This window comes from Callithrix jacchus, chromosome 5, assembly GCF_049354715.1.
Source record: "Callithrix jacchus isolate 240 chromosome 5, calJac240_pri, whole genome shotgun sequence".
Taxonomy (NCBI): domain Eukaryota; kingdom Metazoa; phylum Chordata; class Mammalia; order Primates; family Cebidae; genus Callithrix; species Callithrix jacchus.
In genome coordinates, this window is record NC_133506.1 from 67833602 (window position 1) to 68104853 (window position 271252).

General features: G+C 44.3%; 3 protein-coding genes and 2 pseudogenes across 16 annotated transcripts; 2 read left to right on the top strand and 3 right to left on the bottom strand.

The window, feature by feature from the left end:
- Positions 1 to 2773: 2773 nt before the first annotated feature.
- ANKFY1 (ankyrin repeat and FYVE domain containing 1) lies at positions 2774 to 92969 on the bottom strand. Of its 7 annotated transcripts, XR_008481451.2 has the most exons (27): positions 92941 to 92969; positions 75786 to 75978; positions 72652 to 72770; positions 68621 to 68743; positions 60213 to 60348; positions 50379 to 50502; positions 48684 to 48833; positions 46864 to 47029; positions 38337 to 38541; positions 36263 to 36331; positions 35841 to 36040; positions 31804 to 31901; positions 24508 to 24736; positions 23194 to 23292; positions 22787 to 22940; positions 21632 to 21800; positions 20701 to 20819; positions 19949 to 20105; positions 19076 to 19276; positions 16042 to 16218; positions 12888 to 13035; positions 12315 to 12405; positions 11843 to 11967; positions 10009 to 10155; positions 8063 to 8153; positions 6322 to 6897; positions 2774 to 6180 (listed from the first exon to the last, which is right to left on the bottom strand). XR_008481451.2 is itself a non-coding variant. In XM_054255642.2 (26 exons), exons 1-26 carry the CDS (start codon positions 92948 to 92950, stop codon positions 6765 to 6767), a joined length of 3633 nt encoding a protein of 1210 aa, XP_054111617.1. In that variant the 5' UTR covers positions 92951 to 92969; the 3' UTR covers positions 2774 to 6764. The 7 variants fall into 7 exon arrangements, 4 of the variants coding, with proteins under 4 accessions (XP_054111617.1, XP_054111618.1, XP_008994658.1 ...); XR_619980.6 differs by lacking the exon at positions 68621 to 68743; XR_013535451.1 differs by lacking the exon at positions 68621 to 68743 and having other exon boundaries at positions 92616 to 92965.
- Positions 92970 to 96358: 3389 nt separating this feature from the next.
- UBE2G1 (ubiquitin conjugating enzyme E2 G1) lies at positions 96359 to 204710 on the bottom strand. 7 transcript variants are annotated; one of them, XM_078372533.1, is made up of 9 exons: positions 203922 to 204008; positions 201026 to 201141; positions 199401 to 199527; positions 191458 to 191548; positions 143870 to 143972; positions 131917 to 132014; positions 123694 to 123872; positions 113759 to 113882; positions 96359 to 99592 (listed from the first exon to the last, which is right to left on the bottom strand). In XM_078372533.1, exons 4-8 carry the CDS (start codon positions 191528 to 191530, stop codon positions 113796 to 113798), a joined length of 540 nt encoding a protein of 179 aa, XP_078228659.1. In that variant the 5' UTR covers positions 191531 to 191548; positions 199401 to 199527; positions 201026 to 201141; positions 203922 to 204008; the 3' UTR covers positions 96359 to 99592; positions 113759 to 113795. The 7 variants fall into 7 exon arrangements, with proteins under 7 accessions (XP_078228659.1, XP_054111623.1, XP_078228655.1 ...); XM_054255648.2 differs by lacking the exons at positions 201026 to 201141; positions 203922 to 204008 and adding an exon at positions 204315 to 204525; XM_078372529.1 differs by lacking the exons at positions 201026 to 201141; positions 203922 to 204008 and adding an exon at positions 199036 to 199087 and having other exon boundaries at positions 199401 to 199576.
- Positions 112100 to 112211, bottom strand: LOC118154128 (small nucleolar RNA U3; annotated as a pseudogene).
- LOC103793040 (lysosomal dipeptide transporter MFSD1 pseudogene) lies at positions 137089 to 138098 on the top strand (annotated as a pseudogene).
- Positions 203424 to 211404, top strand: LOC128932080 (uncharacterized). 2 transcript variants are annotated; one of them, XR_008481452.2, is made up of 3 exons: positions 204813 to 204950; positions 205502 to 205594; positions 211269 to 211404. XR_008481452.2 is itself a non-coding variant. In XM_078372528.1 (2 exons), the coding sequence occupies exon 1, from the start codon at positions 204131 to 204133 to the stop codon at positions 204737 to 204739; it is 609 nt and encodes a 202-aa protein (XP_078228654.1). In that variant the 5' UTR covers positions 203424 to 204130; the 3' UTR covers positions 204740 to 204950; positions 209188 to 210383. The 2 variants fall into 2 exon arrangements, 1 of the variants encoding a protein (XP_078228654.1); XM_078372528.1 differs by lacking the exons at positions 205502 to 205594; positions 211269 to 211404 and adding an exon at positions 209188 to 210383 and having other exon boundaries at positions 203424 to 204950.
- The last annotated feature ends 59848 nt before the right edge of the window (positions 211405 to 271252 follow it).

A 271252-nucleotide genomic window follows, 5' to 3' on the forward strand; every position in this document is an offset into this window, starting at 1 on the left:
AGCAGCTACACTCATTGACACCAAGTCAGAATCCTAGCAGCTGCCCACACTCCGCCCTCCCTCCCTTCTAGACCGCCTGCAGGTCCTGGCGGCTGTGCCTCCCGGATTCTCTCCTCTCCCTTTCCTCTTACCTGTCCCCGGTACTCCTCCTCTGGCTTAGGCTGTCACTTCTCACTCGGGTTACTGAGAAGCCTGACTGCTCCCTCCCTTCATTCCCTCCTCCACACTGCTGTGACGTCCTTTTTTTTTTTTTTTTTTTTGAGATGGAGTTTCGCTCTTTTCCCCAGCCTCGAGTGCAGTTGTGTGATCTCGGCTCACAAGGCCCAGGACCGTCTTTCTTAGTGGTGATCAGGGCATCCCCCATTTGCGCCTCCTCAGGGGCTCCCCTTATCTATAAGGACTCAGTGCCACTCCTCTGCTGTGGAGCACAGGAAGCCCTTCTGTGGCCTCTCCTCTTAGGCCTGTACCTTTCCCGTCTCCTCCCCGTGCACCTCTCCAGCCTCCGTCTCACTGCATTATGCCTGCAGTGTCTTCACACAAGCTGTTTCTTTTGCCTGGAACGACACATCTTCCTCCGTTGAATTAATCCACCCTGCATTTATTTCTTTAATATTCAGTTCATTCAGGCCCCTCTTGGAAGCCTTCATTAACTGTTGGCCTGGCACAGAGGCACTTTCCTTGGCTCCTACGGCACTGTGCTCATACCACAGTAGGCTCTTAACAATGAACTTCCAGCCAGCCTCTTGCACAGGACCTCAGACACTCTGAGGACAGAGCCCCAATGTGACTAAGCGCTGTACCCCTGTATCGACTTTACTCAGCACCGTACCCTATATCCCCGTGACTCAGCTCCAAGCCCCTGTATCGTGACTCAGTGCCTTACACCTATATGTGACTCAGCAATGTACCCCTATATCAGTGTGTGTCAGCTCCATACCCCTATATCAACAGTACTGGGCCCTCACACTATCCCTGCATTCCTACCGCAAGAACAGCCTCTGGCAGCTCTAATTGGGTTTCCACCAGACTGTACTCCCCCTGAGGTCAGGAGCCTTGATCCTCCAACCCCCCAACCTTAACATGATGCCTAGCACATAGTAGGTGCTTGGTAAGTTACCTGCTGAATAACTAAGGAGTACTAAATCGGGTAGACTCAGCTCCATACCCCTATATCCACATGACTCTGCAACATATCCCTATATCAGCGTAACTCAGTGCCGTACCCCTATGTCAACATGACTCAGCTCCATACACCTATATCTACGTAACTCTGCAATGTAGCCCTATATCAACATGACTCAGCGCTGTATCCCTATATATCCACTGCACCTAGCATGTGGAAAGTGTGTGCAGTGTTTTTTTTTTTTTGAGACAGGGTCTCATTTTGTTGCCCAGGCTAGAGTGCAGTGGCGTGATCATAGCTCATGCAGCCTCGACCTCCCTGCTCAAAAAGATTTCCCAACTTCAGCCTCCTAAGTAGTTGGGACTATGGGCATGTGCTAGCATGCCTAGCTAGTTTCTTTTTGTAGAGATGGAGTTTCACCAGGCTGGTCTCGAACTCCTGGGCTCAGTCTGCCCACCTCGGCCTCCCAAAGTGCTGGGATTACAGTTGTGAGCCAAGGAGCGTTTTGGCGATAAGACAACAAAGGTATGTAGAACTTAAGGTCACTGATCTGAGCTCAGAACTCTAAGCTCTTGGCACCAGATTCGGTGCCATTTTCACTCCTCTGTATTTCTGTACGTCTCTGCCTCCCTGGAGCAGGACCAGGAGCAGACAGAAAGGAGAAGAGCTGAAATTAGGATTTTCTTCTGAGTTTTAGGAAGTCCCTGAGCTCAGTGCTGAGATTTCTCTGTTAACCAAAATGGCCCCCAACTCTGGACTAACTGGAAACTAATCTGCCCCTGATTTAGTACTCCTTAATTATTCAGCAGGTAACTTACCAAGCACCTACTATGTGCCAGGCATCATGTTAAGATTGGGGGGGTTGGAGAAGCAAGGCTCCTTACCTTAGGGGGAGTAGTCTGGTGGTGGAATCAACCCTATTAGAGCTGCCAGAGGCTGTTGTTGTGGTAGGAATGCAGGGATAGTGTGAGGGCCCAGCCCCCAAAAGTTCTGATCCTTCAAAAAAATAAGCAAGGAGCATTAGTCATTCCAGCCAGGTGCACTCTGGCCGTGCCTAGAGGGCACCTATCTCTGATGCAAGACCCCCAAGTGCAGGCTCCAGGACAAACGTGGCCGGCTTCAGGGGCCTGCTCAGTGAGAACTGCTTTTTCATACTTACCTTATGGTACCTGTCATGAGCCATAATCGGCCAAGAGCACACTAAGTTCAGGCAGCTACTCACTGTGTAAAATAACTACTTTTGGTTAGCTAAGCCATGAGGACATAAGCCTAAGAATTATACAGTGGACTTTGGGGACTTGGGAAAGGGTTAGGGGGTGAGGGATAAAAGATGACAGTGTACAGTGCTCGGGTGATGGATGCACCAAAATCTCAGCCATCACCACGAAAGAACCTATTTCTGTAACCAAACACCACCTGAAACCCCAAAACTGACTGATATTTTAAAAAATTAATTAAAAATAAATACATAAAAGAGCTTTTTGGCTGCTGTCAACAGCATGTTCCTGAAAACTGCTGGAATTGGGACTTTCCTAGAGGGTGGCTCGTAAGAAATTCATTCATGTCAGGAGTTTTTTAAAATTTGTTTTAATTAGTACTTCTGCATTAGAAGTAACTACAAATATCTTATTAAAGTTTCCACTTTAAATGCACAATTTTACTTCATTTTATTATAAGGAATTGTTAGAGAAAATGCAAATATCAGTATTTGAAAAATACATTCCATTACACAGACCCCAAAGAAACAATGTTGATAAGCGCCATGGTCCTATGAGACACCGTCACCCCACACTGAGCACTGCCCCAAATGGGCTGGAAGCCTAGGTGACTGACCGAATGTGTGCCTGCAGTTTCTGCCCAGCTACAGCCCCTCCTCTGGGGTCACAGGGATGTCGTGGTAACAGCCAGCTCCGCACATCTGCCAAAAAGGGCAAGTCATCAAGTCAAGCAGTCACGACTCAAGACTCCCTAGCTGCAGAAAAGCAATGTTAGTTTTAACAGGTTACTATATTATTTATGCCACACAAAAAAGGAATTGCACAGGCAATGATCTTCCAAAGAAAGTTTTTAAGGCATCTGTAACTTCAGGGAATTTCAGGGTTGATATCTTGTCAGTCAGCTCTTTACTAAATTACTTCCACAGAGTGAGGAGGTGACTTCCGAGTCCTGCTGGCGAGCTGTGCCCCTGCTTCCTCTGCTCCCAGGCTGGGAGTGGGGAGCTTTGGTGCTTCAGCTAGTTCTGGGACTTGTCCCAAGGGAAGCATTGTCTGTCATGGAAGCGTGACCCTTACTTGTTCAAGCTGCTGTCACCTCGGAAGTTGACTTGACTTTCGGGGCTAAGCATTACATAGTTCAGAGAGTTCTTTTTCTCCAGATAAAAGAAAACTAGATGGAGGTGAAGGTCCTCCCTTTTCTCAAGATATTCCCTCCATTCCATGCCTATGGACAAGATTAGTGCAGTCGGGTCAATACGGTAGGTGTGGGACATGGACAGGGAGGAGTGGTGAAACCACACACATGCTGGGCTCCACACAGGGACGTGAGGGCACGGAACGGTGGCCAGAGATGACCCGGGGCTCTGAGGTAGAGGACTCAAGGTCACGTAGACCCCACTCCTTGGAGAGAACGTGGCAGGTGAACTAAGCAATCTAATCCAGCCGCAACTAAATTAGTATAGTAATTGGGGTTGACACAGCACATGTTCTAATACATCATTCAGTAAGACGCCACTAAAAAGATGACTGAACGTTCAAAGTCCTAAGTGTAGGCACTTAAGTTTATGGGAAATTTCGGTGTCAGAGGATCACAGCAACTTAGTTTAAGCCATTTGATTTATATATAGCACATGGTTTGTACCTTCATCTTAAAAACGACAACAAAAGACTTAAGAATATATTGGATAATAAATCTGGCGATGAGCAAGGGCAGTTCAAGAGTGAACTCAGCATGACAACATTGACTGTTGCAATAAATGATGTTTGAGTCAAGTTTCTTTTCCTGCTCATTCATTGAAGTGGGAACTTTCTGATTGAATTAAAATTAAGTTTTGGCTACTAGTGCTTAAGCTATGCTGAAAATTTAACAACAACCAGGCAGTTTTGTATTCAAGTGTTGGCAGCAGGAAGAGACGGGAAGGACTGGAAACATGCCTGGTCCCGGACAGGGCAGCTATGGTGGCGTCTGCGCAGTCAGGGGTCTTCCTAAGCTTTTCCTGTATCCACATGGATGCCCCTTGCAGCCAGTGTGTAATAGGACTAAAAGACATTCTGGCCGGGCGCGGTGGCTCAAGCCTATAATCCCAGCACTTTGGGAGGCTGAGGCAGGCAGATCATGAGGTCAAGAAATCGAGACCATCCTGGCCAACAGGGTGAAACCCTGTCTCTACTAAAAATACAAAAATTAGCTGGGTGTGATGGCATGCACCTGTTAGTCCCAACTACTCGGGAGGCTGAGGCAGGAGAATTGCTTGAACTCGGGAGGCGGAGATTGCAGTGAGCTGAGATTATGCCACTGAACTCCAGCCTGGCACCTAGCGACAAAGGGAGACTGTCTCAAAAAAAAAAAAAAAAAAAAAAAAATTCTCCCAGTCCACAGCTGCTCAGTACCATTGCTATCCCTGGATTCATGGAAGAAACAGAAACTCCAATCAACCTATTTGAAACATGATCTTAAGATTTTAAGTGCAATTACAGGCAAGATTGTTAATGAAATTGATAAGGTAGGGCATGGGCAGAACAATCAGCCTCACCCCTGACTGATCTCCAGATTCCTTTTCCATCATGAACATTTAAAGAACAGGTATCGATGTACCAGCCACTTCAATTCCTATCCAAACCATGATTATCTTCCTAACTCAGGTAACTAAGCTACCTAACCCTGCCTGCCGGCTTCCTTATGGCCCTTTTCAGGTAATAGAAAATGGAAACTGACCACATACCTCAGGTGGTCAAATGTTTGCCAAGACTGGCAACTCTCTATGAAACATGTCAAACTGAGGGACAGGGGACTCTTCTAATTAATTTTTTTCTTTTATACATTGTGCACAAGCTTATATTAACATAGAAAGCATATATATCTTATAAATCACAGAAATGTTTTTTAAAATAGCACTGCAGTTTATCAGCTCATTTTACACGTTTAGGCAACAGAATGTATAAATCTACAGCAACACAGAGAACATACCCAGAAAAGAAACAAATGACATTGCAAAACATATTTTTTCCCTTTAACACACATATGCAAACTTCATTAATGCAAAAAGGTAGTGGTTATTAAATGTCTGAGAGGATCAGTATGTATGACTGAGACTCAATCTCCGAGTATAACACACAGCGTTTACCTCAGAGTTGTTTTGTTTTAAAGCGGTGGTAGATGTTTCTCTTTAAATGTGCGTTTTTTAGAAACTGGCCAAACCTTCAAAAGAGAAGTTTAACACCTCATGGTTAATAGATGTACTAGCAGCGACTAAGACCCAGCAAGTTCTGGTGGCCTCATCCAGCACACAAGCCAGAGACTTCCAAAACGTGGTGGCGCACATGTGGCTGTGGCCACTCATGATGTGACTCACAGCATCATGAGGGAGGATTTCGGCAAGAAGCATTTGCGTCAAGGACACAGGACCTGCCAGCCTGAGGCTCCAGACGCCCCTGGGGCTGAAGCCATATTGATCCCCCCTCATCACTCAGCCTGGATGAATCTCTTGCTCTAAAAGACACTACAGAGTTTTTCCTTAAAGATTTGTGTGAGCTGAGGTCCCGTCAAAGCTGATCATTCAAATCACTGATGCAAGCATGTGTGAGGGTATTTCTGAATGTGGACTTTTAAATTGGGATCACTGATAATGCAGCTCTATAAAAGGGCAGCACAAAGTGCGCTTCCTCCACCACTCTCCAGGGGCAGAGGGACTAAGACTCCACACAGGACGCGGCAAGACGAGAGAATGAGACGCTGCCACGAGGTGTCAAGCAGCCAGCTGCACCCCTGACACCTGCATAGCACGAACACTGTAAAGCTTTCAGTTGGTAAGGCCACGATTTTTCAGCTCTCATCTTTGAACCCTGTTAAGAAAGATTTCACCTTTTTAAAAGGCGTAGCTCACCAAAAACACAGGTTAGCTTAAAAAGAAAAAAAGACTTTAGGGCAAGAGGATCCTATTATCTTTATGAAAACACTGTGCAGAAAAGTCCACAGCCACTTACCCTAGAGTAAAGCCCGCTTGTTAGGCAGCCAGCTTCCTACTCTGTAAGGCTCTGCTGCCTCAGCCAGCCCAGGCGGGAAGACTTCATGAATGCTCTGGGATGGACACCAAGCTACTGGAAGGGAAAACGCTTATCCAAGTTTCCTTGTATGTAGCTAGCAGAATGGGGAGGGGTCTAATTCCTAATCACATTAACAACTTAGGCTAAATGGCCTGGTCCAATCAGTGAGACGCCCAGTGAAATTGATCACAGTCTGACACACACACTGACAATCATATGGAATCACTGGAAAAGGGATCTATCACACCATGATCCTTAAATGTTCCAGTCTATTGCCTCAGGAGGATGACTGCCAGCTCCTGCTCTGTGGGCAGTCGGGCTGGTGAGCAGAGCAGCTGCTGGGGAGGTGACCAAGAACGTGGCCTGGACGCTCCGGGGGCTGACTAAGAGACCCCACCCAGAGTCAGCACATCAAAGCAAATGTTGCAAACTCGCACAGGTTTGTTCAGATCAAACTTGATGATAGGAATCTCCTTGGTCGAGCATTTATGGCAAAGAAGACGTCCGCAGTGACGACTGTGGAAGCAAAGAAAGGAAGTATGAGGGGAGCACTGAAGACACACCATCTCCCAGCATGTGAGGGCAACCCCCACAGGGGCACTGAGGCAACACCACCAGCCAAGTCACAGCAATTCATGGAGAATTTTTAGTCCATGAAAACAAAACTAGTCAGTCATCACGTTAAAGCAATACTAAAGGCGGCTTTCTTCTTTCCTTAAAGATCAAGAGCAGCTGAGGCTAAGCACAACGTTCACAACTGTCATCCCAGCACTTCGGAAGATGGGCGGATCACCTGAGGTCAGGAGTTTCAAGACCAGCCTGGCCAACACGGTGAAATCCCATCTCTACTAAAAATACGAAAATTAGTTGGGCATGGTGGTGCACACTTGAATTCCAGCTACTTCAGGAGGCTGAAGAAGGAGAATGGCTTGAACCCAGGAGGTAGAAACTGCAGCAAGCCAAGCTCATGCCACTCTACTCCAGCCTGGGTGACAGCAAGACTGTCAAAAACCAACAAAAAGAGAGCAGCTCAGCACTTTTTTTTTCTTGAGATGAACTCTCACCTGTCACCCAGGCTGGAGTCAGTGGCGTGAACTCAACTTACTGCAACCTCCTGCCTCAACCTCCCAAGTAGCTGGGATTACAAGTGCCTGCCACGACCCCCAGCTAATTTTTCTATTTTTAGTAGAGATGGGGTTTCGCCACATTGGCCAGGCTAGTCTTGAACTCCTGAACTTAACTGATCCACCCGCCTCCACCTCCCAAAGTGTTGGGATTACAGGCGTGAGCCATGGCGCCTGGCCTATCTATCTCATTTTGATGGGAAAAGCGCCTTGCTGTCAGAAGCAGCCCATACTGAAGCATACCATGAGGGCAGTAACTCATCTCAGCTTTGCTGCAGGCCGGAAGCCAGGGAGGATGGCACAGGCCTGATGGGCCACCTGGGAACTGTGCACCTTCAGCTTCCACAGGACAGCACCAGTCTGCAGGTCCCTGCCTTCCCTCCATCTCTTCCTCAGTCAGATCCTTGGGTGTGCTCATCTCATCACTCCATTTGGTCAAGTTTTGCCCATGAGTGTGCAGGCCCCGGGCAGGTTCATGGCTTATCCTGGAGAAGGGCGGGAGCAGTGACGTCGGCGCAAGTCCCCCTACCTGTCTGACAGTGACGCTGGGGTCTTACCAGTGGTGTTTGCGGGTCGTGACTCCAAACTTGGCAGTGCACTCATAGCAGAAGGAGCCGTCACACCATGGAGGCTCCTTGGACAGCATATCTGTAACACATGGAAGAGGACTAGTCCCATCAAACAGCGACTGCCAGGCAAGCCTCAGGGCTCAGAGGGAGCAGGGAAACAGACCAGCAAGTGAAGCCACACACTACCACGTGACATAGGCCAAGAGGCAAAAAGGTTCTAAGTGGTTCAGGGACAGCTTCCCAGAGGAGATGAGAATCAGCACTTGCCAGGGAGAATGGGGGAGAAGGAAACACGCCAATGAAGTGAACCAGCGTGGCGATTGTGGGGGAGGTGGCATGGTATCTGTGGGAACGCAGTGTGGTGTCTGTGTGAGGGAGGCGGCGTGGCATCTATGGTGAGGTGGCGTGTGTGTGTGGGAGACAGTGTGGCGTCTGAGGAGGTGGCGTGGCGTCTGGGGCAGATGGCGTGGCATCTGGTGAGGTGGTATGTGTGGGAGGCAGCGTGGCATCTGTGGGGAGGTGGCATGGTATCTGTGGGGAGGCAGTGTGGTGTCTGTGTGGGGGAGGCGGTGTGGCATCTATGGTGAGGTGGCATGGTGTGTGTGTGGGAGACGGCGTGGTGTCTGGGGAGGTGGTGTGGCATCTGGTGAGGTGGTATGTGTGGGAGGCAGCGTGGCATCTGTGGGGAGGTGGCATGGTGTGTGTGTGGGAGGTGGCATGGCATCTGTGGGGAAGCGGCATGGCGTCTGTGTGGGGGAGGCGGTGTTGCATCTGTGGGGGAGGCAGCATGTCTGTGGGGGGAAGCACACGTAGTCGGGGATGGCTGGAACGAAGACATGGCAGGGGGAGAACGGAGATCACACAGCTAGAAAAACTGGCTAGGGCCACACGATGGGGAACAGAAGATGGGACTAAGAGAAACTGTGGAGGCAGGATCTGTAAGACTTAGTGCCTGCAGAAGTGTGGGATGTGACATGGAGCAGACAGAAGAAAAGGTGATGTCCAGGCTTCCAGGGAGAGGGCCTGAGTCTGCAGTAGGACCACAAGCCGAGTGACCTCTGAGGAAGAACTCAGTTTCCGTCTCAGCTGGGAGTTAGCAGTGTAACAGGAACGACCATCACTAGGATTTACTGGCTGAACTCTCACTCTATGCCAGGCACTGTGTGACTGCACTTCACAGAGAGGGCCCCGAGCGCGTGGGGAGGAAGCAGCGCGTCAATCAGTCGTTACTCCTGAGCACCGTGGTGCGTGTATGTAGCTGGTGCTGTGAGGGGCACCAGTGCGGAGCTCTGGAAAGGCCAAAGCAAAGTGACAGTATACAGATGTCACAAATGCTTCAACACCGGCTCTGCCACGGACCAGCTGTGCAGCTGTGGGCAAGTCACTCCACTGTGATCACATGGCCACCAAGTGTTTCTGAGCTTGTTCTCTCCTGTCTGTCTCTCCCCACGGTGGGTGACAACATAGCACAGGCACTGGAGGCATCTTGCTTCTCTACCACCTCAGCAGGGAGGAGGACAGACTCACAAATATGAGCTAGGAGTGAACACTCCTTTCCACAGAAGGGACGCTGGGAGGGGAGAGCTGGTGGGGCTGAAGCAGAAGCCATTCTGAAGGTTCTAAAGGATCTGAATCAGTCTCAGGAGGACAGGTGTGCAGCTAAGTGGCCAGGAGACACAGGAAGGGTGGCCTGCCTGGAGCTTGCGCACTCCCAGCAGGTTGTGGGGAGTGGGACATGAACAAGGCAGAGCGCTTTGAAGAGAGACTGGCAACAGTGACCTTCCCAATGCGCTCAAAACCCTTCACCCCATTCACAGGAAGAGTCCCATATACTGCCTGGAAACAGGTGGTTCTGACCTTAAGGCATCTTGAGATTTAAAGATCACAAATATATCTCGATAGTAGCACTGAAAGAGCAAACATAGGCCACTCACCTAAAAGTCGAAACAGAAGCTGCTTGGTGGCAACCTGGTAGTTGAAAATGTTGACTCCCTGGTTGTTATTCACCCCAAGACGAGCCCCAGATCGGACGATGGCGCGGCACAGGTTGGCATTCCCTTTCATGTATGCTAAGAGCAGCACTGGAAAACAAACACGTAGGGCTACTCCCCACCTGGCACGGCTGGCACCGACCATGGGAGGGCAGGAGACTGCTGGCAGGACATCTGCTCAGAAAGTCCCCACAGACACACAGGGGCCCCTGAGGCTCCGGGGAGACCTCTACAGACAAGCTGTAGCATCTCCCAAAAAAGGACATGGCCTTGAGCCCGAGATTCCAGAGCAGCTGGGGTTCCGAGACGCAGCCTTTCCCATGTAGAGCCTGGGCTGCAGGATAACCAAGGTAGGGCAGGTGGGTGGGGATTCAACACAAAACAACCATCCACTGTTGCCTCCCTTGCCTTCCTCTGGCAGGAAACACTGGTTTCCCCACAAAGGACAAAGTTCTTTCACCCAGTGTAATTAAATCTAAGCCTATGAGTTATGTACACGTGGAGAAGAAAAATCAGTATTAGGAACATGCTCCCAAAGGTTATTCCACTCCATGGAGCCTCTCCTCTGTGCAGGTACAGAGCCCATGGGAACCCATGCTCTGGTCAGGCCAACCTCCTGCCTTCCCTGTGAAGAGTCACAGCTGACTGCAGCTAACCTTTGCATCCCTTTCCCAGACACTGTGTGTACAGTCTTTCATTTAACTGAAAATTATACCATAAGAGGAGGGTTTTTATTCCCATTATCAAATGAGGAAACAGGCACATGAGGGGAGAACGTGTACCCAGTCACACTGCTAGAATCATGGGGCCTGGCATCTGAACCCAGCTGTGTGTAATTGGGAGGTCTAGATGCGACCCTCCCTGCCAGCCTGCTGACATGCTCCTGGGCAAGATGCTTACTCAGTAGGTGCTGGGTAGAGCAGCTCACTCCCAGGGCTGACTCCTCTGAAGCTCAGGCCCACCACTGCCAGCTTAAAAAACAACATTCACTTAGCAAGGCCAAGAACTCCTCTCAAGACCAAGATAAAATGCTGATAATATATGTGGTCCCACATTAAGGTTCACACAACCCATAGTGACTCCATTTCTGCCACGACCACGGAGGCTCTCTCTCCAGAACAGGGTGAGCTCAGGGAACTGAGTAGCCACACAGCTGCACAGGGGGTTCTGGGATCAGAGAAATCTAGTTTGGTTTTACTGGGTTATTCTTCCTTACCTGAAAAATGGGGATACAACTATGTGGGGCTGTCGAGAGCACTAAGCCAGAAAATGTATGAAAGAGTATGTCAGAAAAGCCAGGAGAGCCACGCGGATGGACATAGTGACCACGGGCGCCCAGAGCAAGCCGGAGAGGCCTGCGGCCCTCTCCCTAAGACGGCTCCCGTGGATCTAGGTGCAATTCGCCACTTTCTCAAGCATGTCAACACATACCATAGCACATTTCTTCCTTCTGAAGATTCTGTGAGGTTCTTCTATTTTCTTTGCTAAAATTTGGGAGCTTGGGTAGGGCCCTATTTGACTGGACAAAAGGCAAACGAGGGAAATGAAAGCAGGTCGACAGGCCTGTCTGGAGAAGGTACACATGGTCTCAGCACTGGATGCACTCGAGACATGATGATGCCTAAAAGCCGACGCTCCAATTCCACAGCAGGGCTTTGGAGCAGAGGCTCAGAGGGCCCGACAGAAATGCCCTGAGGCCATGACATGTGCCTGACTCCAGTTTTTCCAGGCACAAGGCCTGCAAGTGAGACAGGACACGCAAGATCTCGCTACATACCCGTGCTGCCCTCTGCATCTGGCTTATCTAGAGGGTACTCCGGCATGCATTCCAGGAAGAGCTCAAAGATGGCTGCTGCGTTCTCCTTGCCGTACTGTCCCAAGATGTGCAGCGGGGACTGGCCTCTGACGAAACATGTTGGAAAAGTTAGGAATCTGCCAGGCCATCACACACAAAATAAACAGAATTTTCTGAACTCTGGTGGATACATCTAAAGGCATGTAACAGGTCACAAAACTTTTTCTTTTTTATTTTACTGTAACCTAAGTAGATGTATAACAAAAGTTTTTTTTTTTTAGAAGCATTTTTTATTAAAACAAAAATACCAGTGCCAAAAGTTCCAAAATAAAGTACCCGAAGCTGGTGAGGTGCCCAGCGGCCAGTTCTGCAGCCCCTCCCTGGGGCTAATGGGAGGCACCGGCAGCCGGCAGCTCTGGTCACCGAGGGGCCTGCTCGGGTCCCACACGCTCACCTGAGGTTAAAGGCTTCGGCGTCCACTGTGCACTCTGTCAGGAGAACCCGGATGTTGTTGAGCCGGCCGTGCATGACAGCAAGATGAAGAGCTGGGAAGTAAATCCTCTTACTGTGCAAGCCCAGAAGCCCAGAAGCACAGGCAGAAAACTCTCCACCACTCCTCACCCTCACAGACCTCTCTGTCAATGGGACCCAGCCACAGCAGCCACTGGCCACGCACAGAGCCATCCTTTCTGCTCTTTACTGCCCTCAAGGATGGACCAAAAATGCAATCTCGTGACTGCTCTGTGCTGTGCTTTCTGCTTCAGCAGTTACCCAAAGGTGAAACTGAACAGTTTCCCAGGAAGGCAGTGTGGGCTTCTAGTCTCTCAACCAGATGGGGAGGCTCCACAAGGCCTGGACAGTGGAAGGCTGGATGCCCTACCCCAAGCACTCCCTGTCACCACTTTGCTCCTATAAAAGCCAACCCCCACACGGGGTAGCAGACCCAAGGGTGCACCGCACCCCCACCCTAGAATGGAGGGATAGTTCAAGGCACTCAGCACTATACACAGAGGAAGGACAGAGTTACCATTGTTTCCATTCTCATCCACCGCAGCAAAGTCCACTCCATTCTCTAGGAGGACTGAGCAGATGGTAGGCAGGTCCTGCTGGGCAGCAAGATGGAGGGCAGTCTGTCGATGCTTGGTTAATTCATTCACTTTGGCTCCTGCAAGAAGCTGTTGAAGTTCATTACATGAAGAGTCTCTCTACCACAATCAAGATCCCCTTTTTGGAGACCAAGCTGCTTGTCCTCTGACACCCACAGAGGCTGATGGCCTGCCTTGATGACAGAGCTGGGAGCATGAGGGCTTCACACATACTCCTGCTGAAGCACAAACCAGCAAAACCTGTGCCAAGGGCAAACTGGCAATTACCTGTCAGAATGTTAAACTGCCATTCCTTGGGACACAGAAACTACTTCTAAAGCTTTAGTATATAAAAACAATGCAGGACTGCAGTGATACTGACTGGACTATAGAAGGATGTCTACTGCTTATACTAGAAAAGCCTGATGGCAAAAGGGTTTGGTTGTAAAAATTATAAACAATAGAACATGTAGTAATTAAGATGATAAATATTTATCAATTAACATGGAAAGATGTTGATGACAAGTAAGTTTAAAAAACCTTGCAAATTAGAAGATGGTACAGTTCCATCTGGGGAAGACAGAGCTGTACACACAAGCATGCACACACATGCACTCGGAAGGTGTTTCACAGCATAAATGCCACACTCGGGAGAGCTGGGAGTCCAAAGGAGACACTGTCTGATTCATATCCTTATGTGCTTTGAGTTTTTCCACAATGAGTATGTTCTACTTCACTGTTGTTTTCTATGTATTTACTAATTTTTGAGACAGCAATTTGTTCTGTCACCCAGGCTGCAGTGCAGTGGCACCATCATAGCTCACTGCAACCTTCAACTCCTGGGCTTAGAGGACTGCCCCACCTCAGCCTCCTGAGTAGCTAGGACCACAGGCATGTGACCCTATACCTGGCTAGTTTTTTAAAAAAATGCTTGGTAGAGACAGGATCTTGCTACGTTGCCCAGGCTGGTGTCAAACTCCTGGCCTCAAGCAATCCTCCCACCTTGGCCTCCCAAAGTGCTGGGATTATAGGCATAAGCCACTGTATCCAGCCTGTTTTTTAAAAGAAAGAACACAAGCTGGGTGCAGTGGCTCAGGCCTGTAGTCCCAGCACTTTGGGAGACAGGCAGGCAGATTGCTTGAGCCCAGAGGTTCAAGACCAACCTGGGTAACATGGAAAAACTTCATCTCTACAAAAATTTAAAAATTAGCTGGGCATGATGGCATGCACCTGTAATCACAGCTACTCGGGAGGATGAAGTGGGAAGACTGAACCTGCAGTGAGCTGTGATCGGGTCACTGCACTCCAGCCTGGTCAACAGAGGGACACCATGTCTCAAAAAAGAAAGAAAAGGACACAAAGAATTACAGAATCAAAGGCAGAAGGGACCTTTAAATAATACCCCATCTATTCATTTAGTATTTGAAGTTCATCATCCTCTTTCTGACAAAGTTTAAAAAATAGTTGCTGTTAACAGAAAATTCCTGAGTTTGTAGTCAGAACCATTTGCTGCTCCTACGCTGTAAGGCCACCCTGCTTCCCCTGTGTGTACAGACACTGCCTGTGGGGAAATCTAGGCGCCGGTCAGCTGCTCTGGGTAGAACCCTGACTTCCAAGTCCCAGAACTCTGAGCACCCAGTCTATCACTGATGGATGGGACATGTGAGCGGATATGGGACACCTACATGGGACACATTACAGACATCTACTCACGGTCACTAGTGCTAAGTTGGGGATCATAACTAACTGCATAGTTGGTCAGCTGGGAGGAGTAAGAGGTGGGTAAAGTTAGCGGGAACAGGGTCAAGCATTATGCAGCGTCGATTCAAAGAGAAAAGAGCACACGGACACTGGAAGACCTGCTGCTTCCAGGTTTCTGGGGCTCCTCCCATCTGCCCTGTCAGGCCCTAGGAAGTCTGGAACCTAGATCAGGGACCGCAGACCTCCTTTGGCTCCACAGAGGCCTAAAGACGGATCAACACAAGGCCAACTCTCTTCTGCTTTAGGACCTCCATCTGCCTCCTGGGCTGCTCCCCCCACATCTGGTGTGTTCCCGGCACCATCAGACCGCCTCTCCTTATTCCTCAGTTCACACTCACTGCCTTGCTGCCCTCGGTCCCTTCACTGGTGAACCCGCCCACGCCTGTGTCCCTCTCTCCCCCAAGACACCTTCTTTAAATGCTGCCTCAGCTCAGACACACAGCAAGTCACAAATCCTTCTCTAAAAAGCGTTTTTCAGAAACAATGAAAACAAGGCGCCAAAAGCTGCGCAGGTGCCCTGGTAGCCAGTTATGCGGCAGTGGCCACCAGGGCACCTGCGCAGCTTTTGGTGCAGGCCAAGAGAAGCAGGCCAGATGAGAAGGCCCAGTCTCAGCTCGACCCTGTCCTCTCAGCTCAAACACTTACAGTGGTTTCTCCGCGGTCTAAAGGATAAGGGCTGCTCACGGTTCTCGGTTTGAAACCTGACGCCCCACGATCTGTTTGCTGCCTGCCTCTCTAACCACATCTCTTTCAACTCTACTATAATTTCAACCAAACTTCCCTACTTAAAACATGCCACATGCACTTCCCAATCTCCACATCTTTGCTGAGACACTTCCCCTGCCTGGTGGTATTATGTTATACTGTAAAAAGCAGGCTTTGGAGTCCAATAGAAAAGGCTAAAATCCAACACTACCAGCTCAGCCTTGGGGGTAAAATTCTTAGTCTAAGTTTTCTCCTTTATAAAACGGGAAACATGTCTCATACCCCGCTGTGGTTTTGAAAATTAAGAGACAGCTCCCTTCAGAGTCCCAGTTGAATGCCTGACGGAGAAGAGCAGCGGCCCTCCACTTCCTCTGTGCTCCCACCCCACCTCTGCCATCCCAATCCTGCTTTCTGTCAGGGCCAATCCAGTGCCTACAGCCTATGCAGCCCAATGGGGCACACAGGACATGCAGCCTTGACACACCGTCTTCCAAGTGCACTGGCCTCATTCCCCAAATTCACACTGGCCTTTCACCACCCCTGACAAAGCACCTGTGGGGAGGTTCTGCACAAGCTCTGCAACAGGCTTTGACAACATATTACATACGATAATATTTCTGTGTCACTTACCAAATTGCGGACAATAATTTCTGAGCCTGCTTGGACAGAAAGATGCAAGGGAGTCAACTTGGAAGCATCCTGGACTCTTGAATTCACATTAGCGTGGACACTGATCAGGAAAAGCACACTTTCAATATCAGAGTTCTGAACTGCCACATGAAGGAAATTCCGGCCCTTATTATCCACCTACAGCAACAAGTGGAAACCAAAACATTAGTTCCCTTTTAAGAGTACATCCTGAGGTTCATCTGCAAGCTATACTGACCACTGTAGAGGTCATGGCGTAGACCTTCTCTCAGGCCTAGGAAACTCCCTCCCACAACCCACCCAGAGACCTGCTCCACCACTGTGTACAGAACACGCATGCGTGACCACACTCACATGCTCAGGGGAGGGACCTGCTTCACCTCTGTGCACAGAACACACGTGCGTGACCACATCCACACCGTCAGAGGAAGGACCTGCTCCACATCTCTGTGCACAGAACATACGTGCATGACCACACCTACATGGTCAGGGGAGGGACCCGCTCCACCTCTGTGCACAGAACACACGTGTGACCACACCCACATAGGGGAAGGACCTGCTCCACCTCCGTGCACAGAACACACGTGTGACCACACCCACATAGGGGAAGGACCCGCTCCACATGTCTATGCACAGAACACGCATGTGTGACCACACCCACACGGTCAGGGGAAGGACCCGCTCCACATCTCTATGCAGAGAACATGTGTGCATGACCACACCCAAATGGTCAGGGGAAGGACCCGCTCCACATCTCTGCACAGAACACACATGCGTGGCCACACCCACAAGGTCAGGGGAGGGATCAGCTCCACATCTCTGTGCACAGAACACACGTGCATGGCCACACCCACATGGTCAGGGGAAGGACCCGCTCCACATCTCTGTGCACAGAACACGTGTGCATGACCACACCCACATGGTCAGGGGAAGGACCCGCTCCAAACTTGTATGCACAGAACATGTGTGGATGACCACACCCACATGGTCGGGGAAAGGACCCGCTCCACATCTAGGTGCACAGAACACGCGTGCATGACCACACCCACACAGTCAGGGGAAGGGAGCCGATGCAGTGACCCACGGTGCCCTGGCGGCCTCCTGTAGTAGAAACTGGATGTGGAAAGCCAAGGAAAAGACAATCTGAAGGACAGGGAAATGAAGGCACCATGATATCAGGAACTCATGGAGAGGCAAAGATGGGAGACAAACCTTGGGAGGCTCTTTGCTTTGGGTATAACAAGAACCCAGCATCCTAATGCCCCAGCTGCACTGCTAGCCTGAGCCCTAAGCGGTCAAACCAAGGCCTCAGAAATGCTGAATGTCCTCTTTTACTCAGCTACAGACTATACATGATGGGGAGGGAGCCAACAGCAGGTCATGGACTTTGCTCCACTGATGTAAAGCAGCGGAGCTCAAGGAAATCAAGCCACACAGTACACTGTAGTTCCAAGAGCTGTCTTAGCTTGAGTGCTGAGGCAGCAGTGAGGGAGGCCCCAATGCCACACACATGGCACACCACCGCACACGGCCACGCACCCATGGCACACACCGGTCTCATAGGCAATGCTCTCACAGGCAATGCCACACAGGCAGCACACCACCACACACGGCCACACACCCACGGCACACGCCGTTCTCATGAGCAATGCCACACACATGGCACACCACTGCACACGGCCACACACCCACGGCACACGCCAGTCTCAAGAGCAATGCCACACACACAGCACACCACTGCACGTGGCCACACACCCACAGCACACACTGGTCTCGAGCAATGCCACACACACGGCACACCACCGCACATGGCCACACACCCATGGCACACACCAGTATGAGCAATGCCACACGGCACGCCACCGCACATGGCCCCACACCCATGGCACACGCCAGTCTCATAAGGAATGCCACCACACACCCACGGCACACGCCAGTATGAGCAATGCCACACACGGCACACCACCGCACACGGCCACACACCCATGGCACACCCCAGTCTCATAGGGAATGCCACACACATGGCACACCACCGCACACGGCCATGTACCCACGGCACACGCCAGTCTCATGAGCAATGCCACACACATGGCACACCACCACATACGGCCACACACCCACGGCACACACCGGTCTCATAAGCAATGGATCTACAGAGTGCTCTGATCAACAGTACAGTTTCACACTGGAGAGAAGACCCGTGAGACAACTAGCCCTACTCACGGCCATTTCACACCATCTGAGCCAATGCAAGATCAACACCTACACCATCCAGTCACACTTGTGAAATGCTGAAGACACATGGTATGAGAACCCTAAGATACCAAGCCATCATCTCCACCCACCAAGAATTCCATTTCATCCAGGTCCCAAGTGTCCATCTCACCGTCATGAACAGACATTTCTAAATCCTGGCAGTATGCTAAGTGTTGGCTGGAGATGAGGTTTCTGTCGAACTGACTTTGTACCCGCCCCCGCCCCCACCTCATATCAGCTGTTGAGGCCATTTCCCACCCAGATGGTTGCTGCAGATCAAGAGTTCACCTTCCAGGTTTCGCAGCTGGTAAAGAGCCACAAAGAACAAGGCCAGCCCAGCTTGCTAGCAGAATCACTGACCTCCTCCCAAACAGTCCACGTTGCCCCAACAGCACAGCACAAGCTCTCTGAGTTCATTTCAGAGCTTTTAAAGACATTCTTTATAAAGACAGTTAACCAATCTAGCAACAGCAAAGAATGTGCTCTTGGCAGAGAATGAGCCCAGAATTCCTACCGTGGAGCCCACTGGCTCCACCTCCTTCTAAGCCTGGCGTCGTCCGGCGCTGACGAACAGGGCAGAGCAGCCAGACCTCACCCTGCACTAACGGGACACTCGACAGCTACAATTGAGGAAAGGGAGAACAATTTCAAAGCAAAGCCCTTTCCACGAAGAGACCTGTTCAGTCGGTGACATCTGTGTAGTCTCCAGGTTCTGTGGGGCCCAGGACAAGGCGGAGAATGCTGGGTGTTACTCACGCACCTGCTCAGCAGCCCCGGACTCTCGTTTGAGAATGGCCTCGGCTGCCTTGTTGTTCTTGTAAGTCATGGCACAGGCAAACGGGGTCAGCCCTTGTCTGTCTCGGACGTTCAGATGGATATCGGGGTGAGAGATCAACAACTGAATGATGGTGCTGTGCTGGTTGCTGATGGCCACGTGGATGGGTGTTCTTCCTTCCGCATCCTGGGGAGACAAGGCACAGATCTCATGTTCAATTGCAAGATAAAACTCAGGAAAAATATGAGGGGGTAAAACTTCTAAGTGAAATTTCAGTTCACAAGAATCAATCAATACTACCACCCTGTGCTTGACCCAGCTTTTAAAGAGGCCAAATAGAAATACCGAAAGTCACTTCCTGTTACAGCATGTTCCAGTGACCTGGTGGTGGCTGCAGGCCCAGCACAAACAATGTGCTTTAGATCCACAGCAAGTCTCTGCTCTAAGCTGCCACCCTCATCTGGCCACAGGGCCTTATATATCAATCTTCACAGGCTAGAATGTTGAAAGGCATCAAAGGGCACAACTCAGGGTTATTCAAGTGAGTTACTGGGACATTTTCCTAAATACAATACTCAATTTGTGACTAAACTCTCAATGGAAATCTATGACTAAGGCGGAAGAGAAGGCAAAGAGAAATAGCTGAACCCAAGCTTCCTCCTGCTGGAGAAGGGATGAAGGCACAGAAAAGACGTCACCCTGCAATCGTGAACACTGCTAGGGAGGATGTAAGTAATGCAGCCCTGTTCATAAAGAAGTGGGGCCTGGGCTGGGAAGTGCAAGGTCCCTTGCCCTAAGAGGAGGTTTCCCTCATGCTGGGGCTACTATCTCTCTTCCTGGAAAAGAGAAATGACATACCTGCGCATTCACATTGGCACCAAACTCCAGAAGACACTGGACTGTCTCTTCCAGCCCCCAAGAGGCTGCCAGATGCAAAGGGGTCTGTCCATCTCTAGCCTCTTCCTCGCCTTCTCCATTAGCACCTGGTTGCCTGGGACTGTTCAAGTCACAGCCACTGAAAGCAATGGGGAAGGTGTTTAGAAAGGCTGTGCTTCGATCTAGCCTGTAGCATCCTGCTGAATGTGAAGCAGGAGGCTCCTCCAGTCCCACAGGCTCTGCTATGCAGGGTCTGCCGTCCTCAGTCCCTCACCTCAGTTGGGCTCCCACCCCCATAGACTGTTCTGTGACTGGCCTTGGGGGTGGGCAACCTGAGCATCAGAACACTTAAAAACTCCCCAGGGGAAGGTACACGTGTGTGTGTGTGTGTGTGTGTGTGTGTGTGTGTATATATCATATATATTACATACATTACTGGCTCCACAGTCTGAACTGGTCTGTCATGACTGCAGGAGCCCAGGCAGCTCCCAAAGCGGGATGCTGACTTAAACGTTCAGATTCTTTGATCCAAGCCTGTGAGCTCCTACCCTCACAATTGAGCCTGGCTCCTGGCTGACCTGACATGACAGAACAGTGACCCTGTGACACCCTTAATTGTGAAAGTAAAGCCAGCTACTGGCATGCCAAGACTGTAGGCAAATTTAGAAAGGAAAAGAGCCAGTTTGCAATAAGCTCACTCAACAGATTTCAAAAGAGAGTGGGGCCCCTCAGACCTGCGGATAAGAAAGCAGGCAGTGGGCTCGTTGTTTTCGTCAATGGCTCTATGCAGGAGCGTCTGGAGGCAGCCACCAGGTCCGGGGCCCCAGCATGTGGCATCACAACCATGTCTGACCTGCAGAAAAACACAGGTTATCATAAACACTGCTGAGCAAAGGCAAATATTTTTATTACCAAGTCTTACCTCTATGTATAACATTTAATCCATTTTCAGGTAAGTTACGGGTGATAATTAAATGATAATTACTTTATTTGTATCACTCATTAGTTTTACAAACACGAATTAAAATTTGCTGTGTGCAAGTTCTTTCTTGCACTAGGTCCTGTGGGATAGATTTGGGAAGCATAAACAAGAATGTTTAATTCATGTCCTTTTTAGAGCTATGTCCTAGAAGGGACAGAAAACACAGTGTCTGTGTTCACATGCACCAACAGGTCCTCGGCAACACACACCTGTCATTAACAGGTCATCTCAATGTCTGGGTTAACCCTCCAGTGCACGATGCCTTCATATCACACTGCAGACCCTTCAAGGAGCTAAATGGGAACCTGCAGGCTTACCTCCATTTTTGGGGCCTGTCTTGCAAACTAGGGAGATAAAGCTAAGACTGGGGAAATGATCACTATGGTGAGAATGAGGAGAGCCCACACATGAGATCAGTAACCCCAAGAGAAGGCTCCTGAGGAAAGGCCGCCCTTCTCTTGCTTCTCGGTAGTTTTCTTGGTAAAGACAGCCTACAAACAAAAGTGCTGACCAAGATCACATTGAACTGAAAGTTTCTTTAACGTGACTGTCAACTGCCTGTCCTTGTCCCACTTTGTTACTTGGCAGGTCTCTCACTCCTATGACAGCTACAGAGGCACCAGATCCATCTGACACAATCTGTGCCCATCTGTAAGCAGAGGCTAATGCTGTGCTTCTCTCACCAGAGTGGACGCGATGTCCTCCAGGTTGTTTGCCAATGCAAGCCACAGCGGGGGGTTCCCCTTCTCATCTGGCACAGACATGTCAGCTCCTCGGGTGCATATCGCATCGACTACGAGTGGAAGCTGGTTTCTGATGGCCAGCTGGAGGGCTGTCTCTCCGTCCTGAGTCCTGTTGGGACAGGCACGCCCAAACCAATATTTCTAACTGGAGCAAAAGGACAGAAGGTGCCCTTCTGGGCATTCCAGAGCCCAGAATTTTCTGCACCCCTAATCATACTTACTCACATTCATTAAACATTTTCTCAGGGAAACTAAATGTGACAATAGTGTCTGTCCCTTCTGCCTTTTTAGAAAACATAACCATGTCACCTTATTGCCCCTCCAAGATAACTAAATTCCAGCATGTTGAAATCTTACAGAAATACTTTTTGTGGCATCTTAATAAAATGCCACCCCAAGAACCCACTTGACAAAACCCTTCTTTCCCTCACTCATTCACTCACTTGGAGATAAGTTCTTCTGAAAATACAACCGCAACAAAAATGTGACTCGTCTTTTTCCCTCTCAAGCCTTGTTGATAGCTCATTTGTTGGAACATTCTTTGTTGTAACTGAAATTCCTTGTTAAAAACTGACTTTAGGGTGGTGGATCACCTGGGGTCAGGAGTTCGAGACCAGCCTGGCCAACATGGTGAAACCCCATCTCTACTAAAAATACAAAAATTAGCCAGCTGTGGTGGTGTGTGCCTGTAATCCCAGCTACTTGGGAGGCTGAGGCATGAGAATCACTTGAATTCAGAAGGCAGAGGCTGTAGTGAGCCGAGATTGTGCCACTGCACTCCAGCCTGGGCAACAGAGTGAGATCCTGCCTCGGAAAAAAAACCTGATTTTAGATTGTGTTTCACAATGAGACTTGTGCAATATTGTGCACTGGTCCTGAAAGGTTCAGAGAAGAGCAACGTACAGTTCCTTTTCTCCACTACAATCAGGTCTCTTGATGCTGTTCATTAACAACACCACCCGTGTATTTTTAGAGCCACTGTTTTCCTTCATTTAATATGAAACAAAAACACTTTTCTACAAGCAAGGTTATGCTCGTGACCCACCTTGATTAGATGTTACTGGTGTTACACTGGGAAGTGCTGCTTCACCCTACCTGACATTGATATCTGCCTGGTGCTCCAGGAGGAAGAGGGCGCTCTTGCTGTCCTGCCGCTGTATGGCCATGTGCAGCAGGGTCTGCCCATCCGACATGGTGTCATTGATGGAGGCCCCTGACCCCAGCAGCTGGGCTGCGATCGTGTGCATGCCTGGGAAAACAGCAAGCCCCAATTAATGGCGCTCAACATCTCCTGCTTCCTCTGCATCCTGCAGCAACACACACCCTCTCAACTTCTCAAAGCCAGCACTTTTGACTGGACATAACAGGCTTCACTCTAACAGAAAGGTCACTTCACAACCAAACGATTAGCCCTCTCTCCTCTTGCTTGCTCTCTCACCCACCCACCCACGCATCGGATGGCTGTCCACCTACAGACATCCACAGCCCTGGCACAGCCTTACCAGTCCACAATGCCAGGCCCAGGACGGTCTGGTCTCGGGAATCTTTGAGGCTGAAGTCCGGAATAATCTGCAAGTTGTTGGTGGCATGAAGAGCATTGGCTGCATTTTTTAGAAAGGAAAAGAACGTATGATTTCACCACCCATGGATCACATTTAGAGCATTCAGGAGAGTAAGAACTGAGTTTGAAACTGACTGATAGGCTATAATACGATCAACGCTATAAAAAGAGAGTAGATCAATCTTGTCAGGAGTCAAAGCCCAGAAATCTGATATTTTAAGAGTACACCTTATGGGGAAAAGCAATCTTTGTAAAGCTTGAAACACTGACTCTTCACCTAAGGAGAACGGAATCCAGTATGGAAACACACACTAACCACCTGCTGACTGAAGACAAGATGAAAGAATGTCCTGACGGGGTTTCCTAATACACAAGTCCTACAATCATAAAACTTCTGTGAAGACCAAAAAAGGGCACATACCACCTAAAACCCAGCCTTCCTCCAGAAGCACAAGGCTAAGAAACACTGTCCTTAACAAGGATTGAGGCAAGAGCAAAACCAACCTCAGGAAGGGAAAGAAGGTGCGAGGAAGATCTGAGGGAAAGGGGGCTTCTGTACCGCAGGGGCCAAGGGCAGTCTGGCTCCTCTCTCATGGGGTGCCTGCCACAGCAGAGTTCTCAAAGACAGTGCTCACGCCAAGGCAAGGCTTTACTTGACCTACCCAACCTCAAGTGATCCGCTCGCCTTGGAGAAATACTCAGTAAGAGAGACAGCAGAACTGGCTGGGCATGGTGGCTCAAGCCTGTAATCCCAGCACTTTGGGAGGCCAAGGCGCGTGGATCACGAGGTCAAGAGATCGAGACCATCCTGGTCAACATGGTAAAACCCCATCTTACTAAAAATACAAAAAATTAGCCAGGCATGGTGGTGAGTGCCTGTAATCCCAGCTACTCAGGAGGCTGAGGCAGGATAATTGCCTGAACCCAGGAGGCAGAGGTTGTGGTGAGCCAAGATCGCGCCATTGCACTCCAGCCTGGGCAACAAGAGCGAAACTCCGTCCAAAAAAAAGAGAGAGAGAGACGGCAGAATTAAAGGTTCTAACACCTTAACCTAACAGGTGAAATGGGCAGGCCCCATCCTGAAAACATACAGCAGTCAAGAGCAAGACTAAAAGCTTCTCTAATTTGACCTGAAAGGACTTCTGGGGGAAAGAAACTAGCTATACGAAACTCACCAACAGAAGAAACATCAACTCTATCTATCCTAAACTGTTGTCCACAAGTCAAATGAGGGACAGTATTCCCACCAACTTACCTTTCTGCTCCAGGATGACAGACACCACATCTGGATGATTATAGGCGATCGCCATGTGCAGTGGTGTCTGCAGATAGACGCTGTCCGCCATGCTGGTAGGGGATGCAGCCTCCTTTGGCAAAGGCAGAGCCTCCTCCGTTTGCAGGTTTGGGTTGGCGCCTTGCTGCAGGAGCTCTGCAGTGAGGTTGGCCAGGCCGTGCCGGCACGCCGTGTGCAGCGGCGTTTCTCCCTGAATGGAAACAAATGGCCCAGATCTGAGCACTCACAGGCCAGGAATTCCCTTCGCAGAGGCACGACAGCTAAGCATGCAAACTCCGGTCCTTGGCCCATCCTGTCGCCAGCTGACCCTCATGACTTTTGTTCTCTTTCTCCTGAGCCATCACTCTTCGTATCTTCTTTTTCATGTATTTTTGAGGCGGAGTCTCACTGTGTTGCCCAGGCTGCACTCAAACTCCTAGGCTTAAGCAATCCTCTTGCCTCAGGCTCCCAAACAGCTGGAGTTAAAGGCATGAGGCACTGCAACTGGTTCTACCCTTAAGTTTCTTCAGCGTCTTCCCCCAGCACCTTCAGAAAGGACTGGCTTCTTGACTTCACCTCTGAGGGCCTCCTTAACCACCCTTCACTTTGTTTTATAATTCTTTATTTAATTATAAAAATAATAAATGCTTATTATGACAAAACAATAACAAGCTACAAGTGTCACCAAAATAAACACTGCAACTAGTGGGAGAGCGGGGGCAAGAGCCCGGTGACGAGCAGTGTTGGCATTGTAACCCTTGCTCCTTTTCACCTCCCCACTTGCACTCTGTTTTCCTTCACCTGCTCATATCAACCTCATCTTGAACTCTGATCAAGTCCTCCTGCCCCTATTTTAAAAGTTCAAAATACTCCTGATGCAATATTTTAAAAGTTTCCTCTCACATCTGGAACCATTATTAGCAGTTTCATGTTTCTCTCCAATGACAGAATATTCACAGGAATATGTATGTACGCATACACTTATGCACTTAGGTGTGTATATGTGTATGTTTGTATGTACACACACACACACACACATTTTTTTTTTCACCCAAACAGATGGGAATGACCTCAACACCCGGCTCTGCTTCACAAGGTGCCTGCTCTCATCAGAGTTACATGCCCTCATCACTTAAAGGCGTGTTGTAAAACCCAGCAAGATCCCTGGCAGTGATGTTTGCAAATAACTGATCACAACCAGTTCTAGACTGCTTCGTTCCTTCACTCCCACCACTTCACTTGACTAGCCTAAACAAACAAACAAGATCCTATCTCCTCCCTTTCCCTCAAAAGTTATCCTTTCTCACCAGGAATCACTTTTAACTCTTCCAGCTGAGTTTTGTAAATCTCCATATTTTTTTTTTTTTTGAGACAGAGTTTGGCTCTTGTTCCCCAGGCTGGAGTGCAATGGCACGATCTCGGCTCACTGCAACCTCCACCTCCTGGGTTCAAGCAATTCTCCTGCCTCAGCCTCCCAGGTTGCTGGGATTTCAGACATGAGCCACTACACCCAGCTAATTTTTGTATTTTTAGTAGAGACGGGGTTTCACCATGTTGGCCAGGCTGGTCTTAAACTCCTGACCTCATGATCCCCCTGCCACGGCCTCCCAAGTGCTGGGATTACAGGCGTGAGCCACCACACCTGGCCTAAATCTCCATATTTCTAATGTGTTTTTATTGCTGCCTCTTCATTTTCCAGCTTTGAACATTACCTGTGTGACTTGCCACCATGGCAGGTAAGAATTGAGTGCTTTCACGCCTCGAGCCCCAGTGCATGCTTCCCATCCCAAGTCCTCCCCATACAGGGGTGCTGTAACTGGTGTGAGCCCTCCCAGGTATTTCTTCCTCCTCCTCTTCCCCTCCTGCTCAGGGCTGTCTTCTGTTCCAGACCCTTCCTCCTATGCATTCTCACTGGGTGTGGTGATCTACCCCATGGCTTCTGCCTGGGACTCTCAACAGGTTTCCAGCCCCATTTCTGCATCTGATTTTTCCCACTGCCTATTAGACATCCCTACCTAAATGTTTAGAAATTCAAAATTACAATGGAATTTATTCCCCCACACAGGTTCCTCCTCCTGGCCAGTTTCCTCTCTTCTTTCACACGTTCATCACAACTACCGTTTTTGAAAATTCCCATTTCAATGTCTCTGGGGTGCAGGTGGTTTCTGGTTCCATGGATGAGTTCTGCAGTGGTGATTTCTGAGATTTCAGTGCATCTGTCACCTGAGCACTGTACACTGTACCTGGTGTGTAGTCTTTTCTTCCCATCCCCTCCCAACCTTCCCCTCTGAGTTCCCAAATTCCCTTACGTCATTCTTGGACCACAACAGGTTTTTTGTTTTTTTTTTGCTAAATCTTAAGAATTTTTAATTTTATATATCTGTACTATATATACGTTTTTACATATAGACATATTAAAAATTCACATACACAGCACCCCATCCCTCCCCTTACCCCACCACTACATACCCTGGTTGAATTTTTCCCAAGCTTCTGTCTATTTAGGGATGGCTCTTCCTTCAGCCTTACCATTGCCTGAGTCATAGTCTCAGGCAATGGTAAGGCTGAAGGAAGAGCCATCCCTAAATAGACCTTCTCCAAGTCCCCCACACTTAAATTTGATTTAAACCAAGTTGAGGTTTAGATTAGAAAGGAGGAGAGTTTTTGTTATCAAAGCTTTATATTAAAATACATTGACCTCAATTTCTGTTGTATATTAGTTTCTATAAATGGACAGAGAAGTTTCGTTTTTCAAGATGGTTTTGATTTTTCATGTTTTTTTCTGAATACACTCTTGTCTAAAGGTTAGTTTGCTCTTAAAGAGTGTATTGCTTTTATTTATCTTAGAAAGCTGTAAATTTACCATTTCATATATTTTCCTTAAGAAAAATTAGCTTTTACGAACTTTTGGGCTCCTTGAACCTTCATTCTTCCCCTCTTGGGAAACAGCAGAAAAACTAGGAGTTTTCCTTTGTTTATTCAGATACAGCCTGGATCCACTCCCTCAAGGTGATTTAGGACCCAGCCCTCTGTTACTTCTTTTGTCTTCCCTAAGAATCTTTCCTCACTGGTTTCACATTCTGACCATTCTAAGTTGAAGTAGCAGAATGATTAATGGTGAAAATATCTTGTTTTTTTTCCCAAGATGAGTTTAAAGGGCAAATTAAAAAAAAAAAAAGAGGATACTCCTCTTTTAGGAGCATAAAAAGAATAGCGTAATATACCATTAAATATTCCTTTATATTCTTCTTTTGAAAAAACTTGATCATAATCTATAGTGATCCTTTTATTATATGTTTTTAAGTGTACTGCCCTTGACTGAAACTACCAAATAGTTTGTTTCAGAATTATTATAATAGCTTCCATTTATTTAGCTTTATACTGTAGAGAGGCACTGTTCTAGATACTTTACTTAAACAATTCCTAATCATCACCACAAACTTGCAAAATAGGAAATCATTAGTTTTATTTCATATGAGAAAACTGGGATCAGAGAAGTTAAGTAACTTGCTCAAGGTCATCCACAGTCACGATAAAGTATCTGATTTTTTTCCTATGGTATTTGTCCTATTGGTTAGAAACATTTAAAAAAAATTGTTTTGCCCCCATCACTTAGGATGTAATTTTACATGACATATAGTTTTCCAGTTTTAATCACTGGAGTTTATTTTTCAGTTTATATTGTGATAGCAGATTCTATTTTCAGAGAACCTCTAATGGAAATTTATTCTTTAGGAAGATTGCTCAATGTTTTTCAAAATTCTTTGGCTTTTAAAATATTTGTCTTTTATTAAGACAAATCCAGATTAGACACATTTTTGGGTGAGGGTAATTTTGTATATAAATTTGATTAGCAAAAGTTAATACAAATATGTCTAAGTTTATTTCCATGCTTAGAGGATTGTTTGGTTGAGTTTTAATGCATTTAATAGTTCACTTCTCTATATAGAATACATATGTTCACACACTAATATAGGTATGTACAAACTAATAGCAGTAGCAAAGCTTATATAATTTGTGAGCATGTATTTTAGAAGAAATTGTCCTGTTCTTTTCTTTTTATAAGGTGTACATACCCTTATATCAGGATGGAACTGATGCCCAGGCTACTGTCTACTGGAGTTTGAAGCCCTCTGGCTTTAATTCAAAATCAGTGACCGCAGATGATATAGGTCCCTTTAATGGTTCTGTTTTGTTTTTATCTGGACAAAGTGACACAACAATCAACATTACTGTCAAAGGTGATGACATACCGGAAATGAATGAAACGGTGACACTTTCTCTAGACAGGTAATTACCTATTTAGGTAATATTCAGTAGCATGTATGTTTGAGTTCTCTTCAATAACTTTGACTTTCTTATATAAAGTTAAAAAAAAGCAAATAGGATCATATTGGCCTTCAGACTTTTTTGTTATTTACTGATGGCTTCTGATTAGACTATGAGTGTAATTATATCATTCAGTGAATTTTTACCCTTCTATTTCTTGTGAAGAAGCACTACAGAGAGAATTGATGGAAGGTATCACATAAATATGAAATGTAGCTAATATTTTGTTATATTAAAAGAAAAAGCCCCAGCAAATCTAAAATGTTAGGTTAAGCAAACAGTTCCACTGGCTTTAGGCTCAACAGAAAAGAAGATTAGAGCTTGGGAGTAAAAAGAAAACATTAATCTTCATATAATGAAATTCTCTTTTTTACACAGAACTTAAACATTAATTTTATGACCATCTTCTAAAGAATCAAAAATTGCACAAATTTAAGAGGTATCTTTTTAGTAATAAAAAAAATTGACTTAGCACTTCTCAGTGGGTAATTTATATTAAGAAAATTTCACAATCTCTCATAAACAGCTTTTTTTCCCAGTAATTCAGAAAATTCTCTATAAATACATAAAATACGGTGTTTAATGATTTAGAGAAATCAGAATCAGTCTTCTCTCTAACACAAGTCTCTATATGAAAATTTATTCATATTAGAGAAGGTTACTGTGACTTGAGGGTTTTGTGCAATTCATGTTTAGAAACAATAAAATTCACAGATAAATCTAAGGAACATTTTGTGTTGTATTATTCAGGACTAAAGTAGTAAAAGTTATTTTATATAATCCCTGGATCTCTCTATATCACCATCTTTTAGGTTTTTCTTTGTAGGCGTTTTGTCTAAACACATTTATTTTTATTATTTTTTTTAATTGCATTTTAGGTTTTGAGGTACATGTGCAGAACATGCAAGATAGTTGCATAGGTACACACATGGCAGTGTGTTTTGCTGCCTTCCTCCCCTTCACCCACATTTGGCATTTCTCCCCAGGCTATCCCTCCCCAGCCCCACCCCCCCCACACTGTCCCTCCCCTATTCCCCCCAATAGACCCCAGTGTGTAGTACTCCCTTCCCTGGGACCACAACAGTTTTAACAGCTTCTTGCCCTCACTTCTGGGAGCCTCAAACATGCATGTTGCACACACTAATTCTGCATTTCTGGTGAAACCTGTTTCTTTGGATCCAAATGCAGTGTGAGACCAGGATAGGTCATTGCTTATCAAGATGATTCCCACTTGGCTCCAGCCTGCGCTCCATGGCACACCCACCATGCCAGCCATCCCAGGCAGTTTTCTCAACGCTAGAAGGATCCTACTACTTCCCTGCCCAAAACCCTCCAATGGCTCTTCTGTCCCCACAGGATAAAGCCCACACACTAGAAACCAGTATCAGGCCCTTCTCCAGAGCTGCTCTCCACTGCTCTCAAGTTAGGCCTCATGTGTCTCTAAAGCTTGGTTGAGATGGGGTTTCACCACGTTAGCCAGGCTGACCTCAGGTGATCCACCCACCTCGACCTCTCAAAGTGCTGGGATTATAGGCATGAGCCAGTGTGCCTGGCCGAGGATTTTAAGTTAGGAGACAGTAAAGCATGTCTCTCTGCTATTAGAAATTAGGAGTAGGCAGAGTTAACGATGCTGGAGAGAAAGAGACAGACACACAAAGGCAAGAGCAGAGGCCAGGAGAAGGTGAGAGGGCCTGAGATCTGGGATACAGAACCCAAACAAAGCAGCAGCCTCCAGTGGGCACAGGACAACGCCGTCGCTCTGGCTGCAGAGCTGTCGGTATGCACACACACAGTGGAGTTGGTGGTAGAAAGGACGGCACTGCCCTCTCTCCTATACTTCGCTGGCCTGGCTCAGATAGCAAGCTAAGTGTTTACTGCCTTGCCCAGTGCTATCGAGAGTCGACAGCCAGACAGCCTTGTGCCGGGGTCTCAATGCGGACACTTCATCAGTTATAAGCCACTTAACCTCAAGGTCCCTGACCCCGAAATGAATTTGATGAAGGAAAGGCCTCTTTAATCCTAACAATACATGCTGCTTCCAGGTCCACTGTGAGAACTAAAAGAAATAACAGCCTTAAAGGTGCTGGCACAAAGTGACTGTGAAATAAATGCAACATTAAAGACAAGCATATCCTCCTGGTCTGAAAATAATAAAGTAAAAATAACTATCAAATAGGACTAATGTCTCTGATATTATGCTAGTAAGCACTTAATTATATCATTTACTTTCATCTTAACCACGCCCTATGAAATGAGTATTAACCCCATTTTATAGATGAGGAAACTAAAATTAAGACCTCATAGGCAGGGTGCAGTGGCTCATGCCTGAAATCCCAGGACTTTGGGAAGCTGAGGCAGGAGAATCATTTGAACTCAGGAGGCGGAGGTTGTGGTGAGCCAAGTTCATGCCATTGCACAGCCTGGGCAACAAGAGCGAAAGTCTGTCTCAAAAAACAAACAAAACCCCACACAATCACATAGGGAGGAAATGGGAAAGCTGGTCAACTAACTCTGTAATGTCCGGCCTCAAAGGTAACACTTTCATTCCTAACACCATACATTCTACCTTGTTAGCTTGCGATACACACTTATGAATGGCAATCCACACAGAAAAACCCAAGCGAATGTGAAGTGTTGTTATAGAGAATCAAATGCTATTATGGTAGGTTTGTGGGCTAACCTCTATTGAAGTCTGTAGTATCTAGCTCAGGGCCTGATAACCTAAACAAGCAGTTTCCTAAACAAATGCTTAGGAAATGGTTGCTGAATGAATCAATCAACCAATATTTGAGGAAACACAAAATAACATTTCCCGCTGGCTTTGTAACCACATGCATGTATTATTCTGATAAAAATGGAAAAACACATCTATTCCCTTTTCCCTGCATATGCCCCACTGTCATTTCTTCCATAGATGAAAACTATCTTCCTGGCTGCCCCGTCACTTACCCACTTGTTTCTGTGGTTCACGTGGGCACCATTGGTTGCCAGGAAAAGAGCTGCTGCCTCGTTTCCTGCCCCAGCTGCCCGCTGTAGTAAGCAGTTTCCTAGAAGAAAATGGGCATATGATTCTTCTGCTTGCATCAAAATGCAGTCAAGCTGCACGCCGCACAACACCTGCTTTTCCTGCTACCTTACGACTGGCAAGCCCACACCAGACAGCAGGTATCACTAAGGCCACAGAGGTACTACTCTGGATGTGGACACAGAGCCTAGAGAATACCCTGGGCTGGAGCATCCATTCCTCCATGGGGTTCCCACTGGCCACTGCCCAGGACCAAAGGTAAGTTCTGTCTCCTTGCTGGGGTTGGGGTAGAGCAACGTTTCTCAACAGTGATGCTACTCACATTTTGGAGGGGTAAGTTCTTTGCTGTGGGGGTCTGTTCTGCACATTGTGGAGTGTTTAGCAGCATCCTCTGAACTTAGGACAATTCGCAATGTCCACAGATGCTAGACAGGTGTGGTGCTGCACAACTATAATCCCAGCACTTTGAAAGGCCAAGGCAGGCGGATCACTTGACGCCAGGAGTTTGAGATCAGCCCGGTCAACATGGTGAAAACCTGTCTCTACTAAAAATTCAAAACGTAGCCAGGCATGGTGGTGCATACCTATAATCCTAGCTACTTGGAAGGCTGAGGCTGCAGTGAGCCAAGATGGTGCCACTGCACTCCAGCCTGGGTAACAGAGCAAGATTCCGTCTCAAAGGAAAAAAAGAAAAAGAAAGAAAAGTCTAGAGATGTTGACAAGTGTTCTCAGGCAGTATAGACAGGATTGTGCCTGGTTGAAAACCACTGGATGACCATTTTGAAAATATTTTAAGTTCCATTAGAAAATGTCCCTTAAATATGTCAGTTTTATTTCTAATGCTTTAAATATGTTTGTTCTTGGATTATAAATATTTTCCTTAACACTGTCATTCTTTTCTAAGTAAAAACCTAGAAAAGAAAAAAAATTTTTTTCTCTTAAAATGGTTTTAGCCCGAAAACAGCATTTCTCAGTAAAATCCATTTCCAAAAATGAACAAACTATCTCATGTCGATAGCTATACTGTTAGAAATTCCAAATAAACTAAACACCAGGACTAAAAACAAAATAAAGAATTGGGCTAGCCAGGCACAGTGGCTCATGCCTGTAATCCCAGAACTTTGAAAGGCTGAGGTGGGTGAATCACCTGAGGTCAGGAGTTCAAGACCAGCCTGGCCAACATGATGAAACCCATTCTGTACTTAAAAAAGCAAATTAGCCAGGCCTGATGGCACATGCCTGTAATCTCAGCTGTGAAGGAGGCTGAGGCAGGAGAATCACTTTAACCCAGGAGGCGGACGTAAGCCAAGACAATGCCACTGTACTCCAGCCTGGGTGACAGAGCAAAACTCGGTCTCAAAACAAACAAAAAGCAATGAGACAAAGTATTACTTTGCTTCCAGGCCATTTTCTTCCTTATCTTTCAGAGACAGGGATTCGATTCCTACTTGATGGTTACTCTAATCTAGAGACTACTAATGTGGGTCCCATGTTCACGTGTGCAGTCATTCCAGTGTAGACAAGACTTAAATTCTACACCTCACAACAAAATAAAGATAACTTGTGACTGCCAAATATCACTCAACTGTTCAAAGCTAGTGGACTGCCAGGCACAGTGGCTCACGCCTGAAATCCCAGCACTTTGGGAGGCTGAGGCGGGCGGATCACCTAGGGTCAGGAATTCGAGACCAGCCTGACCAACCTGGAGAAACCATCTCTACTAAAAATATAAAATTAGCCAGGCATGGTGGCGCATGCCTGAAATCCCAGCTACTCAGGAGCCTGAGACAGGAAAATCACTTGAACCCAGGAGTCGGAGGTTGTGGTGAGCCAAGATTGCCAAGATTGCACCATTGCATTCCAGCATGGGCAACAAGAGAGAAACTCCATCTCAAAAAAAAAAAACAAAAAACGCGCTAGCTAATTGGCTGGCCTGAGTGCAGTGGTGTTTACAACTCATCACAACCAGTTACAATTTCTCTGTTCCTTCTTCACTCCCACTGCTTTACTTGAATAGCCTTAAAATAAATTTAAAAAAAAAAAGAAAAAATTTAAAAAACGAGTAGACTAAGATTGTTACATGTAAAATGAAAAATGAAACATATCAATAGAAAAAACAATCCTGAACCTGTATATATTTAACAATTAAAACTGAAAGTATATAAAATTGACAGAACCAGCAAGAAAAATGGGCAAAACCATAATCAATTAAAAATATTAATATACCTCTCAGAAATGGGCAGATCAAGCAGTCTAAAAGTTAGTAAGAATATATAGGATCTGAATAGCACCACGAACAAGCTTGATTTAATGCAGCATCCTACAATTACAGAATGCACATTCTTTTCAAGCACATGGCAGACATTTCTAAAAACTAGTCCTGGGAGTCTAATATCCAAGTCTTTTTTTTTTTTTTTTTTCAGAGATGGGATCTTGCTCTGTCACCCAGACTGGAGTACAGTGAAGTGATCACAGCCTCACTGTAGCCTCCAACTCCTGGCCTCAAGCAATCCTCCTACATCAGCCTCCTGAGTAGCTCAGAATACAGGCATAAACCACCTCAATTCTTAAATATCAAAGAACCAATCTCTTACATGGCACATTCTGATATAATATGATTAAATTAGTGGTCAGTAAAATTATGGGTAATAACCAATATGTTTGTAAATGAAAAGCAATTAGTAACAATCTGATTTCCAGAAGTTCAGTCTAAAACACATACAGTTCTTCCAGCATTCCTTGTCCTGTAGTACCTTTACCTGCCTTTAGCTTTTATATCACCTAGAGTGGCGATTTCGTTTGACCTTTAAGTATTATTTTATATTATTTATTTTTATTTGTTTGTCTTAGATGGAGTCTCACTCTGTCACCAGGCTGGAGTGCAGTGACGTGATCTTGGCTCACTGCAACCTCTGTCTCCTGGGTTCAAGTGATTTTCCTTCCTCAGCCTCCTAAGTAGCTGGGATTATAGGCACCTGCCACCATGCCCAGCTGATATTTGTATTTTTAGTAGAGACAGGATTTCTCCATGTTGGCCAGGCTGGTCTCAAACTTCTGACCTCAGGTGATCCACCCATCTCAGCCTCCCAAAGTGCTGGGATTACAGGTGTGGGCCACCGTGCCTGGCCAAACTTCCTTGGAGAAAGGGCTGTTTCAATATCCATCTTTTTTTTTTTTGGTCAACCCTTTTTGTGGGTGGCACCTACCCATGTTTTATACGTTGCTAGTACTCAATACGGAATTACATGGAATCCCTCTCCTTAAAACATCCCTGTATTTTATTCAATCAGGTCAAGGAAATACATTAAAACCGGTTCTCAAAGTGTAGTCTAATATGGCAAATATTGAAGTTATAATCCACCTAAAAAAAAAAAGCTCTCTGGGGTATAATTTTTAAGTCAGTCAAAAGAATTCTGAGTCCAAATCATTTGAGAATCCCCGCATTAAATAAATGGAGGTGTTTCAGCTTCAAGCACTTGATGTCTGCTAAATTGTTTGAAGCACAGGATTGTTTTGTTTGTTTTTTGAGACAGTGTTTCGCTCTTGTTGCCCAGGTTGAAGTGCAATGGCTCAATCTCAGTTCACTGCAACGTCCGCCTCCTAGGTTCAAGTGATTCTCAGCCTCCTGAGTAGCTGGGATTACAGGTATGCGCCACCATGCCCAGCTAATTTTGTATTTTTAGTAGAGAAGGGGTTTCTCCACATTGGTCAGCTGGTCTCGAACTCCCAACCTCAGGTGATCCACCAGCCTTGGCCTCCCAAAGTGCTGGGACTACAGGCATGAGCCACCATGCCTGGCTGAAGCACAAGATTTTTAAAAATTACAACCCAGGGTTTTATTGTATTTAAAAATTAAATAAACAGTAATTATCCTAATAGTATGCTGTCCAGTATCTAGATCTGGGGTGAGAGCATTTACGCGCTATCTACCGGCACTGCCCTCTGGGAGGCAGGTGCTTACCTGTCGCCATGTCAGGTGCGTCTGTGTGGCTGCCGTGCTGGATGAGTCTGGCTGCAAAGCTGTTTTCATCAAATGAAGTCCCATTTACCACAGGGACATCTTCGAAGGGGTTCACAGACTGGTCAGAAGACACGGTGATATACTGCACGGCAAGCCACAGAGCCGTGCTGCCCTCATGGTCTTTCAGTTCTAAATCTAGTCTGAAAAGCAGAAGCCAAGTCAACAGCAAATAAAATCTTTTACAGACACTCTATACTGACAACCTCGTTTTTTCTCTTTATACTTTTTCGATGACAAATTTTTTTAGCTCCCTTTAACTTTTTAACATATGTAACACTAAAAGATGTTTAAAAAGAATTATTTTTCACTCACAATACCCCCCTCACAACTGCCTTTTCACTTCTTCATGTCTCCCTACGTACTGTTTACACTGCAGCAGCTGATTGAACACATATTCGTTCCTGGCCATGATGGACACATGTAAAGGAGTCCTGCAGGATAGAAAGAAGAGGTGTCAGTTCAGGACAGGACCCATCAGGGCGACTCTCGGCAAGGGGAGCCGGAACCCTGGGCAGTCACCACCCACGGGAAATTCCACATTTCTCCAAGTCTCCTAAAACCACGACAGCGCAACAAAACATGAAAATGGATCTGCTCACGTTACTGCGATTCAGTGGCCAAAACAGACAAGAGTTGGCTAAAGGAAGAGATCCCAAATCCTCTCCCACTCAATACTGACCCCTTACTGAAGGCATATACATGATTTGCTTGAAAACAGCACTTTCTGCCATAGGTGTGAAGATTTTCCATTATCTATTCTCCATCAATTCTAAAAGGAAACTTTCCCCTATAATTTTCTGTTCTTCTCAAACACACTCAGAGCAGCCAGTGATGAAAGCTGCACTTAACCCTTTTCACTGCTTTTATGTAGCACCCAGGAGCCCTGCAGGAGACTTGCCACTACAGAGGTCAGGGCCCCAAGGCTGCATCTACACCGTCCCCCGCCCCCCGGGCCCCCCCCAAACACACTGCAGAGTCAGGGCCCAAGGCTGCATCTACCCCCCTAACAACACACACACACACACACACACACACACACACACACACACACACACGGCTCAAGGCTGCATCTACTCCCCGCCACCCCCCACATACACACTGCAGAGTCAGGGCCCAAGGCTGCAGCTACCCACCACCCCCTACACACTGCAGAGTCAGGGCCAAAGGCTCCATCTACCCACAACACACACACACACACACACACACACACTGCAGAGTCAGGGCCCAAGGCTGCATCTACCCGCCTCCCCCACAACACACACACACAAACTGTAAGTTTATTGCTGCTGGAGGAAAAAATGCAAGAATCAACAGCAGGGAAATAAGGTAATTATCACATGATACTGAGAGTTGATGAAGCTGCATCTCGCATGTGCTTTATCTGTCACACAGATCCATTTTCCTATTCTGACAACCAGACTTTATAAAAAATGTTTTCTTTTTGAGAGGTTTTTCAAGGGTATAAAATACTGAGTTGTTCTAATGACAAGTGGTTCCCAACTCTGGTCAGAGAGCAGGTGACTTAACTGTCCTTCACAGCCTCTCACTACTGGCCCAAGACAAGTTGCCTTTTCTTAGACGCTAAACAACAAAGAATCCTCAACTAGGTATTTGTGGAAAGGGCAAAGTGAACACAATAAACACTGTCAAATATGGGAAGGGCCACTATGAATGGGGCTGTGCAGATAAAGTGGGAGTGCTAACAAGGTGAAATTGGGCTTACTGCAGAGAATATCCAACGACTAGATCTCATAAAAATAACAACTGATTGTCTGGAGTTAGCGAGCTCCTCTTCTTCAAACTACCCAAGCAACTCTAAGAAACGCTACAAGATTCGCTTGCAGGCACTGGACTGGATGACCACTCTGGCTCCTTTGAACATGAAGATACAAATTGCTTAGAAGCTGGAAGATTGGCTCACGCCTGGAAACCCAGCACTCTGGGAGACCAAGGTGGGCAGACTGCTTGAGCTCAGGAGTTCGAGGCCAGTCTGGACCACATGGCAAAACCCTATCTCCAACAAAATACAAAAATCAGCCAGGCGGGGTGGCGCATGTCTGTAGTCCCAGCTACTCAGGAGGCTGAGGTGGGAGGATCACCTGAGCCTGGGAGGTGGAGGCTGCAGTGAGTCAAGATCGCACCACTGTACTCCAGCCTAGGCAACAGAGTGAGATGCTGATGCAATTAAAAACAAACAAACAAATAACAACAAAAAACCCTCAAAGACTCCAGTTACCCAGGATGGAAATGTTTTCCCCAGATGCCTCTGGTTTCAGTAGGACCACTATACTACACATCAGTGTCTGTGACCTTAATACAAACCAGACTGAACAACACCAAACTCCAGACCAGGAAGTCCCTGCAAGACTGTCGCATGCTACTGGAAGGTCACCTCCCAAGAACAGTGCTGCAGGCACCTTGCCTCCCCCAGCTCACCTGCCCCTGCTGTCCTGCATGTTGGGGTTGGCGCCGGCCTGCACGAGGGCCTCTGCAATCTGCGCCATCTCAGACATCACATCTGCCGAGTGTTTCTTTGAACTGTACAAGGCCACAAGGTGCAGCGGTGTCTCCTGGGCACCCAGTGTAGCAGCATTAACCAAGGCCCCATTCTTAATGAGGAAAGTGGCAGCAAAGAGGTCTCCTTGAAAAGAAATAACAGAAGAAACAATATTCAGGATAAGGTGCTCTGGCCTGTGCCTCCTCAAGAGGCAGCAGCAAACGACTGCAGACTAAGAATGTGTCTGAGGGAACCTCTGGGGGCATCTGTGAGTGGAAACTCATCCCTGAGATCGTGGAGTTACAGATGAACTCAAAAGGCTTTGCTCAATCTTTGACTACCTATTATCACTTGTCCTGCCGCCTCACCTCAGCATCTCTTCACTCTTTAAGAATAGCAGGCTTCTATTCTTCAAAGTCTCTTCCAGGCAGCTCTCAAAGAGGGTGGGAAGGATCCTCCTCACACAATCTCTCTCTCTCTCCTTTCCTGACCACAGCTTGTCGCTAACTAAGCAACATCGGCCCCCATTCTACTGTACTTGCATACAGGTTCCTACTCAGAGTAAACCCATGCCTGTTTTAGTATTATACAATTTTTCCTTTTAGTTTTATTTTTATCCCCAGACAAAGTCTTGCTCTGTTGCCCAGGCTGGAGTGTAGTGGTGCAATCTTAGCTTGCTGCAACTTCCACCTCCAGGGTTCAAGCAATGCTCATGCCTCAGCCTCTTGAGTAGCTCGGATTACAGGCATATGCCACCATGCCCAGCTAATTTTTTGTATTTTAGTACAGACAAGGTTTCATCATGTTGCACATGCTGGTCTCCATCTCCTGAGCTCAAACCACCTGCCTCAGCCTCTCAAAGTGCTCGGATTACAGACGTGAGCCACTACAACTGACCTTTTTAGGTTTGTAATCTCATTACACATACATAACTGACTTAACGAGAAGTTTACAATGAAATATTTGAACGAAGTATCTGTATACACTCCTATTTACAAATATTTCACATGGTAAATAACCTCACTGTGAAAACAAAACTTCTTCCTAAATCCCTTCCACTGACTTAACGCTTGGAGTATTACAGGTAAAAGAGTCTACCTGGAACTATTTACAAATATCAAATTAAGACTGAATAACATCTGAGTGCTTTGGAAGGCCGAGGCGGAAGGATGGCTTGAGCCCAAGAGTTCAAGACCAGCCTGGCAACATTGGGAAACCCCATCTCTACAAAACAACTTAGCAAGGAATGGTGGCACATACCTGTGGTTCCGGTTACTCAGGAGGCTGAGGTGGGAGGACTGCTTGAGCCCCAGAGTTCGAGAACGTAGTGGGCTCTGAGTGTGCCATTGCACTCTAGCCTGGGTGACAGAGAGAGATCCTGACTCAAAAATCCATTCTTCTTCTTTTCTGAGACAAAGTCTAGCCCCCATCACCCAGGCTGGTGTGCACTGGCATGATCACAGCTCACTGCAGCCTCAACTTCTTAGGCTCAGGGGATTCTTCTACCTCAGCCTCCTGAGTAGCTGAGACTACAGGCACGCACATCATCATGCTTGGCTTATTTTTTATATTTTTAGTAAAGACAGGGTTTCACCATGTTGCCCAGGCTGGTCTCCAAACCCTGGGCTCAAAAGAGCCACCTGTCTCAGGCTCCCAAAGTGCTGGGATTACTGGCATTTTTTTTTTCTTGCAAAAATAAAAGTTTTATTGTCATGTATTAATACTTTATTAAAAAAAAAAAAAAAAAGCTTACTAGCTGACTCCAATGCAGGTGGTCCACAGAAGGGCATTTCAGATTCACACAAAAGAAGTAACAAATAATGGGGATCCCCTTTCCTATGTGAAGATAACAATATACAGGCCAAACAGGACATACATTCTGGTTTTTGAATAGCAGTTATAGATTTATAAGGTCGTTGATACACACTAGGTTCTCTCTGCACCTGGCCAAAATCCATGAATTTTAATAGCTTGATTTACTGTCTTTGACTATTTATGCTCTGTAGGAGGGAATACAACTACTTTGACATGTTAATAAAAGGCCAAGAATTAAGTTTAAGATATTAAAGGTACACATTTGTGACAATACTTTGTCAGACACTAGTAAAGAGAAATAGACTCGAGACCAGTTGTACAAATACATGGTTAAGACTCAGAAGTAACCAATCTAATAAGTGGCCATTTAATGTTAAAAATACTTCTGAAATTCTTCATAGAATAAAGATAAAAAGAAAAGAAAAAAAATACTTGTGAAAAACCAGTTAAAGTATACTTGTCAAGTTAACTTGGAGAATGACAAAGACTAAACAATTAAATTTAAGATTAAAGTTCAATCTTACTTGGATTTATATTTAAAAATTAAAACATACAAACACACTACATATATATAAAATTGACGCTTCTTAAGAAAACAAGGCAAGAATAGCAAAGCATCATAATATACAGAACAGAAACCTGTTAAAAAGGTCTGGGGCATTACACCTCGCAGGGTGAGAGCAATTGCTCTCAGTGGCCTCCAGGTGGCACCAATGAGCTCATACTGGGAAAGTTGGGTTTTGAGGATTATTTTGTTTTTTTGTTTGTTTTTTGTTTTGAGACAGGCTCTCTGTCACCCAGGCTGAAGTACAGTGGCATCATCATGGCTCACTGCGGCCTTGACCTCTGGGGCTCAGGTGATCTTCCCACCTCAACCTCCCGAGTAGCTGGGACTACACAACACACTCGGCTAATTTTTGTGTTTTTGGAAGAGATGGGTTTTGCCACGTTGCCCAAGCTGGTCTTGAACTCCTGGGCTCAAGCAATCTGCCCATCTCAGCCTCCCAAAGTGTTGGGATTACAGGCATGAGCCATGGCCCCTAGTCTGGAAAGTCTTTCGAGGGTGAACGTTAAACATCTTCCAAGTCAAATTCATCTGCAACTTGAAATCTGCACATGTAACTGATGGCTGAAATGTAAGTTGACCCAAGAGCTGGGATTCAGGGCACTTTCTGCAGATGTGGTCTCCATCTCCCCAAGGGCTACGGGTGAATTTCTTGCAAATCACATCCTTCTTCACCTGGATGATCCCCAAAATGCAGAACAACGTCCCAGAGTTTGATTTGCTGGTCCCATGAAAGTTGACTACATTCCTTAAATGTGTGGGTGGTGTTGGGATGAATGCTGGATTGTTGAAGGTGGCTTGGCACATCTTTCTTTTATGGATCACAGGCAATGGTGTTCTTTCCATAGTCCGTCTGCTTTTGTCTTTACATCAAGACACTTTGGTCCCTATTGTTAGAATTGTGGGTACAGACTCCTTTGAATCACAACTTCGAGACAAGGCTTTTCTCTCTTCCAAAGTTTTCTCTTTACATCTTACGATATCATTTCATCTCCTTCAACTACACATCTACAGTTCGAACACCTAAAATGGGGCTTCAGGAGTAGTAAAGCTCTCTCAATTCTGTTGATCCTGTACGCATTTTCATAGGAGTATTCAGGTGTCATCTGGTTCTCAGTGGGTATGAAATTAGAAAATCATTTGCTTTTGTTTTGGTTTCTGGTTTTTTGAGATAGGGTCTGGCTCTGCTGCTCAAGCTGGAGTGTAGTAGTGTAATCATGGCTTACTGCAGCCTCAGCTGCACAGCCTCAAGCAATCCTCCTGCCGCAGCCTCCCAAGCAGCTAGGAATACAAGTGTATGCCACTCTGCCTGGCTCATTTAAAAATGTTTTTGTAGGGATAAGCTTTCACTATGTTGCCTACGCTGGACTCGAATTCCTGGCCTCTAGTGAACCTCCCATCTTGGCCACCCAAAGTACTGGGATTACAGGTGTGAGCCACCGCACCCAGGTTGTCTGTTTTTCAACACTTCCCATCTGCTCTATGCTTTCTTCCAAGGGACCATCTTGCTAGAGAATGTGGACTCTGGCACTGGGGCAGCTGAAAGGCCTCAGGTGCTGACTCGCTCCTCAGATGCTGGATTGGCTCATGTCTGGTTTTTTTTCTTTGTATTCACACTGTCTTATACAAAATAGACCCTGAGGAAATGTTTGGGAAGAAAATGGATTGACTGGTTGGGACTATTAGGTTCTATGTTATCAGAAAGGCTCTAATTTGAATTAATTATGACTTCAGGTAACTTAACAATTTTCCAATCAGTCCCTTCTCTTGAAATATTTTCATTCTTCTGCTCCCGTTCTGGGTGGGGCAGGGGTGCAGAAGGGTGCAATCTTTACCAGTATCAGGTGCAAAGGGCTAAAGCTGAGATTTCTTTATAGTAGAGAGGCAGTAAAACACTACAGGTAACATGCACACCGGGGGCTAGGCTAGGTCAGTCCTTTGCTATCCATTTATACAGGTACACAGAGGGCCCTACTCTGTATCATGAACGAACTCCACATTGATTTGGTATAGGAGAAAATACGTAAAGACAACAATACATTAGCAATAAAACAAAATATCCTAGAGATAGCCACTAACATTCTGGGAGTAGAAAGAAACTTTAGAACTACTGGGACAAAGAATCTTAATGAAAAGTCCAAAATATGAGATACTCGGGGGAGAAGGGATAACGTAGTGTCATTACTTTTAAGCTTAAAATATAATCCAAACCAAGACACAAATACATAGTGGCTGGGCACAGTGGCTCCTGACTGTAATCCCAGTAGTTTGGGAGGCCAAGGCAGGTGGATCACTTGAGGCTAGGTGATTCAGACCAACCTGACCAACATGGCAAACCCAATAGCTACAAAAATACAAAAATTAGCCAAGCGTAGTGGCACACACCTGTAGTCTCAGCTACTAATATGGCTAAGGCATGAGAATCACTTGAACTCGGGAGGTGGAAGTTGCAGTGAGCTGAAATTGGACCACTGCACTGCAGCCTGGGCGACAGAGCAAGGCTCCGTCTCAAAAAAATAAAAAGAGAGAGAGAGAAACACAGTAAAGCTAAGACAAGGTAAGTTAATGAAAAATGTATACTACACCATACATACAGAAGATAAACAGGGCAATACCCCACAGGTATATGAAAACCTATGAATGGGTAGAATCAAATGGAAGGCATGATAAAAAAATTTTGTATCTTGGCCGGGCGCGGTGGCTCAAGCCTGTAATCCCAGCACTTTGGGAGGCCTAAGTGGGTGGATCATGAGGTCAAGAGATCGAGACCATCCTGGTCAACATGGTGAAACCCTGTCTCTACTAAAAATAAAAAAAATTAGCTGGGCATGGTGGCGTGTGCCTGTAATCCCAGCTACACAGGAGGCTGAGGCAGGAGAATTGTCTGAACCCAGGAGGCGGAGGTTGCAGTGAGTCGAGATCACGCCATTGCACTCCAGCCTGGGTAACAAGAGCGAAACTCTGTCTCAAAAAAAAAAAAAAAAATTTGTATCTTAAAGTGTAAGTCCTCTTAGAAGAATTATAGATTTTGGATCAGATTTACTTTATTAATAAGATCCAAATATAAAGTTCTTTTTACTTATAATCATACACACATATACATTAATATATGCACCCCATACAAAGAAGCTATTAGAAATTATTAGAAACAGAAAATTAATGAAGTTTTACATTAAAAGAAAGCCCAGAGAGTACATAAAGGAAGGGAAAAAGAGAACTGATATCAGAAGAGTAGAACAAAGGGAGGAACAGAAAATGCCAAAAGCACCATTTATAAAGTTTCTGTCAATAAGAAAGTGGGTAATACAGTTCAGATGTTTTGATTTCAAATCATCAAAAACAGTTCAAATAAAAACTGGTGCTTCAAAGTTTCAGTTACTTCATCACCTCATTCCCCGACACTCGCAGGTATATGAGGCACAACTATCACAAGCTGTCCACATAAAAATATTCTCTTTTCTTTGAGATGAAGTTTCGCTCTTGTTACCCAGGCTGGAGTGCAATGGCGGATCTTGGCTCACCGAAACCTCTGCCTCCTGGGTTCAGGCAATTCTCCTGCCTCAGCCTCCTGAGTAGCTCGGATTACAGGCACGTGCCACCATGCCCAGCTAATTTTTTGTATTTTTAGTAGAGACAGGGTTTCACCATGTTGACCAGGATGGTCTCGACCTCTTGACCTTGTGATCCACCCGCCTCGGCCTCCCAAAGTGCTGGGATTACAGGCGTGAGCCACCGCGCCCAGCCCATAAAAATATTCTTAACAGTAAAGTCCACACTAAAACAATCCATATACAGTATTTCTCTCGATGTGGCTTCCGGACAGCTCTATTCATAACAGTAGCCTTCATTATTCCACTCATACAAACCACATATCATGCTGCTCCAGTTAGTGGCATCATTTTCAAATTTACTAAAAATAATTAACAGGAGCATACTCAAGAACCCCACTTACTGATGCTGGTTACTAAGGTAAAAAAGTTCAGGAAGAATTGTTTTTATAAAGTGAAGGCTCACCTTCTTGCTGAGATCAAGCTGCTTGAAGGAGATGACCTCCTCAGCCATACCTGGGCCTCCTGGGGGCTCCCCCAGAGACACTGCCTGCCTGTTCCCTTCTTCAGACAAAATGACTGGTTTACTTGGTTATCAGGATGATCACTGACTATTTTGTTTATAGATTCTAATGTGTGCTCAGAACTAAACCTAAATCCCATATACTAGAGACTTTCACTCTTAACAGCGAAAGTGAAAAAAAATCCTACAGGAACTGAATCTGGTGGTGGGGTTCTGATGCGGGGTCAAGGTATGAACTGCAGGGCTGACCCTACCCGTCACCTGGTAATCACTGCTGGGTGTACTACCAACCCTGTCTCGAATTCTCTGAACAAACAAATGAAGCCAAAGTGATTTCCACTTTATGGATAAGACTCAGAATGTGATTCACCCAAGGTCACAGAGTCAAGAGATCAGCTAAGATTCAAACCTTTGTACATACAAGCTTCATAACCAGTGCTCTGTCTACCGTAACATGCTACATTCTCTAAAGTTAGCAAAATCAACTTCATTATACCCACACTGTAACCCACATATTTTCAGGCAATTAATAAACTCAGAGTGGAAGATTAAATCATCTGAAAATAAACATCAAAAATGGATCACTAATTCTTGGCAACTCTTGAAACTAAGCAATCACCAAAATATTTAATAAGTCAAAAATGTTTTATCATCAAACAAGAATTATCTCCCCAAGAGGAAAGAAACAAAATTCTCTCTTTTTTTTTAAGTAATGGGGTATTTGTTTCCAAGATAAACATCTCAGACACTAAACAGTGTGGGAAAGAATCAGTCCCTCCCTGGTGAGATTTCCCCACTGAACGCACACTCAGTGCTAAGCTCCTACTGGCTTTGCACAGCACAGAATGGTGCTTGGGAAAAACCCATCTAGTCTTGACATTGACATACTCCAAGGATTTCCTACCCAGTGATGAGCAAAATTTTCCTCTCTACCAGCCAGCAAGCTCAGCACTCCAATACATGGCTAACAAGGATATTTGTGTCAAAACCTTTGCCCAAAAAGGACAAAGCTGGCACAGGACCACATCTTGATGTAACTACATTCTACCAACTAGGAGCAATCTGTGAATGGCAAAATGTGGTATAGACAAGAATGGAGTGACAATGCATCATCGAAAGGGGAAAATACAGATGATTAAGATGGAGTGAAACGACTATATTCTCTCTTTGATGTCTTCATGTAAGTAACAAAAAAGTGGCCATGGCAATGTACTCCAATCAGGTCCACCATCTTGCCACAAAATTAATGCTTCGACACTTTTGAAAGCTTTCATTCCTTACTGGAACTCTACCTCTATACAGATTTCACTGGGTCAAAAATGACCACTGCAAAGCAACATCAGCCAGGATCCATTTGGGACTTAGGAATTAGTAAGACCATGGAAAAAACTAAACAAAAAACTAGTATTGTTTCTTCCTTTGAGAAGTTAATTCATTAAGATTAAAATGTTTTGTTCTCAAGTTTATCCTTTCTGTATTCTTCCAACTACCAACAATGTATTCAAAATACAGCTACAATTCCAAATAACATTGCTAGAACAAAATAAAACTTTATCAATTTATCTTAATAGAGGTCTAGCCTGTTAAAATGAAAACCCTGAATCTGAGAATATGTTTAAACACTGATGGTTTTGATACTATCCTTGTGTATCTGTGGTAGGATAGAAAAGCAAAACCTTCCTAGCACAATTCCTGGAGAAAATGACCCACTGAGCAAGCAAACACATCAGGTGCTTATAAGTAAAAGGTACTTCCTCACACACAGGACCATCTTTAGAGCCTTTCTTCTGGGGCCTTGTTGGCACCATGAATGGCCAAACAAACAAGTCCTAGGGAACAGCCATGATCATATTCTCAATCATGACCCATGATCAAATTCTAAATCACGCAGCCTGTAAGTACAGACTAGAGAAGCCTTCGTGAATTTTTGAAACAAAGTCAGAAAGTCTTCAAAAATTACTTGGATAAAAATCAAACTGCCTGCAGAGAAAAACATAAAATACACCTCTTCCCACCTCTTTGGATTCCTTTGTGTAACAAGCTCCGGCCATGCTTGTCCACCATGTCCACATCAGCTTTGTGACTAACCAGCGTGATGGCAATGCTCTCCAATCGTCGTGAAAGGGCTAGATCTAATGCCAGGTCTCCATTAGGATCCGCCTCATTCAGCTTCCCGGGGAGCTACACAAACAAGTTTGCAAATTAGTGTCCAGTGAATAGAGAATACAAGCTATTTTAATTTCTTCCACCTTGACCCTTAAATATCATCTCCTCTACAAAAGTCCAATTTAAGTGCTCTGACACTGCTTACTCCCAAAATTCAACTTCGTCACAAACTTCTATCAGGATTCCTCAGGGCACATATTTTCAGGGAGGACAGAAGTAGTGGGGACCAGACAGCAAACATAAACAATGTGGGAGACAATGTAAGAACCACAGGGAAAATGTGGACAGAGTGCCATGGGGCATGACTGCCAGGGCAGAGGTTCGGAGGGCTTCTTGGTAAAGAGCTCATGTTTTCATGAAAGGCGGTAGCTTTCCTACCTCATTCTTCCCAGCAGTTCAATGTCTCCCACTACACTGACACCCAGGATAAAACATACCTCATTCCCATCCATCAAGAGCCACTACATTTCGTTTAAGGTAATGTAGAAGGTAGAAATGGGCCGGGCGCGGTGGCTCATGCCTGTAATCCCAGCACTTTGGGAGGCCGAGGCGGATGGATCACGAGGTCAAGAGATAGAGACTATCCTGGTCAACACGGTGAAACCCTGTCTCTACTAAAAAAAATGCAAAAAATTAGCTGGGCATGGTGGCGCATGCCTGTAATCCCAGCTACTCAGGAGGCTGAGGCAGAAAAATTGCCTAAACCCAGGAGGCGGAGGTTGCGGTGAGCCGAGATCCGCCATTGCACTCCAGCCTGGGTAACAAGAGCGAAACTCGGTCTCAAAAAAAAAAAAAAAGAAGAAGAAAGAAGGCAGAATTATAGCCCCCCAAAGATGTACATGTCCTAACCCCTAGAACCTGCAAACATGTCACATTACACGGCAAAAGGCGCACTGAAGATGTGATGAAGGTGAAGGACCTTGAGATGGGGAGGGCACCCAGGTCATCCAGGAGGGCCCAATCTAACTCACCACACAAGCTCTTACAAGTGAAAATGGGAACCAGAGGAGTTAAGTCCAAGAGATATGACATGAGAGGGACCTGACCCACCACTGCTGGCTTTTAAGATAAAAGCCAGGGCTATGAGCTAAGGAATGTGTGGTGGCCTCTAGAAGGTGGGAATGGCCTTCAGCTGACAGCTGGCAAGAAAACAGGGACCTCGATCCTGTAACTGCAAAAATCTGAATTCTGCCAAAAACCCAAATGAGCAGGAAATGGATTCTCCTCTAGAGTCTCTGGAAAGAAGCACAGCCTGCTGACACCTTGATTTTAGGCCAGTGACTCCTGTCTTAGACTTCCAACCAATGAAACTGTCAGGCAATACATTTGTGTTGTTTTACCCATTAAGTTGATAGTAATTTATTATAGCAGGAAAAGTAAACTAATACAGATTTTGCACCTGGAAGTTAAGAAGTATTGTTACCAAAAAAAAAAAAAAAGCTACATAAAAGCATGTGGGAGGTTTTTAAATTGGGCAATGGGCTAAGGCTGGAAGGATTTTGAGAAACATGACAGAAAAGCTCAACTCGCCTTGAACAAACCATTTAGTAGAAATCCGTACATTAAAGACCGTGCCAGGGATGGCTCCAATGGAAGTGAGGAGTACCATGGAAAAAATAAGTGCATTACAGCTTTGGGAAATGAAAAATGGAAAAGGCAGCGACAGTACCTGGGAATCCATTTCAATCAGATAAAGGAAGACCACATCTTCTCTCTCCACTTTGATAGCTTTATGTAGCGGGTACTCTGTTTTGGATTTGATCATTTTGTATAACAGCTGAGCACTCATGCTACTGAAATCCTCCTTTCTCAAGTCATCCTAAGAATTCATAACATAGTAAAAAGCAGAACAGATACAAAACAATAAAAACAACTCCCATTAGTAAGCCCTTAAAATGCAGCAGTGAGGCTCTAATTTAAAAGCTTAACATTTCCCAACTCATTTATTTCTCCCCAAAACCCAATGAGGTAAGTACTTGATCATCCCCATTTTACAGAAGAAAAAAGTAAAGCATAAGGAGATTAGATAACTTGCTCAAGTTCAGACAGTCCTTAAATGGCTAGGGAACCAGAAAGCCTGTGTTCCGAGCCTCACTTTACCCTACCACTACTGAGTTCCCCAGTGAGATGGAAAAGCACAAGCCATGCTTACCTCTAACAGGAATGCACCCCGAGGGAGCCTCCACATGAGAGCAAGGAGTCCACCTCCCATCCCCACAAAGATGGTAGTTACAAAGTCAATCAGAATTTCACAAACAAGTCACTCCACTGGGTCAGAGCTGGTCCTATTATTGCAGCTCTCTATATTTTGACCTATTTTAACTGAAAGGTTTCCAATCCTGTTTCAATTCCTTAAAATCCAGTGCTTTTCTATTTTGGTTGTGAGAAGGAAAAGGAAAGAAAAATTAAAAAAAAAAATCCAGTGCTTTTAGCCACCTTTTCTGAAACTCTAAGGCTTTTCCCACAATGTTGCTGAATACCAAACAATTCACAGAAAATAATTTGCAAAAGGTAGCACTAGCCCTGATTTCTTAAAACTGCTAACAACAACAAAAAAAGGAAACACTGTTCTTTATGATGAAAACAACCTAAGAAAGACAAATCTAAATTTAAAGATGCTCTCCACCTGATGGGGAGAGCAAGGGCTAGCTCTGAAACTGTGTGCTGAGTACTGCAGAACCTGCTGGCTGCAGAGCCACACCCTATTCCTGCAGCTCAGCTGCAGCTTCCACAGATGGAGGGTGAAGGCAGGTGATGCTTCCAAGCCTGTTTCTGAACCTGAGCTATCTTTTTTGGGGGGTGGAGACAGAGTCTCACTCTGTCACCCAGGCTGGAGGGCAGTGGTATGATCGTGGCTCACTGCAACCTCCACCTCCCAGGATTAAGCAATTCTCACACCTCAGCCTCCCGAGAGTAGCTGGGATTAAAAAGCATGCACCACTGAGCCTGGCTGATTTTTGTATTTTTAGTAGAGACAGGCTTTCACCATGTTGGCCAGGCTGGTCTCGAACTCCTGACTTCAAGTGGTCTGCCTGCCTCGGCCTCCCAAAGTGCTGGGATCGCAGGCATGAGCCACCACGCCCAGCCCAACCTAAGCTATCTTTTGTCCTTCCACTCTGAAATCACAGAACTACCAGAATTTCAGAGCAGAAGAGTCTCACAGATCATCTAATCATACGATTTATTCTTCAATTGTGTAACAAGAGAAAACTAGGTGCCAGAGAGGTACCTTCCCATGGAGCTACGTCCCAGGCCTTGGTCTCCTGACTGCGGTGCCAGAGAGGTACCTTCCCATGGAGCTATGTCCCAGGCCTCGGTCTCGGTTATAGTGCTTTGTCAGTACCCCTCTCAAGCTCTCACTCACCCAGTGACTTGCAATAATTTCTGCACAGTAGTTCATCAGGGTGCTGGCATTCAGTTCCTCTGCCGTCTGGTAGAAGCGAATACAGTTCCTAACATTCACTAGAGACATAACACCCTTCTCACATCTGTAAGAGAGTATTCATGATGAGCGGGATTACTAAACAAATACATTCATAAATGAACAAACCAAAGCAATAATCAGTGTACTGGCTGGCAATGTCCTGTTAATAACACTATGGGGTAAGGTTAAACAAAGTATTATGGATAAATTACAGTTGGTCTCCAAATTTTAAAAGTATTAAAATTTCATTATGATATTTCATTGTTCAGTTCTGGTCAGAATCAAACATGCAAATAAACTTACTAAGCATAATACCCCAATTGCCTTAACAGTAAGCATGTGACACTCGCTGATCATATAGACAGGTAATTTGTCAAATCAAGCACAAAATGGACTAACCTCTGTCCTTCAAAGGACATGTAATTGTATGGAACATGGCTTTAGTTCCCCCTAGCACAACTATGTCATGCAAACAGTGTGGGTTAGAAATAGTTTCAAACATGAGCTCTAGGCCTCAATAACACTTCCTTAAAAGCTCTAGAAGATGAACCTGCATGGCATGTGAATTATAACTCAATAAAGTTGTATTTTAAAAGTCCATCCACAGTATCTATGTTTAGAAAAAACAGACAAATCAGCCGGGCATGGTGGCTCATGCCTGTAATCCTAGGACTTTGGGAGGTCAAGGCAGGTAGACTGCCTGAGCTCAGGAATTCAAGACCAGCCTGGCCAACATGGTGAAATCCTTTCTCTCCTAAAAACACAAAAACAAACTAGCTGAGTGTGGTGGTGGGCGCCTGTAGTCACAGATACTTGGGAAGCTGAGGCACAAGAATTGCTTGAACCTGGGAGGCAGAGGTTGCAGCGAGCTGAGATCATGCCACTGCACTCCAGCCTAGGCAACAGAGCAAGACTCTGTTTAAAAAAAAAATTAGGAAAAATAGCCAAATCATAGTACCCCACCACCACCAAAAAAATCAGATTTCTAGTACAACAACAAAACCACAGTACACCAAAATAGAGAAAAATGGGCTACAATGGATGTCCTCATAAAGCCAAGTAACAACAAAAACAAGAAGATTCTTTCAGAATCATTAAAAAAAACATGGCCAGGTGCAGAGACTCACACCTGTAATCCCAGCACTCTGGGAAGCCAAGGCAGGAGGATTACTTGTGGCCACGAGTTCAAGATCAGCCTGGGCAACACAGCAAGACCCTGTCTCTACCAAAACAATTTAGAAATTAGCCAGGCATGGTAGTGTGTGCCCATAGTCCCAGCTACTCAGGAGGCTGAAGTGACAGGATCACTTGAGCCCAGGAGTTCAAGGCTGCAGTGAGCCATGATCATATCACTATACTCCTGCCTAGATGACAGATGGAGACCTTGTCTTAAAAAAAAAAACAAAAAAAAACCATCAACTACCCATCAGAGAAGAGAGAGCTGAAGGCAGGCAAACAGGTCTCTGGTAGCAAGAGCAGGACCACATCGTAGTCTGGAAGATACAGCATTGGAAAGACCATACTTCCTCTATCCCAGAATTCCTGGAAGCCTTAGGGGATCTCCTATGACACCAGGTCTATGCGGAAAAAAAGGCCAGGGCATAGTCCTTCAGCTCCCTTGCCTCCACAACTCCCTCCAAATCAAGTTCACCTACAAGGGCAGCCACAGAGGACTAGCATGGTTTCACGAGATTTCCTGACATCCACCATTGTTTTCCCTGCCAGCAGCAGCCACCAAAACTCTTTTCTAATCACAAAGGCAGATTGTGGACAGAGCAAAATAAATAAACAATGAGGTAAGAAAGACCTGAGTGGAGACCCATTAAATTTTAGGGGCCAAATTACTTGGGCTCTCTGTGCCCCAGCTCCTCCTCTGTAAAATGAAGATGTTACTCTCCCTTCAGATGTTTGAGGAATACTTGTGTGTTTGTCAAGACAGAGGAAGCTAGTTACACTCAGCACAGCTGAGTGAGGTATGTAGTCGATATGCTCGTAAAAGTTTGAGGGCCCTCTCCTAGTCCGTCTTGTCTCTCAAGTCTCAAATTCCTTTACTAAGAAAGAAGCATATGATTTTAATAACCCACATTTGTGGATGTCAGTCCTGTTAACAATAACCAGCTAGCAGCTAATTCCCAGTTTTAACAGATGAGTTTCAGGTAACAGAGTAGAAAAGGACCACGGGAGGGGGTGATGGAGGAAGAAAGAAGGCGGTCACAAGACAGACCTGGGAAGAATGAAGAACACACTTTCAAAACCTCACAAAGGAGAAGCTAGGAGCAAGAATGCAATCTTGGAGTCATTTCTCTATTTAGCAATAAATAAAGGCACCTGCTTTACTAAGACCTGTCAAAGTTTTGGTATTTTTTGTTGTTGGTTTTTTTTTTTTTTTTTTTGAACAGAGTCTTGCTCTGTCACCCAGGCAGCGTACAGTGGCATGATCTCGGCTCACTGCAACTTCCACCTCCTGGGTTCAAGCAATTCTCCTGCTTCGGGCTCCCGAGTAGCTGGGATTACAGGCGTGCACCACCAAGCTCAGCTAATTTTTGTATTTTTAGTAGAAATGGGGTTTCACTATGTTGTCCAGGCTGGGCGCTTTGTTTCTAATTAACATAACTGACTTGGTGTAAGGAAGCATCTCTCCCAGAGCACTTTAAAAACCATGTTGTTGGCCGGGTGTGGTGGCTCACGCCTGTAATCCAAACACTTTGGAGGCCAAGGCAGACAGATCACCTGAGGTTGGGAGTTCAAGACCAGCCTGACCAACATGGTGAAACCCCGTCTTTAAAAAATGAAAAAAAAAAAAAAAAGATCCAAGATGGCCAATCGCTAACATCCCGGGATTGCAACTCTCAGGGAAGGCGCGGAGAACTAGAGGACGCCATACTTTCAGACAAATTCTGGTCGCTCACGGAGCAGAAGATCCCCCAGTGGAGGAAACACACGGGTGGACAGCGCAACTTTCGTGGCTCGCGCAGCGGTTCCGCCGGCACCTCGGCGCGGCAGCTCTCGGAGCAGAGTAAACGGGACCGGTTCCCCTTCTGACGGAGGTTTGGAGCCCCGGGAAGGCAGAGTCACCTACTACGGACACAAGAAGGAAGCCCGACAGGAGAATCCTGGGCAGAAAAGCACCATCAGTTTTAACGCTGCTGCTCTGGCCCTGGGAACTAACAGCCTGGACGTCCACTCAAGAGACCTAATCTGAAAGTTGGTAATTTCAAAGACGACAGGAGGATAAATTTACAACGATGGGAAGAAACCAGTGTAAAAAGGCTGAGAATACTCAAAATCAGAATGCCTCTCCCTCTAAAGATGATCACAGTTCCACATCAACAAGGGAACAAGACTTGATGGAGAACAAGCGCATCCCAATGACAGAATCAGGCTTCACGGAATGGATAATAAGAAACTTCTGTGAGTTAAAAGAACATGTTGTAGCCCAACGTAAAGAAACTAGGAACTTTGAAAAAAGGTTTGACGAAATCCTATTGAGAATAGACAACTTAGAGAGGAATATAAGTGAATTAATGGAACTGAAGAATACAATACAGGAACTCCGAGAAGTATGCACAGGTTTAAACACTCGAATTGTTCAAGCAGAAGAAGGGATATCAGAGGTCAAAGTTCAACTTAATGAAATAAAACGTGAAGAAAAGATTAGAGAAAAAAGGATAAAAAGGAATGAGCAAAGTCTCCAAGAAATGTGGGACTATGTGAAAAGACCAAATCTTCGTTTGATAGGTGTACCTGAATGCGGCAGAGAGAATGAATCCAAGCTGGAAAATACCCTTCAGGATATTGTTCAGGAAAATTTTCCTAAACTAGCAAAGCAGGTCAACATTCAACCCCAGGTAATACAGAGAACACCACAAAGATATTCCTCAAGAAGAGCAACCCCAAGGCACATAATCGTTAGATTCACCAGGGTTGAAACGAAGGAGAAAATACTAAGGGCAGCCAGAGAGAAAGGTCAGATTACCCACAAAGGCAAGCCAATCAGACTTACAGAAGATCTCTCAGCAGAAACTCTGCAAGCCAGAAGAGAGTGGGGGCCAATATTCAACATCCTCAAAGAACAGAACCTTCAGCCCAGAATTTCATATCCAGCCAAACTAAGCTTCACAACTGAAGGAAAAATAAAATCTTTTATGAACAAGCAAGAACTCAGAGATTTTATTACCACCAGGCCTGCTTTACAAGAGCTTCTGAAAGAAGCATTACACACAGAAAGAAACAACCAGTATTAGCCTTTCTAAAAATACACCAAAAAGTAAAGAGCACCAACATAAAGAAGAATTTACACCAACGAATGGATAAAACAGCCAGTCAACATCAAATGGCAGTAACCCTAAATTTAAACTGACTAAATTCCCTAATCAAAAGACACAGCCAAAACCCAATGGCATGTTACATCCAGACCTGTTTCACATGCAAGGATACACAAAGACTCAAAACAAAGGGATGGAGAAAGATTTACCAACCAAATGGAGAGCAAAAATAAATAATAAATAAATAAAAAGCAGGAGTTGCAAATCTCGTATCGGATAAAATAGATTTTAAAGCAACAAAGATATAGTGGTAAACAGATCAATGCAACAACAAGAGCTAACGATCCTAACACCCAGATACGAGACTTAGATTCAATGAGACAGAAAATTAATAAGGATATCAAGGACTCGAACTCAGATCCAGAACAACTAAACTTAATAAATATTTATAGAGCTCTCCACTTCAAATACACAAAATATACATTTTAGTCAATACCACACCACACCTACCCATAAGTTTAAATGAAACATTGATGGGCCATTATTAATACCCAATTTTTTTCAAAATAAAGCAATATTTCCATTTACTCTCCCTCTTTCTTTTCCTCTTTCTTCCTCTCCTTTACTTATTTTTTTTTTCTTTCTCTCAAAAAAAAGAAATCAACTTGTAAACCTCTAGATCCAGGTCGGCAATGTCTCTCTCATTGCTTGATTCCCTTCCTTCCCTTCCCTCCCTCCCTCCCTCCCTCCCCGCTTCCTCCCTTCCTCCCTCCCTTCCTCCCTTCCTTCCTCCCTACCGTCCTTCTTCTCTCCCTTCCTGCCTTCCTCCGCCCCACCCAAAAAAAAAAAAAAAAAAATCATGTTGTTATAATATCTAAGTTATATTAATAAGTTATAATAAACAAGAACATAAGTTCTGTACAACAGCATGATATTTCTAAGCCTCAGTTTTCTGTACCATTGGCTTCTCCAAACCTGTAGCACACCACATCAACATCTGACAAAGTCACTCTAACCTCAGCTATGAAAACAGAGCATTCAGGAGAAAAATCCTCTTTTTAGATATACAAAGCTTTTACCACTTTTACAACTAATATTCAGTCTGCCTTCCTAATATCCTGACAACAGGCAGTCTAATACACAGTGTGATCTCAAGAAGTAATGACTCACATTTGTAGAGCACTTTACAAAGCACTTTTACAGACAAATGCTGAGAATCTGAAAATTCCATTCTCCTTTTTACTGTCAAATGATATTGTGCCAAGGGACTCAAATATGTTTCAGGAAGAGAGATCTTTTATTAAAGCTGGCAGACATTTCACTGTCACCAATTCTAGGATCTCCAGAGTGCCATTTGCCATTTGGATAGATTATAAATAGTAACTGACATGATTTATGCCAACGAACACGTAATCTTATTTAGAAAGTCAGATTCTCAGTTCCTATATTCTTTTTGAAAATAGCAAGACAGATTAACTTTCACCCAAAGGGAATTTTTTAATTATTATTTTTAACTTTAGAGTACAGAAAGGATATAGATGTACAAAAACAATAAACCTAACTTTAAAAGTATAAAATCAAGCATATATTTAAATGTCCCAAAAACTCCTGTCTAGTTTTCATATCACTCTTAAGTGGATGTGGGAAAAATTACTGAAAAGAAAAATGACAGGTGAACAGTGATTTAGTTACAAATGACTTTTTCCTTTACATCATTCTGTATTTTCCAAATATCACACACTGAACATGTATTAAAATTTTGTAAGGAGAAAAATACTACCTATCATTTTTTAGTATACATTAATTCTCTCTTTTTTAAAAAAAATTAGCCAGGAGTGGTGACTCATGCCTCTTAGCACTTTGGGAGGCCGAGGTGGGCAGATCACCTGAGGTCAGGAGTTCAAGACTAGTCTGGCCAACATGGCAAAACCCCATCTCTACTAAAAATACAAAAATTGGCCGGGCATAATGGTGGGCGCCTATAATCCCAGTTACTCAGGAGGCTGAGGTGGGAGAATCACTTGAACTGGGGGAGGAGGTTGCAGTGAGCCACAAGATTGCGCCATTGCCCTCCAGCCTGGGCAACAAGAGCGAAACTCGGTCTCAAAAGATAGATAGATAGATAGATAAATAAAATAGCCAGGTGAGGTGGCTCACGTCTGTAATCCCAGCACTTTGGGAGGCTGAGGCAGAAGGATCACTCAAGGTCAGGAGTTCAAGACCAGCATGGGTAACATGGTGAAACTCTGCCTTTGATAAAAATACAAAATTAGCCAGGCATGGTGGCATGCGCCTGTAATCCCACCTACTTAGGAGGCTGAGGCAAGAGAATCACTTGAACCTGAAGGCGGAAGGTGCAGTGAGCTGAGATGGTACCACTGCACTCCAGCCTGGGTGACACAGTAAGGCTCTGTCTCAAAAAAAAGAAAAAAAAAAAAAAATTAAAGGAAAAGAGTATTTTCTTCAGTGTGCCCTCCATGGTAGAAAAAAAAAGAAAAAAAGTATTTTCCTGATAATTCTTACTATAAAAACTTCCTTTTCATTAAAATGGTGCTGAGATCCCTACATTACAAAAAAAAAAAAAAAAAAGCAACACCTGCCTCACATTGAAGTGCCTGCATCTGTCGGCATCCTTTCAATCACCATCTCAAACATGTAATTCCTTTCGAGGACAGCAGTGGGCACTCTGTGACCCTTTAAAGGCCGACACTTGAATCCTGGTGTCTTCCACTTCAGCTCTTACGAAAGCCATGACAGATAATAACCCAATAATCACATCCAACGATACAAAATGAAGCATCTGGTAATGTTGACAGTTATGAAGCCTACTCAGTCAATACACAAGAGTTTAATTAAAGAATCCGTTACAATGCTCTAAACTGCTCCAACCCGAACCTTTGTATCAAAGCAACTTAATTTATATAAGCAAGTTTGACAGGGTCAGTAGGAGAAAGCTCAGGAAGTCTGGAAAAAATATAAAGACATAAATCATACTCACTCTAATTAAAGTCAGTCTCATTTCACTCTCACCAAAACTCACTGAAACATTTTAACAAACAAATGAAAGCGTTAACTGAATGGCCTCAACAGTAAAGTTAGCTTTGCTAATAACCTAATACTGTGTGCACCTACAGACTGTGGACCTGCTTTTGATTTTGTTATTCAATTTAGATATTAAAATGCATGCAAACCCACATCAATAACCAGGAGTCAGCCGTCTACTGGTTTCATGTGGGGGAACAATGAGTCCTCCCAGGAAAACAGCAGCCCCGTGATGAAACAGCGAGCAACTCTAGGCAGCAAAGTCTCTCTGGGCTCTCTGAGGAAAAACACAGCAACAGTTGAAGTGCCTCTTGATGGCTGAAACCAACCCTTCACTCACCCAGTAGAACAGCCATTCCTTTAGGCACCCAGTGAAATACAAAAGATCACTAAATGCTGTAAAAAGACACTCCGTAGAGACCAATGGAACAAAACAGAGGTACCGGAGGCAACACAACATATATACAACTATACGATCTTTGATAAACCTGACAAAAACAAGCAATGGGGTAAGGATTCCCTGTTTAACAAATGGTGTTGGGAAAACTGGCTAGCCATGTGCAGAAAGCAGAAACTGGACCCCTTCCTGACACCTTACACTAAAATTAACTCCAGATGGATTAAAGACTTAAACATAAGACCTGGCACCATAAAAACCATAGAATAAAATCTAGGCAAAACCATCCAGGACATAGGAGTAGGCAAGGACTTCATGAACAAAACACCAAAAGCATTGGCAACAAAAGCCAAAATAGACAAATGGAACCTAATGAAACTCCACAGCTTCTGCACGGCAAAAGAAACTGTCACTAGAGTGGATTGGCAACCAACAGAATGGGAAAAAATTTTTGCAGTTTACCCATCTGACAAAGGGCTGATATCCAGAATTTACAAAGAACTCAAACGGATTTACAGGAAAAAAACAAACAAGCCCATTCAAAAGTGGGCAAAGGATATGAACAGACACTTTACGAAAGAAGACATATATGAGGCCAACAATCATATGAAAAAATGCTCATCGTCACTGGTCATCAGAGAGATGAAAATCAAAACCACATTGAGATACCATCTCACGCCAGTTAGAATGGCGATCATTAAAAAATCTGGAGACAACAGATGCTGGAGAGGATGTGGAGAAAAAGGAACACTTTTACACTGTTGGTGGGAGTGTAAATTAGTTCAACCATTGTGGAAGACAGTGTGGCGATTCCTCAAGGCCTTAGAAATAGAAATTCCATTTGACCCAGCAATCCCATTACTGGGTATATATCCAAAAGACTATAAATCGTTCTACTATAACGACACATGTACACGAATGTTCACTGCAGCACTGTTTACAATAGCAAAGACCTGGAATCAACCCAAATGCCCATTGATAATAGACTGGATTGGAAAAATGTGGCACATATACACCATGGAATATTATGCAGCAATCAGAAATGATGAGTTTGTGTCGTTTGTAGGGACATGGATGAATCTGGAGAACATCATCCTCAGCAAACTGACACAAGAACAGAAAATGAAACACCGCATATTCTCACTCATAGGCGGGTGATGAAAAATGAGAACACAGGGACACAGAAAGGGGAGTACTAAACACTGGGGTCTATCGGGGGGAAAAGGGGAGGGCCAGTGGGAGGGGGAGGTGGGGAGGGATAGCCTGGGGAGAAATGCCAAATGTGGGTGAAGGGGAGAAGAAAAGCAAAGCACACTGCCATGTGTGTACCTACGCAACTGTCTTGCATGCTCTGCTCATGTACCCCAAAACCTAAAATCCAATAAAAAATTAAAAAAAAAAAAAAAAAAAAAAGACACTCCGGCATCCAAGCTGATTACCAAGAGCCACATCTCCAGAAGACAGACGCTGCAGGACATACTGTCTGAAGTTATTTAGTGAATGTTTTGTTTTCTGTTGTTCCAAAATGTCAAGTTGGGAGAGCAACAGAGAAAATGCCACATAAAAACACAGCATGCTACCTCCTTGACAATCTAAAATGCAGTAACTTCACTGAAGTGAGTTCTCTGGAATGTTGGCTATGAAACTTACTTGAACAATATTTTCACTTATTAATTTAGGCATTCATTGTTTCCAACAAGACTATGGCTAAGGACTTCAACTAGATATATCAGAAAATAGAGTAAAATGTCAAGGGAAACAGAAAGGGAAGGAAAGCTGCACATCTGGACACTGGATTACATTATTTCATATTTAATTTTTCAGTTTATACAATTGTGTAATTTCAGGTAACAGAGCAGTGAAAGAAAACAGCAAAAGCTTTAGCAGAATTTAGCTACAAGATACCACCAAGCAAGGGAGATAACAAATTCTCTCCCCACCATCACCCTTAAGAAAACACCCTGCAGAAGTTATATACATCAGCAGAAGCAGCTGTTTTCCCAGAGCTTGGCATAATTAAAGCTCAGCCACCACCATCTGAGGTGCTTGAATATATCTGCTATGACTTGCCTCTCCCTGAGGAGCTGTAGCTGAAACCGATTTGCTAGTTTCATCAATTCCGTCAGGAACACATCATCCTCTCTGAAGTCCAACTCGTCCGTATAGATCCAGTGAAGCATTGTCATCGTCACCTCAGGGTTAGCATCTGGTTAAACAAAGCAAAAGAATAACTGAAAAAGCACTGAATGACATGCTCAGACTTTCTCGAGGGACCCCTAAAATTGGAGGCTAATAAATTATGGTATACCCAACTTAAAGAAATATTACACAGCCATTAAAAATGGTGACTAAGCAGTCTGGGCAGCATCTGACAGTGAGCAGTGAGTGGTGAAGTGAACCTACTAAACATCTGTTGAATAAATTGGGGAAAACATTTGAAACCTCTGACAAAGACTTCACATTCTTTTTTTCTATTGAGACAGGGTCTCACTAAGTCCCCCAGGCTGGAATGCAGTGGCAGTCACACCTCACTGAGGCCTCGAACTCCCTGGGCTCAACTGATCCTTCCACCTCAGCCTCCTGAGTAACTGGGACGACAGGTGCACACTAGCATGCCAGGTTAATTTTTGTATTTTGTAGAGACAGGGTTTCACCGTATTGCCCAGACTGGTCTCAAAATCCTCCTGCCTTGGCCTCCCGAAGTGTTAGGATTACAGGAGTAAGCTGCTTCCCCAGCCGGAGCTCACATTCTTTATAATAAAAATACCTTACAAATAAAAAGACGGACACCCAGTGGAAAAATGGGCAATGGATATAAATAGGTAGTTCACAAAGATAAATAATGGTCAATAAACCTTATTGACAACCAAACACAAATTTAAACCGGAGTACATTTTATCTCTCCGACCAGCAAAGATGTTTTTAAAGAACATAACCTTTTACATAGCAACTACATATGTAGATTATTATCCTAAGACAATAATTGGACAAACACAGAAAAACATGTGTACTAAGATGCTCAACACAGTATCATTAATAATGAAAAACTAGACCAAAGAGTCCAACAATGGAGAGCTAATTAAATTACAATATACATACACACTGGAAAAATGCAATTAAAACTATGCAGATATATGTTCAACATAAGAGATTTAATACATAGGCTTTTTGAAAAGTCGGCTAAAAATACTTGTATAAGATCTCATTGGCTCGGTGCAGTGGCTCATGCCTGTCTCAAAGCTTTGGGAGGCCAAGGTGGCGGATGGCTTGAGCCCAGGAATTCAAGACCAGTGCAGGTGATACAGTGAAACCCTGTCTTTACAAAACATACAAAAATTACACCAAATTCTCAGAAATCACCACCAAAGAACTTACCCATGTAACCAAACACCACCTGTCCCCCAAAAACTACAGAAATAAGAAGAAATTAAACTAAAAACACAAAAATTAGCTGGGCACATATCATTAGTGGTGGCATGTGCCTGTAGTCACAGCTACTCAGGGGGCCAATGTGGGAAGGTAAACTGAACCCAGGAGGTTGAGGCGGCACCAAGCCGTGACTGCACCACTGCACTCCAGCATGGATGACAGAACAAAACCCTGTCTCCAAAAAACAAAGAAAAAGGAAAAAAAATAGGTCTTGCTTTTTGTACATATACTCGTGTGCATGCACGCATACATATATATATGTAATATGCTACATACTACACACTACACACTATACACATTGAGAGACACACACACCCACATTTTTCTGTGTCCGTCTCTCAAGAGATTAGTAGGATACATACTAAAATATCAACCCAGGGATAATTTATAACGAATTTTTCTTTTAGCTTAATTTTACTGTTAGGTTTATTTTTACTTAAGGAACATGAATTACTTGTGCAATCTTTTTAAGTTAAAATAAAGACTGTACAGCCACTTGGGGAAATGCTTGGGATGAGAATCATAGTACAAAATATCTAAACTGTTATTTCATCTAGAGTTAACTCTTGACTAGTCAGAATAAGAAGAATGATGGTTAGAAGAATACTTAAAATCATGGTCAACACAAGTAATTCTCAAGGTGTGGTCCTGGGCTAGGAGATTCAGCCTCAATCTGAGAACTTACTAGAAATCTGATTCTTGGCCAGACGTGGTGGCTCATGCCTATAATCCCAGCACTTTGGGAGGCCGAGGCGGGAGGATCACGAGGTCAAGAGATCAAGACCATCCTGGTCAACATGGTGAAAGCCTGTCTCTACTAAAAATACAAAAATTCGCTAGGTGTGATGCCGTGCACCTGTAATCCCAGCTACTCGGGAGGCTGAGGCAGGAGAATTGCTTGAACCAAGGAGGCAGAGGTTGCAGTGAGCCAAGATCACGCCACTACACTCCAGCCTGGTGACAGAGCAAGACTCCATCTCAAAAAAAAGGACAAGAAATTCACTCTGTGACTCAGATTAAGCAGCCTAAGGGTAGGCAAAGAACAATGAATAGGAAGGAGGGTGTGTGCTACAACTGTGTACTTTTGGGTAAATTGTCCAGCCTATCTGCTTCCAATCTACTTAAGCAAGTGGTGGTAAAAGATAGATGACTGCATAAAACAGGAGTTTGCTCTAAAAGGAGTAGCCTTGGAAGAGAAAGGAGTTGGCCTCTGAGTCCTGCGTGATGGAGGTAATCATCCCCTCAGAAGGCCCGGCATGCAAGCCAGAACACTCAGTGACGTCAAGGATAAAAAGCAAAGTAACACTCAAACTGCTGACTCTGTTTCACTGCAGTTCAGGATGGACATAAACATACTTTGGAGACCTTAGGATTTTCCATGTGGCCTAGTTTTTGTTTTGATTTGAATTTTAAGTAAGAGTTTTGCAAGACATCTGAAAAGGATGGGAATAAACTGATCTGTATGCAATTAACCATTAAATGAAACATACTGAGTAAATGACTTTGTTTTTTACTTTATTTTCTTTCTTTAGGGACAGAGTCACTGTTGCCCAGGCTGGAGTACAGTGGTGCAATCACAGCTCACTACAGCCTCAATCTTGAAGGCTCAATCGATTCTCCCACCTGACCCTGCCAAGTAAGTGGGACTATAGACACATACCCCCGCGCCTGGCTAATTTTCATATTTTTAGTAGAGACAGTTTTGCCATGTTGCCCAGGCTGGCCTTGAACTCTTGGCCTTACGCAATACTCCTGCTTCGGCCTCCCAAAGTGCTGGGATTACAGGCATGAGCCATAGTACCTGGCTGACATTGTTTTTAAATCCTCTGTTTTTAATCTGTGAAAAGCTGAGAAAGGTGTTCTGAATCTCCTATTATGACTCTGGTTTAATTAAATTCTCTGAGTTTCCAACCATTTTTTTCTTTCTTTGGGCGGGGTGGGGTGGTCAGAGTCTCACTCTGTTGCCCAGGTTGGAGTGCAGTAGCAGAATCTCTGCTCACTGCAACCTCCACCTCCCAACTTCAAGCGATTCTCCTGCCTCAGACTTTCAAGTAGCTGAGACTGCAGAAGCACATCACCACACCTGGCTAATTTCTGTATTTTTGTAGCAATGAGGGCTGGTCTTGAACTCCTGACCTAAGATGATCTGCCCACGACAGCATCCCGAAGTGCTGGGATTATAAACGTGAGCCACCATGCCCAGCCCTGTTTATTTCTTAATCTACTTCACATAAAAATTTGTTTCATAAAATTAAAAACTCTTGGCAGACTGTATCATCTTTATCAATAAAAAACATCCTCTTTAGTCAGTTTAAGGATGTATCCTTAAATATAACCTCCTGGAAATAAAATTAAACCTCAAACCATATTTCTAAATAATCTCTGGCTCAAAAAGAAATAAAAGGACAGAGGCCCTAGTTCTGTTATGGCAGTAGAACAACTCATCCCAATTTAACTGATTATAGCCAAAAACTCTGGACATGGTACAAAATAACAACCTAAAGACTTGGAAAAGTCAACAAAAGCAGGTGAAGTGAGGGGGAGGCAAAACTTGAAGCAGCAACTTCAGGGGATGAATTTCTGCAGGGGATGAATTTCCCCAAGGCTTTGCCTGAGGGTGGACCTTCAGTAAAGGAGTAGAACTGCCTCAGTGACCCTGGGGATGGCTAAAAATGCCATCTTTCTGGACAAAAAAGTAAGAGGAGAATTCCAGAGTGAAGAGAGCCAGAGAAGGAGATCTGATAATTCTGTGAATGAACCCACACAAGCCTCAGGCTCCCTCTGACTTACTCATAGTGAAATAGCCCCAACCCAGCTTTAAGAACTGAAGTGATGTGTAAATACCAACTCACAGAAGGTGAAACAGAACTTGTGGTCTGGACCTGAAGAGATTCAACATTTTCCAGAGGTTATACAGGACCCAGAGTCAACACAGCATAACAGAACATGCCACAATGTACATAATATAATCGAAAATTATTTTTTGGCATAGAAAGAACTAGGAAAATGTGAGAAGTATCTCCTGAGAAGTATCTCAGGAGAACAGACAATCAACAGATACCAACCCCTAAATGACCGAGATGTTGGATTTATCCAAGAGTTGAAAACATTAGGTATAACTATGCTCCAGGAGTTAAAGGAAAATACACTTGACATGCAAAGACGAACACTTCAGTAGATAAACTATAAAAAAGAACAAAGGAAATTATAGAACAGAAAAAATTAAAATATGCAGTAAAACTCATTCAACAGACTCAAGAGCAGAATAAAAATTGCAGGAGACAAAGTCAGTGAACAGTTAGGTCAACGGAAATTACCCAATCTGAAGAGAGAAAAAAAAGACAGAGACTCAAGGAGACCCACGGGATAGTAATGAAAAGTCTACTATATGAGCCATTTGAGTGTCACAGGGAGAGACGAAAGAGATTAGAGAAGAAAAATATCTAAAACCTTCCTAATTTGGCAAAGGATCGTATGTTTACAGATTCAAGAAGATTAGTGAACTCCAAACAAGAAGAAAATCATATCCAGACACATTATAATCAAGCTGCTGAAAACTAACCATAAAGAAAAAGCCCTGGCCAGGCGCCATGGCTCACGCCTGTAATCCCAGCACTTTGGGAGGCCGAGGTGGGTGGATCACCTGAAATCAGGAGTTCAAGACCAGCCTGACCAAAATGGCAAAACCCTGTCTCCACTAAAAATACAAAATTAGCCAGGCATGGTGGTGGCTGCCTGTAATCACAGCTACTCAGGAGGCTGAGGTAGGAGAATGGCTTGAACCCAGGAGGGGGGGTTGCAGCAAGCCGAGATTGCACCACTGCACTCCAGCCTGGGCAACAGTGAGACTCCGTCTCAGAAAAAAAAAAAAAAAAAAAGAGAGAGATAAAATAGAGTAATTCAACTCAAAAAGAAAAAATAAATGAATTCCAAAGAAAGATTTAATATAGAGAAAATTACTGAATTGGCTAAATATAAATAAAAATTAAAAGAACAATTAACCTAAACCAAATCTGCTTATTTGTTTTAAGCCAACAAAAGACAACAAACTTAACATAATCAAAGACTGGTGAGAAAAACCCAAAAGCAGTATCAGGATTAAGTAAAGAATATAACCACAGATAAAACAAGATTCTTTTGAGCGCTAAGAGAATCTCTGGACATGGGACTCAGCTGTCGGCAGGAGGCCACAAGGCTGTTTGAATGTCCTCATGACATGGCCGCTAATGTCCCCCAAAGTGAGCAATCTGAAAGAGAGCAAGGAGGAGGCCACAATCCCTTTGATGAAGCCATCTCTCAAGTCACACATGTTCTCACTTCTACCACATTCCACTTACTAAAGGTGAATCAGCCCTTACTGAAAAGGAGAATCTGAATCCACCCTGAAAGGGAGAACTATCAAAGAATTTGTGAGAATATTATTTTTCAGCGAGCACATTCTAAACTTAGCATGGATGTCACTGAAAGAACACAGTATAATTTAATACTGAAACTGAACAGCCTTGAGCTAGTAGTTCATACAGTAGCCAACAGATGTTGAATACTGCTATGCTTCTCTTAAAAATTTAAATATCACACAGCTCCCCTGAGTTTGCTGAAGCATTTGGGGGTGCCTCAGCACAGAGTTTGGGAAACTATGCCCTCCCACTGCACAGTGCAAGCTTTCCAGGCCATTCTTCAAGGTACAACTTTCCCAACCAGAATGAAAGGAATCAAGGAGGATGCTTTCTGCCATCTGGAATGGCTTGACACTACCCAGCACACATTCCAGGAGAGCTGAATGACTCACACCATGAGCTCTTAAGCCAAGGAACTGTAAGATCTTTGCTTGAGAAAGCATGCAACAAACTTTAGCTTCAAAACAGCCATTCTAATCCACTGGAACCTCTCACCATGTCAGCTGCTATTGGTAAAGCGCTACAGAGAGGCTATAAACAGATCATTTTGCTAGAAGTAAATTACTTTATTTCACAGAGAAGTAATACTCTCCTTGTGGACTCAGATTTGTTATGCTTTGTTGAACTAACAGTCATATTCTTTCTCTTCCCACTTGGTCAGTTATCTTTATAACCTTTTATCTTTTATTCTTTCTTATTAGGGTAGACAAAAATTATATAGAGTTAATAATGTTTTGATACATGTATACATGAAAAATGTATACATGTTTTGATATATGTATACATTATGAAATGGTTATAATAAGCTAATTAACATATCTATCACTTAACATATTTAAAAATATCTTAATAAGAAATAAAAAAGCAAATTTCTACTTGACTTACATTTTCAGACACTTTCATACTTATTGCAAAGCTGCAGGGCATTCCCATATGCCCTTTACTCATCTTCCCCTAATACCAAGACAGCTTATTTAACCACAGTACAATTATCAAAATTCTACATATTACCTATTACTATTACAATACCAATACTATTAACTAATTATAGGCTCTATTTTGCCAGTTTTACCAGTAATACCCTTTTTATGGACAGAATTCCAACTGAGGATTCTACTAGGCTGGAGTGCAGTGATGCAATCCTGGCTCACTACAACTTGCGCCTCCCAGGTTCAAGTGATCCTCCTGCCTCAGCCTCCCAAGTAGCTGGGACTACAGGTGCATGCCACTACACCCAGCTAATTTTATATATATATATATATATATATTTTTTTTTTTTTTTGAGACGGAGTTTCACTCTTGTTACCCAGGCTGGAGTGCAATGGCGCGATCTCGGCTCACCGCAACCTCCGCCTCCTGGGTTCAGGCAATTCTCCTGTCTCAGCCTCCTGAGTAGCTGGGATTACAGGCACGCGCCACCGTGCCCAGCTAATTTTTTTGTACTTTTAGTAGAGACGGGGTTTCACCATGTTGACCAAGATAGTCTCGATCTCTTGACCTTGTGATCCACCCGCCTCGGCCTTCTAAAGTGCTGGGATTGATTACAGGCGTGAGCCACCGCACCTCGTCCCATTCTTGTTTTTCATAACCTTGACATGCTTGAGGAACACTGGCTGATTATTTTGAGAAAGGTTCCTCAATTTGGGTCTGATGTTTTCTCATGATTAGATTGAGGTTATGCATTAATGGCAAAAATCCTATAGAAAAGCCAGGCACAGTGGCTCATGCCTGAAATCCAGCACTTTGGGTAGCCAAGGCAAGAGGATCATTTGAGCCCAGGAGTTTGAGACCAGCCTTGGCTAGCAAGACCCCATCTCTACTAAAAAATTAACCAGGCATGGTGTTGCACACCTGTACTCCCAGCTACCTGAGAGGCTGAGGTGGGAGGATCTCTTGAGCCCAGGAGTTCAAGGCTGCAATGAGCCACAACAGTGTCACTGCATTCTAGCCTGGGCAACAGAGTGAGACCCTATCCCAAAAACAAACAAACAAAAAAGAATCCTACAGAAGTGATTGTGCCTTTATCAGTGGATCACATCAGGTGCAAACATTTCACTTTTTTGAACAAGGTATGATTCATATACCCAAACACCTTTATAGTACATAATGCCTGTTGTATTTCATCAACATGTGCTAAAATTCTCGTAATTAAGGCTGTGTGCAGTGGCTCACACTTGTAACCCCAACTCTTTGGGAGGCCAAAGCAGGAGCATTTCTTGAGTCCAGGAGTTCAAGACCAGCCTGGGCAACATGGCAAAACCCTATCTATACAAAAAAATGAGCAAGGTATGGTAGCACATGCCTGTAGTCCCAGATACTTGGGAGGCTGAGGTGGGAGGACTACCTGAGGCCAGGAGATCAAGGCTGCAGTCAGCCATACATAATTGCACCACTACACTCTAGCCTGGGTAAATCTTAAAAAAAAAAAAAAATCTCAAAAAAGAAATCATAACTAACAGCAGGATTAAACTTGTTTTTAATCTTAAGAAATATCAGGACTGAGGGCAGTGGCTCACACCTGTAACCCCAGCACGCTGGGACGCCGAGGTGAGCAGATCACCTGAGTTTGGGAGTTTGAGACCAGCCTGACCAACATGGAGAAACCCCATCGCTATTAAAAATACAAAATTTGTAAGGCGTAGTGGCACATGCCTGTAATCCCAGCTACTTGAGAGGCTGAGGCAGGAGATTTGCTTGAGCCCAGGAGGCAGAGGTTGCAGTGAGCCAAGATCATGCCATTGCACTCCAGCCTGGGTAACAACAGTGAAACTCCATCTCAAAAAAAAAAGAAAAAAAAGAAGAAAAATTAGGCAAGATCTTGAAAAGAAACATGTGGAGGTTTTCTTACATTCTAAGATGTAAGTTTTGTGCAAGCAAGAATTTAACTTTGTACACTTTGTATCCCTAGCACCTTAAACAGTGCTTACCACTCAGTATTTGTTATATGAATGGATTAATGTTGAAAAAACAAAACACCAATAAATTCACTAAATGATTTTATCAAAACTGTTGGTGTGGAAAACACTTGGGTATTTAAAACATAGCTTTTGTACTATTTATACACCTGTTACAAGAACCTATTTCCAATCTTCCTCAAATTGCTGGCCAGCCACGAAGTGCTAGTGCTCACAGGTTTCACATAACACACAGGCTTCCCAGCCAGTCCCAGAAACCGCAACCCCAGGTTTAGGCAATCACACATCCACCTAGGCAGTGAGCAGGACTGCTGGACAAAGCACACAATTAAACACGAAAAGGTCCACACGTGCCACTACCACCCTGGACCTCTCCCCCATAACACATTTCAAAGATACCGCTCATAAAAATGTCATAAACAGTAAAAATGCCACATGTTCTCCCATCAGCTATCTTCACAGATACCTGATCTACCAAAGACACAAAAACCATTTGCTTTGAAGCAGATCACTCCTGAAATAAACCTTATAGTAGGATCAAAACACACTTACTATTTACAACTGGAGCGAGTCTACAGACATTTGAAGACATCAACAATTTATTGTCCTCAACTCAAAAAAACTTCCTGACTCACAGTGATGCAATCTTGTGGCAAGACAGCACTGAATTAAGCTCTAAATGTTTAGATGTACTAAAAAAGTTCAGTGAAAAGCAAAATTTTTTAATTCGATGTTTAAATTGGCTTTTTATTCCTTAATGTAATTTTCAGTGTTGTGCAATTTTGTTTGTTCCAGAGAGCAGCCATGTTTTATTTTTCCCACTCTCATTCATTTTTGTTGCAATCAATATTTCACCATTACAAATAAAACTGAGGAACATTAAAACTGTCTGAGTTACCTATGATAGATTCCCAGAAGACACATAATGAAGAAAAAAAAAGTAAGACTATTTCACCGCTCAGCTGCCTAATTGCTTTCTAAAACTATCATATCTACTTATAATGTCACTGGCAATGTACAAGAATACCAATTTCATGAGCCTCACAACTACTGGGATCATCAATTTTTGATTATATAGCTATCAAAAGATGGTAGCTTATTCTTAACTTTTTTCTAACAAAGTTGAATATTTTCCATATATTATCTTCTAGACTTCAAAAACATTTTGTTCATATAATCAAGATCCTATCATACATTTTGCGAAAAACACCAAATGATCTTATGAATTTTAAAAGGTGTCCATAATTTTGTTATATATGAGGTCAAAGATATACGGCTTCAAAACATTACGCTTTAAAAAAAAAAAAAAGCTATGCCTTGAGATTTCGATCACATGAACTGATGCCCTTCCAGGAAAACACTATTTCCCAGGCAGATGTTTTTAGTCACTGGTATGCAGGTATACACACGGGTTGGTGTATATGTGTATCTGTATCTGTAACTTTTAGTTACGGATCTCAAGTTAAATCCTAGAAATTATCATAAAGAGACAGAGTTCACTCACAGTTGGGGAACACTGAGATATGCTCCCCTTAGTCCGTGAGATAAGTGCCTACTTCGCCTTTACAACACTACTCAGGTATTAGCCACCTATGCAACCGTCCTTCATCACCCCAACTGAGTCTCTTCTCAACCTTACATGTAAGCGAATCACATTTCTGTATGTAGAGCCCTGGTCTGAAATGACTTGTTCGTGGCCTGCTTCCTCCAGCAGAGTATGGGCTCCATATGGCAGGGACTGCGTCATCACCCCAGTGATGCTGGCACTGCACATGGAAAATAGTGCCTTCTGCACTGACAAACCTTCTAAACAAAGATGTAACTCACTCAGACAAGCACTTCAGCAAGTATGGTCATGAGCAGCGTAACTATGTTTGGTCAACAACAGACTGCAGATACAATGCTGGTCCCATAAAATTATAAAACGGTATTTTTGCTGACGTTTTCTATGTTTAGATATGCAAATACTTACCACCGTGTTACTGCTGCCTATGGCATCCAGCACTGTACAGGGTTGTAGCCCAGTAGCCACAGACTATGCCATAGCACCTAGGCATGTAGCAGGCTCTACCATGTAGACTTGTGTAAATATACTCTATGATATTCCCACACCAAAACCACGTAATGACACATTTCTCAGAACACATCCCTGTCGTTCTCCTCACCATATAATTCTCACGAATATTAACAGTAGAATTAAATTAAAACTTTGCTCTTTGCCCCTTTTTCCCAATAGCAGTCAGGCAAGTACTAAATGAAAAATGAAACTTTCAGGTCAACTTTTGAAAACGATTGTTTTTTAGTCCACTTGCCACCCTATTTGCTTCAATCACACACACGCCCAAATATACACATACACACACATGATGTAAAACAAATAATAACATTAAATAAGCCAATGTAGCTATTTTTTTTTTGAGACAGGGTCTTGCTCTGTTGCCCAGGCTAGAATGCAGTGGTGACATCATAGCTCACTGTGGCCTCAAACTCTTGGCTCAAGAAATCCATCCACGTTAGATTTCCAACAAGCTGGGGCTACAGGCACATGCCATCATGTCAAGCTGATTTTTTTTTTTTTAATTTGCTATAGAGGCAGGGTCTTGCTACATTGCCCAGACTGGTCTTGAATTCCTGGGCTCAAGTGATCCTCCTTGGCCTCTCAAAGTGCTAGGATTACAGGCATGAGCCACCATACCCGGCCTTAAAATTCTTTTCAAAAAAGAAAATTGTATATATTTAAGCTATACAACACAATCCTATGAGATACATATATAGTAAAATGGGTACTAAAATGAAGCAGATGAACATATCCACCATCTGATACAGTAACCCACACCTATTAAAATTCTGAAGGCGGGAGCCACGGTGGCTCAGGCCAGTTGTCCTGGAGCTTGAGGAGGCGAGGCTATGAGTTCAAGTCCAACCTGGGCAACATAAGAACCTCTCATTCATTAAAAACAAACAAACAAAAAAAGGCCAGGCGCGGTGGCTCACGCCTGCAATCCCAGCACGTTGGGAGGCCGAGGTGGGTGGATCACAAGGTCAAGAGATCGAGACCATCCTGGTCAACATGGTGAAACTCCGTCTCTACTAAAAATACAAAAAATAAACTGGGCATGGTGGCGCATGCCTGTAATCCCAGCTACTCAGGAGGCTGAGGCAGAATTGCCTGAACCTAGGAGGCGGAGGTTGCAGTGGGCTGAGATCACGCTGTTGCACTCCAGCCTAGGTAACAAAAGCAAAACTCCGTCTCAAAAAAAAAAACCAAAACCAAAACAAAACAAAAAAAATTCTGAAGGCTAATGGTCAACCTTTGATGTTAAAGATAGATTACTATTATTCTTCAGAGTAACTGTTCTGAGTTAAGGCATGTAGTATTAAGTTTCAGGCAATCTGACAGCAGGACTTTTTATTAGATTTGAGGGAAAAATTTTTTCTGCCCAGGAATCCTTATTTGTAGCATACTTTTTCATGAAATGAATATATGGAAAATATTTACATTTGATAAATCATAAGGACATTGCAGATACTCAAATATTTATGATTTGTTAGCCAGGTATTACCTCCTAAAGAGGTAGGTAAACAAAGCACCTAAAAGTATAACCTCCTGATTCATTAATTATTTAACTAGTTCATGGTCACCATCAATTGCTAAGAAAACTATTTTACTTTCATTAAATCACAAATATTTCAAAATAAAACACTGTAACTTTCTGCCGAGAATTCTTCCGCTAGCAGTTTTGTATCCCTCATCACTCAAAGGCTCACCTGATAGGTCCAGCTCCTTAGTGGAAGACAAGTTAGCCAGACTCCAGCTGTCACTGCGGGCTGCCAGGACAAACTTATGAGCATTGATGTGCCTGTCCCCAACCTTTATCTTCAGATCACTGGTGAAGAAAAAGATCCATATATATTAGAAAAATGTCATCCTAATTAAGATTCATAGCTGATAAACACATTGAGTATTGATCAACATCTATCTGCTAAAGAAAAAAATTACAGCAAAAAATTATTTTTATATGCTAGCACTGAATAATGGCATTCTTATGGTGGGGAACCTACAAGTTAAGTGGAATGATTAATAATCACATAAAAAGTACAGGATATTTTATATAGAATAAAACAAAATAGGCCTGGCACGGTGGCTCATGCCTATAATCCTAGCACTTTGGGAGGCCGAGGCAGGTGGATCACGAGGTCAAGAGATCAAGACCACCCTGATCAACAAGGTGAAACCCCGTCTCTACTAAAAATACAAAAATTAGCTGGGCATGGTGGTGCGTGCCTGTAATCCCAGCTACTCGGGAGGCTGAGGAAGGAGAATTGCCTGAACCCAGAAGGCGGAGGTTGTGGTGAGCCGAGATCGTGCCATTGCACTCCAGTCAGGGTAACAATGGCAAAACTCCATCTCAAAAAAAAAAAAAAAAGCATAAAACAAAATAGACCGTCAGGGACAGAAAGAAAGAAAGACGGTAAGGACAGCTCTGAGACGACAGTGCTGCTGTGCTCCACAGTAAGCTCAAGCAAGGTTCAGCAGAAAAACCAAGAAGAAACTGACACGCAGTCCAGAACATGAAACCCAACGCCTGGACTCCTGTTCTCACCAGGAACATTCACACCTAACATTATTATAAAAATGTTATATACTTATAAAAAAGGGAGTGAGGAAAAAGCTCTCTTTTCAAAACATGCTTCCATATTTATGACATGCCATTATGTGAAAAGATCTTCCTGAATAGATAATTTATGTTTAACTCAGAAATGTCAAATGCTATTGTAGGAGAGCATCTGGGCAGTTAACAAAAAATGTCAAGATGACCCACAGGGCTGACACGAGCACATGCCATATGGTTATGCTGGCAGGAATCCAAAGTCACTGTCATCATCCTTCTTCTAGTTATATGTTTTATTTTCATATTCAACTTTAAAGTTATTTACTAGGTTGGAAAGTCTTTGGAAACTACACAAAAATCACTATATGGGAAAAAAAAGAAAAAAATATACCATTAAATGAATTAACCCATCCACTTAAAATGAAACCCAAACAGAATACTGTTTGTATGTAACACTGGACAGAGACACATTCTACCCTACAGTATTGTCTAGAGCACGCTTCATCATCATTTGAAAGGATCAACAATTCTAGTTCCATCAAAGACCAAGCTGTAAATTTTGATTTTTTTTTTTTTTGAGACAGAGTCTCATTCAGTCACCCAATGAGCTGCAACCTCAGCTCATTGCAACCTCCACCTCCCAGGTTCAAGCAATTCTACTGCCTCAGCCTCCTGAGTGGCTGGGACTACAGGTGTGTGCCATCACCCTTGGCTAATTTTTGTATTTTAGTAGAGATGGGATTTTGTCATGTTGGCTCTCAAACTCCTGACCTCAGGTGATCCACCTGCCGTGGCCTCCCAAAGTGCTGGGATTACAGGCATGACCTGTTTAAAATGTCCTAATTTATTTGAAAATTTTACTAAGTCTTACCTAGTCTGAGCTTCTCTCTCCCAAGTGGCTCAAGTCCTTCCTTCTTACGTATATTCACAACTGGGTTTCTTTGCCATGTCCAGCATCCCAATTCAGTCTTTCATCTTTGCTGGTCTGGACTATATGCAATATCACAGGTGCTTGCCCTGATCTTTTCTCTTTACAATTTCACCCACATGACATTAGCATGGTAATCTCTTTTTATTTTAAAAACAGGGTCTCTCTCTGTTGCCCAGGCTGGAGGACAGTGGTATAATCTTGGCTCACTGCAACCTCCACCTCCCGGGTTCAAGCAATTCTCCTGCCTCAGCTTTCCAAGTAGCTGGGATTACAGGCACCCGCCACCATGCCCCGCTAATTTTTGTATTTTTAGTAGAGACGGCGTTTCACCATATCAGTCAGGCTGGTCTCAAACTCCTGACCTCAGGTAATCTGCCCGCCTCAGTTTCCCGAGGTGCTGGGATTACAGGCGTGAGCCACTGTGCCTGGCCGCACGTTAATCTTCTTAAAACATGACCCTGATTATGAGAGCCCCCCAAACTGGAAACACATGGCTCTACTTCCCAGAGGACCAAGTCCAGACTCCTCACCTGAGCATCCTAACACAATCCAACCCATGTTCCCCACCTCTCTCTGCTGCACTAGCAGGCATGCACCCTGGCCTGGCCCTCTCTGTCATCTAAACCCTCTGTATTTCCTCACCTTTGAGACTTTTCTCAGTTACTCTCCTTACTTGTAATATTACTGTCTTTATCCAGTAAATCCTATCCAGTCTCTAACATCTACCTCAAAACTCAAATAACAACAGCTAACATCCTATTGCTGCTATAACTGGTGAAAAACTAAGTTTTAAAAAGAATAACGACTGTTAACAACTGAGCACTTACTATGTGCTATGCAGTGTCCTAATTGCTTAACCTGTGTTTATTAATTTGATCCTCACAGCAACCTGAAGGTAAGTAGTAGTAGTAACCTCATTTTACAGATTAGGAATCTGAGGCATGTCATACAGATTGAGGTCACACTAATTGAGCTAATAAGTGGCCAGCTGAGCTGCTAACATGAGCTGTATGGCTGCAGACTTTACCCTCAACCAACAGCATGAACTCTCCAACTAGTTCCAAGCCTGTTTTCCTCTGACCATCTCAAGAGAAACGGACCTTTGCCCTCTGAATTCCTAGACATGTAAGCCAATTCCTGTTTGCGTTAGCAATGCTATCACCATGACTCCTGGACACTTTGCTGAAGCAGTAAACAGGAGACACAAAAATCTTGCCTCAAGGAGCTTCTATTCTAGGGAATAAAGATTTGCTAATATCCTTCTAAGAGAGAAATAAATTTGTGAAGAAAGTTAATGATAAAAGTTGTCGCCTGGTCCAGGAGCAAAGCCAAGGGGCCTCTGATGTTCAGGAGCTCACCTGTACTGCTCCTGCTCGTAGAGGTCCGCCACGATCGCCAGCAGGCGGCTGATGAAGGACTCACTGCTGCTGTCCTTGTTTGCCTGCGCAGCCAAGAGAGTGCATCTCTTCTCTGTCTCTGCCAGTTTCTTCTGCAGCTTGACATACTCTTGCCGTAGAAGCATCAAGTGCTTCTCCAACTTGGCCACCTCCTCTGCAAGGCAAACAAAGGATCAAAGTTTACTGTGGCTGGTGTAAAGCAGGCAGCACTCACCGTGTCCTCATCACACAGATGGAAAGACACCCAAGTGACCGGCCCTTGACAGATCTACTCTTTCTTAGTGCTAGTCCTACAGGATCAAGAATGGCTTTGAGGGCTGGGTACAGTGGCTCACACCTGTAATCCCAAACTTTCGGAGGCCAAAGCAGGGGGAATCACTTGAGCCCAGGAATTCGAGGTCAGCCTGGGCAATATACCGTCTCCATTTTTTAAAATATTCAGTAAAAAAAAAAGAAGAATGGCGGCTTTGTTTCAGGGTGCCGGAGCAAGAAGACCATCATGGTTACAGGGATTTCTCCTCTCAGCAGCTCAGTGTCCAGTAGATGACAATGAAGAGATATACACAAAGATGCTGACAGGAACCTGCCCTACCAATCTTTCCCATAAAGCTAGGAGTCTCCAGGAGAAAAAGCTATCAAAATCACCTACGAGATTTTCTGAAACCACTAACAGTAATAACAATTTCCTAATTTTTCCATGTTCTTCTAAAAGCTTTATATAAATTCCCTCATTTAATTTTTTTTTTTTTTTAAGAGATGAAGGTCTCATTATGTTGCCCAGGCTAGACTCAAACACCTGGACTCAACCGTTCCTCCTGCTTCAGCCTCCCATAACTGGGACTACAGGCACATCCCACTGTGCTCGGCTTCATGTCATCTTTACGACAAGCCTATGAGGCAGGTACTGCTACATTCCACCCCCATTTTACAGAGGAGGACACTGGGGCACAGAGAAGTTATGATTCCCCTGGGCTGCAAGGCTGGTGAGAGGACGGGCTGGGATCTGAGCCCAACATTCTTATTCCAGGGCCTATGATCATATTAACTATCCCCAACCCTGACACCTGTCCTCCTTCAGGTGATAATCAGGTCAGTCAATAAGGGTTCAGAGGGAGGCAAGTCAACTTCCACAGGTGTACTGGGCAGGTAAAAAGGTTGAGAACCACTGTCTTTGATTCATGCAATGCAACAAGCATATGTCCAGTGTGCAATAGGTGCTGGACCCTGCACAATGATACACGCGCTCTGATATATCTGTCCTCAGAGCTCCGAGTTACTGAGAAAAACAAAGAGAAACCTTTTTTTTTTTTTGAGACAAAGTCTCGCTCTGTCACCCAAGCTGGAGTGCAGTGGTGCAATTTTGGCTCACTGTACCTCTGCCTCCCAGGTTCACATGATTCCCCTCTGGAGTAGCTGGGTCTACAGGTGAGCACCAACATGCCTGGCTAATTTTTGTATTTTTAGTAGAGACAGGGTTTCACTATGTTGGCCAGGCTGGCCTCGAACTTCTGATCCACCAACCTTGGCCTCCCAAAGTGCTGAGATTACAGGCGTAAGCCTGTCCAGAACTTTTTTTTTTTTTTTTTTTGAGACAGAATTTCAATCTATTACCTGGGCTGGAGTGCAGAGGAGCAATCTTGGCTCACTGCAACCTCCGTCTCCTGGGTTCAAGCAATTCTCCTGTCTCAGCCTCCCAAATAGCTGGGACAACAGGCGGCACCACCACACCTGGCTAATTTTTGTACTTTTAGTAAAGACAGGGTTTTGCCATGTTGGCCAGGCTGGTCTCAGACTCCTAGCCTCAAGTGATCCTCACACTTCATCCTCTGAAAGTTTTGGGATTATAGGTATGAGTTACCATGCCGGGCCAGAAGTCAAATAACTTTTGTTATAATTTATAATTAAAATAATTACAACAGTCAAATGCAAAACTACAACTCTACGTTAGAGACCTGGAAGGTAAAAACAGCTATGAGAGGCTATAAAGAAAGTTAATTTAAGAGGTCAGGAAAGGCTTCCCTGAGGAAGCAAACAGTCATGAAACTTCTCCTTCACCTGAGGTCTGGAGTCTCGAGAAGGGATAAGACAGGGAGTTTATGCCACCATGCAAACTGTCAGCTTTATCAATCAAGGTCTCCGCGGCTCCACATCGCTGCGACAATCATACCCTGGACCTTGGTCCCTTCCCCACTCCCTACTCCACACCACAGACATTCCAAATCTTGACACTGCCCTCAAGCCCATCTCCAATCCAACCTGCCTCATTCCAGCCCAATGCCCTGAGAAATACTGCCAATAACTCCCACAGTACCAATAATGATTCCCACACCCCCTTTGCTTCCTCAAAGAGGGTATATCTCCCTCCCTTCCACGTTTAATCCCCAATGTGCTCCCCAAATCTCATCACGCTCCTCAGGACCTTGTGTGCTTTATCATCCACACCCCATCTCCTGCAACTCCAGTCTCTCTTTCAACTGGGTGGTTCGAGCCAGCACATAAACCAGTTCGAGTCTCTATTAAAGCCTCCCACTTCCACATCACATCTGAAACCCTCAGCCCCTCTATCTCCAGCTACCACACACAACTGTCTCACCTGCCATTCCCTTGTTCTGTCCCACCATTCCCTTAAAACTCCTCTCAGGCATGACATTCCAATTCCCAAATCCAGTGGACTCCTGCCAGTGGCTCTCCTCCTAGACCTCTGACAGCACATCACTCTGTTGTCCATCCCTTTCTTTCCTCATTTCAGCAACCACAACCATAATGCCACTATCTTATTCTGGTTCTCTGTCTCTTTCATATGCTTTCCTGCATCCTTTATTTTTCTATATTACATGTATAAGATATATATACATCCTTAGCTTAAGGACTAAAAATATTTATGAACACTGAAAACTGAATTTCATATAATTTTCACATCATGATACACTGATGTGATTTTTCCTCAACCAGTTAAAAATATTTAAAATATAGTTAATATTTATAAGTTATTTTTATATATTATATGTATAACATATACATAAATTCTTAGCTTAAGGACTGCACAAAAACAAGTCAACAAGTCTCAGGTCAGATTTGGCTGAGAGGCCATACAACCCCTGTTCCCCTGCTGCAGGTGATTTTAAAGAATTAGGCAGCTGCAATTCCAGCACTTTGGGAGGCAGAGGCAGGCGGATCACAAGGTCAGAAGATCAAGAGCGCCTGGGCAAACAAGGTGAAACCCTGTCTCTACTAAAAATACAAAAAAATTAGCTAAGCGTGGTGGTTCACGGCAGTAGTCCCAGCCACTCAGGAGGCTGAGGCAGAAGAATTGCTTGAACCCAGGAGGCAGAGATTGCAGGAAGCCAAGATCGCGCCACTGCACTACAGTCTGGGCAACAGCGCGAAACTCCTTCTCAAAAAAAAAAAGAATTAGGATGTTGGCTGGGCGCAGTACCTCACACCTGTAATCCCAGCACTTTGGGAGACCGAGGCGGGTACATCACCTGAGGTTGGGAGTTCGAGACCAGCCTGACCAACATGGAGAAACCCCATCTCTACTAAAAACACAAAATTAGCCAGGCGTGGTGGTGCTGCCTGTGGTCCCAGCTACTTGGGAGGCTGAGGCAGGAGAATTGCTTGAACCCAGGAGGAGGAGGTTGCGAGCCGAGATCGTTCCACTGCACTCCAGCCTGGGCAACAAGAGTGAAACTCCGCCTCAAAAAAAAAAAAAAAAAAAAAAAAAAAAAAAAAAGAATCAGGATGTTAAAATGACACATAGAGCCAAATGAAAAGAGAAGCAAGCAGTTACCTATCTTGGATGCCTAGAATTCTGTAACCTCTCACTTCTTACCAGACCCAACAGCCGCTGCATCTCCAAGACATGCCTCTCTCCAAGCTTCTCTCCTCACCCTCACAGTGATGCCTCCCACCCCAAGGCAAACATCTCTTCTGCAGCTGTGCTCTTGGCTGCCCGTCAATCACACACTTCACCTTCTCCACCAATTTCTTAAGCATCCTCTTTAGTCACTACTCCCTGCCTTCCCTCCCAAACCTTGTGAAACTGGGCTTCTACTCACCTCACTCTACTAAACAGTCACAAAGATAAAATCACCCATTTCAATGACCTTTTCCCTATTCTTCGAGCTCTTCCATCTCCTTGTAGCACCCGACTCTCAATCACCCATTCTTAAAACTTGGCTTCCTAACTCTGTATTCCACTTTCTTCCTAACCTCGTTACAGATCCTTCACCTCCTATTCTGACCACCCACTTTCCGAAAAGGGCACAGTCCTGCAAGGTTCAGACCTAGAACTCAACTTTTGCTAAATTTTCTTCCTTGAAGGTGGTCTCATGCATGCCCATACTTTACTGTCACTGCTACAAAAGTGGACCCAAATCTCTTTCTTTCAACACCTCCTGCTGAAAGAATGACCGAATGGCACTATAAACTCAGTGAGTCCAAAATCAAACTTCCCATCTTCCTGAAATCAAAGTCTTCTTCCTCCTTCATTTCATGTTATCAAAGCTCTACGCTATGAATGTACAGGCTATGATAATGCATTTATAACAATATACCAAACATACAAAATATTTAGAGATGAATTTAATAAAATATGCAATGCATGCACACTGAAAACTATAAAACACTGCTGACAGAAATGCAAGGCAACCTAAATAACAGAGTTCTGTACTATGCTCATGGATTGGAAGGCTCAATATTGTTAAGATGTCAGGTCTCTCCAAATTGGTCTATAGATTCAATACCTTCCCAATAAAAATCCCAGCAAACTATTTTTGTAGAATTTGAAAGAATGATTCTAACTTTTTTTTTTTAAATAGGATCTCTCTCTGTCACCAGCCTAGGGTGCAGTGGCCTGATCACAGCTCACTATAGCCTCAAGCTCTTGGCTATAAGAGCTTTTTCTGTAAAAAAAATTACAGAAGAAAAATGGCTAAATTTGACTTTACCTAATTTTAAAAATTTTTCTTGAAAAGTCATAAAAAAATAAAAAGGCAAGACATAGACTGAGAGAAAATATTTGCAAAACATCCAACAAAAAACTTGCAGACAAGGCCAGGAGCGATGGCTTATGCCGTTAATCCCAGCACTTTGGGAGATCGAAGTGGGTGGATCATTTCAAGTCAGGAGTTTGAGACCGGCCCAGCCAACATGGCGAAACCCCATCTCTACAAAACACAAAAATTAGCTGAGTATAGTGGCACGTGCCTGTAGCAGCTACTCAGGAGATGAGGCAGGAGAATCAGCTGAACTCGGGAGGTGGAGGCTGCAATGAGCTGATATTACACCACAGCACTCCAGTCTCGGTGACAGAGTGAGACTCCATCTTAAAAAAAAAAAAAGACTTGTAGACAGATTATATTAAGAACTCTTACAATTCAGTAAGACAACCCAATAAAAAAGGGCCAAAAAATCTGGAGATTTCACCAAAAAAGATAAATGTCTAGTAAATAAGCATATGAAAAAGGTGTTCATCGGCCAGGCGCGGTGGCTCAAGTCTGTAATCCCAGCACTTTGGGAGGCCGAGGCGGGTGGATCTCGAGGTCAAGAGATCAAGACCATCCTCGTCAACATGGTGAAACCCCGTCTCTACTAAAAATACAAAAATTAGCTGGGCATGGTGGTGCATGCCTGTAATCCCAGCTACTCAGGAGGCTGAGGCAGGAGAATTGCCTGAACCCAGGAGGCGGAGGATGCAGTGAGCCGAGATCGCGCCATTGCACTCCAGCCTGGGTAACAAGAGCAAAACTCTGTCTCAAAAAAAAAAAAAAAGAAGACGAGGTGTTCATCATTAGTAATTAAGATGCAAATTAAAATCACAATAAAATACCACTACACATCCCTAGTATGGCTAAAATTAAAAACTCATGGCAAAGGTTTAGAGAACTAGGCCAAGCGCAGTGGCTCACATCTATAATCCCAACCGTCTGGTAGGCTAAGGCAGGAGAACAGCTTGAGGCTAAGAGTTTGAGAACAGCGGGGAAACACAGTGAGATCCCTGTCTCCACAAAAAAAAAAAAAACAAACCTTTTTTAATTAGCCAGGTGTGGTGGTGTGTACCTGTAGTTTTAGCCACTCAGGAGGCTGAGATGGGAAGATTGCTTCAACCCAGGAGTTTGAGGTTGCAGTGAGCTTTGATCATACCATTGCACCCTGGGTAACAGGGTGAGTCTCTATCTCAAAAAAAAAAAAATTGGAGAACTAGAAGCTAGAAGCCTCATACATTGCTAATGGAAATGCAAAATGGCATAACCATTCTGGAAAAGTTTGACGCTGTCTTATAAAGTTAAACATATACTTGCTTACCGCCAACAATTCCACCCCCAGGTGTTTCCTCAAAACAAACATGAAGATTTCTATCTAAATGTTCAATGAAGCTTTATTCGTAACAACTAGAAACAACCTGAATGTCCAGCTAGTAAACCGACACAAACTGTCACCTATCCATATAAATGAATAATACTCAGCAATAAAACAGAAAGGACTGATGCAAGACACATGAGGTACAGATGTATCTCAAAAGCAATATGCTATGTGAAAGAAGCCAGGCATTAAAGATTACATACTGAATGATCCCATATGAAAGTGTAGTTTCATAGTAGGCAAATGAGGATCACTTGAGGTCAGGAGTTCAAGACCAGCCTGGCCAACATGGTGAAACCTTGTCTCTCCTAAAAATACAAAAATTAGCTGGACTGGGGCAGCACACACCTGTAATCCCAGCTACTTGGGAGGCTGAGGCAGGAGAATTGCTTGAACCTGGGAGACAGAGGTTGTAGTCAGCCAAGATGGCGCCACTGTACACCAACCTGGGCAACAAGAGTGAGACTCTGTCTCAAAAAAAAAAAAAAACAAACAATAATAACAACAACAACAACAAAATATATAGTAGGCAAAACAAACTATAGCAAGAGAAAGCAGATCAGTGATTGCTAGAAGCCAGGGGAATGAGACTGCCTGCAAAGGAGTTCGAGGGAGGTTCTTATGGTGATAGAGATCTATCATGATTGTGCTGGTGGCCATATAACTGTATATATTTACAGTTACAGTTAGGTATATACAGTTACAATTAGTAAATTTTATTGTTTGTCAATCACACCTCAATAAATCTAACAACTCCTTCCTTTGGGATGTACCATGACATCTATTTCTTGCTGATCACACCAACATTTCCTTGAGGCCTTAGCATCACTCACACACATAACCTGTTGCCCTTCTCATCCTTCCATGTCTCTATTCTATCCCACACACACTGCTAATAATCTTCCTAAAACACAGCTTACCTAACCAATTTCAGCTGGTTCCCCACTGTCTACAAAAGTACCAGTTTCCTAATACGGCATTCTGATTGGCCTAAGTTTCCTGATCCCAGAAACCATCTTATTCACTTCACTGGCAGTATCTTGAACTGTGTGGCACACATGGTCTTTGAGCATTCTGAAACAGCACACAGAGGAATTTTAGAAATCTGACTTTACCTACCATGGTAGGCTGAAAAATGTCCCCATCCCCATGAGATACTAATATCCTAATCCCTGGAACTTGTCAATATTGCCTTATAAAACCAAAAAAAAGTGTCTCTGCATTGACCAAACATCGTTATGCAGCACATAACGGTTCGTGTATCCTTATAAGAGGGAGCAAAGGGAGATTTGACCCACTCAGAGCAGAAGGTCAGGTAAACACAGAACAGAGAGAAATGTGAAGATGCTGTCTTTGAAGACTGGAGTGATGCAGCCATTAGCCAAGGAATGTCAGCAGCCTCTTGCAGCTGAAGAATCAGGAAGATTTTCTCCTGGAGTCTCCAGAGGGAATAGGGCCTTATTGAAAGCTTGATTTGAGCCCAGTGATACTGATTGTCAACTTCTGTCCTCCAGGGTCATAAGAACATGGTTCTGTTGTTTTAAGCCATCCCACTTGTGGAAATTTGCTACAGCAGCCACAGGAAACTGAAACAACTATCCTTACAAACCAAAAATTCTGTATAGTAAAAGATTTTAATACCCTAGTAACTTTCTGCTAGACTAGTGTCAACATCATTTTACGAAGTAAAGAAAATGTACACTTTCCTATAATATTTTGCAATAAAAGAGAAAGTGGAAATATTTTTTAAGTCTCCTATAGCAGTTAAGTTCTTCCCATTCTTCATCTCAGATTCTAACTATACTGAAAAAGTAACAGGCTATCAGTGAAATTCACTTGGGTTAAGTGGATTGCCTACAGTCACACCATTAGCAGAAGACACAGCCAAGATTTGGCGTCTTAAGCCAGAGCCCAATCCATTAATACCATGATGCCGGATTTCAGCTCCAGCATCAGAACATCAAAATTAGTCATTAATTAATCCAGGAATTAAGTGAGTTGCATTTCCTTCCATAAATGCACTCTACTCCCGTCTGGCCACCGATTCTAACCCACATAGAATGCAGCAACTCTTTTTAGAGTACCACCACCACCACCACCACTTACTCTGTCTTTAGAGCAAAGGCATCTCCTTTCTCTACACTCCTGTAGTTCTTATATTCTAGCCAAAACTTTAGCAGTGAATTAGTATTCTTCATGTAATTTTTTTTTTTTTTTTTTAAGATAGAGTTTCTCTCTTGTTGCCCAGGCTGGAGTGCAATGGCCTGATCTCAGCTCACTGCAACCTCCGTCTCCTAGGTTCGAGTGATTCTCCTGCCTCAGCCTCCCAAAGTGCTGGGATTACAGACCTGAGCTACTGTGCCCAGCCATGTAATTCTTTACTGACTAAATGACTATATACCTATTCTGCTTTAACAATGTCCATTAGATAAAAGAGAAATGATTGTAAAGGCTGTGATGACATTCGATTTTGAGAACCACAAGAAAAATTTTTTGTTACAGGCTTCTATTAGGATCTTCCACATAAAATGCTTATCATTAAAGTTTCAACTTCCAGAAAATACTATCTTCCTTGTTGGCATCAGATTAGAAAAGCTCTTCACTGGTAATGAATTAACCACCACTACTGCTTTTCTTTTTTCTTTCTTTCTCTCTTTCTTTGAGGTGGAGTCTCGCTCTTGTGGCCCAGGATGAAGTACAATGAAGGGATCTTGGCTCATTGCAACTTCCATGTCCAGGCTTCAAGTCCTTCAGCTTCAGCCTCCCAAGTAGCTAGGATTACAGGCGTGCACCACCATGCCTGGCTAATTTTTGTATTTTTAGTAGAGACAAGGTTTCACCATGATCATCAGGCTGGCCTCAAAGTCCTGACCTCCTGATCCGCTCACCTTGGCCTCCCAAAGTGCTGAGATTACAGGTGTGAGCCACCAAACCCGGCCCATAAATCTGGATTTTGAAAAAACTCCCAGGTGACTGTCCTGTGCAGAGTCCTCCAGGTTGAGAACTACTCATCTCTACTAACAGAATAAAGGAGAGAGGAATGCACGCAGATGTGAGAGGTGTACAGCATCCAGGGGATTTGGTGACTGATGCAGATTTGCGGGGGGGTCAGGGATAACTTTTTGGTGATTTGAGAGTCTGGCTGAACAATCGTGCCATTAACATGAACGTAGAAGAGAAAACCCAGTATAACTAAAGAATACAACATGCACACTTCAAACACTTGGCTTCTCCTCTCTGTTCTGCAAGTTCCATTAAGGTTAAGGTTGCGTCCTGCTCATTTCGTCATCCCTGGCCACAGTAGCTTGCCCCTACCGTAAAACAGATTTTTCCTGATGCAATTCAACTGTTCATTTTGTCTGCCTCTGTATTAAAGTCAGTGGCATGACTTACACCTCTTTCAAAAGCTCACCTTGCATAGCACTGACAATTGGGCTGATTTCATATGAGATGCTCAACAAATATTAGCTAATTTCCACCAAATTCCCAAATTCCCAACTGGAAACACTTCCAACTTAAATATATCCACATAGAAGTATACCAGGCAAAGAGAATATGCCCAAAAGTGAGGTCAAAATATTTGTTCTCAAATCTATTCCTCCTCTGCCTCTTTGCAGCTCAGCCACTTGTCCGAGCCACCCCGACCTAGAACCCTGGAGTCATCTTTGAGCTTTGTCTCCCATCAACATTTAAACAGGTTTCAAAGGTCCTGTCTTGTATACCCTTCTGTGGTCTTTCTCCCATCCATCCTCACCAGTCCCACAGCCTCCTACAAAATGGCTCAGCATCAAATGCTATCAGCTTGCTCTCTGGCTTCCTTTCTTCCCACGTCCATCATCATGCCTCAGACAATTCCACTTATACCACTACCTTGGCTGATTCCTTTCAGAAGTATCAGGACTCAGAATAAAATCCAAAAGTGTGACCAATGCCCTTAATTATCTGGCCGTCAACATACTCTTCCAACCTCACATCCCACTAATTCCTTCCACCTAGAATAGGTACCTCTCCGCCATCTCATGTCCCCATGTCCAGAGGAGGGCCATTTTTCGAAGCTCAGCTCAAGCAACATCTCCTGCAATAAGACTCTCCCTGATCAACCAAAATACATTCCCCATTACTTCCTTAAAAAAAATCTCTCCCTATTCTGAGTTTTCAAAGTAACTCCTAAGCATGTTTTATCTTTCACCTTGCAATACTTTCTCATATACAATTTCTTTTATCTCCCCTCCTAACTTCAGAACTCCCTGTGGATCAGCTTGAATTCTGGTGATTCTCGTTTAACTAGCAATTACTTCTCCCTCTAGACCCATTCCATGGTTATCTCACCCTCCTCCCGCCTATAGCTTCCTAGGCAGAGTTCAATAAATACCACAGGTTCTCGGTCTCCTCCATTCAACAGGAAATTCTGGGGACACGGCAATTCCTCATTTTGTTTGGCAAGGCTGTAAATCATGATAATATCTCAACTTGCCTACAGCAAAGCCACCTTGCCAGTGAGGGAATCCTGTGTATCTCAGCACAGTATAGGATAAATTTTATTTCTCAGTAAAAATAATCCACAAGGAGAAAGCCAACAGCTACAGCTGGTGACAGCAGTGAAAGGAAAGGGAGAGAAAAGAAAAGAATGGTATAAAAGGAACAGTCCTTGAGAGGTCTCTAGACTACACATAATTACTTGGGACATTTGTTTAATAAGTAAAACAATAAACAGATAAATTTCAAAACCAGAAACAGCAAAGTTCTTTCTTTCCTTATTTCTATCAACCTACACTGATGAAGCATTTTCTGGAACAGTGCTGTCTAAAGTGCTTTTGGCAATGCTGCAAGTGTTCTATTGATCTGTGCTGTCCATTAGGGGAGCTGTAGCCACATGGCTATTGAGAACTTGGACTAGGACTGGCACAGCTGAGAAGTTCATTTTCAATTTTATTTCATTTTAATTAAACTTAAGTAACCACATGTGGCTAGTGGCTATTGTGTTGGCCAACGAATACTCAGAATACGAAATGTTTTCACCACATTACTTGGGTTGTTGTCAAAAGTATTCTTCTGATCAAATTCCATTGAGTTAATAAAAGTTTATAAATTTTCTGTTCAATATACTATTTACAAAAAAAACCATTTACATTTTTTTCCAATGTTTACTTTTACTGAGGAAAAGAAGTAGAGAGTGATTTTAGAGGACACTCGAGAAAGACCGTGTGCCAGTATCAAAACATCAGGCACTGTGGAAAAAACGCCAGGCACTGTGGAAAAAGGCTCTTCCTGTGCTATTTCCTAGGATCCCACAGCTACCTGTGAGTTTGAATGATCCCCCTTTTAAAGCTGAGGACAGGCTGAGTACGGTGGCTCACGCCTATAATCCAAGCACTTTGGGAGGCCGAGGTGGGTGGATCACAAGGTCAGGAGATCGAGACCGTCCTGGCCAACATGGTGAAACCCTGTCTCTACTAAAAACACAAAAAAATTAGCTGGGCATGGTAGCACACGCCTGTAGTCCCAGCTACTCAGGAGGCTGAGGCAGGAGAACTGACTGAACCCAGGAGGCGGAGACTGCAGTGAGCCAAGACTGCACCACTGCACTACAGCCTGGATGACAGTGCGAGACTCAGTCTCAAAAAAAAAAAAAGCTGAGGACACTGAGACTGAGAGCAATTAATTGACTTACAATCACATCTTAAGCTAGGATTTAAACCCATGTCCCGCTGCAGAGTCTAAGCTCTGAAACGTTAAATCCTATTTTATTATTACTAGTTTTTCAGACAGTCTCTGCCGCCCAGGCTCGACACAAGTGCGGTGGCACGATCTTGGCTCACTGCAACTTCTGCCTCCAGGGTGCAAGTGATTCTCCTGACTCAGCCTCCAGAGTGGCTGGGATTACAGGCACCGGCTACCATGCTCGACTAACTTTTTGTATTTTTAGTAAAGATAGGGTTGCACCATGTTTGTCAAGCTGGTCTGGAACTCCTGACCTCAAGTGATCTGCCCACCTTGGCCTCCCAAGTGCTGGGATTATAGGCGTGAGCCACGGTGCCCGGCCTTAAACATTATATTTTAGTTGCTAAACCAAAAATGGGCTGGATGAAAAGTAGACTAGGTAACCCTTAGCAGACTTATGTTATCCAAAGCATAATAAAGGCTGGACCAGCCAGTTTGCCTGACAAGAGGCTAAGGATGTATCCAGGTAACTTCAGGTAACTTTTCTTTTTTTTTTTTTTTTTCAGGCAACTTTTCTTGATGGCTAGCAGGTGATGCTCAATAACGATCACCACATTCCTTCAACCACAGGCATGATTCTAAGCTGCGAGATACAGGAGTGTGCAAAACAGAACAAGTCCCTGCCCTCATAGGGTTTACATTCCAGGGAGGGAAGCTCTCTAATGAGATGACAACTGAACAGACACTGAATGAAGAAAATAGGCGTCAGCTGTGTGGAGACAATGGCAAGCTGTTGAAGGCCAAGGGAACTGCTGGAACAAAGACCCAGAGGTAGCAGTATATTGGGCACGTACAAAGGACAGCGAGGAAGGCAGTTTGGCAGGGGCACAGTGAATGGGCAGTAGAAAAGAAGCTGGATGTGTTCAGCGGGGGCCAGACCCTGTTAATACTTAAAGGTCCTTGGGAGAACTGTGAGAGTTGGGCACTGAGGGGCAGGAGTATTAAGAAGAGTGGGAGACATGATCTGATTCATATTTTAAAGGGAACACTAGAAACTGTGAAATCAGACTGTGAGAAAGCAAAATGTAGGAGGAAAAGTAAAAAGCAACTTTAACTGGAAACTTGAAGTAGCTGAGTTACAAAGGAAGCTTAGGGCTGGGTGCAATGGCTTGCACCTGTAATCCCAGCACTTCAGGAGGCCCAGGCAGGCGAATAGCTTGAACCCAGGAGTTCAAGACTAGCCTGGACAACACTGCAAAACCCCAACTCTACAAAAAATACAAAAATTTGCTGCATGTGGTGGCACGCACATCTGCAGTCCCAGCTACTTGGGAAGCTGAGGTGAGAGAATTACTTGAGCCCGGGAGATGGAGATTGCAGTGAGCTGTCATTATGCCAGTGCCCGGAGTGAGATCCCGTCTCAAAAAAAAAAAAAAAAAAAGATTACAAATGAAGCTTAGATTAGCAGGTTAGCCACTGCATACTAGAGTGGGGAAGTAAAACTAATTTTAGGACAGACTTCAGTTAAATATATATGGTCCAATCAATAGCCATAGATAGATGGAAGGAAAGAAGGTTGTTCTCTAAACAAGCCACAAAAGCAGCTGTATACCCAACTCTCTCAAGGTTCTGTTTACTATTCCTAGGCACCATCTCCCACATTCTCACACTACCAACCAACCACTATCAGGGATGTTCCCATTGAGTGTGCTTACAGATTATTCAACCATTATATGACAGTGCCCTCCTTTAAATATAAATATATTTTTATTTACATTAATTTTATTTACATAAATAATATTAAATATAAAAAAATATTAAATATGAATAAATATCTGCTATTTATTTATATTTAAATGTGTCTCTGCAAACAAGCATAGTGGGCTCTGGGAATCTGGTTAAAGCACAAGCAGTATTAATATCCCAGGAATTATTTCCTACCTAACAAACACCTTCAAGTTAATGAGCTAAATATGGCCCAGCTGCCTCCTAGTGGAAGTTTGCAACATTGTTTCTAAAAAGCTTAAATCCCAACAAAAAGTTGGGACACTAAAAAGGTAAAAGGGGAAACTGCAACAAAGGTAATGGCAAAGGTGAAAGAAAAACTTCAGCGGGGGTAGTGTCTCATGCCTGTAATCCCAGCACTTTGGGAGGCCGAGGCAGGCGTATCACCTGAGATCAGGAGTTCAAGACCCTGGCCAACTTAGTGAAACCCCCGTCTCTACAAAAATAGAAAAATTAGCCAGGCATGATGGTGGGTGCCTGTAATCCCAGCTACTCAGGAGGCTGAGGCAAGAGAATCGCTTGAATCCGGGAGGTGGAGGTTGCAATGAGCCAAGATCGCGCCACTGCACTTCAGCCTAGGCAAATGAGACTCTGACTCCATCAAGAAAGAAAAGAAAAGAGAAAAAAAAGACTGCAAAGCCAAAACTTCATGACTGCTTACCTAACTCTCTCTCTGCTAATTTAACCTTGAAAGGATGTTTTCTTTGTGTCTTTAAGGAGAGATACCCCACTGGCAAGATGTCTCTCAAGGCACTTGCTGGATGATGAGTATACTGACTCAGCCTATGGCTCCTCAGGGCTGGAACCTGACTGCAAAGCACAGCAGGTGTGAGTGAAACTGCTGAGTGAAAAACCAGCCGCCCTCCACAATCTCAACCTTGGTAACGTATTCCCAAAACACTCAACTTACCTTCCTAGTGTAAAAGCGCCAGACTATCCATTACCTCACAGAAGGCCTTCCTGAACCTTTCTATGCACCCCACTTCTGTGGGCAACAGCTGTCTGCTGCGTAAAACAACACTCTGTGATTTACCCAAAAAGTAACTTCAGGGAATGCCTTAGATTTTTGCTCCTTTTCTTACTTCTCTGCTTTCAGGCAACATTTCACCAAAAGTTTCCCCGTCCAGGGAGGGATAAAAAGCAAAGACAAAAAGAGTGCCTGCCAAGCACGATGGCTCCCGCCTGTAACCCCAACACTTTGACAGGCCAAGGCAGGTGGACTGCTTCAGCCCAAGAGTTGAAGACCAACCTGGGCAACATAATGAGACCTAGTCTTTTTTTAAACATAATATAAAAGTCATTTTATTGTTTTGCAACCGTTAACATTCACATGTAAAAACAGAAGATTCTGCCTGGAAATCAGGCAGAAGATTCTGCCATGATCCACCCGCCTCAGCCTCCCAAAGTGCTGGGATTATAGGCGTGAGCCACCGCGCTCCGCCTAGTCTCTCTCTTTTTTAAGACAGGCTCTCTCGCTCTGTCGCCCAGGCTGGTGGAGTTCACTGCAACCTCCGCCTCCCAGGCTTAAGCGATCCTCCCACCTCCCTAGTAGCTCGTGCCTCATCCTCCCATGTAGCTGGAATTACAGGCACGTGCCACCACACCTGCCTAACTTTTGTATTCTTTTGTGGATACGAGATTTCGCCATGTCGCCAGGCTGGTCTTGAACTCCTGGCCTCAAGCGATCCTCCCACCTCGGCCTCCCAAAGCGTTGACATTACAGGCATGAGCCACAACACTGCGCCAAGACCGTGTCCACACACACACACACACACACACACACACACTCTTTTTAATCAGCCGGGTGTGGTGTTGAGCGGCCAAGGTCCCAGCTACTCAGGAGGCTGAAGCGCCACTGTATTCCAGCCTGTGTGACAGAGCGAGACCGTCTCAAAACACACACACGCACATCCCAAAACCAACTGCATGCCAGTCCCAGCTATCTCTGTAACTCTGCCTACATTCCTTTATCAATAAAGGGCAAATGCACACGCCCGGCCTCCTTCACGAGGCTGTTCTGAAGTCTAATGCAAACGAGAAAAGACTACCAACTGTCATGTGTGCCCAAATCTAAGATCCATTAAGTGAAGGGTTCAGTCAAAGCTCAAAACCAACAGGACAGGTCGTGGCCAAGCACACTGCAGTCACTCAATAAACAAAGGTCAAATAAAAAATATTTTTCAGGCCGGGCGCGGTGGCTCACGCCTATAATAGGCGGGTGGATCACGAGGTCAAGAGATGGAGACCATCTTGGTCAACATGATGAAACCCCGTCTCTACTAAAAATACAAAAATTAGCTGGGCATGGTGGCGCGCGCCTGTAGTCCCAGCTACTTGGGAGGCTGAGGCAGGAGAATTGCTTGAATCCAGGAGGCGGCGGTTGCAGTGAGCCGAGATCGCACCATTGCACTCCAGCCTGGGTAACAAGAGCGAAACTCCGACTCCAAAAAAAAAAAAAAATTTTTTTTTTCTCCAATGATGGGGTAAAGAGGAGAAGCGTGCTGGTCAGACCCAGCAGTGTCACTGCACGGTCCTTAAAAAGTAACTCCCTGTCTCTGGGCCTTCTTTCCCCCTACGTGTACAATGAGGCGTTGACAATGAAGACTTCTAATTAATGGTACATTAAGGGAGGCCGACGCTGAGAGACCAGAGTGCCTTAACCTGCAATGTCATGAAAAGTGCACCAGACCAGAGGGTGGGCACTGGACTGGGAGGCAAAGGCGCAGAGGTCTGGTCCGAGCGGCCCTCTACCGAGCAGTGTGACCTTGGCCAACTCCCTTCCCGCAAACCCCTTCCTCCCGTCTTCATCAGTACGCCTGCGGAGCCGGAGCCGCCAGCGCGCCCGCCTGCCGCGTGGGCCAGCCCAGCCCAACCCAACCCGAGGAGTCCCACGCTCTTCCGCAGGCGAGGGATGGACCCGGACCCCTTCCGGATGCAGACGTGCCAGGACAGCAGTTTCGATTTCCTTAGGAGAAGGCTTACTTCCCCCGGCGTCCCGTCACTCGAGAGCCTCCTCCGCTGCCCTCCGGCTCCGCGGTTGCACGCAGCACCGACAGGGGACCTCCCAGCTCCGCTCCGCAGCCGACCGCAGTCCCGCTGGGTCCGTATCGCGGGAGGGGCGTTGCCATAGGAACCGAACTCCGGACCCCGGCCCGCGGAGGTCTGGAGAGGCTGGAAAGGAAGGCTCGCGAGACGCGCGGGGCCCCCATGCAACCACGCCCGGCCGTCCCCTCCCAGGGAAGCTTCGCCCGGCCAGCAGCGCCCCCACAGCTCCGCGTCTTCCAGCGCGGCTCCACAGAAACCTTACCTTCCGCCATGTCTGACCCGGCACTGCCCGCAGCCTCGCGAGAAGTGCGCGGAAGAGCCGGGGCGGCGCGGAACCGAGGCACCAAGTCTCGCGAGAATCCTGGGAGGAGCGGCAAAGGGTGGAGCCGAGGGGAGGAAAGGGCTGAATGAAAGCTGAGGGGGTTAGGTGAGCTGGACTCCGCGGGAGTCGTTTTTGAAGCGTAGGCATTCTGGTTGACAGATACCTGGGAGATGAGAGACGTTGTTGAAATATGTAAGCCTTCTGATTGTGGCAGGAGACGAAAGGCGCGAAGGTGGTATGGGTAGGGAGGTGCTTGGAGCTGCCCTGAGCCAGCCACACTGAGGCAAAAAGAAGGGTAGGGGACAACTTGCCAGGCTCCGTGGAAGTGCCGTCACTCAAGCGTCCCTCTCTGTTGAGAATGGTCTATAGGTGTGCCCAACGGTGAGCCTCTGGGACCTACAGAGCAAGCAGCCTCGTCTGTTTATCGTGGAGTACCCTGCAAATATGGCCCGGGTCGTAACGTAAAAACGACATGAAAGTTGTAGTCCTGTCATAGCCGATTCCTGATTTGGCATGATGACTGTCATTAACCTCAGCCGCACCAGCCTAGCTAGAGTCTGGAATATAGCAGGTGCTCAGAATGTTTGAAGAGGTGTTTTCCATGGTGTGCTATTCTGGGAGTGGGGACCCGAGTTCGGGTTTGACTCTGCAGCTGACTTGCTGTGTTGATTATGGGCAAGTCCTTGCCAGCCTTATGACGCATCTGAGTCTACCTCAGTTTCACGAGGAAATTGGACTAGAACTCATGGTTCCTAAAGATTTGGAGGGCCATAACCCCCTTTGAGAATTTGATGAAAACCAGAGGCCTCTCCCTTTGAGTAGCACACGTGCAGGAATAAACAAACGTGTGCCCTTTCAGAGCGTGCTTGGACTAGATGCCCATGATCAAAGAACTCACCTGAAGGGATGGATGAGCTCAGGGGCTTGACTGCCTCTTCATCCCAACCTCGCTCTAAGGAGCCCTCTACCAGAGGCGAATGTACCCCTTTAGAGGGGACTTCATGGTATCCCTGAGCCCTTGTTTTTTATTTTTGACGGGGGAGCGGGGAGACAGAGTCTTGTTCTGTCGCCCAGGTTGGAGTACAGTAGCACAATGTCGACTCACAGCAACCTCTGCCTCCCAAGTTCAAGTGATTCTCCTGCCTCAGCCTTTGGAGCAGCTGGGATTACAGACACCCACCACCATGCCCAGCTAATTTTTGTATTTTTAGTAGAGACGGGGTTTACCATATTGGCCAGGCTGTTCTCAAACTCCTGACCTCGTGATCCACCCTCCTCAGCCTCCCAAAGTGCTGGTATTATAGGCGTGAGCCACCGTGCCCGGCAGGCCCTTGTCTTTTGAGGGGACTCTTACAGGCTTGTAACCCCTGAGTAACAGAGAACGTAAGTAAAGCCTGCGAAATAAAGTACTTGTAGTACTCAGTAAACTACAACACCCAACAGGTTTGGAGGGAGCTATAACATTAGCTATAACCAGAAATACAGACATCTTGAAAGAGCTGAGCACTGAACATGGTCCATTTTAGACTCACTTCAGGTTTTGCCAGTCAGATTCAGAGGAATGTAGTGTGGTGCTGTCTCAGGCAAGGAGCATGAATAAGAGGAAGGTAATAAATGCTGTCTGCCTTAGCTTCAAGAGCGCAGGGGAACAGACTCGGTAGGCAGTGAGCTATCATGGCAGGGCAAGAAGAGGAGGAAATTTACACTGGGAGACCGATGAATTGGGTCAAGCAGCAGGCTCAACACATCCAGTCTCTGGATGACCCTAGAAAAGTCAGTGTTCCTGAGCTCTGGTCTCCTCACCTGTGAAGGGCTAACAGCACCCAGTACGTAAGGAAGGCGGTCGGAATGAATCCCAGCCATGTAACCTGTGTGCTTTACAGCGACAGCAAATCAGCCTGAACCTGCTTCCTTATGGCAGATAATTACTGTGGAAGCTTCTTAGAAGAATTAAACTAGAATGTTTAGGAAAAACAGCACAAGCTTGCCGCAAAAGAGAACGAATAGGAACTTGATTTCCAGTGCTCTTGTTGGGAATAAATGGAATTCACTGTGAACACAAAGGTGCTGGTGTATTTATTCCTACTGGATACTGCGGAGAAGAGGGAAAAAAACCAAGTGTCTTGCCCAGGACTTTCTGTGCAGCTCCTGTCTTAGAAGATGTCCGGCTGCCTTTTGTGAAAGGCTTTTCCTTCAGTTTATTTACCTATGTGAACAGAATTCAAATTCTTTTAACCAAGTCACTAAAGCTCAGTGAGGAGTGCCAACAAGCCAAAAAGGCTAATCCTACCTTGGCAGCCAGATTACACACATCTGAAACTGAACTGAAATGCCACACCCAGAAAAGAATTTGATCTGTGAACTGAATCCTGGTAGGGTTGTAGGCCTCACCAAAGCAAAAGGGTTTGTGATAAGGTGGTTATTAGCCCTATCCCATGAGGGAGCGGAAAAGCAACATCTCTCCTGGATCCTAGTGCCTTGCACACACCATCAAAAACCTGTTCATTTGCATTTAAAGCAGCATGCAAATGAAACGTTTTGGCCAATACCCTGATTATGTCTCTAACTGATGTAAGTTTGATGTATCATCTAGACCCTTCCACAACAGTTGATTCTAAATATATTTATCAGGGAATTTACACTCTGGAAATAATCCTTGATTTCCCCAAAACTTCTCTCGGGGGATTTTCTTGTTTATTATTTAGCTGAGTAAGACCTCTGGCTCCATGTTCATTTCTCAGAGTTTGTAAGAGGCCCTAGCAGCCTACTAGTGATTTATATCAAGGACAAACAAGCTTTCATACCTAATGCTAACTCCGAATGACTGTTTGTAGGATTCAGGATAAAAAGTGGATGCTAGTACCCCATCTTGTAAAGAAAAGAAGGCACTCTACTAGGTCTTGCCTCTTTCGTCAGTAACTTACTATATGGCCCTGGGCAGGTATTTGGGTGTTTCCCCATCTGTTGAGAGGACAGAAGGTGATGACTGATGATGCCTAGTCTCCTCCAGTCCACACTGGGGTCTGGGTTCCTCACCTTTTAGCTTATCTTTATGGTAGAGCCAGGTTAGGCCGAAGACAAAATCCCCAATAATGTTCTAGTATGTGCTCACTTTAAGGTTCTAAATCACCATGCACACAAATTCTGACTTAAAATCGTGCTTGGCCACGTACTGGAAATCTAAAGAGCATCATTATCAGGTTGGAAGGCAAGTTAACTTCTCTGGTTCCTTCTTTAAATAAAGTTTGTAAAATACAAGGTTTCCCTGTGGTCCCTTTGGTATCATGTACTGTTTATACAGAAAGAATCCCACAACTTGGTTTTGAGACCTGCATCCTAAAACCAAAATAGCTCATGATACAGCCTCTAAGTCATCATTTATTGATTTTAGAGCACCCATCGCATGAATGAGGTGCTTTACAATACAGTAAACATCACAACAGAACTCACATAGTTAAATACAATCAACAAATTACAGAACTAAAAAAAACTGGAATGAAGCAACATTACGTCAGATTTCAAAGATGCTGAGAAGTGGCAGTACAAAATAGGTAATTCCACCAACTGGAGACCAGAGGGGCAAAGATACACAGAGGCACCACAGCCCAAAGCGGGCAGATCTGTAGAGGGTGAATGAGCATGTAAAATTAAATTTCACAACCGAGAATGAAGGCCGTTAAAGATACGATGACACCCACATGATCACAGTACTAATGGAATAACCTCACAAACATATTACCTTATAATGACAAGGATTTTAAACTCAAGAGGCCAAAAAGCCACTGAGATCATCTATCCCATACGAGCACAGCCTGAAATCTATATGCCTCTACAAGAATTTGGAATGAATTTAGGAAATGGCCAACAGTTCTATAATCCTGATCTAGGGAGATGCTGGCACAAGTTTTGGGGGAAAATCCTTTTCCTAAAGCAAAGAATCACCTCACACTGATAATGAGGTGCCGGTGGAGCAAAAGCCACCTGATTCAGTGTCATCTGAGTGTGGGTTTCATATCAAACGTAGAGGCATTTAAATTTACATCATCAGATGAACACTGAGAAAGGCACAGATGACATCTCTGACAGAGGAAGGGAAGTTGTAACATCTACCGTGGGCCTGTGTTTCAGTGTGTGGCACAATCAGGGCACCGGGTGATAAAGCACGTGAAGAGAGACACACTCATTCCTGGCTCTCACTTCCATTCCCCTAGAGCTAGCCCTAAAAAAAAAAAAACCACATGGTTTTATCAAAGGAACTGCATTAAAGTGGCACTTAAAGTTCAAAAATAGTTGTCCCTGAGTTACTAGGTCATTTGCTGCTTGCTGAAGAGTCAAATCCCAAGTTTCACCTCAATAGATTGCTAGCAGAATTACAGCAATAGGAGATCAAAATTCGAACTCCATTTTGCCACAAGCAAACACCATGTGAACAATTTCTGACTTAAGAGTAAAAAGGGAGGGATCCCATCTCTTTAAAAAAGTTTTTTAATTAGCCAGGCATGGTAGCACATACCTGTAGTCCTAGCTACTCAGGAAGCTGAGGCAGGAGGATCACTTGAGCCCAGTAGGTCAAAGCTGTAGTTAGCTATGATCGTTCTTACTGCACTCCAGCCTGAATGACAGAGACACCCAGTTTAAAAAAAAAAAAAAAAAGTAAAAGGAATTGCATTCCAAGTCCCGTGGGGTTGCAGTGCTGATATTTTGGGGTAACAATTTTTAGAATCTTTGAAAAACAGACCAAGTCACGAAGTTCTTGAAGGAAATTGGGTTCCAATGAATCAAACAATTTCCAGTCACAACACATTTACAAGTTTTATAAGGTTTGTATAATGTTTATGGGTTTTTACAATGCTTCAGAGTAGAGAACAGACAGGGATTTGGAAAAAAATCACTCGCTACTGTGACTACATCCTCAACCATTTTATTTCTGCTTAAAAAAGGACATACAGCATTTGTAGAGGTCTGGGCTATTGGCAGGAGTTCTTTCACTTTTCTGCCAAAGCATTTCCCCAAACCCCACAAAGCAGAGATGCACGAATTCTCACTGATTCTCACAAACACATGTCCCATCTGCTACCGTCTCAAGTTCTATCCCTTAGAAGCCGAAGACTACTTCCCACACACCACCTCACAACAAACATAAAGGAGCCCAGGGCCTGCCTTTAACACTGCACATGTTCATTTTATCATTTGCTGAAGCTGTTTTAGAAAACTGTATGATATGAAATATATTTCAGCTCAAACATTAATCAAATCCAAGTGTACTATGGTTAGTGACAGGATCTATACGTCAAATAGCAAAGCATTTACCCCTGTAATGCTTTTAGATTCACAGAAGAATCTAGATAGAACCAAATACATATACTGCCATGGCCATGTGATTTTCAAGTATTAAGTTTGTTTGCATAAGGAATCAACCTGAGAGTTTTCTAAACCACTTCTCTGGCATTCAGTATTATAGCCTTCATTCAATACAATAAAAGCCAACAAACAACTTGACAATTATTGAAAAAAAAAATTGTATTTTGGAAGAACTCACTACATAAGGTGACAGAATTCCAAAATCAAATTACATGAAAATATACATCGCAATTTCTTTGTACAATAGGCGAGAAAATTCTGCAGTAGAGAAGAATAGAGGCAAAGGAAGATGAAGGACTAAAGAGAAGGATATGAGAGTAAATAGCATTTGGAACAGCAAACCCAGAGGTAAAGTAGAAAGCCTGTAGCTGTGCATGCTTCATTTATCCAACCTTAATATTAGGCAACCGAAGGAAGGGAAAGTCAGATTTGCTATTGTTTGGGGACATTTTCAGTAAGCTGAATTAAGAACCATCTGTTTTTCATTCTCGGGGGTAATGACTGGGATCAAGAGCTCATAACAGCCAATAAATGTTATTGCTACATCCAATCCAAGAGGTGGGTGCAACCGGAATACAAAAAGGACAAAGCACCTAGTGATGACTCCTTCCAAGTCATCATTAAAGATCAAGTAATTGCTCATTAAGTATTTCAGTATTTGAACTAAGTGATTTGAGAACATTCTGGTAGACAGAAGAGAGAAAAGCAAAGGGTGTGTGTCAAAACAAAGAAGATACAAAAGTTTAGTAAGTGAAAAGAGTTTAATGAAGCCTCAATGGGTTAAGGGAAATTAAATGGAAACTTTTAATCCTAATTGCTTTTCATCTGACATGCTTAAAGGAGTCCTTTTAAACTGATAAGAAACAATGAATAGGAAAGAAAACCTGCTAAAATCTTTTAGAATGTACACGATTCTTATTCTACTACAAGAAAGCATTATTTGGTACAAGGTGTATCTGTGGATGTGCATGAACAGTATATATATTATCCGGATCATGTTGTGCTATGTACAGGTCTTTACAATTCTTCCTGAAGGTTAAAACAGTTCATTAGAATTCAAAATGTGTAATCATCTGTGAGTTGGCACTTGTTAGGCTCTTGTCAGCACTGATAACTGGCATGTTTTATTGCAGCCCAGTTCCAGCCAGTGTTTGCCAACTTGTACAACAGAAGTCCAGCAATAGGTGGGTAGAGTGCAGGAAAAACAGTGCCATGTTTCTCAATTGGAGACCTACAAGAAAACAAACAACATTATACAGTCAATTTATGAATACAAAAGAATTAACTGTTAGAAGGTTTTATTCATCTTAGATTTCTTTGGCAACAAATCCCTATTTCATTCTGAGCTTGCTTTGAATTTGTCTATTATGGTAGCTCAGAAGCCATGCGGGGATATTTAATTTTAGATGTAAATTAATTGACATTAAATACAATTTACAGTTTAGTTCCTCAGTCATGCTAATCACATCTCAAGTCACACGTGGCTAGTCACTGCAAGCTCAACAGCACAGCTGTATCTTTATCATCATAGAAGGTTCTATTGGACAGCATTAATTTAGATTTTTCAATAGTTCAAATGTCGTTCAACTTACGTTAAATCTAGAATCCATAAGAGAAGATTTAAAAACCCAGTGGTTTGGAAATTTACAAACATTTGAGGATATTCAGAGAAACAACTTAAGATTGCCAGACTTCCCTGTTTGGAAAACTCTGTCCCTGTCATGAAAGCTCTCCCCCCCGCCCCAAAAAGAGGCTCCCTTATCTTTCACTCTACATACCGTTCTGGCCTTCCCGCCCAGCTGCAGCCACCTCCCGTCCGACAACTGGCTGACCAATCACCACCTGCCTCATCAGCTCTCCCCAGTTTCCCGCTGCCCGGCTTCCCCGCCCGGCAGTTTAAACTGACCAACCATTGCCCACCACCTCGGCTCTCCCGGCCTTCCCACTCCCTCGGCCCCTCAGCCGCCTATAAAAGAACCCTGCTCCTCTGAGCGCGCGCAGCCATTTTCCTCTTCTTCCCGGCTGGTCCGCCCGGAGGCTCTTTCCTCTCAATAAAGCCTGAACTTAAGACTTTCTTCTAACCTGCGGTCCGGTTTTTTTCCAAATGAGCTCAGTCCTCCCGCAGAGGGTAGGTTGGACAAGTGGTGCCGAAAACCTGGGAGCTGGGGCCGTTGGCCCGGCCACGGCCCCCTCCCCCGACCTACCCAACACCAGCCCTGCCACCTCCACGCTCTGATTAAGGTAAGCCAAGCTTTTTCTTGCTTTACCCCCACTTTCCTTCTCCTCCTCCTATGGCACGGTGCAGTTGCTCCCCTCCGGCGTTCCGCACCGACTCCTCGCCTAGTCTCGGCCGAGCCGAGGAAGTCCTCCGTTCCGGCTCCAGGAGCCTTCTGAGGGGTAGCTGCCAGACGGGGGACGCCCCTCTGACTGCTTCCCTAACCGTACTTAACTGTACTCCGGGGAATTTGCAACGAAAGGGGACGCCTTTTCTTTGCATCTACCCAACCGCGCCGGAGGGTCTGTAGCTGTGCCCGCCATGGGAAATTCAGAGTATACTCCCAAACCCTCAGAAAGAAAAAGCTTGTCTTCCTGTCCCAGGTGGCTTGGCCCCAATACAAACTCAGTAACCAGTCACATTGGCCCCCAACTGGCACTTTCGATTTCAACACCCTCCGAGATCTTGACAATTTTTGTCGCCGCATGGGCAAAGACAATGAAATTCCTTACGTTCAGGCTTTTTGGGACCTCCGTACCCACCCTGACCTATGTTCTTCCTGCTCCACCTACCAAATCCTCTTAGCTCGTACCCCTCGTAAATCTTCCTCCACTACCTCTCCCTCTCCCTGCTCCTCACCGGAAGATCTGCCTGAACATCTGTCCCCTCCTACCAACCTCGGCAACCAGTCGCCTTCGACAACATGCTCTTCCCCCACTCCCTCTGCACCTCCTACCTCAGAGGCCATGCCTCGCCCTTCCTCCACTCCCTCTGGGCCCCCTCCCTCGGAGGCTGCACCTCCTCTTACCTCCCCAGTGGCGGCCCACACCCGCTCTCACCAACCAACTATCCTGGCCCCACTCCGAGAAGTAGCAGGCACTGAAGGTTTAGTCAGGGTCCATGTTCCTTTCTCACTCCAAGACCTGTCCCAAATTGAGAAACGTTTAGGATCCTTCTCAGCCGACCCGTCCACCTATATTAAGGAATTCCAATACCTCACTCAAGCCTACAGCCTCACGTGGCATGATATTCGCGTTATCTGCTCCTCCACCCTCACTGTAGAGGAGCACGAGCGCATCCTAGCTGCAGCCAGAAACCAAGCAGACAAAGATCATGCTATAGATGACCAGATCCCCCTAGGCCCCGAAGTAATCCCAGGTGAAGACCCCCAATGGGACTATCAGGCTAGTCGAGGGTCTGATATACCCAAGAGAGACCGCATGATTAGATACCTCCTCAGGGGAATGGATACTGTATCTTAACAAAGTTGTAAACTATGATAAACTAAGAGAAGTCACCCAACCACCCGATGAAAACCCTGCCCTGTTTCTCACCCGTCTTCAAGACGCCCTTACCTGCTTTACTCGCCTACACCCAGCCTCACAAAACGGGGCGACTGTCCTAGCATCTCATTTCATATCTCAGTCCGCCCCTGATATCTGGAAAAAACTGAAGAAGGTAGGAGATGGCCCCGAAACCCCTATACAGGACTTGGTAAAAATGGCCTTTAAAGTATTCAATGCCAGGGAAGATGCGGCTGAGGCTGCCCGCCAAACTCGCATGAAGCAGAAAAGTCGCTCTACAGACCCAAGCCCTAGTAGCAGCCCTTTGGCCGGCAGAAATAACAAGGGTAAAGCAAATACCCGCACCCCTCCCGGGGCGTGTTTCAAATGTGGAAAAGAAGGGCACTGGTCAAAAGCCTGCCCCCAGCCATGGCCTCCTACCAAGCCCTGACCTATTTGTCACCTCATGGGACACTGGAAGTCGGATTGCCCTAACTCACCTCAGGCCTCAGTTCCTCAAAACTCTGGCACGAGGGGTCAGCAGGGTAACATTCCCCCGGAGCCAGGCTTCTGCCTCAGCTGGTCAGGAGCCAGGCATTCAGGAATCTCCAATCCCAAAGCTGTTAGGGTTCAGGGATGATTAACAGGGCCCTGGCTCCTCAACCTCAGTTACCCTTGCTGAGCCCAAGGTCATGCTCCAGGTAGCGGGTAAGAGCGTACACGGGGGCTACCTACTCCGTTCTTCCCTCCTTTTCAGGCAAAACCACCCCTTCCCAGGTCTCTGTTATAGGAATTGATGGGTCCCCCTCCACTCCTCACCAAACTCCACCCTTAACCTGTCTGTTTGGCCCTTCCATTTTTACCCACTCCTTTCTAGTCATTCCCTCTTGCCCTGTACCTCTCCTAGGGTGAGATATCCTAGTAAAATTGCAAGCTACCATTACTTTTCCACACACAGAGACCTTCCTCTTACCCCTCATCGCCAACCCACCTTCCCCGCTTCCTACGGCCAAACTCCTCCCTGACGTAAATCCCAAAGTATGGGATACTGATACCCCCACTGTAGCCTCACACCATTCATACACCTAAAAGACCCCACAGCCTTCCCTTCTCGCCCTCAGTTTCCTATCTCCAAAGTTCACTGCCTCGGCCTCCTACCTATCATAAATAAACTGAAAGCTCAAGGACTACTCATTCCTGCAAACTCCCCCTGCAACACTCCCATTCTGCCTGTGAAAAAGCCCTCAGGTCAGTACTGCCTGGTCCAAGACCTCCACCTTATCAACGCAGCAGTCATTCCGGTCCATCCAGTAGTCCCCAACCCCTATACCATCCTCTCACATATCCCACCGTCCACAACCCACTTTTCAGTCCTAGATCTTAGGGATGCTTTTTCTCTATCCCGCTACACCCTGACTCCTACTTCCTCTTTGCTTTTACCTGGAAAGATCCTGTCACCAATCTGTCTCAACAGTTAACGTGGATGGTCCTCCCTCAAGGCTTCCGGGACAGCCCCCACCTGTTCAGCCAGGCCCTGGCAACAGACCTGCAGCAATGTAACATCTCCCCTTCTTCCTTACTCCAGCTGGATCAAAGCTTTCCCCACAGCTCATAAAACCGCAGGAGTTGTAGCCGAGCACCTCGTCCGGGACATCATTCCCCGATTCGGCCTTCCTTCTACCATCCAGTCAGACAACGGACCTGCCTTTATTTCTAAGATCACCACTGCCGTTTCCACATCCTTAGGGATTCAGTGGAAACTGCATGCAGCCTACCATCCCCAATCCTCGGGTAAAGTAGAACAGGCCAACGGCCTCATCAAAGAACACCTAACAAAACTTGCCCTCGAACTCCGCCAGTCCTAGGTTACCCTACTTCCTATCGCTTTGACAAGGCTCCGAGCAAGCCCCCGGGGCCCCTCACAACTCAGCCCTTTTGAGCTGCTATACGGACGGCCCTTCTTACTCTCCTCCCCCCTACCACCAGACCCCCCTCCTCTATCTACCTACCTCCAAACCAGCAAATACCAGCCTGCTATGGGAACAGCTCTCCCACCTGCAACAGAACTATACCCATAATCACCAATCTCACCGCTCCTCACGGAACCTTTTTATGGTGCAACAGAGCACTTTTTAAAACCCTCAACCCCTCTACACACTCCCACAGCCTATGCTTACCAGTAACCCTCATACCCCGATTAACCATTTACTCCCCAGCAGAGTTCCAACAACAATTCATACATCATCGTGTATGACGGGCCGCCTTTTTACCCCTCATAGTAGGTCTCTCTCTCTCTCGCCAGATCAGCCATAGGAGCTAGACTGGGGGGAGGAGCCCTAGCCCACTCCCATCAGGCCCTAGCACGACTAACCTCTCAATTTCAGGCCACCATCGACAATTCTGCAGAATCTTTAGCCTCTCTCCAAAGACAGATCACCTCAGTGGCTCAAGTCGCCCTACAAAATTGCCGGGCGTTAGACCTCCTCACCGCCGAGCAAGGAAGAACCTGCATCGTCCTACAAGAAGAGCGCTGCTACTACATTAATGAATCCGGCCTAGGAGAAACCCGAATCGAGAACCTCCAGAAACTTAAAGTTAACCTGCAGAATCAAAAATTCTCAGCTGAAGCCACAGCATAGTGGTCTTCCTCTATGTATACCCTCTTGTCCCCATTGCTTGGGCCGCTGATAGCCATTTGCTTAATCTTACTTATTGCTCCTTGTTTTCTACAGTTCCTACAACGGCGCTTTCAAGAACTAACTCGAGTCACCATTCACCAAATGCTGCTCCAACCTTACCCCAAACAAGTGCTAGAAGCAGACCTCTCCCGGAACATCCAGGCTCCTTAAGAAAAGAAACCTCTTCAAACCCCCCCCCCCCCCCCGTCGACCCTTGTTAGCAGGAAGTAGCCAGAGAGACAACCGACGCCCCTGACCCCCCTCTTTTCTTTTCTTTAAGGAGTCGGGAATGTTTGGAAAACTCTGTCCCTGTCATGAAAGCTCTTCTCCCCCCTCAACACACACAAAGAGGCTCCCTTATGTTTCACTCTACATACCGTTCTGGCCTTCCCGCCCAGCTGCAGCCACCTCCCGTCCGACAACTGGCTGACCAATCACCACCTGCCTCATCAGCTCTCCCCAGCTTCCCGCTGCCCGGCTTCCCGCTGCCCGGCTTCCCCGCCCGGCAGTTTAAACTGACCAACCATTGCCCGCCACCTCGGCTCTCCTGGCCTTCCCACTCCCTCGGCCCTTCAGCCGCCTATAAAAGAACCCTGCTCCTCTGAGCGCGCGCGGCCATTTTCCTCTTCTTCCCGGCTGGTCTGCCCGGAGGCTCTTTCCTCTCAATAAAGCCTGAACTTAAGACTTTCTTCTAACCTGCGGTCCGGTTTTTTTCCAAATGAGCTCAGTCCTCCCGCAGAGGGTAGATCGGACATTCCCAACTTGCTAAGTTCTACCCAACTCACTATAGCTCCCTTCAAACCCATTTTCTCCACAAAGCCTCCCACAAATGACCCTCCTTCCCAATTACAGTTTGTAATTGTTTTGAATCTGTTGGCCTCTATCATCAAATTAAACTATAAGTCAAGAACACATCTGCATCAAAAGCAGTACAATGTCCGGTTCTTAAGTGCCAAGCAGCATGCTAAGTGCTTTACCAACTCAGTTTCTGAACGCGCACATCATATGAAAGAGTCTACCCCATAAAGGTGCAACAACTTCACATAGCTAATAAATGGCTGAGTTTCCTGTGCAAAGTCAGAAAAACACTAGGTTGAAGTTTTTGTTAGTTTTTGTTATTTATTTAAGACAGGGTCCCACTCTGTCATTCATGAGGGAGTGCAGTGGCATGAAAACGGCTCACTGCAGCCTCCAGCCTCAAGTGATGCTCCCACCTCAGCCTCACAAGTAGCTGGGACCACAGGTACACACCACCATGCCCAGCTAATTTTTAAATTTTTCTGTAGAAACAGGGTCTCACCATGTCACCTAGGCTGGTCTTGAACTACTGGGCTCAAGCAATGCTGCTGCCTCAGCCTCCCAAAGCACTAAGACTACAGGCATGTGCTGTTGCACCCAGTGGTTAAAGTTTTAGAAGTCTCATCTGACTATTAGACTTTTCAGAGTCTTGATTATATTAATATGTGCTTTGAAAGGGGGTGGGTGGGAGTGCCAAGGACAGCAGAAAAGGAAGCACCTATTAGGATTACATCTTTAAGTGTTCCAAAGAACTCAGAAACTGAATCTATTGCCATGCACAATTTCGGGCAAAAGAATTCGAACAGAAAATGACTGAGAAATCAAGGGATATAATTTTAAATGCCTCACAGAGAAGCCAAATGTACTTAAGAGTTATGGCAAATTTTAACTCACACCAAACATGTTCAAAATTCAGCATGCCTTCTAAAGCCCAACATGAATTTATCAACCTTATAATCACTCAAATGCAACTATACCAAAAGCTCTGTTGTAGGGAGGAAGCAAACCGCTTAGATGACCTCCCTACAAGATCCTGAGAGGTTGAACCACTGCTAAATGTCTTTCCAAAAGACATGTACCAATCAATGTAAATGGCCCTTAGCAAAGCATGCAATGTACTACATAACAAATATATCACCTTCACCAGAGTCAGGTCCTATCATCTGCATGTAGATGAACTACGTGCGGTGACGTCCTCCCTTCACCCATTCCTTTCTTTTCTTTCAAGACAAGATCTCACTCTCACAGTCACACAGGCTTCAGTGCAGTGGTACACTAATATCTCACTGCAGCCTTGACTCCTAGGTTCAAGTTATCTCCTGCCTTAGCCTCTCGAGCAGCTGGGACTACAAGGCATGTGCCACCTTGCCTGGCTAATTATTTATTGCAGAAACAAGGGTCTCCTGTTGCCTAGGCTGGTCTCCAACACCTGGCCTCTTAACAATCTTCCCACCTTGGCCTCCCAAAGTGCCAGGACTACAGCAGGAGTCACTGTGCCTGGCCATCTCTTGAATTTCAGTGTATGACTTTTGATTTTCTAATAAAAAATATGTATGTGCATGTGTGTATCTACGCACATATATATTTTTTGTGTGTGGTAGAAAAGCTGGGCGTGGTGGTGCGCACCTGTAATCCCAGCTACTCAGGAGGCTGAGGCAGGAGAATCAATCACTTGAACCCGGGAGGTAGAGGTTGCAGTGAGCTGAGATCATGCCACTGTACTCCAGCCTCGGCAACAGACTGAGACTCTGTCTCAAAAAAACAAAAAACAAAAAACAACTTGAATGTCTGCTTCCATTTATTAATATTTCTAAAACTAGAATCAAGCCCGTAATTTTCCATGTGGCTACCAAATCTAATCTTTTAAAAAGATCTAAAAAAAATATAAAACAGACCAGTGTGCTCTCAAATAGAAGCCACTTTTTGATGTTAATGACAAAATAAAAGTAATTCTTCACTCACAGGCAAGTATTTCAATGATCTTCACCATGAGGAAAATAGCTAATATCAAGGAAGTTCTCCCATTACCCTTCACACAAATGCTTTGAAAAGTTCCAAATCACCCTGCACAGCCACCCAGTGTACTCTTGCCCTGCTGACTTTTCCCCAAACTGGGACAGTGCTGCTCCTCTTCTACCATGAAACTGGTGAGCACTAACACCAATCTCCTTTCTGAGCTCTCTGTGACAAATCACTCTCCTAACTCTCCAGCGTGTTACCAAGACGGTCTCCACTTCTTCCTCCTGTCGCCTCAGCGTGCAGTCTCCAAGCTGCTGTCCTTGGCCCTGGTAAGTACTGCTCTCTACACCAAAAGGATCTGTATCTCTACTCTGGAGACTTGCAATGTCAGCAGCAACCCTACTTCTAACCTCTATCCTAACCACCCCAAACAGAGTCAGGCTCTGCTTCTAATCCCACTGAATCTCTTTTTTTTTTTTTTTGGAGACAGAGTCACCCAGGCTGGAATGCAGTGGTGCAATCTCCACTTGTGCAACCTCTGCCTGCAGGTTCAAAAGATTCTCCTACCTCAGCGTCCCAAGTGGCTGGGATTACAAGCATGTGCCACCATGCCGGCTAATTTTTTTGGTATTTTTAGTAGAAAGGGGTTTCACCACGTCAGTCTCAAACTTCCATCTACCCACCTCAGCCTCCCAAAGTGCTGTGATCACAGGCGTGAGCCAGCACACCCGGCCGACTATACACTTTTCAAATATTTGTAGTGAGTCTTCACTTACATTTATGTCCTATCGCATGACAGAAAACACAAAAAATACTTATAAAGTGCATGGTTACAAAGCCGGGAGAAAAGTCAGCTTTCAAAAACAGACAGGTGAGGCTGCTGACTATTCAGTCTACAAAGTTGGACTTGGGGAAATGGGTATCTTAAAAAAAAATTTTTTTTTTGAGAGAGAGTCTCATTCTGTCTCTCAGCTCACCGCCTTTGCCTCCTGCAGCCTCTGCCTCCTGGCTTCGAGCAATTCTCCTGCCTCAGCCTCCCAAGTAGCTGGAATTACAGGCGCATGTTGCCAAACCCAGCTAAGTTTTGTATTTTTAGTGGAGATGTTGGTCAGGGTCTTGAACTCCTGACCTCAAGTGATCCGCCATGGCTTCCCAAAGTGCTGGGATTACAGGCGTGAGCGACTGTGCCCAGCCAGAATCTCATGTTTCAAGAAAGTTTATGAATTAGTGTTGGGCTGCATTCAAAGCTATCCTGGGATACATGTGGCCTGCAGGCTGGACACGCGCGCATATTATACTCTGAATATCAGACAGTTGCATGAATATAGACCCACTGTTAGAAGACATTCATTAGTGAAGTCATAGATTTTGGTGTGATATATTTTTAATCTGATTTTAAAATGATTACACCTTTAGTTCAACCCAAACTAATGACTGGTTTAGGTACTTACTGAGGCATTTCCTTTCTGAGCAAATAAAAAAACATGGTGAAAATAGGAATAATTCTTAGACTGCATGGTGTATCTGCTAGTAAATGGGACTACTTCTGGTTATAATAAGGAGATCTAAAAGCACATCTAAATTTTTTCTGGAAACTAGATATATCAAACATGAAAATAGGATAAATGGTGGATAGACTTTGGCTTTACTTCTGACTTGCACCTTTGCATCTGATACATTTAATCAAAAAGATAACAAATTAAAATTAAGATAGTATTACACTAGTTCAGGGATTAACAAACCAATCACTGAAAAATAATGCACAAAATAGATCAACACCTACTGGTTGATGTGTTGGAAATATGATTTTATGACATAACAGGCACTGTATACCAATGCTGAAAGGAAGGACTTGTCAATACGTGATATAGTCAACAGTTATACACCGGGGAGAAAAGCATAGGGAATGAGGTTCAACTTTTACCTCACATCACACACAAAAATCAATTTCAGTGGATTCAACACAAATATGAAAGGCAAAACAAAACAGATTTTTGGTGGTAAAAAAAAGTAGGATTTCTAGCTAAGACATCAAAAGTAAACTCCATAAAAGACTAATCAATTACCTGCATTAAAATTAAAAACCTCAGGCCAGGCACGGTGGCTCATGCCTATAATGCCAGCACTTTGGGAGGCTGAGGCACAAGAATTGCTTGAACCCAGGAGGTGGAGGTGGCAGTGAGCCAAGATTGTACCACTGCTCCAACCTAGGCAACAGAGCAAAACTCTGTCTAAAAAAATTTAAAAATAAGAACATCAGTTTGTCCAAAGGATACCATAAAGGAAGGGGCCGGGCACGGTGGCTCATGCCTGTAATCCCAGCACTTTGGGAGGCCGAGGAGGGTGGATCACGAGGTCAAGAGATCGAGACCGTTCTGGTCAACATGGTGAAACCCCATCTCTACTAAAAATACAAAAAATTAGCTGGGCATGGTGGCACATGCCTGTAATCCCAGCTACTCAGGAGGCTGAGGCAGGAGAATTGACTAAACCCAGGAGGCGGAGGGTGCGGTGAGCCAAGATCGCACCACTGCACTCCAGCCTGGGTAACAAGAGCGAAACTCCGTCTCAAGAAAAGAAAAAAACAATCTTAAAACCTGAACACGAATTTCACAGAAGAAACCTCAATGACCAAACACATGAAACAATATGCAATTTCACTGGTAACTAGGGTGATGCATATTAAGCCCACAATGACCCAACACTTTATAATATCCAGATCAAGATATGCACACACGCCCACGCCCACCTGTGCATGAAATGGTCTCACTCTGTGACCCAGGTTGGAGCGCAATGATGCAATCTCAGCTCACTGCAACCTCCGCCTCTCAGGTTCAAGCAGTTCTCCCATCAGCCTCCTGAGTAGCTGGGACTACAAGAGTGCACCACAATGCCTTGGTATTTTTTAATTTTTTTGAGACAGAGTCTTGCTCTGACCCCAGGCTGGAGTGCAGTGGCCCGATCTCAGCTCACTGCAACCTCCGCCTCCTGGGTTTAAGTGATTCTCCTGTCTCAGCCTCCCAAGTAGCTGGGACTACAAGCATGCACTACCATGCCCAGCTAATTTTTGTATTTTTAGTAGAGATGGGTTTTCACCATGTTGGCCAGGATGGTCTCCATCTCTGGACCTCGTGATCCGCCTGCCTAGGCCTCCCAAAGTGCTGGGACTACAGGCGTGAGCCACTGCACCTGGCCACACCTTGCTAATTTTTATATTTTTTGGTAGAGACAGGGTTTCAACCATGTGGAGCAGGCTGGTCTCAAACTCCTGACCTCAAGTGATCTGCCTGTCTCAGCTTCCCAAAATGCTGGGATTATAGGCATGAGCTACCATGCCAGGCCAAACCAATAATCATTCAGATGTATGATAATCTCAAATGTTATTGAGTATATGAAGCAAAGGGAATCTATTTTTTTTTTTTTTTTTTTTTTTAAGACAGAGTCCTGGTCTGTCGTCCAAGCTAGAGTGGGTGATCTCAGCTCACTGCAACCTCCACCTCCTGGGTTCAAGCGATTCTCCAGCCTATGCCTACCAAGTAGCTGGGATTACAGGCACCCACCATCGTGCCTGGCTAATTTTTGTATTTTTTAATAGAGACAGGTTTTCATCATGTTGGCTATGCTGGTCTCAAACTCCTGACCTCAGGTGATCCACCCACCTTAGCCTCCCAGAGTACTGTGATTACAGGCATGAGCCACTGAATTGGGCCAGGAATCTTTTTTTTTTTCTTTTGAGACTGAGTCTCGCTCTGTCTCCCAGGCTGGAGTACAGTGGTGTGAACTTAGCTCACTCCCACGTTCAAGCGATTCTCCTGCCTCAGCATCCCAAGTAACTGGGACAACCGACAAACTGGGACAACTGACACGCACCACCATACCCAACAAATTTTGTGTATTTATAGTAGAGACGGGGTTTCATCATATTGGCCAGGTTGGTCTCGAACTCCTGAATTTGTGATCCGCCCACCTCAGCCTTCCAAAGTGCTAGGATTACAGGCATCAGCCACCATGCCCAGCTGAAAAGGGGCTGCAGAGGGAAACTTTATCCTTGCCAATGGGACTACAAAAAGAAGGAACACTTTACAATTTAGCATTATTTAGTCAAAATGAGGTGCATGTGCCCTTAATTAAACAATTTCAACCCTAAGGATATACCCTAGAGAACCTCTTATAGTACATACAAATCAGGAAACAAGGATAGCCACCCTCTATAATAGAAAAAGAAAAAAAAACACCCCTACAGCAATTCAGAAAATCACTGCAATGAGAATAAAGAGTAGAGAGATAATTTACCTAATGAAATAGTACAGATAAAGTATATCTGTTTGCAACAACACATATCAATTTGAAGAATGCTGAGCAATAAAAGTAACAGAAGAATACATCCATTATCATTTCACATATAAACAGTTCAAAATCATGTAATACATTGTTTCAAAATGCAAATTTGGTAAAATTATGAAGAAAGCAATAGCAAACCCAGAATGAGGAAGAGGAGGAAGGGACAGAAGAAAGCAGGAGGGTAGGGGCATAAGATAATGGTAATGCTCGTTTTCTTAAAATAGGTAGAGTCCATACAGGATGTACCATGAATTGTCATTCTTTACACACTCTATTTCAGTTTCTCCCTCAACCCCCCACAAATCAAGAGGTCTTTTACTGCATCATTTAATTATCACAAGCAGGTCTTAGGAATCATCTGGCATCTTGTTTTTGCAGCTACGGGACTATTCCTTTTTCAGAGACAAAGATACTAAATAAACATGTTCTGATACCCTTGTTTTTAACTATTGCGGCCTGCTAAATCAAAGCAGCTAAATTTGAAACTGCTCAGTTTTGTATCCTTTGGTGCTCTACACCTTCAGAGAAACTTCCATAGTAACATACTATAGAAATGATCCTTGAAAGTATAGTCTTCATTTCAGTTTCCATCATTTCAATATTTTTTTTTTAAAAAAGAGACAAAATAACCCACATATGAGCAATTAATCTATATTATTGCCTCTTGTAAGGTGGATGGGCACCTTCCATCTCTGACTCTTTTCTAGACCTAAGATAAAACTGAGGACACATGTTACAGTAAAAGGAATGTTTTTACTACTGGCCCTGTCTCTAAAGAACAAAGGAGACAGAAGACCAACTTTAAAGGAACAGGTAGATGATTCACGGTCTTGCCTATAACCTACATAATACAGTATATGAACATGTAAGAAACATTAGTACCCAGAAGTGATCAGAATGGTAAATCAAAAAGTCAAACAGGGGCCAGGCACAGTGGCTCAAGCCTGTAATCCCAGCACTTTGGGAGGCCAAGGCGGATGGATCACGAGGTCAAGAGATCGAGACCATCCTGGTCAACATGGTAAAACCCTGTCTCTACTAAAAATACAAAAAATTAGCTGGGCATGGTGGCGCGTGCCTGTAATCCCAGCTACTCAGGAGGCTGAGGCAGGAGAATTGCCTGAACCCAGGAGGCGGAGGTTGCGGTGAGCCGAGATCACGCCATTGCACTCCAGCCTGGGTAACAAGAGCAAAACTCCGTCTCAAAAAAAAAAAAAAGTCAAACAGGCCAGGTGTGGTGGCTGAGGCCTGTAATCCCAACTCTTTGGGAGGCCGAGGTGGGCAGATCACTTGAGAGTGGTTGGGAGTTCAAGACCAGCCTGACCAACATGGAGAAACCCCATCTCTATTAAAAAATGCAAAATTAGGCCAGGCGTGGTGGCTCACGCCTGTAATCCCAGCACTTTGGGAGGCTGAGGAGGGTGGATCACGAGGTCAAGGTATCCAGACCATCGTGGTCAACATGGTGAAACCCTGTCTCTACTAAAGATACAAAAAATTAGCTGGGCATGGTGGCGCGTGCCTGTAATTCCAGCTATTCAGGAGGCTGAGGCAGGAGAATTGCCTGAACCCAGGAGGCGGAGGTTGCGGTGAGCCGAGATCGCGCCATTGCACTCCAGCCTGGGTAACAAGAGCGAAACTCCATCTCAAAAAAAAAAAAAAGCAAAATTAATCAGCCTTGGTGACGCATGCCTGTAGTCCCTGCTACTCAGGAGGCTGAGGCAGGAGAATCACTTGAACCTGGGAGGCGGAGGTTGCAGTGAGCTGAGATAGCACCATTGCACTCTAGCCTGAGGAATATGAGTCAAACAAAGAAACTAAACAGAAATAAGAACCTTAACATTAGAAACTTTACCATCAGTGAAAAGAAACAGACCAGCAGTATACTAAACATATGAATGCAGAGTATCTAGTGAAAAACAGCTAGGTGTCTTAGGAGAAAGGCAAGCAGATTATACAGTAGTTTTGAGACGAGTAGACTACAAGAAATGCAAATCAGGAAGCAAGGATAGCCATTAAAAATAAAGTCAATGAAAAAATATAATTCATATACCCAAATCACACAATTTCCAAAAACTAATATGATACAAAAAACCAAAACTATGATGTTCGAAAAAACTTACCCTGAAATAAGTGAAGTTACTAGCTGCTAAATAAATGTCACTCAAAAGCAGTCTCTTGGCTTTTTCTTACACAGCGGGCAACTTTTCTTTTAAATTCTCCATTTCTATCTTCCCTCCATTCTTTCTGTAATTAAAAAAGCAGTATCAAATGATTTCATGCAAACTCCTCTTTATAATCTCAAATATTTAATTTGGAATATAATCCCTTGGTGATCTGTACACTTCAAAAATGTTGTAAAGTTGATTAGGTAAAAAACGGATATACTTTTGGAAGACGTTGTCAGGACACACGGGCAGAAATCTCCTATGCAAATTACCTCTACATTAAAAATTATCTTTAAAAAAGGTCACAAAAGAACAATGGATCCAAGATGGCTGATCACTAACAACTCGGGATTGTAGCTCCCAGTGAAAGTGCAGAAAGTGAGGGGACGCCACACTTTCAGATGAATTTTCGTCGCTCACAGACCAGAAGATTCCCAGTGGAGGAGCCCCATGGGTCGCCAGCGACTCTTGTGGCCGGCGCAGCAGTTTTGCTGGCACCTCGGTGCGGTAGCTCTTCGTGCAGAGTAAACGGGACTGGTTCCCCTTCTGACTGATGTTTGGCGCTCCGAGAAGGCAGAGCTGCTTACTACAGACTCAAGAAGAAAGCCAGACCGGAGATTCCCGGTCAGAAGAGCACGATCAGTCTTATCACTGCTGTTTTGGCCAGCACAGCAGGTTGCTCAGATTCCATCACTGGGAATCAATAAACTGGACATCCACTCAGAAACCTAATTAGAAAGGCGGTAATTGTAAAGAGGACAGATGCATAAATTTATAACAAAGGGAAGAAACCAGCCTAAAAAGGCTGAGAATACCCACAGTCAGAACCCCTCTCCCTCTACAGTTCCTCATCAGCAACGGAACAAGCCCTGATGGAGAAGGACTATGTTCCATTAACAGAAGTAGGCTTCAGAAGGTGGATGATAAGAAACTTCTGGGAGTTAAAAGAACTTGTTCTAACCCAATGTAAAGAGACTAAGAACTTTGAAAAAAGGTTTGACGAAATGCTAACAAGAATAGACAATACAGAGAGGAATATAAATGAACTAACGGAGTTGAAAAACACAACACAAGAACTTAGTGAAATATGCACAAGTGTGAATAGCCAAATTGATCAAGCAGGAGAAAGGATATCAGATGTCAAAGACCAACTTAATGAAATAAAACGAGAAGACAAGAATAGAGAAAAAAGGATAAAAAGAAATGAGCAAAGACTCCAAGAAATATGGGACTATGTGAAAAGACCCAATTTATGTTTGATAGGTATACCTGAATGTGACGGAGAGAATGAATCCAAGCTGGAAAATACTCTTCAGGATATTATTCAGAAAACTTTCCCAATCTAGCAAAGCAGGACAATATTCAACCCCTGGTAATACAGAGAACACCACAAAGATATTCCTCAAGAAGAGCAACCCCAAGGCACATAATCGTCAGATTCACCAGGATTGAAATGAAGGAGAAAATACTAAGGGCAGCCAGAGAGAAAGGTCAGGTTACCCACAAAGGGAAGCCTATTAGACTTACAGCAGATCTCTCAGCAGAAACCCTACAAGCCAGAAGAGAGTGGGGGCCAATATTCAACACCCTTAAAGAACAGAACTTTCAGCCCAGAATTTCATATCCTGACAAACTAAGCCTCACAATTGAAGGAAAAATAAAATCTTTTATGAACAAGCAAGTACTCAGAGATTGTATTACCACCAGGCCTGCTTTGCAAGAGCTTCTGAAAGAAGCATTATACATAGAAAGGAACAACCAGTATTAGCCTTTCTAAAAATATACCAAAAACTAAAGAGCATCAACAAAGAGAAGAATTTCAACGCATATCAACGAATGGATAAAATAGCCAGTTAACATCAAATGGCAGTAACCCTAAATTTAAGTAGACTAAATCCCCCAATCAAAATATACAGCCAAAACCTAATGGCATGCTACATCCAAACCCATTTCACATCCAAAGATACACAAAGACTCAAAACAAAGGGATGGAGAAAGACTTACCAACCAAATAGAGAGCAAAAATAAATAAATAAATAAATAAAAAGCAGGAGTTGTAATTCTCGCATCTGATAAAATAGATTTCAAAGTAACAAAGATATAGTGGTAAAAGGATCAATGCAACAATAAGAGCTAATGATCCTAACACCCAGATACATAAGACCCATAAAGAGATTTAGACTCAAAGAGACAGAAAATTGATGAGGACAACCAGGACTTGAACTCAGATCCAGAACAAGAAACCTTAATAAATATTTAGGACGGGCGTGGTGGCTCACACCTGTAATCCCAGCACATTGGGAGGCTGAGGCGGGTGGATCACGAGATCAAGAGATTGAGACCATCCTGGTGAACACGGTGAAACCCCGTCTCTACTAAAAATACAAAAAATTAGCTGGGCATGGTGGTGCATGCCTGTAATCCCAACTACTCAGGAGGCTGAGGCAGGAGAATTGCCTGAACCCAGGAGGCGGAGGTTGCGGTGAGCCAAGATCGCACCATTGCACTCCAGCCTGGGTAACAAAGAGCGAAACTCTGTCTCAAAAAATAAACAAACAAATAAATAAATAAATAAAAATATTTATAGAGCTCTCCATTTTAAATATACAAAATATACATTCTCCACTTTAAATACACAAAATATTGATCGGCCATTATTAATACCCATTTTTAGAATAAAGCAATATTCCTGTTCTCTTTCCCTCTTTTTCTTCCTCTTTCTTATTCTCCTTCACTCCTTTCTTTCTTTTCTTCTTTCCTTTCTAAAAAAAAAAGGGAGAGCCAGAGAAAAAGAATAGAGGAGTAAATAGAGAGTTGAAAGAGAAAGTAAGAAAGACAGTCTTAGACATACTGAATTCAAGGTATTTCTAGAACATCTATTTAGAAATAAGTCAGACTTTTAGAATAGTTTTAACAGACTCAGGATTCACAAAAAAAAAAGAAAAAAAAAAAAAAGAAGATTTACAGTTTTGTATTACACTGAAAAAGAAATCAAGAAATCAAGTCCGGGCACAGTGGCTCAAGCCTATAATCCCAGCACTTTGGGAGGCCAAGGCGGGTGGATCATGAGGTCAAGAGATCGAGACTATCCTGGTCAACATGGTGAAACCCCGTCTCTACTAAAAATACAAAAAATTAGCTGGGCACGGTGGCGTGTGCCTGTAATCCCAGCTACTCAGGAGGCTGAGGCAGGAGAATTGCCTGAGCCCAGGAGGCGGAGGTTGCGGTGAGCCAAGATCGCGCCATTGCACTCCAGTCTTGGGTAACAAGATCGAAACTCCGTCTCAAAAAAAAAAAAGAAAAGAAAAGAAATCTAAAAATATACAAATAAGACATTCAGGCCAGGTGCAGTGGCTTACGCCTGTAATCTCAGCACTTTGGGAGGCCAAGGTGGGCGGATCATGAGGTCAGGAGTTTGAGACCAGCCTGATGAACATGGTGAGACTAAAAATACAAAAAATTAGTCGGGCATAGTGGCGCAGGCCTGTAATCCCAGCTACTCAGGCAGGAGAACTGCTTAAACCAGCGAGGTGGAGAGTGCGGTGAGCTGAGATCGCACCACAGCGGGACTGTCTCAAAAACAAAACCAAACAAAAAAATATTCAGTTGGTAATCCGAAGGATTATCTGAAAGGTTACCAACTCTCCCTGTTGGAAACAACCAGAAAATAAACATAAAAGTGGCTGCAACATAAAGTAAATAGGTGGGATGCATTATACTGAGATTTAAAAGACATAAAATTATCACTGTCACTGCCAGGCATGTGAAAATGAAACAGAACAGTTGAGGGGGTAGGGGAGAGGGAGAGGAGAGGAGGGAGAAAGAGCAAGAGAGCGAAGAATTGGGGGAGAGGAGAAACAAAGCAGGAAAAGGATCTATTGAACAAAGGTCTAAAGAAACTAAAATTTGGAAATGTTAACTCTGAGACAAGCCTGAATAAAAAGTGAGGCTGAGACCAAATGCAGTGGCTCCTGTTTGTAATTCTAGCACTTTGGGAGGCGGAGATGGGACCCCAGGATCACCTGAGGTCAGAAATTCAAGACCAGCCTGGCCAACATTGTGAATCACCATCTCTACTAAAGGATACAAAAATTAGCTGGACGTGGGGGCACACACCTGTAGTCCCGGCTACTTGAGAAGCTGAGCCAGGAGAATCCCTTCAATCTGAGAGGCAGAAGTTGCAGTGAGCCAGTATTGTACCACTGCACTCCAGCCTGGGCAACAGAGCAAGACTCCATCTCTCAAAAAAACAAAGGGGGAGTGGTGCGCTGAAATTAGAAATTAATTGAAAGTCTGCACACTCAGCTGGGCACAGTGGCTCACTCCTATAATCCCAGGACTTTGGGAGGCCGAGGCAAGTGGATCACAAGGTCAGGATATCAAGGTCAACTGACAAGCATGATGAAACACTGTCTCTACTAAAACTACAAAAATTTGCCGGGCGGGGCGGCACGCGCCTTGTAGTTCCAGCTACTTAGAAGGCTGAGGCTGGAGAATAGCTAGAACCTGGGAGGTGGAGGTTGCAGAGCCTAGATCGAGCCACTGAACTCCAGCCTGAGCAACAAAGCAAGACTCCGTCTCACACACACAAAAAAATAATAAGAAAAAGAAAATCTCTATACTTAACATTTTCCCCCACCTATATCCAAAATTTTAATACTTTCTAGAAATAATAATAATATATAAACTTTATATAAATATACTGAAGAATACTATAATTAGAACTGCTAGGCTAGGCGCGGTGACTCACACCTAATCCCAGCACTTTGGGAGGCTGAGGCAGGTAGATCATCTGAGGTCAGGAGTTCAAGACCCAGCCTAGCTGACATGATGAAGCCCTGTCTCTACTAAAAACACAAAAAATTAGTCAGCCATGGTGGCACACACCTGTAATCCCTGTTAGGAGACTGAGGCAGGAAAATCGCTTGCATTCGGAAGGCAGAGGTTGCAGTGAGCCAACCTCTGGATTCCAACCTGGGCAACAGAACAAGACTCCATCTCCAAAAACAAAATAAAAACAAAAACCTGCTAGCGTAGGTATTGGTGTCGAAAACAATTACTCATTCATTTTGTAATTGAAATGATTCCTCTTCCTCTAACTCTTACCCTAACCTTCAGTTTAGTATCTGCTTCATCATCCACATAACCATACAGCTTTGAGTGACATCAATATCATAAACACACTCTTCCCAGACTCTCTTTTCTTTTGTATTTTATGAGATAGGGTCTCACTTTGTTGCCTGGGCTGAAGTGCAGTGGTGATCACAGCTCACTGGGGGCTCGAACTCCTGGGCCCTGCAATCAGTCCTCCCACCTCAGCCTCTAGAGTATTTAGGACTACCTGTGCACATTATTACACACAGCTTACTTTGTATTTTTTGTAGATGGGGTTTCATCGTGTCACCCAGGCTGGTCTGGAACTCCTGGCTTCAAGTAACTCACCTGCCTTGGCCTCCCAAAGTGCTGGGATTACAGATGTGAGCCACCGTGCCTAGCCTTAAAATAATTTAAAAGGAAAATTTCCCAGGGCCGATAACCTTTAAACTTAAAGGGTATACATCAAGTACAGAGATGGCAAAGTAAAAAGAGTTCCCACAACTCTGTGAAATTTCCAAGGACCAATAATAAAACAAAGAATCTAAAGATAAAAAGGGAAAAAAAAGGAAAAAAGAACAAGTCACCTAAAGATGGAAAAGACTCAGCCTAGCACCAATTTTTGCATCAGCAAGAATAAATGGTTAAAATACAAATTTTATGTAAATTTGATTTTCTCCCTAAGTATCAATCAAGTATAAGGGAAGAATAAAAGCACCTTAAATCATGAACAGACTCAGGATTTAATTGCCACATACACTAAGACATTGCTCTAGAAGAAGGAGGAAATCAACCAAGAAGAAAAAGAATGGGATCCACGAAACAAAAGATTCAATTGAGAAGAACAGTGAATGGGAAATCGAGTAAAGCAGCTAAGCAGCAGGCTGAGAAAGTCGGAGCCAAAGAATAAAGGGACCCAAGAGAGAGACAGCTAAGAAAAATGGGAGTTTCCTGGAACAGGTACTATTGATTGGGAGGTCAGAAAAACAAAACTATGAAAACACGATCAAAGGTGTAGTATTTGAGAGGAAAAAGCAAGTAAGAATGGTAAACTGGGCTGGTACGGTGGCTCACACCTGTAATCCCAGCACTTTGGGAGGCCGAGGCAGGTGGATCATGAGGTCAAGAGATCGAGACCATCCTGGTCAACCTGGTGAAACCCTGTCTCTACTAAAAATACAAAAATTAGCTGGGCATGGTGGCACGTGCCTGTAATCCCAGCTACTCAGAAGGCTGAGGCAGGAGAATTGCCTGAACCCAGGAGGCAGAGGTTGCCGTGAGCCGAGATTGCACCATTGCACTCCAGCCTGGGTAAACAAGAGCAAAATTCCGTCTCAAAAAAAATAAATAAAAAGAATGGTAAACTGGGCTGGCATGGTGGCTCAAGCCTGTAATCTCAACACTTTGGGAAGCTGAGGCAGGTGGATTACCTGAGTTCAGGAGTTCAAGACCAGCCTGGTCAACATGGCAAAACCCTGTCTCTACTAAAAATACAAAAATTAGCCAGGTGGAGTGGTGCGCACCTGTAATCCCAGCTACTAGGGAGGCTGAGGCATGAGAATTACTTGAACCCGGGAGGTGGAGGTTGAGGTTGCAGCAAGCCGAGATTGTGCTAGTACACTCCAGCCTCAGTGACAGAATGAGACTGTCTCCCCTCCAAAAAGAAGAAAAGAAAAGAAAAGAAAAAGAATGGTAAGCTGTCCATAAGTCATGGTTTTTGGTTTTTATATGAGAAAACTAAACCAGAAGGAAGAATCAGTGGGTTTCAAGAAAAAAACAGAATAGATTTTGCACAATTTGTGGTGTTCAGACTAGAACTCATGTTTGGATATTTCAACTTTATATTAAGGCCTATTTCTACATTTAGAGAAATGTTTAGCATCAAGAGATTGACTTTATTTTGGCAGTACATTTGGCTTTTTTTAGGATTCAGCTATTTTGAGGGGTTAATAGTTTTCGTATATTTATGGTTTTGATTATTAGCTATTAATTTACACTTCTTTAAGATAAAAGGGCTGGGCATGGTGGCTCATGCCTATAATCCCAGCACCTTGGGAAGCAAAGGTGGGTGGATCACTTGAGGTCAGGAGTTCAAGACCAGCCTGGCCAACATGGTAAAACTCCGTCTCTACTGAAAACACACACACAAAATTGCTGGGCGTGCTGCGCACGTCTCTAATCCCAGCTACTCAGGAGGCTGAGGCAGGAGAATCACTTGACCCAGGAGGTGGAGGTTGTGGTTGCAGGGAGACCAGGTCATGCCACTGCACTCCAGTCTGGACGATAGAGCAAGACTCTGTCAAACAAACAAATAAATAAATAAAATAAAATAAAATAAAAGGGTGGCTTGTCAGCTCTGACCTCATTATTAAAACTGCTGACAGCTGATCATGAACCAAATAAACATTCATCAGTTCTCTCTCAAAATGATTCCCTAGGATTCCTTTTAATGCAGCTATCACCCCTTCTCCCTTATCATCTCTTACATTGTTGAGACAAATACTTGATTAAACAGAAAGTTAAAATAGTTTTCTGCCAATTTTAGTTCAACTTTATTATAAATTTCAGTCATAGCTTTCAGAGGGAGTTCTCTATAGTGTCTTAGTCTATGTGTAAGATTCCACCCAAGTTGTTATTAACCTAAGAAAAAGGATAAATTTTATAACCTGGCTTTGGTATATACTACTAACAAAGGTTCTAAGAATAAGAACAAAGACTTTTCAAAGAAGGAGAGAAGGCTAAGGTACTAGGAACTATTCTAAAAGAGACTAATGAAACTTGAATACAAATGTAACGGATGTTCCTAGACTAGCCTCTGGATTTAAAAAGAAAAAAAAAAAAAAGCTGCTGGATTGGGGTGTGGCAGCTGTAACGAATACTGGACAATCCAATCCAATGTGAATATAGATTGAATATGTGTAAACAATAATAATACTACATCAATGACAGGCTTGTACTATGTGTACATGGAAAGATAGGCTTGTTCTTAGGGAACAGATGCTGAAACATTCTGGGGTGAAGGGTTATATCTGTAAACTACTCTCAAACTTCAGAAGAATTGCAAAATTTCTACAATTGGTGAATCTAGGTGAAAGGTATAGTGAAGTTCATTTAACACATTTTTTTCTGTAGATGTGGAACTTAAAAATTGAAAACTTGGGGATAATAATATGAACTTTAATAGAGACTAGGCATTAAACTGTCTTAGGTATGACAACACGTTTTGTTTTTAAGAGTCCAGGTCTTGCTCTGTCACCCAGGCTGGAGCGCAGGGGTGTGAAGACAGCGCACTGTAGCCTCCAACTCCTGGGCTCAAGCCATCATTCCACCTCAGCCTCCAAAGCAGCTGGGAATACAGGAACACAGCACCATGCCTAGCTAATTTTTTTTTTTTTTTTTTTTAATTTTGGTAGAGACGAGGTCTTGCTGTGTTTCCCAGGCTGGTCTTCAACTCCTGGCCTGAAACAATCCTCCCTCCTGGGCCTCCCAGAATGTTGGGATTACAAGCATGAGCTACCATACCCAGTTTACAATACTATTATACTTATGTAAGATTGTGTCATTTTTAAAAGATGCAGCCTTAAGTATTTAAAAGCAAAGCTTAACTATGTCTGCAACTTCCATAAAGATTCGGAAAAATTATAAACAGAAATAGAAATATAAACTTACTACTGCCATTTTATTGTTTTCTGGTTGTTTTGTATAGATCCCTTTGTTCTTTCTTCCTCTCTTGCTGTCTTCCTTTATGAATAATAAGTGATTTTCTCTACTGGTATTACTCAAATACTTACTTTTTTTTTTTGTTTTTGAGACGGAGTTTCGCTCTTGTTACCCAGGCTGGAGTGCAACGGCAGGATCTCGGCTCACCACAATCTCCGCCTCCTGGGTTCGGGCAATTCTCCTGCCTCAGCCTCCTGAGTAGCTGGGATTACAGGCACGCGCCACCATGCCCAGCTAATTTTTTGTATTTTTAGTAGAGACAGGGTTTCACCATGTTGACCAGGATGGTCTCGATCTCTTGACCTCATGATCCACCTGCCTCGGCCTCCCAAAGTGCTGGGATTACAGGCGTGAGCCACCACACCCAGCTTCAATTCCTTACTTTTTATCTTTCGTGTTAACTACTGTAGGATTTTGCTCTGTGGTTACCATGAGGCTTACAAAAAAATTTGATTGTTACAACAAGCCATTTTAACCTGATAACTAATTTTGATTGCATTAAAAAAACTACTTAGGCTCTGCCCATTCCACCCCCAATTTTAAATTTGGTGTCACAGTTTACACCTTAGTAACAATGTACAGCATTCTAGAAAAGTACTGAGAGGAGAATTTAAGTGTTTTCACAACAAAATTGGTTAACTATGTGAGGTACTGTATAATGTCAATTAGCTCAAATTAGCCTTTCCACAACATACGCATATTTCAAAACAACATATTGTATACAATAAATATGCACTTTTAGCCAGGCATGGTGGCTCATGCCTATAATCCCAACAATTTGGGAGGCCAAGGCTGGAGGACCACTTGGGCCCAGGAGTTTGAGGTTGCAGTGACCTATGATTGTGCCACTGCACTCCAGCCTAGGTGACAGAGAAAGATCCTGTCTCAAAAAAATAAAATAAATAAGTAAATAAATATATTTATTTATATTTGTCAAAAATAATTATAGAAAGAGATACATACACACATGCACGCACGCACGCACATATACATGCATACTTACAAACATACTAACTATAGTTCAAGTTTTATTAAAAGGGAAAGTGAAGAGAAGGGAAGGCATGTGACCACCTTACCGCAGCATCAACATTAGCAGGTGAGTCTCCATTAGGGTCTGCCAGCATAGAAATTACACTAATCATGATGGTTTCCACAGTGTGGATAGGGAGCCAGCGTTCTTCTGGCTTTTCATAACCATACTTATCTTCCCCAGGCTCATGAAGAATAGAAATGCACACATCACCATTTTTATCAACTGCAAAATTAAAGAAGAGGGTTGTTTCATATACTGCTAATTTGGCTATATATAAAATATCAGTTACAAATGTGATCCTGATTCATACAGTATCTTTATAAAACATCACATATATACAGAAGTTCATGTCTAAAAATGGAATGTGTTGACTTTTTAGGAAGACTACTATAGTATAGATTTTACCAAATACATAGGATCCATCTGACAAATACAATAGGAGTGTAAGCTATCTTTTTCATCTATGTAAAAAACATTAAAATATCTAGTATATAGATGGATGGTACTTAACATTCACATGTCATAAGTACGACATAATAAATGAATAAATGGCAACTACAGAATCAGTTTTTCATTTGGAGAAAGTACCAGCAACTGAGTTTCTAGGTAATGGTTTCCTAGTTTCCCACTAACTTATAGACTTAAATTAATGATAGTTAAAGGCCCAGAGATTTTCCTAAGAAATGTATTTTTACAATCATATAAAGGCAAAATTGTATTTTCTGGGAAAGAAGCATATTCAATTCACAAAACTAACATGCCATACTGCCAATGAAAACTCATCAACATATATGACACTCTGGGGCCTCCTTTCAATAAATACATTTAATAAGAAAACATCCTTATTTTTAGGAGACATGTGCTGACACAACTGTTTAAGTGGTTCAACAAAAAGCAAAATATTACTTATTGATTTTAAAAAAAGGTCGTGCAGGGTGGCTCACACCTGTAATCCCAGCACTCTGGGAGGCCGAGGAGGGCGGATCACTAGGAAAGAAGTTCAACACCAGCCTGGCCAATATGGTGAAACCCTGTCTCTACTAAAAATACAAAAATTAGCCGGGTGTGGCGGCACGTGCCTGTAGTCCCAGCTACTCGGGAGGCTGGGGCAGAAGAATTGCTTGAACCCGGCAGGCAGAGGTTGCATCAAGTAGAAATCGTGTCATTGCACTCCAGCCTAGGTAACAGAGTGAGACAACTCTGTCTTAAAAAAAAAAAAAAAAAAAAGTCCTAACCCACAAATTCATGTATACATCATATAAATAATCCCTATTGTGAAACTAATCTTTTATGGCAACATTTATCCACTATAATGTTTTTTTAAAGCATACTTTGAGGAGGAAATTTTTGAAAGGAATTTAAATGGTGACAATATTTATGTATATTTCATTCATCACTTATTCTACATAGTCTAACAAATTTGTGAATAAATATAATTCTAAATCTTATTTTTCGTTTCATAACATTAATATTTATCCTGTTACGAACTCTGGGTAATCAGAATCAAGGTTTGTACATACCAATCAATATCACTGCTCTCTTAATTAGACAAATACTTATTTTTTGGTGGTTTTTTGTTGTTGTTGCTTTGGTTTTTGAGACAGGGTCTTATTTTGTCACCCAAGCTGGAGTGTAGTGGCATGATCACAGCTCTGTACAGCCTTGACCTCCCAGGCTCAAGTGATCCTCCTGCCTAAGCCCCGCGAGTAGCTGGGACCATGAGCACATGGCGTGATGCCTTGCTAACCTTTTTTTTCCCATAGAGGTGGAGGTCTCACTATGTTGCCCAGGCTGGTCTCAAACTCCTGGGCTCTAGTGATCCTCCCACCTCAGCCTCCCAAGTAGCGGGGACCACAGGCACATGGCACCATTCCTGGCTAATTTTTTTTTTTTTGGTAGAGATTTAGTCTTACTATGTTGCCAAGGTGGTCTCGAACTCTCGGGATCCTCCCATGTCAGCCTCCCAAAGTGCTGGGATTACAGGCGCCCAGCCACCAAATACTTTTTTAATGCCTACTGCATGTCAGGCACACATCTAACACATCTATTCACAGCAGTGAATATATGACGGACGAGGCCCATGCCTTCAATGCTTTATGTATGAGTTTTTCTATAATTAAGGTTCCTCTTCCCAACCCACCCCTATCTGCTAGTAAAATCTATTAACGGAAATAGAATCAGGACAAGAATAACATCAAAACTTGTAACACTACAAAGTTCAGCATAAAAATTTCAGAGTATTACTATTTTTACAATGTTTTCTGTACTTACTGTGTAATAAGAATTTTTTCCAAGTCATTTTTCTTTAAAAACATGCTATTAAGTGTGTGTACAGAATTCTACCCACAGCAATATACGATTCATTTTCCTTTTAAAAAATTAGGTTATCACTAATCCAGGATCTTTGTATTTTTTACCTTCTCATATCATTTTAAACAGTTTATTTTAGAATGAGAAGATTTTTAGGCTTAATACCTATTATCAAATTATGTTTTAAAGGATTGTATCAATTTATACTGCTATTAGCAATCTGAGATGACCATTTAATTGCTTCCTCAGGATGAACATTTTTCTTTATTGATACTGTTTAAATTTCATACATGATATCTGGTTTAATTCACTTTTCTAAATGCTTTTGAGGTGACAACTTTCCATGGATATAACCTGTATGTCTTTCCTCTTCTGTGAAATCTCTGTTCTTATCTGTTAGCCAGTCGCGTACATTTTTTTTTTTTTTTTGAGATGGAGTTTCGCTGTTGTTACCCAGACTGGAGTGCAATGGCACGATCTTGGCTCACCGCAACCTCCACCTCCTTGGGTCAAGCAATTCTCCTGTCTCAGCCTCCCGAGTAGCTGGGACTACAGGTGCGCACCACCATGCCCAGCTAATTGTTGCATTTTTAGTAGAGACAGGGTTTCACCTTGTTGACCAGGATGGTCTCGATCTCTTGACCTCGTGATCCACCCGCCTCAGCCTCCCAAAGTGCTGGTATTATAGGCGTGAGCCACCGCGCCCGCCGCCAGTTAAGTACATAACGTTTACTTTTCTCTTGCCAAAAGGTTTCTTAGCTTTCCCCATTTAATTTCTGCCTTTTATTTTTTTCTTTCATTTCAATGTTCATTAGAGATGGCTTTATTTTTCTGACACAGGACCCACTTAAGAATATCATATTGCATGCAGCTGCCATTTCTCTTTGGTCCTGTTTGTTTAGTCTTTCAGTGTTTATTACTTTTGAAAATATATTTTTGTTCCTTACACCAAATTTAAGTGCTATTCACTACTTAAAAATCATTTGTAATTTTTTATTGTTTTTAGTGTTTTCTTCCACTGTGCTGTTTAGCATGAAGAAAATTCTATCATTTTCCCTGGAAATAGCTAGCCTATAGTCTCGGCACCAACTACTCAAAACACAGTTTAGTTTTTATCTTAAAACTAAGCTACCTGAGTTGGGTGTGGTGGCTCATGCCTGTAATCCCAGCACTCTGGGAGGCCGAGGCAGGTGGATCACCTGGGGTCAGGAGTTCGAAACCAGCCTGGCCAACATGGTAAAACCCCCATCTCTACTAAAAATACAAAAATTAGCCAGGTGTGGTGGCACGTGCCTATAATCCCAGCTACTGGAGAGGCTGAGGCAGGTGAATTGCTTGAACCTGGGAGGCAAAGGCTGTTGCAGTGAGCAACTGCACTGCAGCCTGGGCAATAGAGTAAGACTCTTTAAAAAACAACAACAACAAAAGCAAAAAAAAAAAACAAAACAAAAAACCCACAAAAGTGAAGCTACCTAAACAGTGCATACACTTCTAGCTAGCTCCTTTTTCTTGAGGCCATGCATCTAGAGTTCTGAAAACCTGATTTACCCTTATCTTCTCTATTTACTCACCACAACTGTGTCATGAGTGGTCTGGATAGCATATTTATTTTCCTGGGTACCTTAATCTACCTGAAGTCACCCCTCTGGACCAAGACAACTCATACTATGACAACACTTTGCTGGATACATTTTCCTCCCCTGGCATCTGTGGTACCCTTGTTTTTCCCTGGTTCTTGAGCCAGTCACTCAGTCACTTGCCATTTTCATCTTCCTCAATCTGACTTTTGATGTAATTCTAATCTCCAACATTAATTATATTCCCCCTAGATAAATTAGCTCATTCATTATCATGTTATCTCTCATCTTGATACAGTAACTTCCAAGACCCTTAAGCTCATTGCTCAACCCTGAACTAGTTTTATCTAACTATCTAACTGGATGCAGCAAGTATACCTCAAGAAAAACTGAATATATGTAAGGTCACACAAAACTGTTTCCCCTATGATAATTTTATAACATCTCTATAATTCACCTACTGTACAATTTACCTATTTGAAGAGCACAATTTAATGGTTTATGTCTAGTATGTCTATAAGAGTTGTACGATCAATAGCACAATCAATTTTAGAATTTTTTTTCACCCTACAGTGAAACCCAGGTACCAGTTAGCAACCATTTCTCAATCCCCCCCTCCCCTCCAGCAGCAGGGAACCACTCACCTACTTCCGTTCTCTATGGATTTGCCTATTCTTGACATTTCATACAAAGGGAATCATACACTATGTCACCTTTAACTTCTGACTTAGTTCTCATAGTATAATCTTTCCAAAGTTCGTCTATGTTGTAGCATGTACTACTACTTCATTTCCTTCTTTCCTTAAGAAAACAGTATCATATAATTCATTTCTTTTTATTGCCAAATAATATTCTGTTCTATGAATCCACATTTTGTTTTTCTGTTTATCAAATGATAGACATTTGTGTTGTTTCCACTATTTGGCGCTTATGAATAACAAATGCTGCTGTGAACACTCATGTTCAAGTTTTTTTCTGGAAATGTGTTTTCAATTTTCTTGGCTAGGTGCCTAGGACTGGGACTGCTGGGTCATGGTAACTGTGCTTAACCTTTTGAGGAACTGTCAGACTCTTTTCCAAACATCTGCACCATTTTACCTTCTTGCCAGTAGTGCATGAGAGTTCTAATTTCTCTACTTCCTCATCGACACTTGTTATTATCTTTTTTTATTACAGGAATCCTAGTTGCTAAAAAGTAGTATTTTGTTATGATTTTCACTCTATAATTATTTTTGTAAACAGCCAGTCAATCCTAAATTCTTACTTCTCCATTACCCTCCACCTCTGACAGACAAGTCTAAGTAAATTGCCCTTCCTGTGATACTATTCTTAGTTCAAGCTTTTATTGTTTTTTACTCAAATTACTACTAAAATGCTCTACCTCCCGGCTATCTGATTCAGCACCTGACTTCCCCTTCCAGTCTTCCATGAGTATAATCTTTCAAGAAGGAAAATTAAGCGAAACCAATTACATAGCTTTTTTATTTTTTGTCATTTTCTATTTTTGTCATGACAACCTACTATTATGTACAGCTTTAAAAATCATTAATTAAATGAGTGCTCACAGCCTAAAGAAGGAAGTTCAAGCCAAGCATCATCTTCCTCAAAATTCCATCCAAGGCTGGACGCAGTGGCTCATGTCTGTAATTCTAGCACTTTGGGAAGCTGAGGCAGGCTGATTACTTGAGGTCAGGAGTTTGAGACCAGCCTGGCCAATATAGTGAAAACTTGTCTCTACTAAAAATACAAACATTAGCCAGGTGTGGTGGTAGACACCTGTAATTCCAGCTACTCAGGAGGCCGAGGCAGGAGAATCAACTGAACCCAAGAGGTGGAGGGTGCAGTGAGCCAAGACCGTGAGACTGCACTCAGGTTGGGTGACAGAGTGAGACTCTGTCTCAAAAAAAAAAGAACAATGAAAGAAATAAAGAAATATAAAGTCTCTTCAACCTTAAAATGAAACACAACACCATTTTAGCAATAGTCCTCTTAAACTACCTAGATGATTGCTAACTTTCTTCTTACCAGAAGGGAAGTACCATGTACTTGCTTACATATATGCTTTCATTCAATTTTCACAGATAGAAAACATAGGCCTGGCGTGGTAGCTCATGCCTGTAATCCCAGCACTTTGGGAGGCCAAGGTGGGCAGATCACTTGCACCCAGGAGTTCAGGACAAGCATGTGCAACATAATGAAACCCCATCTTAAAAAAAAAAAAAAAAAAAATTAGCTGGGTGTGGTGGTGCAACCCTGTCATCCCAGCTGCTTAATCACTTGAGCCCAGGAGGTCAAGACTACAGTGAACTGTGATCATGCCATTGCACTGCAGCCTGGGTGGCAGGGTGAGACCCTGTCTTAGAAAAAAAAGACAGGACAGGACAGCACAGAAGGGAAACAAGGGAGGCAGGGAAGGAGGAAAGAAAAGGAAAAGGAAAATGAAAAGGAAAGGAAAGGAAAAGAAAGGGAAAAGGAAGAAAGGAAAGGGAACGAAAGGAAAGGGAAAGGGAAAAGGAAAAGGAAAGGAAAAGGAAAAGGAAAAGGAAAGGAAAGGAAAGGAAAGGGGAAAAAGGAAAAAGGAAAAGGAAAAGAAAGGAACAGGAAAAGGAAAGGAAAGGAAAGAGGGAGGGAGGGAGGGAGGGAGGGAGGGAGGCAGGGAGGCAGGGAGGCAGGGAGGCAGGGAGGCAGGCAGGCAGGCAGGCAGGCAGGCAAGGTAGCTTAAGGCTCCAAGAAGTTTTGCCTAGAGCTACACAGCTAATTTGTGGTGAAGCCAACATTCAAGTCTTTGTCCCATCTTTTTTGGAAATAGGTGCCTATTATAATCAAGTGATGCAAGTGAAGGTAGAAGAAATGCCAAAAGTCTAGGAAGAAACAGACGAAAGGTCAAAGTACAAGAGACAAGTGTCACCCATTCATGCATCCACCCATCATGCAGGACTGCCGCTAACTCGCTCTGCCACAAACTGTCAAAGACAGTTTCTCCTTCTTCCTGACATGAAAAATAACTATCTTTTACAATCACTGCTGCCTCAGATACAGCACTAAATTATGCTAAGTCCCTTGGCTCCCAGTAGCTTTCCATGTGCCAGTCCCAGTCTCGCATATGCCCGTCTGTTTTCCAGCCTTGGCTTCTATGACAAACTCCATACCCTTCCGATAAATCCTTGTTTAACTTTGTTCAATCATTCATTCCTGTCTCACTGATTCCAGCTTAAACTAATATATGCGTTTCTATTCCCTGCACCCAGAAGCCTTGATGAGAAGCAAAATGCAAATGAGTATAATAGCCTAAAGAGACAACTCTGATTACATAGTCAAAATAATTAGAAATCCCTGCAAGTTCTATCATACAAAACAAAGCCAAAAGTTCAGAGACTGTTTTATAAATAAAGCTTATCTAGCCTAGCCTTTGGGGATTTTATTTTACTTTATAAAAATAGAGGATTTTTTTTTTTAATTTTTTAAATGAGACACAGGGTTTTATTGGGGGCTTACACATAGGGGAGAGAGTCCAGTGGCAGCTGCCCAGGCAGGAGAACTGCCATAATGTGGATCTGAAATGGTTGCTCTTCTTTAGTCAATGTCATTGCTACATGCACAGCCATACTAGATGCTTTCCAGGCTTAAAAAAATATAATAAAAATGTTGTTTCCTATGATGCTGTCGGTAACCTTAGACCTAAGAATATACATAGAAATTAAGAGTTGTCCATGGTATAAAAATAATATGAAAAAATACAAATTACAAATCCAGGTTTCCTAATTTGTGTTCTTTGTAATAGCCAGTGAATCATCTAATACCTTGGTAATTATCCCCTCAATTAGAGGAGCTCCACTGATGTTATCACTCAGTAACCTTGCCTCTGGTTTAAAATATAAGTCTCAAACCAAGCTGAAAACTAATAAATAAAAAATAACTTTTTCCACATGATCTCTATTTTGCCTTCTCTCTTTTTTTTAAGACAGTCCCACTCTATTGCCCACACTGGAGTGCAGTGGTGTAATCTTGGCTCACTGCAACCTGTGCCTCCCAAGTTCAGCCTCCCAAATAGCTGGGATTAAGGTAGGTGCCATGATGCCCAACTAATTTTTTTTATTTTTAGTAGAGATGGGGTTTCACCGTGTTGGCCAAGCTAGTCTCCAACTCCTGACCTCAAGAGATCCTCCTGCCCGGCCTTCCAAAGTGCTGGTGTTACAGGTGTGAGCCACCACGCCTGGCCTCTCCTCTTTTAAAGGTTTTAGTACGCAACCATGTGCACAATGAACACAGTACCAAAATGCCAAAGCAATTTCACTGAGAAATAGATCTTATTGACCTTGAACAGTTCGATGACAGGCCAACATATTTGCAAATGTAAAAGTAAAACTAGATAAACTTACCATTTGGGTGCCAGATTTCTGTAATGAATTTCATTTTAGGAGGCCGGAGGGGATAATCTTTTGGGAAAGTGAGATGAGCCTTAAAAACACCACCTTCACTGGAAAAAAGAACAAGAACAAGTTCTTGCCTGTAAGTTCCTGCTTGTAAGTATAGAATCATTAAAACAAACACAAAACAAGGGTGCCAGCACTAACATCAAAAATGAAGTAAACAAATAACCTGGATTCACCACAGGCAGTTACTTACTCAAATAACTGGTTTAATAAACTGTCACAGCTATCACTTTAAACTCTCAAGAGAGCTAGTAAAATGAGAAGAAATCATCTGCTAAAAACACATTCAGATCAGATTAGATCACATTACTGCTATACTACAAACCCTTCCATCACTTCCCAATGTACTTAAAAGAAAATTCAGAAGGTTTAACATCACCAATTTCTCTATGCTGATTTCAAACTTTCAGTCCTCTCTGTTCTAGCCAGTCTTCTTTCTGTCCCTCAAACATATGTCATCTTTTTCATCTCAAAACTTAGGCTTATGTTTTGTTCCTTGTCCAGGAACAGATACACTGCCTCCATCTGTCCATTTATTCATTTCATCATTTATCAAATATTTATTCGGCATTTATGTATCAAACTCTAGGGGTACAGCAGCAAAAAGAATCTCAAGTTTATATTTTAATGACTTTCCAGAACAGCACTGTGAAACAGAACTATAACATTGAAGATGTTCTGTATTTGTGCTGTCCAATAATGTAGCCACCAGCCACTTGAAATACGGCTTATGACTGCTATTTTAGACAATGCATTTCCAGATCACTGACATTTAATTAGCAATTATTCTTCAGGAATCGTCAAAAGAACAATACAATGAGTTGTATATATTAATCAAAACCAAAGAGGTCAAGTCAGCCTTACTGGGCAAAAAACATTAAATTCCTGTCTTGTGGCCTTGGTACTGAAAGTTGCCTCTACTGGAAATACCTTTCTCCCTTTGTCTTCTGATTATCATTCAGTACTCAGCTTAAATATTATCTCTTTCTAAATCTTTCTAAAGATTTTGACTAAAACCTAAACTAGCCACCAGGTCCCCTCTAGTACACTGACCTCTTTTTAAAATTTATTTTATTTATTTATTTTTCTTCTTATCTAGGAGTTGCTTGAGATGATCTCTTTAAATTTCTTCATTGCAATACCATTTCTAATTCTTCTACTGTTCAATGTGTCCAACCATCAGAGGCATGACTGTGGTTGTTTCAGATCAGTGAGAAAAGAAATTCTCAGCTCATTAAATAGTTTTCATTCATCGAACAAACGCACATTGTTTACCAAGTTACTCTAACCATTGGTCTACATAAAAGGAGAGAACAAAGCATCAGAGAGCGCTGTGGAGCTTACCATGTTAATGGCAGAAAAAAAATATCCACCAGGAAAATATCAGTACTAAGTACTGTCATGGAATAATATGAGGAACCTATTGTTACATTTTTAAAAGCAGGTATTTCTAAAATAATCTCATTTGTCTTTAAAGAAACAGTGGGAGCCGGGCACAGTGGCTCACATCTGTAATCCCAGCAGTTTAGGAGGCCAAGGCAGGCAGACCAAGAGTTCAAGAGACTGAGGCCATCCTGGCCAATATGGTGACACCCCATATCCGTACTAAAAATACTAAAATAAGCTGGGCATAGTGGCGCAAGCCTGTAGTCCCAGTTACTCTGAGGCAGAAGCAGAAGAATGGCTTGAACCTAGGAGACAGAGGTTGCAGTGAGCTGAGATCGTGCCACTGTACTCCAGCCTAGAGATAAAATGAGACACCATGACACCATCTCAAAAAAAAAAAAAAAAAAGAAAAGAAAAGAAAAAGAAAAACTGGGATGCCAGGCATGGTGGTTCATGCCTGTAATCGTAGCTACTGAGGAGCCTGAGGTGGGAAGGATCCCTTTAGCCCAGGAAGTCGAAGCTTCAGAGAGCTGTGATTGTGCTACTGCACAGCACTCTAGCCTGGGAAACAGAGTGGGACCCTTTCTCAAAAAAAAAAAAAAAAAAAAAAAAAAGGAGGAGGACGTAAGGAAGGGAAAGGAGGGGAAGGGGAAGCAGAAGCGGAAAGGAAAGGGAAAGGGAGAAAGAAACAGGGCAGGGAGAGATGAGGAGAGGAGGTGAAAGGGAAGGGAAGGGAAGGGGAAACAAAAGGGAAAGAAAGTGGGAGAGTGCTTGTATACGCATAGAAAAATGTCCAGAAACAGGACATCAATATACAACAACAGTTAACGAACAATAGTGTAGTGTTATGAGATCTTTTTCTCTCTGATCTGCTCATTTTAAAACAGCTTGAACTGTTCACCACAAGCAAGTATGAATTTTTACTGTTTTTCCTGAACATGGGGGAGGTGCAGATTAAGTTTAAAAAAGAGACAGATCATTAATAACAAATGCTTCTGAATAACACTTCTGAAATGCCACAGGACTCAAAGTACAAAAAGTCAGTGACTTTGATAATCCAATTTTTTTAGTAAAAAGGAATTTAAAAAGACTGTAAATGATTATTGAATAGGGTAGTAATTTGGACAATTTATACCAAAAACTTAACAGTTGAAGATAGTAACTAGATGGGGAAACTGTACAAATCAAAATTTGTAAATGAGATACTCAGAAGAAATAAAAAATTAAGGAATGTTAGCCCACCTTAGGGCCTTCCTTTCCATAATTTAGGAGGTTATCTATTGAAGGGAAAACATGAAGACTTGAGGGAAGAGAGGCTGGAACAGCTGCTGTGAAGAGTGGATTACACGAATAAGAGTTAAATCTTTATCTTCTCATCCTGTTACTCTTTGTGAGTTAGTGCCTACATGAGTGTTAGGATATACTGATTATATGGACTCGTTTTCCAAACCGGGCTGCAAAAGCAATTTAATGGGTCAGTAGCAGTTTTTTTGTTAACAAAAATAGAAAACATGAGAGTTTATTATCACAAGTGGTTTCACTTTATATAATCTACATGTGCTTTATTCACTCATCTACATACACATAAGTATGCACTGGGTCATGACGTAAAGTATTTCTAATTATGGGTTTGAAAGCCGCAAACAGAAAACAGCAAAACTTGGTGGCACACACCTGTAGTCCCAGCTGCTTGGGAGGCTGAGGTAGGAGAACTGTTTGAACCTGGGAGGTGGAGGTTGCAGTTAGCCAAGATTGTGCCACTGCACTCCAGCCTGGGCAACAGAGTGAGACTCTGTCTCAAAAAAAAAAAAAGAGAGAGTCTATGTAAAAGGACCTGAAAGCCAGTGCCACAAAGCCCCTGCGCTTGATCCCACTGGCAGCCGCTTACCACTTGATTCCTTGACAACATTAAGTCAACTTTTCCATGTCACTTACTCTTGATTGGTTAGATTCACTCAAAAGCTTAACAATAGCTGACTGGAATCCTCATCATGAAAAACTGCCTTAGACCTTCTAAATTGTTTTCAATCTCTAAAATGTCAACCAAATTCACCTAAGAGGGTAGCCCTAAAGATATAAAGTACACAATTTTCACTCTACTTGAAAATGCCCTCTCCCACTCTGAAGCAACCATGCTATTTCTGATAGTTTTTCTCCTATCTATGGACCCCTTTTCTTCTATTTTACCTGTGGAAATTCTACTTGCTTTTTTTTTGAATGCTTAACTCAACGGTACTCAACTTATGCATGCAAACTTCTGCCAATCAGCCAAGTTGGCAAAGAGAAAGCCCAAAACCCATAGAGTACAACAACACTGTAGACTAAACATTAACACATCACACATTCACTATTTTTCAAATATAAAAAGATGTGATTGGCTGGGCATGGTAGCTCACACCTGTATTTACAGCACATTGGGAGGCTAAGGCGGGCAGATCCCTTGAGGTCAGGAATTTGAGAACAACCAGACCAACATGGTGAAACCTCGACTTTACTAAAAATGTATGTTAGCCAGGCAATCTACTCAGGAAGCTGAAGCAGGAGAATGGCTTAAGCCTGGGAGGCAGAGGTTGCAATAAGCCGAGATCACACCACTGCCACTCTAGCCTGGGCCACAAAGTAAGAATCCATCTCAAAAAAAAAAAAAAAAAAGAAAAGAAAGCATCGATGAATTCAAAATATTTTCCCTTTAATTACATATTATCTTCATCACAGATACTGTAGTACAATTACTACCATGATATTAAAAAAAGATGTAGGCTAGGCATGGTGGCTCATGCCTGTAATTGCAGCACTTTAGGAGGCTTAGGCGGGTGAAGGTCAGGAGTTCAAGACCAGCCTGGCCAAGATGGTGAAGCCCCGGCTCTACTAAAAACTACAAAAATTAGCTGGGTGCGGTGGTAGGTGCCTGCATTCCCAGCTACTTGGGAGGCTGAGGCAGAATTGCTTGAACCCAGGTGGCAGAGGCTGCAGTGAGCCAAGATCACATCACTGCACTCCGGCCTGGGGGACAGAATGAGACTCCATCTCAAAAATGAAAAAAGAGGTATGTTGCCAGCAGTTTCACATTTGAAAGAGTTGAAAAACCCAGGCCTAGTTCAAGTTTCTTCCATGAGGCCTCCCTTACTGTTTTTGTGTTAAATTATAAAAAATCTTTCAAGGATCAAATCCTATACCATTCTGTCATATTTATTTTACTTAAATGATGTGCTATATGCTGCCGTCTGAAATGTGGTCAACATGAATCTATTAATCTATATTCCTGTTGCACCTGTCTCTCGTCCATTCATTTTATCTGCCCCAGTTCACTATCTTTTATTCTTATATTTGAAGTCAGGTGATCACTGCCTTGTCTGTGCTCTGCAGGTGCTGCTTTCTGCTGGGTCCTGCAGTTGTCACCCCTTGGGCCTCTCGGTCTCCCACGGGCACAATGGAGAAGGATGAGAGAGCCTGGGCGATGCCGGCCCCTTGGGGCCTCCAGTCACTTGGCGACAACTTCTGATTCTGTTATTGATGTGCTTCGTTGGCTTTGGCAGCTATTTTTGCTATGATAATCCTGCTGTCCTTCAGACTCAGGATAAACAGGATATGCAGGTGAATACCGTGAAATTCATGCTGCTATATGCCTGATATTCTTGGCCCAATGTAGTTTTGTATTTCTTTGGTGGCTTTAAAAAAAAAAAAAAAAAAAAAAAAGACTGAGTATTTGGAATACGATGGGACACAATTATTTTTAGCTGCTTTATTTGCACTGGACAAGTTGTTTTTGTTCTGGGTGGAATTCTTAATGGTTTTTGGCTGATGGAATTTCAAAGTTTTGTGTTTGGGATTGGTGGGGAGTGCTTAGCAGCTGCCCAGAATACCATGCCATGAGCTGGTTTCAAGACAAGGAAATAAATCTGGTGTTTGGACTCCCAACAATTTAGCATGGCTAGAATTGGAAGTACAGTAACATGACTTCACGAGCTGGCTGTATTCTAACACTGAAGCTTCATTGGGGTCTGCTGGCCACACAACCCTCGGGGTCACGCTTAGGACTGGGAGTGTAACATATATTCTTTCACTAATCTGTACTTTCCTTGGCTCTTGCTTACTTAGATCACAGAGCAAAGAGAATCCTTCATAAAGAGCAAAAAAAAGAAAAAAAAAAACAGGTGAAATTTTAAATTAACTGATGTAAAGGATTTCTCCTTACTCCTGGGGCTCATATTTATCATCTGTGTCTGCTACTGTGTTGCCAAGTTCCCTTTACTGGACTTGGGAAAGTTTTCTTGATAGAGAAATTTGAATTTTCTACCCAGGAATCAAGTGCAATTAACAGTGTTGTATATGTCCTATCAGCTGCCATGTCAAAGTATTTAGGCTCCTGGTAGATGAAACAGGGAAGAACACCATCTGGGTTCTGCGTGTGGTAGCAGCCAGCCACTCTTGTGTTCCACATGGTGCTGGCCTTTACAATGTGGAACCCTGGGGTTGCTGTGTGTCTTCTGGGAATCTTCTATTCATTGCCTGCCTGTGCATTATGGCCAACAGTGGTGTCTGTAGTTCCTGAACATCAGCTGGGAACTGCATGTGGCTTCACGAAGTTCAATCAGAATCTTGGGTTGGCCATCACTTCCGTCATTGCTGGCATGATACTGGATATGCGGGGATATTTGTTTTTAGAAGTTTTCTTCATTGCCTATGTTTCTATGTCATTTTTATATGTGGTCTTACTCATTTTGTGAATCAGGCCCAGAGTGGGAACCTAAATTATTCCACAAGACGTGGGGAAGAAATAAAATTTTCCCATCCTTATTAACTTTATACTCTAAGAATGTATGAAAAAAAGAGTAAAAATAAATTAAAAGAAAAATAAGTTTAAGCGACTGTGCCATGAGAATGGCTTTGCACATCATTGGTTTGAAATTCTCCATTTAAAAACTTTATAGACATTAGAAAAAATAGACCGGGCATGGTGGCTCACGCCTATAATCCCAGCACTTTGGGAGGCCGAGATGGGTGGATCATGAGGTCAAGAGATTGAGACCATCCTGGTCAACATGGTGAAACCCTGTCTCTACTAAAAATACAAAAATTAGCTGGGCATGGTGGTGCGCGCCTGTAGTCCCAGCTACTCAGGAGGCTGAGGCAGGAGAATGGCTTGAACCCAGGAGGCAGAGGTTACAGTGAGCCGAGATCGCACCATTGCACTCCAGTCTGGGTAACAAGACTGAAACTCCATCTCAAAAAACAAAGAAAGAAAAAATAATGGAATGGCAAGTTATATTTATATCCAAATATACCTATTTCAAAGTGCATTTGTGTGGACTATTTTAGCCTGTGTCTTTTCTTTGCATGATGCTGAAGAATTCTACTCTTAATAGGCCAATTAACAATGAAAGGTTTAGAAAACTGCTCTGGAACATCCAGATGAACTTCAGAAAGAACAGTGAAAAAAAAAATATTAGAGTTTCTGTTGAGATCATCTTCATTAAGTGTGTATCTTAGGGATACAGCAGAAAAAAACAATGGCATTGCCACAGACATTCCCTTTTGTGGTAGAACATAATGCTAGAAAATAACTGACAATATTTTTATGAAGCCTCTTTCTATTCACGGTCAGTAGCTTGTGCTCTACTCTGTAGTTATGTGGACTGCTAAGCAGTGACCCTTTTGAATTTATTTCTGTTACTAAGGACCCTAATCTCTTAGGGACACAATAACGTAGTACAAACTTTAAGTACAGTTTTTCAAATAGTCTAATTAATTACTACAAAGTGTCCTTCAAATTATAATTGACTGTTTACAAAGATAAGTAACAAAACTGCAAAAGGGGAAAAAAAAATTTGTTTTTTTTTTTTTTGTTTGGTTATTATAAGCAATAGAACATTGAGCATTCAGAATATTTCCAAAGCATAGGGTGTTTACCCTAGAAATAAAATTGCTAAGACCAAAGTGAAGTAATTGTTCAAAGTCACTCAACTAAGAAGAGTGAAAGAGTTAACTAAGAAGAGTGGAAGAGTTAGGGAGCTAACTAAGGCACTCACCAAAGTCCACGTTCTTCAACACCACATGAGAAATGGTATGGCATTACCACTGATCATTCCATTTCTTTTTTTTTTTTTTGAGACGGAGTTTCGCTGTTGTTACCCAGATTGGAGTGCAATGGCGTGATCTTGGCTCACCGCAACCTCTGCCTTCTGGGTTCAGGCAATTCTCCTGCCTCACCCTCCCAAGTAGCTGGGACTACAGGTGCGCACCACCATGCCCAGCTAATTTTCTGTATTTTTAGTAGAGACGGGGTTTCACCATGTTGACCAGGATGGTCTCGATCTCTTGACCTCGTGATCCACCCGCCTCAGCCTCCCAAAGTGCTGGGATTATAGGCGTAAGCCACCACGCCCGGCCTGATCATTCCATTTTTAAGCAGTGTAGGCACCAGGTTCATTCCCTCCAGAATTTCATTGCAGAACAGATGGCTTCTGCCTCTACGTCTTACACAGGACTGCAAAATAATTTTGTTAACAAGAATGGAGTTTTGCAACTGTAAAAGAATGTAATTCAGAGTTTTGGTTAACTGACTCTTCATTTTCTATAATCCACCCAAGGTGGATAATAGAAAATACATAATCTTAAGATTCTCCAAATTCTTCACACCATTGCCAGTGGTTAAAAAAACAAAATCAATAGGCCGGGAGCGGTGGCTCATGCCTATAATCCCAGCACTTTGGGAGGCCGAGGTGAGTGGATCACGAGGTCAAGAGATCCAGACTATCCTGGTCAACAAGGTGAAACCCCATCTCTACTAAAAATACAAAAATTAGCTGGGCATGGTGGTGCGTGCCTGTAGTCCCAGCTACTCAGGAGGCTGAGGCAGAAAAATTGCTTGAACCCAGAAGGCGGAGGTTGCGGTGAGCCGAGATCCTGCCATTGCACTCCAGTCTGGGTAACCACAGCGAAACTCCGTCTCAAAAAAAACAAAACAAAACAACAAAACAACAACAAAAAAAACCCCAAAATAAATAAAGCATATTCCTTGAACAGAACAGCCACTGGTGATGAAAGGAAAAGAGATAAAAGAAGTTATACAGTCACCATTCATTAATACAAATTTATAAAATGTTATAATCATCCAGTGATATCCAGGTTTCTTAAACTTTCTGGGTTTTTCTGTTTATTTGTTTAAGACAGGGTCTAGCTCTGTTGCCCAAGGTGGAATGCAGAGCGTGATCTTGGCTCACTGCAGCCTTCACCTCCTAGGCTCAAGTGATCCTCCCACCTCAGCCTCCTGACTGCAGGCATGTACCAACATGGCTTATTTATTTATTTATTTTTGTAGAGAAAGGGTTTCGCCATATTATCCAAGCTGGTCTTTAACTTCTGAGCTCCAGCAATCCACCCTTGGCCTCCCAAAGTGCTGAGATTATACATGTGAGCCACTATGCCCAGCCTAAACTTTCTCTATCTGAAATTTTAATTTCTGTGGATATGAGTGGCTATCCATACTGCTTGACAATCAGTTTGAAAATAGCAGGTATACCACACCAGTTTCAGAATGTACATTTCAGAGAAATACCTTAAAGACTACTGTAAGGGAAAGAATCATTAATGAAAATAAAAAGATGAGTATGACTGAATTAAGACTTGTGGTAACTACAGGAGTCTCGAAGTAACCCTTGGATGTAGTAGCTTTCAGTTACATAAACTGAAGAGTGTGGAGTGCCGTCTAGTGACTAAATGAGGGCTAATGATGGCATAGTGAGATAATCACACGAGCTTTTACAGAACTCGTACAGTATTACTTCAATCATCTAATTATACAGTTGTGAATTAATCACTTAGGTTTGGGAACCATCTGAGCCTACACTAATTCATTTTCAATCCTATAACACATACCTCCATTCCAAGCCTCTCTTTCCCTTCACAGGCAGTTATTTATACATAAGGTCTGTATATCCACTCCCAACAGTGCACTTCAGTCAGTTCCAAGATGGCCTCTCCTCTCTCCATTCCACTGAAATAACTACAAGAACATCACTACTTCCTGTTAAGACAACACATACTTTCTAGGCATTCTAAGAAGTACTTGATTGTTGGCAGCATTTGAAAAGGCCTTTCTCACAAGCCTTTCTTCATTACCCTGAGCCTTCCTTTGCCCTCCTCAGGTCCCGCCCTAGGAACATGCTCTCTCTTTCCTGCGCAAAGGCTACTGATCTCAGAAAGGCACAGACCAGAAGTGACCACTAGTTTTCTCAGCAGCATGTACACACTCCAGAGGAGCTGCCAGAAATATTGCAGTGACTCATGTCTCAATTCAACAGCCAACACTTATAAAAATGTATACCAAACGCCAGAAATGGGTTTTTATTAGTGAAAACAAAAAGTGGTTCTCTTTGGTGGAGCTGGAGGTATACAACATACAGTCAGTTATGTGATTATGATCTAAGAAAGACCCTGGGGAGATTTTGTACATCACAGAGTGAACATACAAAAGCCTGTAAGACATGGGCTACTTACACACCTGGGCTTTATGATATAGCCTATTGCTCCTAGGCTGTAAACCTGTATAGCATTTTACTGTACTGTGTACTGTAGGCAATTATAACACAATGGTAGGTATTTGTATATCTAATCCTGAGAGGTCAGGAGTTCAAGATCAACCTGGTCAACATGGTAAAATGCTCTCTCTACTAAAAATACAAAAATTAGCCAGGCATGGTGGTGGGAACCTGTAATCCCAGCTACTTGGGAGGCTAAAGCAGGAGAATCACTTGAATCTGTGGGGGCAGAGGTTGCAGTGAACCAAGATCATGCCACTGCACCCCAGACTGAGAGACAGAGTGAGACTCCATCTCAAACAAACAAACAAACCAACAAAAAAAAAAATTCAATGAGGCCCTTAGAATTGAGTTTCAATCTGGATTCCTAACCAATGCCCCATACAGACATCTGTTTAGCAGAGTTTTTCTTGTTTTCATGTACATAATACAAGGGTAACCAGATTCTGTCACTGAAATGCTGCTGTGTCTTCACTGGGCTCACATCCCAGGTGTGATATAAGTGGTAAGGATTTGGCTGCATCAAACATCTTTTGATGAAAAAAATGGTCAAGAATTTTGCTTTCAAATAACAGTAAGGTTACAAGGAAACACAAGATGGTCTTCAATGGCTACTGTTATCTGTCAAAAACCTTAATCATGTGGGGTGACAAAATTTAGTTAATCTCAGTTTGTAAAACTTATCAATGCAAACTACCATCAGGAAACACAACAGCAAAAATTCTGAGTGGCAATAGTTATCACAAACACCAGTGTCCACAGTACAGCTCAACTCTGTATGTATCAGCCTGGCCTGGCATAGGAATAGCTCCAAATCTGCTTTTCCATCAGCTGTTTTCTGTGGAGGAAAAGAAAAACCTAAAAACAACTACTTGACCATCACCAATAAAATGTTTGATGTGTCCAAATCCTTATTCACTTAGCACCACTGAGATCAAAGCTGAGTGAGGAAGTCTAATCCAGACTTGAAGAAATTCAGATCTAGATCTGTCCCTGTCACTCAGTTGTATGGCTTTGAGAAGGCCACCTCATTTTTTCCCCCAATACCTCAACTGCTATAAAAAAACACAGAAACTTGTACCAGTCACCAATGTACGCAAGTCTTGATGCATCTTACAAAACAATACATGTTAGTAAAATTAAGTTAGTAGGCAAACACTCAGAGCAGAAAAGAAGACTGTGGTCTTTGCATCTAGAAATGTACTATACAAAATATTTTTACAATTCTACCTCTCTTCTTCTACTGTTCGTGAATACCACTACATTGTTGCCTATCCTTAAGTCACTGGTTTAACAATTAATAGTCAATAGATCATCACATAGTCTAAAAATAACTTTCAATAAATCAGGAGAAAGTGACCACTAGTTTAGTTTAGGATAAGAACACCTAGATTCTAACCAGTATTCAGTAGGGACCCAGTTAGAGAACCATAAAAATAATCAATCTTAAAATTTCTCCTTAGCCTTCTTAAAACATTGATGTGTTTTATATGTGATTATAATACATATGTGATTTATATGTGATTATAATACGTTTATAAAAACGTCCAAAAAACACGTAATTCTCCTCCCTCGGCCTCCTGAGTAGCTGGGATTACACGTGTGCCACCACACCTCGCTAATTTTAATATTTTTAGTAGCGAGAGCGTTTCGCCATATTGGCCAGGCTGGTCTCAAACTCCTGATCTTTCAGGTGATCCGCCTGCCTCAGCCTCCTAAAGTGCTGGGGTTGCAGCGGTGAGTCACTGCGCCTGGTCTGAAACTATTACTTTTAATAGCAACATATCTTAGACATTAGAGCTTCAAGCAGGACACAAAAACCCTTGAATGATCAATTTCAGTACAAAGGATACTGAAGAGAGCCATTTCTCCTGCTCCTTAAAAAATAATTTTGTTTCAGTTTGCCAAAATAGTTTTGATTTCAATGAATTAAAAGGTCTCCATTTTGAAGATGTCAGTTTCTTTATACTTACTAAAGTGTATCTGGAGGGCCAATAATAAGGACTTCCCATCGGTAGAGATCATTGTCATCTATTAAACCTGCAGAAAAGCCTTCCACCGGATTTTTGTTGAGTTCTGTGGAAAAAGAAAAGTTTATTTAATACATTTAAGCATATAATTTTCATCCAAATTACGGAACTTGAACATAAATATTCAAGTAAACCATTAAATGCATATACCTTGCAAGACAAAACGCTGCTTGATGGCCAAAGCATTTTCATGTCTATACTGTGAGGAAGCCCTGGGTAAAGCAAACTAACCAGAAGATCAGCTTCTACTGGTGTCCAGCAAGGCTGCTGTCATTCTAGGTGGGCCTACAGTGGTCTTCTAAGAAACCTTTTAAAATGCAGATATCCAGGCCCATCCCCCAGAGATTCTCATTAAGAGGGAGCCCCTGAAATCAAATCAAGTTGGCAATTCTTATGCTGCTGTCTTTAGGGCATACTTTCAGAAACTTCAACAGAGTATCTAATCATACCTTTTCATTGGAATGTACTGAGCTTAATAACTTTCATTTATACTACCACTTGTATACCTATCTGACATGTCTCTGTAGTCTTGGGGGCCTGCTTCTACAGTTGGTGCTCCTGTGTGCCCATCCATCTTTGAGCACAAGGAGAGCAGAGGCCCCATATGTCTTGCCTGTACATGTTGACCCTCTGAGAGCCACAGCTCCTAGGACACAGGAGCAGCTTAAGAGTAACAGCTGGAGTATACAGGAATGCCTGGAGCATCGTGAGGTTGTTCGCTTCTAAAGAGAGTGCTATGGAATGGAGAAAGGTTGACAGAGTGGGAAACGAGAGGTAAGGAACTATTGAGGTCGGGGCACACAGGCCAAGACAGGGACCATAAGGAGCAGGTGAGGAGGGGTACAGAGCCCAAAAGGTTTCCAGAGACACCAGGATTAATAAAGTACTGGCCTACTGATGGCGAGCAGATCATGTGAGGAACGTTTAAGCAGCTTTAATGAGGTATAACTGACATTCGGTAACTGCACATACTTAAATTACACAATTTGGCTGGGTGTGGTGGCTCACACCTGTAATCTCAGCACTTTGGGAGGCCGAAGCAGGTGGATCACTTCAGGTCAGGAGTTCAACATGTTGAGACCCTGTCTCTATTGAAAATACAAAAATTAGCTGGGCATGGTGCCATGCACCTCTTGCCTCAGCCTCCCAGTACTCAGGAGGCTGCGGCAAGAGAATTGCTTAAACCTGAAAGGCAAAAGGTGCAGTGAGCCGAGATGACACCACTGCATTCTAGCCTAGGTGACAAAGCAAGACTCCATCTTCCCTCCCCGACCCACCAAAAAAAAAATTTAGTAAGTACTAACATATGTATACACCACAGGAACCAACACAACAACAATCACAATAGTGAATGCACATATCAGTCACCCACAAGGTTATCAAATGTTTTACCTGTCAGGGGAACTGAGTACTCACTGGCTCAAATTGGAAAGTGGGGACAGAGAACACACAAAAGAGTGGTTTGAAAAGGACTTTCTGGGAATCTCAACAGGTAATTCTCATGTACTACCTGCCATCATCCTCAAGCAACTTTGTCTAATGATGAAAGTCAGTATAATACAACTCAGAATGCTACAAAGGATTGAACCAATGTGTAGGTCAGTGAGGAGATACTAAATTTTTTTTTTAAAGACAAGATTTCACCATGTTGGTCAGGCTGGTCTTAAACTCCTAACCTCCGGTAATCTGCCTGCCTCAGCCTCCCAAAGTGCTGGGATTACAGGCATGAGCCACTGAGCCCAGCCTATTTTTTTTTTCTGAGGAGATATTAATTTTTTGGGCAATCAAAGATGGTATTATTTCAACAACATGCCACCAAAACATGAGAAAGCCAATAGTGAAAATTTATGTTTAGGCCAGACATGGTGCTGTAATCTCAACACTTTCAGGAGGCAGAGGTCAGGAGTTCAAGACCAGCCTAGTCAATGTGGTGAAACACTGTCTTTACTAAAAATACAAAAATTGGCCGGGCATGGGGGTGCACACCTGTAATCCCAGCAACTCAGGAAGCTGGGCAGGAGGATCACTTGGACCCTGAGGCGGAGGATGCAGTGAGCCGAGACCACGCCCCTGTACTCCAGCCTGGGTGACAGTGTGAGACTCCATCTCAAAAACAAAAATAAAAAATTTATGTTTAAACATGAAATGCTTCGTCTCTTGAAATTTGAGGGGAGATTTTTATAAGTCTAGTATTTTTGGGTAAGAAGCAAACTAGATTTTTAAAATAGCTGAAATCAGTGCTGTATTACAAAACACAATAAAGGTATTTTTACTTTAAAGTGGCTAATCTAACGTACTTTTTAAGATGCTGAAAGTATAAACACATTAAGATGGGAATAGCATTCTCGTTATTTCGTTTATGCAAGCATATGTGTACTGAGCGCCAACTATGTTGCAGACACTCTCATAAATAAAAAAACAAGAAATCCCACTTTACTGTCAACTGAACGATGGACTAGAACACACACAAATGCACTGTGAGCAGTTATTTTCTACCTGAGTTATTTCATTTCCAACCCTTTTCTAGATAAACACACTACATTACTCAGACCACTTTCTACAACACTGTACATAGGAGTTTTGTGGAAGATTCTATAATATACCCAGAAATTACCTAGTTGCATTTTCCACCGGAAGTCCAGGGTTTATAAACATAGGTAAGCTCTGAAATTAGTATATATGGTCAAAATTATCCTTGAAAAATTCATTACACTTTCCATAAAGTGTATCATTGCTTCTTATTCTTGTCAAAACCCCTAAGTTCTTAAAATCTTTTGCCCATTCCCTCCATGTATTTCTTCCACCAGGATAATTGTGTCCTTTGCTTGTTCCATGTAAGTCATACAAAAGCCATGATGAAAAATGTCCAACATCTCACTTTTGTCATGGCTTCTGCCCCCAGCATGAAACCTCCTAGGTCTACACGCATGAATATTTAACAGGCTTAATCCACCTAAAGTGATAGAACCTTACCATACCTTCATGAATGCTTCCTTCAAGGTCCATATCTATACTAGCCCGCTCCCATGAAGTCTTCCCTAAACGAATTTATCAAATAATCTTTTGACTTCTGCTAAATTCCTACTGATTGTACTTTCAAGTCTGTATCTTCTGACATGTGACTAACAGCAGCTCCTGATTCCCAGAGAAGTAAATGGGCAATTACAATGTGCTCCAACAATAGGACAAGAATTTGGGGGCACACAAAAAAGAAGGGCACATAACATAGCCATGAAGAGTAAGAAAGTCCTTCTAAAAAGGAAAAAAATTAAGGGTCTGGAATGCAAGGTTTAGAATCTACACTTCTAGATAGAGGAGCACATATAAAAACTTGAAATAAGGCAATCAGTCTGTGACTGGAATGGCAAGGGGCAGGGGAACAGCTGAAACTACACAGAATGTCAAAAGCTGGACAGCAAAGGGCCTTTGTAAGCCCTGCATGCTTGGACTTTATCCAGAGGGCAATGATAAGCCTTTGAAGGGTGGTTCTTTTTTTTTTCTTTTAAACAATGGGGTGACCTCAGGAGATTTACATTTGCAAAAGCCAATCCTGCAGTATGTAGAAGATTATATAAATAAGGCACAATGAGGACAAACAAAAAGCAAAACGATTCAAGTAATCCTGAAAAGTATACATCAAGTATACAGTAGTACAAACAATGAAGAAAAAAGGGTATTTAGAAGACAGAATCAATCAACCTAACTTGGTGATGTTACAGTAGTGGAGCTCAAAGTATTAAGTCAAAAATGACATATGAGCTGGGCATGATGGCTCACTCCCAACACTTTGGGAGGCTGTGGTGGGCAGACCATTTGAGCCAGCAGTTTGATACCAGGCTGGACAACATAGCAAAAGCCTGTCTCTACCCAAAAAAAAAAAAAAAAAAAAAAAAAAATTCTATATACACACACACACATATATATATATATACACACACATACACACACACACACACACACACACACACACACTCACACACACACACACATTAGCCAGGCATGGTGGCATACACCTGAAGTCCCAGCTACTCGAGAGACTGAGGTGGGAAAATGGCCTGAGCCTAGGAGGTGGAGGTTGCAGTGACCTGAGATGACACTCAAAAAAATAAATATTTTTTTAAAAGGAAAATGATAAATAAAAAAGTTAAGCAGAGTTACCATATGGCCCAGCAATTCCACTACTGGGTATATACCTAACATTTGTCCACACAGAAAGTTGTACATGAATGTTTGTGGCAGCATTAGCTGTAATAATCAAAAGGCGGAAACTCAAAATGTCCATCAACAAATGAGTTAACTGCGGTATATACATACAGTGAAATATTATTCTGCCATAAAAAGAAATGAAGCACCAATATATGAAGCTCAGTGACATCAGGCTAAGTTAAAGAAGCCAGACACATAAGGTCACACATCATGTGACTTATTTTATACGATATATCCAGAATAGGCAAATCCAGAGAGACAGAAAGCAGACTGGACAATGAGGGGAGGGAGAAATGGGGTATCATTACTTAATGAATATGGGAGGGGGGCGATGTAATGATGTGGTGAAAAAAATTTAAAACCAGTGCGAGTGAGAAAATAATAATAAAAAATAAAAATAAATTTTAAAAAATTAAAAATTCCAATGAAGACACCCGAAGGGGGGGAAGTGTGAGCTGGTGGTTGGTTGCACAACATTGTGAATACACTAAATACCACTGAGTGGTGCACTTTAACACTGTTATCTATAATGTGAATCACCCCCTCCTCTTTAATGACACCAAATTTCTGTGCAAGGGTAGAAATCTGCTTCATTCACTGAAATGAAAAACATAGGAGGAGGTACTGGTTTGGTGGGAGAGGGGAAGAAATGGTGCTGGGTTTAATATTAAATGCCTTTTGTTAGGGGCAAAAATACATTGTTTTAAAAAGAAATCTAGCCAGGAGCAGTGGCTCATGCCTGTAATCCCAGCACTGTGAGAGGCTGAGACAGGTGATCTTCTGAGGTCAGGAGTTTGAGACCAGCCTTACCAACATGGTGAAACCCCATCTCTACTAAAAATACAAAAATTAGCCAGGTGTAGTGGTGGGTACCTGTAAGCCCAGCTACTCGGGAGGATAAGCCAGGAGGCAGAGGTTGCAGTGAGCCGAGATAGTAGTGCCACTGTACTCCAGCTTGGGCAACAGAGATTCCGAGAAAAAAAGAAAAGGAAAGGAAAAGAAAAGAAGAAAAAAGAGATAGAAAGAGATGGATGGAAGGAAGGAAGGAAGGAAGGAAGGAAGGAGAAAAGAAAAGAAAAATCTGAGCTGACAATAGAGACTTCAGGGTTGTCAGAATACAGTAGATAACTGAAGTCATAAGATGATGCATCACGCAAGGATAAGCATTAGTATAAGCTGTAGGGGATGTAACTGAATGAATTCTATCAAGTATTAACAACTGAGAAATAGAAAAGAGGAGGCTGCACTCTTTTCTTTACCTTTCTCAGGTAAACTGAGAAAGGCAAGCCCGTGAAATAAGAAGCCAAGAAAACATTTTATTAAAGAAGCTAAAGGAGCTGCATTTAAAGGAGAAACTATCCAATGATGATAAAAACATACAGCTCAGGGAAGAAGGGGTCTGTATTCAGTCCACTGGATTCAGTTTAAAAAAAAAAAAAAAAGGCCACCGTTGCCAACGGCATAAGCAATGTCAGCGTAATGGTGAGGTGGAATCTATGCAGGCAACGCTGAGTTGACAAAGAGAAAATGAAGTGGAAAAACCCAAATGTAAATTTTTTCTCAAAGTTTGACTTGAGATGGAAAAGTATAGTAGTCACAGGTAAATGAAATTCAAGGAAGTTTTATTTTAATGGAAAAGCCTAAAAGATGTTAAAACATCCTATCTGTGTTTAAAATTGATATGGATACTTCACACTATATTCAAATCCAGATGCATTACAGATATCAACAAAGAGATATAAAGCCTAACTACAAGAAAATACAGAATGATGTTTTTTTCACATCATTTTGAGTAGAGGTGGTCCTATGCAGGACACCAAACTCAGTCAAATAATGCTACACATAATACTTTAAGTGCAGCACAGCAATACAGTCTAAATACAAAAGACTGGGAAAGAATATGTGCAACATAATAGGGAGAAGTCTAAAATCCCTAATACAAATAAATAGAGCTTCTGTAAATCATAATGGAAACTAAAACCAAAAAGTGACCATGCTTGACCTTCTACTTATATTCCTAAGATATTAGGAGTTTTGAACATGCCAAAGATGAAGACACATCTTTTCTAATGGAGATACAATTAAAAGTTGGAAAGGGCTAGAAAGACCTCTCTTTCTCAGCAAAGTCATGAGTGCTAAGACACAAAAGTTTACAGTTCTAAAGGAGGCAAAACTAGGCAACAGTAGTACAAATCAGGATAATAGTTTCGTTCTTTTTTTTCTTTTTGGAATGGATTTCTGGGGTACTGGTAGAGGCATGCTGCCCGTAGTATGAATGTACTTTCCTGCCAATGTTATACTTCAATTTTTAAAACTCGGTAAATCCTGGAGTGTCCAGTGACTGTTAAATCAGAGTTATGCTCATGCTATGAATCTGGAAATCACCCTGGGCCAGAGTGGCCTACAAGCCATGAATAAAAAGGAAACCCAAGGACAAGGAAATGTCCTTGAGAGTAATGGTTTGGTGTTAAGTAATAGAAAATAATGCATGAACAGACTTGCTAAGATAGAGTCGTTACAAAGAATAAGGATAAAAAAAGAACAGAAAGAGCATATGAAAAGTAAAATCCTGCATTCTGAATCTGAAATGTAAGAATATAAAATGGCATTGCTTTCAAATATACACTTCTGAGACGTGTCCACTGAAAAGGAATAGAAAAAATGAACATCCCAGTAGTGCCCAGAATGTGGTCTCTAAATAGGAATTTATCATTAAAATGGACCAGGGCTCTTCAGAGAAATGGCTGACTCCAGGTCTAGAGCAAGAAATGTTTTAGGTTCATCTCATACATACCAGACAAAAAGGAAGCTATCAAGTTATACCATGATACTGTGAGAAAAAGACTCAAGAGCCAGCTTGAAGATGCCTCCACTGGTCAAATATGGGACAATTTGAGTGTCAATAAAGTTAGTAACAACACATGAATAAAATACGCAAGTTTAAATCTATGAGTTTATAACTGTGATATCAAAAACAAAAACTAATTTATCACCAATGCAGGATGCTAGTAAACCATCCTGTTACTCTGAAAATCAATTTTAAAAAGCAAAAGAATCAATATTTAGTATAACCCTTTTATCACAAATTGTACTGCCAAGTATTCAAAAGAGTAACATTTGATCAAATGAGGTTTTTCTCTATAAAAATATTCCAGCTAAAAACTGAAAAGTAAGCAAAACATTGCCATTTTATCATTTAATCCAGGCATTTTAAAAGACAACCAGGATTACACATCTCCTGAAAAATGAACAAAGAACCAGATATGAAGTAATCTCACCTCACTATCTGAACCTATTCAAGCCCCTAGGTACAATAACTAATTCACAAAAAATAGAAACAGAAACATGTTCAAGGACATCCCTGGGACACAATTAGCAAGATCTGCTCTACAGGATATTCTAAAGAACAAGACCTGGAATCTTCAGCAAATATACTGCAAGGAGAACAAAAGAGAAATTAATTCAAACATTTTAAAAAATTTATGATAATTATGACACAAATAAAAATTTGTAGCGTAACAAGATATTTGACAATATCTGGAAATTGTTAACTTTTTTTAAGTTTGGCAATGGTATTGTGCTGGGGATTTTCCTATCATCTTTTAGAGATACATACTGATACCACAGTATGTGTCTGTTTTTTTTTTCTTTGAAAAAAAAAAAAAGAGACACATACTGAAATATTTGCAGACAAATGATCATGTTTAGGATGTACTTCACAATCATTAGGGAGAGGGATAAGATACTTATCATGACCTAGTAACTTCAGGGGCTGGGGGAGTACATGGAGAGGTTCATTATGCATATCCGTCTACTTTGGTATTATTATGCATTTAAAATTTTCCTCAAAAGAACAGTATTTTCAGTATTGTCAATCATTACATAAAAATAAACATTCACTGCACTCAGCAAAATACAAATTCTCAGAATAACATTCCAGGACCCAACTAACTATATGTCATTTTGTACTAGACTACTATGATAATAAGCTACTTTTAACTGTAAGTGTATTTTGCCGAGACCAATTGTTAAGTCTAACTTCTGCAAAGCCAAATACAAAACTGGGGTTTATAGCCTAGTAACTAACGATTTTCCTTTGTGTCTGGGTGAGTGTGGTCTCCTGCTTCGGGGAATGTGAGCTCCTGTCAAGTCTATACAACACAGTTGGCTGCAAGGTGCACGTCTGTAAAGTGACTATGTTTGCAGCAGCTTCACTCTGAACTTTTCAGACCATAGATAGACAGACCCTTTTACTCAAATAGCACACAATTACTCCTAACTATTGAGACAATTTGTCAAAATAATTTTGACCTTATTGTCAGAGAAATAAACTGCCATCTTACCTTAAAACATAAAAATGCAGCCAGGCGCGGTGGCTCACACCTGTAGCCTCCAGCATTTTGGGAGGCTGAGGCAGACGAATCACCTGACATCAGTAGTTTGAACCAGCCTGGCCAACACGGCGAAACTCCATCTCTACTAAAAGTACAAAAATTAGCCAGGTGTGGTGGAGCATGCCTGTAATCCCAGCTACTCAGAAGGCTGAGGCAGGAGAATTGCTTGAACCCAGGAGGTGGAGGTTGCAGTGAGCCAAGACTGCGCCATGGCACTCCAACCTGAACGACACAAGCAAGACGCTGTCTCAATAAATAAATAAAAATGTCACAAACCAAGTCACCAAAAGTAGTTGCAAAAACATTCCTGTTCTTCAACCTTCCATTAATATTGAAAAAAAGTCAAGTATAGCAATCAGAACGTTTTATTTCCTCTTTAGATTTTAAGATGCATCAATTTAATAATCTTTATAAATTTCTGGTAAACTTTAAAAATTTGCTTAAAATTAGAATTTTTTATTTATACCACGACACAGGTTACAGGCTAGCTGATTTCCTAATCAAAAACATTTCTGGCCAGGCACAGTGGCTCATACCTGTAATCTCAGTGCTTTGGGAGGCCAAGGTGGGAGAATCACTTAAGGCCAGGAGTTCAAGACCAGCCTAGGCAACAGCAACATAGAGAGACCCTGTTCTCTACCAAAAATTTAAAGATTAGCTGGGTGTGGTGACACATGCCTGCAGTCCTAGTTACTGCGGAGGCTGAGGCAGAAAGATTGTTTGGGCCCAGGAGTTTGAGGCTGCAATAAGCTTAGAAGGTGCCACTGCCCTCCAGCTTGGAGCAAGACCCTGTCTCTTAAATTAAAAAAAAAAAATTACAGGCCAGGTTCAGTGGTTTCTAATCCCAACACTTTGGGAGGTTAAGGCAGGAGGATCACTTGAGCCCAGAAATTTGAGACCAGGCTTGGCAATACAATGATACCCTCTCCAGGCATAGTGGCTCACGCTTGTAATCCCAGCACTCTGGGAGGCGGAGGCGGAGGCGGGGGATAACCTAAGGTGGGAGTTTGAGACCAGCCTGGCCAACATGGTGAAACCCTGTCTCTACTAAATATACAAAAATTAGCTAGGCGTGGTAGTGGGCACCTCTAATCCCAGCTATTCGGGAGGCTGAGGCAGGAGAATTGCTTGAACCTGGGAGAAGGAGGTTACAAGGAGCTGAGATCACATCACTGTACTACAGCCAAGGTGACAAAAGCAAGACTCTGTCTCCAAAAAAAAAAAATTAGCCCGACACGATGGCATGTGCCTTTAGTCCCAGTTACTCGGGAGGCTGAGGTGGGAGGACTGCCTGAGCCTGGAAAGCAGAGGCTGCAGTGAGCCAAAACCACATGAATGAAGGCACTCCAGCCTGGGAAATACAGAGTGATACCCTGTCTCAAAAAAAGAGAACAAAACAAACAAAAAATATTCAACCCAATTTCTTTTACTGTGCTTCAAAAACATAAGGAAAATGAAACAGACAAGCAAAACAGATTAGAGATGATCTCTTAAAAAGAGTTTGTTAATACGCTTCCCAATGGGATTTGCTTGGCAGGATTCCAGACTACATTCCTAAAGTAACACTTACTGACATTCTGCTACCCGCAATGTCTCACCTTGCTTATCACAGCCTCTTCAACCACATGCCTAAGGGTTCGTCAATAATAAGTCCTAAGTATGTTGTTGCTTGTGCTTCAGTTACATACAGCAGCGTAAGCAAACATCTCTGCCAAGATTTGTTGCAGCCGGAACACCTTGTAGTACAGAAGTTATGCCCTAACACTAGTTTGTAGCATCAAATAAACAGCTTACTTTGATCTTGCCTATTTTATACAAATAAATTTGATAAAGATGATTTCTGGGGACTTCTGAATATCACTTCATAATGGAAAATTTGGACACAGTGGATGATATTATGTCAGTCTTACTGACCTGGCAAACTTAAATAGATCATTTCTATTTTTTGAGTCTAATTTTCCTTATCAATAAAGGATGGTAAAACCCATGGTTATGCTGCTCAACACAGAGAAGACACTGTATATGCAAAAGTCTGACCCATCTTAAGGGTCAATAAATGTTAGTTGTCCATTTTCTTCCTTTAAAATTGCTCATTAATTAGACTACAGGATATAAAAAGAATACTGTTCTTCAGAATGTTGAGAACAAGCCCATACCTGAAATATTTCTTTTGGAAAATACTACCCAGCTTCAAATATCACACCCAACTATGTTTCTAGCAGGACTGCCAAACAAGGCCCCCTGTACCCCAAGGCCACAGGAGGAAGTGGTCTTTCAGAGTTGGGAAGCTGTGCTATAGAGGCCTGAGAGTTGCCAACAGCCACAATTCAAATCTCAAGAAGAATGAAGCTGAAGGGAAGAATCATCAACAGTAAGCATCAAGAAGAGGCCCAAACTGATTTCAACCACATGCCTAAGGGTTCGTCAATAATAAAAGGAAAACTGACTTTTAACTAAGTTTATAGAAGGGCAGGTTTCTTACACCTGGTACCACACCTGCCCTTCTATAAACTTAGTTAAAAGTCAGTTTTGCTTTTTGTCTAAACTTACTTTAGTTGAATTCCTGTCACTTCCAACTAACAATGCCACCTTCTTCATTTGTAAAGCCCTACTTTTAAGTTTACATCCCAGTTTGTCTCTAATCAGTTTTCTCTTGAATATACAGGAGTTCTCAACTGTCCTTTTACCTTCCGCAGCCTGGACGACACAGGGAGACACCACCTCTACAAAAAGTACAAAAATTAGCTGGACATGGTGGCAATCACCTATGGTGCCAGCTACTCAGAAGGCTGAGGTGGGCTGATCACTTCAGCCCAGGAGGTTGAGGCTGCAATGAGCTATAAGCATGCTATTTGCACTCCAGCCTAGGCACCTATCTCAAAGACAGAGGGAGAGGGGGAGAGGGGGTGGGGGGGGAGAGAGAGAGACCCCAAAACAGGAAGTCAAAATTGGATGGCAATACACATTCACAAGTATTCTTCTTGAAACAAATGCTGGGAAATGAATCAAAATAAAGAATTCTGTAATAGAAAAACCAGGTGAAAGGGACCAGTATAGTTACCCACCCCATGTAAATACATAAATAAAACCAAACCACTGCCAGGTGCAGTGGCTCATGCCTGTAATCCCAGCACTTTGGGAGGCCGAGGCAAGTGGATCACGAGGTCAAGAGATTGAGACCATCCTGGTCAACATGGTGAAACCCCGTCTCTACTAAAAATACAAAAATTAGCTGGGCATGGTGGCACGTGCCTGTAATTCCAGCTACTCAGGAGGCTGAGGCAGAATTGCCTGAACCCAGGAGGTGGAGGTTGCCGTGGCAGAGTTCATGCCATTGCACTCCAGCCTGGATAACAAAAGTGAAACTCCATCTTAAAAAAAAAAACAAAAACCAAACCACCATGAATTCTATAAACTTTTATATATTTAATAATATATGCTGCCATTGCCAAGTGGCACACACCTGTGTGTGTTGTATGCTTTTCTTGTTGTTGTTGACCTTATTTTTACATTATCATGATTTATGTATAAATTTACATTATCAGGATTTTACATTATTATTTTCTGTATTATCATAATTTTACATTACAGGATTTATATGTTAAAAAACAACAACAACAAATTACTAAATATATACATATTTATGATTACAAGAAGGGAAGGGAGGGAAGGAAGGGAATGGAGGGAACGAAAGAGAGAAAGATACTAAGGAATATATACATATGCTTATTCCCTCATCCTGGACATCAATAAGTCAATGGGTTCTACCAGTTAAAACAATAAAGAATTGTGGGAAGAAAAACAAAAGTGTGGGAAGAAAAACAAAAAGGTCAGTGGGTTCTATCAAGAGTCTCAAAACTATTTAGAGGTTTTTGTAAATTTTCTTCTCTCAAGTTTCGTCCTCTTTTAGAAATTAATCTCTTCTTGTGATAAACATCTATCTATAGGGCAATAATTTGTTCAATATTACCTTAGCTGGGTTGTCATTCACATGCAACTTGCAACTTAAAGTATATAAATGGCATACTTATTACAACCCCAGATTTCAACCAGCATCCATGCATTGAAAAGTATATGCAAGGATGTTCAACATCAGTAGGCATCTGTAGGTGGTGGCTGTTATTACTAAGTAGAATAATTTCAAGTTTCTTTTATATTTTGAATTTTTTAATTATGAAAAAAGGCCATTTATCCTAAAGTAACAAAGGGAAATAAAATATAAAGCATTAGACACTCTACCTTCTTGCTCTCCAAAGACAACCACTGCTAACAATTTGATGTGTATTCTTTCAGATTTTGGCTACACCACCACATAACTATACAGAAATGGAATCACCCTTTTATAACTTATGGCCACTTAGCACAGCCTGAACATTAGCATAGCCTGAACATCGTTTCCACCAACGCAGCTGTTTTTTTTTTTCCTCAAATATAAAAAATGCTGCCTAGGTATGAGCTGAGAGGAGTGAAAAAAAAAATTATGAGTATTTAAAAGTCTTTTTAAAAATAAATTAAAAAGAAAAATAATGTTGCCACTGCCAGGCAGTGTCAACCTGTAGCTGCAACTGTTCTAGGGGATGAAGTGGGAGGAGCTCTTGAGCCCAGGAGAGTTTGAGGCTGCGGTGAGCCAAGATCGAGTCACTGCACTCCAGCCTGAGCAACAAAGCAAGACCCCATCTTTAAATAAATAAATAAATAAATAAATAAATAAATAAATAAATAAATAAAAGTAAGGCCAGGCATGGTGGCTCACACCTGTAAACCCAGTACTTTGGAAGGCTGAGGCAGGTGGATTACAAGGTCAGAAGTTCAAGACAAGCCTGGCCAGCACGGTGAAACCCCATCTCTACTAAAAATGCAAAAATTTGCCAGGCCTGGTGGTGCGTGCCTATAATCTCAGCTACTGAGGAGGCTGAGGAAGGAGAATTGCTTAAACCAGGGAGGCAGAGGTTGCAGTGAGCCAAGATTGCACCATTGCACTCCAGCCTGGGCAACAAGAGTGAGACTCTGTACAAAAAAAAAAAAAAAAAGAGTATTACCATATTACCATAAAACATCTTTGCCCACTCCTTGTACATCTGTGGAAGTATATCTAGAATATAAACTATAGATTGAATTGCAAATCAAAGGAAGATGTTTACTTCAATGTATTATCCCAGAAACACTGTAGGCAACTATTTCCCTACAGCCTTGCTCACAGTGGGTATTTTTACCACTGGCTAACACTGGGCATCCTTTTGCCATTGGCAATTTATTTTTGGTTCATTTATATATTTGTATTCTCCCACCCCCTTTTTCACATTGAGTAATTCTCTTTTTTTTTACTATTTAGATGGGCATTTTAAGCACTGTGGCCTTTTTTCTTTTTTTCTGTTGCCCAGGTGGAAGTGCAGTGGTGTGTTCATGGCTCACTGCAACCTCTGCCTCCTGGGCTAAAGCAATCCTCCCACCTCAGCCTCCTGAGTAGCTGGGACCACAAGCACAAACCACCATGTCTGGATTTTTTTGTATTTTTGGTAGAAACAAGGTCTTCCTATGCCGCCAGGCTGGTCTTCAGCTCCTGAGCTTGCCCCACCTCTCACCCCCTCCACCCAAACCAAAGTGCTGGGATTACAGGTGAGCCCAGCCAATCTGTACAACATTTGTTGCTATTACAGTCTCAGGGATAAAGGCGATATTTACCTTTGGACCCCTAATTTTCCTCAGCTATTAATGCACCATTCAAATGTATGTTATAAAGTTTACTATAATTAAAGCAAAAGTTTAAAATTTGAAAAAAAATTAGCAACATAATGTTCCTTTTCTATACTTTGATTGGATTAAGTTGGATATGAAACTCAAAAGCCAAACAAGTTAGTATGACAGCTTTGTCTACATTTTGAAATGCAACAATCTGAATGACAGGAAAGAATTCTTCTAACATATGACCAAGTATTAAACTATTACACCCATTAAGATGGTGTTGATTCCTCAATCCTCTAAGTAGTCTCCACTGCCCTCCTGACAGAAGGAGGACAGGATACGCCAAGCAGCCGCCCATGCCAGGTCCAACCCAATATATCTTCCAAAGGGGAACAACAGCTGTGATTATGTCAAAGTAGCTGTGATATATGGACATTAATTCACCCTCCAGTGTACCTTCCCATCATGCCTTGAACCCCTCCTCAAACCCTTCCTGAAACTGCACTAAGAGACTACGTTTCTCTAATTCAAATAACTATTTATGTGTACGTGCTTCATCTCCTTATAATCCCTGTTAGAAGAATTCTTTCCTGACATTAGCAAAGAGAGCCCTGCTGCATGATCAGAAATGGTGTACATGAAATATGACTTCTACTGAAAGGCATCTTGTACATTATCTTCTCCACATTAAGTAAAAATGGCTTCTAAGAAAATGAGATGTCCTGGAAAAATACAGGAGCCTAAGTAAGAATCCTAGGAAAGCACATACATTGAAAGAAAAACATCAGAATTAGTATATTCGTTAAGGTAAGGGAACCAAAAGCTAAGCACTTGACTATAAACATATCCCATATATCATACCTAAGACTGTTTCTATGCAAGAGAAATAAAAATGAAGGTAATGTTGATTACTTGGGCATAGCATGGTGTTTTTCTAACAACTAGAATAATGCTGTCTGCAACAAATGTATAACCACAAGCAGCATGGAGCCACTGAGCACTCTGTGGAAACAGTAATATGCATTTATTATCTCCAAAGTTATGAAGAAGGTGAAAGTAGAGAAAGAGAATTTAGTGAGCAGCTGAGTTGCAAAGAAAGCCCTGAATTGTTTCAGAGGCTTAAGAACACCACTAGTATATAAATTATCATTGGTAAATAAATTAGCTTCTGCTGATAGTGAGGCTTCAACCAACTTTCCCTCAATGAATTGCAGAAAACTATTAATAAAAATAGAAATAGTGGAAAGCAAGAAATGGATAAATTTCTGGACTCCTGTGTCCTCCCAAGCCTAAACCAGGAGGAAGCTGAAACTATGAATAGACCAGTAACAAGGTCAGAAGTCGAGGCAGCAATTAAGAGTCTACCACACAAAAAAAGCCCAGATGGGTTCACAGCCGAATTCTGCCAGACACACAAAGAGGAGCTGGTACCATTCCTTCTGAAACTATTCCAAATAATCCAAAAAGAGGGAATCCTTCCCAAGTCATTTCATGAGACCAATATCATCCTGATACCAAAACCCGGCAGAGATCCAACAAGAAAAGAAAACTTCAGGCCAATATCCATGATGAACATAGATGCAAAAATCTTCAATAAAATATTGGCAAGCCGATTGCAACAGCAAATCAAAAAACTTATCCATCATGATCCAGTAGGATTCATCCCGGGGATGCAAGGCTGGTTCAACATACGCAAGTCTATCAACGTAATTCACCACATAAACAGAACCAAAAACAAAAACCACATGATTATCTCAATTGACACAGAGAAGGCATTCGACAAAATTCAACAGCCCTTTATGCTAAAAACCCTCAATAAACTCGGTATCGATGGAACGTATCTCAAAGTAATAAAAGCTATTTATGACAAACCAACAGCCAATATCATACTGAATGGGCAAAAACTGGAAGCATTCCCTTTGAAATCCAGCACTAGACAAGGATGCCCTCTTTCACCACTCCTATTCAATATAGTACTGGAAGTTCTAGCCAGAGCAATCAGACAAGAAAAAGAAATAAAGGGTATTCAAACAGGAAAGGTGAAAGCCAAATTGTCTCTATTTGCAGACGACATGATAGTACACCTAGAAGACCCCATCGCCTCAGCCCAAAAACTCCTGAAACTGATAAGCAACTTCAGCAAAGTCTCAGGATATAAAATCAATGTGCAAAAATCACAAGCATTCCTCTACACCAATAACAGACTTAAAGAGAGCCAAATCAAGAACGAACTGCCATTCACAATTGCTACAAAAAGAATAAAATACCTAGAAATACAACTCACAAGGAACGTAAAGGACCTCTTCAAGGAAAACTACAAACCACTGCTCAACGAAATCAGAGAGGACACAAATGGAGAAACATTCCATGTTCATGGTTAGGAAGAATTAATATCGTGAAAATGGCTATACTGCCCAAAGTAATTTACAGAATCAACGCTATCCCCATCAAGCTACCATTGACTTTCTTCACAGAACTGGAAAAAACCACCATGTACTTCATATGGAACCAAAAGAGAGCCCACATAGCCAAGTCAATTCTAAGCAAAAAGAACACAGCGGGGAGCATCACACTACCAGATTTCAAACTATACTACAAGGCTACAGTAATCAAAACAGCATGGTACTGGTACCAAAACAGAGATATAGACCAATGGAACAAAACAGAGGCATCGGAGGCAACACAACATATCTACAACCATACACTCTTTGATAAACCTGACAAAAACAAGCAATGGGGAAAGGATTCCCTGTTTAATAAATGGTGTTGGGAAAACTGGCTAGCCGTGTGCAGAAAGCAGAAACTGGACCCCTTCCTGACACCTTACACTAAAATTAACTCCAGATGGATTAAAGACTTAAACATAAGACCTGGCACCATAAAAACCCTAGGAGGAAATCTAGGCAAAACCATCCAGGACATAGGAGTAGGCAAGGACTTCATGAACAAAACACCAAAAGCATTGGCAACAAAAGCCAAAATAGACAAATGGGACCTAATCAAACTCCACAGCTTCTGCATGGCAAAAGAAACAGTCACTGGAGTGAATTGGCAACCAACAGAATGGGAAAAAATTTTTGCCATTTACCCATCTGACAAAGGGCTGATATCCAGAATTTACAAAGAACTCAAACGGATTTACAGGAAAAAAACAAACAAGCCCATTCAAAAATGGGCAAAGGATATGAACAGACACTTTACAAAAGAAGACATATATGAGGCCAACAATCATATGAAAAAATGCTCATCATCACTGGTCATCAGAGAGATGCAAATCAAAACCACATTGAGATACTATCTGATGCCAGTTAGAATGGCGATCATTAAAAAATCTGGAGACGACAGATACTAGAGTGGATGTGGAGAAATAGGAACACTTTTACACTGTTGGTGGGAGTGTATATTAGTTCAACCATTGTGGAAGACAGTGTGGCGATTCCTCAAGGACCTAGAAATAGAAATTCCATTTGACCCAGCAATCCCATTACTGGGTATATATCCAAAGGACTATAAATCGTTCTACCATAAGGACACATGCACACGAATGTTCATTGCAGCACTGTTTACAATAGCAAAGACCTGGAATCAACCCAAATGCCCATCGATGATAGACTGGATTGGGAAAATGTGGCACATATACACCATGGAATATTATGCAGCAATCAGAAATGATGAGTTCGTGTCATTTGTAGGGACATGGATGAATCTGGAGAACCTCATTCTCAGCAAACTGACACAAGAACAGAAAATGAAATACCGCATATTCTCACTCATAGGCGGGTGATGAAAAATGAGAACACATGGACACAGGGAGGGGAGTACTAAACACTGGGGTCTACTGGGGGGAAAAGGGGAGGGCCAGCGGGGGGGGGGCGAGCTGGGGAGGGATAGCCTGGGGAGAAATGCCAAACGTGGGTGAAGGGGAGAAAGGAAGCAAAACACACTGCCATGTGTGTACCTATGCAACTGTCTTGCATGTTCTGCACATGTACCCCAAAACCTAAAATGCAATAAAAAATTAAAAAAAAAAAAAGAAAGAAATAGTGGAAAGCAAATTTATAATTGACAAAAATAGACCTTTTCTTAAGAAATGCCATCTTATACTTTTGCAAGACAAGAAAACATTATCAGGTTAACACTGCTTTTATATTTTAAAAAAATGAGAGATGTTTGCTGATATACTCTAAGAAACCAATAATACTTAAAAGCAACCTCTAAAAAAGAAGTAAGGTCTCATCACAACCTATGAGATTAAATATCAGTTACTGATGCAGTTTCTGACGCAGGATGATGATGAAGACAAAACTCCTTTAATGAAGGATTTTAAGGAGGAACCTAAGAATGCACATGAATTCATCAAAACGAAAATGAATTCATTGTGTAAGAAATTCGTCCCTTTCCATTTACTGCTCACCTCCAAAGTTTAGAGAAAGTCATCTCCCACAGGAAAATCACTAGATCTTACTAAGAAGACTAAGTTGAGAGAACAGTTTTGTCACTCAGGCTGAAATGCAGTGGCACAATCACGGTTCACTAAAGCCTTGACCTCCCAGGCTGAAGCAATCCTCCCACCTTAGCCTCCTGAGTAGCTAGGCCTATAGGTGCATGTCACCATGCCCAACTAAATTTTGAATTTTTTGTAGAGGCAGAGTTTCACCATGTTGCCTGGTCTTAAACTGGGCTCAAGCAATTTGCCCGCCTTGGCCTCCCAAAGTGCTGGAATTACAGGTGTGAGGCACTGCACCTGGCCAGTAGCTAGTATTTTTAATGCTTTATGTAATGGAAGACAGGGGTGGAAATTTGTTACACAGATATATTTAGAGTATTTCAGTTGCAACCCTTAATGTAATGATCCAGGCAAGAATCATCAATAGATGTTAAAACCATTAAGTAAAAAGGTCACTGGGGAACAGAGTATGCTGCCCAAGCAACAGCCCACAGATTACTCACCAATACAAGAGATAATGCATCTTGACAATAGGTAATTGTTCAAACTTAGAATCATTAATAGCAGGACAACCCAAGAATGTGTAGCTTATTTGATGCAAAATGGTGTACACAAGCTTCATCTATGAAATACTCTTGTCCCTCCCCCAAAATGTTTACACTGAATCAAACCAAGCTTCCTAGGCCTGCACTTTCTAATATAATAGTCACTAGTAGCGTGTGGCCACTGAGCACCTAAAAAGTGGTGGCTAGTCGGACCGGGCGCGATGGCTCACACTTGCAGTCCCAACACTTTGGGAGGCCAATGTCAGGCATTCAAGACCAGCCTGACCAACATGGTGAAACCCCATCTCTACCAAAAATACAAAATTAGTCAAGTGTGGCGGTGGACACCTGTAATCCCAGCTACTGGGGAGGCTGAGGCAGGAGAACCACTTGAACCTAGGAGACAGAGGTTACAGAGAGCCCAGATCGTGCCACTGCACTCCAGCCTGGGCAACACAGCAAGACTCTGACTGCCCCTTCGCGCCCCCAAAAAAGTGGCTAGTCTTGAGTTGAGATGTGCTGCAAATGTAAAATATAAACTGAATATTTTCAAGACTTTGTGAGGAAAAAAATTTATGTTGATTGCATCTTAAAATTGTACTTGTGGTATATTAAGTTAAATAAATTTTTAAAACTAATTTTACCTATCTTTTTACATTTCTAAATGTGGCTACAATTTTTAAATCACCTATTAGGCTCTCATTTGTGGTTCCTGTGTTTTTATTAGATAGTACTGCTACAGTTAACAGAAAATATGTGTAGAGGATGTGGAAATAAGTTAAATGATTTGTTTATTTATAAATTGAGATGGGGGTCTCACTACATATCGTCCAGACTGGTCTCAAACTCCTGGGTCCAACTAATCCTCCCAACTCGGACTCCCAAAATCCTGGAATTACAGGCATGAACCACCATGTCCAGCCAGTTAAATGATTTCTTGAGACAATAATTAGAAAAATCCATATTGATGAGTAGGATACTCTACTTAACAACTAGTCTGAAATCTCCAAAAACCCAATCTCAAGAGGATTCTTAGGGCCATCAAAGTATTCTGTATGCTAGTATAACGGTAGATACATGTAAAATATTTCTCTAAACCCATAGAATGTACAATACCAAAAGTGAACCCTGATATAAACTGATGGTGTGTCAATGTAGTTCAGGGGAGGTGTCCATATGTGGGGGCATATATGTAATTTGGGAAATCTCTGTACTTTCTGCTCCGTTGTGCTATGAACCTGAAACTGCTCTAAAAAAAATTAAGTATTGGCTGGGTGTGGTGGCTCACGCCTGTAATCCAAGCACTTTGGAGGCCAAGGTGGGTGGATCACCTGAGATCGAGAGTTCAAGACCAGCCTGATCAACATGGTGAAACCCCATCTTTTAAATTTAAAAATATATATATATATATATTTTTTTTTTAATTAAGTATTAACAAAAAGGTAAATAATTGTTGGATCGGGGAGGGATGCAATGCACACCTTGAGCAGATCCAGGATCAGAAAAATATAGCTGTTACGCATTCTGGAACAACTGGGAAACGTTCAGTAACTGTAATTAATGTCAAAATGATCCTATAATTATGGATGAGAATACTCTTATTCTTAGGAACGGCAAACTAAAGAACTGAGAAGACAGATATCATGTCTGCCACTTACTCACTTTCAAATGGTTCAACCAAACTGGGGCAAGGAGAAGAGGAATGAAGTCTTTCATTTAGTTTGAGATTTTTAGTAGGCTAGAACAGACTTGGTTTTCCCCACTTAAAATAATCAGGCCAGAGGCTGGGCACAGTGGCTCACGCCTGTAATCCCAGCACTTTAGGAGGCTGAGACAGGTGGATCACTTGAGATCAGGAGTTCGAGACCAGCCTGGCCTGGAGAAATTCTGTCTCTACTAAAAATATAAAAATAAGCCAGGCATGGTGGCATGTGCCTATAATGCCAGCTGCTCGGGAGGCTGAAGCAGGAGAATCATCGAAACCTGGGAGATGGAGGCTGCAGTGAACCAAGATCATGACACTGCTCTCCAGCCTAGGCAACAGAGCAAGACTCCATCTCCGAAAATAGAGATAAAAATATGTCTAAAGTGCAGCAAAGTTTTTCAAACTGCAGGCAACAGTCTGCAGTGCACTTCCGACATCAATTCAGTGTGTCGCAACCAAACAACTTTTCTTTTAAAAACGAAGTACCTAGAAAATATCAAACTTCATTACATGTTAGTAAGGGTAAGTACTATCTCATGAAACTTGAGCATAAAGAGGATGAGAACTGGGGGGGAGCATGTTATGATGTGTTAGATATTCAGGTAAAATATTTCAAGATTATCAGTAAAAACTACTATTTGACACTGACAATCATCCACATATTAAGGTTGTTGATTTTTTTTCAAGCTGATTACAAAGTAGTATTATGACATCAGAGAAAGACCAATAAGGAGAGAGAGAGAAATCTAAAAAGTAACACAACCAAATCTTTATCATTGTTATTTTTCATTACTGGGGACTATAGAGTTTTTTTCCTACATACTCTTAGTGTTTTCTGAAAAAAATGGGGGGAATTGCATGCTAATAAGCATGTAATAGTCTCCTAAGCAGAACATAAAGCTGTGTCCGTGGCAAGAGTTAAATCAGCACAGAGTTTATTTTCACCCCATACATTCTTTCCCTTCTCAACTTCCCCGTTTTCTGAATCAATCAAGACAAGACTTGTCATCTTCCACCATTCCTTTCATCTACTGCCAGTCCATTCAACATAAAGATCCATGTAGTCACCTCTCTCTCAACATTTCCTCCTTCCACAATATCCTTTAGTGTCCATCTACTTTAGCATTGCTACTTTCAACCCACCATTCTAGGTTTAATCTTAAAAAGAAATAAGACTATACCACATTACATATTACAGTACATGTTAGGCACTGGGGATATATAAGGCAATGAAAAAAATAGTCTCTGCTCTCAAGTATCTTTCATTTTGGTGAGGGAAGATAGACAAATATATATCAAGTGATGGTACCTCCTAAGAAGAAAAGTAAAGCAGCTAAAAGGAAGAAGGAAGGATGGTGACATGGGTGGTAGGTTACGAAAGCTTCACGTGGAAGTGCATGTGGACGCTGACGGATTCCAAGAGTACCCATGAGCTACCATAAACCACTTCTAGAGTAAGACAGAGAAAAGCAATGATGCAACTCATCAACCAAAAATTATTTCAGCAACACTTTTATCACGTCATTTTCTCTACTCCTAGAGAAAAACTTTCTAGATGGTGGCGATGGCGACACAACAAAGTATATGTACTTAATGTCACAGAACTGTCCACTTCAAAATGGTTAAAATGTTATGTGTATTTTGCCACAATTTGAGAAAGAGAAAAAAAAGCTTTTCTGAGCCTCTGTTCTCTCATGGTATATAACCAAATTCCTCAGACACATGTGGTCACCAAAATCTAGCTACATCTCAATCCTTCTCATCTTCTTCTCTCAATTGCTGACACTCTGAACACATGCTGGGCTTAGGAATTCCACTCAACCCCACTTCCTTTCAGACTCTCCTCCCTCAGTCCCAGATGACTCCTCTTTGATTCCGGCTTTTCTTCTTTGTCTCTGAAGACCACTTCTCAGGGTTTTCATGCCTCACCTTCCTCCTCCTGCCCTCCAAACACAGCCTTACAAGAAGATGCTGCCATTTGCTCTCTGCTGTTTACTCAACACCTTCCTCCAGGCACTCAGACACAACTAAGGCTTCCAATTCTACCCTTCTATAGGGGATGACTTCCAAAGTTACCTCTCCTGAGCCTCATAGACCATTTCCCAAGAGTGGGTATCTTACCAGGACCTCAATCTAAATTCATCCTCCCTCCTAAACCTGTTCTTCCACTTGACTTTATTTCAGTTATTTCCTTTCAGTCACCCAACCCTGAAACCTGGCAATCATTACTACTGCTTCCTCTTCCATAATCTGGCTTCAAAATCAACCTTTCCCTCTTTATCTCTTACTATCATGCCTCCTCTCTACGTCTGAACACACAGAGTGGCGCTCACACCAACAACCACTGAGCTACTCCTACACAGCACAAAGCATATCCCATCACTTTTATTCACGCCAACCTCCAATCCTAAAACACTTAATACATACTTTAACCTACTCCTGACCTTTGGTTGTTGAAAGTCTACCAAGTCTTAAGGGTCTTGGCATGGATGGGCATGGCGGCTCACGCCTTTAATCCCAGAATTTTGGGAGGTTGAGGTGGGTGGATCATGAGGTCAGGGGTGCAAAACCAACCTGGCCAACGTGGTGGAACCCCGTCTCATACAAAAATCAGCTGGGTGTGGGGGCAAACACCTGTAATCCCAGTACTTTGGGAGACCAAGCCAGGCAGACAACCTGAGGTCTGGAGTTTGAGACCAGCCTGGCTAACCTGGTGAAACCTGGTCTCTTCTGAAGGTACAAAAATTAGCCAAGTGTGGTGATGTACACCTGTAGACCCAGCTAATGGGAAAGCTGAGGCAAGAGAATCACTTGAACCCAGGACACAGAGGTTGCAGTGGTCCAGTCCAAGACTGTACCACTGCATTCCAGCCTGGGTGACAGAATGAGACTCTGTCTCAAAAATAAACACATAAATAAATACACAGCTTCAAGTCTTTATTTGTTCATTTGCTTGCTTGAGACAGGGCCTTACTTTGTTGCCCAGGCTGTAGTGCAGTGGCATGATCTTGGCTTACTGCAACCTCCAACTCCTGTGCTCAGGTGATTCTCCCACTTCAGCCTACTGAGTACTGGGGTCTACAGGCATGTAACACCACGCCAGGCTAATTTTTTGTATTTTTTGCAGTAATGGGGCCTCACCATGTTGGCCAGGCTGGCCTCAAACTCCTGAGCTCAAATGATCCACGTGCCTAAGCCTCCCAATGTGCTGGGATTACAGGTGTGAGCCACCCCTCAAGTCTTATTACAATACCACTCAGCTGTAATAGACAAGTACTTTCTAGCTACTTTACTCTTAATCTCATTCCTACCCCATACTGGACAAAATAGACTACAAATTTAGACTATAAATAACTGGTTTCTGGAGCAAATTATTTTCAGATGGGGGCTCAAGATTCCCTATTCTTGTTACGCCTCTAGGCTCTAGGAAATCCTGTCCTCCCAGGCTCCCAGAACTCTGGTAACCCTTAAATAACAATACATATTGGCCAGGCACTACGGCTCACATCTGAAATCCCAGCACTCTGGGGAGCCAACGCGGGTGGATCACCTGAGGTCACGCCTGTAATCCCAGGACTCTGGGGAGCTGACGCGGGTGAAGTTGGAGACCAGGCTAGCCAACATAGTGAAACCTCATCTCTACTAAAAATACAAAAATTAACTGGGCATGGTGGCATGCACCTGTAATCCCAGCTACTCAGGAGGCTGAGGCAGAAGCATAGCTTGAACTCGGGAGGCGGAGGCTGCAGTGTGCAGAGATTGCACCACTGCACTCCAGCCCAGTGAGAGAGTGAGACTCTGTCTCAAGAAAAAAATCCAGAATACAAAAAAAGAATTCATACAACTCAATAACAACAACAAAACCAATTCAAAAATAGGCAAATTAACTTAAATACACATTTCTGCAAAGATAAAAAGATGGCTGGTCAACAAGCACTATGCAAAGATGCTCACTTTCACTAATGATAAGAGAAATTCAAAACCACAATGAGATGCCACTTCACACCAATTAGAATTGCTATTACTAGAACCCTGTGCATTGCTAGTGGGAATGTAAAATGATGTAACCATTGCAAAAGGCAGTATGGCATGTCCACAAAATATTAAACTTAGAATTACCATAAGATCCAGCAATTTCACTTCTGGTTACATATGCAAAAGAATTAAGGCAGAGGTTCAAACAGATATTTGTACACCAATGTTCAAAGCAGCATTATTCACAACAGTCGAAATGTAGTAACAACATAAGTGTCAACCCAACAGATGAATGGGTAAACAAAATGTAGAGCATATACAGACAATAGGATGTTATTCAGCTTTAAGAAGGAATGAAATTATGAGACATTCCACAACATGAATGAAATTGAAAATATCATGCTAAGTGAAATAAGCCAGATACAAAGGATAAATACTGTATGACTCCACTTATATGAAAACACCTTGTGGTCCGGTGCAGTGGCTGATGCCTGTAATCCCAGCACTTGGGAGGCCAAAGCAGGCAGATCACCTGAAGTCAGAAGTTTGAAACCAGCCATTTCTACAACATGGTGAAACCCCATTTCTACAAAAACACAAAAATTAGCTGGGCGTAGTGGTGGGCGCCTGTGATTCTGGCTACTTGGGAGGCTGAGGCAGGAGATTCACTTGGCGGTGGTGGTTGTGGTGAGCTGAGATTGCGCCACTGCACTCCAGCCTGGGCAACAGAGCCAGATTCCGTCTCAAAAAACAAAAAAAAAAAAAAAAAAAAAAGAAAGAAAAAGAAAAAAAAGAAAGTAGAGAAAAGAAAATAACTTGAGAAGTCAAATTCAGAGACAGAAAATAGAATGGGGGTTGCCAGGGCTGGGGATAAAGATGGATGAGGAGTTACCGGTTTATGTATTTGTTTATTAAGACCTAGTCAAGTGTAGTAGTGAGAAGGGGGAAAGAGTAGAATGGAGGAGCTAAAAAGTCCAATATACAAATCAGAAGTGTGGGACACATCAAATGGAAGCCAAGCATATTCCTACCTCCTTGTGTGGCAGATCCTAAGATACAGATGGACTGTGTCATTACTCTGAATCACCCTCAAGCCTTCTATGTGACCCACACCCAAAGAAGGCACCATTAATAACCTAACATGTACTTAAGATTCCTCTCAATACGGTACTCAACAGCCACACCTACCAAATAAATCCATGATGAGACATCTGCCATCCTGGCCTTAATACAAGTGACCTCTGAGAACAAACCTGCCCTTCTCTTCCTTTTGCAAGAACTCTTTCTCCTTTCCTTTCTGTAGAGCTTCTCCTATGAAAGGTCTGTTTTAGCCCACGTACAGTGCAAGTAAGCTAATACTCTCAATCTCACTGTTAAAGAAACAGTAGAAATATCTCCAAATGGATCACTAAAACTTCTTAGTTTTGGAAAGAATATCAAATTCCATCAAGTTGCAAGCCATCATTTTACAGAGTGGAAACTCAAAGCCTTGACTAGAATGAGGGCTAATCTTGTTCTCCCAGCTGAGAACCCACATATTAAGATAAACTAGTCTGGCTTTATTTTAGAACCAAGAAAACAAAATGAGAAATGCTTTTCACAAGTTAATTTTTAAATAAATATACAAGGTGTATATTATTTTATACTGTCCAAAATATCAAAATATTGGATTTTTTGCAAAAGCCCTTTATTACCTTATGCATACAAAAAAAGTTCTTCCCTTGGGTAATTTAATAGACCTAGTGTCAGATGAATTAAATATTTTGGCTAACAAGAAGTACACTCAAGTCTATGAATCTGATCTGAATTCAGTGCCCCATGCCCTGACTACTGCAGAGGAAAATGTGATAAAGTAAGAGGATGCTGCCATGCTTGCGTCTTTGCGTCTTTTCCATTCCTCTACATCTTGTTCCATTTAGAACAATTTATCTGCCTGAGGTACCAAGAACCCATGAAACAACCTTGAAATCGTTTATATATTTATTCAAACTTATGAAAGAAACCTAAGCACATGGAAAATTGGAATTTAGCTAAAACTTTTTCAAAAATAAATTGGGGAATTATGTGACTGCCACTTGATGGGCTTCTGTGCTGCCTTAAAAAAAGACAATGGCAGCCAGGCGCGGTGGCTCACGCCTATAATCCCAGCACTTTGGGAGGCCGAGGCGGGTGGTTCACGAGGTCAAGAGATCGAGACCATCCTGGTCAACAAGGTGAAACCCCGTCTCTACTAAAAGTACAAAAATTAGCTGGGCATGGTGGTGCGCGCCTGTATCCCAGCCACTCAGGAGGCTGAGGCAGGAGAATTGCTTGAACCCAGGAGGCGGAGGTTGTGGTGAGCCAAGATCGTGCCACTGCACTGCAGCCTGGGCGACTGAGACTGTGTCAAAAAAAAGAAAAAAGACTAGATTCTTCTTTCCACTATTAATCAACTTCTCAGAAGAAGATACTATTTACATATTTAAGGACTTTAATATATCTAAAATGCAAGACATTTTTGTGGTTGGTCGAGGATTTCAACAACAACTGAAAGTAGAGTTGTCTTCAAAATAATGCCGACGTATCTTTTGTAACCAATTCATAAACGAACTCTCTCTTTCCAGTATAACTTTTTCTTACTATCCTGACTAGACCATTGTTGTTAGGCTTTTTTAAAGGTATGCTTTTTTTTTTTAAAGATTTATAGTAATATCAATAAGGTTCTCTTATTCTAAAACTAAATAAGGACTAAACTATCACCAGTAGCAGTTTCTAATGAAATTAAGCCAAATAGTGAGAAATGCACTGATGACAATTCACCACTCATGAGGAGAAAGTTTACTTATTATGCTCTTTGAGTGAAAAAACTAGTTCAGCTTGACTACCCAGAGCAATGAGTTGCAGCTCACGCATCTATAAACTTTTACACGTATAAAGTACATTCACGAAGTGTCTAATAATTTAACACCTTTTATAGTATGAAGCAACAGGTCATATATAGAGACAGCAACAATCCGAAATCTAAATGACTAGCAGATTTCAACACAAGCCCAAGACCAATTGTTCCTAAATCAACTTTTGCCAAGTTTCTCCCGGGCACTTTTCCATGCCCCCTCCAAATTCAAAGCTATCTTCAAATTTTTTGGTCTCATCTGATTTTAGAAATGAAAAACATTAAGTGTCAAAAAAATAAATAAATAGAAAAGCGAATTAATTGGATGATTTTTTAAAATTTATTTATTTAATTTTTAGAGACAGGGTTTCAGCATGCTGGCCAGGCTAGTTTCAAACTCCAGGCCTCAGGTGATCTGCTTGACTTGGCCTCCCAAAGAGCTGGGATTACAGGCATGAGACACTGTACCCTGCCCAAAAAAATAAAATTTCTAAATGCCAAAATAGCTATAAAAAATTAAAAGGCAAATAATTACTCTTATAAACGTTTAAAACAACACATATACACACTCAAAACTGTCAAGGTGTTCACATTTCTTGGGAATTTAAAAAATAACTTTCTTTATACCTAGCAGAATCAAAGATTTTTAAAAGTCCCTGGTGGTATGAAGAACACACTAAAAAGTGGCACTTTAATACAGTTAATAGTAGAAATACAAATTGGCAAAGCCTTCTAGAAGGCAATCAGTAATATTTATAAAGAACCTCAAAAAAATATTTATTTTCTTTGACTCAGAAATGACCAGAAATTTATCTGAAGAGAAATAATAAAAGATTATATATATATTTTTTCATACGGAATATACAGAGAAGCATTAGTTATAATTTAAGTGATTTATGATTATAATTTGAAAACCCAGAAGTCAAAATGTGGGGAATATTACAGTACCAGCATATGAAAGAATGCTGTGCATCTATTTAAACTACTTTGAAAGAACATGGGGAAATATTTACAATTTTTTAAAAGATAAGACAATCTATATCTAACTCCTAAGTATATACACTACACGTTTTTGACAACAAAACGCTTTGGCCTAATCTTGTCTTCTAGTTCAAGGTGTCGGTATGAGCACGTGTGCTTATTTCCTCTCCCTCCTAAGAAGTTAAATAAATTTTTCTAAAGAAATTTAAAAATAACTTTACAATATTTATTAAAAAGACGAGGTGGATTGCCCATGGCTCTGAAAGATGAAAATAGATGGAAGAATGTGAACTGAGTAAGCAGAGTGGAGAGAGGAGAGAGCGGAATACTCACAGAGGAGCTGCAGCGAAGGAGGAAGGCTAATCTTGTGGGCAGACCCCAGAGAGGCGCCAGTTCAGTGACCGTCGTACGAGGAAGGTCAGTAGTGAGAAGTGGGACTGAAAACATCTGTCACAGCAAGAAGTCAACAGAGAATGTCTCAAGTTGATAAACCAAAAAATAAACACTATAAATATATTATTTAGAAGCATGGAGCTAAGCCCCCAGGAGATCTGAACCTGAAAGGTTTTAAAAGCACTTGCCTCTGGGGAATTCTTCATTATCCTTCACTGAATGTACTGTTCACTATTAGACCTCTTGAATCACTGGTATTTTATTATTTGGGTTTTTTAAAGCTAAGAGAGAGAGAGAGAAAGAGAGAGAGAGAGAGAGAGAGAGAAAGAGAGAAAGAGAGAGAGAGAGAGAGAGAGAAAGAGAGAGAGAGTGTGTGTGTACACACACACACATACATAATGTTGATTTTTAAGTTTTTATTCTTTTTAAATCTTACATTGTGTTCACTTTGCTTTCGTACACAAATCTCAATTGTACTTCTTGTTCACTAAGTCATTTGGCAGTGTTCTTTAACCATTATACGCAGTCATGAAATAGATCTAATGGGACATAACCAGCACTTATTTTTCCTGAGAGAAACAAAAAATAGGCTGGGTGCGGTGGCTCAAGCCTGTAATCCCAGCACTTTGGGAGGCCGAGGCGGGTGGATCACGAGGTCAAGAGATCGAGACCATCCTGGTCAACATGGTGAAACCCGTCTCTACTAAAAATACAAAAAATTAGCTGGGCTTGGTGGCGCATGCCTGTAATCCCAGCTACTCAGGAGGCTGAGGCAGGAGAATTGCCTGAGCCCAGGAGGTGGAGGTTGCCGTGAGCCGAGATCACGCCATTGCACTCCAGCCTGGGTAACAAGAGCGAAACCCCATCTCAATCAATCAATCAATAAAAAAAACGGGTATTGTTGGTGAAGCTTTCATTTCAGCTATCAATGTTTAGTAAAATGTGTGCGCTGGGGTACCATGGAAAATACCTTCCCTATTGTATCTACTTTCAACCCAGCAGGCAGAAGTAACCCTGCAAAAATATGAATCACATAATGGCACTATACCAATGCTTCCCATTCTTTTATTTATTTTTTTTTTTGAGACGAAGTTTCGCGCTTATTACCCAGGTTGGAGTGCAATGGCGCGATCTTGGCTCACCGCAACCTACGCCTCCTGGGTTCAGGCAATTCTCCTGCCTCAGCCTCCTGAGTAGCTGGGATTACAGGCCCTCACCACCGTGCCTAGCTAATTTTTGTATTTTTAGTAGAGACGGGGTTTCAGCATGTTGACCAGGATGGTCTCGATCTCTTGACCTCGTGATCCACCCGCCTCAGCCTCCCAAAGTGCTGGGATTACAGGCGTGAGCCACCGCGCCCGGCCCAATGCTTCCCATTCTTACTCAGAGCAATGGCCTGCGTGATGGCCTATAGGGTCCTTCAGAACTAACCAGTATCTCTCTCCAACCTTCAGCTAACTCTCTGCCACCTCCTCCCAACATTCAGGTAAGCCCCACCTCAGGGCCTCTGTGCTTGCTGTGCCTCTCTGCCTGAGTCACTCCTTCGCATGAATTCCTTGGTCCACTGTCACCCTATTTTTAATTAAACCCCACCCCCTTACATGTTCCTTATTTTATCCTCTTTCCCTGTTCTATTTTCTATTTAATAGAAAGTTGAAAACTTTCTATTAATTCCTATCTCTCCTACCCTGACTAGAATGCAAGCTCTAAAAGAACAAGGGTTTTTGTTTATTTACTGATATAGCCCCAGGACCTGTGACAGAATCTGGCAGTAAATATTTGCCAAATAAATATATTACTTAGAAATATGTATCACTTTAGGAAGAAGCCATGTTATTGGCAATGAAACACAGCAATCCGTAAGTCTGGAACACTTAAGAAATTTGGATAACAATTTTAATGGATGAGGATAAGTCACAATTCAGACTCTAGACCGTAAATTCCAGCTATCACAATACTGAGTAAGTTGCTGGCATACTCAAAATGTGCAAGTCAACTGAAATAACCTTTGTTATCAAGAGTAATGTAAGGAATGTATCTTAGCCATCATTCTAAAAAAAGAGAAAGAAAAAAAACTGTATGGGAGAATCTGTTTACCAAACAGCCAAAATGTTTACAATGTAAAAGACTTTAACACCTTTTGTATAAATGGCAGTGAAAAGTCTCACTCTTAGTAACCACAACCTGCACACATTCACAATTTCACAATTCCCTTCAACCCTGAATGAAGACTGGGGGCTTATCACTGATCACCTTTTCTTCAGAATAAAACAAAGAGGCAACCAGCATTCAGGAGACAATCATATAACAGGTCTTGAATTGTGGCACATGAATGGCAGAGCATGTCGGTTATAATTTCCCTGATTTTTTTTTTTTTTTTGACAGGGTCTCGGTCTGTTGTCTAAGCTGGCCTTCCGAAGTGCTGGGATTACAGGCATAAGCCACCATTCAAGGTACATTTCTATTTTTCTTTTTTCTGGTCTATTTTGTAGCTCATTGAATGGAAAAAAAAAATCTTCATTGATTTTCACTGACTGACAGGGCAAAGTCATTTTGAACACTTCTCCCTCAAAAACAAAAATACACATGGCAAAATCAGATTTCTACTATGTACAAAAGTTTATCCAACTGCAAAAAGAAGTATCTCTAAGCCTGCAAATAAATAATGGTCTCTTATCTCACGCCATTCATAAAACACAAGACTTGGTAAAACCAATTTACTCATCATTTATTCTGTTTCTAAGAAGTAAACTGTAATATGGGCCACTGTGTAACTGGTTTTAACCCATCTTCTCAAAAACAACGTGACTTTACCTGTTTTTTGTTTGTCTGTTTTTGAGAGGGAGTCTCACTCTGTCACCTAGGGCTGGAGTGCAGTGGAACAATCTTGGCTCACTGCAGCCTCTGCCTCCCCAGTTGAAGCGATTCTCCTGCCTCAGCCTCCCAAGTAGCTGGGATTACAGGCGCCAACCACCATGCATGGCTAATTTTTGTGTTTTTAGTAGAGACAGGGTTTCATCACGTTGGCCAGGCTGGTCTCAAACTCTCGACCTCAAGTGATCTACCCGCCTCACCGTCCCAAAGTGCTGGGATCACAGGTGGTTTTACCTGTTTTTACCACAAGTAAAAACTTTTTTAAAAAGAGGGAAATAAATGAGACAAGTTGAAAGAGCAACTCACAGACATAAATAAAGAAAATTGAATGAAGTAGTGAAGCCACTGGCAAAATGAAAACTGTATCATATATAGGAAGTAATCAGCCTGGCACTGATAAAAAACAAACATGATATGAAACAAATCTTAAGAAAACTACCTTGAGCACAGCAGAAAAGAACAAAGAAAGCATTTAGAAAAGCAATGAAACAGAAGACAGGAAATGAAAATTTAAAAATCATAAAACTGGTCTTGAGTAAAGAAAAATAAAAATGAATGCATATTAGAAGGTGTATAAGAAAATATTCCTGAATCTGCAGTTTGAATGGCTTACCATTTAACAGGAAAATGTAAGAGAGAATCACACCCAGATCGAGTTATATCCTGATGAAGTTACTGAACTTCAAGGATAAAGAAAGAATTCTAGCAATACTCAGGCAGAAGTAGGTCACCTACAAAGGGAAAAAAACAGTCAGGCTGGCCCCAGACTTCTCTAGAGTAACCCTAGATGCCAGAAGATAATGGAATAGTGTCTGCTGGGAGTTGGAGAAAGGGAAACGTAGCCCAAAAGTTCTGTAACCAGCCAAAACATTATTTCGCTTATGAAAGCTGCTAACAGACATTTTTAAGAGCATTCAGTCAACCACTCCTGAAAAACCTATTTGATAAACGTAATAGATTAAATATATTAAAGCTATAGCTTTACTATAATACTCATAGAACTACAAATTACCATGTATATTCTAAAATGCACGGTTTTTCACATTTTTTGTATATCTGAAATAAGCATGCATATTTATTTCTTTTTCTTTTTTTGAGACAGAGTATTGCTCTTGTTACCCAGGCTGGAGTGCAATGGCACCATCTTGGCTCACTGCAACCTCCACCTCCTGGGTTCAAGCGATTCTCCTGCCTCAGCCTCCCAAGTAGCTGGGATTACAGGCATGTGCCACCACACCCTGCTAATTTTGTATTTTTAGTAGAGACAGGGTTTCTCCATGTTGGTCAGGCTGGTCTTGAACTCCCAACCTCTGGTGATCTGCCCTCCTTAGGCTCCCAAAGTACTGGGATTACAGGCATGAGCCACCATGCCCAGTCAGCATGCATATTTCCACCAATGGTATGACATAGTTTCTTTGACAGCATTTAACTCTATTAGTGGTATACAAAATAACAAAGCATGAAACCACCAATGGTATCTCAGACATAATGAAAAACAGTATCTAAGTTACAAAATGAGAGAGAAGGAAGAGCAAATAAAGAAAACAAACCGGCCCGGCTCCGTGGCTCACGCCTATAATCCCAGCACTTTGGGAAGCCGAGATGGGTGGATCATAAGGTCAAGAGATCGAGACCATTCTGGTCAACAAGGTGAAACCCCATCTCTACTAAAAATACAAAAATTAGCTGGGCGTGGTGGTGCGCGCCTGTAGTCCCAGCTACTTGGGAGGCTGAGGCAGGAGAATTGCTTGAACCCAGAAGGCGGAGGTTGCGGTGAGCCGAGATCGTGCCATTGCACTCCATTCTGGGTAACAGCAGCGAAACTCTGTCTCAAAAAAAAAAAAAAGAAAAGAAAACAAGTCAAGTAGTTTAAAACAAGAAAACCAGGTCAGGTGCGGTAGCGTATGCCTGTAATCCCAGCACTTTGGGAGGCCAAGGTGGGCAGATCACTTGAGGTCAGGTGTTCAAGACCAGCCTGGTCAACATGGTGAAGCCCTGTCACTACTAAAAATACAAAAATTAGCCAGGTGTGGTGGCAGGTACCTGTAACCCCAGCTACTCGGGAGGCAGAGACAGAAGAATCGCTTGAACCCGGGAGGCAGAGGCTGCAGTGAGCCAAGATCGCGCCACTGCACTCCAGCCTGGGAAACAGACCGAGATTCCATCTCAAAAAGAAACAAAACAAAACAAAACCAAGAACAAAAAGCAAACATACAGATGACAATAAAAACAAATACACTAATATTATATAAGCAAAGCAAAATATATGTTAATGTAAATGATTAAAAGCATCTCAAATTGAGTCCAAAAAGACTAACCTTGATCAAACTACATGGTTCTACAAGAGATAAACCTAAAACAGAGACTTTGAGAAGTTAAAAATAAAAGATTAGATGAAAGTATACCTCACAAGTAAACACCCTTTCAAAACCAGTTAAATTCAAACTGAAAGAAAATTAAAGGAGGCAGATAAGGGTCATTTTTTATATAATGATCAAGACTACAATCTATAAAGATATAATATTATAAAACTATATACACCAAAATCTTAATATATAGTTAGAACAAAAACTTTAAAGAAATATAAGAAAAACCTTTAGGCAGAAGCAATGTAAGAGGATTACCATTTCAATCCTGAAAGATCAAATATACAAACCATAAAATGGCTGAACATATGAAAGAATGAGATCAAGTCTCCATGCAACAGTTATAAAAACTGGTCATCTATTTAGGCCATTAACACCTCAAAAATTTCAAGAAAGCAGAAACAGTCCAAAGCACACTTAAGCTACTCCCCTTACTGCTTGACTTGACAGTTTATGTACTCTCTCTCCTTAAATTACCCCATTCAAGTAGTTGAATGGAATAATATAAATCAAAATCAAGAGATTACCTAGAAAATAGCAATTATAAAAACTGCCCATATAAAAATTTCTAGTATGACTGGGTCCAGTGGCTCACATCTGTAATCTCAGCACTTTGGAAGGCCGAGGCAGGTACACTGCTTGAGCTCAGGAGTTCAAGACCAGCCTGGGCAATGTGGCAAAACCCGGTCTCTACAAACAATAAAAAAACAATTAGCTGGGCATCCTGGCACATGCCTGCATTCCCAGCTACCTGAGAGGTTGAGGTGGGAGGATCCCTTGAGTCCAGGAGGTCAAGGCCTCAGTGAGTTGTGTTCACACCACTACACTCTAGTCTGGTTTGGGTAACAACGTGAGACCCTGTCTCAAAAAAGAAAAGAAAAAGAAAAAATCTTTGGTACACTACTAAAGCTACACCCAGAGGATGTATTTACAGCGTAATACTTTCAACGGGGCAAGAATTAAATGGGTATTCAACTCAAGGTTAGAAAATAAGCTTTTAAAAATAAGAACAAAAGAAATTAGAGTTATTCAGTTAAGAGAACAGAAGCCTGAAAAATTAATTCTAAAACCTAGGAGTTATATATTGATGGAAGGGGGAAAAACAAAACAGACAAACTATTAGCTAGACTAAAAAAAACAATTATATGAAATTAGGGACTGAAAAGGGAGCAAGATAATAGAGAAGAAATCAAAATAAGTATAAAATATGTCTCCATAAATCTTAAGCTACTAAATTTTAAATATAGATACAATGGATGATTTTCTAGGAAAATACAGATTGTCAAAAGCATAAAACAGAAATAGAAAACACTCTAATAACTTCCAAAGATTCGCATAAGTTACCCAGTTAGCTTCCCAGCCACTCCAAATACCAGTCTCCAGGACATTTTCAAAGTAAAAGGTAATTTCAAAGCTAACTGTTTTATTAAACTATCCTAAGAAACAGAAAACCTTCCAAATTCATTTCCTGAGCCAACTATGCATAGACAGCACAGAGTATACTCAATAAAAATTCTAAATTATAATAGCAACCTCTATATTATATTTATTATATGTCAGATACTGGTCTACCTAGTCAGTACGTATACTTCAACTCATTTACTCTAAAACAATTTGATGCTCTGGCCTGAGAGTCAAAATATTTAACAGCAGGTATAGAACACACTGACCAATCAGAAAAATGCCAGAGCTATGCTGTGCTGCATCACCCTCTTTGTGCCAAACATTAATTATCCCTTCAGTGGCTAGATAACCAAGAAGGGGTAAATATCTTAACAACCTGTACAATGAGGGTGCCAGTGCCTACTGCCCAAGCACTACCCTGCTGATGAGGTGAGAACTATTTATTATCTACACTTTACAGTTCAGGAAACCCAGAAGAGTTAAGTTAAGAGAAGAGTGTGAGCCAGGTGGAGTGGCTCATGCCTATAATTCCAGCATTCTGGGAGATCGAGGCAGGTGGATTACCTGAGGTCAGGAGTTCAAGAACAGCCTAGCCAACATGGTTAAATGCTGTCTCTACTAAAAATACAAAAAATTAGCCTGGCATGGCAGCAGGTGCCTGTAATCTCAGCTACTCAGGAGGCAGAGGCAGGAGAATCACAAATCTGGGTAGGCAGAGGTTGCAGTGAGCCAAGATGGCGCCACTGCAGTCCAGCCTAGGCAACAGGAACAAAACTCCATCTCAAAAAAAAAAAAAAAAGGTGTCAATGTTCCACAAACTCCAGTTCAATCTCCTGATCCAACATGATATTCATGTTGAAAAGAAAAGAAACCATTCATCATTACTGTTGCTTAAAAGTTTTCATAAAATGTAATACACATTCCTGATACTAAAAGGAAAGAATACGAATATAATAGGAGCGGATAATACCATTATCTTTCAAAAGAGAGGCCCACATAATACACATTAAGCTGTATTTGTAGCTATCTATTTTTTTTTTAAGACGGAGTCTTGCTCTGTCACCCAGGCTGGAGTACAATGGCGCAATCTCAGCTCACTGCAACCTCCGCCTCCTGGGTTCAAGTCATTCTCCTCCAAGTAACTGGGAGTAATACATCTAGATATATACAGGCCAGGCGCAGTGGCTCATGCTTATAATCCCAGCCCTTTGGAGGCCCAGGCAGGCAGATCATCTGAGGTCAGGAGTTCAAGACCAGCCTGACCAAAATGGTGAAAATACAAATTAGCCCACTAAAAAAAAAAATACAAAAAACAGCCAGGTGCAGTGGCAGGCACCTGTATTACCAGTTAGTTGGAGGCTGAGGCAGAAGAATTGCTTGAACCCTGGAGGCGGAGGTTGCAATGAGCCAAGATTGTGCCACTGCATTCCAGCCCGGGCAACAAGAGTAAAACCCCATTAAAAAAAAAAAAAAGATTTACACACATACAATACATAAAGCCAGAAAGGTGAAAACTAGATGTATTCCTATTCCTAAGTATCAAGACAAAACAAAAATCCCTGCCTGCTGTGATAGCCTTCTAACGGCGCACATCTTCCCCTTGAGTAGCCCCACCTCACCTCCTACTACTGCTGACCCTATGGCTGACTTTCCCACATTGCTCAGTAAGTCTAACATTCCATTATCAGAAGTTCCAGAAAGAAGAAACAGAGAAAACAGAAAAGGGGAAAAGATATATAGGGAGGTAGATACATACCCACAAATAAAATTAATCATCTGTATACTAAGTCTTAAAAGCCTCCACACAGAGAAAGTTGACATTTTTTTTAAATTTAAAATTGGTACTAGACTTCCCAAGTGAGGACAAAGGCAACTATTTGTTAAAAACCTTTTTGCACCGATTTTTAACCTAATTGCCCATAATTGACAAAAATACATTTTGAAAATAAGATGATATATAAATGGAAAACACTTATAAAATTATAGTGACTAACATAGTCTACTCTGAACTTGGGAGAGATCTAAAGAACAAAATAGAATCCAGGAATGAACCAAAATTCACATAGAAATTTGATAAATAATGAATTTTATGTATCCTTCAAATCAGGAAGGAAAAAATTGACTCGTCAAAAATGATGTGTTGGTTAGGCACAGTGGTTCACACTTGTAATCCCAACACTCGGGAAGCCAAGGCAGCTGTATCACTTGAGCCTAGGGGTTCAAAACCAGCCTGGGCAACATGGCAAAATCCCATCTCTACAAAAAGTAAAAAAGTTAGCTAAGTACAGTGATCTATGCCTACGGTCCCAGCCACTTGCGAGGCTGAGGCAGGAGGATCACTTGAATCCAGGAGGCAGAGGTTGCAGTGAGCCGAGATCGCGCCAGTGCACCTCTCCAGCCTGGTAATGAGTGAGACTCCATCTCAAAAAAAAAAAAAAAAAAAAATTATCATTTTAATCTGTTCCAGAAAAAATATGCATATTTATATATATAGAGAGAAAACAAAAATCATAAAATACAGAAAGAAAACATGGGAAGATGAGGTGGGGGACATTTTTATAATTTTGGCTTAGGAAAACTCTTAAATCAGACATAACACCTAGAAGCCACAGATGTAAAGACTAAACCTTTATTATATAAAAACTTTAAACTTCATAAAACTTCAAACTTCTGGTTTAAAAGGAGAAGGAGGAATTATCCAAAAGACGAACCAATGGGAAAACATTTGCCACATCACAGGGTTAATTCCTAGATCAGTAAAGGGAGCTGGCAAATCAATGCGAGATATTAAACCCAACATCTGCAAAAAAATGTAAATACAAATGCCCAATAAACACATGAACGACTGTTCAACTTCACTGTTTTTAAAATGCAAATAAATTACTTATAAAATTGTAAAGAGAGGAGCAATGTTAGCCAGAATTGGCAGATCTGACCCAACAAGCAGTAGATGGAAATATCAACTGATAAAACTTTTGGAGAGCACAGTTTGGCAACATGAAAACTTGTTTTTCACCCTTTTGTTTTAATTCCCCTTGTAGGAATTTATTTTACAAAAATACTGACATAATTACCACTTAATCTCCACACTGCTATTTTCTTTTTAATTTTAATCAGTTACATTTGCACATAGTATAACAATTTGCTCCTCTTTTAGTTTCCTATTTGTAAGACTTTCTGAAAGATTTCTTCTTTCAGGAGTTTAGAGACCAGCCTGGGCAATATAGTGAGACTTTGTCTCTACAAAAAATTAAAAACAAAAAAATGTTTAAAAGGAAGTGGCAGGATCACTTGCACCTGGGAAGTCTAGACTGCAAATGGGCCATGATCACGCCACCGTATTCCCTGCCTGGGCTGCTGACAGATTAAGACCTGCCTCAAAAAAAAGAAGATAAAACCAAATTTTCTTACAATTTCTTAAAATAACAAAATTTATTCCTTCTCTCTTTTCATTTTTTCTTTTCCCTCTTTTGATGGAGTCTCACTTCTCTCAGCCTGGGGTTGCATGTGTCACTGGAGTGCACTGCAGCCCTGGACTTGGGCTCAAGCCATCCTTTCACCTCAGCCTCCTGAGCAGCTAGGACCACAGATGCATCTGGCTATCTTTTTTAAAACTGTGTGTAGAGACAGGGTCTCCCCTATGTTGCCCAGGCTGGTCTCAAATTCCTGGGCTCAAATGATCTTCCTACCATGGCCTACCAAAAAGTTGGGATTACAGGCATGAGCCACCATGCCCTACCTAATCCGACTCCTTTATGTCCCGTCTTTCATGCTTCGATCCTTCATCTTGCCCTAAACTGATACTGAGGTTCTTATGTTCTTAGAGAACATATCTACTGAATTTTCAAAACAGGAATACACTTAAATCCAGTGAGAGTTTGAGTACCTTTTCCAAGTATGTCCTGGTTGCAACTCTCCTCTAATGTTCGTTCCCACATTATCTGCGTAACTTTACAACTGGTCCTAAAACTACAATTACCATATACATGAATACATGATTTCTCTACTACTTCTGTCCTAACCAAGACAGAAAACGAATCCCCTTTTCCATTAGACAATGTTACAGTTTTACTAAAGGAACTTTGATCCACATGACATCGTTTGGCTGTGTTCCTGCCCAAAATCTCACCTCGAAATGTAATCCTAAATGTAATCCCCACATGTTGAGATAGGGACCTCATGGGTTGTGATTAGATCGTCGGGGTGTTCCCCATGCTGTTCTTGTGATAGAGAGTGAGTCCTCACAAGATCTGACAGTTTTATAAGGGGCTTTTCCCTACTCCGCACTGCACTTCTCTCTCCTGACACCATGTGAAGAAGGATGTTTGCTTCCCTTTCCATCATGATTGTAGGTTTCCTGAGGCCTCCCCAGCCATGCAGAACTATGAGTGAGTTAAACATCTTTCTTTTATAAATTACCCAATCTCAGGCAATTTTTTTCTTTTTTTTTTTTTTTTTTTGAGATGGAGTCTTGTTCTGTTGCCCAGGCTGGAGTGCAGTGGCATGATCTCAGCTCACTGCAACCTCTGCCTCCTGGGTTCAAGCATTTCTCCTGCCTCAGCCTCCAGCATAGCTGAGATTACAAGCACCCACCACCACACCTGGCTAATTTTTGTATTTTTAGTAGAGATGGGGTTTCACCACATGGGCCAGGCTGGTCTCAAACTTCTGACCTCACGATCCACCTGCCTTGGCCTCTCAAAATGCTGGGATTACAGGCATGAGCCACCATGCCTGGCCTGGCAATTCTTTATAGTAGCATGAGAATGAACTAATACCCAACGTACTATTTATTTTTAATTTTTTTCTTAAATAGAGATGGGGGGGGTCTCACAATGTTGACGAGGCTGGTCTTGAACTCCTGGTCTCAAGTGACCTTCCCTTTTCTGCCTCCCACACCTGGTCCCTTTAATCACATATTAAAAAAAAAAAAAAAAAACACCTTCAAAACCATAACACAAACATAAAATTATAATGTTTTGCTTTGCCAGGCATGGTAGCTCACGCCTATAATTCCAGCACTTTGGGAGGCCAAGGTGAGCAGATCTCGAGCTTAGGAGTTCAAGACCAGCCTGACCAATATGGTGAAACCCCAGCTCTACTAAAATTATAAAAATTAGCCAGGTGTGGAGGTATGCACCTATAGTCTCAGCTACTCAGGAGGCTGAGGTAGAAGAATCACTTGAACCTGGGAGGTGGAGGTTGCAGTGAGCCGAGATCATATCACTGCACTCTAGCCTGGCAACAGAGACTCAGTCTCAGAAAAACAAACAAAATTACAATGTTCCAGCCAGGAGCGGTGGTTCACGCCTGTAATCCCAGCACTTTGGGAAGCCCAGGCGGGTGGATCTCCTGAGGTCAGGACTTCAAGACCAGCCTGGCCAACATGGTATAACCCCATCTCTACTAAAAATATGAAAAATTAGCTGGGTCTGTAATCTCAGCTACTTGGAAGGCTGAGGAAGGAGAACTGCTTGAATCCGGGAGGTGTAGGTTGTAGTGAGCCAAGATCATACCACTGCACTCTAGCCTGGGTGATAGAGCAAGACTCTAGTCTTAAAAAAAATTTTTTTTACAATGTTTCTGATTAGAACTGTGAAAATCTTGTCTTTCCAGGGTGAATTTTAAGTTGATATTCTCTGTGAGTAGCATCTTTGGTGCCCAGTGTCTTTATTTAAAAAAAAAAAAAAAGATGGCATAACTAGAAATTACTGACTGAGCCATCTGGCTCAAATGAAAAGCCAGCATTTTCAGAGTATCAGTTACACATTGAAAAAAACTGGTCATGTAAATCACATTGTAACTTTATAAATATTACAAACCTAACAATTTCAGTCAACACTAAGTGCTATGTTCTGTAATCATCCCTAAGTATTAAACTTAATACTCAAAAAAATCATGAGGTAAGTGAAAATGTTCCATACTTTACCCAGACATATCCTCTAACCTGAATCTCTGCCCGAGTATTTACTAGTCTACGTTCTCTCATGTTACTCTGGATAAACTGCCCTTGCTCCTAATAAGGCTTCCAAACTGGCCAGTAATTACATCTCATCTCATTCTCCCTACTCAGATGTCCTCAAAGACACTGCTCCAGAAATTCCTACCCTCTCCTGTGTCATCGTTCTTCCCTCTACTAAAGTCAATCCCATTGGCATCAAGCACACTACCAGCAGTTCTCCAACCTTTACACACACACACACACACACACACACACACACATGAAGCCCACAAGCCCTCCACTTACTGCACCATTTTTCAACATCTCTTTAGGGTACAATTTAAGAGCTGTCTTTATTCCGTATCTCCAGTTTCTCTCCTTCCATTTGCTCAGGCTCACACCAATCCATCCAGTGCCTTTCTCAAAGTACCACTCACCTCTAGTGGTCCCTCATCATTCCGTATATTAACCAGTCTCTTCTTTGACACATCTGATCTCTCTTGCCTTAAAGCTTTCTTCATGTGGCTTACAGGCCACTGCTTTCTGGTTTGCCTCTTCTCACACTCCTTCACTAGCTTCTGGTTATTTACCTGTGGCTTCTTAACACCAGTGCGTCCCAAGGCTTAGTGCTTGGTCCTCTTCACCTATCTACATTTACTCCCTTATTAAGCCCATCCAACCTCATGGTTTCTGTGCAATCCGTATGCTAATAATTTCCCAGTTTATATCTCTAAGCTAAACCTCCTCACTGAATTCCAGATCAAATATAGTAAGCTGCCTATGTGACTTCTCTACTTCAATGTCTATCAGGCAAATAAAAATCAGCATATTCAAAACTGTGCCCTGGTAATCTCTCCTTCTTGTCCTGTAGTCTTTTCCATTTCAGTGAATGTCAACTGTATCCTTTCAGGTGTTAAGGGCAAAAACCATGAAGTCATTCCTGACACATTCTCTCACACACACCACGTCCAAAAATTGTGTTCCTTCTAGGACAGGCACAGTACCTCATAACTGTAATCCCAGCATTTTGGAGGCCAGGCTGGGCAACAAAGCAACACCCCATATCTACAAAAAATGTAAAAAATTAGCCAGGCACAGCGGTGCATGCCTACAGTCCCAGCTACTGGGAAAGCCAAGGCTTGAGCCCAGGGGTTCGAGGCTGCAGTGAGCCACGACTATGCCACTGAACTCCTGCTGCGCAACAAACCAAGATCCTGTCTCAAAAATAGAAAATTAAAAAAATAAAAGAATTATATTCCACCAGCAAATTCCAACAGCTCTACTTAGGAAATATACCCAAGAATTAAACCACTTATCTCCTCAGCTGCCAATACAGGTCCAAGCTAGTCTCATGTCTCACATGACTCTCCCTGCGGTCCATATTCTCAGCATAGGAGGCCAAGAATGATCTCATTAAAATGTAAATCAGGTCATATCACTCCAGGGCTGAAAACCTCTCATGGCTTCCTCACTAAGAGTAAAAGCCTAAATCCTTACCTGTAAAAACCACACAGCCTCCCCTCCACACCCCTTGCTGCTCCTCTGACATTGCCAGGCCTCTCCTCCCACTGCAGTGCCTCTGTACTGTTCTTCTCTTGGCCTGGAAAGCTCTTCAAGACATCAGCGCTCCACTCTCAACTTTTCATTCCCTTTCCCCGCTTTACTTTCCTCCAAGGCACTTATCACTACCTAATATACCACATTTTTAACTTAATTATCTAATTTATCATCTGTCTTCTCACACTAACTGCAAACCTTTGTACCAAAACTTTTATGTCCTGTTCTTTAATGTACTGCTATGCTTACAAAAAAGTAGGCACTTGGCCAGGCGCGGTGGCTCACGCCTGTAATCCTAGCACTTTGGGAGGCCGAGGAGGGTGGATCACAAGGTCAAGAGATCGAGACCATCCAGGTCAACATGGTGAAACCCCGTCCCTATTAAAAATACAAAAAATTAGCTGGGCATGGTGGCGCAGGCCTGTAATCCCAGCTACTCAGGAGGCTGAGGTAGGAGAATTGCCTGAACCCAGGAGGCAGAGGTTGCGGTGAGCCGAGATCACGCCATTGCACTCCAGCCTGGGTAACAAGAGCGAAACTCCATCTCAAAAAAAAAAAAAAAAATTATGCACTGACATATTTGTTAAATGTAGAATTAAATTTGAAGATTACATTTGCTCTGTTAGCACTTTAAACTTAAAGTGCCAATATAACATAATTTTTACATGATCCCATGGCTTAAATGCTCTAAAATTTTATATTAAAAACAAGTCTGGGACAGGCATGGTGGCTCACTCCTGTAATCCCAGCACTTTGGGAGGCCGAGGCAGGGGGATCACCCTGAGGTGTAATCCCAGCTACTTGGGAGGCTGAGGCAGGAGAATCACTTGAACCCAGGAGGCAGAGGTTGCACTGAGCCAAGATCACACCACTGGACTCCAACCTGGATGAAAAGAGTGAGACTCCATCTCAAAAAAAAAATTTTTAATGTCCAAGCCCTCTTTTCATATATATGAAGGTTGTTATTGGGGGCGGGGGGTGGCATTTCACTATATTCTTCTTCAAACCTTTTTTCAACAGGAGAGGAAAAATTATAGTGGTAGATTTCTCCTCAGTTGCAACAGATATGAACTCTGGAGACTAAAGCTCTGGGGATGTTTCTGGAAAAAACAGCAATGACTATTAGCCAAAAGCCAAAAACAGGCAAATAAAACAAATAAAATAGTTCTCCAACAAGTTTCTAAAACAGCACTAAGTCCTTCATTTATTGAAAGAGGAACCAAATTCTCAATTGTAAAGCAAGTTCATAGGAGGAATAAACAGTATAACAAGAAAAGAAAAAAAGCAATAAAGAGTAACTACTTAGAGCTATTCACACCAAGTGTTATACAAAGTAAGTGCGTATATTCAAAATCTACAATCAAGAAGCCCAACTGGGTGGGCACCACACCTATAATCCCAGCACATTGGGAGGCCAAGGTGGGCAGATCACCTAAGGTCAGGAGATCAAGACTAGCCTGACAAACATGGAAAAAAACCCAGCTTCAACTAAAAATTAGCCGACCATAGCAGTGCATGCCTGTGATCCCAGCTACTTGGGAGGCTGATGCAGGAGAATGGCTTGAACCTGCAAGGCAGAGATTGCAGTGAACTGAGATCCAAGATTGGGCCACTGCACTCCAGCCTGGACAACAAGAGTGAAACTCTGTCTCAAAAAAAACAAAAACAAAAACAAAAACAAAAAACAGAAGCCCAACCAAGCCATAATGTGAAAAAAGCTCTCAGTCAGGTGCAGTAGCTCACACCTGTAATCCCAGTATTTTGGGAGGGACAAGCAAAGTGACAGCACCAAATGGGCGGCCAGAAACACAAGGAAGTCCCAGCCTCCTCACGAGTGCTCAGGACTTTTTTTCCAACTCTTATATTAGATTCAGGGGGTTATTACTTTTTTTTTTTTTTTTTTGAGGGAAAAAGGTGTCAACAAGTCTTCTCTGCAATGTTTAGTCAAAGGTAATCCCTAATAATCAAATAATCTTTCCCACACAAGCCTTGAGCAGATTCTAATGGCCTGAAAAGTACAAATATTGCTCAATTTGAATTGGAAACAATACTGTTCCACTTTCATTCTATAATGAAAATGAAAAAATAATTTATTATGAAAGGAACTTTTAAAAATTCAATTCCTAGCTTATTTCCAATAACTTACAAATATTCCCTATATATCACTTTCACTGATCCCTTTAAAACTTTAAAAATCACACATACAGTAGAGCTTCAGTAACACTACAAAAACAGTTGCTATTACTTCTAGTAATTACTTATCAAGGCAAAAAAACGGTCAGCCACTGAATTTACTATTGAACTTTCTTAGCTGTAGTAACAACAGATTATCTAGTACAGTACTGCATTTATGGAAAAAAAGGTTTACAGACTTAAGACTTGTTTACTCTTCTAATAGTCACCCACTACACAATTCTCATCTTACAAGAGATCTCTTGTTGATCTTCAGAGCATGAAATCAGAGACAGGTTTAGTATGTAGATCCACAAGTAAAAATAGAACAGATTCCAGGAAGTCAAAGTGAGAAGGCTGAGGAAGAACAACTCTTACTTAAGGAAACAACCTATAGTTCTATTCAAAATCATAAAATGGACGATTATATTTCATATAATTTGGATATAAAGTGTTGAACAATTCAAGATTGCACTTTTAGAATTCATTTTATCTTGGGATTACTAATAGGATTCTGGCATCTGCTATTGATATTTCAATAACATAGGATTCAGATTTTCTAAATAACTTTCTCTTTATAAAAATTACTAACCTTAAAATACAATCTGATTTACAACCAGTAATCTGAAGGCCAATTTTAACACTCATGCTTTCTACCTTCTGAAAGCCTTTTACACTAACTAAACATCAAATGTTAGTGCTAGTGAACAATAACCATGAATACCTCACTAAGAGTAAAAGCATAAATCCTCACCTGTAAAAACCATGAAGCCTCTGCTCCACACCTTTTGCTGCTCCTTATCCAGACTTACACCAAAATAATCCTAACTATGTATTAGATAGCTAATATACTTGGTTTCTATGGTCCTTCACAGTGGGTGAGTTACTGCAGTCTCATCTATACAGCTTACATTTTCAATAGGTCAAGAAAGAGCCGGGCGCGGTGGCTCAAGCCTGTAATCCCAGCACTTTGGGAGGCCGAGGCAGGTGAATCACGAGGTCAAGAGATCGAGTCCATTCTGGTCAACAAGGTGAAACCCTGTCTCTACTAAAAATACAAAAAATTAGCTGGGCATGGTGGTACGGGCCTGTAATCCCAGCTACTCAGGAGGCTGAGGCAGGAGAATTGCCTGAACCCAGGAGGCGGAGGTTGCGGTGAGCCAAGATCGCGCCATTGCACTCCAGCCTGCGTAACAAGAGCGAAACTCTGTCTCAAAAAAAAAAATTAAAAATAAAAAAAAGAAAATAAATAAAAATAAATGATAATAATAATAAGGCCAGGCGCAGTAGCTCACACCTGTAATCCCAGCACTTTGGGAGGTGAGGTGGGTGGATTGAGATCAGGAGTTCGAGACCAGCCTGGCCAACATGGCAAAACCCTGTCTCTACTAAAAATACAAAAATTAGCCAGGTATGATGGCATGTGCCTGTAATCCCAGCTACTCAGGAGACTGAGGCAGGAAAATCACTTGAGCCCAGGAGGCAGAGGTTGCAGTGAGCAGAGATGGTGCCACTGCACTCCACCCTGAGTGACAGAGCAAGTACTCCATCTCAAAAAAAAGAAAAGTAGTATGCTATCATGAAAGAATCATTAAAAAAGAAACCGGCCAGAACACCCCCATGTTAATTATTACTTGACCCATAAAGAAACAGTCTCAGCCGGGCAAGGAGACTCACAGCTGTAGTCTCAGCACTTTAGGAGGCCGAGGCAAGTGGATCACTTGAGCCCAAGAGTTCAAGACCAGCCTGGCAACATGGTAAAACCCTGTTTCTACAAAAAACTACAAAAATTATCTGGGCATGGTAGCACATGCCTGGAGTCCCAGCTATTCAAAAGGTGGAGGTGTGAGGATCACCTGAGCCCAGGAAGGTTCAGGCTGCAGTGAGCCATCATCGCACCACTGCACTACAGTTTGGGCAATAGTGACATCCTGTCTCAAGGGGATCCAGGGGAGAGTTTAAGAGAAACTGAATGCAGGGTATATAAGAACTCTAGGTTGCGTGCGATGGCTCTCACCTGTAATCCCAGCACTTTGGGAGGCCAAGCGGGGGTAGATCACAAGGTCAGGAGTTTGAGATCTGGTCAGCATGGTGAAACCCCGTCTCCACTAAAAATACAAAAAATTAGCTGGGCATGGTGGTGCATGCCTGTAATCCCAGATACTCAGGAGGCTGAGGCAGAAGAATTGTTTGAACCTGGGAGGCAGAGGTTACAGTGAGCCAAGATCACGATACTATACTCCAGCCTGAGCAACAGAGCAAGACTTGGTCAAAAAAAAAGAACTGGGCTGGGCGCAGTAGCTCATGCCTATAATTCCAACACTTTGGGAGGCCGAGGCGAGTGGATCACGAGGTCAAGAGATCGAGACCATCCTGGTCAACATGGTGAAACCCCGTCTCTACTAAAAACACAAAAAATTAGCTGGGCATGGTGGCGCATGCCTATAGTCCCAGCTACTCGGGAGGCTGAGGCAGAAGAACTGCTTGAACCCAGGAGGCAGAGGTTGTGGTGAGCTGAGATTGTGCCATTGCACTCCAGCCTGGGTAACAAGAGCAAAACTACATCTCAAAAAAAAAAAAAAAAAAAAAAAAAAAAGAACTCTGTACTATTCCCACAATTTTTCTGTACCTGAAACTCTTCTAAAAAGGTTTATTTAAAAACAAAAAGCCTATTACAGTGGTATTGCTTCCCCAACAGCCATGTCATATGCATTAGATGCTAAAGAGGGTAGCAGGTGGCACAATACCCTCATCTGTGCCACTGCAGCACCTGCAAGAGTTAAACAGAAACCGAACTGGGTAACAACAATTCTGTTGTTCCCACCAGGCAAATGCTAAGGGCAGAAGAGCAAAGGTTTCATCCTGAGGGAGAGATGTAGAAATAACCAGAGAAGACAGTGAAAATACTGTATTTCCCTGGGGGAACTAGCACAACATAGATGTTCACAGCAGTCTGAAAATAAGAAATTATTCTGAGCTTTGTCAGTGACAACTAAAAAAAGAAAAAAGAATGCAAAGAAAAAAGAAATTAGCACAGCCTAAAGTACTAATGAGGATAATATAAACCACCCTACAAACTGCTAAATACAAAAAAAAGAGGGAAATACAATCTTCTGTTTACCTAAGATGAAAGAGTATTAAAGAAGACCTCAGAATAACTCTCCTCTCTACATATAAACCATAAATAAATAATCTATTTAATCAAGCACAAGTGTCATGAACTCCTCCTCAAAGCCCTCCATGAAGCAGACTGGAAGAAGCCAGCTTTTCTTGACTTTTTCTATAATAACCATCTTTTTTTTTTTTTTGAGACAGTCTCGCTCTGTCGCCAGGCTGTAGTGCAGTGGCACAATCTTGGCTCACTGCAACCTCCGCCTCCTGGGTTCAAGCAATTCTCCTGCCTTAGTCTCCCGAGTAGCTGGGACTATAGGCGCACGCCACAACACCCATCTAATTTTTGTATTTTTAGTAGAGACAGGGTTTCACTACATTGGCCAGGATGGTCTCTATCTCTTAACCTGGTGATCCGTCTGCCTTGGCCTCCCAAAGTGCTGGGATTACAGGCTTGAGTCACGTGCCCGGCCTATAATAACAATCTTAAAGCAGCTGTTTTATGGAACTTTTATTTTTCTACAGACTACAAGTTCCTGAAACACAAAACAGCATCCCTAGAGCACACAAAACGGCATCAAACTTGCTGATTTAAGAGACAGCATTAGATCTGTATAAGCAAGCTTCACTCGATACATCAAAGAACCCTCTGAAATTACATACAAAATTATGCATGTGTGCTTTTCTCAGGTGGTCTTTTACTAGATTCTCAAAGGAAACTAAGACAATCAAATATTTTAAAAATATATTAAAAATAAAATATATATGTATTTTTAAATATTCAGGCATAAAATTATACATATATATTTTATATGTATTTTTAAATATTTTTTTAAAATGCTCTGAGAAGTAATGGGCTCAAGTTTTATGAGCAAATAGAACTGTTTCTGCCAGCCAGCTCCATCAGCATTTAGGAGGGTTAAAGAAATTACCAATTTCTTTATTTACTTCAAATATTTGGCTGGGGCAAAGATTTGACACCATGGTTCATGTGCCTAATCCCAGGACTTTGGGAGGCCAAGGTGGGAGGATTGCTTGAACCCAGTAGTTCAAAAACCAGCCTGGGCAACATGGCAAAACCCTGTCTCTATCAAATAAAAAAATGTAAAAATGTGCTGAGCACGGTGATGCGTGCCTGTGGTCCCAGCTACTCAGGAGGCTAAGGTGGGAGGATCACTTGGGTCTAGGAGATGGAGGCAGAAGTGGGCCATGATCACATTGCTGCACCCCAGCCTGGGTGACAAAAGAAGGCTATATCAAAAGGAAAAATAATCTGGGCCGGGTGGCTCACGCCTATAATCCCAGCACTTTAGGAGGCCAAGGTAGGCAGATTGCCTGAGGTCGGGAATTGGAGACCAGCCTGACCAGGCATAGTGGCACACACCTGCAATCCCAGCTACTTGGGAGAACTGAGGCAGGAGGATAGCTTGAAGCTGGGAGGTGGAGGTTGCAGTGAGCCAAGATTGTGCCACTGCAAGCCAGCCTGGGCAACAAGAACAAAACTCCATCTCAAAAAAAAAAAAGGAAAAATGCTGGGCACGGTGGCTTACGCCTATAATCCCAGCACTTTGGGAGGCCGAGGCAGGTGGATCACGAGGTCAAAAGATTGAGACCATCTTGGTCAACAAGGTGAAACCCCGTCTCTACTAAAAATACAAAAATTAGCTGGGAGTGGTGGCACATGCCTGTAGTCCCAGCTACTTGGGAGGCTGAGGCAGGAGAATTGCTTGAACTCAGGAGGCGGAGGTTGCAGTGAGCCGAGATTGTGCCATTGCACTCCAGTCTGGGTAACAACAGTGAAACTCCGTCTCAAATTAAAAAAAATATATTTAAAAAAAAAAAAAAAAGGGAAAATTAGCCAGGTGTGATGGTATATACCTATATAGTCCCAGCTGTGGGGAAGGAAGTAGGAGAACTGCTTATGCCTAGGAGGTGGAGGCTGCAGTGGGCCTTGATGGTGCCACTACACTCCAGTCTGGGCAACAGAGCAAGACCCTGTCTCAAAACAAGACAAAGATTTGCTGTGAGAACAAAATGTGACTACATATGGAAAGTCCTCCAATCATGAAGAATATATGACAGACACTCAATGATACAAATTTCCAGGCCGGGCACTGTTACTCACGCCTGTAATCCCAGCACTTTGGGAGGCCGAGGTGAGTGAATCACGAGGTCAAGAGATCAAGACCATCCTGGTCAATATGGTGAAACCCCGTCTCTACTAAAAATACAAAAAATTAGCTGGGCATGGTGGCGCAGGCCTGTAATCCCAGCTACTCAGGAGGCTGAGGCAGGAGAATTGCCTGAACCCAGGAGGCGGAGGTTGCGGTGAGCCGAGATCACACCATTGCACTCCAGCCTGGGTAACAAGAGCGGAACTCCGTCTCAAAAAAAAAAAAAAAAAAAAATGATACCAGTTTCCTTACCACTCTTCTTCCCCACATTAAATAAGTTTACGTATCTGTGAAGTGAATAGGCTTATGTCTTTTAGAATTTTTTTTTTTTATTACAATTTGCTGCAATACTTTGAAAGCTGTGTTCACACTATTTTTTTTTTTTGAGATGGAGTCCTACTCTGTTGCCCAGGCTAGACAGCAGTGGCACAATCTCTTCTCACTGCAGTCTCCATGTCCCCGGTTCAAGCAATTCTCCTGCCTCAGCCTCCTGGGACTACAGGCACGTGCCACCATGACCAGCTAATTTTTGTATATTTAATATAGATGGAGTTTCACCATGCTGGCCATGGCTAGTCTCTAACTCCCAACCTCAGGTGATCCACCTGCTTCAGTCTCCCAAAGTATTGGGATTACAGGTATAAAGGCATGAGCCACTGCACCTGGCCTGCCAGACTATTTTCTTAGAAATTCATTTACTACTAGGCAGGAAGCAATGGCTCAGGCCTGTAACCCCAGCATTTTGGGAGGCCAAGGCAGGTGGATCATGAGGTCAGGAGTTCAAGACCAGCCTGATCAACATAGTGAAACTCCATCTCTACTAAAAATACAAAAAAATTTGCTAGGCGTGGTGGTGGGTACCTGTAATCCCACTGAGTCAGGAGGCTAAGGCAGAAGAACCGCTTGAACCCAGGAGATGGAGGTTGCAGTGAGCCCATTGTACCCCAGCCTGGGCAACAGTGTGAGACTGTCTCAAAAACAAAAAAAACTATCTTATTACTGGCTGCTCTGCCCATGAAGTAGCCATTCTTTATTCCTGTACTTTCTTAATAAACTTGTTGCATTAAAAAAAAAGAAGAAAAATTCATTTACTACTTAATCTGAAACAGATTAGCTGTCTCTCAGAAACATCCATGTGTTTTAAACCTGCCAACATAAGATTTCTGTTTTGTCATGCCACGTAATTCTAATTATTGTTTTCCCTGTGCTAATAAATTCATAGGTTTTTTTTGTTGTTGTTGTTGTTTTTTGAGACGGAGTTTTGCTGTTGTTACCCAGACTGGAGTGCAATGGCACGATCTCAGCTCACCGCAACCTCCGCCTCCTGGGTTCAAGCAATCCTCCTGCCTCAGCCTCTCGAGTAGCTGGGACTACAGGCGTGCACCACCATGCCCAGCTAATTTTTGTATTTTTAGTAGAGACAGGGTTTCACTTCGTTGACCAGGATGGTCTCAATCTCTTGACCTCGTGATCCACCCGCCTCAGCCTCCCAAAGTGCTGGGATTATAGGTGTGAGCCACCGCGCCCGGCCTAGGTTTTTAAAAAAGTATATAACCTAATGTAATTAAGAGAACTGAAATACTGACTCTGCTATATACAAATACAGTCTTTTTCCTGGGAAGCCTTACCTAATCTCCCTGTACTCCCCCCATAATTAAACACTCCTCCTTCAATGCTACTTTCTGTTCTTTGAACATATACATATGCACTCATACTGCATTAAAACTCTGTTATGACTGGGTGCGGTGACTCACGCCTGTAATCCCAGCACTTTGGGAGGCCAAGGTGAGTGGATCACCTGAGGTTAGGAGTTCGAGACCAGCCTGGCCAACATGGTGAAACCCCATCCCTACTAAAAATATAAGATGTAGTCGGGCATGGTGGCTCCTATCTCTAATTCCAGTTACTCAGGAAGCTGAGGCAGGAGAACTGCTTGAATGCAGGAGGCAGAGGCTGCAGTGAGCTGAGATCCCACCACTACACTCCAGGGGTCCAACACTCTACTAAAAATACAAAAATTAGCCAGGCATGGTGGCGGGCGCCTGTATTCCCAACTACCCAGGAGGCTGAGGCTTGAACCCGGGAAGCAGAGGTTTCAGTGAGCCGAGGTCACACCATTGCACTCTAGCCTGGGCATCAAGAGCAGAACTCCGTTTCAAAAAAAAAAAAAGGCTGGATGCCGTAGCTCACATCTGTGACCCCACTATTCTGGGAGGCCAAGGCAGAAGAATTGCTTGAGCCCAGGAGTCCAAAACCAGCCTGGGCAACATAGCAAGACCCCTGTCTCTATTTTTATGAAAGTATTTTAAAAGATATATACACAGAGAGAGAGAGACAGAGAAAGAAAAAGAGAGAGAGAGAGAGAGTGAGAGAGAGAGAGAGAGAGACCCTGTCTCTTAGAAAAAAAAAAGCAAGTTGTTTTCTATCTATAGCGGATATACAATTTTACATTCCCACCAGCAATGTATAAAAGTTCAACTTTTTCCAAGTCCCTGGCAGCGTTCAGTGTTGCTTTTTTTTAACTATTCTAATAGTAAGTGGTGATATCTTACTGTGGTTTCAATTTGCATTTCCTTAATGTCTAGTAATGTTGAGCATCTTTTCATTTATTTGCTATCTGTATGTCCTCTTCAGTGAAATGTCTGTTGGTGTCTTTTGCCCTTTTATTTTGAGACAGAGTCTTGCTCTGTTGCCCAGGCTGGGTGTGATCACAGCTCACTGCATCCTCAAACTCCTTGTCTCAAATGATTCTCCTAGTCCCTAGAAGTACAAACTAGAGATGACAGCCACCACACCTGGTGGCTGAGGCAGGAGAACTGCTTGAATGCAGGAGGCAGAGGCTGCAGTGAGCTGAGCCCATTTTTTGAATTTTGCCCATATTTTGAATTGACTTTTAACTATTGAGGGCTCTTTATACATTCTTGATCAATCGATTGCCAGATACATGATTTGCAAATATGTTCTTCCAGTCTATGGCTTGTCTTTACATCCTCTTAACAGTTTTTTTCTGGTAAAAATTCTTAATTTTCATGATGTCCAGTTTACTAATATTTCCTTTTGTGGCTCACGCTTTTGGTATCAAGCTGAAAAAGAACTCTTTGCCTAGCATTACTTTGTCTTAACATAGAAACCCTAGAAAGTATAAACCTTACATAAGAATATAATGTAATTAAAATGCATGTACATTCAAAAGCAAATGAAAACAGTGTCTCCTCACATAAAGAACATTTTTTTTAAATTCCTATTTGATAAACTTACTTAAAAGCAATCTTGTTTTACAAGATTAAAGCAAACAACAAAAGCTGCCGGTAAAAATGTAAGTTCTTTGTTCTTGATCCTTTTAACATATCCCTAGCCAATAAGAGCAGATAAGAAAAGCTAAAGAGGCCTGGCGAGGTGGCTCAGGCCTGTAATCCTAGCACTTTAGAAGGCCGAGGGCAGGAGGATCACCTGAGGTCAGAAGTTCGTGACCAGCCTGACCAACATAGTGAAACCCAGTCACAAAAAAAAAAATAAAGAAAATCTAAAGAAAAAAAAGCAAAAAAAGAGCAGCAGCATTTTTTTTCTAAGTCACTGGACATGGGTATAACGTTTAAATAAAAGGTAAAATAAAATATTTCCACTTACAAAAATTAACTTGCTGCAAATCTTTTAGAACACAACTTCATAAAAAGAGGTATACATCTCTACAGCAACCACAATACAGTACAGTATTTTTCCAGAAGTTTCTCTGAGGGCCAGAATCTATCAATGGAACAGCACTGATAAAAAACTTCTGACTTATTCAAAGTAGCCCAATACTATCTTGCACTAAGGGGAAAAGTTTAGAATGTTACATTTTAACATTTAACTATCTTATTTCCTGGAACTACTTTTTTTTTTTTTTTTTGAGACAGAATTTTGCTGTCGCCAGGCTAGAGTGCAATAGGCTAGCGCTCGGCTCACTGCAACCTCCACCTCCCAGGTTCAAGCAATTCTCCTGCCTCAGCCTCCTGAGTAGCTGAGATTACCGGCATGCACCACCATGCCCGGCTAATTTTGTAATTTTTAGTAGAGATGGGTGTTTCACCATATTGGCCAGGCTGGTCTCAAACTCCTGACCTCAGATGATCCGCCTACCCCAGCCTCCTAAAGTGCTGGGATTACAGCTGTGAGCGACCTCGCCTGGCTACATTTTATTCTTTATCATTTATCTGTTTATACCAATAATTCATGTTCATTACCAAAATTTGGAAAATGTTTGCTTTTTCTGATTTGGACTTTTCTGTATCTGAAATGCTATTAGCCATAGAAGACTACACTATGTTTACCTTGCCACAGTGTTTCCTTAAGTCCACAATTCCTTCTCTATAAAGTTATTTCCTATAAACCAATGAAAGATGACATTAGATATACCCGTCGAGGTCATCTAAATTTTAACAAAATTTAAATTCTAAAATAAAGTTTTCAATAATTAAGAAATGTCAAATTATGTATCCTAAATCAAACTGACCTCACTAAAAGAGTGCTTAGTTAATACTTTACTTGCTTGAAGCAAGGTAATGCCTCTACTACAGTTTATCATAACTTAGCATACCCTCCCACCAACAAAACAATTCCACTTAAGTACCCAAGGACAAAAGAGGCAAGGATTTCAACTCATCCTGACACTAACAGTGCAATCAAACGTTCTCACCTGAGAAAAGGAAGTTAAGGCTGGGCACAGTGGCTCACACCTGCAATCCCAGCACTTTGGGAGGCTGAGGCAGGCGGATTGCCGGAGGTCAGGAGTTTGAGACGAGCCTGGCCTACATGGTGAAACCCTGTCCCAAAAAAAAAAAAAAAAAAAAAAAAAAAAAAAAAAAAAAAAAAGAAGAAGAAGAAAGTCAAAAGCCAACAAGATAATGATAGTCACTGGATTATCAGATTTTACACCCTGGATTCACTCTATTAAATAATGATCAACGCACCTAATTTCACAACTATATGTGGAAGTATCAGAAAATACTACGTGTATTAACAAACTATATAATAAAACTGGCCAGTTGCAGTGGTTCACGCCTGGGAGGCCAAGGTGGGCAGATCACCTCAGGTACAGAGTTCGAGACCAGCCTGGTCAACATGGTGAAACCCTGTCTCTACCAAAAATACAAAAATTAGCCAAGTGTGGTGGCCTGTGCCTGTAATCCTAGCTACTTAGGAGGCTGAGGCAGGAGAATCGCTTGAACCCGGGAGGCAGAGGTTTCGGTGAGCCAAGATCACTGCACTCTAGTCTGGGTGACAAAGCAAGGCTGTCTCCAAAAAGAAAGACATACATGCGTCAGTGATGGGCTGCTCCATGAAAAGAACTTGTGGTCATGGTGAATAGACTACATATGCTGTTTTGTACTGTTGGCATTTTTAACCAATGCTAATACCTCTTCAAAAGATAAAATATTTTAAAAGTATCTCTTGTGCTGAGGGATTTCTTAGTGTTTAACATAAGGCACTGAAAATTTGAATTGCCACCGATGAATTTGCAAAGGAGTAAGTCATAGTCTAATAATATCCACAAAGAAATATACAACCTATCTGATTACATGAATCTGTTAGGTGTCTTTATGTGCTTAACAATTAGCCATAATGGTCTTCTCTGAAACATTTTAACCCAGTGATCTTCAACCTGGATGATTTTGTCCCTCAGGAGACATTCGGCAATAGAGACTTGTGGGTGTCACAACTGAGAGGGTGTACTACTGGCATCTAGTGGGTAAAGACCAGGAATGCTGCTAAACATTCTATAATGCACAGTATAGGCACTACAATACTCAACCCAAAATGTCAGTAGCGCCAAGACTGAGAAACTCCACAACCCAGGGAAACATTTCGTTCAATTCTGAAGGTAACCAGGTTCTTCATTAAGTTATCAACAAAACATATCCAATATATTCTCCCAAGTAATTAATTTAAATCCTTAAGGACTGACAGACTAGGAGTGCAATAAATGTAGCTGTAGTTGGCCATTGTCGTTTTAAGTTTTTGGAGATTTTATACAAAAATTAGCCTGGCATGGCGGCACATACCTGTAATCTCAGCTACTGGGGGGAGAGGGGTGCGCGGATTCACTTGAACCTGGGAGGTGGAGGTCACAGTGAGCCAAGATCGTGCCACCATGCTTCAGCTTGGGTGAAAGGCGGTGGCTCACACCTGCAATCATAGCACTTTGGAAGGCCAAGGTGGGTGGATCACCTGAAGTTAGGAGTTCGACACCAGCCTGGCCAACATGGTGAAATCTCATCTCTACTATAAATACAAAAATTAGCCAGGCATGGCAGGGGGCACCTGTAATCCCAGCTACTCAGAGGCTGAGGCAGGAGAATTTCTTGAACCCGATGGCAGACATTGCTGTGAGCTGAGATCTCACCACTGCACTCCAGCCTGGGTGACAAATTCAAACTCTGTCTCAAAAACAAAACAAAACAAATCAAGGCTTTTATTTCACTGTGTGTAGTTATCAAATCTTTCCAATAAACTTGATATTTTTACACATCAATTAAAACGCATTTGCCTTGGCCTACTACTTTGTACATTTTGAGTATGTTAACATGCTTCAAAATTTTAAGAAAATATTAAAAGTGGGCTGGGCGTGGTGGCTTACACCTGTAATCCCAACACTTTGGGAGGCCAAGGCAGGTGGATCACCTGAGGTCAAGAGTTCGAAACCTGCCTGGCCACCATGGTGAAACCCTGTCTCCACTAAAAAATACAGTAGCCAGGTGTGGTAACAAGCATTGGGAGGCTGAGGCAGGAGAATCACCTGAACCTGGGAGGCAGAGGTTCCAGTGAGCCAAGATTGTGCCAAAAAGTTTTTTTGAAACTTTTGTCTCAAAAAAAAAAAAAAAAACTAGCCGGGCGTGGTGGCTCACGCCTATAATCCCAGCACTTTGGAAGGCTGAGGCGGGTGGATCACGAGGTCAAGAGATCGAGACCATCCTGGTCAACATGGTGAAACCCCATCTCTACTAAAAACACAAAAATTAGCTGGGCATGGTGGTGCGTGCCTGTATCCCAGCTACTAGGGAGGCTGAGGCAGGAGAATTGCTTGAACCCAGAAGGCAGAGGTTGCGGTGAGCCGAGATCATGCCATTGCACTCCAGTCTGGGTAACAGCAGTAAAACTCCAACTCAAAAAAAAAAAAACAAAACTAAAAACAATCGCATTGTTTCTGATCAAGGCAGGAAAACTTAAATCTACAGCTAAGTAACTTCGTAATGACGCCTGAAAAATTACCAATTAAATTGTTCTCTCCTCTATCTTAAAGTATATTTTAGTGTGTCCCATCAGAAAGTCAATCATTAAGAAAGCACTTTGGGATGTTTTATTAATATTTGCTAAATATATTGTCAAAAAATAAAAAGAGAGTCCAAAATGGAACCAAGTTACCATTAAAATCTATAGCTGGTTCACAAACGGGTGGGAAATTGTTTTGACACATTGCTACCGCTGACACTGTTATGTCTTATTTTACTTTCTTGGCAATGCATAACTCCTTTCACACGTTTAAAATGTTTATCTTCGATTATGTAAGAATTCAGTACTGTTTTAATACCTAGTACTTGAATGCTGTTTAATAGTTCACTGATTAAAGAATTATTAGGGAAATCTTAAATCCATCCTCCAGACAAAAAACTATACAGAAAAGGTGTTTACAAATGTTAAGATGTGGCTGGGCGCGACCAGCACTTTGGGAGGTCAAGGCAGGCAGATCACGAGGTGAGGAGTTCAAGACCAGCCTGGCCAGCAAGGTGAAACCCTGTCTCTTTGAAAGATACAAAAAATGAGCAAGGCGTGATGGCACACTGCCTGTAATCCCAGCTACTCAGGAGGCTGAGGGAGGAGAATCACTTGAACCCAGGAAGCGGAGGATGCAGTGAGCCACAGTTACGCCACTGCACTCCAGAAACAAGATGCAATAGAGTTCTCTTATTGCCTTTTTTTGTTGTTGTTGTTAACAGTCTGGCCCTGTTGCCCAGGCTGTCATACAATGGCACAATCTACAACTCCCAGGTTCAAGCAATTCTGCCTCAGCCTCCCAAGTAGCTCGAATTACAGGTGCCCTCCACCAATCCCGACTAACATTTTGTATTTTTAGTAGTGACAGGGGTTTCGCCATGTGGGCCAGGCTGGTCTTAAACTCTTGTCCTCCAGGTGATCCACCTGCCTCAGCCTCCCAAAGTGTTAGGGTTAAAGGCGTGAGCCACCACGCCTGGCCGAATTCCTTTTCCAATACATTATTTGTGATGGGTATCCTGTAGTATCTCCATTCACTCCAAGTAACTCCCCCTGAGCATCTAGAACTTTAATACTTGTCCAAACCTACTTGCTCATGGTCTAATAATAAACCCTATTATACAATCCGTAAGAACCCCTGACAACCTTTCCCTTGAGATGCCATAAAGGTGATTTAAGGAGCACCTCAAACTCAGTAAATATATTTCAAAGACAGATTTCATCATTCCAGTCTTTGGCGTCTGCTGAGGGTTAGGGGCTGCTGATTGTAGAGCGGGAAAGGGGAGGATCCCTTGAACTGAGAATGACACACGCCGGGCATTGTACAGCAGGGGTAACTACTGGTTCATTTCTCTTTAAATCTGGCAGCACGTGGGGCGGCATTGTGAAGCCACCAACCCGCCTCCCCCTTCCACTCCGCACACGTACGTCTCCAGTGCGCATGCTCCGCGCACACAGTCCTAGCAGAGTAGGAGCCAACCGCCTAAAAAGTCAACCTGGAAGCCGCAAACGGCCAGAGGCCGGGACAATGGGGGAGGGGGGCCGCAGGCTCCTCAGTGAGGCAGACCCGGCTGCCGCCCCCGGCCTGAGCCGGCGGGCGCAGCTCCGGGGGCTGCGGGCCTGCGCAGGAGCCGGAATCTCGGCGAGCACAAAGCCCCGAGCCCGCCAGCGAGCGGCTGTCCCCGCGGCCCGCTTCTACCCTCCCCCAGCCAGCGGCGCAGCCGGAGCCCGTGCCAGGCGGAGGCAGGCGAGGCGACGTACCGCACCCCGCCAGGGTCTCGGGCACCCGCGCGCTCGCGTGGAGGCCAGCGCTTTTGTTACCGGCCCCAGCTCCGCGGACCCAGCGCCGCCCGGGGAGAAGTTTTGTGCGCCTCACCTATCCCGCCAAGGCCGGTCCTTTCCGCCCGCCCTGGCCCCCCGCGGTTCAGACACCGAGCCTACGACTCACAGCCGCTCTGGGCCCTGACGCTCCGCCCGGCAGCGAACGTCCTGCGGCCCCGGCAGCACCTGAGCCCGGGACCCGCCCCTCCAGACTGGCGGCCCAGACCGGGAGACCCGCACTCAGCCCCTCCCCCGCAACGTCCTACCCAACAGTGGGGGCGGGGGCCGCCTTCTCTCGACCCCCGGGGCCGGAGCTGGGTTGCGTCCCCGCCCCCAATGCCCTCCGAGAGCCGGGCGAGAACGACTGGGCCCGGCCGGGACCGGAGCCTCGAGTCCCCACCCTCGCAGGCCCGGGCCCCTTCGGCCGTGCGGCCGCCGGCCCGACAGGAGGAGAGGAGGGACCGGGCAGCGGCTGTCCGCGATCGCCGCGGGCCTGGCGCCCAGCCGCCCGCCTGCTCACCTGCCAGCTGTCTTCGCAGTAGCAGTGCCGACTGCAGCTCCGTCATCCTCCCCACCGAGGGCCCGGGCGGGCGCCGGGGCTTCCGAAGGGTTGGGGACAGGATCTGGGGGCGGCTGGAGCGGGGTGTGCTGAGGAACCCGGGCCCCGCGACCCGAGCCGAAGGAGGCCGGGCTGAGGCGGCGGGAGCGGCGCTCGCTGCCGGTGCGAGTCCGCTCGCTTCACGTCTTCTCACAGCGACTCACGCCCGGAAGGGGAGGATGCCCGGGCTGCCGCGGCGCGCACTGGGACTTTGCTCGCCCGCTTCCCTCCTTCAACCCGCCCGTCGGCCCCACCGGAGCCTTCCCCCGCCACTGCCTCACTGGGCGCAGGGCCGCTCGGCGCAGGCGCGCTCAGACTGCCGATTTGGGAAGCCTCCAGCCAGCTAGCCCGACCCTGCGGCCTCCCGCCCCGCCCCCGGCGGCGGAACCCCGCCCCCTGGGCGCAGTCGGCCCGGTCGCCGCCATTTTGGGAAGGTCGACGGCCGGCGGCCAGCCCAAGTCGCGGACGCCATGACAAAGAGGTCGCAGAGGGTCAAGACACAGCCTCTGGATAGAAGCCGTGGATACGGGAGCGGGAGTGAAGGCGCCGAAAGAAGTGGTAACTATCTAGTCGTTGGCGAGCGCCCAAAAACCATCTAACACTGCCACATACTGTACGAATTAGGCATTGTTAGAAAGCCGAAGTCAGTCGTGGTGTGCCGCATTTTAACCAAACACCAAAATAGAGGCAATATATGCTGACAATTCTCTTTACATGAAGAGTGCACAAAAAGTTTCCTGTTTTTTTTTTTAAACTGAGTCTCGCTTTGTCGCTCAGGCTGGACTGCAGTGGCGCGATCTCGGCTCATTGCAACCTTTGCCTCCCAGGTTCAAGTAATTCTCCTACCTTAACCTCCCGAGTAGCTGGGATTACAGGCACGTGCCACCACACCCGGCAAATTTTCGTATTTTTCAGTAGAGATGGGGTTTTACCATGTTGGCCAGGCTGAACTCAAACTGCTGGCCTCAAGTGATCCGCCCGCCTCAGCCTCCTAAAGTGCTGGGATTATAGGTGTGAGCCACCGCGTCTGGCCCTATTATTATTAAGCCACCGCTACCGGCCCTGTTATTATTATTATTTTATGGACAGCATCTCTCTCTGTCGCCCAGGCTGGAGCGCCATGATCATAGCTCACTGCAGCTTGGAACTCCTGGGTTTAAAGGATCCTCCCATCTGAGTCTCCTTAGTATCTGGGATTACAGGTACGCACCACCATACCCTGCTATTTTTTTATTTGTTTTATAGAGACAGGGGTCTCTCTATGTTACCCAGACTGGTCTCAAAACTCCTGGGTTCAAGCAGTCCTCCAACTCAGACTCCAAAAGTGTTAGGATTACAGGTATGAACCACTGCCCCCTACTAAATAGACCAAAGGGGCTGTTTCACTTTTAAGTCTTATGCTTTAAATTTTTTTATAGATAGCTTTTAACAAATCATGGAAATTTCCTTCTATTCTTAGTTAGTTTCTTTTCTTTTCGGAGACAGAGTCTTGCTCTGTCGCCCAGGCTGGAGTGCAGGAGGGCGATCTGGGTTCACCTGGTCAGCCTCATGAGTAGCTGGGATCACAGGCACCTGCCACCATGCCAGGCTAACTTTTTTTTGTTTTTTAGTAGACAGGAGGTTTCACTGTGTTGCCCAGGCTGGTCTCGAACAACTGAGCTCAGGTAATCCCCTGCCTCCGCCTCCCAAACTGCTAGGATTACAGTCAGGAGCTACCACGCCCTGCCTATTCCTAGTTTCTTAAGATTGATTGATTGATTGATAGTTGAGACAGAGTTTTGCTCTTGTTGCCCAGGCTGGAGTGCAATGGCGCAATCTTGGCTCACCGCAACCACCTAGGTTCAAGCGATTCTCCTGCCTCAGCAAAACCATGTTGGTTTGACCAACATGGCAAAACCTTGTCTCTACTAAAAATACAAAATTTACCTGGGTGTGGTGGCAGGCACCTGTAATCCCAGCTACTTGGGAGGCTGAGGCAGGAGAATTGCTTGAACTCGGGAGTTAGAGCCAACATTTCACCATTGTACTCCAGGCTGAACAAGAGCAAGACTCCAGTCTCAAAAAAAAAAAAAAAGGGCAAAAAGACCAGCGGTCTGGAGACCCTTATGAAGATTGTGGCAGTCACTCGGGCTTGGATTAAGGAGTGTCCATAAGAATATTTAGGCCTTGGAAAGAGTGGGGCGCACCACAGGTGACTCTCCTTCTGACCCGTGTGACTAGGTACCAAGTTCGGGAAGGCCGGTCTCGCTTCGTTGCTTAACCTGGTCTCATACTCCTGGCCTCAAGGGATCCTCCTGCTTTGGCCTCCCAGAGTGCTGGGATTACACGTGTGAGCCACTGCACCTGGGCCCTAGCACTTTTGAGGTTAACGCCATCAGCTGCAGCACTTGGTGCTGTGACCCGCAGACCCACTCATCACAGACTTTGGCTCCTGCCTGGTAGCCCTTCTCTTCCTTCTACTCCAGCCCTCCACCTTAGGGACCTAATTACCCATGTGGATGACCCATCCGGTAGCCTTGCCTGTCACCCACTTGACTTCCTCTCCTCCCCTTTCCACCTGCTGGCCTTTCCATGTTCCTGTGGGACAGTCTCACTACCCAAAATCACATCACACCCCAATACTTGGTTTCCAGTCACCCACCCTAACCATTTCTTCTGCCAGATTACTGGCTTTAGTGATCGCACCATGCAGTACTACTTCTGCCTCGAAAAGACCCTGTTCTGGGTACCACCTTTTCACCATCCATCATTTCCCTCCTGTTTTCTCTTCTCTTCTGAGCTTAGAGAATAGTAACTGCAACCCTTCTCTCCATACACCCTCAACAAACTTGGCTGTTTGTCTCCCTCCCTTTCCATTTTACTTTCGTGGCTGATCCTCAAGCCTTGGTGAACATCCAGCTGTCTAACTGTGTTGCTTTATTTAACAAACATTTATTGAGCAACTCCTACGAGCTAGACACAATCCTAGGACTTGAGGTCTAGGTGTAAACTACACTGACCAGGTTCCTACCCTCATGACATGAACATCTAGTGGGACAGAACAGTCAAAAAGTAAACAACGACCAGCCGTGGTGGCTCACGCCTGTAATCCCAGCACTTTGGGAGGCTGAGGCGGCAGATCACCTTAGGTCAGGAGTTTGAGACCAGCCTGGCCAACATGGTGAAACCCGTCTCTACTAAAAATATAAAAATTAGTTGGGCATGGTGGCTCACACCTCTAATTCCAGTTACTCGGGAAGCTGAAGCAGGAGAATCACTTTAATCTGGGAGATGGTGGTTGCAGTGAGCTGAGGTCAGAGTGAGACTCCGTCTCAAAAAAAAAAAAAAAAAAGTAAACAAGTATTAAGGTCAACATTTACTCGGGCCTGGTGGCTCACAACTGTAGTCCCAACACTTTGGGAGGTTGAGGCAGGCAGATCTCTTGAGCCCAGAAGTTCGAGACCAGCCTGAGCAACACAGTGAGGCCCCATCTCTACAAAAAATTTAAAAAATTAGGCGTGGTGGAACATGCCTGTAGTCCCAGCTGCTTGGGAGGCTGAGGTGGGAAGATTTCTTGAGCCCAGGAAGTTGAGACTGCAATGAGGCATGATCACACCCCTGCACTCCAGCCTGGGCAATATAGGGAGACCCTGTTTCCAAAAAAAAAAAAAAATCTGCATTGGATTATGGGAAGTGATAAGATAGAAGTGAATAGGGTGAGTGAACAACTGAGGAATAGGGTCTGTTCTAGATAAGATAGGGAAGTCCTTCAAAAAGATTTTAATTGGGATGAGATTACAAACTGGATATGGCATTTGAAGATTCTGGGGAAGAGCATGCCAGGCAGAGGAGATGGCTGCTGCCAAAGCCCAGTGGAAGGAAAGATTTTCATTGGAGAATTACCGACTGCTACAAAGACTAGAAAGGGTGAGGTGGGATGCCGTGGCTCAAGCCTGTTATTCCAGCACTTCGGGAGGCCGAGTTGGAAGGATTTCTTGAGCCCAGGGTTTGAGGCCAGCCTGGGCAGCATCGTAAGACCCACATCACCCTCTCCCCCCCAACTCCCAAGTCCCAGCCATCTCATTGTTTAAAATAATAAAAAAATAAATTAAAAAATTTTTTAAGGGCCGGGCGCAGTGGCTCACGCCTATAATCCCAGCACTTTGGGAGGCTGAGGTGGGTGGATCACGAGGTCAAGAGATCGAGACCCTTCACAATGTGAAACCCCATCTCTACTAAAAATACAAAAAATTAGCTGGGCATGGTGCGTGCCTGTAGTCCCAGCTACTCGGGAAGCTGAGGCAGGAGAATTGCTTGAACCCAGGAGGCAGAGGTTGCGGTGAGCCAAGATCGTGCCATTGCACTCCAGTCTGGGTAACAACAGCGAAACTCCATCTCAAAAAAAAAAAAATTTTTTTTTAGTAATAAAAAGACTACAAAAGAGGTCAGCATGGGTGGAGCAGCTCCATTAGAGCTTAATGAAAAAGAGGCTATAAGTGGAATTTGGAGAGGCAGGAAGGTGTCATCTCAGAGGACCCTATTGATCACAGTGAAGAGTTCAGAATTTTGTTTAGTTTCAATAAATAAAAGCCTTGGGGCTGGGTGTGGTGGCCCACGCCTGTAATCCAGGCACTTTGGAGGCCAAGGTGGGCGGATCACCTGAGGTTGGGAGTTCAAGACCAGCCTGACCAACATGGTGAAACCCATCTTTAAAAAAAAAAAGCCTTGGGAGGAGAGTGATCGGGATTACTTGTGTGTGTGTGTGTGTGTGTGTGTGTTTGTGTGTGTGTGACGGAGTTTTGCTCTTGTTTCCCAGGCTGGAGTACAATGGCACGATCTCTGCTCACTGCAACCTCCACCTCCTGGGTTCAAGTGATTCTCCTGCCTCAGCCTCCCAACTAGCTGGGATTACAGGCATGTGCCACCACGCCCTGCTAATTTTGTATTTTTAGTAGAGATGGGGTTTTACCATGTTGGCTAGGCTGATCTCAAACTCCTGACCTCAGGTGATTCACCCACCTTAGCTTCCCAAAGTGCTGAGATTACAGGCATGAGCCACCGTGCCCCTCCAGATTTACTTTTTTTTTTTTTTTTTGAGACAGAGTCTTACTCTGTTGCCCAGGCTGGAGTGCAGTGTGCGATCTCGACTCACTGCAACCTCCACCTCCTGGGTTCAAGCAATTCTCCTGTCTCAGCCTCCTGAGTAGCTGGGATTACAGGTGCCACAGCCAGCTAATTTTGTATTTTTAGTAGAGACAGGGTTTCACCATGTTGATCAGGTTGGTCTCCAACTCCTAAGCTCGTGATCTGCCCACCTCAGTCTCCTAAAGTGCTGGGATTACAGGCATGAGCCCCTGCACCCCTCTGGATTTACATTTTTTAAAGCTTATTTTGCTCTTTATTGAAAAGAGGGCTGGATGTGGTGGCTCACACCTATAATCTCTGCACTTTGGGAGGCTGTAGGGGGAGGATCACCTGAGTCCAGGAGTTTGAGACCAGCCTGGGCAAAAAATGAGACCCCCTCCCGTCTCTTAAGAAAATGTAAAGAAAAAAAGGAGCGCCATTTTCTTGGAAACCGCTACGCCATGAGAGCCAAGTAGAGGAAGAAGCAAATGCCACACAGGCTGAAGTGCAGAAGAAGAAAAATGAGGCAGGTCCAAGTAAACCACTAGTCTGTTGCACTGTGGGGGCCACAGGAGCAGAAACATGGAATGCCAGCTGCTGGGGATGCTGGGACAAGTTGTGGACTGCATGCTACTCTCAGAGCTTGTCTCAGCGGATCTTGAACTTCATCAACCTCTGATCGCCCATCACCTCTGAGACCCACTTTGCTCATAACCAAAACTGCCCATGTTGGTCCTTTACCCTGGACACGTGACATTCTGGACTATTTCTGTGTTTGCTTGTGGCCGAGTGTAACAACCATTCGATAAATCACCTCTCCTGCTGTCTAAAAAGAAAAAGAAAAGGAAAAAAGTGGGGAAAAAAATAAAAGAAAAGATTGCGGCCGGGCTCGGTGACTCATGCCTATAATCTTAGCATTTTGGGAGGCTGAGGCGGGCAGATCACGAGGTCAGGAGATGGAGACCATCCTGGCTAATACAGTAAAACGCCATCTCTACTAAAAATACAAAAATTAGCTGGGTGTGGTAGCACATACCTGTAATCTCAGCTACTTGGGAGGCTGAGGCAGGAGAATTTATTGAACCCGGGAGGCAGAGGTTGCAGTGAGTTGAGGTCGCGCCACTGCACTCAAGCCTGGGCAACAGAGTGAGATTCTGTCTTCAATAAATAAAATAAAATTAAATTAAAATTAAAAAGCCCTGACTGGGCGCGGTGGCTCACACCTGTAATCTCAGCAATTTGGGAGGCCAAGGCAGGCGGATCACCTAAGGTCAGGAGTTCAAGACAAGCCAGGCCAATATGGGGAAACCCTGTCTTTAAAAAAAATAAATTAATTAAATTAAAATAAAAAGATAAATAAATAAATAAAAGGCCCTGAAGCACCCCAAGATTTAGAGGTCAAATGGAGAAGAAGGAACCAGCAATGGAGGCTGAGAAAGAAAAGACAAAAGAGGAGAAAAACTAGTGTGGTTTCACAAAAGCCAAGAAGGGAACGTTCACAAGGAAGGAACGATCAACCGCAACGTGCCGCTGAGAAGTACAGAAAAGCAAAGGCTAAGTGTGCTCTGAATTTTGAAACGGGGAAGAGGTTGTTGACCTTGATGGAGGATGTTGATGGAGCAGTGCTGAGGGCGGTCAGAGCGGAGGAGCGGCAGGCTGAGTGTAAGGCGCGGAGGTGCAGGTCTCAGTGCTGAGAGCTTATTTGAGGTTTGTGGTCATGAACTGAAAATACAGCATGTAGATCTAATTGAGGTTTTTCTTTTTTTCTTCCAGTAATGTTCAGCTGCTCAGGTGCAGTTATGACTGATAGCTGGGTTCACTCAGGCTTAAGGATCAGCCAGGCAAGTAAACTGGAGAGGGAGGGAGATAAACAGCCAAGTTTGTTGACAGCGTTTGGAGAGAAGGGTTGTACAGTCATGCACTATTCTCTAAGCTCAGAAGAGAAGAGGGAACGGGAGGGAAATGATGTTCTGGTACCCAGAACAGGGTCTTGGGGTGGAAGAGCTGCATGGTGTGAACACTAAAGCCAGTAAGCTAGCAGGAGAAAAAATGGTGGTCAGGTACGTGTCTGGAAACTGAGAATCAGGGTGTGGTGTGGTTTTGGGTGACGAGACTGTCTCATGGGAACATAGGCCAGCAGGTGGGAAGGGGAGGAGAGGAAGTCAAGTGGGTGACAGGCATGGGTACTGATGGGTCACCCACATGAGTAATTAGGTCCCCAGGAGGGCTGGAGTAGAAGGAAGACAAGGGCTGTGAGCCAGGAAGCACAGTCCATGATGAGTGGGTCTGAGGGTCACAGCACCAAAGCAAGTGCTGCAGCTGACGGCATTAACTTCAAACCAGCTAGGGGCTGACTGGGCGCGGCAGCTCACACCTGTGATCTCCAAACTTTGCGAAGCCAAGAATGAGCAGATCACTTGAGTCCAGCAGTTTAACCAGCCTGGCCAACATGGTGAAACCCCGTCTCTACTGAAAATATAAAACTTAGCCAGTTATGGTGGTGGGCACCTGTAATTCCAGCTACTCAGGAGGCTGAAGCAGGAGAATCAATTGAACCTGGGAGGCGGAGGCTACAATGAGCCAAGATCATGCCACTGCACTCCAGTCTCAGTGACAGAGCCAGACTCAGTGTCAAAAAAAAAACAACAAAAAAGGCTGGGCACATTGTCTCACTCCTGTAATCCCAGCAGGTTGGGAGGCTGAGGTCAGGAGTTCTAGAGCAGCCTGGGCAACATGGTAAAATCCCGCCTCTACTAAAAATACAAAAATTAGGCCGGGTGCGGTGGCTCATGCCTGTAATCCCAGCACTTTGAAAGGCCAGAGCGGGTGAATCACAAGGTCAGGAGTTCAAGACCAGCCTGACCAACATGGTGAAACCCCATCTCTACCAAAAATACAAAAAATTAGCTGGGCATGGTGACAGGCACCTATAATCACAGCTACTCAAGAGACTGAGGCAGAGAATTGCTTGAACCCGGGAGGCAGAGGTTGCAGTCAGCTAAGATAACACCACTGCACTCTAGCCTGGGTGACAAAGCGAGACTTCATCTCAAAAAAAAAAAAAAAAATTAGCTGGGCATGGTCCACTTGGGAGGCTGAGGCAGGAGGATTGCTTGAACCCAGGAAGCAGAGGTTGCAGTGAGCCAAGATCTCCCCACTGCAATTTAGCCTGGGCAAAAGAGCAAGACTCTGTCTCAAAACACAGAAAAAAAAAAAAAGGAAAAAATTTTAAAAAGCTAGGGCCCAGGTGCAGTGGCTCACAAGTGTAATCCCAACACTCTGGGAGGCCAAGCAGGAAAAGATGGCTTCAGGCCAAGAGTTTGACAAGCTGCTTGTTTTTCTTTTGAGATGGAGTCTCACTCTGTCGCCCAGTCTGGAGTACAATGGCAGGATCTTGGCTCACCACAGTCTCTGCCTCTGGGTTCAGGCATCTCCTTCTGAGTAGCTGGGACTACATGCCAGGCCAATTTTTGTGTTACTAGTAGAGTCACGGTTTCACCGTTGGCCAGGCTGGTCTCGAACTCCTGATCTTAGGTCATCTGCCCGCCTTGGCCTCCCAATGAGCTGGGATTACAGGCATGAGCCACCATGCCTGGTGAAGACCCTGTTTCTAAAAGAAACAAAAAAATTGGCCAGGTGTGGTAGCTCATACCTGTAATCCAGTACATTGGGAACCCGAGGTGGGTGGATAACTTGAGTTTGGGAGTTTGAGACCACCCTGGCCAATGTAGTGAAACTTCATCTCTACTAAAAATACAAAATTTGGCCAGGCACAGTGGCTCACACCTGTAATCCCAGCACTTTGGGAGGCCGAGGTGGGCAGATCATGAGGTCAGGAGTTCCAGACCAGCCTGGCCAACATAGGGAAACCCCTTCTCTACTAAAAATACGAAAATTAGCCGGGCATGGTGGCAGGCACCTGGAGTCCCAGATACTTGGGAGGCTTTGGTGGGAGAATCGTGTGAACCCTGGAGGCAGAGTTTGCACTGAGCCGAGAACACACCATTGCCCTCCAGCTTGGGTGACAGAGTAAGACTCTGTCTCAAAACAAAACAAAAAAGCTAGAATTAGGGGAAGGAAAAGGAGGAGAAAGGGTTGAAAAAGTTAAGACTCAACAATGGGGAACGAGGAGAATATGCTACATCTGCTGGCTTTGAGAGAAGAGACAGCTTTCCCTTGAGGGGAATCCTCAGAAAAGAGCCAAGTTCAGGTAAGGTTAGCAAGGGGGGAAGAGTCCCATTAACACCTTAAACTGCCCACAACCAAACTCTCTGTCTTCTCCCCAGTCCTACTCTGCCATAACCAATGATATCCAGTCACCTTGGTCAGAAGGAGGAAAGTCACCCTTGATGCTCCCTCCTCTCTCTTCTACATCTCATGGATCACCAAGGCCTCAATGTTCTTGTGGACACTCTTAATCCAGGTCTGGGTGACTGCCACGACCTCCCTTAGGACCTCTTCCCTCCCTCCTTCATCTGTTCTCTGCAGCCACAGCAAAACATTCAAAAATACAAATCTGCCAGACACAGTGGCTCATGCCTGTAATCCCAGCAGTTTTGGGAGGCTGAGGCACATGGATCACTTGAGGTCAGGAGTTCAAGACCAGCCTGGCCAAGATGGTGAAACCTCGTCGCTACTTAAAGTGCAAAAATTAGCTGGGCATGGTGGTGGGCACCTGTAATCCCAACTACTTGGGAGGCTGAGGCAGGAGAATTGCTGGAACCCAGGAGGTGGAGGTTGCAGTGAGCCGAGATCGCAGCACAGCCCTCCAGCCTGGGTGACAGAGCAAGACTCCGTCTCAAAACAAAAAAAAAATCTGTTATGGTTCTGTTCCTATTGAAAACTCTTCAGGAGCCTCCCACTGTTTTAGGATGAGGTCCATGCTCCCCATTTTTGTTTTTTGTTTTTGTTATTTTTGGGGGATAGAGTCTCATTCTGTTGCTGAGGTTGGCATGCAGTGGTGAGGTCTATGCTCACTGCACCCTCTGCCTCCTGGATTCAAGTGATTCTCCCACCTCAGCCTCCTGAGTAGCTGCGATTACAGACGTGCTCCACAGTGCTGGGCTAATTTTAGTATTTTTAGTAGAGATAGGATTTCACCATGTTGGCTAGGATGGTCTCAGACTCCTGATCTCAAGTGATCGCCTGCCTCAGCCTCCTAAAGTGCTGGGATCACAGGTGTGAGCCACCATGCCTGGCTCCATTTTTTATTTAATGCCTTACCTTCACAGTCTAGTCTCCAGGGATGCTCTGGCCTCATCCTGACACTCTATACTTCTGACACACTACACTTCTTTCCTTCCTCCCAAAGGTCTTTCCTTCTGCTGTTCCGGTAGCTTAAACTGTCTTCTCTGCTAGATGTATGTGGTTCATACCTGCTAATCCGTCTTTGCAATTCTTGAAAGAAGCAAACTTCCTCCAAAATACCTTTCACAATCTCTAATCTTATCTTCCCTGTTTCCTCCAGCATGTATTACATCTCTTATCCTAGCATTTGTCATCTCGTCCTGCAATTGATCAGTTTTCTTTTCTGTATATAAGCTTGTGATGCCAGGACTCTCTTTCATGTCTTTGTTCTCAGAGCTTAATGTTGCTACAGAGTAGCACCTAACAAATATCTCTTGAATGAACTAATGAATCCTATAAAATTAATAACAGGGGAATTTGTCAAGATTACTGTAGGACTATGCTTATTAAATTTGGTATTCCGGTTTATGCACCTGTCAGAGGGTGGTACTAAATGGTGTGCCTCATGGTTTTTTTTTAATCCAAAATAAAGTTAGTAAAGTTAATAGAGGCTTATTATATGTTCTTGACAATACAGAATAAGCCACTGTTAACTTTACTAACTTTTTTATGTTAAAAAAGTAAAAAATAATAATGAAAAGCAAATAAGCCAGATGTGATGGCCCATCACTGTAATCCCAGCATTTTGAGAAGCTGAGGCAGGCAGATTGGGTAAGCTCAGGCCTTCGAGGTGAAACCCCATCTCTACTACAAATACAAAAAGTTAGCTGGGTGGGCGCCTGTAATCCCAGCTACTCAGGTGGCTGAGGAAGGAAAATTGCTTGAAGCTGGGAGGTAGAAGTTGCCATGAGCTGAGATCTCATCACTGCACTCCAGTCTGGGCGACAGAATGAGACCCAGTCAAAAAAAAAGGAAATATACAACTTTTGTTGTTGTTGTTGAGACGGAGTTTCGCTCTTGTTACCCAGGCTGGGGTGCAATGGCACGATCTCGGCTCACCGCAACCTCTGCCTCATGGGTTCAAGCAATTCTCCCACCTCAGCCTCCTGAGTAGCTGAGATTGCAGGCAAGCGCCACCATGCCCAGCTAATTTTTGTATTTTTAGTAGAGACGGGGTTTCACCATGTTGACCAGGATGGTCTCAATCTCTTGACCTCATGATCTACTTGCCTCAGCCTCCCAGAGTGCTGGGATTACAGGCTTGAGCCACCGTGCCCGGTGGAAATATACAATTTTAATGCTTATACTAAGCAATAAAGTTGGACCCCCTACCTTATACAAAAAAAAAAAACCAAAATGGATCAAAGACATAAATACATAAATGTGAGAACTAAAACTATAAACCTCTCATAAAAATATATACAAGGCTGGGCGCAGCAGCTCATGCCTGTAGTCCCAGGACTTTGGGAGACCTAGATGGAAGGATTCCCAGAGGTCAGGAGTTTGAGACCAGCTGGCCAACATAGTAAAACTCCATCACTACTAAAAATACAAAAATTAGCTGGGCATGCTGGCTCGTGCCTGTAATCCTAGCTATAGGAGGCGGAGGCAGGAGAAATGCTTGAACTCAGGAGATGGAGGTTGCCCTCCAGCCTGGGTGACAGATCGAGACAAAAAAAAGAGAGAGAGAAAGAAAATAGGATACCTGCAAAGACTGAGTAGGAAAGATTAGCTAAGGTGGTCAGGGAAAGCTTTTCCAAGGTGGTGACATTTGAAATGAGACCAAATGGTGAGAAGGAGGAAGCCATGTGATGTTTGGGGAAGAGTGATTCAGGCACAGGGACCAGCAGGGAGAAGACCCTGAGAGTGGTATAAGAACATAAGGAAAGTTTGTGAGGTGCAGGTGAAAGAAATGGGTAGGAACAGCAGGGACAGAGAGAAGAGACAAGCCTACGTATGCTTTCTAAGCCAAGGTGAGTAATGGATTTTTTTTTCCCAGAGATGGAGTCTTGCTGTGTTGCCCAGGCTGAAGTGCAGTGGTGTGATCAACCTCTGCCTCCTGGATACAAACGATTCTCCTGCCTCAGCCTCCTGAGTAGCTAGGATTACAGGCACCCGCCACCACCCTTGGCTAATTTTTGTATTTTTAGTAGAGACTGACTTTCACCATGTGGGTCAGGCTGGTCTGGAACTCCTGACCTCAGGTGATCCGCCCACCTTGGCCTCCCAAAGTGCTAGGATTACAGGTGTGAGCCCCTGCGCCTGGCCTCACATGGCGTATTTCTTGAACACTTCCTGTGGCTGGGCTTTCAGGGCTGCATGTGTCTATCTCATTCATTTTAGTGACTTCATAGCATTTCATTGTATTCACTGCAATTTATTTATTTATTTATTGCGATGGAGTATCGCTCTGTTACCCAGGCTGGAGTCTCCCAGGTTCAAGTGATTCTCCTACCTCAGCCTCCTGTGTAGCTGGGACCGCTGGCACACACCACCACATCTGACTAACTTTTTGTTGTTGTTGTATTTCTAGTAGAGACGGAGTTTGGCCATGTTGGCAAGGCTGGTCTGGAACTCTTCATCTCGTGATCTGCCGTCCTCGGCTTCCCAAAGTGCTGGGATTATAGGCATGAGTCACCATGCCCTGCCGCCTGGCTAATTTTTGTATTTTTATTAGAGTTGGGGTTTCACCATGTTGGTCAGGCTGGTCTTGAACTCCTGACCTCATGATCCATCTGCCTCAGCCTTCCAAAGTGCTGGAATTACAAGGATGAGCCACCACTCCCAGCCATACTTTTTCAATTACAAAAAAATTTTTTTTTCTGACATGAGGTCTCACTACATTGCCCAGGTTGGGCTTGAACTGCTGAGCCCAAGTAATCCTCCCTCCTTGGCCTCCCGAAGTGCTAGGATTACAGGCATGAGTAATGATTACAGGCACCCAGTCCTGTTATGACTTTTTCATCATCAGAAACAACTCCAAGGAAGCAGATGTAGCTCTTTAGAGTGACCAGGGTGGCAACAGTTCCTGGTGTGCCATAGGTGACATAGGCAGAAAACACAACTTCTGCGTGGAAGTCAGCCTCCGTCAGCCAGTGACTGAAGACAATGGCTCATAAAGGGCTTGGGATTCCTGACCTTGAAAGGCAGGAGGGTGATTAAAAGCAATCACACTGTGGTAAGGGCAACCCCCTGACTTCTGTGGCTCAGGGCATTGATGTTTGATGCCACTCTTCCAGGTCCACAGACATGCTGTGAGCAGAAAAGCCCAGACTCTTGGTGTCAGCCCAGATTGCAGAAGCCGAAGAAGTAATGGGGCTCTTTTTGGCTGCTGTGATGACAGCCAAGGCTTCTTCCTCCTGGCACACAGGGAGGGTCCCTTCCGGGGCCAACAGGTGTCTACTTTTTTTTTTTTTTTTTTTTTGAGATGGAGTTTCGCTCTTGTTTCCCTGGCTGGAGTGCAATGGCAAGATCTCGGCTCACTACAACCTCCACCTCCCTAGTTCAAGCGATTCTCCTGTCTCAGCCTCTCAAGTAGCTGGGATTATAGGCCCCCACCGCCACTCCCAGCTAATTTTTGAATTTTTTTTTTTAGTAGAGACAGGGTTTGGTTGGCCAGGCTGGTCTCAAGCTCCTGACCTCAGGCAATCTGCCTGCCTTGGCCTCTCAAAGTGCTGGGATTACAGGCATGAGCCACTGCGCCCGGCTTTATTTATTTATTTGTTTATTTGAGACAGAGTCTCACTCTGTCACCCAGGCTGGAGTGCAGTGGCCCAATCTCGGCTCACTGTAACCTCCGCCTCCTGGGTTCAAGCAATTCTCTTTCTCAGCCTCCCGAGTAGCTGGGATTATAGGCACCCACCACCACGCCCAGCTAATTTTTTTGTATTTTTAGTAGAGACGGGGGTTTCACCATCGTGGCCAGGCTGGTCTTGAACTCCTGACCTTGTAATCCACCCACCTCAGCCTCCCAAAGTGCTGGGATTACAGGCGTGAGCCCCTCTGCCCAGCTCTATTTTTTTTTTTTTTTTTTTTTGATTGCCCAGCACTGGCTAGTGAGAGATAGTACCTGTGCTGAAATTGCTGATTTACTAATCTCCTTTCCCCAAATGGCAGTGCTGAGACTGAAGGCTGGCTCTGAAATGTTGACAGCCTCACCTCCTGCCTGTCCACTCAGTTTTGTCATGTAATAAAAGGGAAATACAACCTCACAGGATTATTGTGAAGATATAATGAGAAAATGCAGACAAAGGCTCAGCAGAGGCCGAGGCCTAGGTGGGCGGATCACGAGGTCAAGAGATTGAGACCACCCTGCCAACATAGTGAAACCCCGTCTCTACTAAAATACAAAAAAAATTAGCTGAGCGTGGTGACGCATGTCTGTACTCCCAGCTACTCAGGAGGCTGAGGCAGGAGAATTGCTTGAACCCGGGAGGCGGAGGTTGCAGTGAGCCGAGATTGCGCCACTGCACTCCAGCCTGGTGCCTGGTGACAGAGCAAGACTCTGACTGAAAAAAAAAAAAGGCTCTGCAGAATACTTGGCATGTCATAGTTACTCAGAAATCCCCTTCTTGCTTTCAAGGCTTAACGTACATATTGTCTTTTTTTTAGAGACAGAGTCTCACTCTGTCACCTAGGCTGTGGTACAGTGGCACCATCACAGCTCACTGCAGCCTTGACATCCTGGGCTCGCATGATCCTCCCACCTCAGCCTCTGGAGTAGCTGGGACTACACGCATGTGCCCCCACACCTGGCTAATTTTTAGATTTCTTTTTTTTTTTTTTTTTTTTTTTTTAAGACAGAGTCTTGTGCTGTCGCCAGGCTGGAGTGCAGTGGCTCCATCTCAGCTCAATGCAGCCTCTGCCTCCCTGGTTCAAGCAATTTTCCTGCCTCGGCTTCCCAAAGTGCTGGGATTATAGGCATGTGCCACCACACCCGACCACAAATATCAGATTTTTTTGCACAGCCAGGAGTCTCACTATGTTGCGTAGGCTGATCTTGAACTCCTGGCCTCAACTGGTCCTCCAGCCTCAGTCTCCCAAGTCTTTGGGATCATAAGCATGAACCACTGAGCCTGACCTCACAAATACCGTCTTATACATTAAATTTCTTTAATACCTCACCCCACCTAGACCTCAAGTCAGCTCTTTTTGGGAATCCCAAGACTTTTTGCCCATTCTTTTGTTTTTTTGTTTTTGTTTTTTATTGAGAGAGAGTCTCGTTCTGTGACCCAGGCTGGAGGGCAGTGGCGCAATCTCGGCTTATTGCAACCTCCGCCTCCCAGGTTCAATCAATTCTCTTGCCTCAGGCTCCCAAGTAGCTGAGATTACAGGCATCCGCCACCATGCCCTGCTAATTTTGTATTTTTAGTAGAGACAGAGTTTCACCCTCTTGGCCTGGCTGGTCTTGAACTCCTGAACTCAGGTAATCCACCTGCCTCAGCTTCCCAAAGTGCTGGGAATATAGGCTTGAGCCATTACACCTGGCCAAGCTTCACATTTCTAAGGAACAGTTCCTTTTTTTTTTTTTGAGACAGGATCTCACTCTGTCACCCAGGTTAGGGTACAAAGGCACAATCACAGCTCACTGCAGCTTCAACCTCCCTGGCTCAAGTGATCCTCTGGCCTCAGCTTCCCAAGAAGCTGGGATTACAAGCGTGTGCCACCACATTGAGCTAATTTTTTTTTTTTTTTTTTTTGAGGCAGTCTGCAGTCGCACGATCTCTGCTCACTGCAACCTCTGCTTCCTGAGTTCAAGCAATTTTCCTGTCTCAGCCTACCAAGTAGCTGGAATCACAAGTGCGTGCCACCATGCCTGGCTAATTTTTGTATTTTTAGTAGAGTTGGGGGTTTCACCATTTTGGTCAGGCTGGTCTCAAACTCCTGACCTCGTGATCCACCCACCTCGGCTTCCCAAAGTGTTGAGATTACAGGTGTGAGACACCGTGCCCAGCCAGGTCCAATTTTTTAAGAATTGCTTTCTTCCCAGAGGATCAAAAGCAGCTCATATATAATGACCCCGTTTTATTCCTGACATGCTTAAAAATTCATTTATTTGCTCCTTGAGACAGTCATTTGCTTTTTCATTCATTCACTTATTTTTCACACATTCATTCAGCAGATGTGTGCAAATGAGAAAAGCTGGCAGTGGCAGGCAATCTTGTACATTCAGGACCTGATTCCTGCCCTACACAAAGACATAAAAATCTTGCAATCTTGTCCCGAAGAGGCGGCTATCATTCCCAAAGAATATCAAGGCCTTTAACCCACTGCCTGAGAGAGCCTGATTGAAATAGAAACCGTACTTTAGTTCTTCAGCAGGGCTTATCTTGAATGATGCTGTGCCCTGCACAGCGCATGACTCTCAACAGTGCATGCTGAATTGCGCAAGAGCAAGCCCGTGACCATTTACCTTTGACAGAGTCTCCATAAACACTCCATGTACTTCCCTGATCCCCCAAAAGCATAAGTACACCTGGTTATTCTGTTTAGCTCTACTTTGGAAGTGTATATTGTTTTTGTTTTTGTTTTTTTGAGACTGTCGCCAGGCTGGAGTGTAGTGGCATGATCTCGGCTCACTGCAACGTCTGCCCCCCGGGTTGGAGCGAATCTCCTGCCTCAGCCTCCCGAGTAGCTGGGATTGTAGGCATGTGCCACCACACCCAGCTAATTTTTGTGTTGTTTTTTTTTTTAAGACAGGGTTTCACCATGTTAGTTAGGCTGGTCTTGAACTCCCCGACCTCAGGTGATCTGCCCACCTTGGCCCCCAAAGTGCTTGGATTACAGGTGTGAGCCACTATGCCCGGCCAATTTTTGTATTTTTAGTAGAGACGGTTTCACCATGTTGGCCAGGATGGTCTCAATCTCTTGACCTCATGATCCACTTGCCTCAGCCTCCCAAAGTGCTGGTATAACAGGTCTGAGCCACTGGGCCCAGCTTGTTTTTGTTGTAGAGATGGAGTCTTTTTTTTTCCTGAGAAAACAGTTTCGCTCTTGTTGCCCAGGCTGGAGTGCAGTGGCCTGATCTCAGCTCACCCCAACCTCCACTACCTGGGTCCAAGTGATTCTTCTGCCTCAGCCTCCTGAGTAGCTGGGATTACAGGTGTGAGCCACCACATCTGGCTTGTTTTGTATTTTTAGAAGAGATGGGGTTTCTCCATTTTGGTCAGTCAGGTCTCAAACTCCCGACCTCAGGTGATCCGTGCACCTCAGCCTCCCAAAGTGCTGGGATTACAGGCGTGAGTCACCACGCCCAGCCTAGAGATGGGATCTTGCTCTGTCACTCAAGCTGGAATGCAGTGGTGTGCTGATGGCTCACTGTAACCAACTCCTGGGCCCAAAGGATCTCCCTATCTTAGCTTCCCAAATAGCTGGACTGTGAGCACACAACACCATGCCATGCTAATTCCTTTGTTTTATTTTATTTTATTTATTTCATTTTTTTATTGAGACAGAGTTTCTTGCTGCCCAGATTGGAGTGCAATGGTGCGATCTCGGCTCACCACAACCTCTGCCTCCCGGGTTCAAGCGATTATCCTGCCTCAGCCTCCTGAGTAGCTGGGATTACAGGTGCCGACCACCACGCCTGGCTAATTTTGTATTTTTAGTAGAGACGGGGTTTCACCATATTGGCCAGGCTGGTCTCAAACTCCTGATCTCGTGATCCGCCCACCTCCGCCTCCCAAAGTGCTGGGATTACAGGTGTGAGCCACTGCGCCTGGCTTTTTTTTTTTTTTTAAGAGATGGGGTCTTGCTGTGTTGCCCAGGTTAATCTTGAACTCCTGAGCTCAAGCTATCCCCCCACTTTGGCCTCCCAAAGCTCTGGGATTATAGACATGAGTCACCACTCCTGGCTTTGGAAATGTGTATGTTGATATAAGCATATAATCAAAGCAATAACATTAATTCTTCCAAAGGAACTGCGGTGGATAACGCATGGCCCGGGCTTAGTGAGGTGCCCTGCTAGTCAACACCACCATGTGCATCTCTCTGAAGGGAACCACTTTCTCTGGCTGGAGTCGGCTTTGCCAGCATGGTGAGAATTGAGGGAGAAGTAGTAACATCCTTCTAGCCCCAGCAATTCTGTCTCTTCTTTTTTTTTTTTGAGAGGGAATCTCACTCTTTCACCCAGGCTGGAGTGCAGTAGCATGATCTTGGCTCACTGCAGCCTCTGCCTTCCAGGTTCAAGCGATTGTCTTGCCTCGGCCTCCCAGTAGCTGGGATTACAGGCGTTTGCCACCATGCCTGGCTAATTTTTATATTTTTGATAGAGATGGGGTTTCATCATGTTGGTCAGGCTGGGCTCGAACTCCTGACCTCAGGTGATCAGTCCGACTTGGCCTCTCAAAGTGCTGGGATTACAAGTGTGAGCCACTGGGCCTGGTCTCTGTCTTCTTCTTTTTTTTTTTGAGACAGTGGTCTCACCCTGTTAACGAGGCTGGAGTGCAGTGGCATGATCACAGCTCACTGCAGCCTCCACCTTCTAGATTCAAGTGATCCTCCTACCTCAGCCTCCCAAGCAGCTCGGATATGTGTATGCCACCATACCTGGCTGATTTTTGTAGTTTTTGTAGAGGTGGGGTTTCACCATGTTGTTCATGTTGGTCTTGAACTCCTAGGCTCAAGCAATCTACCTGCTTTGGCCTCCCAAAGTGCTAGGATTATAGGTGTGAAATAATTCCTTAATACCAAATATTCAGTGTTCAAATATTCCCGCTTATCATCATCATCATTAATCTATTTACATTTGTTTTAAATATGACCTAAGGCTGGGCGCGGTGGCTCACGCCTGTAATCCCACCACTTTGGGAGGCCGAGGTGGGTGGATCATGAGGTCAAGAGATCAAGACCATCCTGGTCGAAATGGTGAAACCCCATCTCTACTAAAGCTACATAAAATTAGCCGGGCATGGTGGCGCGTGCTTGTAATCCCAGCTACTTGGGAGGCTGAGGCAGGAGAATTGCCTGAACCCAGGAGGCGGAGGTTGCGGTGAGCTGAGATCGCGCCATTGCACTCCAGCCTGGGTAACAAGAGTGAAACTCCTTCTCAAAATAAATAAATAAATAGATAAGACCTAAAAAAAGATCCATATGTTTTGGTTGGTTAATATGACTCTTACGTTCCCTTTAATCACTAGGTTCCCCCTTCTAAAATCTGTTATTCCTTGCAATTTATTGAAGAACATTTGTCATGTGTTCCTATATAGTTTCCTAAAATCTGGATTTATGGCGGGGTGCAGTGGCTCACGCCTGTAATCCCAGCACTTTGGGAGGCTGAGTTGGGCGGATCACCGGGGGTCAGGAGTTCGAGACCAGCCTGGCCAACATGGAGAAAGCCTGTCTCTATTAAAAACATAAAATTAGCCGGATGTGGTGGTAATGCCTGTAATCCCAGCTACTCGGGAGGCTGGGGCAGAATTGTTTGAACCCGGGAGGCGGAGGTTGCGGTGAGCCGACAACTCTAACCTGGGCAAGGAGAGCAAAACTCTGTCTCAAAAAAGAAAAGGCCACATCATTCTGGTTTTTCTTTCCTAGTTTCTTTCTTTTTTGTTTCTGTTTTTGTTTTGAGACAGGGTCTCAGTCTGTCATGCAGGCTGGAGTGGTGTGGCGGGAATATAACTCACCCCCCCCACCCCCGGCCTCCAGCGATCCTCCGGCCTCAGTCCCCCGAGCAGCTGGGACTACAGGCACTTGCCCAAACACCCAGCTACATTTTGCATTTTTTGTAGAGATGGAGTTTCTCCATGTTGCTCAGGCTGTGATAATCTCTAACAGGGTTTATAGGGGACCTTTTAAATATTGTCATCACTCAGCATCTTTTTCTTTCTTTTTTTTTCATATGGAGTCTTGCTCTGTCGCACAGGTTGGAGTGCAGTGGCATGATCTTGGCTCACTGCAATCTCTGCCTCCTGGGTTCGAGTGATTCTTCTTCCTCACTCTCCCAAGTAGTTGGGACTGCAGGCATGTGCCACCACACCTGGCTAATTTTTGTATTTTTAGTAGAGATTGGGTTTCACCATATTGGCCAGGCTGGTCTTGAATTCCTGACCTCGTGATCCGCCCGCCTCGGCCTCCCAAAATGCTGGGATTACAGGTGTGAGCCACCACATCTGGCTTTTTTTTTTTTTTTGAGGCAGTCTCCCTTTATTGCCCAGGCTGGAGTGCAGTGGTGCGATCTTGGGTCACTGCAACCTCCGCCTCCCGGGTTCAAGAGATTCTTCTTTCCTCACCCTACCGAGTAGTTGGGATTACAGGCTCCCGCCACCACACTGGGCTAATTTTTGTATTTTTAGTAGAGGCAGGGTTTCACAATGTCTCGAACTCCTGACCTCGTGATCTGCCCACCTGAGTCTCCCAAAGTGCTGGGATTACAGGCGTGAGCCACCATGCCCAGCCACCCAGATTCTTTTGAAAACCCATTCTATGCGAAGACATTATGAGTTCTGCCTCCCCAAGTAGAAGATAGACTCTTGTACCTAGCTTCCTGTGTAGCTAGCACTCCGGCATACAGTGCAGGCTCGTCCAATCAGACGCAGCTGGTATCCATTTAGAGGTGAGCTGTATGAGGATGAGAACTCTGCAGAGACACAAAGCTTTTGAGGGCAGTGGGAGCGGCTCTGGGAGGAGAGATGCTTCTTGCACTTGTGAACTGCAGTACCTAGTGGTGGTGAAAAGCAGAGGCTCTGCTGATAACAGTCCAGGAGCAAAATTTGGGTATTGTTCCTGGCTGTGTAGCCTCCAAGCCCAATTCTCTATCCCTCTCAGAGACTGTGTGAGTCATTTATATCTTTAAGTACATTCCTTGGCCGCTTAAACTAGTTAGAGTAGATTCTGTTACTTGTAGCTAAGTTCCCTGACAATTATGGGGCTTCCATGATGTAGCTAAATATAGTGTCTTGGACAAGGAGGGGACAAAGTGCACCTGTAGCCTCTGGCCTTCCAGGCAGATGAGATAGTACATTTTATTATTGTTTATATTACTCAGTTGGATTTTCTGTTCTTTGTTCTTAAAAGCATCCACGGCCAGGTGCAGTAACTCACGCCTGTAATCCCAACACTTTGAGAGGCCGAGGTGGGTCACGTGAGGTCAGGAGTTTGAGACCAGCCTGGCCAACATGGTGAAACCCTGTCTCTATCAAAAAATACAAATATAGGCCGGTCGTGGTGGCTCACCCTTGTAATCCCAGCACTTTGGGAGGCCGAGGCGGGTGGATCACGAGGTCAAGAGATCAAGACCATCCTGGTCAACATGGTGAAACCCTGTCTCTACTAAAAATACAAAAAATTAGTTGGGTATGGTGGCGCGCGACTGTAGTCCCAGCTACTCAGGAGGCTGAGGAGAATTGCCTGAACCCAGGGAGGCGGAGGTTTCAGTGAGCTGAGATCGCGCCATTGTACTCCAGCCTGGGTAACAAGAGCGAAACTCTGTCTCAAAAAAAAAATCCATGGCCAGGTGCAGTAACTCACGCCTGTAATCCCAACACTTTGAGAGGCTGAGGTAGGTCACTTGAGGTCAGGAGTTTGAGACCAGCCTGGCCAACATGGTGAAACCCTGTCTCTATCAAAAAATACAAATATAGGCTGGGCAAGGTGGCTCACACCTGTAATCCCAGTACTTTGGGAGGCTGAGGTGAGTGGATCATAAAGTCAAGAGATCAAGACCATCCTAGCAAACACGGTGAAACCCCGTCTCTACTTTTAAAAATACAAAAAAATTAGCTGAGTGTGGTGGTGCACAAATGTAGTCCCAGCTAATCGGGAGGCTGAGGCAGGAGGATCACCTGAACCCAGGGGAGCGGAGGTTGCAGTGAGCTGAGCTCATGCCACTGCACTCCAGCCCGCCGGCAGAGCAAGGCTCTGTCTTAAAAAAAAAAAATAATTAGCTGGGCATGGTGGTGGGTGCCTGTAATCCCAGCTACTTGGGAGGCTGAGGCAGGAGAATCGCTTGAACCCAGAGGCAGAGGTTGTAGTGAGGCATCATGCCACTGCACTCCAGCCTCGGTGACAGCGAGACTCCATCTCAAAAAAAAAGGCATCCAGATTGATTCCATGAGCATCTTCAGTGTCTGGCTGCATTTAGGATATGCTCAACACATGTTCATTCATAATCACCTTTTTAAAATGACCTGATAATTCACATACAATTTTATGAGTTTTGACATGAAAACATCACCCGTTAAGATAATTAACCTCTCCATTGCACCTAAATGTTTCTTTGTGCCTTGCTGCAATCTTTCCCTCTTTCCTTTCACCTCATCCACTTTCTGATCCCCTTTCTGCCACTTTCTAGAATTTTTGTTTGTTTGTTTGTTTGTTTGTTTGAGATGGAGTTTTGCTCTTGTTGCCCAGGCTGCAGTGCAGTGGTGCGATCTCAGCTCACTGCAACCTCTGCCTCCCAGGTTCAAGCTATTCTCCTGCCTCAGCCTCCTGAGAAGCTGGGATTAGAGGCGCTACCATCATGCCTGGCTAATTTTTGTACTTTTAGTAGAGATAGGGTTTCACCGTGTTGGCCAGGCTCATTTCCAACTCCTGACCTCAGGTAATCCACCTGCCTTAACCTCCCAAAGTGCAGGGATTACAGGCGTGAGCCACCGAGCCTGGCCTTCTAGAATTTTTTTATAAATCAAAGAAAACGTGTGTACTCTCTTTGGTCTTCTTTCACTCAGCATAATTTTTTTTTTTTTTTGAGACAGAGTTTTGCTCTTGTTGCCCAGGCTGGAGTGCAATGGCACAATCTCGGTTTACCACAACCTCCACTTCCTGGGTTCAAGCGGTTCTCCTGCCTCAGCCTCCCGAGTAGCTGGGACTACAGGCCACCACACCTGGTTAATTTTGTATTTTTTGTAGAGGCAGGGTTTCTCCATGTTGGTCAGGCTGGTCTCCTAACTCCCCACCTCAGATGATCTGCCTGCCTCAGGCTCCCAAAGTGCGAGGATTACAGACGTGAACCACTGCACCTGGCCATTTATTTATGTGTTTATTTTTGAGACTGAGTCTCAGTTTGTTGCCTAGGCTGGAGTGCAGTGGTGCAGTCGCTGCTTATTGCAACCTCCGCCTCTTGGGTTCAAGCAATTCTCCTGCCTTAGCGTCCATAGTACCTGGGACTACAAGCGCCTGCCACCACACCTGGCTAATTTTAGTATTTTTAGTGGAGACGGGGTTTCACTATGTTGTGTAGACTGGTCTCAAACTCCTGATATCAGGTGATCTGCCTGCCTTGATTTCCCAAAGTTCTGGGATTATAGGTGTGAACCACTGTGCCCAGCCATTTCTTTATTTTTAATTAATTAATTATTATGATTTTTTAGGGGGACAGAGTCTTGCTGCCTCCCAGGCTGGAGTATAGTGGTAAAGTCATGGCTCACCGCAGCCTCACATTCCTGGGTTCAAGCAAGCCTCCTGTTTCAGCCTCCCAGGTAGCTGAGGCTACAGGCACATACTACCACACCTGGCTGATTTTGAAATGTTTTGTAGAGACAGGGGTCTGACTACATTGCCCAGGCTGGCATAATTATTTTAAGATTCATTCCTGTTGTTGCAAACCACTGGGTTTGTCCATTTATTTATTTAGTGACAGAGTCTCACTCTGTTGCCCAGGCTGGAGTGCAATGGCATGATCTCGGCTCACTGCAACCTCTACCTCTCGGGTTCAAGCAACTCTCCTGCCTCAGCCTCCCCCGTAGCTGGGATTATAGGCACCCATCACCACGCCAGGCTAATTTTTGTATTTTTAGTAGAGACAGGGTTTCACCATGTTAGCCAGGCTGGTCTTGAATTCCTGACCTCAGGGGATCCACCCACCTAGGCCTCCTAAAATGCTGAGATTGCCGGTGTGAGCCACTTCGCCTGGCCGCCGCTGCTGCTTAAAGTCTGCTGGGACTACAGGCGCATGCCACCAAGCTAACCAGCTGCATTGGAACCACTTGGGGACACCTGTTAATATGTAGCTTTCTGGACCCAAGCCTGTCTTCTTGCAGGTGAGGTCCCAAGAAGGGAAGTGACTTCTTCAGGGAGTCAGGGCTCACCTCGGACAGGAACTCAAGTCCTCTGATTCCAAGCTAGGAAGAAAAGTAGGGGGAATGAGGAACAGGAAGTGTGTCCAGCTTTGACTCCTCTGTTTCCTATGTATTTTTCCTTTGGCTTCAAATATTAAGAGAAAGACCCAGTACTTTGGAACAAGGTGGCTTCCTGCCGAGGCTGGGTCTTATGTGTAATCCGAGGGCTCAGATTGCTGTGGGCGGCATCTCGGGTTTCTCAGCCACCTGCACAGACATCCTCTGTTAAAGAAGGAAACCTGGACCAGGGACGGTGGCTCACGCCCGTAATCCCAGCACTTTGGGAGGCCGAGGCAGGTGGATCACGAGGTCAGGAGTTCGAGACCATCCTGGCCAACATGGTGAAACCCCGTCTCTACTAAAAATACAAGAATTAGCTGGGCGTGATGGCTAATTAAAAATACACGAATTAGCTGGGCGTGTGCCTGGAGTCCAGCTACTGGGGAGGCTGAAGCAGGAAAATCACTTGAATCTGGGAGGCAGACGTTGCAGTGAGCTGAAATTGTGCCACTGCACTACAGCCTGGGCAACAGAGTGAGACTCTGTCTTAAAAAAAAAAAGATAATATTTGATGGCATGTAAGGGCATAATATAAAATGGCATTGTTAAAATGAGGGTGCAGCGCCCATCCCCTGAGGGACAGGGTCATTTCTCTGGCCCGGAGCAGGTGCCCATAGGCAAAGCTGCATCTGCCTGGACTGGAGGAGCCTGCCCGGCCCCTGCTAGCTTCTGCCGTGTCAACTCCCCAGGCCTTGGCAGCTTCTCCTGCCTCCGCCCACTGACGCCCTAAGCTGGCCCAGGGGTGGAGCTGAAGCCTGGCCTGTCTCTGGCTTCCTCCTTACTCTGTCAGGCTCTGCCTAGTTTACCTGTCTGCCTGGACTCTCCTACCCACCTTTCTGTGCCCATTCAAAGAAGGCAACTCTTGTAACAGGCTGGAGCCAGGATCCTGCCTACCAGCTCCTTTCCTGAGCCAGGCCTCCTTTTTTTTTTTTTGAAAGTCTCGCTCTGTCGCCAGGCTGGAGTGCAGTGATGCCATCTTGGCTCACTGCAGCCTCCGCCTCCCAGGTTCAAGCGATTCTCCTACCTCAGCCTCCTGAGTAGCTGGGACTACAGGCGCACGCCACCAAGCTAAGCTGATTTTTTTGTATTCTTAGTAAAGATGGGGTTTCACCTTGTTGGCCAGGCTGGTCTGGAACTCCTGACCTCATGAGCTGCCAGCCTTGGCCTCCCAAAGTGCTGGGATTACAGGCATGAGCCACAGTGTCCGGCACATAATTTATTTAACCAGCCACCATGCAGTTCCAAACTTTAGCTGTGAAAGCAATGCTGCAGTGAATGTGCTGGTGCTTATGATACATGTCTGGGGTTTTGTGTACGTTAGTGTACATTCCTGAAGTGGGATTACTGGAACAAAGAATGTGTGTATTTCATTTTTTGATAGAGATTACCAGTTTGCCCCCCAAAGGGGTTGTACCAATTAACTTTCCCACCAACAATGTTTGGTACTGCCTGTTTCAGGCACATTCACCTCCAGCCTGGGCAACATGGTGAAACCCCATCTGTACAAAAAACACAAAAATGAGCTGGGCATGATGTACCTCAACCTGGGAGGCTGAGGTAGGAGGATCGAGGGAGCATAGGAAGTCAGGCTGTAGTGAGCCATGATGGCGCTGCTGCACTCTAGCCTGGGGACAGAGGGAGACCCTATCTCAAGCAAACAAACAAAAACCAAAGGACTCCTTCACCCACTTGAGTTATTTAGTTTTGTTTGTTTTGCTGATCTGATAAGTGGAATGTTCTTTCTCACAGTTTTAACGTACATTTAAAAAACATCCCCTGCCAGGCCGAGGTGGCTCACGCCTATAATCCCAGTACTTTGGGAGGCCGAGGCGGGCAGATCATCTGAGGCCAGGAGTTTGAGACAAACCTGGCCAACATGGTGAAAGTGTGTCTCTACTAAAAATACAAAAATTAGCCGGGCATGGTGTTGGGCACCTGTAATCCCAGCTACTCAGTAGACTGAGAAAGGAGAATCACTTGAGCCTGGCAGGCAGAGGTTGCAGTGAGCTGAGATGGCGCCACTGCACTCCAGACTGTGTGACAGAGTGACACTGTCTCAAAATAAAATAAAATAGGCCTGCCACATTGGCTTACGCCTGTAATCCCAGTACTTTGGAAGGCCGAGGTAGGCAGATCACCTGAGATCGGGAGTTTGAGACCAGCCTGATCAATATGATGAAACCCCGTTTCTGCCAGAAATACAAAAATTAGCTGGCTGTGGTGGCACATGCCTGTAGTCACAGCTACTTGGGAGGCCGAGACAGGAGAATTGCTTGAACTTGGGAGGCAGAGGTTGCAGTGAGCCGAGATCACACCACTGCACTCCAGCCTGGGCAACAAGAGCAAAATTACCTCTCAAAATAAATAAAATAAAAAATAAGACTGGGTGTGGTGGCTCACGCCCATCCAAGCACTTTGGAGGCCAAGGTGGGCGGATCACCTGAGGTTAGGAGTTCAAGACCAGCCTCACCAAACATGGTGAAACCCCGTCTTTTAAGAAAAAAATTTTTTTTAAATTTAATTTTACAATTTAAAAAATAAAATAAATAATTGAAATTGAAAAAATAGTAAAGAATTAAAAAATAATAAAAAATAAAATTTAAAAAATAAATAATAAAACATCTCCCCTCCCCCTTAGTATACATTTTTCATAGATTGGCTGCGTGTGGTGGCTCACGCCTATAATCCCACCACTTTGGAAGGCCAAGGCTGGTGGATCACCTGAGGTCAGTTCGAAACCAGCATGACCAACATGGTGAAACCCCATCTTTACTAAAAACACAAAATTAGCCAGGTGTGGTGGCGAATCCCTGTAATCCCAGCTACTCAGGAGGCTGAGGCAGGAGAATTGCTTGAACCCAGGAGGCGAAGGTTGCTGTGGGCCGCGATTGTGCCACTGTATTCCAGCCTGGGCAACAAGAGCAAAACTCCATCTCAAAAAAAAAAGCCTCTACGAAAGAAACCCAGAGGCCAGTCTGTAAGTAGAGTGGGCTCTGGCCCGGCCCCAGGCTGAGGTACTGTGCCTCTCCTCCTCTCCCTGCAGATGAGATGGCCTGGCAGCCTGGACCCTTGGCCCTCCCAGGGGCTGTCTTCCTCACCCCCTCACCTGGGATGAGGAGCAGTTTATCTGGGGAGACTGGAGGAGGTGTGCTTTATTCAGACCCCTGGTTTGTCCTGCTTTTCTCTCCCTGAGGGCTGGGACTTGGCCTCTGAGGCTGAGCAGGCAGATTTGTGCAGGGCAATGGCAGGATGAGACCTGATTTTATTGGAACTGGGCTGGAATGGGGAGGGATCGGGGAGGAGGCTGCAGCAGGTCTGGAGAGTGAGAATGAGCAAGCTGAGCAGCGGGAGGGACCCAGAGATCTCAGAGATGGCCCCACTGGGGCTGATGGGCTGAGGAAGAAGAGGGGGAGAAGCAGACAGGCAACCCCAGGGAGAGGGGGGTAATTTCAGGGGGATGGTGGGTGAGTTGGAGGTTGTCTGTGGGATGGACCAAGGACGTGAAGAAATGTTTGTTGGATGAATGTCCTCCCAGAGGCTAAAGGAATGGAGTAGTCACATGCCCAACCCTGGGATGTGAATGTGGCCAGTCCGGCCACAGCAGGTTAAACCACCTCTGGGGTGTGTCCTCTCCCGGCTTTCCGCAGTCTGGTTCCTTGGAGGCTAATGAACACAGGTGTCCCACTTGGTGGTGCTCCTTCTGCTGCTGTCTTTTGGCTCAGGGATGGGTGGGTTGGGAAGTGGGTACTGACAGATGGAGGGCGTGCTATGGAGGCTGGAGGCTGGAGACTGGGGCCAGTGGAGCCCAGCCCTCATCCAGGCTTTCAGAGTGTGTTTGCTGCTTGGCCTACTACGATCAGCAGATAGGGAACCAGGCCAGGAGGTGTTCTAGATCTGTGCCTTGGTGTTCTAGATTCTTCTCCTCCTTTGGCTCATGTTTCCTTTTTCTTTTTCTTAATTTTTTTTTTTTTGAGGCAGAGTCTCACTCTGTCACCCAGGCTGGAGTGCAGCAGCATAATCTTGGCTCACTGCAACCTTCATCTCCCAGGTTCAAGCCATTCTTATGCCTCAGCCTCCCTGGCCTACATTTCTTCCAGTGGCTCTTGCCCAATCCCAAATGAAGACTTCTCAAAGGGGCAGCAAGAACTCCCATTCTAATCATTTTAACCTCTTTTCTTAGGATTGCCAGATAAAATACAGAATACTCAGTTACCAGCCTGGGCAACATGGCAAAACCCATCTCTACAAAAAAAAAAAAAAAATTAGCCAGGCATGGTAGCTTGTACTTGCAGTCCTATCTTCTTGGGAGGCTGAGGTGTATGGATCACTTGATCCCAGGAGGTTGAGCCTTCAGTGAACCATGATTATGCCACTGTACTCCAGCCTGGGCCACAGGGTGAGACACTGTCTCAAAAGAAAAAAAAAGGGACACAGTTAAATTTGAATTTCAGATAATAAATTATTATTATTAATTATTATTTGAGATGGAGTTTCACTCTTGTTGTCCAGGCTGGAGTGCAATGCCACAATCTCAGCTCACTGCAACCTCTGCCTCCCAGGTTCAAGTGATTCTCCTTTCTCAGCCTCCCGAGTAGCTGGGATCACAGATGCACGCCACCATGCCCAGCTAATTTTTGTATTTTGCCTAGAGACAGGGTTTCATCATATTGGTCAGGCTGGTCTCTCCTGACCTCAGGTGATCCACTCATCTCAGCTTCCCAAAGTGCTGGGATTATAGGTGTGAGCCACTGTGCCCGGCTTATTATTATTATTATTAGAGACAGAGTCTCACTCTGTTGCTCGGGCTAGAGTGCAGTGGCGTGATATTGGTTTACTGCAACCTCTGCCTCAGGTGATCTGCCTGCCTTGGGCTCCCAAAGTGCTGGGATTATAGGCGTGAACCATCACACCCGGCCGATTTTTCAGTGTAAGTATAGTCCAAATACTGCATGGGATATAATTATACAAAAAAATTTAGCTGCTTATTTGAAATTCAGATGTAACTGTGTGTATGTATTTTTATTTGTGGAATCTGGCAGCCTTGCCAGTTCCTCCATCACGGTTCCAGACAGCCACTGCCACCTGGTCCTGGTCCTGTGGAGCACCAGCACAACTGCCACTCTAAAGGGCACTGCGGACTCTCCCTCCATCATCTCACAGATGGTCACATGGCAGCTCTCGAATGAGGGTGTTCACTTATCTTTCACAAATGAGAAAACGGAGACTCCAAGAAGCCAAGCGACCTGCATGAGGGCAAACGGTAACCAAGGCGCAGGAGAACATCCAGCCTTTGCCAGTCTGACTCCAAAGTTCAAGTGCATAGATGCACACCCCAGGTAGCTTGGCAAAGCACCCACTTTTTGAGCAGGAAGGCCTTCACCCTGCCGTTCACACAGGAGGAACAAGACAAATAGCATGCAGACCCCCAGGCACAGGAAGGATGAGATTCAGTGCTAGAATATTCGAAGTGATTTTGAAACCAAGTGCCTCTTGGTAATAACAATCTCAGCATCCGTCATGCATAACTTTCTTTTATGCATAATGGTTAACAAAAGGTATCTCCAGCAGTTAATTAGAATGACAAAGAAGGCAGATGGAAGTGGGGCATCGGTGGCTCACGCCTGTAATCCCAGCACTCAGAGACCAAGGCAGTTGGCTCACCTGAGGTCAGGAGTTAGAGACCAGCCTGGCCAACCTGGTGAAAACTCATCTCTACTGAAAATACAAAAAATTAGTTGGGTGTGGTGACGCTCCCTGTAATCCCAGTTACTCGGGAGGCTGAGGCAGGAGAATCGCTGCAATCCGGGAGGTGAAGGTTGCAGGGAACTGAGATCGTGCCACTATACTCCAGCCTGGGCAGCAAGAGCGAGACTCCATCTCAAAAACAACAGCAACAAAACAGAAACAAACAAAGAAGGCACATGGGAGAGAGAACGAGGCCTGTAGGGTTTCTCGGCAGATGCTGGGAGGTTTCCTGTGCTCCCGCCCGGACTTGCGGGGGTGGGTGGGTGCTGGGCAGACCCTTCTGGGCCTGCCGGAGCTTCCAGGAGCTTCTAGATGAGGGTCTCGGACCACCGGCTCTGAGCGTGGGTCTGGCCTCGGTTCCAGTGGCCGATTCCAGCTCTGCCTGCTGGCCCCCATTGGGTGCAAACATGCATGGTTTACAGTTCCTGACACCACCTGCCTGACTGTATTCCAGTGTCAGTGAGAGAAGTGTCAACCAGTCTCTGCTCTCAGCGAGCGTCTGAAAGACAACAGATCCTCTGAGGGAGGGAGCTGGGAGCCCAGGCCCTCAAGATGGGTTTGGGGTAAGCTGGAGAGGAGGGGCTTGGGACACCTGTGTGTGTGGGGAGTCCGGGGTGGGTAGGACGTTGGGCAGGATGAGACTTATGTAAATCAAATCTCATCTGGTTGAGGGTCTTTTACCTCTGTTTTGATCTGCGTTGGAAGAGACTGCCGAATGCTTCAGTTTCTGAGTTTTTCTTCCCCTTTTTACATGCCATGTGAGGCAAGGGGTGGGCAGGGTGGGGTGTCCTTTAGGCCAGCAGGTTTTTTGTGTGTTTTTTGTTTTTTTGAGTCTTGCTCTGTCACCCAGGCTGCAGTGCAGTGGCGTAATCTTGGCTCACTGCAATCTCAGCCTCCCAGGTTCAAGCGATTCTTGTGCCTCAGCCTCCTGAGTAGCTGGGATTACAGGCGCCCGCCACCATGCCCAGCTAATTTTTGTATTTGTAATAGAGACCTTGTTGGCCAGGCTGGCCTCGAACTCCTGACCTCAAGTGATCCACCCACCTCCGCCTCCCAAAGTGCTGAGATTACAGGTGTGAGCCACTGTGCTCGGCCTTAGGCCAACAGGGTTTCAGGAGTGCCGTGAAACTGTTAAAGGAACGGTGGGGAATCTTTCAGAAAGATTAAAAAAAAAATGATAAGGCTATGGATATGCCTCCCCACCCCCACCGTCTAGTTTCTTTATTGAAAACTTTAGTGTTTTTTTTTTTTTTTTTTTTTTTCCCAGTTTCCTTTTGTGAGTGGCTCTCTCTAAAAGTGTAGTTCTGGCTTGGCAGGTGGCTCACACCTGTGATCCCAGCACTTTGGAAGGCCGAGGTGGGCGGATCACCTGAGGTCAGGAGTTCAAGACCAGCCTGGCCAAGATGGTGAAACCCCATCTCTACTAAAAATACAAAAATTACCTGGGCATGGTGGTGGGCACCTGTAATCCCAGCTACTTGGGAGGCTGGGGCAGGAGAATCACTTGAACCTGGGAAATGGAGGTTGCAGTGAGCCAAGATCAAGCCACTGCACTCCAGCCTGGGTGACAAGAGTAAAACTTCATCTCAAAAAAAGAAAAGACATGGGCAGCATGCATCACCCACATCCTTCCAGTGCCTCTGCCTGCGTCTTCTCCATCTCTCGGGAGGAGCACACCAGCCGCTGCAGGACCAGTGGTTGAGAGGAAGTGTTCTTTTGGCTTCAGTTATCACACATACACTTGGCCTCCTGTGCCAGGCTAATGGTCTACTTAGCCACATCTGGTGTCTGCTGTCTACCCACTGTCCTGGAGTCAGGGCATGGCAGTGGGCTCTTGGTTTGGGAGTCCCTTCTTTGCTCCCCAACTCTTTCCTCTGGTTCCCCATAGAGTGACTGGGAAGACTCCTGGTCTTGAAGGGAGCCCAAGCCCCATCCCATTTGACAGGTCCCTCTCCCATGCTGGCAGCAGCAGGTGTAGCTAGCAGAGGGGAATGCTTGGCCCCCAGGATGTCCTCAACCAACTGGTATCCCTGTTACCACGTGGGGCTCACAGCTCCCTTCCTTCCTTTTTCCGCTTTCCCTGATCCCTGCACTAGGTTGGATGGTGATGCCTTTGTGGTACAGGAAGGAAGGTGGGCAGGGTGGGGAGGAAGGTTTAGTCCCCTACCCCCTCTTCACAGGAGTCCCAGCCCACCTTGCCCTCAGCCTGGCATCAGAGGATCTATTGCAATGATGGAGATACCTTTGATCCAGGTGAGGTCTAGGCGAGGCCCAGGTTCCCTGTGGCAGCCACCTAAGGCAGGCTAGGGCACTCAACCAACCCTATCTGCTTCTACTCTAGCCCTCAGTTTCCCTTTTCCTAAGACAGGACACTACCGGCAAGGAGCTAGCCTCACCCACTCCCACCCCTCCTGCTCCTCCTAATGCTACCATCAATAACTTTTATGCCTGAGTTCTGTCTCCTGTCAGGTCAGTGGGGCCATTAGATTCTCACAGTAGTGTAAACCCTCTTGTGAACTGTGCAAGCAAGGAATCTAGGCTGCTTACTCTTATGAGAATCTAATGCCTGATGATCTGTCACTGTCTCCCATCACCCCCAGATGCAACCATCTAGATGGATGAAAACAAGCTCAGGGCTCCCACAGTTTCTACATGATAGTGAGTTGTATAATTATTTCGTTAAATATTACAATGCCATAATAATAGAATTAAAGTACACAAGAAATGTAATGCACTTGAATCATCCTGAAACCCTCCCCCACCATCCATCACCCATCCAAGGAAATATATGTCTTCCCCAAACAAAATATGTCCTCTGCAAAACAGGGACTAGTGCCAAAAAGGCTGGGACTGCTGCTCTGGTGTCTGCAAATGTTGTCCTGTGTGGGAAAAGGGTCTTTGTCAATGCATTAAGTTAGGGACATTGAGATGGAGAGCTTATCCTGGATCACCCAGGGGAATCTAAATGCAATCACCAGTGCCCCACAAGAGAGAGACAGAGGGAGATTTGAGAAGACAGAAGGGGAGAAGGTGTGTGAAGCTGTGAAGATGGAGCGAGATTGGAGTGAAGCAGCCACAAGCCAAGGAATGCTAGCAGCCAGCAGCTAGAAGAGGCAAGGAAGGGGTTCTCCCAGAGAGCCTCAAGGGAGCATGACCCTCTGACACTTGCATTTCAGTCCTGTGATACTTAGGAGAGAAAATATATAAGAGAATACATTTATGTTGCTCTAAGGCACCAAGTTTGGTGTACTTTGTTATTTTTATTCTTTATTTTTTTTGAGACAGGGTCTCCCTCTGTTGCCCAGACTGGAGTGCAGTGGCGAGATCTCAGCTCACCACAACCTCTGCCTCCTGGGTTCAAGCAATTCTCCTGCCTCAGCCTCCCAGTAGCTGGGACTACAGACACATGCCACCATGCCCACTTAATTTTTTTTATTATTATTTTTAACAGAGACAGGGTTTCTATTGGCCATATTGGCCAGGATGGTCTCGATCTCCTGACCTTGTGATCCACCCACCTCAGCCTCCCAAAGTGCTGGGATTACGGGCGTGAGCCACCGCACCCAGCCAGGGGGATAGTTTGTTATATCAGCCACAGTACTAGAACACACAGGTGCATATATATACATAAATATTCATTGAGCTGGGCGTGGTGGCTCATGCCTGTAATCCTAGCACTTTGGGGGGCCGAGTGGGCGTATCACCTGAGGTCAGGAGTTTGAGACCAGTCTGGCCAACACGGTGAAACCCCATCTCTACTAAAAAATGCAAAAATTAGCTGGGTGTGGTGGCAGGTGCCTGTAACCCAGCTTCTCAGGAGGCTGAGGCAGGAGAATCACTTGAAACTGGGAGGTGGAGGTTGCAGTGAGCCAAGATTGTGCCATTAAAAAAGAACAACAGGCCGGGCGTGGTGGCTCAAGCCTGTAATCCCAGCACTTTGGGGGGCTGAGGCGGGTGGATCACGAGGTCAAGAGATCGAGACCATCCTGGTCAACATGGTGAAACCCTGTCTCTACTAAAAATACAAAAAATTAGCTGGGCATGGTGACGTGTGCCTGTAATCCCAGCTCCTCAGGAGGCTGAGGCAGAAGAATTGTCTGAACCCAGGAGGCGGAGGTTGTGGTGAGCCGAGATCGTGCCATTGCACTCCAGCCTGGGTAACAAGAGCAAAACTCCAACTCAAAAAAAAAAAAAAAAAAAGAACAACAACAAAAAAGAACGCAGCTTATTAGAATGGGTTTAGTGTCCAGAGGCCCAAGTCCCTGCAGCACCTGGTATTGGTGTAGGCCTCTTCCTCTGGCCACAGCTAGGTCATCAAAACTGGGGGCGTCAGGGCCATTGGGATAGAGGGACACACTTCCCCAGAATGCTAATCTCCTGTCCACCTGTTGCTCTTAGGATCCCATGTGCTTTTCCAGCTGGACCCTGTGAAGAGCATAAGTCCTCAGGAGAGGCCCTCTTTGATTTTTATTGTTTTTATTTATTTATTTTGAGAGGTAGTCTCAGTCTGTTGCCCAGGCTGGAGTGCAGTAGTGCGATCTCGGCTTACTACAACTTTGCCTCCTGGGTTCAAGCGATTCTCCTGCCTCAGCCTCCCGAGTAGCTGGGACTACAGGCGCACACCACCACACCCAGCTAATTTTTTTGTATTTGTAGTAGAGACGAGATTTCACCATGTTGGTCAGGCTGGTCTCAAACTCCTGACCTCGTGATCCACCTGCCTCAGCCTCCCCGAGTGCTGGGTTGACAGGTGTGAGCCCCTGCACCCTGCCAGGAGAGGCCATCTTAGATCTTATTTCCCTCAGAATCTTTTTTTTTTGAGATGGAGTTTCCCTCTTGTTACCTAGGCTGGAGTGCAATGGCACGATCTCGGCTCACTACAACCTCTGCCTCCTGGGTTCAGGCAATTCTCCTGCCTCAGCCTCCTGAGTAGCTGGGATTACAGGCACGCACCACCATGCCCAGCTAATTTTTTGTATTTTTAGTAGAGATGGGGTTTCACCATGTTGACCAGGATAGTCTCGATCTCTTGACCTCATGATCCACCTGCCTCGGCCTCCCAAAGTGGTGGGATTACAGGCGTGAGCCACTGCACCTGGCTGAGTGTGGGTAATTTTGCTCATTTATCCATTCCTTGGAACAAGGGTTCATCTTTGCTGTTAGCCAATGCCTTGGCATTGGCTCCCTCAGAATCTTACAGGTATGAAGAGGAAGTGTGCCGAGGGCTCTGCACTGTGGGTAATTTTTTTCTTTTTTGAGACAGAGTCTTACTCTGTTGCCCAGGCTGGAGTGCAGTGGTGTGATCTCGGCTCACTGCAACCTCCACCTCCTGAGTTCAAGTGATTCTTCTACCTCAGCCTCTTCAGTAGCTGGGATTACAGGTGCCCACCACCTCGCCTGACTAATTTTTGTATTTTTAGTAGAGATGGCATTTGACCACATTGGCCAGGTTGGTCTCGAACTCCTGACCTCAGGTGATCTGCCCGCCTCAGCCTCCCAGAGTGCTGGGATTACAGGCATGAGCCACTGCACCCAGCTGAGTGTGGGTAATTTTGCTCATTTATCCATTCCTTGGAACAAGGGTTCATTTTTGCTGTTAGCCAATGCCTTGGCATTGGCCCCCTTAACTAAGAAAGCAAGTTGAGGAGCAGTGGTGGGAAGGGTGAGTGACAAGGCAGCCCTGCCGGTACCTTGGGACAAGGCTCTGGAAGCCTCAGGCTTGGTGAGAGGTGCCTCCCGGCTGCGCTCTGCACTTTGCTATTTCTGTAGTTTCCTTGTTTTTTTTGTTTTTTTGAGATGGAGTCTCCCTCTGTCATCCAGGCTGGAGTGCAGTCTGGGCCTTAGCTCACTGCAACCTCCACCTCCTGGGTTCAAGTGATGGTCCTGCCTTAGCAGGGATTACAGGTGCCTATCACCACGTCTGGCTATTCTTTTTTTTTTTTGTATTTGTAGTAGGGACAGGGTTTCACCATGTTAGCCAGGCTGGTCATGAACTCTGGACCTCAGGTGATCTGCCCGCCTTGGCCTCCCAAAGTCCTGGGATTATGTGCCTGAGCTGCCGTGCCCAGCTGTTTCTGCAGTTTTCTTACTGGTCAGACTGGCTTTGCCTCTTCCGGGGTGAACCCCTCAGGTCTTCAGAGATTAACTCCTCAGAGGGCCCAGAGTAAGATTATACACTAATTGCCCAGGCTTCATTGCCTTTTCTTCCTTCCCTGCCTCAGTTTCCCCACTGCCTCACTTCTGTTTCCTTGGATCGCCTCCCAAATCAACTGCCCACAACCAAGTCCCTGTTTCAGGGTGTACTGTGGGGAAATGCACACTAAGTCTAAGTCTCAGACACTGGGGAGTTCCTGCTTCTGTGTCCACTCCTGAACCCAGGGCCTGCGGTCAGTTCCCCTCTGCCCTGTCCACATGAACTAGGGTTTCAAGGCTCCAAGATCCCCATTGACTCCAGGTTTCGCCCTACACAGATGTCCCAAGGACCCTCCAAATACAACATGTCTTGGCCGGGCGCGGTGGCTCATGTCTGTAATCCCAGCACTTTAGGAGGTCAAGGCAGGTAGATCATCTGAGGTCAGGAGTTTGAGACCAGCCTAGCCAACATGATAAAACCCGTCTCTGGCCGGGTGCGGTGGCTCACGCATTAATCCCAGCACTTTGGGAGGCCGAGGCGGATGGATTATGAGGTCAAGAGATCAAGACCATCCTGGTCAACATGGTGAAACCCCGCCTTTACTAAAAAATATAAAAATTAGCTGGGCATAGTGGTGCATACCTGTAGTCCCAGCTACTCAGGAGGCTGAGACAGAATTGCTTGAACCCAGGAGGCTGAGGTTGCAGTGAGCCGAGATCACGCCATTGCTCTCCAGTCTGGGTAACGAGAGAAACTCCGTCTCAAAAAAAAAAAAAAGAACAAAACCTGTCTCTATTAAAAATATAAAAAAATTAGCCATGTATGGTACTGTGTGCCTGTAGTTCCAGCTACTTGGAAGGCTGAAGCAGGAGAATCTGCTTGGAAAGCAGAGGTTGCAGTGAACTAAGATTGTGTTATTGCACTCCAGCCTGTGTAACAAGAGCTAAACAATGTCTCAAAAAAAAAAAAAATATATATATGTATATATAAAAAAAAATCTCTTGAACCTAACTCACTGTTTTTCCCTTTAAACAGGTTTCTGTCCCAGACATCTTTCTTCTGCCCTCACTGACGCCCAGGGGCACCCACATGAGCCACATGCTCCTTCTCATTTCACTCAGGCTGTTCCTCCCTCTTACCCTCTCCAGGAAGGTGGGGACACTCTGGGCCTCCTAGTTTCTTGGTGAGGGCAGGGAAGGCTCTGCATCTCCCCCCGTCCCAAGGAGCTGTCAGGACAGGGTCAGCCCAGTAGAGGCAGCTCATCTGGGCTTGGGGAGTTGGGACGGGGGAGCTCACAGACCCCGCTCTGTATTCCACACACATGCTTACACAGAGGCATAGACACACCATGTGTATGTGCCCATCTTCGCATATATGGGCTCCTGCATGCATGTACGGGCACACACACGAGGATGTGTGCGCCACAGGCATGCATGATCACTCACAGGTACACACATGTCTAGCTGCACAGAGATTCCCTGGCAGGACATTCATCAGCCCAGCGATGGGTCCAGTGAGCTGTGCAGGGAAACTGGGGGAGAAAAAAGAGAGGTGAGGATGGGGAGGGAGTCCAGGGGACAAGGCGGGTGGACAGGTTGGGTTGCACTTGGGGACCCAGAAGGTACACTAGCTTCCATTCCCTTCCTGGGAACTCAGTGTCTCTCTGGGGCTCTGCCCATAAGCAGAGGCATTTGGGGTCAAGAAGATTCATGCCATTCTTCTTGAGTGACGGGGTCAGCTGGTTGTCAGTGGACACTGGTGTAATGTAGACGCAGGTCCATCTGCTCAGGCCAGACCATGCCTCGGCCTCCTACAGCCTCTGTGCAGTGACTGTGCCTGCAGGCAGCCGGGTGGGTGGAGGGCCCTTCCTTGGTCTCCCATGTCCCTTCCTGAACCACTGGCTCTGCCTCCTGTGCTCCGTGCCCAGCCCCTGGACTGACTCCTGCTGACAACTGGCCACTGACCTTGGCTCCCTCCTTGACCATGATTCCCACCCCCCTGAGAATTAGTTTGTATCCCACTAACCTTCACCAGACCCAGACTACGTCCCAGGAGCTGGTTTCTGGGTTTGTCTAGGACCTCTGGTGGGACCCAGGCTGGAGAAGTTCCCATGCTTATCAGGACAGAGGGAAGGGATTCAGAAGAGCCGAGGCAGAGAGAAGCCATTTATAAATAATAGCTCAGCACACACGGTGTGCAGAATTAGAATATGAGGTTTTGTTTTGGTTTTTTGAGATGGAGTTTCACTCTTGTTGCCCAGGCTGGGGTGTAATGGCACAATCTTGGCTCACTGCAATCGCTTGGGTTCAAGCGATTCTCCTGCCTCAGCCTCCCTAGTAGCTGGGATTACAGGTGCGCACCACCATACCTGGCTAATTTTTTGTATTTTTGTTAGAGATGGGGTTTCACCATGTTGGCCAGGCTGGTCTGGGACTTCAGACCTCAGGTGATCCACCTGCCTTAGCCTCCTGAAGTGCTGGGATTACAGGTGTGAGCCACCATGCCCGGCTATTCTTGGTTTTTATTTTAAGACAGAGTTTGTCTCAAACAAAATGTGGGCCACTCTGTCACCCACGCTGGAGTGCAGTGGCGCAATCTCGGCTCACCAAAATCTCCACCTCCCAGGTCCAAGCAATTCTCCTGCCTTAGCCTCCAGAGTAGCTGGGATTACAGGCACCCGCTGGGCTATTTTTTAGTAGAGACAGGGTTTCGCCATGTTGGCCAGGCTGGTCTGGAACTCCTGACCTCAGGTGAACTGCTCACCTTGGCCTCTCAAAGTGTTGGGATTACAGGAATGAGTCACCACGTCCAGCATTTTTTTTTTTTTTTTGAGACAGGGTCTCTCTCTGTTGCTCAAGCTGAAGTGCAGTTGTGCCCTCCTGAGTAGCTGAGACCACACACATGTCCCACCATGCCTGTCTAATTTTTGAATTTTGAATTTTTTCTTTTTGAGACCGAGTCTCGCTCTGTCACTGAGGCTGGAGTGCAATGGTGTGCTCTCCGCTCACTGCAACTTCTGCCTCCCAGGTTCAAGCAATTCTTTTGCCTCAGCTTCCTAAGTAGCTGAGACTAAAGGCACAAGCCACCATGCCTGGCTAATTTTTGTATTTTTAGCAGAGATGGGTTTTACCATGTTGATCAAGCTGGTCTCTAACTCCTGACCTCGTGACCCACCCGCCTGGGCCTCCAAAAGTGCTGGGATTGCAGGCGTGAGCCACTGTGCCCGGCTGAATTTTTAATTTTTAGAGACAGGGATCTCACTGTGTTGCCCAGGCTGGTCTTGAACTCCTGGGTTCAAGTGATGTTTCTGCCTCTACCTCCCAAAGTGATGAGATTACAGGAGTGAGCCATCGTGCCTGGCTGGGTGTTTTCAAGCATTACATTAAAAAAATCCCAATTTACAAGTCCATATTCTGGTTCAATCTCAAAAACAGCCCTTATGCTGGTCACTGTTACTCATGGCTGTTATCTCAACTTTTTTGAAGGCCTAGTGGGTGGATCGCTTGAGGCTGGGAGTTTGAGACTATCCTGGGCAACATAGCAAGATTTCCTCTCTACAAAACAATTTAAAAAAGAATTTAGACAGGCGTGGTGGCACATACCTGTATTTTCAGCTACTTGGGAGGCTGAGGCAGGAGGATCGCTTGAGACTGTGAGTGTGAGCAGTGAGCTATGATTGCACCACTGTGCTCTGGATTAGGTGATAGAGTGAGATCCTGCCTCTATTTAAAAAAAAAAAGGCTGGGCGCAGTGGCTCACACCTGTAATCCAAGCACTCTCAGAGACTGAGGTGCGTGGCTCACCTGAGGTCAGGAGCTTGAGACCAGCCTGGCCAACATGGTGAAACCCCGTCTCTACTAAAAATACAAAAATTAGCTGGGCATGGTGGCACATGGCTGTAATCTCAGCTACTCGGGAAGCTGAGGCAGGAGAATCACTTGAACCTGGAAGGTAGAGGTTGCAGAGAGATGAGATTGCAGAATTATACTCCAACCTGGGAGATAAGAGTGAACTCAAGGCAGATCACAAGGTCAAGAGTTCGAGACCAGCCTGGCCAATATGGTGAAACCCCATTTCTACTAAAAATACAAAAATTAGCCGGGCGTGGTGGCACTCACCTAAGTAGTAGTCCCAGCTATGCAGGAGAATCACTTGAACCCGGGAGGCGGAGGCTGCAATGAGCAGAGAACACACCACTGCACTCCAGCCTGGCGACAGTGAGACACTGCCTCAAAAACAAGACAAAACAGAACAATGAAGCTCCACATGGGTTGTCTCCTACAATTTCCTGGACAAGCTCTCTTTCAGCTTCAATTTCCTCCACTCTGAGCAGCTGTAGCTCTGTTTGCCTACCTCAAAGGCAGAGAACGCCAAGCCCAGCTGGAGGATGAGGAGAGGCAGGAAGTTTCTGACCCCACTGGGAAGGCACAGCACCCAGAACAATTCCCATCCTCTGTCCGGCAGATGTCTCCGGGAAAGAGCAGGTAGGGTCGGGGAGGAGGGGGCTTCTCCAGCTTTGAGAGCTGATTGGGTGAGAGTCTTCCCAACTCTGTGTGTTTCGTGATGCTGACGTTTGGCTATGGTAGGAGCATTTACACTATAGAAATTGGCAAACGCTCTTCCCTCAGCGGGTCATTGACATTTACCTGCGCTCCACTGGAACACAACCACCTTGTTTCCCAGATGGCTGTGGAAGCTCTTAGCCTGTGCATGGGCTCCAGGGGCCGGACAGAGCTGCTACAGGCAGGAGGAATGCAGGGCAGGCTGTGGGTTAGGGAAGGAGGAGAACTGGGCATGGACAACATACATCGCCAGACCTGTGGGTGGGCTGGGTTAAGTGGAACGGGGGCCTGCTCACTTGACCCTGCTGCATCTCTGCACCTGGGTGAGACTGTCCTGTTTGCCTGGAAACCCTTTATTTATTTTATTTTATTTTTTGAGACAGAGTCTCACTCTGTTGCCCAGGCTGGAACGCAGTGGTGTGATCTTGGCTCACTGCAGCCTCTGCCTCCCAGGTTTAAGTGATTCTCCTGCCTCAGCCTCCTGAGTAGCTGGGATTACAGGCACCCACCACCACGCCTGGCTAATTTTTGTATTTTTAGTAGAAACGAGGGTTTCATCATATTGTCCAGGCTGGTTTTGAACTCTTGACCTAAAATGATCCACCTGCCTCAGCCTCCCAAAGTGCTGGGATTACAGGTGTGAGTCACTGCGCCGGCCGAAACTCTTTGTCTCATCTGCCTAATCACAACCTGACCTTCAAGGTCCAGCTGGAATTCTATCCTCTCTGAGAGACCCAGCAGGCAGTAGAGATGCTGTTTGCAGCCAGGCAGGGTCCAACCCTACCACTTACTAGTTGTGTGACTTTGGGTGACTTACCTGCGCCAAACCTTGGTCTCCTTCTCTATAACATGATGGTAATGATGTTTATGTGAACGCAGCATGAGCACTCAGCAAGGCCACCTATGGGAACAGCTCACAGGGCTGGCACAGAGCTAATACTGACAAATGGCCACCCCTTTCCCTCTGCCTGTAGATTGCTGGCACCACTGGTTAGCCTGAGTCACGGCAATTGTAAATGCACCAACTTGGCCAGATTGGCTGTCAGACTGGATTTAAAAAAAAATCTAGATTCATGCTGTTTATAAAAGACTCGCATAAAACAAGGATATGGAAGGTTGAATGTCAGTGGCTAGAAAATACTCACCAAGAGAAAGCTAGCGTATCTACATCCATATCAAACTAAATAGCATTTAAGACGAAAATAGTTGTGAGGGGAAACGAGAGGTTACAGCGTGGTTATAGGAACAGCCTGCTGAGACGGAGCAATCTCAGCTGGGTGCAGTGCACACACCAGTAGTCCCAGCTACTCAGAAGCCTGAGGCAGGATTGTTGGAGCCCAAGAGTTCAAGGTCAGCCTGGGCGACTAGGGAGACCTGGTCTCTCTCTGTTTCTCTCTGTCTCAAAGAAATAGTAAGGTGAAACAATTTTCAAGTTGTATTACCTAACAATATATGCTTAACACACGTAAAGCAAAAGACAACACACAGAAAAATGGGGGAAAATTTTTGCAAATCATGTAGCTCATAAGGGATGTGTATGTGGAATATATATTTTTAAAAAATCATTGGCAAGGCGCAGTGGCTCATGCCTGTAATCCCAGCAATTTGGGAGGCTGAGGTGGGTGGATCACCTGAGGTCAGGAGTTTGAGACCAGCCTGGCCAACATGGCAAAACCCCATCTCTACTAAAAGTACAAAAATTAGCTGGGCGTGGTGGCACATGCCTGTAGTCCTAACTACTCAGGAGGCTGAGGCAGGAGAATCACTTGAACCTGAGAGGTGGAGGTTACAGTGAACTGAGATCTTGCCACCGTACTCCAGCCTGGGTGACAGAGCAAGACTGTCTCAGAAAAAAAAGGAAAAGTCTCTTACAACTCAGCAATAAAAAAACCAAATAACCCAATTTAAAAATGGCCAAAAGACTTGTAAAGACGTTTCTTTCTGAAGATGTAACATCATAAATGATCAGGGAAATGCAAATCAAAATCACAGTGAGATACCAATTCACACTCACTAGGATGACTGGAATTAAAAAACAGAAATAATTTTAAAAATGGTTGCAAAGATTTGAAGAAATCAAAACCCTCACGGCTGCTGGTGGGAATGAAACTGGTGTAGACTCTTTGGGAAATAGTCTGGCAGTTCCTCGAGCAGTTAAATGTAGAATCGCCATTTGCTCCAGCAATTCCCCTTCTAGGGATATTCCCAGTAAATTGAAAACATGTTCCACAAAAACTTTGATGTGAATGTTTGTAGCAGCATTACTCATAATAGCAAAAAAAATGGAAGCAACTCATATGTCCAAACAAAGAATGGGTCAACAAAACATGGCGTATTCACACAATAGAATATTATTAGGTTGGCCGGGGGTGGTGGCTCACGCCTGTAATCCCAGCACTTTGGGAGGCCAAGGTGGATGGATCACCTGAGGTCAGGAGTTCAAGACCAGCCTGGCCAATATGGTGAAACCCTGTCTCTACTAAAAATACAAAAATTAGCTGGGTATGTGAGCACACACCTATAGTCCCAGCTACTCGGAAGGCTGAGGCAAGAGAATTGCTTGAACCTGGGAGGTGGAGGTTGCAGTGAGCCAAGATCGTACCACTGCACTTCAGCCTGGTGACAGAGCGAGACTCCATCTCAATATATATAAATAAATAAATATATATATTATTAGGCCATGAAAAGGTATGAGTACTGACACAAGCTGGAACATGGATGAACCTTGAAAACATCATGACAAGTGAAAGAAGCCACTCGTAAAAGGCCAGATACTGTATAATCCATTGCTATACAATGTCCAGAACAGGCAAATCCATAGAGATGAAAAGTAGTTGGCTGTTGTCAGGGGCGGGGAGGGAGGAAGAGTTGGGGAAACTAGACAGTGACTGATAATGGGCACAGAGTGTTTTTTGAGGTGATGAAATTATTATTATTATTTTTTGAGATAGAGTCTCACTCTATCATGCAGGCTGGAGGGCAGTGGCGTGATCTTGGCCCATTGCACCCTCTGTTCCCGGGTTCAACAGATTCTCCTGGCTCAGCCTCCTGAATAGCTGGGATTACAGGAGCCCACCACCACGCCCGGCTAATTTTAGCGTTTGTAGTAGAGACAGGGTTTCACCATGTTGGTCAGGCTGGTCTCAAACTCCTGAACTCAAGTGATTCACCAGCCTTGGTGGGATTACAGGCATGAGCCTGTAAAGTTCTGGGATTACAGGAGGAGCCACCGCACCCAGCCAAAAATATTTATTTGCTTGTTTGTTTTGAGATGGAGTTTTGTTCTTGTTCCCCGGGCTGGAGGGCAGTAGTGCAATCTCTGTTCACTGCAACCTCTGCCTCTTGGGTTCAAGCCATTTTCCTGCCTACCTTCCTGAGTAGCTGGGATTACAGGTGTGTGCCACCACACCCAGCTAATTTTGTATTTTTTTTTTTTTTTTTTTTTTTTTTTAGTAGAGACAGGGTTTCTCCATGTTGGTCAGGCTGATCTTGAACTCCCAACCTCAGGTGATCTGCCTGCCTCGGCCTCCCAAAGTGCTGGGATGACAGGTGTGAGCCACCGTGCCTGGGCTACTTTACCTATTTCGAACTTTGATGTGTGCAGTAAAATGTACTCTTGGTGGTGATTTGGGGTTTTGGGCTTTTGGGCCGAGCAGATCTCTCCCTTGAATTCATGCATAGTAGCTGATGGACCGTGTTTTTTCTGCGTGTTTGTTTTGCATGAAGGAAGAAAAGTGATGACCTTCACCAGTCAGTGTCCTTCCCTGAGTCTCCTCTCTGAAATGATTACCTGGGATCCCAAGCTGCTTATTATGAGTTTTCCTCTATATCAGGGTTCTGTGAACTCTGGCCTGCTGGCAGCATGGCTGATGGCCTGTTTTTTTTTTTTTTTTTTCTGCCTCTGAACTAATAATAGTTTTAACATCTGTTTATTTAGAAAAATACATTTCCGAGCCAGGTGCAGTGGCTGACACCTGTAAGCACTGTGGGAGGCCGAGGTAGGTGGATCACTTGAGCTCAGGAGTTTGACACCCACCTGACCAACATGGTGAAACCCATCTCTCCTGAAAATACAAAATCATCAAAGCGTGGTGGTGCACACCTGTAATCCCAGCTACTCAGGAGGCTGAGGTAGGAGAATCGCTTGAACCCAGGAGGTGGAGGTTGCAGTGAGCTGAGATTTTGCCACTGCACTCCAGCCTGGGCGACAAGAGCAAAACTCTGTCTCAAAAAAAAAAAAAGAAAAAAGAAAAACAGTTCCCCACCTCTTCCACGAGTTCCCCAAGCCCTGCGGATGACTTTGGTGGGATGCCCTAAGGGAAGGGTCCTGGAGAGCAGAAGAGAGGAGGAAACCTTTTCTGTCCTTCCTCCTGCCCTGATTCTGCCCACAGAGGAAGGTCTGAGCTAGCGGAACCTGGACAGTGAATCCACACCCAATGGACAGATGGGAAGACGAAGGCCAGAGACAACGCGGGGTGCAGCCCCTGGTCTTACACCTGGATGCCTGTCACTGGGGACCCCCCCGACTTTAAGGTCACCCCTAGAAGACAAAAGCTGAGGCCAAGTGTTCCTGGAACGTCTCCTGGTGGCCCTGCCTTGGAATGACAGCTTAGTGAAGGCTCTTTCTCATCTTTAACTCCAGCGACACCTGGTGGCCACTGGGCATCAGCTCTGTGACTTGCCTTGAGGGCAGCCAGAAACTGAAGGAGTTTGTCCAGTTACATCACTGCATGCCCTGAAGTCTCACAGTCTCAGTGTCAGCCTGCCTTTTCTTTTACTTTCTTTCTTTTTTGTGTTTTTGAGATGGAGTTTCACTCTTCCACCCAGGCTGGAGTGCAGTGGCACGATCTTGGCTCACTGGGGCCTCTGCCTCCCGAGTTCAAGCAATTCTCCTGCCTCAGTCTCCCGAGTAGCTGAGACTACAGTTTTATTTATTATTTTTTTTAAAGACAGAGTTTCACTTTTGTTACGCAGGCTGGAGTGCAATGGCCTGATCTTGGCTCACCGCAACCTCCGCCTCCGGGATTCAAGCGATTTTCCTGCCTCAGCCGCTAGAGTAGCTGGGACTACAGGCATGCGCCACCACACCCAGCTAATTTCGTATTTTTTTTAGTAGAGACGGGGTTTCTCCGTGTTGGTCAGACTGGTCTCGAACTCCCAACCTCAGGTGATCTGCTGGGATAACAGGCATGAGCCACTGTGCTTGGCTGTGTTTTTGGTAGAGATTGGGTTTCCCCATGTTGACCAGGCTGGTCTCGAACCACTGACCTCAGGTGATCCACCCGCCTCAGCCTCCCAAAGTGCTTGGATTACAGGCAAAAGCCACTGTGACCGGCTGTAGGGTCTAGTCCTACAGGGTTCTGTGAGCCACTTACTCCTGGTGCAGGGACAAGAAATTGTAGAAACAAAAGACACAAGACACAGAGATAGAGAAAAGAAAGTTTGGGCCTGGGGGTCCACCGCCAATCAAATCTGCAGTGGCCTTGAATGCCAGGACGCTCTCAATTTTATTGAGTTGTAAATCTGGTGGCGGGGCAATTAGGGCGTGGCCTTGGTGGTCGGAGACTGTGGGCAGGGTAGATAGGGCGTGGCAGTGATAGGGCCAAGTACATCACGGGTCATTCAGATAGGGTCTCAGGAATTGGTGAGGAGCATAACGCATCAGCACTTTTTCCACTCTTGTTAGGAAATAACAAAGACATTAAGATTTACGTTACTTTTACTGATTAATTATTACAAGAAAAAAGGAACCAGGTGCAGAAGTAGAACATGAGAGTGGACACGGAACATGACCACTGAAGCACAGTGTCACATAGAGACAGTTAACCCCCGGATGCCTGTGGGCCTCCTGACAGCATCAGGCTTTACCACAAGAGCTTGGCGAAGCAGAGTTTTCTTCTAACTCCTCCGGGGAAGGAGACGTCTCAGCTATTTTGGACGTCTCCTTCCCTAGCTGGCTAAACAGTGGGTGCTTTCCCAGCGCTAGAGCTGCCGTTCAGCCGAGGTGCCCTTCAGCAGCCCTTATTCGGGTGTGACAGAGGGCTTAGAGTATCTGGCCTTAGGATCATTTCTTTCACAATGTCACCCTGGGTTCACACCTCCGACCTGAGAGGCATTAGTGAAAGAATTAGGATCACCTATGAATAACTAAGAATAATAACTGCTATGGTTATATTTCTAGTTACTTTCTTCTTCATTATTTATATGGAAATAGGCTGAGGCTTTTGGCTCCTGCCTTGGTGCTTATGGGATTTCCCCCCTACACCTGGTCCCACTTTTTTTTTTTTGAGATGGAGTCTCGCTCTGTCACCCAGGCTGGAGTGCAGTGGCATGATCTTGGCTCACTGCAACCTCCGCCTCCCAGATTCAAACGATTCTCCTTTCTCAGCTTACCGAGTAGCTGGGACTACAGGTGCATGCCAGCACGCCAGGCCAATTTTTTTGTATTTTTAGGAGAGATGGGGTTTCATGGTGTTGGCCAGGATGGTCTCAATCGCCTAACCTTGTGATATGCCCGCCTTGGCCTCCTAAAGTGCTGGGATTACAGGTGTGAGCGGTTTTTGGTATATTCACAGATATGTGCAGTCATCACCACAGTCAGTTCAAGAACATATCATCACCTCAAAAAGGAACCTTGTGGCCTCTAGCTATTGCCCCTGCAGCACCCCCTTGCCCAATATCAGCTCTAAGCAACCACTGACTTGCTCTTTATCTCTATAGATTTCCCTATTCTGGACATCCCATCTAAATGGAATCACATAGTATGTGGTCTTTTGTGACTGGGGTTTTTTTTTTTTTGAAGGAGTTTTGCTATTGTAAGGAGTACAATGGTGCTATCTCGGCTTACTGCAACCTCCGCCTCCCAGGTTCAAATGATTCTCCTGCCTTAGCTTCCCAAGTATCTGCGATTACAGGTGCCCACCACCATGCCAACCTAATTTTTTATATTTTTAGTAGAGAGAGACTTTCACCATGTTGGTCAGGCTGGTCTTGAACTCCTGGCCTCAGGTGATCCACCCACCTCAGCCTCCCAAGTGCTGGGATTACAGGTATGAACTGATGCGCCTGGCTTGTTTGTTTTTGAGATGGAGTCTCTCTCTGTTACCCAGGCTGGAGTGCAATGGCATGACCTTGGCTCACTGCAACCTCCACCTCCTCTGGGGTTCAAGTGATTCTCCTGCCTCAGTCTCTAGTATAGCTGGGATGACAGGTTCCCACCACCATGCCCAGCTAATTTTTGTATTTTTAGTAGAGATGGGGTTTCACCATGTTGGTCAGTCTGGTCTTGAACTCCTGACCTCAAGCAACCCACCTGCCTCGGCCTCCCAAAGTGCTGGGATTACAGGCATGAGCCACGGTGTGCAGCCTGTCTTAGGTCATTTTGTGCTGCTATAACAGAATAGCACAGATTGGGCAATTTATGAAGAACAGAAATGTATTTCTCATAGTTCTAGGGGCTGGGAAGTCCAAGATCAAGGCAGCAACCAGTTGAATGTCTGGTTCCAAGATGGTGTCTGGTTGCTGTGTTAGCATTAGAGGAATGCCAGTCCTCACACGGCAAAGGCCAACAAGACAAACAGCAACCCCCTCAGCAAGCTCTTTTTATTATTTTATATTTTTTTAAGATGGGGTTTCACCCTCTTGGCCAGGCTGGTCTTGAACTCCTGACCTCAGATGATCCACCCGCCTCAGCCTCCTAAAGTGCTGGGATTACAGATTTGAGCCACCATGCCCAGCCCTCAGCAAGCTCTTTTATAGCGGCATGAATCCATTTGCAAAGGCAAAGCCCTCATGATGTCAGCACCTCCCAGGATGCCAGCACTGTTGTATTGGGAGTTATGTTCCCAGTACTGGAATTCTGGGGCATACATTTAGACCATAGCAGTGGTTTCGGTTTGCCCATTTCTCTGTTGACTAATAGTAATATTGAGAATCTTTTCATGTGTTCATTGGCCATTGATGCGTTTTCTTTGGAGAAATGCCTATTAAGACAGTTGGGCTATTTGTCTTTTTTTTTTTTTTGAGATAGAGTCTCATTCTTGTCACCCGGGCTGGAGTGCTGTGGTGTGATCTCAGCTTACTGCAACCTCTGCCTTCCAGGTTCAAGCAATTCTCCTGCCTTAACCTCCCAAGTAGCTGGGATTACAGGCATGCACCACCACGCCTGGCTAATTTTTTTTTTTTTTTTTGAGATGGAGTCTTGTTCTTGTTGCACAGGCTGGAGTGAAGTGGTGTGATCTCGGCTCATTGCAGCCTCTGCCTCCTGGGTTCCAGTGATTCTTGTGCCTAAGCCACCGTGCCTGGCCTAATAAATTATATTTCCACACACTTAGAATAAACAATCCAAAAATAAAATTAAGAACACAATTCCATTCACGGCAGCATCAAACAGAACATAATATTTAAGAATAAACTTAGCTGGGTGCAGTGGCTCACGCCTTTAATCCCAACACCTTGGGAGGCTGAAGTGAGCAGATCACCAGGTCAGGAGTTCGATCCCAGCATGGCCAGCAGGGTGAAACCATGTCTCTACTAAAAATGCAAAAATTAGCCAAACGGGCATGGTGGCATGTGCCTGTAATCCCAGCTACTCAGGAGGTTGCAGTGAACCAAGATTGTGCTACTGTACTCTAGCCTGGGCCACAGAGTGAGATTCTATCTAAAAAAAAAAAAAAAAAAAAAAAAAAAAGAATAAACTTAACAAAAGAAGTTCAAACTTATGCTCTAAAAACTCCAAAACATGTTGAAAGAAAAGACCAGCTGGGCTCAGTGGCTCATGCCTGTAATCCCAACACTTTGGGAGGCCGAGGTGGGTGGATCACCTGAGGTTGGGAGTTCAAGACCAGCCTGACGAACATGGAGAAACCCCGTCTCTACTAAAAATGTAAAAAAATTAGCCAGATGTGGTGGCATGTGCCTGTAATCCCAGCTACTCGGGAGGCTGAGGCAGGAGAATCGCTTGAACCCGGGAGGCAGAGGTTGCCATGAGCTGAGATTGTACCATTGCACTCCAGCCTGGGTGACAAGAGCAAAACTCTGTCTCAAAAATAAAATAAAATAAAATAGAAAGAAGATCTAAATAAATGGGAAAATATCTCATGTTCAAGAATCAGAAGACTTAACGTTATTAAGATGGCAATACTCCCAGAACCAACCTACAGATTCAGTTGAATTCCCTGTCAGAGTCTCAGCTGAGTGGGAGAAATTGACAAGATCCTTCTAAAATCCTGGAATTGCAAGGGGTCCTGAAAAACCAAAACAATTCTTAAAAAGAACAAAGTAGGCCAGGCACGGTGGTTCAAGCCTGTAATCCCAGCACTTTGGGAGGCCGAGGTGGGTGGATCACTAGGTCAAGAGATCGAGACCATCCTGGTCAACATGGTGAAACCCTGTCTCTACTAATATATATATATATATATATATATATATATATATATATATATATATATATATATATATATATATATAAAATTAGCTGGGCATGGTGGCGTGTGCCTGTAATCCCAGCTACTCAGGAAGCTGAGGCAGGAGAATTGCCTGAACCCAGGAGGCGGAGGTTGCGGTGAGCTGAGATCACGCCATTGCACTCTAGACTGGGTAATAAGAGCGAAACTCCATCTCAAAAAACAAACAAACAAACAAACAAACAAACAAACAAACAAACAAACAAAAAGAACAAAGTAGAACTCACACATCCCAACTTCAAAATTTACTACAAAGAGGCCTTCGTGGTGGCTCACGCCTGTAATCCCAGCACTTTGGGAGGCAGAGCAGGCAGGATCACCTGAGGTCGGGAGTTTGAGACCAGCCTGGCCAACATGGTGAAAACCAGCTTCTACTAAAAATACAAAAATTAGCCAGGCATAGTGGTGGGCACCTGTAATCCCAGCTGCTTGGGAGGCTGAGGCAGGAGAATCACTTGAACCCGGAAGGCAGAGGTTGCAGTGAGCTGAGATTGCACCATTGCATTCCAGCCTGGGCGACAAGAGCAAGGCTCTGTCAAAAAAAAAAAAAAAAAAAAAAAGCCACGAGTGGTGTCTCATGCCTGTAAAACCCCAGAACTTTGGGAGGCCTGGGTGTGCCATTGCTCTCCAGCCTGCATAACAAGAGCAAAAGTCCATCACAAATTTTAAAAAAAGTATATATTATTTATCTTTGTGCATCAATCTTGTATTTGCAACCTTGCTGAATGCACTTATTAGTTCCAATAGTCTTTTAGTGGATTCTCAGGCTTTGCTATGTACAGGATTATATTTGCTTCTTCCTTTTCCAATTGGGTATTCTTTTCTTTCTTTTTCTGTCCTAATTGCCCTGGCTGGAGCCTCTAGTAGAATGTTGAATAGAAGTGGTAGGAGCAGACATCCTCGTCTTGTTCGTGATCTTAGAGAGAAGGTGTCAGTCTTTCATCATTAAGTACGATGCTGGCTATGGATTTTTTATAGATGCCCTGTATCAGATTAAGGATGTTCCATTCTATTCCTAGTTTGACTGTTTTATCATGAAAAGGTGTTAGAGTTTGTCAAATGCTTTTTCTGTGTCTATTGAATGATCATGTGATTTGTTTTTCTTTCTTTTTCCTTTTTGACACAGTCTCGCTCTGTCACGAAGCCTGGAGTGCACTGATGCAATCATGGCTGGCTGCAACCTCCACCTGCTGGGCACAAGTGATCCTCCTGTCTCAGCCTCCTGAGAAGCTGGAACCACAGGCGCGCTGCCAATGCCCAGTTTGTTTTTTATTTTATTGATGTGATATACTGCATTTGTTGATTTTCAGATCTTAAACCAACCTGGCATATCATTCCAGAAATCAGTCCTACTGGATCATAGTGTATTATTCTTTTTTGTTTGTTTGTTTTTGTTTTTTGAGATGAAGTCTTGCTCTTTCCCTTAGGCTGGAGTGCAATGGTGTGATCTCAGCTCACTGCAGCCTCTGCTTCCCCAGGTTCCAGTGATTCTTCTGCCTTAGCCTTCCGGGTAGCTGGGATTACAGGCACCCACCACCATGCCTGGCTAATTTTTTGTAGTTTTAGAAAATACAGGATTTCATCATGTTGTCCAAGCTGGTCTCAAACTCCTGACCTCAAGTGATCTGCCTGCCTTGGCCTCCCAAAGTGCTGAGATTACAGGTGTGAGCCACCGTGCCCGGCCTGTGGTGTATCATTCTTATAATAATAGAATTCTTGCTGGACATGGTGGCTCACACCTGTAATCCCAGCACTTTGGGAGGCCAAGGCAGGCGGATCACTTGAGATTAGGGGTTTGAGACCAGCCTGGCCAATACGGTGAAACCCAATCTCTATTAAAAATTCAAAAGAATTAGCAGGGTGTGGTGGTGGGTGCCTGTAATCCCGCTACTGGGAGGCTGAGGCAGAAGAATCCCTTGAACCCAGGAGGTGGAGGCTGCAGTGAGCCGAGATTGTGCCACTGCATTTCAACCTGGGCGACTGAGCAAGACAGAGTTTTGTTCTTGTTGCCCAGGCTGGAGTGCAATGGCGTGATCTTGGCTCACTGCAATGTCTGCCTCCTGGGTTCAAATGGTTCTCCTGTCTCAGCATCCCAGGTAGCTGAGATCGCAGGCATGCACCACCATGCCCGGGTAATTTTGTATTTTTAGTAGAGATGGGGTTTCTCCATATGCGTCAGGCTGGTCTTGAACTCCCGACCTCAGGTGATCTGCCTGCCTTGGCCTCCTAAAGTGTTGGGATTACAGGTGTGAGCCACTGTGCTGGGCCTAGAATTCTTCCTATTGTTTTAAACCACTAAATTAGGGGTAATTTGCTAAGCAGCCATAGACAGCTAGCTCAAGCTCTGGGGGCACAGACCTCTCCTTGCTCCTTAGCTCCAATGTGAGAGTAGGCAAGATGGAGGTATCTCCTGGATACCTCCATGGAGGCCTGCTCTTAGCTCTGAAGGCCTCTTCTTTCCAGTGGCTGGGTGGTGGGACAGTCTAACATTGAGCTCGGGCCCGGGTACTCCCTCTTCTCTCTGGTGAAATGGTGTTACAGCTGGAGCTGGGACCGTGGGGAGGCAGAGCTGGGCTAGAGCCTGTGCGTGTCCCCTGGGTCTCTGGGTCTTTGACTGGTCCTGAGGATTCAGGCTGGAGTCTGTTGTGCCTCCCATGGCCTTCAGTTATGGTTACGTACATGCGGGAAACAGCTGCTGTCTATTCGCATAAGGGGCCTAGGTGGCTCCTGGATAAAATAATTCCCGCAAGGAGTAAGGAGAGAGCGAGGGCCTGGGCTGTGGTGGGTGTGAACCTCTGGTGCTGGAGAGCAGAGTGATGCGGTCTGTGGCACTGGCCCATCGCTCAGGTTGTCCTATGCGCCTTGGTCTCTAGTCTCAGGAAAGGAAGAGGGGATGTGAACACTTCTGTCCTGATCCCTGCAAGACCCTGGATGCTGCACAGAGATGCCTGCGTACAGAGAGTGTCTGGGGCCATGCATGTGAAAGGCTATTCCATGCGCATGCAAGATTTTCTTTTCTTTTTTTGAGACAGGGTCTCACTCTGCCGCCAGGCTGGAGTGCGGTGCCTCGAGATCTCAGCTCACTACAACTTCTGCCTCCCAGGTTCGAGCAATTCTCCCGCCTCAGCCTCTTGAGTAGCTGGGATTACAGGTACACACCATCACACCTGGGTAGTTTTTGTATTTTTAGTAGAGACGACGTTTTACCATGTTGGTCAGGCTGGTCTTGAACTCCTGAGCTCAAGTGACCCACCCGCCTTGGCCTCCCAAAGTGCTGGTATTACAGGCATGAGCCACCATGCCCAGCCCACATTTTCAAATGGAGTTAGAGTTCTAGCTATTTTACTGATGTAGGCTAGAGTATCCTTTGCGGAAATTCAGAGCCTACTATTACTCCCAGGCTGGTGAGGCTGATGGCCTGAGAAGCTAGATTTATTCACTCATTCAGAACACCTGTTTTGTCTTCCTGCTGTAGCCAAGGCCTGGGCTGGACTCTGGGGAGGGAGGTGGAAAGGCGTCCTTTCCCTTGAGAGGCTCACTGGCTGGTGGAGAAGACAGAAAATCCTAATGATGAGCAGTAAGTGTCATAATAAAGGTAAGCCAAGCCAAGAGGCTTAGCCAAGCCTGGCAACTTCCTGGAGAAGGTAGTGCATGAAGTCCACACTTGTAAGAGGTGGCATTAACAGGCCCATGGACTGAGGGTTGAAAGCTCAGGGAGCTGGGGATGGAGGGAGTTTGAAGCCTTCTCTTCCTCCTTTTCATCCCTCTCTGCCCACTTCCTCTTTCCCTCCTTCTTTTTTCCCATCTTCCTTCAGTTTGTCAGCCTCTCTCATTCCAATTTCTGTTCCCAGTTCTGGCCCGCCCCCCCTGCTTTTTTTTTGAGTTGGAGTCTTGCCTTCTGTTGCCCAGGCTGCAGTGCAGTGGCATGATCTCAGCTCACTGCAACCTCCATATCCTGGGTTCAAGTAATTCTCCTGCCTCAGTCTCCCGTGTAGCTGGTATTACCAGTGTGCACTACCATGCCTGGCTGATTTTTGTATTTTTAGTAGAGATGGGGCTGCACCATGTTGGTCAGGCTGGTCTCGAACTCCTGACCCTGTGATCCGCCCACCTGGGCCTCCCAGAGTACTGGGATTACAGGCATGAGACAACACACCAGGCTGGTTCTGGCCCATTGCTCACCAAAGCTAGGGCCCTAAGAACCGTGGGTCCCTGTATTGATAGAGGCTAAAGGAAAGGGGGGATTTTCCACACTGCTGTCAAATAAGGAGAGCCCAGGCGGAGAGGGGACTGGGCCTTTACAGGCACAAATTCCTGAACTTTCTGGGGTAGAAGTGGTAGGAGCAGATATCCTTGTCTTGTTCCTGATCTTAGAGAGAAAGCCTTCAGCTACATCCCTGTGGCACCTGCGGTCCTGTGCCCTGGATACATATGGATAGCACACATCATATGCACATTTTGTTTAGTTTCAAAGCATGATTTTTATTTCATTTTATTTATTATTTGAGACGGAGTCTTGCTCTGTCACCCAGGCTGGAGTACAATGGTGCAATCTTGGCTCACTGCAACCTCTGCCTCCTGGGTTCAAGCAATCCTCCTGCCTCAGCCTCCCGAGTAGCTGGGATTACAGGTATACACCATCAAGCCCAGCTAAATTTTGTATTTTTAGTAGAGACAGAGTTTCACCATGTTGGCCAGGCTGGTCTTGAACTTGTGACCTCAGGTGATCCACCCTCCTCGGCCTCCCAAAGTGCTGGGATTATAGGGATGAGCCACTCTGCCTGGCCTATTTTTTTTTGAGATGACGTTTCACTATTGTTACCCAGGCTGGAGTGGAAAGGTGCGATCTTGGGGGGCTGACACCGTGCGGGACATATTTCATGGCTGCTATTTCCCCTCATGACCACATGGTGTCACCATTGAAGCTTGATGGTAACCAGCCTCATAACTTGGTAATGATGCTTTTTGAAATCGCGCTAACCTCAGTGGGGAGGGTTCCAGGCTTGAGATGTCAAGTTTGCTGTTCTCAGGGTTCTGCAGCTCTTGTCCCTGTACACTTCCCACCATCCAGGGTGACTCCTAGCTCCAGGAGGCCTGGGTTAGGACAGCTGCTGGCATCTGCCACCTTGTAGATCCAGAACCTAAAAATTTCCCTTCCTCTTTGGGAATCCACACCAGGAGCTTGTCTCAGCCCTGCAGGCATAAAGGCGGGGAGGTGGCATCCACGAAGACACAGTCTGCTCACCCATGGGCACTTTCTTTCTTTCTTTTTTTTTTGTGATGGAGTTTTGCTCTTGTTGCCTAGGCAGGAGTGCAGTGGCGTGATCTTGGCTCACTGCAACCTCTGCCTCCTGGGTTCAAGTAATTCTCCTGCCTCAGCCTCCCGAGTAGCTGGGACTATAGGTGACTGTCACCATGCCTGGCTAATTTTTGTATTTGTAGTAGAGACAGGGTTTCACCACATTGGCCAGGCTGGTCTCCAACTCTTGACCTCATGACCCACCTGCCTCGGCCTCCCAAAGTGCTGGGATTACAGGCTTGAATCACTGCGCCTGTGGCCACTTTCTTCCCCCTTCTTCCTCAGAGACAGAGGCAGCCTCCCTTGGCAACCACCTTTCTAGCTTCTCCGGCAGCTGGGACAGGGGAGTGTGACTCACCCTGGCCAGTGGGCTGTGAGGGAGAGGCAGCTGTGGGATTTCTAGGGCAGACTTTCCTCCCTAATAAATCCACATGAACACATTTCAGGAGGAATCGCCTCCCTTCTTATATGTGAGACAACAAGCCCCAAGATGGAGACTGTGGTAGCCAGCCTGCAAGAAGATCTCTCAATCAGGCCTGGTGGCTCAGGCCTATAATCCTGGTGGTGGATCAGCTGAGGTCAGGAGTTTGAGACCAGCCTGGCCAACATGGTGAAACCCCATCTCTACTAAAAACACAAAAATTAGAGAGGGGTGGGGAAAAATAAAAAAATTAGTTGGGCGTGGTGGCGGGTACCTATAATCCCAGCTACTGGGGAGGCTGAGGGAGGAGAACCACTTCAACCTGGGAGGCAGAGGTTGTAGTGAGCCGAGATCACACCACTGCACTGCAGCAAACAAGAGCAAAATGACAACTCAAATAATAATAACAATACGCTTAAGTAAAATACATAAATCTCTTTTTCTTTTTTTAAAGAAGCTCTCCCATGAGCTTCCTTTCCTGGTATTCATGCCCTTCCATGCAGAGGGGCAGCAGAAAGATGGGAGCACAGAGCACAGACTGACCTGTGTGGCCGATAGGATACAGTCGTGTACACACCTAGGAGGCCAGGTCAGAAAAAGTGCAGGACCAGCGTGGTGGCTCCTGTAATCCCAGCACTTTGGGAGGCAGAGGCAGGTGGATCACCTGAGGTCAGGAGTTCAAGACCAGCCTGGCCAACATGGCGAAACCCCGTCTCTACTAAAAATATAACAACTAGCCGAGTGTGGAGGTATGCACCTGTAATCCCAGCTACTCAGGAGACTGAGGCAGAGGAATCACTTAAACCCAGGAGGCAGAGGTTGTGATGAGCCAAGATTATGCCATTTCACTCCAGCCTGGGTGACAATGCGAGATTCTGTCTCAAAAAAAGAAAAAAAAAAAGACTCTGTCTCAAAAGAAAAAAAAAAGATGTTGCAGTTTCTGCTTTGATCCCTAATAGATTGTTCCCTCTGCCGGAAACTAGCCACCATACTGTGAGGATGCTCAAGCAGTCCTGTGGAGGGGCCCATCAGGAGAGGACCCAACAGGCAGCACTAACTTGCCAGCCATGTGAGTGAGGCCCCTTGGAACAGAGCTTCCAGCCCCAGTCAAGCCTTCAGGTGACTGAAGGACTGCAGTCACCTGAAGGCTTGACTGGGGCTGGAAGAGAGACCCTGAGCCATAGTACCCCTGAGCCATAGTCCCTAAGTCATAGTCCCCCTGAGCAACAGGAGACACTGAGCTACAGCCCCCCATCTCAGCTGCTCCCAAATTCCTGACGACTGAACAATGCAAGAGGTAAATGACTACTGTTGTATAAAGCCATGAGTTCTGGGGAGATTTGTTTTATAGCAATTAGTTAAGTCATCAAAGGCCAACACTATAAAGATTTCAAAACACAAAAGGAAAACACTGAGTTTTTAATGATGTCATTGTGACACTGAGTTAATCAAGCCTCAAACTGCCTACTTATTGACTTACAGAGCAAGAGAATGAATGAATGTCCTGGTTTAGCTGCTGTTAGTTCTGCTGTTACTTGCAGCCAAATATCCTTATTGATTCATCACATAAAAGACAACTCTCTGGGGATTTCTGGAGAGTGATGAGTGATTCCTGAGTGACTTCCTGTGACCTTCTATTCTCTCACTCTTTTTTTTTTTTTTTTTTTTTTTTGAGTCAGGGTCTTGCTCTGTCAATGAGGCTGGAGTGCAGTGATGCAATCACAGCTCACCATAGCCTTGACCTCCTTGGCTCAAGCAATCATCCTGCCTCAACCTCCCGAGTAGCTGGGACCACAGGCACACAACCACCATGCCTGCCTAATTTTTTTTTTTTTGTGTGTGTAGAGATGGGGGTCTCATTATGTTGCCCAGGCTGGTCTCGAACTCCTGGGCTCAAACAATCTTCTCACCTTGGCCTCCCAAACTGTTGGAATTACAGGTGTGAGCCACTGTGCCCAGCCTGTCACCTCCTATTCTGTGAGGCTGGAAATTTCTTTTGTCAAAAAAAGAAGGACATACATTTAAACTGGTGGGATGCCCTCTGGAAGGGGCTAAAAATGATCTCAGATGAGCTTTTTTTTTTTTTTTTGAGATGGAGTTTTGCTCTTGTCATTCAGGCTGGAGTGCAGTGGTGCAATCTTGGCTCATTGCAACCTCTGCCTACTGGGTTCAAGGCATTCTCCTACCTCAGCTGCCCAAGTAGCTGGGATTACAGGCACCACCAGCATACCATGGCTGGCAAATTTTTTTTTATATTTTTAGTAGAGACAGGTGTTCACCATGTTGGCCAGGCTGGTCTCGAATTCCTGACCTCAAGTGATCTGCCTGCCCCGGCCTCCCAAAGTGCTGGGATTATAGCTGTGAGCCACTGCACCTGCCTCAACCTCCAATGAGTTTCTGTATCAGAGTTCATGAGAAAAATCAGCAGAGTAAGTTATGACTGGCCAATTCACAAGTTTTTCTTTCGTTTATTTTTATCGTTTTTACATGGATGGAATTATCCTGGACATGGATTTTGTAGGCTCTTGTTTATTCTTCACCATCAAATCCTGAATGCCTTTCAGATCAACAGAAACTCACATCCCATACAGGAGTGTGTAGTGCCCATTGTATGGAGGTGCCAGAATTTATTTAATCAGCCCTGAAGCTGGGATCTAGAATGTTGCTGCTGTGTTGATATGACAATTCTATATTTATTTATTTTACTGTGGTAAAATATATAAAATTTATAATTTAGCCTTTTTATTTTTTATTTTCATTATTATTATTTTTTGAGACAGAGTCTCACTCTGTTATTCAGGCTGGAGTGCAGTGGTGTGATCTCAGCTCACTGCAACCTCCACCTCCCAGGTTTAAATGATTCTCCTGGCTCAGCCTCCTGAGTAGCTGGGATTACAGGCATGTGCCACAATGCCTGGCTAATTTTTTTGTATTTTTAGTAGAGATGGGGTTTCACCATGTTGGCCAGGCTGGTCTCGAACTCCTGACCTCATCATGATCTACCCCCCTCGGCCTAAGTGTTGGGATTACAGATGTGAGCCACCTCGCCCAGCCAATTTTTTGTGTTTTTAGTAGAGATGGCATTTCACCATTTTAGTCAGGCTGGTCTTGAACTCCTGACCTCAGGTGATCTGCCTGCCTCGGTCTCCCAAAGTGCTGGGATTACAGGAGTGAGCCACTGTGCCCAGCTCAATTTAACCATTTTTAAGCATATAGCTCAGAGGCATTAAATTCACTGACTTTGTTGAGCAACTATCACCACCCTCCATTTCTGAAACTTTTTCATCATCCCCAACTGAAACTCCGTACCGTTAAGCAATAGCTCCCCATTTCTCAACTTGCCCTGTTCAGTCCCTCCTAACCTCTGTTCTACTTTTGGTCTCTATGAATTCAGTAGTCTAGTCCTGGCACTGTGGCCCTCACCTGTAATCCCAGCACCTTGAGAGGCCTGAGGTGGGCAGATTGCTTGAGCTCACGAGTTTGAGACCAGCCTTGGCAACATGGAGAAACCCTGTCTCTACAAAAAATGCAAAAAATTAACCAGCATGGTGGCACATGCCTGTAGTTCCAACTACCTGGGAGGCTGAGGTGGGAGGACAGATTGAGCCTGGGAGGAGGAGGTTGAAGAAAGCTGAGATCATGCCACTGCATTCCAGCCTGGGTGACAGAGCCAGACCTTGTCTCAACTAACTAACTAAATAGGTGGGGCTTGGTGGCTTATGCCTATAATCCCAGCAATTTGGGAGGCCAAGGCGGGCAGATCACCTGATGTCAGAAGTCAGCGACCAGCCTGGCCAATGTGGAGAAACCTGGTCTGTATTAAAAATACAAAACTGAGCCGAGCATGGTAGCGCATGCCTGTAATCCCAGCTACTCAGGAGGCTGAGGCAGGAGAATTGCTTGAACCCAGGAGGTAGAGGTTGCAGTGAGCTGGGATTCTGCCACTGCACTCCATCCTGGGTGACAGAGCAAGACTGTCTCAAAAAAAATTAAATAATTAAAAAATTCGCCTATTCTATGAATCTCATATAAGTGGAATGATACAATCAGTATGCGTCTTTTGCATCTGGCTAGTGTCACTTAGTTTGATGCCTTTAAGGTTCATCTGTGTTGCAGCAGATGTTAGGACTTCCTCCGTTTCTGAGGCTGCAAAATGCTCTGTTCTACCTGTGTCCTTGCTTTGCTTTAAGCATTCGTCCGTCGGTGGACATGGGGCTGTCTCCAGCCTAGGCTCTGGGAATCGTGCTGCTGAGAGCATGCATGCACACACATCTGTTCAAGTCTCTGCTGTCCTTTCTTTTGGGTCTACACTCAGAAATGCACATTTACTTATAAGGGAAAGTGATGTTGAACATATTATGCCTCGGTTTGCAGTTTTGCAAACTGAGTGCCAGACAGCCAGCATGGGTCTTGCTGTGGCTGTTGCCCATGGGGAAAGGTCTGCAGGCAGCCCGGAGATCCTCCCATCCCCTCCTCCTGTGTGATGGGGGCTCCACATCACACACAAAGCCGCTTCTCCTCCAGAGACTATTCCTGTCACTGTCCCTGTGGGGCTGCTTCTGTTCTTTACAAAATAGGACGTTTTGGTTCTGGCTCCAGCATGGAGGGTCAGAAGGCAGCAGCAGCGGCCGGGTGCGGTGGCTCATGCCTGTACTCCCAGCATTTTGGAAGGCCAAGGCGGGCAGATCACCTGAGGTCAGGAGTTGGAGACCAGCCTGGCCAATGTGGAGAAACCTGGTCTGTATTAAAAATACAAAACTGAGCCGAGCATGGTAGCGCATGCCTGTAATCCCAGCTACTCAGGAGGTTGAGGCAGGAGAATTGCCTGAACCCAGGAGACAGAGGTTGCAGTGAGCTGAGATCACGTCATTCCACTCCAGCCTGGGTGACAGAGTGAGACTCCGTTTCAAAAAAAAAAAAGGCAGCAGTAGCAGCAGCAGTTTCCTTCCATCTGGTGATTCCCTGAGCCATCAGTGGGCTCTATCCTGGGCCCCGGGAGGTTGCAGTGTGATGCCTACCCCCAGGAGCCTGTGCTGCGTTGAGAGACTGATGTGTACCCACACTGTGAAGCTGGAAGGACCCCTCTGGGTCATTGGATCCCTCCGCCACCATGACCACTAATGTTCAAACAGCAAAGCCGAGGTCCAGAGTAGGCAGGCATCCTCCAGTGCCTCCAGTACCTTCCTTCCACCCTCCAGGACTCCATGCAGCCCCTGAGTCCCCACATGCCTCTGGGCAAAGCCTCTTTCTTTGTAGAACCCCAATCCCTGGGTCCCTCTGGGGAGCCCATGCTTGAAAGCTGATGAGTCTAGGACACTTGGTCAGATAGATTTTACTTTTTATTAATTTTGTTTTTGAGACGGAATCTCACTCCAGCCCAGGCTGGAGTGCAGTGGCACGATCTCAGCTTATTGCAACCTCTGCCTCCTGGATTCAAGCAATTCTCTTGCCTCAGCCTCCTAGGTAGCTGGGATTATAGGCATGAGCCACCATGCCTGGCTAAGTTTTGTATTTTTAGTATAGACAAGGTTTCACCATGTTGATCGGGCTGGTCTTGAACTCCTAACCTTGTGATCCACATGCCTTGGCCTCCCAAAGTACTGGGATTACAGGCATGAGCCGCCATGCCCAGCAATTTTTAAAAATATGACATTCTACTTTGTCTTTGGCAGCTAAAAAAAATTTTTTTTTTGGACAGACTTGGTGGCTCACACCTATAATCTCAGCAGTTTGGGAGGCTGAGGTGGGTGGAGGTCAGGAGCTGCAGACCAGTTGTTGCCAACATGTAGTAAAAATACAAAAAATTTGCCAGACGTGGTGGTATGTGCCTGTAGCCCCAGCTACTTGGGAGCCTGAGGTAGGAGAATCACTTGAACCTGGGAGGCGGAGGTTGCAGTGAGCTGAGATGGTGCCGCTACACTCCAGCCTGGGTGACAGAGCGAGACCCTGTCTCTAAAAAAGCCTGGGCGACAGAGAGAGACCCTGTCCTTTTTTAGAGCCAGGGTCTCGCTCTGTCACCCAGCTGGAGTGCAGTGGCACGATCATAACTCACTGTAGCCTCGATCTCCTGGTCTCAAGCCATCCTCCTGCCTCAGCCTCCCCAGTAGCTGGGATTACAGGTGTGAGCCACCATGCCCTGCTCAGTCAGGTATATTCTAATGCTGCTCTCCTGGCTAATACTCAGCCTCCCTGACTTGCCCAACTCTGGCAAGTTATGGCCCCACAAGCCCCTCCCGAGTCCCTGACTGGCTCTGAAAGCCACCACAGGGCATCCTTCCTGTTGGGTAAAGGTAAGGGCAGGACCCTGGAAAGGTCCTGTTTGGGGGAGCAGCTGCTGGGATGGGGCTGCCTTGGTCCCTACTGTTGTGTGGTTTGCGTGAGTGTGTGAGTGGGGGGTGGGTGCCTGTATGTCCACTTCCTTCTCATGCACTCACACTTGTGCATGTAGCTCTGCCTGCTACTCTGGCTCTGAGGGCAGAGTCTGAGAACAAAGTTTGGTGTATGTGTGCTGGGGAAAACCCCATTGTATTTAATACACATAACACTTCCTCAATTCCAAGCATAGTTCTATGCACTTTTCAAACATCATCATATTTCAAGCCACAACAATCCCATGACGTGTGTACTATTTGTATCCCCATTTTGTGTGTGTGTGTGTGTGTGTTTGAGATGGAGTTTGCCTCTTGTTGACCAGGCCAGACAAAAGCTTGTTGACCAGCTTTTGTCACCTAGGCTGGAGTGCAATGGCACAATCTTGGCTTACTGCAACCTTCGCCTCCTGGGTTCAAGAAATTCTCCTGCCTCAGCCTCCCGAGTAGCTGGGATTACAGGGGCCCATCACCACACCTGGCTAATATTTTGTATTTTTCATAGAAATAGGGTTTTACCATGTTGGCCAGGCTGGTTTCGAACTCCTGACCTCAGGGGATCCACCTGCTTCGGCCTCCCAAAGCGCTGGGATTAAGGAGTGAGCTACTGTGCCCGGCCAGTGTTCTCACTTATGATAGAGAATAATAAAATGGGTTGGGCATGGGATTGCAGGCCTTTGGGAGGCCGAGACAGGCAGATTACCTGAAGTCAGGAGTTCAAGACCAGCCTATTCAGCGTGGTGAAACCCCACCTCTACTAAAAATACAAAAAAATTATCTGGGCATGGCAGCGTGCACCTGTAGTCCCAGTTATTTGGGAGGCTGAGGCAGGAGAGTTGATTGAACCCAGGAGGCAGAGGTTGCAGTGAGCTGAGATTGTACCATTACACTCTAGTCTGGGCGACTCTGTCTCTAAACAAGAAAACAAATGAGAACTCTGAGACTCAGAGAGGTCAGAGATTTGCCTGAGGCACATAACTAGGAAGTGGCAAAATTTGATTTTGAATCCAGGTCGGTGAGATGGCAAAGCTCACAGTCTTGCCATGTTACCCGGCTGTTTTTTTTGTTTGCTTTAACTATTTTTTTTTTTAAGAGATAGGATCTTGCTGTGTTGTCCAGGCTGTTCTCAAACTCCAGGGCTCAAGCAATCCTCTTACCTCAGCCTCGCAAGTAACTGAAACTACAGGCGTGTGTCGCCAAGCCCGGCTTCTTTAATGTTTTTAAAAAATTGAGGTGAAATTTACATAACATAAAATTGTAAATATATATATTTTTTAAAGATGGGGTTTCACCCTGATGGCCAGGCTGGTCTTGAACTCCTGACCTCAGGTGATCCACCCACCTTGGCCTCCCAAAGTGCTAGGATTACAAGGCGTGAGCCACCACACCCGGCCAAAATTGTAAATGTTTTAAAGGATATTAATTCAGTGGCATTTAGTATATCCAAGTGTTGTGACACCATCACCTCTGTCTAGTTCTGAATCATTGTCATCGCTCCCAAGGGTACCAGGTGCCCGTTAAGCTTTTTCCTCCCCTCGTAGGCCCTGGCAACTGTTAAGTTACTTTCCATTTCTATGAATTTCCCTATGCAGGATATTTTATAGAGATGGAATCACACACTATGTGGCTGGCCTTTTGTGCCCGATGTCTTTCACTTAGCATAATGTTTTCTTTTTTTTCTTTCAAGACAGAGTCTTACTCTGTCACCTAGCCTGCAGTGCAGTGGTGTGATCTCAGCTCACTGCAAACTCCACCTCCTAGGTTCAAGTGATTCTCCCGCCTCAGCCACCCAGGTAGCTGGGATTACAGGTGCATGCCACCACACCTGGCTGACTTTTGAATTTTAATACAGACTGGGATCTCATCATGTTGATCAGCCTGGTTTCGAACTCCTGACCTCAGGTGATCCACTCGCCTCAGCCTCCCAGAGTGCTGGGATTACAGGCGTGAACCACTGCGCCCAGGCAGATGTTTTGAAGGTCCATCCGCGTTGTAGCATGGCTCAGTACTTCCTTCCTTTTTCTGACTAGATACTATTCCACTGTATGATTATGCCACATTTTGTTGACCCATCTATCGGTTGGGCATTTAAGTTGTTTCTCCCTTTTGGCTGTTGTGAATAGTGTTCATTTGTGTACAAGTGTTTGAGATTTTCTTTCTTTTTTTTTTTTTTTTTTTGAGACAAAGTTGCTCTGGCATGCAAGCTAGAGTACTGTGGCTAGATGTTGGCTCACTGCAACCTCTGCTTCCAGGGTTCAAACAATTCTGCCTCAGCCTCCAAAGTAGCTGGGGCTACAGGGGTACTCCACCATGTCCAGCTAATTTTTTTGGATTTTTTAGTAGAGACGGGGTTTCACCATGTTGGTCAGGTTGGTTTTGAACTCTTGACCTCAAGTGATCTGCCCACCTTGGCCTCCCAAAGTGCTGGGATTACAGGCGTGAGCAGAGTCTTTGTTTTCAATTCTATTTTTTTTTCTTTTGAGATGGAGTCTCACTCTGTCGCCCAGGCTGAAGTGCAGTGGCACAATGTCAGCTCACTGCAACCTCTGCCACCTGGGTTCAAGTGATTCTTCAACCTCAGCCTCGTGAGTAGCTGGGATTACAGGTGCTTGTCACTGCACCTGGCTATTTTTTTTTTTGTAGTTTTCGTAGAGATGGGGTTTCGCCATCTTTGCCAGGCTGGTCTTGAACTCCTGACCTCATGATCCACCCACCTCTGCTTCCCAAAGTGCTGGGATTACAGGCATCAGCCACCTCGCCCGGCCTGTTTTCAATTCTTTTGGACATATAACCAGGATTGGAATTGCAGAGCGATATGGTGATTTTCTGTTTAACGTTTTGAGGAGCTGCCAAACTGTATTCCACTGCCACAGCCTTACTTCACATTCCCAGCAATGCGCGAGGCTTTCCATCTCTCCACCAACATTTGTTATTTCCTCTCTCTCTCTTTTTAAAATTATAGCCATCTTAGTGGGTATTAATGGATAATTTATGGTAGCCTCGATCTGTGTTTTCCTGATGACTTGTGATGTTGAACATCCTTTTTTTTCCCCGAGATGGAGTCTCGCTCTGTCACCCAGGCTGGAGTGCAGTGGTGTGATCTCAGCTCACTGCAACATCTGCCTCCCAGGTTCAAGCAATTCTCCTGCCTCAGCCTCCCCAGTAGCTGGGATTACAGGCACTCAACACCACGCCTTGCTAATTTTGTATTTTTAATAGAGATGAGGTTTCTCCATGTTGGTCAGGCTGGTCTTGAACTCCTGACCTCAGGTGATTCGCCCACCTCAGTCTCCTAAAGTGCTGGGATTATAGGCATGAGGCACCATGCCCAGCCCCTACATTTTTTTTTTTTTGAGACAGGGTCTCACTTTGTCACCCAGCCTGGAGTGTAGTGGTGCGAACTTGGCTCACTGCAGCCTCAACCTCCCAGGTTGAAGTGATCCTTTCTGTCTCAGCCTCCCAAGTAGCTGGAACTATAGATGCATACCACCAAACCCAGCTATTTTTATTTGTTTGTTTTTGGTATTTTTGTAGTGATGGGGTTTTGCCATGTTGCCCAGACTGCTCACAAACTCCTAGGCTCGGGCGATCCTCCTGCCTTGACCTCCCAGTGTTAGGATGACAAGTGTGAGCCACCATGCCCAGCTGATGTCTTCTCACGATTAGATTCTGGCTGTGCACTCCTGGCTGGCAAGCTGCAGAGAGGATGCTGTGAGCTGCGAAGACCTTCACATCTGGAGGCATACGACACCTGCTCTCACAGGTGGTTTATTTCAATCCCTCATCAAGATGTCTGATTCCTCTACTGTATAGAGGAATATGCTCTTTTTTTCTTTCTCTTTCTTTTTTTTTTTGAGATGGAGTCTCGCTCTGTTGACAGGCTGAGGTGCAGTAGTGCAATCTTGGCTCACTGTACCCTCTGCCTCCTGGGTTCAAGCAATGCTCCTGCCTCAGCCTCCCAAGTAGTTGGGATTACAGATGCCTGCAACTACGCCTGGCTAATTTTTGTATTTTAGTAGAGACAGGGTTTTACTGTGTTAGTCAGGCTAGTCTTGAACCCCTGACCTCAAGTGATCCCCCTGCCTCAGTCTCCCAAAGTGCTGGAATTACAGGAGTGAGCCACCACTCCGGGCCTCTTTTTTTTCTTGTTAGTAATAAGTAATCTATCAAGAGACACTTCCTGACCATGCTGACACCCTGTCCCTCGCTGAACACTTCCCCTGCAGATGTATTGCCCTGATGAGTTTTGCTCGCAGGCTGTCTTCTTGTGGGTGACCCCTCTGCTATCTTTGTTTCTCTGGGTAGGACCTTAGATCCTGGGCAGGTGCTTGCCCTTCCTGGCAGGCTAGTGCAACGCAGCTGTCTCGGCCAACACCTCACCTCCTCATTTGACCTGGCTTCAGCGCATCGGTTTGCAGTCCTGTATAGGCAGCCAGACTGTCGCACGGTGAGCAGCAGTCTGGG

Excerpts from the sequence above, each read along its gene's own strand:
- ANKFY1 (XM_054255642.2), bottom strand. Across the intron at positions 24,737-31,803 it reads TGAACCACAGAAACAAGTGG|GGAGAAACGCCGCTGCACAC; the intron begins GTAAGTGACGGG and ends GTTTCCATTCAG. Across the intron at positions 6,898-8,062 it reads ACGACCCGCAAACACCACTG|TCGTCACTGCGGACGTCTTC; the intron begins GTAAGACCCCAG and ends TTGCTTCCACAG.
- UBE2G1 (XM_054255644.2), bottom strand. The coding sequence starts at position 200,857 with ATGGTGGCACGATCTTGGCTCACTGTGACCTCCACCTCCCAGGTTCAA. Across the intron at positions 132,015-143,869 it reads GGCCCTCCAGATACACTTTA|TGAAGGTGGTGTTTTTAAGG; the intron begins GTAAGTATAAAG and ends TCTTTTTTCCAG. Across the intron at positions 113,883-123,693 it reads CTGCTAATGTTGATGCTGCG|AAAGAATGGAGGGAAGATAG; the intron begins GTAAGGTGGTCA and ends TTTTAATTACAG.
- LOC128932080 (XM_078372528.1), top strand. The coding sequence starts at position 204,131 with ATGCCCTCCGAGAGCCGGGCGAGAACGACTGGGCCCGGCCGGGACCGG.